This window comes from Stenella coeruleoalba (genome assembly GCF_951394435.1).
Source record: "Stenella coeruleoalba genome assembly, chromosome: 5".
Lineage (NCBI taxonomy): Eukaryota > Metazoa > Chordata > Mammalia > Artiodactyla > Delphinidae > Stenella > Stenella coeruleoalba.
Genome location: NC_137150.1, coordinates 40,658,821 through 40,947,178, shown reverse-complemented (window position 1 = coordinate 40,947,178; position 288,358 = coordinate 40,658,821). Strand labels below are relative to the sequence as shown.

Genomic DNA, 288,358 nt, shown 5'->3' with positions numbered 1-288,358 from the left:
CCTCACCAGAGGTCCCTATCCTTAGGAGCTTTCCGAAAGTCATCATATTAACATAAACTCAGAGGTGGTTGAAAGGATACCTGTTTCATTCTGGAGCTATTTCAGAAGCTGAGAAGGAAAGGTATCCCTATAACCCTTATTGCTTAGGAAACTACAAAGGTTTTAGGAATTATGTGCCAAAACTGTGGAGGAAGACCAAATATATATTTTTTAAATCACAATATCATTGTGGTCTGGCAGAGATTTTTGTTAAAAACCAGCGAGGTGGGAATTCCCTGGTAATCCAGTGGTTAGGACTCTGTGCTTTGACTGCTGAGGGCCTGGGTTCAATCCGAGGCCAAAAAAAAAAAAAAAAAAAAAAACCAGGGAGGCAAAATGGTTTTTTTGTCTGTTCAGGCTGCTATAACAAAATGTCATAGACTGGGTAGCTTACTTATAAACAACAGAAATTTATTTCTCACAGTTCTGGAAGCTGGGAAGTCCAAGATCAAGGTGATGGCCAATTCAATGTCTAGTGAGAAGCTGCTTCCTCATAGACCATAGTCTTCTCACTGTAATCTCATTTGGCGGAAGGGATGAGAGAGCTCCCTGGGGCCTCTTTTATAGGGGAACTTAATCCCATTCATCATGACCTAATCACCCCCAAAGGCCCCACGTCCAAACACTATCACATTGGGGATGAGGTTTCAACATATGAATTTTGCGGGGGCACAAACATTCAGTCCATAACAATGGCTAACTATAAATAGTGGGGGTTTGCAGCTGGTCAGGCCTGGAGTCAAACTGGGGCTCCAGTACTTGTTAGTTGTATAGGATCTTGAGCGAGTTGCTTAGCCTTTCTGAACCTCAGATTCCTCACACAGAAAATAGAAACAATAATATCTACCTTGAGAGGTTACTATGAACTCTGAAGTCTATGTACCTAGATGGTAATCAGGAGTGCTGACTCTGGTGTCAGACCCAGTTCAAATGCCAGCTCTTCTATTGACTGTGTGATCTTGGGAAAATTACTAAACCTCTCTGTGTTTCAGATTTCTCATCTGTAAAGTGAGTAATAATATACTTTCTTCATAGGGTTGTTGTGAGGATTCAATGAGTCAATATTATCAATGGCTTAGAAGACTGCCTGTCCCATAATTGCTCAATAATTATGTTTATAATAATAGAAATACAAATAACAACACTGATAATAATAAAATACATCACATAGAATACCTAGACCTAGAATATGGTAGATATTAAATATTTGGTAGCAATTATTATTACTATTATTAAAAATTTTTTGGCTTCACTGCATGGCTTATGGAATCTTAGTTCCCCAACCTGGACCCTTGGCAGTGAAAGCGCCAAGTCCTAAACACTGGACCACCAGGGAATTCCCAGTAGCAATTATTATTGTTATCATTATAAAATTCTCAACAAGCATAGGGTTATAAGAGGCTCCAGTATATAGGCACCCCCTGATACTTTCATATAGTCTTTACATTCTAATGACTCCCGTCCCCTATGAATAAGCTCTATGGATTATATCAACATCAATTTTCTAGTTTTGATAGTGTACTATAGTTACTCAAGATGCTACCATGGGAGGAGATGGAGCTGAGTAAAGGATATATAGAACCTCCCTGTACATTTTTTATTTTTTTGGAAATGCCTGTGAATCTGTAATTATTAAAAAATAAAAAGTAAAGAAGAAAAAAAAAAAAAGATAGGGGTAGGGAGCTTGCCTGAAGTGAGATCTACTGGGGCAACAGGTTGGGCCCATTTCCTTATTTCTCAGCCCCTAGAATCCTAACATTCCTCTTTACCAGTTTGGGCTACTGGAAGCCATGGGAGCCTGACTAGTGAGAGCTAGCCCAGGTTCCCATAACATTAGGTAAGATATGAATTTGCAGAATCTCTGCTACATGGAATTTTACACGTAAGGAACACTGTACTTTGTCACTTCCTCACCTAACACAGTTCCTGGTGCATGGTGGCAAAGACAAGAAAAGTGCTCCTCCCACCCAAAGTTGTAACTCCAAATACAGCATTTTCCTCATAGAACTATTGCCACATATTGTCACTAGGTTCTATGACATTCATATAAGTACTTTATAGATTAAATAAGCCCTTGTGGGTTAACTTGAACACCTACTCACTAGTCATGACCATGCTTTTATGCACACATTTCAAAGAACTAATCTTCAAGCAAACTTTTGAAATACCACCCATTTGTAAGTCACTATACTTACAAACTGGTGCTATTAATACAAAATTTTTAAATTGAAGAGGGATAGTGACTCTTCTCAATTCACTGATTTCAAGTTTCCAAATGGTGTTCTGCTTAGCACTGTCTCAAAGTTCCCACTCCCCGCACCCACCAAGTTCTAAACTTGTTAGACCAAGGAAAGTTTTTGTGTTCGTTTGTTTTGTTTTAAGGAATACTTACTAACATCTAGATCTGGGGAACTCTCTGTTTGAGAAACACTGCTCTAAGTCATATGATCAGTCTCCTTGGCTATTTGGTTTAAGTGGATCCTTCTGTGCTGTTTACTTTTTAAAAATTAAAATTGAAGAGTATACGTATCCTTTAATTTTTTCAATATTTAGGTCCAAATAAAAAGCAAGTGAAGGAGGCTTCCCTGGTGGCACAGTGGTTAAGAATTCATCTGCCAATGCAGGGGACACAGGTTTGTGCCCTGGTCCAGGAAGATCCCACATACCGTGGAGCAACTAAGCCTGTGCGCCACAACTACTGAGCCTGCGCTCTAGAGCCTGTGAGCCACAACTACTGAGACTGTGAGCCACAACTACTAAAGCCCACGTGCCACAACTACTGAGCCTGTGCTCTAGAGCCCGCGAGCCACAACTACTGAAGCCCATGCACCTAGAGCCCATGCTCCGTAACAAAGAGAGGCCACCGTAATGAGAAGCCCGCACACCGCAATGAAGGGTAGGCCCCGCTCGCCGCAACTAGAGAAAGCCCGCACACAGCAACAAAGACCCAACGCAGCCAAAAATAAATAAATAAATAAATTTTAAAAATTAAAAAAAAAGCAAGTGAAAAAAGTTTTAGAAAATCTATGGATGTTTGCCTGGTGGCAATACAAATAGATATTTACCAATAATCAATGATTTGTACACATGAATTATGAGTATTTCTCCAATTAATTAGTCAAAACTAAGCTTAAAAAAAAAACTAAGTTAAAAGAAAAACTGGTGGCTCATCTCTCTCAGTCAGATTATTATCAACAGCTATGCTTTTAATCTCTTACCATTCCAAGACTTGAGTCAAAATAAGAAGTAATTTTTTCCAGGCTCCCCAAAAGTCTGAAAAATCCTGGCAATAAAGAGGAATAAATAAAGTCCTCCACTACCTGATCAGTTCTGTTTTCCTAAGAAAATAAAAGCATATTAACAAAGGTCCAATGTTTTTTTCTCTCTAAAAACAAACACAAAAATCCACTCAACTATAAAAAATAGAAATTACACTTTAGTTAAGATTTAACAACACATAAAACTTCTTCTTGTTTCAGTAGATACTGCCTAGAGTTTTGCTCAAGAAATCACTCATAATTCCCCAAACAGTAACACAAACTGTAAGATCCATATTCTAGATTAAAGAGGGGTTCCACAATCTTCAAGTTAATGTATGTACCATGAGAATACTCCAAACTGCTTAAATGAAATAATGTTCAATTATAATTATTTTTGAAATTACATTTGATCAACTAAAACCCTGTATAAAGCTTCACAAATCCTCTCACAAGTCTCTGCTGCAGAAATAAATTTCTTTATTCAGAAAGTGACTCTAAGAGAATTTCATGACACATTGAAAGCTAGTATCTCCATAATATTTTAGACTTTTCTTATACCAAAATAATAACAAGTCAGGATATTATGTACCTGCTGTTGAATATCCTGTTTAAAATAGGTCTCATGTATAATTCTTACAGTGTTTGGTTATAAATATATTTCATAATACACACAAAAAATCGTTAAATAGTCTGTGTTGAAATGGTATTGATGGCTGCATTACTATTTCCTTAGTTCAGCAAATTAAATTTCTGACACCTCCTAACTAAGAACTACCATATCTTGCCAATTAGATTGCCGATCTGCATTTAGATCTATTACCAACTCCCCGGAAAAAAAAATGTACTCCTTTTATATAAATTGTGTATCTTCTATCTGGAAAGAACTGGAGCTACAGACACTAAACATGTAAAGTGAGTGGCAATGGGTAATGATAATTTCAAATGAAAAATTTAGGCCAGCAAACAGACTACCTGAGCATTATAATTAAGGACAATTGTTCGTTTTAGAAAAGTGTGTCACGACTCCTTCTAAACATGTGTGTGTGTGTGTGTGTGTGGGGTTGCCCTGAAGCCTATGTCTGATCTACCCCCTGAACTTTAACCCTGGAGTGAGCATGATACCAAATTAAGAATTATTAGAAGGAACCCAGTGTAGATTGGAAGCTGTACTAACTCAGTCAACATTTTTAATCAAGAAGTGTTAGCTTGTCTTTTAACTTATGAAACATACACTCACAGCAGCTTAGATTCAGGTCCTGCCTTTGATAAGTCACTGAGTGCACACTACCATGCCAAGTACTAGGTGTCGGGTATATATAGAAAAAAAAAACAAATATGGCCCTTGACTTCAGAGAGCTTATTGTGTAGAGAGGGAGAGAGACCTTAGACAGACACTAAACAAGTATTAAAAACCGAAATTACAAGTTGTGGTTATTTCCGGTTTGTATTGCATCTCTCTTAGTGGATAACTGTTATCACACCCTTCTTTTAGGAGTACGATATTCTAAACTGAATTTTCTTATCCTAAACTCACTTTGAAGACATCAGTGCTACAGTGTGCAATGTTACTTCTAATTGAAGTGAGATTCTTTGGGGAATAAAGATTTATAATGAACATCATTTTAAACTTAGAATCGGCACTGAATTTACATTCAAGTGAAAGTTCAGTGTGAATTATTTCCAGGTACAGCTTCTGTTTGCCTAGGCAGCTCAAAGCATACAAAGTATTGAGGACTTTAAAGGTATTATACTCATTTTAAACGTTTTATCTCTGCACGTTCTACCCCAAACAATATACCGGTAAGGAAGTGGGAGGGACCAGGTGTAAAAGTTCCCAAAGTAGTTTGAATAAGGGTCTCTTCCCCCTAACTCGCCAAATTTAAACACACCCAAAGCTTCTAAACACCCCGCTTTCCTTCCGACTCCAATTGCTCCTGCATATTTGAGGAGCTATTAGTTGGATTTAAATATATTTTTAAACCATTTCCTTCTCCCGCTTTCTAAAACGTTTTAGTACGTTCTTTGTAGCTTGTGTTATTTCTGCCTCTGGTAATAACATTTCTGGTAGAGATGTATATCTTCGGAACTCATTTCCTTTCTCAACAGAGTTACAATATTACATTTCCTATGCCAGGTGCCACGGTCCCCGCCTTCCATAAGTTAGTACTCTGTGGCCGAGGAGCTCCTTTAACTTTCTAAGACGAAATATCCAGGGGGTGGTATCGTCACAGGATCATCAGCGCTGCCCAAGTTCCCACCTGTTGCGAGACTTGGTTAGAGAGGATGAATCAGATTCGTCTAAAACGTCCTTTGCCTCTTCGACCCACTGTCCCTCCCGCTTTCCGCTGCGCCTCCCGAACGCACGTCACTCCTTCCAGTCCAAGCCCCGAAGCCGGGCCCCCAGAGAGCAGAGACCCCTGCCAGGGTAGGGAGCTCGGTTGAGAGGAGGGGGTTGTCCCGACCCGAGATGGAGCAGGGGCGCAGATCCCACTTCCTGTAAAGCCAGCGGAACTTGCAAAGAGTGCTCTGGAAGAGAAGGTTCACCGAAGAAGAAAAGAACGTACTTTAAGTGGGCTTCGACCCCGGACCCCAGACGTCTGGGGTGGGCCGCACATGAGCAAACCAACTCGTTCCCTGGCGTCTCCTTCCCCTTCCCCTTCCCGCCTCTAATTCTCTTTCGCTTCCTCTCCGTTGCTCCGGGGACACGTGGTCCCTCCCGGCTCTGCCCCCGCCGCGCCCCTCCCCTCCGGGGCCAGGCCCCGGCCCCTTCCTCCCAGCGTCGCCCGCTTTCTCTTTCCGTTCGCTCTTCCGCCCCCGCTCTCCATCGTTCTTTCTGATTGGTTGAACGCACCGGAGTCTGGTTGGCCAATCGGCGAGCTGGGCTGGCGGCGATGGGCGTGGCCGCGGCGCCGGGGCCCTCAGATCGAGGCTTCCTCCCCCTCGCAGCCGGCAGCACATTCCGCCGCCGTTGCCGCCGCCCGGCCCGGCAGTTGTCTTAGCGGGAGCTGCGGTCGCGCTGGGGTTAGGGCGGGGGGGGGGGAGGGAAACGGGCGGGGAGACGAGGAGAAGGCCGCGGCGGAGGCAGGTGAGAGGAGGAAGGAAGCGACGCCGCGGCGGGCACAGCAGCTCAGGCGGCGGCCCGGTTCCTGGGAGTGTCGGTGCGGCGTGGTGGTTGGGGCGGATCCCGCGGGGCCCGGGCGGGGGAAGGAGTCACCGGCCCGGCCATGGCGGACAACGAGAAACTGGACAACCAACGGCTCAAGAATTTCAAGAACAAAGGCCGCGACTTGGAGGTAAACTCGGGGGCGCCGGAGGGGTGGGGGCTGTGGGCCTCGGGTCGATCTACGCCGGGACTCGGAGTGTGGGGAGTAGGGGCGGGAGCCGCCGCCGGGCCGCGGGGGAATGGCGCTGGGGGCCGGCCCGTCCGTGACGCCTGTGCTAACGCGCCGGGAAGTTTGTGTCGGGCCTGGTCCGCCTCCGCCGGGGAGCGAGGTGCCGGGGTACCGTCGGCGCGGCCTAGGCCTGCCCCGAGGAGCCGGCCCGGCTCGGGTGCGAGGGGCTGGGCCGCGCGGCGGGGAGGCCGGGCGCGGCGAGTGCGGAGGAGGCGTGTGTGTGCCGCGCTGCCAGGGCCGGGCTGCGGCCCCCATCCCGGTAGCGGCGGAGATTCCGGCTCTCGTTCCCCCACCGACGTCGGGCGCCGCGGGCAGGAGGGCGGTGGGAGGTGGAGGGGGGGACTAGCGTGTGGCGACCGAGTGAGTCTCGGAACTTCCTCAGTGAGGCCCGAGTCGTCTCCACTTAAAGGCATTTTCTTTGGTCTTCCCGACTCCCGCTTTACCCCTGCCTCCCCCCAGTATTCCAAACTACAGGAGTCAACTTCTCCGTTGAAAAAAAACACCCCCGGCGTGAGAGGCCATCCTGGTGATGCTAACAGTGCCTTCCAGCGGCCTGTGTTTTACTATGAATATAGCTGATTCAAGATGTGGCTCACGGTGTGCCCTCTTCCAGGCAAAGGATACCCCTTATTTCAGCTTGTTCACAAATCTCTTTACCCCTTCCTGAGAGACCACCAGCTGCGCTCTTACATATAGAGTCCAAAGGGTTATACAAAGCTGTCATCCTCTAGTCTGCAGTATCCTTTCCCTCCACCTGCCGGTGGTGGTGGTAGCGGGGGATGGGGTGGGCCGTGGAGTGGCACCATCACGTTTTATTATTTGAAAAGGGTGAAAAGCAACCTTCATTATCTTAAGTAACAGCTGCCCCTGAGGTTCTTAGGCTACATAAGGTGTGTGGGTTAAGCACACACCCACATCACAGATTTTTAATAGAAGACTTCTTCCCTTCAGGTTTAGGCGTCTAGGTAAATAGGGGTTTTTGTTTGTTTCTGTTTTCCATTCTGCATCTGAATCAGGAGGTTAGCTTTTAAGAGAAAGTGGTCAAGTAGTATTTTTTATGTTGTTTCTTTGTACTTTTTTATACTGAGATCTTCAAGTTCCCATCATCTGTTTCTGAACTTTGAGCATTTGCTTGACTGAGATAGTAACTGTCTTTTGGACTTTCCACAAAGCCATTTACTTTCCAAGGCAGTTAGTGCTGTCTTAGTGGGTTTCCTAGTTTGAGGGACTATTTCCTAGTTGAAGTGAAATTTCAGCATCTTTATTGAGATAATTCATATGCTATAGAAATTGCCATTTAAATGTAGAACTTACGACTTTCATTAAGTTTACCTAGTTGTGTAATGATGTGATTAAACATTTTTTTGACCAGTATTAATATTGAAAATGAGGGAAAAAATCACAAATTACAAAAGCTAAAAACATAAATACCACAAAGTTACAAACATCCAGAGAAATAGCAGTTAAATGCTTGACAGTCCTTCTGATGCTTTTCCCCTCTACATTTCTGGCTGCGCTTTTTTTTTTTTTTTTTAACATCTTCGCTGAGATGTAATTCAGATACCATACAGTTCACCCATTTGAAGTGGCTTTTGGTGTTTTCACATAGTTGTGCAGCCATCAGCACAGTCAGTCTTAGGACATTTTCATCACCCCCAAAAGAAACCCAAACTCACTAGCAGTCACTTTTTGTCTTTTTAGATATGCCTATTCTGGATATTTCATATAAATGGAGTTATACAATATGTGATCTTTTGTGACTTGCTTCTTTTAGGTAGCATAATGTTTTCAAGGTTCATACACTCTGTAACTAGAATGTATTAGTGCTTCATTCGCTTTCATAGCTGAATATTCCAGTGTGTGGATATACTACATTTTGTTTATTCATTCATCATTTGATAGACTTTTGCATTGTTTCCACTTTTTAACTATTACGCATAATGCTGCTCTGAACATTCATCTACACATTTTTGTGTAGACCTGTGTTTTCATTTCTCTTTGCTTATACACCTAGGTGTGGAATTAGTGGGTCATATGGTAACTTTATTTATTTATTAAACATCTTTATTGGAGTATAATTGCTTTACAATGTTGTGTTAGTTTCTGCTGTATAACAAAGTGAATCGGCTATATGTATACATATATCCCCATATCCCCTCCCTCTTGCATCTCCCTCCCACCCTTCCTATCCCACCCCTCTAGGTCGTCACAAAACACACATGGTAACTTTATGTGGAGTTGCCAAACTATTTTCAGGTGATCCTTATTTTTTGAACTGATGTTTCCCCTTACTGTGTATCTCTTATTATTTTAGTCAGAATAAGATTGTGTTGACTCTATATTAGAACAATATTATGATATGTGACTTTTTAAAAAATAATTATAAATACACATTAGGTAAAATTTTTTTGAGAAGTTCATTGTGCCTTATGGGCATCCTTGTGACTTTGATAACCCTGTGTGTGCATTAGGAATATGAATATTTTCACATTTCCACATAAGGAAATGGAATATGACTTTAAGGGAAAGTCATACTCTCTCCTCACTTGTGATCTATTCTGTCACATATGCCTGCAATGAGATAGAAATATCTTTTATTATCCTTAGAGAACACTAGAAGGCCTATTTTGTGTCTCTATTCATACATATATGCCTGTGTCCCTCAAAATACTAATTATGCCCATTTCCTCCTCCCTCAAAATATGGTTTCTGTATTGTGCTACAACAAATTCTAAGAAAATATTGCTTTTTGGTTGATCTTACAGTGACATGTTTCATTGGAAGGTCTTTGAAAAGAAGTATGGACCAGTGCTGTCCAGTGAAATTTTATTTAATCCGGTATATCCAAAATACCATTTCAACATGTAATCAGTGTAAAAAAATTTAATGAGATGTTTCATGTTCTTCTTTTCATACTAGTCTTCAAAATCTGGTCTGTCTTTTACACTTACAGTGTATCTCAATTTGGGCTAGCTACATTTCAGGTTCTTAATAGCTGCATATGGCTAGTGGCTACCTTATTGGATAGCATGGATATAGAGGATAGCATGAGATAATTAGAACATTTCTTGGTTTGATCTAACATTGTTTGATTCCAAATTATGATGAGTACAGAGTCTTAAGAGTTTAGTTTAATCTAATCTCTTAACTGTGTGTGACTTTGGGAGAATCAGTTAGTCTTAGGGTTCTTTTATCTGTAAAACTAGAGGTCCTTGACATCTGCTTCATGAGTGTTGTGAAGATTAATAGGTTAATGTTAGGAAGATGCCTGGCAATTCTCTGAGCATTTATCACCTTCAGCTTTTCTTAGGGGGAGGAAGGAGATTTAATAGGATTCAGTGGAACTGATTCTCTAACTCCCTTATTTGCAGTTGGCTCTTTGTTTTTTCTCTTTGTGCATATATAAGTTATGTTGAACTTAAAATTAATGGGAACATTTTTAATGTAGAGAGATGTAATTGCTCATTGAAGGGCAGTTTGGTCACAGGGAATTAGTGACCCTTGTAAAGTCAGAATTTCTAAGTGTTGGAATTGAAACTGATACCATAGCCTTCAGTCTGATAGTTATTCCTGTGTTAACATTCTACCATTCTGGCTCCTCCAAAATATGGTCATGCTAACTTCTTGAAAGATAAAAGCATTAAAGAAGTTATATGTCAGTATCCATTTAAAATAACTTGTAGGAACTGTCAGATGACATTCAGGGTGTGGTTCCTTTTGTGCAGTGTGGTAGAGGATCATCATTATTAGTTTGAGATAGTAACCATAGCTGGGTATGCACAGTGCAACACAGGAAATGGTGACCAAATTTCAAATTAAAAAAATGTGTCAGAATAAAGCAAATTAATCTCATCTAGCTTATGTTTTAAAAGTAGAGGGGAAATTCTCTCATAGACTTAATAATAAGCCTGCATAATTTTTATAGAAGTTCTGAGGTTATCCAGGATTGAATAGAGCATAAGTTATGTTAGAAAAATAATTAGATCTTATAAAAACACTACTTTAAGAAAAATACTTACCCTAAAAAATAAAAGAATACTAAAATGCTACATAATTGGAAACTTGTCATTGTCCACAGAGCATCAAATATGAAGTCAGCTTGAACTTCAGGAAAAAATAGTTGCTTGGTTGGCAAGAGTTTAATAAATTGATCAGCTGTTTTATTGTTTAGAAATGGCCTTGGTGATTTGTTAAACTGTACAGGGTGAAAGACATTGTTAAGCTATTAAGTCTTGTTAACTTTTAGAGACTGACCTCTCTCATCACAAATCTTGGAACATATTTACTATACTTAAAATAACCACTGTCTAATTTTTCATATAATAGTCCAAGCATGTGACAATATGAAATATCTGATAGAAATATAGGTGGGAATTAAATAATTGTTTTTGTGCTTCCTTTCAGCTTTCCTAGTTTATGAGGCAACCCATTTCAGAATTGCTTCATTGATAATTTTCTTAGAGATATCAAGATGTCATTTTTCATAGAGACTAGTATGTCACATGTGCATGTAACAAGATTGGGAAGAGTTGTAGGAGTGATTTAGCTTTGAAAGAATGAAACAACTTTAGGAAAAATGTGTAGGTAATTTTTAAACATTGATCTCTTATATCTGATAGTGGTTGTGGGTCCTTAAGATATTTTTAAATGTTTGCTGGAGCATCATTCATCTACTTGAGGCCTATAATGGTGAAATGAGAGCTTGTCAAGTCTAACCTTGAACAATGATTGTGGTACTCACTGGTTTAGTTTTGGAACAGAGCGGAAGTCTGATTAAAGGGAACTAACTTCTTGAGCATCTACTGTATTTGCTTTTAATTGTATTCTCATTTCTCTCAGTCATGTAAGTAGGAAGTATTATTATGTAAAGAAAAAAATTCTAGAGTTAAGTGACATAATAGCATAACATTCAAGGGAATGGTCTTAACTCAGGAATGTCAAAGTGAAGTCAATACTATTTGTACTGTACTGTATTACCTCCCTTTAACTTCTCTCAGCCTTAATACAGATCTCAAAGTTGATTAAAAGGCTATATGTGAAAGCACCTAGCATAGTACATGGGGTATAATAGGCATTCAGTAAGTGTTGTTTCCTTTTTTTTTTTTTAAACCAGAGATCTTTTTGGAAATTGTGTTTTATTTGTGGACTTTAAACTAGAGAACACAATCTATTTACTTACTGTGCTTTCCATTTAGGTTTAATAAGACAGGGATGAGGGAGACTCCTTTCTTCCACAGATAAAATGAAAACAATCTTTATATTGGCACCTACTAAATAAGGATAATATATATGTGCTTGTTATGGTCTTAGTTCAGAAATTTTCAGAGCTTTGGGGCTCAAGACCCATTTATATGGTTAAAAATAAGGACCCTCAAAAAGCTTTATTTGGGGGACTTCCCTGGTGGCACAGTGGTTAAGAGTCCGCCTGCCAATGCAGGGGACACAGGTTCGAGCCCTGGTCCGGGAAGATCCCACATGCCACGGAGCAACAAAGCCCGTGCACCACAGCTACTGAGCCTGTGCTCTAGAGTCTGCGAGCCACAACTTCTGAGCCTGCGTGCCACAACTAATGAAGCCTGTGTGCCTAGAGCCCGTGCTCTGCAACAAGAGAAGCCACCGCAGTGAGAAGTCCATGCACCACAACAAAGGGTAGCCCCTGCTGGCTGCAACTAGAGAAAGCCCACGTGCAGCAACGAAGACGCAATGCAGCCAAAAGTAAATAAATGTATTTAAAAAAATTTTTTTTAAAAAGCTTTATTTGGGAGTTTCTATTAATATCAATTTTTACCATTTTAGAAACTAAAAGTAAGAATTTTAAAAAATATTAACTCAAAAATAACACTAATAAAGCTGTTTTTTAAAAAAATAAATTTATTTATTTATTTATTTTTGGCTGCTTTGGGTCTTTGTTGCTGTGCGCGCGTGGCGAGTAGGGGCTACTCTTTGTTGTGGTGTGCGGGCTTCTCATTGCAGTGGCTTCTCGTTGCGGAGCATGGGCTCTAGGCACACAAGCTTCAGTAGTTGTGGCACATGGGCTCAGTAGTTGTGGCTCGCGAGCTCTAGAGCGCAGACTCAGTAGTTGTGGTGCACGGGCTTAATTGTAGCATGGCATGTGGGATCTTCCCGAATCAGGGCTCGAACTCATGTCCCCTGCCTTGGCAGGTGATTCTTAACCACTGCGTTACCAGGGAGGTCCCAAAGCTGTTTCATATAAACATAAATTTCTAACCGAAGATAACTTATTTTTCAAAACCCAAAAAATTTGGTGAGAAGAGTGGCCATGTTTAACATTTTTTTGAGTCTCTTTAATGTTTGGCTCAAGTAAAGATAGCTGAATTCTCATATCTGTTTCTTTTTTTTTTCTTTTTTAGATTTATTTCATTTACTTATTTTTTGGCTGCGTTGGGTCTTCTGTTGCTGTGTACGAGATTTCTCTAGTTCCCGCGAGCGGGGGCTACTCTTCATTGTAGTGCGAGGGCTTCTCATTGCGGTGGCTTCTTCTGTTGCGGAGCACAGGCTCCAGGCACACAGGCTTCAGTAGTTGTGGCACACGGGCTTTGTTGCTACGCGGCATGTGGAATCTTCCCGGACCAGGGCTCGAACCTGTGTCCCCTGCATTGGCAGGCGGATTCTTAACCACTGTGCCACCAGGGAAGCCCCCTCATATCATATCTATTTCTGAATTCAATCTTTTGGTATGTTCTTTGGTTGAAGTATATGAGGAACATCCAATTTCACACAGTAGGCAGTTGGAAAAGGGAGGAACGTTTAATAGCCTTTTCAGATAATTAAGGAAATTATTCTTTGATATACCATATCATACCATATATACCAAAACTCCAGAAATAACACTTTCTTGAAAGTTAGTTGCATTGTGGAATCTGAAGCCATATTAGTAAACTTTTCTTACTTTGTTACATTAAAATTCATTGGTCTGCCTTGCACTTGGACATGGCTGATTTTGTAACATCATGTATTGGTCATTTGGAAAATATTAGTTCACTGAGTTGTGTAGATCTTCCGAATGCTGACACATTTATTTTACAATGAAAATTCACAATTATTAGCATTGCCACGTAGCTCATCAGAAAAATCTTAAATATTGGTAATCTGTCAAGCTCACAGTGGTAGATACAAGTTTTCCAAAATTCTTATCTTCACTTGAAAGCTCAAATTTTGTCATTAGCAAGAAATACTTTAAGTTGTTTTCCTTGAAGCCATAAGTTCACTTTGCTCATTTTTGTGAAAACATCTGCCAGACACTTTCTGAATAGCCATAATTTGTCTCTCAGTTGTTCTTTCAAGTAAAAGTGATGTTCCATGAAAAAAGTGGCTAGTTCAATTAGCAACTTAAACAGTCCCACAAGTACTTTTTCCTGAAACAGTCATCCTGCTGCAGGAGGGGGTATGCTGTAGAAATGGTTTATGTGTAATCCCCATTTCATCACAAAATTTTAGAAAGAAAAGGCCTTTTTTTTTTTTTTTTTTTGTGGTACGCAGGCCTCTCACTGCTGTGGCCTCTCCCGTTGTGGAGCACAGGCTCTGGATGCGCAGGCTCAGCGGCCATGGCTCACGGGCCCAGCCGCTCCGCGGCACGTGGGATCTTCCCGGACCCGGGGCACGAACCCGTGTCCCCTGCATTAGCAGGTGGACTCTCAACCACTGCGCCACCAGGGAAGCCCAAAAGGCCGGTTTTTAATAAAAGTAATTTTTTTACTGTTTCATCAAGGACATTATTCTTTTTTTTTTAACATTTTTTTCTCTTTTTAAAAAAATTATTTTGTTTATTTTTGGCTGCGTTGGGTCTTTGTTGCTGTGCATGGGCTTTCTCTAGTTGCAGTGAGCGGCAGCTACTTTTCGTTGCGGTGCGCGGGATTCTCATTGCAGTGACTTCTCTTGTTGTGGAGCACGGGCTCTAGGTGCACAAGCATCAGTAGTTGTGGCACGCGGGCTCTAGAGCACAGGCTCAATAGTTGTGGCGCACGGGCTTAGTTGCTTTGCGGGATGTGAGATCTTCCCGGACCAGGGCTTGAACCCGTGTCCCCTGCATTGGCAGGAGGATTCTTAACCACTACACCACCAGGGAAGCCCCTCATCAAGAACATTCTTCAGTGAACAGTCTTTTTTTCTTTTTAACTGAAACACAATGACTATTATTACAGCTTGGTGACATTGCCTTAATTCATGGTAAAGCACCAGCGGCTTTACCCATTGCAGTGCAGTACAGTGCAAATGTTAACATAATAAAAAAAAAATTAGTAGTAGTAATTTAAGAAAATAGTTTTGACCTTGTGGACCCTCTGAAAAGGTCTCAGTGTCCCCACAGGGGCCCACTGACCACACTTTGAGAATCACTGTCTGTGTTATTATTGTTGCTTCTGTTATAGGTGATTGTCACTTTTAATTAATAAAAGACTCTTGAAGGGCTTTACAGTATCACAGTTAAATAACATGGACTATGGAGTCACACCTGGATTTGAACCCTAGTTCCTCTATTTAATAGTTATGGAAGTTAACTTAATCTCTTTAAACTACTTAAATGCTTAATAGTGCATGGCATATAGTGCAGGTAGAGTGAATGGTGGCTGTTTTTATTTCTACCAACTTGCTTCATCATACATTACATCCAAATAACCCCCTGTGTTCCCTGTCAGATTAACATTTTGTTTGCAGTTCCTTTTGTACCACTGTGCACCGTAATTCACATCACATCACATGAATTGGAGAAGGCTTCTTTTTCCCTTCATTAGCACTCAAGTGAAAGCCTACTTTCTCCTGCATGCTTAACCAAATTGTCACAAAATTACCAGTTTCTGACTTCATTTCTCTAATCCTGTGTTGTAAGTAGGTTAGTAAATACTTTATGAAGATTTTGTAACCGTTGTCCTGTAAGACTGTAAATTTAACCAGAAAATAGCTCTGATTCACATTATTTGGTACACGTAATGAAAAGTGGTTTAAGGCCATAGACATTTACTGGTACTACAAGATTAGCTTGATTATTTACAATGCTAAACTGTTTTCTGTTACTGTTTATTTACTGTTAGGACAAAATTTGATTAGCTATCACTTTTATCCTAAATTTAATTTACATTGAACTTAATGTAAATTACATTTTCAATAATGGTGTATTTTGGCAAACCTGAAATTTCTTTAAATTTGTATTAACAAAAGTCAGAATCCTAAGATAATGTGGTGTTTCATAATTTGGTGATAGACATATTTTTAATATTAGAAAGCAAATTATGTTCTGTCTCAGTTTCTAGTTCTTTAAATGAAAGCTTTAGTTGCCCAGTATCTACTCATAATACTTGTTTCAGTTTTTACAGCATGTATGGTTCCTTAAAGTAAGTGTTATGTGAATTTAGTTACAGTAGTTGTATCCTGAAGGCCCTACAGCTAGTCTCTACCTGGTTGTATTAAATGACCCTAACCTTTTTGCCACCCATCCTGCCTATTCCCCTGTTCCTCTTTAGCCACTTTCAGCTGTTGCAGGTCCAGAAAAGAAAAAAGCAAAATAAAGTCTTAAGATTTTTGAATAATTGTTACATTACTCTTGGTTCTTTAGTAATTATGAAACCCAATATTTTCTGTCTTTGTTTAGAATAGTGGCTTTAAATACCATAAACTTTTTCCATAATGTTGATATTAAAAGTTAGGTCTGATAGCTTTAGGCTGAAAGAGCTGATTTTTTAATATTATACAGTTTTGTTTTGGGGAACAGAAACCCAGCTAAAATTAGTTAAAGCAAAGTGGGGGAATCTGGCTCTCATAACCCAGTAAGTTCATAGCTAAGACATAGCTCACATTATAAGAGTTCTAATGAAAGTCTAGGGAGGACTCTGATTGATCAAGATTTGATTGCATACTTACGCCTGAATTAATCACTGTGGGCAGAGGACTGTGGTTCTGTGATTGGCCAGCACAAAGTCATGTGCCGTAGGCCAGCTGTGTGTGTGTGGGGGTTGCTTTTGTTGGGGGAGGGTGTTGGTACCTCCACTTAAAACACAGGTTTCTCAGAAGAATGAGGGGTCTGTCTGTTAGAGTAAGAAGAACGGAAGAAAAAACCTGTTGAAGACAAAATTATAAAGCACTACCATCCAATACAGATGTAGAATGGTTTCTTATTTTGCCTTTGACTATTATGTAGAGGTGTTCACAGGTATAGCTACAGAATTGAGTTCATTGTTGATCAACTGTTTTCTCAAACGTCTTGTATCAGAGTCTTCACACTTTTTTCTCTTAATGTCTTGAATAAGTTTTCCCAATTCCCTTTTGTTCTCCAGCTTTAAAATGGTATTGTCTTTAAATTATGACAAAGCTTATTTAGGACCAATAAACAAATAAAATGTATGATCCAACAGCATTAGTCATTAAGCTGAAAACCATAATGAGATACCACTTCACACCTACTAGCATAGCTGTAAGCAAAAAGATAGACAATAACAGGTGTTGATGAGGATGTGGAGAAAGTGGAACCCTCATATATGGCTGATGAGAATGTAAAATGGTGCAGCCACTTTGGAATGCAGTTTGGCAGTTCCTTAAAAAGTTAAAGGGTTAATATGTGACCCAGCAGTTCCACTCCTAGGTATAAAACCCAAAAGAATTGAAAACAAGTGTCTGCACAAAAACTTGTACATGAATGTTCATAGTAGCATTATCTAAAATAGGCAAAACATGGAAACAACCCAAATGTCCATCAACTGATGAATTGATAAACAAAACCTGGATATGCATACAGTGGAATATTATTCTACCATAAAAAGGAATGAAGTACTGCTACATGCTACTACATGGATGAACCTTGAAAAAATGCTAAGAAGCCAGTCACAAAAGTTCACATATTCTGTAATTACATTTATACGAAATGTCCAGGATAGGCAAATCCAAAGAGACAAAGTTGATTAGTGGTTGCCAAGGCCTTGGGACAAGGGGCACATGGGGACTGGCTGCTAATAGGTATAGGGCTTTTTGTGGTGAAGAATATGATCTGGAATTGGATGGTGGTGATTGATGTGCAACTTTGTGAATATACTAAAAATGACAGAATTTTACACTTTAAATGAGTGAATTGTATAGTATGTGAATTATATCTCACTAAAGTTGTAGCTTAATTAAGAGAAATAAGTAGGGCTTGTGGCAACTTTCTACTACCTAAGGGTCACAGGTGAACTCTTGGCAGCTCTTTTTCACTCACTTTTCATCTATCCTTCCCTGTATTGAATTCATTTGTTCAGCAAGTAATTACTCAGTTTCTGTGTCTGAGCTTCTGTTGTAAGCAGTGAGGCTAGAGCAGTGAATAACACAGGCTAAATTCCTATTCTCATCAGTTTTACATTCTAGAAGGTCAAGATTTCTCAGATCCCTGCTGTAAACTGACCCTGTGGTGATATTTAACCACTGTGAGCTAGTGTTGTAGTAGATCCCTTATCTTTCTTTCCTAAAGTCAAATTTATAATAAATAACATACCTTAAATTTGAAAGGAAAGGATATCCTAAATGTTTGGCATCCAATAACTCTTCCCTTAAGATTTGTGGAAAAGGTTGATTATTAGAATGAGAAGACCTAGGATTGCATCTCATGAGCTATATGCCATCAGGAAAGCTTTATAATAATTTTTTTAGCCTCAATTTCTGTAAAATTAAAATCCCACTTTAGTGGATACTTTCTTTGATTAAGCTTTTAAAAATGCAAGGAATAGGGACTTCCTTGGCTGTCCAGTGGTTAGGACTTGGTGCTTTCACTGCAGAGAGGCCTGGGTTCAGTCCCTGGTCGGGGAATTAAGATCCCACAAGCTGCGCTACGTGGCCAAAAAAAAAAGAGAGAGAGAATGCAAGGAACACCCTTATTCAGACTATATCAAATAAGGGTGGGGTGTTAGGAACATTAAGGAACCAGTTCTCACATTATCCCAGATATTTCAGGTAGGAGTATCTTGGTAGGAATTCATGGATCTTTGCTCTACTGCTCTGCCAGCCACTAATTCAGCTACTAAATTTTATTTTTCCTGGGTACTGACTCTCTTAGTCTTTATATAATTTTCGTGTTGAATTACTGAGAGAATCTGCTTATGCTGATAAGCTCTGCCCAAACTGAGGCAGATTGTTTTTACTGCTGGCCTGTTTGTGGATTGGCTTTTCCCCTTCACCTCCTCCACCAGTCAGCTGTGGTGTGGGGAAGGGGGGTGTCACATAAGTAACATCCTTTGCTGGCTTTGCAGCAACATCCCTGGAAAGAGAAGTTTCTCTATGATAAGGTTGTAAGTATGACGTTATTTAGTCAATGTCACTCCATTCTTACTTTTCTGTTTGCTTTGTACTCACTGTTCAAATCTGGGGCAAATCATTATTACCTCATCTCTACAGTGGTTGCCTTATTTCTGCTATTGCTCTGCTCTAATTCATAAAATAACCAGCGTGGTTCTTTTAAAAAATAAGTAAATCATATCAACGCTCCTCCTCTGCTTCAGTTGTATCCCACCACATTTAGCTTTCAAACTCCTTACTGAGACCTTTAAGGCCTTGCCAAATCTTGTCCCTGTCTCCTTCTCCTACCTCTCTCACTTATTATCTCCTTTATACTATGCTCTCACTCATCTTCTTTTAATTCCTCTAACTCTAACACATTAATAGCCCTCTCCAGGCCTTTCACACATGCTGCTCTGTCAGAATGCTCTTCCCACTCCCTTTTTCTTCATCCCCTTTCCTTCGCCTGCCTGGTTATTTCTCATCTTTTGAATCTTCAATATCATTTACTTAGAGGCCATCCCTGAAGAGGCTAGTTGAAAGTTAAATCCCCCTGTTGTTTTCCTTGAGAATACGTATCATAATTTGTTAGTGTATTTACTCAATGTTAAATTCTCCCATCAGACTATAAGCTCCCTGAGAGTATGAACCTTGTCTATTTTGTATACCACTCTATTCTTAACTCTTGTCACAGAGCCTGGCAGATAAGTGGCACTTAAATAAATACTTGTGGAAATCAAATGCAACTTTAAAAAAGAAAAAACAAAAAAAAGAGTCATGTACTCTGATTAGAATTAGTGACTAAATCAAATTTTTCAAATCAAGTTAATTTTTCTCTCTTTTTAAAAATATTTATTTATTTTGGCTGCACTGGATCTTCGTTGCGGCACGTGGGATCTACATTGCAGCATGTGGGCTTCTTAGTTGCGGCATGCCAGCTTCTTAGTTGTGGCATGCATGTAGAATCTAGTTCCTGGACCAGAGATCAAACCTGGCCCCCCTGTATTGGGAGCTCAGAGTCTTACCCACTGGACCACCAGGAAAGTCCCAAGTTAATTTTTTTCTCTTGAAATGGTAATGGCATGGTAATTGTAGAAATTTTTTAGAAAAATGGAAAAATAAAATAATCCTCCATAATCTTACTGCTGTTAATCTTTTGGAATGTTTCCTTTTTCTTGTGTACATTTTGAAATATATTTGGACTTAATTTGGGTTCTAATGAGAATAACTCATAGTAGAATATAGCAAAGTTTCTTAAGTTTGGCACTATTGACATCTTGGGCCAGATAATTCTTTGTTGTGGGAAACTTCCCTTTGTGTTGTAGGATGTTTAGTAGCATCCCTTGCCTCTGCCCATTTGATTCCAGTAGCATGTCTGTCCCCTTCCCCCCAAGTTGTAAAAACCAAAATTGTCTCCAGAAATTACCAAACGTCCCCTGAGTGGCAAAATCACCCTGGGTGAGAACCATTGGGACGCAGTCTTGTGGGATATAAAATTAACCAACACTAACAAGGAACAACCTGAAAAGGAAATTGAGAGGCATACCCATTTACAGTAACATCAAAAGGAATATAATACTTAGGAATAAAACTAACCAATGAGAAGAAAAACTTTTACACTGAAAACTGTAAAATGTTGCTGAAAGAAATTAAAGGGGACACAAATAAATGGAAAGACATACTGTGTTCATGGATAGAAAGACTTATTATTGTTAAATGTCTGTACTACCCAAAGTGATCTACAGATTTAATGCAAATCTACGGATTTATCAAAATCTCAGGGGTATTATTTGTAGAAATAGAAAAATCCATCTTAAAATTCATGTGGAATCTCAATGGGCCCCAAATAGTCAAAAGTAATCTTGAAAAAGAAGATAAAGTTGGAGGTCTCATACTTCCTGATTTTAAAACTTAGTACAAAGCTACAGTAATGAAAACTGTGATACTTGCATAAAGTCAGACATATAGACCAATGGAATAGAATGGGGAGCCCAGAAATAAACCCTAGCATGTATGGGCAAATTATTTTTGGTGAGAGTGCCAAGACCATTCAGTGGTAAAAGGACAGTCTTTTCAACAAATGGTGCTGGGAATATTTGATATCCACAAGCAAAAGAATGAAGTTGGACCCTAACCTAATACCATATACAAAAATTAACTCAAAATGTATCAAGAGCCTAAATATAAGACAAAACAATAAAACTCTTAAGAAGAAAACGTGGGACAAAGGCTTCATGACATGAAACTAGCAGTGATTTCTTGGATATGACACCAAAAGCATAGGTGACAAAAGAGAAAATAGGTAAATTGGACTACATCAAACGTTAAGATTTCTGTACATAAAAGGACCCAGTCAACATTGTGAAAAGGCAACTGGCGGAATGGGAGAAAATACTTGCACATCTAATATGTGGTTAACATCCAGAATATATAAAGAACTCCTACAACTCAATAACAAAAAAATAAACCTCTATTTTAAAATGGGCAAAGGATTTGAATAAACATATCTCCAAAGAAGTTATACAAGTGGCCAACAAGCATATGAAAAGGTGTTCAACATTACTAGTTATTGAGGAAATGGGCAGGTCAGAACCACAATGGGATACCACCTTACACCCATTAGAATGACTACTGAAAAAACAAAAACAAACAAAAAAAAAAAGACCCCAGAAAATAACAAGCGTTGATGAAGATGTGGAGAAATTGGTACCATGGTACACTGTTGGTGAGAATGCAAAATTGTTCAGCCACTATGGAAAATGGTATGGTGATTCCTCAAAAAATTAAAAATAGAATTACCATATGACCCAGCAACTCCACTCCTGGGTTCGGAATATACCCAAAAGAATTGAAAAGGACTTGAAAGAGGTATTTGTACCCTTAATAGTCATAGCAGCATTATCTGCAGTAGTCAAAAGGTGGAAGCAAGCCAAGTGTCCTTCAGTGGGTGAATGGACAAATAAAATGTGGTATATGCATGCAATGGAATATTCTGACTTAAGAAGAAAGGAAATTCTGGCACATTACAATGTGGGTGAAACTTGAAGCCATTATGCTAAGTCACAAAAAGCAAAAATTGTACAATTCCACCTATATTAGGTACCTAGAATAGCAAAATTCATAGAAACAGAAAGTAGCGTAATGGTTGCCCGGGGGGAAGGGGAAATAGGGAGTTGATGTTTAATAGGTTATAGGGTTTCAGTTTATTGAGATGAAAAGAGTTTTGGACATTGGGTGCACAAAAATGCAAATGTACTGAACTCTTCACTTAAGAATTATTACGATGGCAAATTTTACATTTTTTAATAAAAATTTTTTAGTTAGAAATGGTTATGATAGTATGTTTTATGTCGTGTATTTTACCACAGTTTAAAAAAAGAAAAGAAAAAACACTTGACAACCAATGTTAGTGAGGATGTGGAGCAAGGGGAAGTCTCATTCATTGCTGGTGGGAATACAAATTGGTACAGCCACGTTGAAAGGCAGTTTGGCAAGGTTTCTTACTCTTACCATACAATTCATTAACCACACTCTTTGGTTTTTATGCAAATGAAGGTAAGTAAACTATGATACATTGAGACAATGGAATATTATTCAGCACTAAGAAAAAATGTTCTATCAAACTATTAAAAGACATGGAAGAAGCTTAAATATATACTACTAAATGAAAGATGCCAATCTAAAAAGGCCACCTCCTGTATGATTCCAGCTATATGACATTCTGGAAAGGGCAAAAGTGTAGAGACAGTGAAAGATCAGTGGTTTCCAGAGACTGTAGGCAGAGTACAGAGGATTTTTAGGGCAGTGAAACTAATCTGTATGATACTATAATAATGGTAGATACATGTTATTTTACGTTTGTCAAAACCTGTAGGATGTACCCTAATGTAAACTATGGACTTTGGGTGATAATGATGTGTCATAGGTTTGTCATTTGTAACAAAGGTACCACACTAGTACAGAATGTTGATAGTGGAGGAGGGACGAGGAATACATGGGAACTCTGTACTTTCTGTTCAGTTTTTCTGTGGGCTTAAAACTGCTCTAAAGTTTACTTTTCAAAAAGGTGTGTATGGCATGATATTATTCATGTTAAATGTATTAAAACTATTATAGATGTGTTGATATACAGTCAAAACACTCATGAGAATTCAGAAAAATGGTTGCTTCTGGGAAGGCAAAAGGGGAAAGGGAGTGGAGAGGGTTGAGGTTGGAATGAGGTTTCAGCAGTATCTGTAATACTTAGAAATTCTTATTTCTTTAAAAAATAAAGCAAATGGGACAAAATAGTGATATTCATTGATACATGAGTATATTATGATTTTCTCTACTTTTTTGTATATTTGACATTTCAAAAAATAATTTCATACTTACAGAAGTGGTTAATTTGGGAATATATATGTTAAAATGTAGTCTACTTCATTGACTGCATTGATGGAGGGGGAACCATTATTTACACAAATTTAGTCTTGTCCTGAAATATACGACCTACTCAGAAATAAGACTGCTTGCAGAGTGGCTTAAGGGAACAGGGAAGGGCTAGAGAGTGGGGTTTGTTTTCATTTGGAGAAATCTGTGTTGTGTAGATAACAGAGCTCACCTTTGGTTCTGTAACTTATTCAGGTACAGTACTGTAGCAGAGTAAATAACATGTGGGTTAGAAGCTTTGAGTCTTGGGTAGTATTTTTCAGCTTATTAAGTGTCCAGGGATGGGAATAAACGGTAACAGAAACAGACCAGAATTCATAGTAGATTTGGGGTGGGGGAATTGTTTCTGTGATGATAAGCCATATTAAATTATAAAGTAAATGTACAGTAATCTGATGGTTCTCAGTCCTCATCTTATTTGACCTGTCAGTACCATTTGACATAGTTAATTATGTATTCTTCCTTGAAAAGTAATTTTTTTTCACTTGATTCCAGCTTTGCACAGATTCCTATTGTCTTCTGTCTCACTGACTGTTACTTCTTAGTTCTCTGCCCCTTAATATTTAAAGTGCCTGAAGTTATGCTCACTCTGCAGGTAATCTTATCAAATCATCTGGTTTTAAATGCGATTTATACACAGCCAGCTTTCTAAGTTGATATTTTTAGTCCTAACCTCTTCCTTGAAACCTAGGCTCAAACTGACGTCTTGACTCATTTTGATTCATTATAAGTATATTAAACTTAGCATGTTCAAAAGTCATATTACTCCCCAAACCTGCTCATCATTCAGTCTGCCCCATCTCAGTAAATGGTAGTTCCATCTTTCACTTAACTTGGACCAAAAACCTTCCATTCCTCATTGTTTCCTCTCTTTCACAGTCTTATCTAGCCCATTAATTAGCACATTTTGTAGATTCAATCTTCGGAATATATCAGTCTTCAGAATCTGCATCTCATTATGTCCCCTGCTATCACTCTGCTCCAAACTATTAGCTCTTATTTGGACTACTACAGTTACGTTGTATTCCCAACACAGCAGCTGGAATGATTCTGTTTTAAGTCAGAGTATGATGTCTCATTTGCTCAGAACCCATCAGTGGCTTTCTATTGCACTAAGAGTAAATGCCAAAATCTTTACAGTGGCCATCCATTTCCTTCTCCTCTGTTCATTGCATGTCAGCCACCTGGACTCTGCCTTTCCTCTTCTCTTATGTCTGGTCCTTTTTTACTTGCTAATTCCTCTGCCTTGAATACTTTCTGCTAAATTACCAGCATGGCTTGCTTACTCATCTTAAGGTCTTTACTTAAAAATATCCCTCTTCTTGGGACTTTCCTGGTGGTTCAGTGGTTAAGACTCCGTGCTCCCAATGCAGCGGCCCCAGATTCAATCCCTGGTCAGGGAACTAGATCCTGCACGCTGCAACTAAGACCTGGAGGAGCCAAATAAATAAATATTTTTTAAACATTTTTTTTAAAGTTAAAAAAAATCCACTTTCTTGGCTTTATATTTTTTCTAATATTTGTCACTATCTAACATATATTTTAGGTTTTTTTTTGTTTGTTTGTTTGTTTTTTTTTTTACAGTACGCGGGCCTCTGACTGTTGTGGCCTCTCCCGTTGAGGAGCGCAGGCTCCGGACGTGCAGGCTCAGCGGCCATGGCTCACGGGTCCAGCCGCTCTGCGGCATGTGGGATCCTCCCGGACCAGGGCACGAACCTGTGTCCCCTGCATTGGCAGGCGGACTCTCAACCACTGTGCCATCAGGGAAGTCCTATATTTTAGTTTTATTTATTGTCTTTCCCCACACTAGGTTCTGTGAAGTCAGAGATTTTTATCCTTTTGTTCCCTGCTGTGTCCTTAACACTGAGAACAGTTTATGGTATATAATGATCAGTAAACATTTGTTGGGTGAATTACTGGCTTTTTGTGTAGATGTACACATCTGTTTAGTATGTGAGCATAATTAGAGTTAATGCTTCTCAAATGGTGTTTTAGTAAAGCAATTCAGTGATTTACCTTTTAATGAAGTTTTTCTGTTGCCATTGTGAAAGTCTTTGAACAGAAGTTCACAAAGAAAAATAAATATTTTGAAAATACTGAGGAAAAAGAAGGAAAAGTGGCTTATTTGAAGAGATATGCAACAGAAGGAGACCTAGAATGAAAAGGTAGTATGGTCTAGTATAAAGAACATTGGTCTGGGGCCAGGATAATCTGAGCCTTGGACAAGTCACTATAAAATGAGATAGTTTAAATGATTTCTTTTTTTTCCAGTTTACAAAATCCTACAGTGATATTTGTGTAGATTTTTCTGTAACAAAACCATGAATTTGAATTGATTATATTCATAAAATGTACATACAAGGAAAATATTCCTTAATCTCCTGCTTTTCATGTTTTATTTTAATCTGATCTTGTTTTGTAAATGGAAAAAATAATTGGTTTTCTCATGTGAGAATGCACTAAATAAACAGAGATAGCAGATTTCTTTAGCAGTGTTGACTTGGGTTCTGTTGACTTCCTTAACTTGGTTGAATCTCATTTGGTTTCTTGTTCTTCGTAATTTTTCCCAATGTCTTTCCCGTATGTTTTCTTCAACTTGTTATTCAGTCAGTTCCTGAAATTGTGTTTCTTCTATGAAGTAGTCAAAACCTTTGAAGAGAAATGATCACTCTTGCCAGGATTTGATCAGTCTCATTCTAAAAGAGAAGGGAGTACCTTCCCTTTTGCTCATATAAAATTCAAACATGCATTGTTTGGTATAACAGGTGTCTCTATGTGTTGTCCTTAATCACTTTCTATGTGATTCTGAAAGTTCACCTTGGAGCATTTCCCATTTTGAGAGGGTTGGTTATATGTGTCTCACCAAACTATGGTCATTTCTTAACCTTTTTTCTTTCCCTACCAAACACCTCCTCCTTGCCAGCAGCACGCATGCACAGACACACATACACACAGAGTTCATTTGTTTGGTAATGATCTCTGTTACCAAATCTATTGAAAGCTCAATGATTTCCATGTGCTTTGCAGCATAATTTAAGGCCAGAAAAAACCCTGCAAAATGTGAAAACACAGAGCAGTTACGCCAGAGCCACACAATATCTTTTCATTGTTTACAATCTTGAGCTATGGCTTTCTCAGTATTCTTGGCATAGAAGTTATTGCCATGGGTAGTAACTTGTACTAATGGCAATTTTAAATATTTTTGTGACTTTGTTTTTTGAAGTTGATAACATTGATAAAATTTTTGAGACATAAAAGATGTTAGAATCCCTTCACTCTACAGATGAAGGAATTAATGCCCATAAACATGGTAACTTGACTAAGATTACAGTAATAAAAGGTAGAGCTGGGACTAGTAGCCATATACCAGTAGTTTAGCCATATGGTAGTACCCATCTTGGGGGGAGACATGTATGTATTCTGTATTTTCTCCTCTGTTATGTGTGTGTGTATATACACCTCTTGTACAATATAGGTGAATATAGAAAACTTAGGAAATTTAACTTTTTCCTTTTCTTCTTACCTTTGTTTTCTAACTTTTCCAAATATGTATAACTTTTGAATTTAATGTATTTCCTTATTGTTTGAATATTGATTAGATAGTGAAACTCTACTGTAATGCCATTCCTTAGAGTTAACAACTATTAACAGTTTCTAACATTTTTGTGATTTTTATCTTTTTTTTTTAATTTATTTTTTGGCTGCATTGGGTTTTTGTTGCTGTGTGTGGGCTTTCTCTAGTTGAAGTGAACAGGGACTACTCTTCATTGCAGTGTGCGGGCTTCTTATTGTGGTGGCTTCTCTTGTTGCGGAGCACGGGCCCTAGAGCACGTGGGCTTCAGTAGTCGTGGCTCATGGGCTCTAAAGTGCAGGGTCGGTAGTTGTGGCGCACGGGCTTAGTTGCTCCACGACATGTGGGATCTTCCCGGACCAGGGCTTGAACCTGTGTCCCCAGCATTGGCAGGCGGACTCTTAACCACTGTGCCACCAGGGAAGTCCCTTTGTGATTTTTAAAAAAGTACATTCATGTAATTTAATAATTTTAATAAGTTAAATTTCAATGCTTATAATTTACATGTGGATCATTTTAAAGTATGGTATCTGTAGATTCGAAGTATTTCTTAAAACTTGTCCAAAAGCTTGCCAAGGTTAAATCTGGCCTCCTACAGTGAATTTACTTTTTGTTTTTTGGTGGGTTTTTTTTGCGGTATGTGGGCCTCTCACTGTCGTGACCTCTCCCGTTGCGGGGCACAGGCTCCGGACACGCAGGCTCAGCGGCCATGGCTCACGGGCCTAGCCACTCCACGGCATGTGGGATCTTCCCGGAGCAGGGCATGAACCCGTGTCCCCTGCATCGACAGGTGGACTCTCAACCACTGTGCCACCAGGGAAGCCCGTGAATTTACTTTTAAACTTCTCTTATACTCAACCTCCATTCATCTTTTTACTTGTCAGAGATAAGAACTTGATTCTACTTATGAAGAGTTTTGTCTATCACTAGTAGTGCTAATTAGAACTTTTCTCTCCTACTGCTGCTATTAATAAATATTATTGCTGAGAAATAAATCCACAGTTTGAGCAAGCATATAACGTTAAGCATTTAACATTAAGCATTTTTTTTATTGTCATAAATGTGAAGTTGGAATTTACTTGCTAATCACCTGCAATTTAACAACATATATGCTATTTGGCAAAGGCATAAATAAGCACCATAATGACTGCTGCTGGAGAGATCAACAAGTGGAGATGAGAGGAGGGAGAAATAGGTAAAGAATGGGAAAACAGACTTCTATAGATATTTATTTTTAGCATTTGGTTTACCATATTTATTGGATTAAACAGCTGTTGTACTTATGTTTAGGATGCAATGGTTATATAGGTTGAAAACACTAGTAACTCACTTTTAATTCTCTTTTTGTATATGTTCTATCTTCTACCTGAAATGCCTGTCTCTAACTGAATTTCCATTCAGTCTTAAAGATTCAGCTTATATTTCATCAGCTTATATTTCATCTTTATTACATAGACTCTCTGCTGTTAAGATTAGTATGCACATTATAACACATTACATATATTTAAATGAATAAAGTCAAGTAACATATTTGGAATGGTGTTTGACACCCAGTGTTTGCTAAGTGTTAGGCCTTATTACTATTTTATTAAATTGTATTTTTTTGTCATAAGAGTACTACCTTCTTAAGGCCATGGATATGCTATTCTGGTCCATCCTTGTATTTCTTATGATTGGCAAGTAGGTGATTAATAAATATTTGAATACTTGAGTGTGTGCTTTTTAGCAGGCTGTAAGTAGTAATACAGTAGTAATCCACATTGAGGGGAGGATTTGTGTGTGTGTGTGTGTGTGTGTGTGTGTGTAACTTTTTAAAAACTGCTTTATTGGGATATAGTTTACTTTGCATAAAATTCACACATTTTAAGTATACAATTAAATGATTTTTAGCCAATTTTCAGAGTTGTGGTAATATTACTAAATACCAATTTTAAAATATAGCTCATCACTTCACAAAAGGCCTTATGCCTGATAAATTTTTTTATTCTTTTGCTTTTTTGTGCTATTACCCAAGTATCAGTATTCCTAAGGTAAAAATGACAGGCTGGATGAAATAAAATCAAAGTATTATATCCCTTACCTTTGAATGACTAACTTTAGAATTTTCTTTAAATGTTTTTCTCTAGTAAGACTTACTGAGTCCTTACTGATCTAAACCCTAACTTTTTACTCAAGAAAATTTAAACCATTCAGTTTCATACAGTATATTATTATATCATCATATCTTAAATTAATAGTTTCTAAAGTTTTAAAGAAAACAGTATATTATATGGATAAAAAGTGACTTAGAAATTAACTAGCCATAAGTTGGAAAGAAAGTACTCTACTTTTCACCCCATTGGAGCAGAGAAAGTAATCCCTAGAACCTAGCACAGTAATGGATACATAGTAATTATTTGTTAATTTTAAAAACTACATAACTATTAAATGGAAATGCCATTCTGTGTTCTGTAAGATTCACTTGTTTGAATTTTTTGACAATTTCTTGTTCCCTTTTGCCTGAGTTTAGAACTTTGAAGCTGTATCACAAGCAAAGAAATGTAAAAATTCTGGATGATCAGAGCAGCCTGAACTCTACTGTTTATTGGGGGTGGGGGGCTGGAGGCGGGCACCCTCTATAGCCTTTGTTTTTTAGATAGTCTTTGGCCTATAAATAAGCCTTTGGCTAGTTTGGCAGCCTTTTGGAATTCTGATTGACAGCTTACTGTATCAGTTAAGTCATGCGAATCCAGAACTATTATATTTGTATGTAGTATGTAAAAACCCAGCTCTTTAAGATAAGTTAAGATTTAGAAAAAGAAGCCTTGTGTATCCCTTTCATGAGACCTCAGAGAAATAAAAGTCCTTCTTGATTCGAGATGGGGTTGTGATTTGAAAATGTCTAAATATCTAATACCACTTTTAAGACACTTTGTTTTTTGCAATAAAAAACATGGGTAAATGCTGCCAGGTTGTTGTGTAGGATATCTTTCTATCTAACTATTTCATTCAATCTTCTCTTTACCTTGGAGGTAACAGCTTTCTCTCAAGAGAAGAAAACTCTTTCTTGCTCTATTGTAAAGAGGTTGTCAGTTCTTTTATTTTGCAAATGTTTCTGTGGAGAGTAATAGCCCAAAGCTTATGTCACAGCAACTACAGTGCTAAATTGTTTTGACAAATCCTTTATTAAGAGTTTCAAATTATCAGAAACTAATTTAATAAGCAAGATGTACAAAAATGGGGGAAAATGTGTGTAAATAAATATTTAGGTCAATGTATAGCAGTTGTTTAGGATTTATTAATAGTTTGCTTTATTAAGAAGTTAAAGCCCATTCATTGTACATTAATCCTACTTCTTTAGATGGGATTACAGACTAGACTAGAAATAATCTCTGTCCCTCAAAAGTCTACCTTTTTACTGAACAAATCTTTTAAGTAGTACATTTTGCAGATTTTATTTTCTGTGAGAAACAGGACATAGTTTTATGTTATTGTTTATTTGAGTTATTTATTGTTTTTGTATTGTGATACAGCGAAAGCGCATTGTCTTGATAATAGTACTTTTGCTTTGGAATGAACCATAGGCTCTAAAATTGGCTTGAACTCTATTTGATTTTAAGACTTGTGGGAGACAATATGGCATAGTGGTTAATTGGCTTTGTATGAGACTCTGAATTCTAATCCTGGCTGTCCCACTTCTAGCCATGTAGCCTTGGCCAAGTAGTTTAACTTCTCTAAACCTCAGTGTCCTCACTTGTAAAAGTAAAAATATTTCTTCTTACTTCTTAAAGGCTGTAATGATTAAACTATGGTGAATATTGAAACTCTTGTTGTAATACTTGTCTACTTATTTTTATTCATTTTGCAGCCTATCTTATTAGTATTTTTTAATTGTCTTGCTATTTTTATTTTATTTTAATATTTATTATTTATTTATTTAGGCTGCACCGGGTCTTAGTTGCAACATCAGCCTTCTTAGTTGCAGCATGCAGGCTTCTTAGTTGCAGAATGCATGCAGGATCTAGTTCCCTGACCAGGGATCGAACCCTGGCCCCCTGCATTGGGAGTTTGGAGTCCATTTTCTTAGCAGTTGCTGTATAGTGTATTAGAAGAGGCCTTGAAGAGAGAATTTCCAGTGCATTAGAGGAATAGCAAAGTTAGTGAGGATACAGCAGAATGAATTGAGAGAGTGATAGGAGCTGAGATCTTAGAGGTGGTAACCGGGGGTGTGGGCGGGGGTGAGGGGGTGAGGTAGGAAGACTTAAGCCATTATAATGACTGGGCATTTACTCCAGAGTGGAGAGCCAGTGGATGGTTTTGAAGAGGGGAGTAACATGACCTGATTGACTTTTTAGAAAGGAGTTCTAAAAAGGAGAAAGGAGTTCTTTGCAGAGTCCTTATTCCCATGGAGTCTATGGGTGGAATTCAGGAGGTCCTGGGAACTTAGAAAAAAATTAATTACATCTTTGTTTTCACTAACTTCTAACTGAAACAGTATTCCCTTCAGTTAATAATGTAGCCAATAAACCTCAGTAGTTATTAAAGTTACCTGTGATTTTTGTCACCACCAATAAAAATCAGATTATAGTTGCAAAATATGTTTCATCTAATATCCAGTGCAATGGGCTTTCTCTAGTTGCAGCGAGCGAGGGCTACTCTTCATTGTGGTGGCTTCTCTTGTTGCGGAGTACAGGCTCTAGGCTCACAGGGTTCAGTAGTTGTGGCACGTGGGCTCTAGAATGCAGGCATAGTAGTTGTGGCACACGGGCTTAGTTGTTCCACGGCATATGGGATCTTCCCAGACCAGGGCTCGAACCCGTGTCCACTGCATTGTCAGGCGGGTTCTTAACCACTGCACCACCAGGGAAGTCCTCTATGTTAGGTAACTTTAAAATGAGAAAAACACTTTAAAAAACAGAATGGTTACAGTATGTGGTAGAATAATTAATGTGCTTCTTAGGAAGAATGAAATAGATCTGCCTATACCACCATGGAAGATCTTTAAGATCTTTAATTAAATAAACAAAAATAAGGTGAAGATCAGAATAAATAGATAAGTGTGTCAAAATCATAGTAAATCTAACAATGTTTACCTTTAGAGAAAGAAACTATGAATGGGCAGGAAGGTTCTCTCCCCTTCCCCCATCCCCCCTTTTTTAAAGCAGTTGCATTTACTAACCTTATACATATATTAGTTTTTAAATAGGGAGTTCATATGGGGGGTGAGATTACCTTGTATATATATTACTTTTTAAATAGGAAGTTCATATAGGGGGTGAGATTATGGGTTCTTTTATTCTTTGTACCTTTGTGTTATAATTCTTATGTTACAGTTTAAAATTTTTATGATATATCCAATATTATAGCTCCATTAATAATTTCAGTGATGTTCAGTATTTGAGAATGTGAATATGAAATGAAGATAGGAAATCATCTATATAATATAACCTTTATTATGAGTAAAATATGACTATGTATATATATGAGTAGAAGAAAAGATAAGGGGATGTACATCAAAATGTTAATATCAGTTTTCTCTGGCTGATGGAATTTGAGGTGATTTTTTTAAAAATAATTTTCTTTAATTTCTTGTAGACTATGAGAAGACAACGAAATGAAGTTGTAGTTGAATTAAGGAAGGTGAGCCTGATTAATATTGGGTACTTTCAAGCATAATTCTAACAACCTTACAGCATATAGAGAAATTAGCAAATGTATATTAATCTCAGGTGCTTAATTGGCATTTCTTTTTCTTTTGAAAATGGAAAGATTGACTAAATTTGACAAGCTATTGAAGTTGACAAGATACAGTTTGTCCACTATCCAAATATAGAGATAAACACATTATCAAATGATTTTTTCTTATGTAATTTTAAATGATTTATATAAAATATATGTCATACTAAATAGTTCTGCTATTTACAGTAGTAATTACTCCATAAAAGGAACTTGGTACTTAAAAATTTCATCAACTTTTCAAGTATTAAAGTAGGTTAGTTGAGAATATATTTTTAAGTTTGTCACAAACATTTTTAGTGAAATTCAAGTGGCCCTTCAGTTTTGTAAGGTATTGTTGATTTTTGTCTGATTTTGAACTGCGCAACTTTTGCTTTGACTTTGTTTTTAGGTGATAAAGAGAAGCTCCCAGATGATGTATAAAATGGTTTAGTACTTTTAAATAAATATGTATGTTTGGTTCTGGCTTAAACTATACACTATCTTTTTAAATCAAATTATTTTGTTTTTTAGTTTATTTTTACATTGTTCACGGTTCATTAAAAATGTAATATTTGGGGTTTGGGGCTCAAATTAGTGTTGCTTAAGTGTTTAATTCACAATTTGGTTTAATTTTCTGCGTTTGCATTTTACTTTTAAAAGTCACTTCATGTTTTTTTGTAGGCACAGGACTGCCTAACCTTTGTATGAAAGTATTTAGCTTTTTAAAAATTAACTGAAGTTTTTTTTTTTTTTAAAGAATAAAAGAGATGAACATCTCTTAAAGAGAAGGAATGTACCACATGAAGATATCTGTGAAGACTCTGACATAGATGGTGATTATAGAGTGGTAAGTAATTGTTATTCTGGTAATTTAAAAATACCAGTGAAAAATTTTTACATAAATATAGAATTACAAGGTGATTTTTTAACTTAGTTTTCTCTAACTTTTTTCCCAGCAAAATACCTCTCTAGAAGCTATTGTTCAAGTAAGTTGAGTTCCCCCCCCTTTTCATTTGTATTTCTTGGACTTAACAACTAATTACTGTGTATCTGCATCAAAAATTGTTTTGTTTTTTATAGAATGCTTCAAGTGATAACCAAGGAATTCAGTTAAGTGCAGTTCAAGCTGCTAGGTAAGTTAAATTTTAAGGACATATTTTGTAACTTACACAGGAGTTCTCTTTTGGGTTTTCACTATATAGTAGTCCTGTTTCTTATATTAACTTTGATGACAATAAAGAACAGTCATAGACCAACTGAATTTATTTTCAAAATTATTCTCTGATTTAGAGTATTAAAATTAGCAGTTTTCTAAACTCACTAATACATTGAGGCGTTAGTGTGGCTAATAGGTACAAATGCCAGGGAAAAGTTGATTTGACAGGGTATTGCTATAGACTAATAGAAAAACATTATTTATAAAGCTTTTTATCTTTTACTGATTAATAGGTATTTAATTTTATTAAAATTCAGATTCATCAAATCCTACTCAGGTAGCTAATTCTTCTCACAGTCCTCATATTGATCAAACAATGAATTGAATTAAAGCTTACTGTAGCAGTGTACAGGGAAGTACACATTAAGATTTAGGGCTACAGAGACTCCCACTTCTCAGTCAATGTAAGAATATTTAGTTATTTTTGCACATTCTTATAAAACCTATGCACTCATATTTTAAGGGAAAACCAAAAACTTTTTACTGAGACATTTGTATTAATACATAGCTCGGGGAAGATATGGTTGTATCATAGTACAATATAGTGGTTTCTTTTTTTTTAAATTTTATTTATTTTTGGCTGCATTGGGTCTTTGTTGCTGCGTGCGGGCTTTCTCTAGTTGCGGTGAGCAGGGGCTACTCTTCATTGCAGTGCTAAGGCTTCTCATCACGGTGGCTTCTCTTGTTGCAGAGCACAGGCTCTAGGGCGCGTGGGCTTCAGTAGTTGTGGCACATGGGCTCAGTAGTTGTGGCTCGTGGGCTCTAGAGCACAGGCTCAGTAGTTGTGGCGCATGGGCTTAGTTGCTCCGCAGCATGTGAGATCTTCCTGGACCAGGGCTCGAACCCGTGCCTCCTGCATTGGCAGGCGGATTCTTAACCACTGCACCATCAGGGAAGCCCTTTGTTTTTTTATAAATAAAAGAATACCACCCTATGTTGTAATTGTAGGAAAGAGACACTTAAGCAAGAAATTGATTCTAGTTACAGAATTTTAAAGTGAAAAAAAAACTTCACAGTTTTATGTAATATCTTATCCAGTGCATGAGTCCCTTTTATGTTTATTAGACTTTCTTTCTTTTGCATATTCACTTTAAATGGCCTAGAACACATACGGAAATTATAGAATTAAATGTTGCCCACCACAGATAGAAGAACTTCTTAGAGAGAACTTTGCTATGTAGGAAGAAAATCACAGAAGTTTTCACATCTCAGAATGGCAAATTAATGTAATAGGAAGAATGATTAAGAAATTGGTACATTATGCTCACCATTGTCAGAGTTGATTATAGTATTGGAGCAGCTCTTCTCAACATGAGTTCTGTAAGATAATTAAAGCCCTAAGGCAGGGGATCTCAAAATATAGTGTGTGGATCCCTAGGAGAGCCTGGGATAACTTAAGGAGGTATTATTTTCACAATAATAATAAGACTTTATTTGCCTTTTTTGTTGTTGTTTTTACTGTGTTAACATTCACATGGATGTTGCAAAAGCAACTGTGGGTAAACTACTGGCACCTTAGCACAGAGCAAGACAGTGTCACCAAACTGATGATACATTGTAGATATTATATGCGCCATTTTACAAAGAAAGAGGGACATTTCTCTTTAAGAATGTCCTCAGTGAAGTAATAAAAAATAATTTCTTTTATTAAATTTGAAACCTTGATTAAGAAAGACTGGGTTGGGCTTCCCTGGTGGCGCAGTGGTTGAGAGTCCGCCTGCCGATGCAGGGGACACGAGTTCGTGCCCCGGTCCGGGAAGATCCCACATGCCGTGGAGCGGCTGGGCCCGTGAGCCATGGCCGCTGAGCCTGCGCATCCGGAGCCTGTGCTCTGCAACGGGAGAGGCCACAACAGTGAGAGGCCTGCGTACCGCAAAAAAAAAAAAAAGAAAAAGAAAGACTGGGTTTATTTCCTGTGTTGTGCAAAGAATCGTACCATTTATTACAGAAAATACTGTGAAGAAGCATGTGGAATAATTCTTGCTTTGTAAGAAGTTTAGAACCTAATCGGGAAGGCAAAACTATATTAAAAATAGTGATGCTCAACAGCGAATGTAGCCATATGCCGTGTATATATTCTCGGAATTCAGAGAGGGTATTTTGAAAACATTTAACTTGAAAAGGTAGAGTTTGAATAGGCAAAAAAGAGAGCATTCCAAGTGTGGGGAATAGGATTTGAAGGGCCTAGAAATTAGACTGAAATGGTCGGACAGACAACTGACCTGTTGTTGAATTACAGAGAATAAGATTAGTAGATAAATAAGATGGAGCTAGTTTGTGGAGTGTTATAAAAAACTCAGTCAAGGAGTTTACACTGATAGAGTAGTAAATTAGCAGCCATCACTTGGTTTATATAGGGGAATAATCTGATTAAAGTTGCTTAAACATTGTCTTCATATAGTAGTGCAGGGGATTCAATGGGTGAAGATTTGTGTTAGGCCACATTTAGGATTTGTCAGCTAAAATTGCAGTCTGCCATATGTGTAAATGGGCACTAGGTATTGTTTTACTCTCTAAGCTCCATGAGAGCAAGGATGTGTCTGTCTTATTCACCTTAGTATCTCCAATATCTCTCTGGATATTTTCCTATGTATTGCTGTGTTTATTTCATTTCCTTTAGTTGTTGAGATGAGAATGTTGTTGAGCTTTTATGACCTTTGATTTGGTATATAGAGTAGGATGAAGAACTGGACACTAGTATCAGCTATAAACTTGTACCAGCATCCTATCTGCTTTTGTCCTAACTTAAAAAAAAGTGGTTCATGTCTTACCATTTTTTCCTAATTATTACTAATCTCTGTAAATTTATAAATTAATTTATAATAGAGAAAAGGTTGCATTATGTAAATTTAAAAAGTAGCTTGCAGGGAGAGTATTTGTGCCAAATATTCAGTTTATTGTAATATATCAAATGTGAATTTGAATTTAATTATATGTCATTAAGTTCACAAGGGGTATGTTTATATCTCTTATAGGAAGCTTTTGTCCAGTGATCGAAATCCACCAATTGATGACTTAATAAAATCTGGAATATTGCCTATTTTAGTCCATTGTCTTGAAAGAGATGACAAGTAAGTACATTATTTTAAGAAATAATTTAGGATGTATCCTTTGCAGAAGATAAGATTTTCTCGTAGTTAGTTTGGTCTTTAAAGAAAAAAAAGGGGGCTATAAGGTGGAGTTGAGAAGCCAAAGTAAAAAACAGTGTAAGGAATGTTTACACCAAGAGAGGAAAGTAAAGACCAAACGGGAACTTGCGAATGATATATTTAACTTTTAAGCTTTGAAAATTGGCAAGAACTAGTTTAGCCAGATAGGTACTTGAGAAAACTATTCGGGTAATAATGTGCAGGTATCTTAATAAAGAGTTCTTACTAAAAATAAGGACACCTGAGGAGGTTGTATGCTTTTTATACTGAAGAGATATTTTAAATAGTCATTGGAAGTTTAAAAAAAAGTACTGGGTGCATAGATCTTTTGAATAAAAATATGTAATACTTTTGAAATGCTAGGGGGAGGAGTGGTTGGTGGATATTTGGGCCAATGTAGAAATTCCTGCTGTTTAAAATTATTTGTTTTTTGTAGTCCTTCTTTACAGTTTGAAGCTGCATGGGCTTTGACAAACATTGCGTCTGGAACCTCTGAACAAACTCAAGCAGTAGTTCAGTCCAGTAAGTTGGTTATTAAGAGACAAAATTGTGATTTTCAAAAAAAGTTAATTAAAAAACTCAATGCTTTTCCTAAAAGAATAGAGCTATTTATTTTATAAAGTAATTAAGTATTTTGAATTCAGTAACAAATAAGGTAGTTGAAATAGGCCAACTCAGGTATGTTACTTTGATCACCTTGTCCCATTGACTGACATTTTCTATTTCCAAAAATCCATTTGATTCTAAATCTGAAAACATTTTGTAATTATAGTAGTAGTTACATTATTGTGTTTATAGGACATTACAGAAATAAAGGTGTTTTTCCTGTTGGCATACTACCTGTTGGACACTGTTAATGAGATGTCCATTATACATTTTAAAGAAATCTTCTTTTATAAAGTGGTCCTACTTTAGAGAATGGCTTGAAAATTTTTTTTCATTGTTATTATAGGATTGGTTGTTTTTTATGTTCCAAGAAATGTAAGTGGGAAATAATTATTGAAAGTAATAACTTGAATTATTTTCATTAGTACTATTTGATTCTTCTACTAAACAAAGAAATTAATAATTTTAAAGAAGGTACTTTCAGAATCCCCTTCAAATATGTAAGCAGTATACTTGTCTAATAAGCCTGTTAAAATCTTAAGCACTGTCAAGATTTTGAAAGGGAACAAAAGTGTTATCCAGTGAGGATTTTATTATATAGACACTTGTATTATAATATTACATAGAAAAGATAATTTCCTTAAATTATAATAAAACTGATTAATTTTGGGTTCAGGTGATTTTGGGGTTTGGTTTTTTTGGTTTTGCTTTGTATAGTTGACTGTTTAGTTAATTTTATGATCTCAAGACAATGTCTTAATCCCTCTTCTTTTCTCTTTTGTGTTCCTTAAAGATTAGAAAGAGGCTTAGAATTTGTTTTAACACTGCTAGTCTGTCTTAATATACCAAAAGTAATGGATAAATGAATTACTTTTTACTATAAGTAAGCATGATTGATCTACATGTACTCAAATAGCATTTTTCAGAGCAATATCAGAGGGAAGAAAAGAAATAGAAGAATCATTTGTTCAGTGCAGTATTATTCTGTTAAACATCTCTTTGTTTTTCCTTGTGTTAAGCAACAGAATCATTTTCTGATTCAAAAGGTCTCACGTGGCACAGGAATCACTGGCCTGGCTAAAGACCCATATGATGTTATTTTAAATTTCTATATTCAAAAGTTATTTTAATAATTGGAGTTTTTTTCAAATTTGAAGCTAATGCTAATCTATAAGGAATTAATTTCTTAAAATTGGAATTAAATCCGGTTTTAACTGTGAATGAAATTTTATCAGCTTAATTTGACATTTGTTGTCTGTGTGTTAAAACTGTCACTTTGATGATGAATAGTCTGCTAGCTGGAAATTTTCCACTACCATTATTCTAATGAAAATCATTTAATGAAGATATATTTTGAATATATATATATATATATAATATATATATATATATTTTTTTTTTTTTGCTGTACCCGGGCCTCTCACTGCTGTGGCCTCTCCCGTTGCGGAGCACAGGCTCTGGACGCGCAGACTCAGCGGCCATGGCTCACGGGCCCAGCCGCTCCGCGGCATGTGGGATCTTCCCAGACCGGGGCACGAACCCGTGTCCCCTGTGTCGGCAGGCGGACTCTCAACCACTACGCCACCAGGGAAGCCCTTAAATATATTTTTGATAGGTTTCTTTCTTTTGGGATTTCCGCAAAGAAACAAGTTTGATTTTTGGTTTAGATTATAGTGTTTTCAACCTTTTTCCTTTCAATTTTATTGAAATATAATTGATATATAACAGTATCTTCAAATTTAAATGATAGCTTATGTTTTCCTCCTTCAGATGCTGTTCCACTTTTCCTGAGGCTTCTCCATTCACCCCATCAAAATGTCTGTGAGCAAGCAGTGTGGGCATTGGGAAATATCATAGGTTTGTCTAAAACTTGTAATACTAGTCCAACAATCATTGTTATCATGTACTGTGTAATAAAAATGACTACTAGTAGTTGAAAAGATAAAGCAATTTGCCTTTTTTAGTACTAGTTTTTATGAACTAGTTTACAGAAATTACAGCTGTTTAAAGTATAAACCCATAGTAAACAGAATGAACATTTTTGTTGCTTGTGATACCAGTATATCTCTTTGTATATAGTCAACTCTTAATTATTTGAATAATTATGAAATATGTATGTGATTTAGATATTTTCCTCTTTCTCCTTTATTATGTTCGTCCATTTTATTCCTCAGCTCTCTTACTATCCTAGGAAATAATAAGAAAAAAGGAGGAGGCAAAACATAAACCAAAATTTTTCTCTAATAGCAGTTCTGAGAAGAATCTAAATTGAAATTTTTTATATCTCTTGTGGATTTTAGTGCAATGAAGTATAGTAATGTTATCCACTGTCATCATGAGGTCATCATCATACATGTGGTATCTGTACCTTATAGGCAGTCTCATTAAATGTTGACCACCATGATTGCCATACCTTCAGGTTTTTTCTGATAAATAATTGTAGGAAGAATAATTAAAGACAATTCCAGTATTTCAAGAATTTGTTTTTTAACTACAACCTAACTTCACCCAAACTCAAAAATTCAAAAATCTGTCCTCCAGTGGAGAATGGAAAAAATCTGCAGTCTGAACTGTATTGTGTACCATGATGTTAAAAGTTATTTTTGCCACAGATTTTTTTATTTTTGCGTAGAAGTAATCAGTTTTGCTCTGATATACCTCCTCTTTATTACCCTTTTGGGGGCCAAGATGGAAGGTAAGGTATGGTTAGTACTCCACAATTGCGAGTTTTCAAATGGGAGAATTTCCCTATAAACTGTTCTTGGCATATGGTATATTACTGTTAGGAATGCTATCGTTTGTATATCCAGAGTCCCTCACTTTTATACCAAATTGTAGATTTAGAACTATTAGTACAACATCTTGATCTTTGGCTTTTAATTCCAGTGACATTTTAGAATTAATTAGAATACATGGTTGCAAAAAGAACAAGCATTTTATCTTCAGATACCACAGTGCAGGGCAAAGTGTTTTCACTTACGGAATGTAATACTTCAGTGTGGCTTTCATACTACAAATTATAGTGATACTCTAGATAGAGGAAATTAAATTTGGCACTTTTCTCTAGGGCAGTGATTCTCAAACTGTAGCCTGTTATCAAAATTATATTAAGGGCTTGTTAAAACAGAATCCTGGACCCACAGAGTTTCTGTTTCAACAGATTTGGGATAGGGCCCCAAAATCACTATGGGAACCACTGATCTAGGGGTATTGGTTCCCTCTCCCCTGCCTTTTTGAGACATAGTTTCTAAGTGTATAGAGTAATTTATAGTTAATACTCTCTATGCTTTGATATTAGATCATCAGTATAAATTCTACAAATATTTTCTCTGTAATGGTATTTCAATATATCTCTTTTTATAAAGTGAAAGTTTCTTAAACTTAGAGTACCATTGAGAGAGAAGAGAAAAAGCAAGAATTCTGTGTTCACAAAGTACTTTAAAGCCTTACTGAGGCTTTTAGATGGCATAAAAACATTTTAGATGGCATAAAAACATTTTAGGGTGAACAGCATATAAACCTGAATACATGAATAATGCGCAAAAAAATCTTAGTACCTTATCTTGCTTCTCTTGACTCAAAGAACTAGGTTATTATTGTCTAAAACTTTCACATAAAACAAAATAGTGTACTTGGTTCAAATACAGGAAGTAGCATATTGAACCCAGTGCTTTACGTTTTCTGAGTTGCTTATTGTATTGAATTAATAAATCCTTCTTCCTACAGGTGATGGGCCACAGTGTAGAGATTATGTCATAAGTCTTGGAGTTGTGAAACCTTTACTTTCCTTCATAAGTCCATCTATTCCTATAACATTCTTAAGAAATGTTACTTGGGTTATGGTCAACTTATGTCGCCACAAAGACCCACCACCCCCAATGGAAACCATTCAGGAGGTAACAAGTATTTTTGTTTTTGTTTTCCTTTAAAGTAAAGTAGATACCATTATGTGTATGTTTTTATCTGTGTATATTTTAAAATCTATATATTTCTCTCTTCAGATTCTTCCAGCTCTTTGTGTTTTAATTCATCACACAGACGTAAATGTGAGTAAATGCTTCCCGTCATATATTTTTATATGTATATATGGTTAGGGCTTATCCCTATGACACAGGGGAGAAAATGACATTATGTCAGTGCACTCTATCAAATTTTTTCATTTCAGAAGCTGCAATACATAGTTTGGTATTTTATATTTTCTCTGTGTTTACCCATATCACAGTATGTAATTTCAGTGAAGAAATCAAGCCTGTTATTTTGGTCTGGGCAGTAATGTATGTGCATATATTATATATTAGTGTTGTGAAAACTGGCATTGGAAGTTCTTAAAGTTGCCAGTTAGTAATCTCTCTCACTAAGATTTTATCTTTGATTGTTCATGAGCTTCTTATGAAAGCTCATTTTGACAGCTGGCCATTGAGAGAACACTTACACCTAGTGGTATTATTTTTCGAAAGGTAAAAAAGAGAAATATTTGTGCCTTTATGCATGGGTTTGTATTCATATACCATTCTTACACCAAACCATGAATATCAGTTGCTCTTTAATTTCATTTTTACTCTATTAATTCATTTATAATGACTTTGGTAATGGCTTCACTTGGTGTAGAGATAATTGAGTATACAAACAAAAAGGAAACAAATCAGTGCAGACTAGATTTTAAACATAATAAATATATCCTACTCATACTAACACAGAGAGCAAAGGAGAAAGCAACTCAGGAAGTATGAATGAGTGGGAAACTGCCATAACTGCTTATAAATTCAGTCTAGCCTTTATTGTGTTAGAAGAGCTAGGAATATAATGGGTAAAAGAAAATCACATGGATAAAACTCATAGTAACAATCAGAACCTTGTGTAGTTCTTTAAAAACACAGTTTGGTATGATCACTGTCTGACAAGCTGCTTCATTCCTTCACAGTTTCTAGGGTATTAATACCCTTTTGCCAGGATCTCTGTAAAGACATGGAGCAAATTAAAGTTAGAATTATACTACATCAAGCAGTGACATAATGTGCTTGATTTATTCATTAGATGAACATGATCTTTGTCCTAAAGATATTTTTTCTAGCTCCAGATAGTCTAGGGTGTTTAAAAAACAAACAAGCAAAAAAACCACACATGTAAACAAATTTTGGTTTTGGCTTATTATAGCCAAATTCTTTTTTTTTTTTTTTTTTTTGCGGTATGCGGGCCTCTCACTGTTTTGGCCTCTCCCATTGCGGAGCACAGGCTCTGGATGCGCAGGCTCAGCGGCCATGGCTCACAAATTCTTTGATTAAATTACAGTTTTTTGTATTTTACTTTTATTAAAAGATTTCCAAGAAAGATTAATCTCAAAGTTTACAACTCTTCTGGAAAACTAGACATCTTGGTTGACCTTATTCAGAGATGTATTGTGTTCTTTCCACTTGTTTACCCCAATCCATTTGAGATTGTAACTGTTTTTCTTGCTCTTGATATATCTTGAATTTCTCAAGCCAGTTTGCATTGTTCTTTTTTAGTAGCATTAGTAATATTGTTTACTAAACAATAATGTTTACTAAAAATGAAATCTTCTTAGGTTAACACTTAGGAGCAAGTTCTTAAATCAGGCCATCAAAGAAATAAAAAAAATAAAATAACGAAACTGCTTCCACAAACCATAAGTGAAACATTGAAATTACACTCTGGTTGTAATTAGTAAACTTATCATAGACTTTGCTGACATAAAAAGTGCATATGAGATCAGGTCTGATTTAAATTATGATTTTGATGTGAGCATACTAATGACATGTTTAGTATTGGGCCTTTTTAAAAAAGTATATCTGGATTTTACATACAGTCATGCACAAAGTAACTTGAAGTTTTTTTGCCTATGTCAGCAAATTTTGGCAAAAAAAAAGTTACTTTTGTAAGTTGAAATTTAGTTGTCTCACATATTTTGATACCACTTTATGTGTGTGAATTTTTCATTTGGTGTCTTCTTTTTACGTTAAAAATATCCATAGTGCTTTCTTGAATTTCTGAAAGGAAAAATGGCAAAGTGCTATTTTCTTCTAGGAGCTTCTTGGATGTTTTAAACATATCATTGATTTAGAATTTAAAGGTTTCAGACTTCTCTGGTTTGTCTTTTGACACAGAGTTCATATTCCAGAAAAGCTTTCGGAAGTAAAGTTTCAGGCACAATTATTTAATACTGTGTCTTTGTCAATAATTGTATTATTTAGCAGTTTAACAGTTGTTTGTCATTCTTCGTTTTGACCATAACTTCTAATTAGGACTTCACATACAAAGAAAGAAGAAACACAATGGCCTGTTGCACTTTGAAATATAATCATTATAAGTTAATTACAGAGGCTTTTTTTTTTTTTAAGTACTTTTGGCACCTGATGTAAATTATAGTTTTGTTTGTTTGGTTGGTTTTTTGGGGGTTTTTTGTTTGTTTTTTTTTTTGTTTTTTAAACTAGAACATGTTTTTTGATTATAGATCTCACAAGTTGACCTATGGTTGCTTTTAATGTCTTGATCTGCAGCTGTGGGAGATTCCTATTTGGGAAGTTGCCTCTGGTTTTATAAGGCAAAGCATACTGGTTGGAAAAGATGAAAGTACTATAATCCTAATACTGGAGTATTGGCTTTAGACCTAGCAACATGGTATTGGTGCGAGAACACCTTGAATATATTCATCCAGCCCAGATGCTTTGAACCACCTTGTATGTTGGATACATATACTCTTTCCAACTACATGCGTTTATCACAATGTCCTTGGACCTAGTATCCCTCAATCTGAGCATTCGGGAAAGAGAATGTCTTTTTCTCATATTTTATGTGCTATGTAGTGTGTTTGTATCTTTGTGAGTTAAGAGTGGATACCAATCTGTGAACAAGATCATAATTAACCTAAATATCCTAAATATGGCTAGAAGATAAGATGCACACACTTGATATAGACGTTCATAGATGATGATGCTTAATGTAATAGAGAAGATTGATTCCAGTGAATTTAGGTGAGAGAAACGGGAAGAAAGAAGATAGTAGAACAATCATAGGTTAGTCCATATGGTTAAGAATTTTTGAAATGAGAAAATATTCAAAGACTATTTGAATTCTTTTTATTCATTAGATATTGGTAGATACGGTCTGGGCCCTCTCTTACCTTACTGATGCTGGCAACGAACAGATACAGATGGTAATAGACTCTGGAATAGTCCCTCATTTGGTTCCTCTGCTCAGCCACCAGGAAGTTAAGGTTCAGGTGAGTTTTTTATTGATAAAAGCATGTCACTGTGTGCTTTAAGTGTGACATTTGAACATGGGTAATGTCAATAGTGTAAAGTATTTTTTTAGCCTAATAACAACATATCTGTGATGAAAAGAGTGAGTTATTATATCCCCATTTTAAAGATGGAGAAAATGAGATAGATTACTACAAGAACCTCCTCCTCCCCACCCCCCAAACCCCCCCAAAAAAGCCAAGTTGACTTCTTTGTAAATTACTGATTTCTAACGCAGACCAGGGCAGTTCATATAGCAACTTGGATAGCATCTGAAACAAGTACTGATTATTTTTCCTACTTTTCCTATTTTTCTTCTTCCACTCTCCTGCTCCTTCCCCCACCCCCCTCCCCCCAACAGCTGTCCTTTTTTATTCTCCTTCACTGCACCTGGCAAGTTTAGTTAATGCTTAGCTTCACTGGCACTGTGATAAAGGCTTTGTACTGAAATGTGCTGCTTAGGGGTTTCCTAAATTGTCTTCTCTCAGTTATTTAAAATTTTTTTCTTTAATTTTGTTTTGTTTTATTATTTTAAAATCCTTCCATGTAAATATTTATCCCAAAGAATCTGCATCTAGAAAGAGCCAAAAAAGAGAAGGTGAGAAGTTCACACAAATATTATAAGCAGTAGCTGTCAAACTACGGTGGTAAAGGGAGATGCAGCAAGCAGCAAGCTCTCCCTGTCCTTCTGAGGTAAATAGCATGCTTTAATCTTAGAATGACTAAGAGCCTATAAAGCACAATAATAGCATAAGGAAAACTGTTAACCTGATTCACTATTTCTCAACCATGGCTGGACAATAAAATCAGCAGTGGGAAGCCTAAAGAAAAAAATTAGTGTATTTCCCTTGCTCTACTCCTAGAAATACTGTTTCAGTAAATCTGGATATTTCCTAGAAACCTGGGCTTTAAAAAGCTCTTTAGGTTATATTCATTTACTGTCAAAATGGAGACTCACTGCTATAAAATTTAAAGCACTTTAAAGAAAAGAGGGAACACTTAGCTAAATTCAGAAGAATTGATTATAGAATAAGTTGTCATTTAGGGTTATTTGTGGTTTATTTTAAATATTCCTACTAGATTCTTATGAAGTTTGCATTTCTTAAGTGTGGTACTTATGTCTTGGTATAGGTTTTTGGTTTGCATTTTGTTTTTGTTTTTTTCAGAATGCATCTTCAGTTTTAATACTGGACTTTATTGAGAAAACAGGGCTTGGACTTTCACTTGAGCCAGCTCTCAAGGAAAGTTATGTTCTGTACTTTACCTGGTAACTAATAGAGATTTTTAAAAACTTTTTCAACTTTCATGCCATAATTTAGGAACATAGAAAGAATAATGTAATGAACTATGTAGATTTCCTCTATATCTCTACTTCCCCACCAAATTATTTTGATACATATTCCAGATATCTAATTTCACTCAGGTTGCATCTCTAAAAAGTAAGGCTATTTTTTTTAACATATCCACCATACCAATAATTAGAGCACTTTAGGAAACCGTAATGTTAAAATCCAATCAGTATCTGAATTTTACTTATTGCCTCATTTTTTTTTTCACAATTTGACCAAATCAGTATTCAAACAAGGTCAACACATTGCATGTGGTAGCTATGTCTTTATGTTTCTGTTACTCTACAACTTTCTTCTCCTTTTTTTCTTTCCCATGTTAAATTTACTTGTTAAAGAAGCTAGGCCACAACAAAACGTTTTTGAAAGAAGTTGAACAAGACCTAAATTAGTGGAAAGACATCCATGTTCGTGGATTGGAAGATTCAGTATTATTAGGATGGCAGTGCTTCCCAAATTTATCTACAGATTAAATGCAATTCCTGTTAAAATCCATATGGAAATGCAATGGACCCAGAAATAACCAAAACAATCTTGAAAAAGAACCAAGTCTGGGGACTTCTCACTTCAAAACTTGACTACAAAGCTAGAGAAAACAAAACTTTGTGATTCTAGCATAAGGATAGACATATTGATCAGTGAAATAGAATCAAGAGTCTAGAAATAAACTTACACATTTTTGATCAATTGATTTTCAACAAGGGTGCCAAGAAAATTCAGTGAGCAAAGAATAGTCTTTTCAGCAAATGGTGCTGAGGCTACTGGATATCCATATGTAAAAGAATGAAGTTGGAACCCTACTTCACACCATATTTTTAAAAAATTAACTCAAAATGAATCAAACAGCTTAATGTCACATTCAGAAGTATAAACCTCTTAGAAGAAAACACAGGCATAAATCTTCATAACCTCAGATTAGGCAGTAGTTTCTTAGATATGACACCACAAGCAACTAAGGAAAAAATAGATAAATTGGACTTCCAAAATTAAAAACTTCTAAGGAATCAAGAAAGTGAAAAGACAACCTACAGAATGGAAGAGAGTGTTTGCAAATCATATATATGAAAAGGTATTAGTGTCCAAAATACATAAAGAACTCTTAAAACTCAACAAAAAAAAATGACAACCCAATTTTAATATTTATTTATTTGGTTGTGCTGGGTCTTAGTTGCAGCAAGTGGGCTCCTTAGTTGTGGCATGTGGGCTCTTAGTTGCGGCTCGAGGGCTCCTTAGTTGTGGCATGCGTGTGGGGTCTAGTTCCTGACCAGGGATCAAACCCAGGCCCCCTGCATTGGGAGCGTGGAGTCTTAACCACTGCACCACCAGGGAGGTCCCAGCAACCTAATTTTAAATGGTTTAAAAATTTTAATGTTCTCCAAAGAAGGCATACAGATGGTCCATAAGCACATACGAAGATGTTCAACATCCTTAGTCATTAAGGCAAAGCAAATCAAAGCCACAGTGAAGTACCATTTTATACCCACCAGGATGGTATAATCAAAAAGACAGTAACAAGTGTTGGCAAGGATGTAGAGAAAGTATAATCCTCATACATTGCTGGTAGGAATGTAAAATGGTACGGCCTCTTTGGAATATAGTTTGACAGTACCTGGAAAAGTTAGACGTAGAGTTATTATATGACCCAGCAATTCCATTTCCAGGTATATACCCAAGGGAACTGAAAACATATTCCCACAAAAGCTTTTGTATTATCTTATTTTCTTTATGGCCATAATTACTATCTAAAATTATCCTTCATACTTTCTTGTTTATTGGCTGTTTCCTCTTACAATAATGGAAGCTCCATAGGAGATGGGTTTATGTCTGTCCTATTCACTCCTCTGTTCCTAAATCAGTGTCTGACACAACTTGCTCAAAAAGGATAGGTAGACATGAATGCATAAAGATATCTTTCATAACCTGGGGCTTCCCTGGTGGCGCAGTGGTTAAGAATCCGCCTGCCAATGCAGGGCACATGAGTTCGAGCCCTGGTGCGGGAAGATCCCACATGCCGCAGAGCAACTAAGCCCGTGCGCCACAACTGCTGAGCCTGCGCTCTAGAGCCCATGAGCCACAACTGCTGAGCCCACATGACACAACTACTGAAGCCCATGCACCTAGAGCCTGCCCTCCGGACAAGAGAAGCCACGGGAGTGAGAAGCCCACGCAGCAATGAAGAGTAGCCCCCGCTCCCTGCAACTAGAGAAAGCCCGCGCACAGCAGTGAAGACCCAATGCAGCCAAAAATAAATAAAACAAATTTATATAAAATATATATATATATCTTTCATAACCTGCCTAACATACCTTTGTGGTAATAAGTGATTCATATAGAACAACATCTCATTAAATCTTTTTATGTTTCAGACAGCAGCACTTCGAGCTGTGGGCAACATTGTTACTGGAACTGATGAGCAAACACAAGTAGTTTTGAACTGTGATGCTCTTTCACACTTCCCCGCACTTCTGACACATCCCAAAGAGAAAATTAATAAAGTAAGTATTTTTAAATACTATTTAATAATTAGCATATAAAGTAGCCATTTTCATTTGCAAAATTAAAGACTCAAGTGTCTTTAATACCGTTTATTAACATAAACTGTCATTTAGACATTAAGAGAAAGTATTTTACTCTTTATGACATGGATTGGTACATGATTTTCCATATATAAAACCGATTGTAAACAGTGCACATTTGGCTCTCTTGGAAATGATGAAATAGAGATAATTGGGTGTTGAATGTTGTATGATTGGAAGATTTTAATACGTAAGTTAAGTAATCTAAGTTTAGTATTTTTTAGCTATTTGATAGAGTGTGTGTGCATGTGTGTGTGCTTGTGGAGGCTATGAAAAGGGGGCACTGACTGGTGATGCTGACGTTGGAGTGCATCTGAGGCTGTTGTAGAAATACATGGGTTGTTGATTACAACATTGCCGATGATTATAACCCAAGAACAGCTCACCTAAGTAGCCTAGCACCCTAAAATCTCTAACAGGTTCATTAAACGTGATCCTGTGATCTGATCCAAAAGAGCCTACTGCACACTAGGAGTAAAACTTGTTTACTACTTTTTTAAAATAGAGAAAATGTTTCCCTTTAGTAAATTCATATGTTTAATAAGTTTATTAACTTTGGTAAATTATAGCAATATCCTACATAGGACATTAGGCAGATATTTTGTCTTATTTCATTCTGTGTTTTTAGTATGCATTTATTGTCTATGAAAAAAAAGACTTGTAATCAACTTGGTAGAAGTAGCACATTGTGGTGTAAAGGGTAGCATAAAAAGATCATTAAGGTAGACCAATAAAGCTGTCAAACATCTGGTTCCACTTTAACTCTTGAGAGAGATGGTGCAATGAATGACTATTACAAATAAGTATACTAAAACAATCCACTATTTCAGTTTTTGTGTCTCCATTATCATGAATAATTGAGAGATTTATCTACTTTGGCTACGACTCAATCAGAACAGAAGAGAGAATAAATAAAGCACGCTATGTGAGGAGGATGCTGAATCTCCTTTACAATTGTTTTAGGATTTGTATTTGTATTGCAGCTCATCAGTTCCTTAGTAGTTGTTCAGCCAAGCTTCTTTTGAGTCTTAGTGTTTGGGAACATTGCTTTCAAGAATTTTTTAGAAGGGTTAGTTCATTATAACTTAGACTAGGGTCATTAGCAATTTGTCCAAAGAAAAATATGGAAAGGGGATAGAGGAATTCATATTCCTAAATTTTTTATTATGGAACATACTCCATAAAATCATTTGGACGTTGTAGTGAATGTGCTTTTTCCTAGTTCAGCTGCAGATTTTATTTTTTAATGAGAAATATTGAAAGGATCTTGTTCTACAGGAAGCAGTGTGGTTCCTCTCTAACATCACCGCAGGAAATCAGCAGCAGGTTCAGGCAGTAATTGATGCCAATCTTGTACCAATGATAATACACCTTTTGGATAAGGTAAGAAAGTCATATTGTATGTTCTGTGTAAGAGGAAAAGAATTATATGAATATATATTTTTCTGTTTAATTACAACCTATACAATGGCATGAGTAGTACAGTAAAATAGTATTAATATTAAAACGTTCAAGCATTTTTTATATACAAGAGATAGTTCCTTTTAGAAACCCCTGGCCCTTTTTCTATATCATTCTTTTGTCAAAATTACCATTATCCTGAAGTTTATTAAAAATTCATATTACTACTACTGACTATAAATGCTTACATATTGTACCAAGCACTTTACATATATTACTTTATTTCTTTATTACTGTAACTGTGAGGTTAAGAATTATTCCCATTTGACAGATGAAGAAACTATGGTATAGACAAATAAATTGCCCAAGATCAAACAATGTGCTATTTAATCATACGCCATATCATTGCATGCTTACATTAATGTTTGGGAAAGAGACAGTTTAAAGTGTCCACTCACAGCATGAGGATTTTTTTCTCAACACTGATCTGTTAATTAAAGAGAGGATATCTCGATCTTCTTTTCTTCCATGTTTCCTACAAACTGGTAGTAGAGGCTAATTTCCTATAAACTGGTAGATCGGGTTCAATCATGCAGTAATGATTCACATGAGGAGAAACATTCTATCTGTTTGTCCTACATTTAGTGATATTTAGATTAAGTCAGCTCAGATGTTATCAGCCTGTTCCAGCCAATTATTATAAAGTTATTCATCATTCTTTCACATAATGGTTTTTCGGCAGTCATGATGATCATTACCTAGATCACTTATTATACTAGGAACTGCAAAATGATGACTTTGTAATTCTGCCATTCTTTATGTATTAGCCATGATTCTTCAATAAAGAAGAAAAAAGAGCTTTTCCCTATCAACTGTTGGTTTACTCTAAAACATATTTCATATAGGAAAGGCAAGACAAATGTTTGATCCCTGCTCATTATCACTGTTTTTAGAATGACATGGTTCCCTAATGACCTCAAAAGGAGACAAGTGTAAAGTTTTTAGTGTCATTAAGGAAATTATGGATTTACATATGTGTATATTTTTTATATAAGTTTTAGTCCTTTGTAGCTATTCTTTCTGACGTTCAGGTTGTCCCTGACCAATGGGAACCTCTTAAATTTGGTGCCTATGTCTTTTTTACATCACTGCAGTAGTTTTTGAGAGCTTCCTACCTTTTGGATGTGATATGATTCCCAGGCTTACCTTGTATATTTCCTGATCTACGCCTGGAATTAACTATTTTCCAGGGTGTCGTGGTTCCTTTTTGTAACAAATGGTATTTAAAGATCATAGTTCAGGTACTAAGGATAATCATTGCTATAAGGTTGTCGTGGTATGTAGGCTTGAATGAACAAAATAGGTGACCTTTTATTTTTAAGAAAGTGAAAAATATGCATATTGTAATTTTATGAACATGAGATTCATAAAAAACAAATCATGAATGAAAGGAAGCTATCAGATATTACTGGGTATTTAAGATAGCAGTGTTTTTATTTTTACTTCTTCGATTTTATATTTTTATCTCTTTTATGCTAGAAATCTTCCAAAAACATGAACATAATTATTTGAGTTATATATTGAGATATATAATATAAAATCTATCAAAATAACAAGACTACATTGACACTAACAACATGATTACTCCACTTTTGAGATTTCCTTGAGGACTTCTTTGTCTTTAGGATGTATTCCATCAATGGTGTACTTAAAAATAATGTCACTTGAAATAACTCCTGTTATGTGTGGTTAACATATACAGCTTGATATACAGTTAGGTTATTTCTGTTTGTTTTTTATTTGGGGGAATTACTTTAGGTTTTGTTTTTTATTTTGTTATTTTTGGCCACACTGTGTGGCTTGTGGGATCTTAGTTCGCCAACCAGGGATAGAACCTGGGCCCTCAGCAGTGAGAGCACGGAGTCCTAACCACTGGACCACCAGGGAATTCCCTTGTTTTTTATTTTGTTGTGGTTATATGAAGCATTTATAGTTTCCAAGTAAAAAATATGTACTTTGTTTTCAAGGTATGTACACAGAGGTCTAACTTCTGTTTCTGTCCATTCCTCCCTGTTCTTTCCCTTCCTTTACAGATGATCATTTTTATTAGTTTTTGGTTTATTCGTCTATTGTTTATACTTTAAATATAAGGAAATGCCTATGTAAAGTTTTTTTCCATGTTTTTTTTCAGGTTGTATTTAGGATTACTGGATCTACAAATAGACACATATGTAAATTTGCTATATAATGCCCATCCACCTCTAGAAAGATTGTCCCGTTTTACACTCCTGCCAGTCTCACCAACACATATTTGGGATTTCTCAATCTGATAAATAAGAGTAGATATCCCACTGCAGTTTTTCTTTTTTTGAAGTATAATTGATTTACAATGTTGTGTTAATCCACTTCAGTTTTAATTTTCATTCTTATTTACATATTCTTTTCTTAATACATCCTAAGCATTTTTCCAAGTTGCTAGTCATCTTAACATTAGTGGCTGGTTATTATTTTATTATTTAGATTTGCTATAATTAGTTATTCCTCTGTTGTTTAAGTTGCTTTTACTTTCTGACTCTTATGTGCTGCTAAGACATTATATGGAAAGATACATATTACTTTGTTTTGAATTATTTGCTTGGTAAATTCTGAAAGGTGAGATTACTAAATCATATATATGACTTTTTAAATGAATTTTAAATTTATTTTATCAATTTATATTTGAAAGACAATATATGAGGGTAATGGCTTTATGACAGTCTCATTAATGGTGGGTATTTTCATTTTTAAAACTTTATGTGTTTAAAAGGATACCTTACCCTGACATTTCTTTGATTAAAGTACAATTGTATATTTCCTTTTTTTTTTGACTGATTTTATTTTATCATTGACTTCATTTAATCTGATATTACTGAACAGCAATATCAAGTCAATTTGTTGCCGGTAAAGTTCACAAAAAGGAATCTCCATTTGTTTAGGGTAATTTGAGTTCAAAGCCTTATCTTTATTATATGTATATAGAAAGGCTAGAAGAAAACCTAGGGGAATAAGCAGTTGAAAAATCATTTCAGAAAACACCTTTTCCAGTTTACCCTATATTGCAATTTGTATTCTTTACTTTGCTTTTACAGGGAGATTTTGGCACTCAGAAAGAAGCTGCATGGGCCATAAGTAACTTAACAATTAGCGGAAGGAAAGATCAAGTAAGTTCAGCTCTTATTTATTTCTCAAAACTGATAAAATAACAGTACCAATAATTCTAAGATTTAGATTTTAGTAAATCATAATTTAAGATAATAGCAAGATAACAGGCATTCTGTGATACATAAAAGTGTCACCTTGACTTCCTTTAGTTATATTTCGTAGATGTGAAGTGTTTTCTTTCTTGGCCTACAAGAATTTTCTAATCCGTGGTAAGATGAAGCACTTACGGTCAGGGTTGTTTTTTTTGTTTTTTAACAGTGTTAAGAAAAAAACAAGACTTTTTAGGTTAATAGGGCAGAATGAAACTGCCTCACAGATTCTCCTTACAAATGAACAACAGCAAAAATTATCTGGCAGCAAATCAAACAAGGAACTAAACTCAGCCAAAAAGCTGGGACTAAGAACTAGGGTGAACAATGTGAGGTGCCTAGGGCATAAAATATAAAGAGGCACTTACTCTCACGGTTGTGCAGGTGACAAAGCTTAACATTATGCCAACTGGCGAAAGAAAATGAGTTTTAAAGGTCCCAGATATGGGGGACTTCCCTGGTGGTCCAGTGGTAAAGAATCCTCCTTACAATGTAGGGGACATGTGTTCGATGCACTACAGCTACACGATGTAGTTGCACTACAACTACTGAGCTCATGTACCTCAATTAGAGAGCCTGCTGCAAACTCTGAGCCCGCGCGCTCTGGAACGCGTGCGCCACAACTAGAGAAGAGAAAACCCACATACTGCAGCTAAGACCCGCGCAGCCAAAACTAAATTAAAAAAAAAAAAAAAAGTCCCAGATATGTTTCACAGACAAGTGAAAAAGGATGAATTTGGAGCTGATAATTGTCACAAATAAGGTATAGGCTGGTGGTGACCAGTGAATCCACTCAAATATGAATACAGAGTAGAATATAAATACAATACATGGAAATAACTAAATAGAAAAATGATAGAATAATATTTTGCAAATTTTATGGAACCAATAGAATAGCAGATTGAGAGGTGGCCAGGTATATATGAGTGCTAAATGTTATAGCAAAGAGAGGATGCTCTCAAATTGAACAATTATAGTTTTAAAAAAATAATCATCCAGCCTCTCAACTGATTTCATAATTTCTTAATGTTAGAAAGGATCTCTGAAGGAAGTACTCCTTATGGCAAAGAAATGTGTCATATGAACTTGAGTGATTCCTTCATTTTCACTTTAGTTTTTTTTCTAAGTTCATGTAAAATTAACATACTACATTAAAAAGAAAAGGTTAGATTAATGTAGTCTAACTTATCATGTGAGAGGTGAGGTCATATTTCCATATTCAAGATTTTAAAGTCAAAATTATTACAGTGAGGACTTCCCTGGTGGTGCTGTGGTTAAGAATCCGCCTGCCAATGCAGGGGACATGGATTCGAGCCCTGGTCCGGGAAGATCCCACATACCACGGAGCAGCTAAGCCCGTGCGCCACAACTACTGAGCCTGTGCTCTAGAGCCCATGAGCCACAACTACTGAGTCCGGGTGCTACAACTACTGAAGCCCACGTGCCTAGAGCCCATGCTCCACAACAAGAGAAGCCCACACACCGCAACTAGAGAAAGCCTGCATGCAGCAACGAAGACCCAACGCAGCTAGCTAGCTAGATAGATAGTAATGAAAATTAAAAAAAAAAAAATTATTCCAGTGAGATAATAGGGTGCACGCATGAAGTTCACTTAACACTTATCATATCATGGTATTTTCATTCTTCAGGTGGCCTACCTAATCCAACAAAATGTTATCCCACCTTTTTGCAATTTGCTGACTGTAAAAGATGCACAAGTTGTGCAAGTAGTACTCGATGGACTAAGTAATATATTAAAAATGGCTGAAGATGAGGCAGAAACCATAGCCAATCTTATAGAAGAATGTGGAGGTAAGTTTATTATAAGCTATTGATATTATTCCACATTTTAATGTTCTTTTTGTAACTACTTTTATTTTCTAACTAATACAGCACTTCTGTATTTTTCTGTCTTAGATAATCAAGTAATAGAATAAAGTAAATAGTGTATTGTATATGTACAGTGCTGCTCAGCTTCTTGCATATGCTTAGGTAACTGAATTGTTGCCATATATTGAACAGGCACTGTGCTAAGGTACTGGGAAGACGGTGGTAAACAAGACACAGTCCTTTCCCTCAAGGCATGTAGTCTAGTCGTGGAGATAAATATGAACTGATTTAATGTGCTAATTACCCTAATAGAAATGTACAACAAAAGGAAATACCCTAATCCATCCTGGAAGAAGCAGGAAGTGACACCTGAGCTGGATTTTGAGAGATGAATAAGGATTAATAAAGTAAAAAGGGATGAAAGGTGTTCCAGGCAGAAATAACACCATGAGCAAAGTCTGAGGTGAGAAATAGCATTCAGCAAATTATAAGTAGTTTAGTGTTGCTGAATCACAAAATATGAGGTAGAAACTGCCAAAAGACAAGGCTGCAGACTTAGCCATTGACCAGGCCCCTGCAGTCTTAGAAGCTTTGTAGCACAGCAGATACTTTAGGGCAGTAGTTCCCAAATCTGGCAGTGTACCAGAGCCACCAGGAAGATAAACAACATGTCTTAGCTTTCAACCCTTAGGATTAACATGTAGACAGAACATGGAAGTCTCAGATATGGCTGTGGAATAACATGTAAATGTTATCAACCTGAATAAGCATAAAAGTAAAGATCTTTCTGATGGAAGTTGAGAAGTAAATGAAAGGAGGGAGAGGTAACTAGGAGTAGGAGAACCAGTATCTTCAGCTTCCTTAGTAGAGTTCAGAGGCTTGAAAATTAATAAGAAGTAAGTATTTTTAAAGTTATTAAAGTGACAAATAGAACAGCAACAAAAAATGCATAACTATCAAGTTGGGAACAGGACATGGGGAAATACTGTTAGGGAAATAATTAGAAAGGGAGTACCAGAAAAATTAAAAGCAGGAATTGTTAAAAATTTTTCCTACTTGTATGTTTTTTTCTTTTACCATATAAACATTTTAATTATTAAAAATTTATTTTTATATATTAAAATAAAAATATAGATCTTGAGCATTGCCTACTTCACTGGAGGCGAGCCCTAGGAATATGTATCTTATAAACTTCCCAAAGGATTCTGCTGTAGGGTATGACAAGCCATTGGAAGATTTTACCTAGTGAATTGATGTATTTAAATGGAGCCATGGATATGAGGGGAATGGAACCATTTAGAGACAAGCAGGAAACCACCTAGGTGGTTTCTATGTATTGTGTTGAGGCCACAATAAATGAAGGCAGTGATAATAGAGAAAAGGGGGAGATGACAAGATTCAAGAAATGGATAGACTTTAAGGTTTTTGAGATTTGATTATAGAGTATTGAGGGTAAGGGGAATTTATTAGTCTGTCTCTCAGATTTCAAACTGTTGTTGATTATCACCAATAAGAATACAGTATAATAAACAGCGTAAATGAAGAATGGCAAAGAACAAATTGTGTTTTGGATAGTTTGAGTTTTAGATACCTGTTGAAATATCCTTGTGGAATTATCATACATGTTTAAGATTTTCAACATCTGAAGCTCAGGAAAGAAATGAAGCCATAGAGTTATAAGTCCTCAGCCTATATGTAGTAGTTAAACTTTTTCATGGAAGGGCCCCATAAAGAGAATGTGAAAAGTGAGAAACATGCCCATAACAACTTCCTCCACTTAAAGAATAGATAAAGGAAGAACACTCATGAAAGGGCAATTTCACTTTAATTCAGAGGCCTTAAAAGTAATTATTACTCCTGTAAAGCAAAACAATATCCAGTTTGCATATCAATAGGTTAAGTTAATATAGTCTGCCTATGATTTAATAAATTTATTAATATTTACAGGGAAAATTCCCTTTTCCCCTGAAATACTGTGGTTGATCTTGATCATTTTTCATTATACTTGAATAGCTGTCTTAACATTCATATTTATTAATCACGAGTACTTAAAAGTTCTTTTCCTAAATGCTCACTAGAAAAACTTGGCAGATGCTACAAAGTAGAAGGAATTTGCTTTTAACTTTTTTTTTCTTTGCATCTTTGGGGATGTGTGTGTGTGTGTGTGTGTGTGTGTGTTTGGCCATGCCACATGGCTTGTGGGATCTCAGTTCCCCGACCAGGGATTGAATCCGGGCCCACACAGCAGTGAAAGCCCAGAGTCCTAACCACCTGGCCACCAGGGATCTCCCAGCTTTTAACTTTTAACAAAGCAATTTTACATGTTATTACTCTTTATAAACACTGATGTGTATAGTTATTCTGCTGAGTAGATGTCCCATTGCTTATGTTTATATGTAATTAGATACTCAGATAATTTTTAAAAGATAAATATGCTATATTTTTGTGCATAAAACCTTTTTATTTATAAGATTCACCTTTAGAATAAATTCCTCAAAATTGGATTTTGTGTTCCCAAGATTATTGTAACTTTTTTTGTCACTGCTTTTTAAATATTACCATTATTTCACTTCATAAAATTTCTTACAGGACTGGAGAAAATTGAACAACTTCAAAATCATGAAAATGAAGACATCTACAAATTGGCCTATGAGATCATTGATCAGTTCTTCTCTTCAGATGATGTATTAATAATTTTATAATTTTCTTAGTTTTATGTATAAGCATAAGTCTGGATGAAATGTAAGCTAGGACATATATGTATGTATTCGGGGGGAATGGAATTGAAATAGATATATGACAGTAATGTTACTTATTTCAGAAGTACAAATATTTCAGTATTTTAAAGTCCTTCAAGGTATTAAAAAGTAGTACTAGCTGTAATGGCAAAAAAAAAAAAAAAAAGAATTTTTGACAGTGGATAAATCAGGCTTTATTTTCCCTTGATGTCTTTATAAACAAAACAGTGAAGCCTAGTATATCCTATAATAAATCCATTATGACAATAATTAATCTGTATTTGAATATATTGTCACTGTTATTTTTAGTTGGTCACCAAAAACTAATACAAAGATAAATAGATAAAATGAAAAAAATTATCAAGAAATATAATTATTTCTTATAATAATATATATATTACTATATAATGTAAGGTATAGTCCAGAAGAGTATCTTCAGATTGTCAGTATATGGTAATTGAAATTAAAGAATTATTTTTAGTATCACCTCTTTGGGAAAGTTAAATCTAAAATTAAAGCAGTTGTTTCTTAGAAAATTATAGTGATTATAGATAGAACCACCAGTGGATCTCTTGAATTATTTTCTCAACTCTTCAAAAAAAAAATGGAATGTTATTAAATATTTTGTTAAGCATGCATGATTTGAACATTAACTTGACAAGGACAATACTAAAGAAGAATTACAGATTATCAAGCTAAGTCCTATTTAAAATATAATAGTAGTTGAAAAGTATACTTTTTTAAAGGTAGTTTTTGTCACATGTCTTAAAGTTGGGTTTTTAGAAGTCCTAATTGATAATTAGGTATACATAAAGCCTTATGATTTCTGATACTTCAACGTGCAGGTCTTGTTTACTCTGTTGCATCATGAAAAGAATAATAAAGATGATGTGCCTATTTATAGGAACTACACTATAGGTGCATAATTTTGTGGAATTTCAACGTTTAGATATAAAGCATATAGAAAGAATATTATACATTTTTAGCAGAGCTATTATTTTACTACTTTAAGCTCAAAAGTCATTTGTCTCCAATTGCTATTAAAAGATAAACCAAAGAATACACTTACTCTCCAAAAGTGGTAGCATTACAGTGAGTATACTCTGAGATGTAGGACCATTTCTTTCATTCTTTCAGAAGATATACGTTTTGCATATTCTCTTAAGTTTCCTCTCTTTTTGGCATCTCTTAAGAAAAAGCCTTTATAAAGTGTTTCAGGTTTCTAAAGGGGTGGTAGGACAGTGTTGGCACCCATCATCTCCCATACTTTTTTTTTTTTTAATTTATTAATTTATTTATTTTTGGCTGTGTTGGGTCTTTGTTACGGTGTGGGGGCTTCTCATTGCGGTGGCTTCTCTTGTTGTGGAGCACGGGCTCTAGAGCGCAGGCTCAGTAGTTGTGGCGCATGGGCTTAGTTGCTCTGCGGCATGTGGGATCTTCCGGGACCAGGGCTCGAACCCGTGTCCCCTGCATTGGCAGGTGGATTCTTAGCCACTGCGTCACCAGGGAAGCCCTCCCATGCTTTTTAAATGGAAATAGTACTACAATGCTATTTTTTTTTAAACTAATTATCACCTTCTTTTTCCTTTTTTCCCTTAGATTGATGAAGATCCTAGTCTTGTTCCAGAGGCAATACAAGGTGGAACATTTGGTTTCAATTCATCTGCCAATGTACCAACAGAAGGGTTCCAGTTTTAGAAAGATGTTGTGGAAGTTAGGTACAATGCAGCACTGAGATATATATATATATACACATATATATAAAAAGGTTTGATCCATCAAGCTTGGCTCATGGGATCTGCTGCTGCATTAAATCGGGAAAGAAAATGTGAAGATTTCATTTGGAATCACGGAAAATGCCCAAATGAGGTCAAGATGGCGAGTGGGTGCGAGTGAGAATGAGTGGCAAAATGTAATGAAAACTTTACATGAATGCTTATTTAGGTTGTTCAGAGTAAAAGGGCTACAGGTCACAGATATTCAGTGCCTGAGGAGGAACATTGACATTATATCCGCTGAGGGGAAAGTGCAGTAATGTCATCTTCAAGCCTTATAAGCATAAAAGAGAATAGGATGCCCATATAAGTCAAAGGAAAATGAGCCCAGGCCTTGCTATGAAGCAGTGTGTGAATGGACAATGTTGAATGAATGTCTGGCTCAGTGATAGAGAGCCAGGTTCATCTTTGAAATCTAGGGCTCTTCATTCATGAAGCAGACTCCTAGTCCTGGAGTGACTGTGTACGAGAGTATGGTTGTGGTGCTGTATGTGAACGCATGCAAGCTTGATTTGCCTTCAGGGGGCTGATAACAAACCTAGTAAATCATCAAAGTGAGATCATAAGTGTTACTGTACACTGGACATGAAAACAAAGACCAGTTCAGCAGCAGACATTGGTGTACTCTGCAGCCTGTGTTTTCTATTTCCCTTCTTCCCTTTTCCCACCCCTCCTTTTTTTTCCCCCTCTTTTTTTTTTTGTGGGTTTTTTTTTTTTTTTTTAGTTTTTTTTTTTTGTTTTTTTTTTGTTTTTTTTTTGTGGGGTTTTTGTTTTGTTTTTAGTTTTTATTTACTTTACCTAGTATGGCTTTTTAGTTGCTTCTCAAGTCAGAAAACTTTCAGGAAGGTTTCCCTGTGCATTTGCACCAGATGAATGTTTGATGCTATGAAAAGCTTTCCATATCATCAAAACTAATTTGTGTAGATTTTTGCATGAAAAAAACCATAAATTTCCCTCAAAATAGACTGTGTTGCAGTACACAAGTTACCATAATAGTATAAAACAGTAAAATGTGCTTTAAAAAGCCATCCTTTTCATTTTCAGAGATAACATAAAGATCTTTGCATGAGGTAAATCTACAGCCTAGTTCATTTTTAGATTTTGTTGAGTCCTGTAAAGAAGAAGAAGAAAAAAGTTTCAGTTGTGGTAGAATACCGTGCTGTGTTTAAATGTTACTTGTTTTCAAACTTTGTTTTCTATGAAAATGATATGGAAACTTCTAAAATGGAATTTGGTGCATATGTACTGCTGAATAAAGACCGATGAAGAGGTTTGAGTAGATGTACAAATCAAGTAATGGTTTGAACACCTTTAATAATATGCCTAATCTGTTCAATTGTTTTAGAATCTTTTTATCTTAGATGTAGGCAGCCATGAACAATCTATTTTGAGCCACTTTAGGGAGAAAACTTTGTATTTTTAAAACTTGCATAAAAGTTATGCAAGTGGTTTTTATAAATTGGAATAATGCCTCAGTTTCGAGGTTATGCACACTAAATTAAATGTGACATAAATTAATTTGTACAAAAAGAACTCTTTATAAGGTGGCTCATTGTAGGAAATCCTGTGCCTTCCCCTTTGAGCACAAGTGTTGCATGAACAACAGTTTGCTATAAGAAACATACCAGATTAGCCACCATTAGCATCTATATCTACTTTGTGTTTAAAAATCAACTGGTAATTCTGAAACACTGTAGAATGGATAAAAATTATTTTGTGATCATAACTCTTTGTTGAACTAGAGTATTTTTGCAGCATTCCTTGTCATCAGAAACATGGTTAAAGTTTAAAACTAGAAGCAGCAGAAAACTAGCTTGTAAAATTTATCCAAGTAGAGTGCAGGCTAGGCTGTCTTGGGGAGATAAACATTAAAACTCAAAGCAATGTTTTACATGGGGCGTGTGTGTGTGCTGTGTGGATTTTTTCATATATTAGTGTAAAGTTAGAGTAACTCAGTGGCTTATGTTTGCTTGTCTTTCATAAGCTTTTGATACAGACCCAACATTACAGAAGAAATTTCTTAAGTTATTTAATTTCGGTATAGACGTATTAATATTCTAACTGACTGAATTTGTTCAGGTGACACCATCTTTGCTTCTACTTTCTCCCTGTCCAAACCAAGCTTTTGACCTTCCTTCACCCCTCCAGCAAAATGGACTGAGAGAGACAACTTGAGCTATATTTTAAGTATTTCTGTAACTACAACATATGGTTCCAAATAGATTGCATACAAAGCATGGTTTTTACAAATGGCTTAAGTTACCAGAAGGTGAACATAATAGTACTTTGCATAATTCATGTTTCTTAGTAAACAAAAACCTGGTTCAAAGTAAGCCAGTGAGGTTATAATAGGCCAAGTGATTTTATAGAATAATTTTCTTACAGATGCAGGACTCATGGCAGCTTGCTTATTCAAGGCCTGCAGGAGAATCTGATCTCAGAGAAGGCCCTAAGCTCTCTTTTAAAGGGCTCGCCTGATTAAATCAGGCCCACCCATTATAATCTCCCTTTTTTTTTTTGCGGTATGCGGACCTCTCACTGTTGTGGCCTCTCCCGTTGCGGAGCACAGGCTCCGGACGCGCAGGCTCAGCGGCCACTGCTCATGGGCCTGGCCGTTTCGCGGCATGTGGGATCTTCCTGGACCGGGGCACGAACCCGTGTCCCCTGCATTGGCAGGCGGACTCTCAACCACTGCGCCACCAGGGAAGCCCTGTAATCTCCCTTTTGATTGACCCAAAGCCAAACTGATTAGTACCTTAATTATACCTGCAACATCCCTTTCTCTTTGCCTTATACCATAGCCTAATCACAGAATGATATCCATCATATTCACATATCCTGCCAACACTTGAGTAAAGGGGATTATAAAGGGTATGTACACCAGGGAATCTTGAGAGCCATCTTAGAGTTCCTATACCACAAAGAAATACTAGTATTTAGAGCTGGAGCAGTTTAGAAGTGATCAGTAATATATTGCAAACTTATTTTTAGATGAAGTTTACCTGTGAGAATCTATTGAGAACTTTGCACCGGCTTCCTTCCAAAATGCATATACATACAGTTTTAGGGGTTCTGTGGGAGTCTGAATTTCAGAATATGAATGAACTGTCCCAGTCCCCCGCTTCAGATGATAGAGTTGTGAAGAAGTGACTTGATCAAGGCCAGACAGCTACTAAGGGCTAGAGAAGACCCAGATTGTACCTCCCATACCATTGGAAGCTATGCTTTCAATTACTGTTCTAAAACTGAGTTCATTTAAATTTGTGAGCCAATGCAAAAAAATGTTTATGCAGCTTTTCATATCTGTATTTTGAGGAATGGCTAACACTAATTCTTATAGAAGCTTGTGAGTTTTGAAATTACAGTTGACCCTTGAACAGTATGGACTTTGCAGGCCCACTTAAATGCCAGTTTTTTTTCACTAAATACTACAGGGTCAACTGTACTTTAAATCATCTTTAGATTACTTGTGATACCTAATACAGTGTAAATGCCATGTAAATAATTGTTAAGTACAATCTAAGTGCTGTGTAGCTAGTCCCTTGAACAAAGCTGGGGTTAGGGGTGCCGGCCCTCTGCACAGTCAAAAATCGAAAATCCTCATATCCGTGGTTCCACATCCAAGGATTCAACCAGCCACAGATCATGTAGTACTGTAGTGCATATTTAGTGAAAAAAGTCCATGTATAAGTGAACCCAAGCAGTTCAAACACATGTTGTTCAAGGGTCCACTGTATTTGATTTCTTTGAGTTTCCAAAAATTGATCTTTCATTATGGATATTAAGAAGGTGAACTACAAACAGGCCAATTTAGCTTGAATCAAAAAAAGTTACCAGTTAACTCCTGAGGTTTAATGGATTATTTACTTCCTAAACTTGACATTTTAAACATTTAAGGAGAAAATGGTTTTTCTTTTTAACAAACACATTAATGAAGTGTATACTCTTTAAAAATATAAGTAATGAAATTATGCACATATGCCTTTAAATAAAATCAAAGTGCACATTTGTAGTCTTATTGTAATGAGTTAATTCCTAAGTTAAAGGAAGACGGAAAAAACGAAGATTTGTAAAGCCTGTATTCCAGTGTGATCAGAAGCAACTGAACTGTAGTGTCACATTGCATATTAACTATCATGTCAATAATATACAGGAAGGTAGATTGAATGTTTTTTCTCAAGATACAACTAAGCAGTTCCATCAATTTTGAATATTCTAAATTCAGGCCCTTTAGGTGACAAATTTGGTTCAGGATGTCCATGCCAGGATGTACTGTTTATAAAATTGACTTGACAGCTGCTACTTGGTGTATAAGAGCAGCTGAGTGTGAAGGAAAGTAAATACCGCCCTGCACATTTCTGATTTACCTCTTGCCAGAGGCCTGCACTCCTGTCTTTTTTTATTTTTTAAAAAAAATTAATTAATTTATCTTTGGCTGCATTGGGTCTTCGTTGCTGGGCGCAGGCTTTCTCTAGTTGTGGCAAGCGGGGGATACTCTTAGTTGTGGTGCGTGGGCTTCTCGTGGTGGCTTCTCGTTGCAGAGCACGGGCTCTAGGCACGTGGGCTTCAGTAGTTGTGGCATGCGGGCTCAGTAGTGGCACGTGGGCTTCAGTAGTTGTGGCAAGCAGGCTCAGTAGTTGTGGCACGCGGGCTCAGTAGTTGGGGCTCATGGGCTCTAGAGCGCAGGCTCAGTAGTTGTGGCGCACGGGCTTAGTTGCTCTGCGGCATGTGGGATCTTCCCGGACCAGGGCTCGAATCCATGTCCCCTGCATTGGCAGGTGGATTCTTAACCACTGCGCCACCAGGGAAGTCCCTGCACTCCTCTCTTATCACTTACATTGTTGGCCCAATTTCTACCTTCTCTCCACAAGTTTTGCATCTTTGCAGCTCTAACTATGCTTACTCCAGGTTAACTTAGTTTTTCCAGACTGTCAGTTCTTCCAGTTTTATTCTTCGTGAAGAAAATTTTTTATAACCTTTTCATTTCTTTCTGTTATTCTTCAAGCATGAATCCTGCTTCCATATCATTCGTTCAGTGTCCCATCCTCTCTCGTCCTCTGGATTTTGAGCATTCTGAGCCACCTTTCCCCCATATTTTCTACATGGTTACCTTTTTACTGATTTTGTAATTGGATACTATAATGCTAATATCCAACACTTGGACTCAGCTTAGGAGGGTATTTCTCTTATCTTAAAAAAAACAAAAACAGGGAAACCGCTGGCGGTCCAGTGGTTAAGACTCCACGCTTCCACTGCAGGGCGCACAGGTTCCGTTCCCAGCCGGAGCACTAAGATCCCACATGCCACACAGCCAAAAGTCATTTTGGCTCATAGTTGTGGGGTTGGGAAGAAATCGACATACCCTTAGTCTCTCCTGCCTTACTGCCGTACTTCTTGTTTCTCAGGGGTTGTCCCCTCTGTTCAACTCATTAACGTAAAATTTATCTATTAATCTATTATGGGTATTTTCTATCTCCAACCATTTCCCTTTGTACTTGCCAGTGTGCTCCCTCCATAAACAAATTACATACTGCCTCAAATCTAGTAGCTCCCAGTGTGATCTACAAGATGCCCAGCGTATGTAACCATATAACTGATGCAGAGAAACTGGGTTTTATCTTTTTTTTTTCCCCCCTTTGAACCTGTTTAAGATGGTTATAGGAAAGCTGTTAAGGAGCTGTGAAGGTACCTAAATAGTAACTTTGTTCCAGTTTGAGTCAACTAGTGATGTACCGAAAAGTTTGTTTCCCTGTTTTCTCTATCCCCGGGTAACTCTTTTGCCGTTCTTCCCAGCTGCAGAGAGTAAAGAAAGCTAGAGGTAGCAGATAGGAAGTGTCTTGTTTGGATCCTGAATTCTCAACCACTTTACATACCTTGAACATTCCAGATATCTGTCTCCTTCAGGAAGCCAAATATATACAGTACCGTCTACTACCCTTGCCATCCCCATTAGCTCTCACTTTGCAGTGTGTGTTTTACACCGATGGTAATTTTTCAGTCTGTAGAGTCTGTTCAGTCACTGCTCTATCACATCTGCATTTTAGTCTTTCCACTAAATTGTAAGCTTCTTAAGGGCCAAAGTCAGCAAATAAACAAAGCTCTGTAAACCCCATGAAAGTGCCATGAGTTCTGTAGACGCTCAAAGGTTTGTGATTACAATACAACCTCTCACATGAACTGATAGTAGTGACTATTTCTAAAACTCTTCAATTTGGAATTTTTCAGTTTGCCTCATTGCATCTGAAGTTTAGAATGCTTTCTGTAGGAAGGCATTCATTGCCAGATGAATGCTCATTTCTTTATTTTCTTTTTTCACTTTTGATATTTACCCAATGTCAGATCTGGATATCTGACACTCACAGGATATTGCAATGCATCGTCATGTGTCTTTCAAATACCAGCCTTCCATAATATAAAGCAGGGGGTAACCTAATATATAATACTATTGATGCAATTAATTTTTGAAATGTGTGATTTATTGAAATATCTGTATCATAATAGTGTTTTTACAAAGAAAGTATCCAAACCATAAAGGTAACTGATTACTGTTTTAGTCTATAGTATGGAATTATTAGAATGCTTTTTGGTTATTGATGTTGCAGTGCTCTTTGATTAAAATAATTACATAAGCTTTCTTCTACCAGACTAGTAATTATACAAATTTTTAGGTGCTAGAAATAATTAGGAACAAGCCCAAGGAACTCCCTCAGTTTTATCTAGTCCTGATCTAAACAGTTCTGATAATCACCATGGTGTTTACTCATTTTTTCCTGTTCAGTGTTGCAGAGGCTTTAAGAGCAAATTCATACAGTGGCCCCTTTGATAGAGTTTCTGGCTTCATATCCTAGCTCTGCCACTTAACTCCTGTGGAACCTTGTAAAGTTACTTTAGCTGCTTCTGGTTCTTCATCTGAAAAATGGAAAATGTAGTAGTGCCTACCCAGTGGGTTATTTTGTGGTTTAAATGAGTTAATTCATGTAAAGCACTCAGAATAATCCTACGTAAATAATAAGCACAGCAGCTAGGAGAATTTCCCTTTAACTTTTGCTGGAAATAAAGGCAGAAGCCTTATTTTTACATTTAACAAATACCTGAGAACCCATGTTGGGCTAGGCATTAAGTCGGGAGTTAGAGTATGAAGCCAATTAAAATGTGTACTTGCTCTCAATTTAGTTTACTGAGGGAAAGACAGTCAAATGGATACATTAGAAGAAGTGAGTACAGTGACAGGTGTACGTGGTACCTTTGGTAAACCCCACTGTTTGGGGACTGCATCAGAGCATTTGAGGGAGCATACAAAAAATTTAGACTTACTATCTCTAAATTCATTATCTCCGACTTAAGACTTCATTTGGCTATTCAGACTTTAATTTTTTTTCAAATCCTAACCCTCTATTTCTCCCTCATTCTTAGTAGATTACCCTTCCTATTTTAGGGGCGGGGAGGTGGCAAAGAGAAACTATATGAGAGAAACTTCCTCAGCTCACTTCCAGCTTAGAGACTTATATTAGAGGAGATAGATAGCTTTCCTCATAACTAAGGCAGTCCCATTGTCTTCAGTCCTATCTCCTGCTACTTCTCAGGAATCTCACACTATGAATTATGACTTTTCTCTCCTTTGTATTCAACTGTTCCCCTTCAGTGTGATCCTTCCCATTAACATTTGAACATGCAACAAATACCTCCCAACATAAAAATGAAAGTGGAGCCCTCCCTCCCGGTCCAGCTCCATCCTCCCCTTACCACCACAGCCAAAGTTCTTTTAAGAAGTTTGCTTCTTCCAATTGCTCAAGCCTCATTCTGAACCCACTAGTCTTTCATTTGCCCTCATCACTCCATAAAGCCCTTGAAAAATCACCAGTGCCTATATGTCACTAGATTAAATGGGCAATTTTTTATCTTTATCTTGACTCAGAAAAACGAGACACTTGACCACTCCCGTCTAGATTTTCACAAATTCACATTATTTTTCCTCCTCTGACCATTGCTACCTCCTTCCCTCTCTCTCTCCCCTTCCCCACCAAACTCCTAGCCAGCATTTTATCTCCTTTCTAGCACATGCTTTTCCCTGTCATTAAATGTTTAAGGGGTTTAACTCTCAACCCAGGGTTCTCCTCTCACACCAAGCTTCCTTTAATCTATGCAAAGATAGAGTAATCACACTTCAAGGATCAGCTATGACATGCCACTGATTTCCAACTTAGTATCAGCTTTCTCTAAAATCTCCATACTGCTTCCTTGAAATTCCCACGTATATACCTGAAAGGCAACCACAACTCTAGCTTGTCCAAGCCTATGATCTTCCTCTCCTACCACCAAGCATGTCCTCTTGAATTGTTCCCTATCTCAGTGAGTATCAGCTCCTCTGAGTTCTACAAAATGGCTCTTGCATCCTTTCACTTATCCCCATTTCTACCTCCTTAGTCCAACCATCATCTCTTTTCTTGAACCATTGCAAAAGTCTATTAAAATGGTTTCCTTTGGCCACTGTGGCTCCCTTTCAATCTGATCTCTGCATTAAAGCCAAGAGTGATGTTTCTAAAATTCAAATCTGAGTGTGCCAGTGTTGTTACCTAGAACACTTCATATCTTCTCACTGCTCTTAGAATAAAAAGCAACATTCTTTTTTCTCATTGGAAATTTTATTTATTATTTTAAAAATTTATTTATTTCTGGCTGTGTTGGGTCTTTGTTGCTGCACGTGGGCTTTCTCTAGTTGCGGCAAGTGGGGGCTACCCTTCGTTGCAGTGCGCGGGTTTCTCATTGCGGTGGCTTCTCTTTGTGGAGCATGGGCTCTAGGTGTGTGGGCTTCAGTAGTTGTGGCACACGGGCTCAGTTGTTGTGGCACACGGGCTCAGTAGTTGTGGCACACGGCTTAGTTGCTCCACGGCATGTGGGATCTTCCCGGACCAGGGCTTGAACCCATGTACCCTGCATTGGCAGGTGGATTCTTAACCAATGTGCCACGCGGGAAGTCCCAGAAATTTTAATCATGTGCAAGAGTAGAGTAAAATAATAAACCCTCATGTACCCGTCACCCAGCTTCAACCATCATCAACACATAGTCAATCTTTTTTTTTTTTTCCTGCACCGCGCTGCTTGCAGGATCTTAGTTCAACCAGGGATCGAACCCGTGCCCCCTGCAATGGAAGTGTGGAGTCCTAACCACTGGACCGCCAGGGAAGTCCCGACACATGGTCAATCTTGTTTCATCTCTGGCCCACCAACTATTCCTATCTCCCTTGAATTATTTTGAAGCAAATCCTAGGCATTTCATTATGTATCTCTAAAAAATTAAGAACAACTTCTTAACATAACCACAGCAATATCACATCTTTAAAAAATTAACACTTCCTTCATAGTATCTAGTCCATGTTCAAATGTCCTTGACTTAGCCAAAATCATTAACATGGCCACAGCCTTTCATTTTCTGGCCCCTGCCTTTTTCTCTAGCCATTTTTTTCACGCACACCACTCTTCTCTGTGCTTTGACTCCACTGGCTTTTCAGATACTCCTCTCGTGAGGCCTTTGATTTTGTTTTCTCTGCTAGAATATCCCCTTCCCCCCTTTCCTTGTTCATCTCTTAGCTTAAGCATCACTTTCTAAGAGAAACTGGCACTTACTGCCCAACTTAAATTCCTTTATTAAAAGCTCTCATAGAACTCCATTCCTTTTGTTTAGCACACCTTGAAGTTCACAATTAAGATTCATACAATACTAGACTATAGCAGGAATCATGTAGCACATTGCCTAGAACATAGAGCTTGCTTGCTTTCTTCCTTCCTTCCTTCCTTCCTTTCTTTCTCTCTTTCTTTTTTCTTTTTCTCTTTCTTTTTCTTTTTCTTCCTTCCTTCCTTTCTTTTCTTTCTCTTTTCTTTTTCTTTCTCTTTCTCTTTCTCTCTCTCTTTCTCTTTCTCTTTCTCTTTCTCTCTCCCTCCCTCCCTCCCTCCCTCCCTTCCCTCCCTCTCTCTCTCTCTGTCTCTCTCTCTCTCTCTCTCTCTCTCACACACACACACACACACACACACACACGCATCTGGTCTTAGTTGTGGCGCCGGCTGTTTGTTGCAGCACTTGGGGTTCTCTGTAGTTGTGGTGCACGGGCCCTAGACTGCGCAGGCTCAGTGGTTGCAGCACGTGGGCTTAGTTGCCCCGCAGCATGTGGGATCTTAGTTTCCCGACCAGGGATTGAACCAACGTCCCCTGCATTGGAAGGCAGTCAGGGGAGGCTTCTTGGAGGACGTAGGGCCCTCCTGACTGACTCAAGAGTTAGCCAGATGAAGTGGGGGGCAAGGGCCTTCCCCAGTGAGCAATGTCAGGGATGGGGAAAACGGAATCATTTTTAGTCTAAAAGTTGACATCAGGGTTGGTGGGAAGGGACCAGAACAAGCAACACATAATATGCTTTATTTAGGAGAGACTTAGGGATTTTAAGTGGGAGAGTGTCATTGTCAAATTTGAACTTTTAAGTAAATCACTGTGTCAACTTTGTTGAACATGGATTTCAGGAAGATAAGAATAAAGGCAGGAAGACCAATTGGGAAGCTCTTAGAGCAATTGGGCATGAGAAAAGGAGGTACTGAACAGGGCAGTACACAGTAGAAATAGAGAAGAGGGAATGGCCTAAAAAATATTTAGAGGTATATCCGTTACCAGTTGTCTTTCAGCTCCAAGTCCACCCTTCTTTGCCCTACTTTATGACACTGCAGCTGGCTGGTGTAAATGTTTTTCCATTACCAGCTAGCACAATGTTTGGCTTTGTCATTAGAGAGCCCAGGAGTAACACCACAAGACCATTGTGGCAGGATGACACTTCTGGATGCAATTGTCCATTTTTATTATTCACCACTAGAGCCCAGAGACCCTAAGGGACCAGTTTGTGCTCTGCCTTCCGGCCATGCTCTCTCAGCATGGCAGCTGCCTCAGAGCAGCTGCAACAGGATACTTCCACAGCAGTGTATATATGTGTGTATCATACAGGAGATATGATGAAAATATATGTATAGTTGAAATTTTATCCAAAGAATAACTTTATAAGAAGTGTGCCAGATTAAGGTAAAGAAAACTTTAAATGCCACTGCAGGAAGTCGATGTAATCTCAAACTGTATAAAAGCTCACAACTCAATGATAACAAAATAACCCAGTTTAAAATGAGGGGACTTCCCTGATGGTGCAGTGGTTAAGAATCCGCCTACCAATGCAGGGGACATGGGTTCGAGCCCTGGTCCAGGAAGATCCCACATGCCGCGGAGCAACTAAGCCTGTGCGCCACAACTACTGAGCCTGTACTCTGGAGCCCGCGAGCCACAACTACTGAGCCCACGTGCCTAGAGCCCCTGCTCCACAATGTGAGGAGCCACCGCAATGAGACACCCGTGCACCGCAGCGAAGAGTAGTCCCCTCTCGCCACGACTACTGAAAGCCCGTGCACAGCAACGAAGACCCAACGCAGCCAAAAATAAATTAAAAAAAAAAAAGAGGAAAAATTTGCACAGACATTTCATGAAAAGTGATGTGTTTTTTTTAACATCTTTATTGGAGTATAATTGCTTTACAATGGTGTGTTAGTTTCTGCTTTATAACAAAGTGAATCAGCTATACATATATCCCCGTATCTACTCCCTATCCCACCCCTCTAGGTGGTCACAAAGCACCGAACTGATCTCCTTGTGCTGTGCAGCTGCTTCCCACTAGCCATCTATTTTACATTTGGTAGTGTATATATAAGTCCATGCCACTCTCTCACTTCATCCCAGCTTACCCTTCCCCCTCCCCGTGTCCTCAAGTCCGTTCTCTACGTCTGCATCTTTATTCCTGTCCTGCCCCTAGGTTCTTCAGAACCTTTTTTTTTTGTTTTTTTAGATTCCATATATATGTGTTAGCATACGGTATTTGTTTTTCTCTTTCTGACTTACTTCACTCTGTTTGACAGACTCTAGATCCATCCACCTCACTACAAATAACTCAATTTCGTTTCTTTTTATGGCTGAGTAATATTCCATTGTATATATGTGCCACAATCTTCTTTATCCATTCATCCGTCAATGGACACTTGGGTTGCTTCAGTGTCCTGGCTATTGTAAATAGAGCTTCAATGAACATTGCAGTACATGACTCTTTGAATTATGGTTTTCTTAGGGTATATGCCCAGTAGTGGGATTGCTGAATCGAATGGTAGTTCTATTTTTAGTTTTTTAAGGAACCTCCATACTGTTCTCCATAGTGGCTGTATCAATTTACATTCCCACCAACAGTGCAAGAAGGTTCCCTTTTCTCCACACCCTCTCCAGTATTTATTGTTTGTAGATTTTTTGATGATGGCCATTCTGACTGGTGTGAGGTGATACCTCATTGTAGTTTTGATTTGCATTTCTCTAATGATTAGTGATGTTGAGCATCCTTTCATGTGTTTGTTGGCAGTCTGTATATCTTCTTAGGAGAAATGTCTATTTAGGTCTTCTGCCCATTTTTGGATTGGGTTGTTTGTTTTTTTGTTATTGAGCTGCTTGTAAATTTTGGAGATTAAGCCTTTGTCAGTTGCTTCATTTGCAAATATTTTCTCCCATTCTGAGGGTTGTCTTTTCATCTTGTTTATGGTTTCCTTTGCTGTGCAAAAGCTTTTAAGTTTCATTACGTCCCATTTGTTTATTTTTGTTTTTATTTCCATTTCTCTAGGAGGTGGGTCAAAAAGGATCTTGCTGTGATGTGTATGTCATAGAGTGTTCTGCCTGTGTTTTCCTCTAAGAGTTTTATAGTGTCTAGACTTACATTTAGGTCTTTAATCCATTTTGAGTTTATTTTTGTGTATGGTGTTAGGGAGTGTTCTAATTTCACTCTTTTACATGTAGCTGTCCAGTTTTCCCAGCACCAACCACTTATTGAAGAGGCTGTCTTTTCTCCATCATATATTCTTTTTTTTTTTTTTTTTTTTTTTTGTGGTACGTGAGCCTCTCACCATTTTGGCCTCTCCCGCCACGGAGCACAGGCTCCGGACGCGCAGGCTCAGCGGCCATGGCTCACGGGCCCAGCTGCTCCGCGGCATGTGGAATCCTCCCGGACCGGGGCATGAACCCGCGTCCCCTGCATCGGCAGGCGGACTCTCAACCACTGCGCCACCAGGGAAGCCCCATCATATATTCTTGAAAAGTGATATGTGGATAGCAAACACATGAAAAGCTGGTCAACATCATTAATAATGAGAGAAATGTAAATAAAGACTGCAAGATACCACTACACTCATATTAGAATGGTTAAAATTTAAAAAACAAAACCAAGGCCAAAAAACTGACAACACCAAATGCTGACAAGGATGCAAAGCAACTGGCACTCTCCTACATTCCTGGTGAGAATGCAAAATGGCCTGGTCACTTCGGAAAACCGTTTGGAAGTTTCTTATAAAGTTAAACATACAATTTACCCTACAACCAGCAATCCCGCTTCTAGGTATTTACTAAAGTGAAATGAAAACTTCATTCACAGGAAAACCTGCATATGAATGTTTCTAGCTGCATTATTCATAATCACCCAGTACTGGAAACAACTCCCCAAATTCCTTCAACTGGTGAATGGATAAATGAGTACATCCATATAATGGATTATTAGTCATCAATATAAAGAAAGAAACTGTTACAACAACATGAATGAATTTCAAATGCACTATGCTAAGTGAAAGCCAGATTCAAAGGCTTATACTGTCTGATTCCAATTATATGACAATCTGGAACATGTTTTATAAGGATAAAACATTGGGTCAGTGGTTTCCCAGGACTAGGTGGGAGAGAAATTGACTATAAAGGGGCACAAGAGAAATTTTGAGAGTGATGGAAAAGTGCTATGTCTTGATTGTAATGGCAATTACACAACTGTATTCATTTGTCAAAATTCATAGAACTGTCCACTAAAAAGGGTGAAATTTACTCTCTATAAAATATACCTCAATTTAAAAAAAAATGCTACTGCTTGCTGAACACAAATGGAGATTTGAATTAAAAGTCATATAAATTTCTTATATAAGAATCATAAATATGTCACTTCCCTCCAAGTTGATCTTTTAAAAGAAAAAAATATGAAGAGAAATATGAAAATTCTGAAACGGAGTACTTAACTAGCTCTGCCAGATTGTAAAATATAAATTTTTAATTAAAACAGTATAGAACTGGCTTATTAATAATAATTTACTAGAGACAAATTTTCTGAAAATCCAGAAATAGACCTAAACACATTTGGAACATAGTGCTATATATTAAAAGCAGTATCTCGGGGCTTCCATGGTGGCACAGTGGCTAAGAATCCGCCTGCCAATGCAGGGGGCATGGGTTCAATCCCTGGTCCGAGAAGATCCTACGTGCCGCAGAGCAACTAAGCCCATGCACCACAACTACTGATTCTGCTCTCTAGAGCCCACGAGCCACAACTACTGAGTCCGTGTGCCACAACTACTGAAGCCTGCGTGCCTTAGGGCCTGCGCACTGCAACTACTGAGCCCACGTGCTGCAACTACTGAAGCACGCGTGCCTAGAGCCTGTGCTCCACAACAAGAGAAGCCACCACAAGGAGAAGCCTGTGCACCGCAACAAAGAGTAGCCCCCGCTCGCCACAACTAGAGAAAGCCCACGCGCAGCAATGAAGACCCAACGCAGCCAAAAAAATAAATGAATAAATAAAATACTTAAAAAAAAAGCAGTATCTCAAATAAATGGGGAAAAATGAATTATTCAATAAATAGTAATAGAAAACTGAGTAACCATCCAGAAAGAAAGTTGGCTTTGTATTTCACACTGCATACCAGGAAAAATCCAAATGAATAAAAGTAAAAACAACTCCCTATAGAAGTACTAGTGGAAAGCCATGGGAGGATTATTTTATAAATGTAAAGGGAGGATTTTTTCGAATGTAATATGAAAACTGAGAAGCACCATAAACAAGAAATGGATTAATTTACTTACATAAAAAATAAAAATCTCTGCAGGAAAATCTTCATAGGAAAGAAAACTTCAAAAGAAAAACAACTAAGAAAAATATTTCTAATCATCTTAGAGAAAGGACCAATTTTTCTAACATGAAAAGATCCTACAAATCAGTTTTTAAAGGTTCAATGGAAAATGGATAAAATACATAAAGTTTAAGAAAATATAAATGGCTCTGTTTTAACTTGAATTGTGTCCTCCTAAAATTCATATGGTGAAGTATAACACTTAGTACCTCAGGATGTGACCTTATTTAGAGATAGGGTCTATAAAGAGGTAATTAAGGGGACTTCCCTGGTGGTCCAGTGGTTGGGACTGCACTGCAGGGGGCACAGGTTCAATCCTTGGTGGAGGAACTAGGATCCTACATGCCTCGCAGCATGGCCAGAAAAAAAAAAAAGGTAATTAAGTTAAAATGAAGTCATTAGGGTGGGCCCTAATCCAATATGATTGGTGTCCTTATAAAAAGAGAAAATATGGACACAGGCATGTACACAGGGAGAACACCGTGTGAAAACTAAGACAGCGATATGCTTCTCCAAGCCAAGGAACGCCGAGGATTGCCAGCAACCCACCAGAAGATAGGGGAGGTGCCCGAAACAGATCCTTCCTCAGAGCCCTTAGAAGGGGCCAACCCTGCTGAAACATTGATCTCAGACTACTAGTTTCCAGAATAAGACAATACATTTCTGTTGTTTACATCACCAACTCTGTGGTCTTTTGTTACAGCAGCCCTAGCAAACTAATACAGGCTGGTAAACATATGAAAATTTATTCAGTCTCACCCATAATAAGTGAAATTAAAAGTAAAACTGCAAGAAACCATTTGTGGTCTAGGTTGTTAAAGATCAAAAGAGCCTGGATAGGGCTTCCCTGGTGGCGCAGTGGTTAAGAATCTGCCTGCCAATGCAGAGGACACGGGTTCGAGCCCTGGTCTGGGAAGATCCCACATGCCGCAGAGCAACTAAGCCCATGAGCCACAAATACTGATTCTGCTCTCTAGAGTCCGCGAGCCACAACTACTGAGCCCGCACGCCACAACTACTGAAGCCCATGCACCTAGAGCCCGTGCTCCGCAACAAGAGAAGCCACCGCAATGAGAAGCCCACGCACCACAGCAAAGAGTAGCCCCTGCTCGCCACAACTAGAGAAAGCCTGTGCACAGCAACAAAGACCCAACGCAGCCAAAAATAAGTAAATAAATTAAAAAAAAAAAAGTCTGGATAACACCTAATGCGTTGTCATTGGTGTTCAGAAAACAGTACACTCATGCCTTGCTGTTGGGAGGAGAAACTAGTACAAACTCAGTGGAGGGGAATATGACAAAAATCTCTCAAAATTATAAATACATGTACCCTTTCCAAATGTGAGAAATGCCATCATACGAATTTATTTATGGCAGCATCATGTGAAAAATCAAAAGATTAGAATTAACCGTCAATCAACATTCATATAATGGAATATTTTACACCTACTAATAAAATTAAGGAAGACTCTTTGTGTATTGATATAGAAAAGTCTCCAAAATATTGAAAGACTGAAAAAGCAAAATATATAACTGTGTATAGTATTCTTTGTGTGTGTATGTTTACATATAAATTTATTTGCTTGAATACGCTTAAAATATCTCTGGAAGAATAGGCACAAAAAAATTAACATTGGATTCTCTATGGAGAGGAACTGGGTTTCTGAAGGACACGGTTGGAGAGACACTTTTTAACACATGATGCTTTAAAAAATTTTTTTTGAATTTTGAACCATGTGTAAAATGTATAAATATATTTCTACGTAAATACAGTTTTACTTTTTTCTGCCACTAGATGGCAGTGTTAAAAAGGCTTTATGGAAGAGCACAGTATTTTGAAATTGGTCTCATGACAAACTTATTTGGCTTGTAATTTTCAAGGATCTAATCGAGGATTGAAAATGTATAAAATGTATTTTAAGGCAAGACAGCATATTTTGGGAGCCATGTAAATATTTTTTTCTTTAGTTCCCTAGTTTTTCATAGTCAATTTTGTTCTCTTTTTGCTTTAATCAAAGCACTATAGGCCCCTGGTACAACAAAACAAAGAGATAGTACAAAAGGGCTTTTAATGAAACATCACAGTCTTTCTCTCCATCCCATTTTCATTCCCCAGAGGCAGCTACCTTTTATTATAATTGGGGTTACACACAAAACTTTGAATAATATGCATATATCTCTAGTTTTTATTTTACCAACTTTAGATAGTATGTGCTCCCTATATATGAAAGACAGACTTAACTCACTCATATTACCTCCACTTCTATTCTTTTCTTACCAGTTTTTGATAAATTATTTTTGAATGCTTCTAGTGGTTACCTTTATACTTTAAATTGTTCATTTAAGCCTCCAGTTCTCATTCTGTCGGTTTTCAACATTACCTCTTAACCACCTGATATGTTAGGTAAGGGTGTTACCATCTCAACTCTTCTCTTCTCCTCTCTGCCCCTCCCGTCCACCTTCCAACTTTTGTTACCTTTACTTTTTATTTTTTTTAAAAAAAGCTTGATTGAGATATAATTTACAATCCATAAAGTTTACCCATTTAAAATGTACAATTCAATGGTTTTTTGTGTATTTACAGAGTTGTTCAACCATCACCATAATCTAACTTTAGAACATTTTCTTTACCCCCCGAAAACGAACCCCATTCCCATAAGCTGTCCCTCTCCAATTCTGCACAACCTTACACAACCACTAACCTGCTTTCTGTCTTCATAGATTTACCTATTCTGGACACTTCATGGAAGTGGAATCATACAATATGTGGTCTTTTGTGACTAGCTTCTTTCACTTTGCATAATGTTTTTGAGGTTCATCAGTGTTTTAGCATGTGTTTTATTCCTTTTTATTGCCGAATAATACCTCATTGTACGGATATACCACATTTTGTTTTTTCATCTTAGGTGACACACATTTTAGTCTTTTCTACTTTTTTTTTCTTGCTATTATGAATAATGTTACTATAAACAGATTTATTGTTCATTTTATTCTGTAACTGTATTCTATAATCATTTTGTCTGTCTTTAACCATATTTTATAATCGTCTTTTCTGTCTTGATTATGGTTTGATTCTAAAAGTTGAAAAATACCTAATTTGATTACCTTACTGTGTACATGTTGCTCACTACAAGAGCCAAATAGTGCACTGGGATTATATTTACTTCTCTGCAAAAGGGACATCATGGTCTCCTTTTTTCCCCTGTGGCATCTTTTCCAGAGCCTTCCACTTTCTGCCCCGATGTAAACTCATCGCAAGAGGTAATCTGGGGATTGATAATTCCTGGGTGGATCCCACGTCTTTCTCTTTTTTGTTGATTCCTTTTGTTTTAAGGACATTCATCCTCAGGTAACTTCCTCAGAAATAGTTCATGGAGGTAACTTTCTGACGTGTTTGTAACATCTGAAAATATCTTTATTTTACCTTCACATTAATTTGGCCAGGTATAAAATTCTTCATTCAAATCTAGAATTCTCAGAGCCTTGAAGAAATTACTTTATTGTCTTCTGGTACCTAATATCACTGATGATAATTCTTGTGACAATTGGGTTCTCATTCCCTTGTTGGTAGTCTGTTTATCCCCCTTCCCCCTCTGAATCTTTTTATGATCTCTTTATACTTGGTGTTCTGAAACTTCATGATGATGGTGTCTACCATGAATCTTGCTTCATTTATCACGTTAAGACTCATGTCTTTCTTCAGATCTTGGAAATGTTTTGTCCTTTTTTTAAAAAAATAATTTATTCTCCATTTTCTCACTTCCCTTCTTTTTGAGGACATAAATGTTGAATCTTAGATGCTACTTTTCATCCCTTTGTCTTTTTTTTTTTTTTTTTTTTTTTTGCTTAACATTCTGGGAGGTTTTTTGACTTTATCTACCAGTCTTTTAATTAATTTTCTTTTTTTACTTTGGCAATTTTTGTTTTTAACTTTCAGCGGCTTCATTTGTATTCCTGAATGTGCCTTCTTCTTTGCATTCTATTCTTGTTTTATGGATAACTGACTTCTTAAATCTCTCTAAGTATTAATTAGAAGGTTCTTTACCCCTCTATTCCCCAAATTATATTTGTTTTTTCTGTGATCAGGTGTTTTGCTTATCTGGACCCTTATCTTTCTTGCCACTGGTATTCATAAATGCAGTGATCCCAGGTTTTCTGTTCATCTTCAAAACTGAAGGATCAGGTTGATTGTTCTAGGTTGCTAGCTTGAGTCTTCTCTGGCATTGCACTGTAGGTCTTTTCCCCCAAGAGGCCTCTTCTTAAACTGACGAGGCTGAGAACTTTGCATGCTTTGGGTAGTTCATGTTGTCTGCAGACTGCTTTAAAGTGTGTGGACAGGATGCTGATCATCAGACTGAGAGCCTGAACATTTCAGATTATAGAAGAGGAAGCCTTAGTTCTTCCCAAGCAGATCAATTTCTTTGGGTAAGAGCCCACTTGTTTTTCTTTTCATTTTGTTGCACTCAAGATGTCAATGGTTTTACACATATATATGAGTAGGGAGGCATTTAAGGGACCAAATGTTAAGCTTCAGTGTATCCTTGTTTTCAGAGCCCCCTCATCTCTCCATCCACCAGCCCCCTCCTGGCCTAGAACCTCCCCAGCTTTCCACCCCTAAGAGTGGCTCTCATCTCCACTTCACTCTCTTCAGACTTGGACTATGGACTTCCTCCACTCTGATTAACCTGCTGCTGCTTCTCATCTTCCTGAAATCACTTGACACCTCTCTTCTGATGACTCACCCTTTCATTTATTCTCCTTACCTTTAAGGGTTTATTTCTTTTCACTCTTTCACATGGTCATTTTCATTTCAGCATTTCAACAGGTTCTCATACGGGAACACACATGTTCCATTACCATATTGAACTGGAATACTCTGGTGATGGTTCTTAGTTCGGCTTTTTTTCTCTTTTCCCCAGATCGTGTGTGTGTGTGTGTGTGTGTGTGTGTGTTTATAGCAGTAGTTTGCAACCCTAATACATGTCACCATATAAAATTTGGAAATATGGGAAAATGAGAAATGTCTATTGCTCACCCAAGAGAAATAATTACTGTTACCATTACAATGTATTTATTTTCAGTCTTTTCAATATGCATATGATGTATTTTTTTTATATGACGTATTTTTAAAAACAAACAATATTATACCAAGTAAAATTTTGTATCCTGCTCTATTCACTTATATCATGAACAATTTCTCAAGTCACAAAATCATCATCTCCGACATGATTTTTTAATGTCTACATAGTATTTCACAATAGGGATAGACCATCATTCCCTTACTAATTCTTCTTTTGTTGGCCATTTTGCTTGGTCCCAGGTTTTACTTTGTTTTTGAGTTCTTCCAGTTTCTCTCTCTTTTTTTTTTTGAATTTTATTTTATTTATTTTTTATACAGCAGGTTCTTATTAGTTATCCATTTTATACATATTAGTGTATACATGTCAATCCCAATATCCCAATTCATCCCATCACCATCACCACCCCCAGAATTCCCCCCTTGGTGTCCATACGTTTGTTCCCTACATCTGTGTCTCTATTTCTGCCCTGCAAACTGGTTCATCTGTACCATTTTCCTAGGTTCCACATACATGCATTAATATATGATGTTTGTTTTTCTCTTTCTGAGTTACTTCACTCTGTATGACAGTCTCTAGCTCCCTCCATATCTCTACAAATGACTCAATTTCATTCCTTTTTATGGGTGAGTAATATTCCATTATATATATGTACTACAACTTCTTTATCCATTCATCTATTGATGGGCATTTAGGTTCCTTCCATGTCCTGGCTATTGTAAATAGTGCTGTAATTAACATTGGGATGCATGTGTCTTTTTGAATTATGGTTTTCTCTGGGTATATGCCCAGTAGTGGGATTGCTGGGTCATATGATAATTCTATTTTTAGGGCAGCTCCATACTGTTCTCCATAGTGGCTGTATCAATTTACATTCCCATCAACAATGCAAGAGGGTTCCCTTTTCTCCACACCCTCTCCAGCATTTGTTGTTTGTAGATTTTCTGATGATGCCCATTCTAACTGGTGTGAGGTGATACCTCATTGTAGTTTTGATTTGCATTTCTCTAATAATTAGTGATGTTGCCCATCTGTATGTCTTCTTTGGAGAAATGTCTATTTAGTTCTTCTGCCCATTTTTGGATTGGGTGTTTGTGTTTTTAATATTGACCTTCATGAGCTGTTTATATATTTTGGAAATTAATCCTTTGTCCGTTGATTCATTTGCATGTATTTTATCCCATTCTGAGGGTTGTCTTTTCGTCTTGTTTATGGTTTCCTTTGCTGTGCAAAAGCTTTTAAGTTTCGTTAGGTCCCATTTGTTTATTTCTGTTTTTATTTCCATTACTCTAGGAGGTGGATCAAAAAAGATCTTGTGATTTGTGTCAAAGAGTGTTCTTCCTATGTTTTTCTCTAAGAGTTTTATAGTCTCTGGTCTTACATTTAGCTCTCTAATCCATTTTGAGTTTATTTTTGTATATGGTGTTAGGAAGTGTTCTAATTTCATTCTTTTACATGTAGCTGTCCAGTTTTCCCAGAACCACTTATTGAAGAGACTGTCTTTTCTCCATGGTATATCCTTGCCTCTTTTATCATAGATTAGTTGACCATAGGTGCATGGGTTTATCTCTGGGCTTTCTATCCTGTTCCATTGATCTATGTTTCTGTTTTTGTGCCAGTACCATATTCTCTTGATTACTGTAGCTTTGTAGTATAGTCTGAAGTCAGGGAGTCTGATTCCTCCAGCTCCATTTTTTTCCCTCAAGACTGCTTTGGCTATTCGGGGTCTTTGTGTCTCTATACAAATTTTAAGATTTTTTGTTCTAGTTCCATAAAAAATGCCATTGGTAATTTGATAGGGATTGCATTGAATCTGTAGATTGCTTTGGGTAGTATAGTCATTTTCACAATATTGATTCTTCCAGTCCAAGAACATGGTATATCTCTCCATCTGTTGGTATCATCTTTAATTTCTTTCAGCAGTGCCTTATAGTTTTGTGCATACAGGTCTTTAGTCTCCCTAGGTAGGTTTATTCCTAGGTATTTTCTTCTTTTTGTTGCAAAGGTAAACAGGAGTGTTTCCTTAATATCTCTTTCAGATTTTTCATCATTAGTGTATAGGAATGCAAGAGATTTCTGTGCATTAATTTTGTATCCTGCTACTTTACCAGATTCATTGATTAGCTCTAGGAGTTTTCTGGTGGCATCTTTAGGATTCTCTATGTATAGTATCATGTCATCTGCAAACAGTGACAGTTTTACTTCTTTTCCAGTTTGTATTCCTTTTATTTCTTTTTCTTCTCTGATTGCTGTGGCTAGGACTCCCAAAACTATCTTGAATAATAGTGGTGAGAGTGGACATCCTTGTCTTGTTCCTGCTCTTAGAAGAAATGCTTTCAGTTTTTCACCATTGAGAATGATGTTTGCTGTGGGTTTGTCATATATGGCCTTTATTATGTTGAGGTAGTTTCCCTCTATGCCCACTTTCTGGGGAGTTTTTATCATAACTTGGTGTTGAATTTTGTCAGAAGCTTTTCCTGCATCTATTGAGATGATCATATGGTTTTTCTTCTTAAATTTGTTAATATGGTGTATCACATTGATTGATTTGTGTATATTGAAGAATCCTTGCATCCCTGGGATAAATCCCACTTGATCATGGTGTATGATCCTTTTAATGTGTTGGTGGATTCTGTTTGCTAGTGTTTTGTTGAGGATTTTTGCATCTATATTCATCAGTAATATTGGTCTGTAATTTTCTTTTTTTTGTAATATCTTTGTCTGGTTTGGGTATAAGGGTGATGGTGGCCTCATAGAATGAGTTTGGGAGTGTTCCTTCCTCTGCAATCTTTTGGAAGAGTTTGAGAAGGATGGATGTTAGCTCTTCTCTAACTGTTTGATAGAATTCACCTGTGAAGCCATCTGGTCCTGGACTTTGGTTTGTTGGAAGATTTTTAATCACAGTTTCAATTTCATTACTTGTGATTAGTGTGTTCATATTTTCTATTTCTTCCTGGTTCAGTCTTGGAAGTTGTACCTTTCCAAGAATTTGTCCTTTTCTTCCAGGTTGTCCATTTTATTGGCATAGAGTTGCTTGTAATAATCTCTCATGATCCTTTGTATTTTTGTGGTGTCTCTTGTAACTTCTCCTTTTTCATTTCTAATTTTATTGATTTGAGTCCTCTCCCTCTTTTTCTTCATGAGTCTGGCTAATGGTTTATCAATTTTGTTTATCTTCTCAAAGAAACAGCTTTTAGTTTTATTGATCTTTGCTATTGTTTTCTTTGTTTCTATTTCACTTATTTCTGCTCTGATCTTTATGATTTCTTTCCTTCTACTAACTTTGGGTTTTGTTTGTTCTTCTTTCTCTAGTTCCTTTAGGTGAAAGGTTAGGTTGTTTATTTGAGATGTTTGTTGTTTCTTGAGGTAGGCTTGTATTGCTATAAACTTCCCTCTTAGAATTGCTTTCGCTGCATCCCATAGGTTTTGGATTGCTGTGTTTTCATTGTCATCTGTCTGTAGGTATTTTTTGTTTTCCTCTTTGATTTCTTCAGGGATCTCTTGGTTATTTAGTAATGTATTCTTTAGACTCCATGTGTTAGTGTTTTTCACGTTTTTTTCCCTGTAATTAATTTCTAATCTCATAACGTTGTAGTCAGAAAAGATGCTTGATATGATTTCAATTTTCTTAAATTTTGTGAGGCTTGATTTGTGACCCAAGATGTGATCTGTCCTGGAGAATGTTCTGTGTACACTTGAGAAGAAAGTGTAATCTGCTGTTTTGGGATGGAATATCCTATACATATCAATTAAATCTATCTGGTCTATTGTGTCATTTAAAGCTTGTGTTTCCTTATTAACTTTCTGTTTGGATGATCTGTGCATTGGTGTAAGGGAGTTGTTAAAGTCCCCCACTATTATTGTGTTACTGTCAATTTCCTCTTTTAGAGCTGTTAGCAGTCGCCTTATGTATTGAGGTGCTCCTATTTTGGGTGCATATATATTTATAATTGTTATATCTTCTTCTTGGATTGATCCCTTGTTCATTATGTAGTGTCCTTCCTTGTCTCTTGCAACATTCTTTATTTTAAAGTCTATTTTATCTGATATGAGTATTGCTACTTCAGCTTTCTTTTGATTTCCATTTGCATGGTATATCTTTTTCCATCCCCTCACATTCAGTCTGTATGTGTCCCTAGGTCTGAATTGTGTCTCTTGTAGACAGCATATATATGGGTCTTGTTTTTGTATCCATTCAGCAAGCCTGTGTCTTTTGGTTGGAGCATTTATCCATTCACATTTAAGGTAATTATCGATATGTATGTTCCTATTACGATTTTCTTAATCGTTTTGGGTTTGTTTTTGTAGGTCCTTTTCTTCTCTTGTGTTTCCCACTTAGAGACATTCCTTTAGCATTTGTTGTAGAGCTGGTTTGGTGGTGCTGAATTCTCTTAGCTTTTGCTTGTCTGTAAAGCTTCCGATTTCTCCATCAAATCTGAATGAGATCCTTGCTGGGTAGAGTAATCTTTGTTGTAGGTTCTTCTCTTTCATCACTTTAAATATGTCACGCCACTCCCTTCTGGCTTGTAGAGTTTCTGCTGAGAAATCAGCTGTTAACCTTATGGGAGTTCCCTTGTATGTTATTTGTCGTTTTTCCCTTGCTGCTTTCAATAATTTTTCTTTGTCTTTAATTTTTGCCAATTTGATTACTATGTGTCTCGGTGTGTTTCTCCTTGGGTTTATCCTGTATGGGACTCTCTGCACTTGCTGGACTTGGGTGGCTATTTCCTTTTCCATGTTAGGGAAGTTTTCGACTCTAATCTCTTCAAATATTTTCTCTGGTCCTTTCTCTCTTCTCCTTCTGGGACCCCTATAATGCGAATGTTGTTGCGTTTAATGTTGTCCCAGGGGTCTCTTAGGCTGTCTTCATTTCTTTTCATTCTTTTTTCTTTATTCTGTTCTGCAGCAGTGAATTCCACCATTCTGTCTTCCAGGTCACTTATCCATTCTTCTGCCTCAGTTATTCTGCTATTGATCCCTTCTAGTGTAGTTTTCATTTCAGTTATTGTATTGTTCATCTCTGTTTGTTTGTTCTTTAATTCTTCTAGTTCTTTGTGAAACATTTCTTGCAACTTCTCAGTCTTCACCTCCATTCTTTTTCCGAGGTCCTGGATCATCTTCACTGTCTTTATTCTGAATTCTTTTTCTGGAAGGTTGCCTCTCTCCACTTCATTTAGTTGTTTTTCTGGGGTTTTATCTTGTTCCTTCATGTGGTACATAGCCCTCTGCCTTTTCATCTTATCTATCTTTCTGAGAATGTGGTTTTTTTTTCCCACAGTCTGCAGGATTGTAGTTCTTCTTGCTTCTGCTGTCTGCCCTCTGGTGGATGAGGCTATCTAAGAGGCTTATACAAGTTTCCTGATGGGAGGGACTAGTAGTGGGTAGAGCTGGCTGTTGCTCTGGTGGGCAGAGCTCAGTAAAACTTTAATCCACTTGTCTGCTGATGGGTGGGGCTGGGTTCCCTTCCTTTTGGCTATTTGGCCTGAGGTGACCCAACACTGGAACCTACCTGGTCTCTTTGATGGGGCTAATGGCAGACTCTGGGAGGGCTCACACCAAGGAGTACCTCCCAGAACTTCTGCTGCCAGTGTCCTTGTCCCTGTGGTGAGCCACAGCCATCCCCTGCCTCTGCTGGAGACCCTCCAACACTAGCAGGTAGGTCTGGTTCAGTCTCCTACGGGGTCACTGCTCCTTCCCCTGGGTCCCAATGTGCACACTACTTTGTGTGTACCCTCCAAGAGTGTAGTCTCTGTTTCTCCCAGTCCTGTCGAAGTCCTGCAATCAAATCCTCCTAGCCTTCAAAGTCTGATTCTCTAGGAATTCCTCCTCCCATTGCCAGATCCTCAGGTTGAGAAGCCTGACGTGGGGCTCAGAACCTTCACTCTAGTGGGTGGACTTCTGTGGTGTAAGTGTTCTCCAGTTTGTGAGTCACCCACCCAGCAGTTATGGGATTTAATTTTATTGTGATTGCGCCCCTCCTACCAACTCATTGTGGCTTCTCTTTTGTCTTTGGATGTGGGGTATCTTTTTGGGTGAGTTCCAGTGTCTTCCTGTCAATGATTGTTCAGCAGTTAGTTGTGATTCTGGTTGGTCCCAGTTTTTTTGTTTGTTTGTTTCTTAATTTGTTGTCATAGAACATATCTATCACCTCTGGCCTTTCTTCTGTGCTTTTATACTAGTCTTTTTTTTTTTTTTTTTTTTTTTTGGCCGCACCATGTGGCATGCAGGCTATTAGTTTTGTGACCAGGGATCCAACCCGTGCCCCCTGCAGTGGAAGTGCAGAGTCTTAACCACTAGACTGCCAGGGAAGTCTCTATACTAGTCGTAATGGCGGTTCAGAACTGTACTCTGTTTGTTTTACGCAATAAGGAATTTATTGAAAGGAGAGCAGATAGCCCACAAAATTACTACAAATCACCTGGAACTTATGTTTTATTAATGTGTATATGCACAAGTTCAGGTAAGGGCTTCTCTTTTCTTAGTCAGGGAGAAGAACTCATCTCCTGTTGCCTTCCTGCACGCTCTGAGAAGTCCACTTTACCCGCTGCGTGGAGCTCACTGCACAGCATTTCTCCTAGATGTTCCCTTTTCATTCCACTCCCCTCCTTCTTCCCCTTCCCTATCCTTTCTGGTCAGACGTGCCCCTGATATTTGTCAGGCCTGGGGCAAAAGTACAAATTTGAATCAATATTATTATATCTAAATATGTAAATGTTACAAATTAACCTAAAATTAAAAAAAAAAAAGTTGTGTTCTATCTTCCTCCTTCACCTTCATAGTAACCTGGAAGGCTGAGTTCTAATTTAGAATTCGTGTTCCGTGCCAGGATGTGATGATACAGGAAAAGCCAGCCGCTGGTCCTCAGCCTCAGGCCCTTGGTCCACGCTGCTTCTTTTCCACCTTCTACTCAATCCTTCACCTGTCTGTGGCTGCCAGGAGACGAGACCCTGGAAAGGGGCTCAGTGTTTGGCCAGAATCCTGGGGTCCCAGTACACAGAGCATGGCCCAGAAGAGGGGGGATGCAATTCCCTACACTCCTCACTCTTGTCGGGAAGTGTGACCAAAGAAGGAGTGGAGGGGGTCCTTCCACATTGGGTCCAGGGTGGAGCTATTTGGCCCACCTCAGACTATAATTCTTCCTGAAGCCTCCTTTGTCTCTTAGAGTTCACAGTGACCTCACCTTTGCCTTTCATGCTCCCAGAGCAGTCACCATTGATATCACTCATTTGAGCATTTAATCAGTATTCACTGTGTTGGCACTTAGCTATTTCCTTACAGTGTAGGTTTCCTGGCTCCCCAACTAAGAAAACCTGGGTTCATATCTTACAAGTGTCAAATATTTCAGTCATCACAACTGATGCTTTATAAATACTTGATAAATCAAATGGCCAAAAACAAAAACCCACCGTAGACTAAACCAATGTTAATAACTTTGTTCTCAACTTAATGTCTTATTTGATATTTCAAATGTGACCATTTATGTTTTTGCCATAATTGCAGGATTACATCTTTTGATTGTGGGAAACACACATACACATAAACACACACACCCTGGAAAAGCATCTTTTAATAGGTGGAAACTAGCATTGTGATAAAACTTTTTATATATCTAAAGTATGGGTCCAAAATGTAACTATGACATGGAAAAATTTTAAGTAAGCCAATACACTAGAATTACTGCCTTCAGTATAGGACATGCTGAGTAAAGAGTTTCAACATAGCATAAAATAATCAGTTAATCAGGCCACAAATATTTCCTAAACATCTTCCATTTACTAAATACTGTACAAAGTTCTAGGTCCTAGGAGTATTCGGTAGTAAATAAAATAAGACAAAGTCCCTTATCTCATGGCGCTTATATTCAAACATTATAGCAGAAGACTGTTTTATATATATATATAAAATTTATAAATGGTGTAATGATAAATGTATCAGATATATTTATTATTAGGGACTGCAGTTGCGACTCTAAACCCGAATCCAGGCCAATAAGTGTGCAGGGGTCTGAGAAAGAACTTGACAGGATCAGTGTGGAGTCATTGCTTACACAGTAGCTACATCCTTCCTGCTGTTCTGAATTTGCTATAAACACCAAGAGGATAACAGGAAGAGTGGCACCACCTCAGGACGACCTGCTCACCTCTCTTCATGTTCCATCTTCTTTCCTTAGGACTGTAGTTCCAATTTTACCAATGACTATTTAGATTACACAATTAAAATCTGTGTTGTCTTGGGTTTGATTTTGAAAAGCCTAATTAAGGCTCCTTAACGTTCCTCCCTTGCAATTTGCCTAAAAGCTTTTTAGGGACCACTGAGAACAAAGTTAGTTTCCTGGCTGCTCTGAATGGTCTTTATTATTCCTGCTCTTCCCTAAATCTTTCAAGTGGAAACAGAAAGGAAATAGGAAGGAGGAGGAGGAAGGACACACAACTTTGCTCAGGCTCTTGGAAAGCACCACCTCCCAGGCTGCCCCACGCCAGCAAGGGAACTTCTGTATCAGAGAAGTGATGCAATATGGTTACCTCAAGTTTTGCTGCCTGAGGCACCGACAGCTCCCATGGGGTGCAGATCCTGAATTGGTAGCGGAATGTCTACCCTGAGGCCCAGTGAGGCAACCCACCCAGAGGCTGGGGTAGAGAACAGGCAGAGAGACTGCAGAGAGGATATGGCAGAGACTCGGGGGTCTGCAGGCAGCAGGAGTTGGGGAAAGCCAGGCAGCCAGGGGAGCCCCATTGGGAGCACTGCCCGCTGGAAAGAGCCCAGTCACCACTCACACCAGCCTCAGACTTGAGTCACGAATTCCAGAAGCACAGAGAGGCTGAGTGGACAATGGATTTTGCACAGCTTCCAGGTACAAAACCAAAAACTGAACATGGCTCCAAGGACCTTGCCTTACCCCAACAAGTTGCACAAAATCACAGAGGAACAACTGTCTCCCCATCATCCAGACGCACCTTAAGGAGAGGAGGAGCCTCAAGAGACTGAGTATTACCTAAAGAAACTTTTTAAAGTACAAGATTGAAATAAGCTTTAAATTGGCATTTCTTTCTTTCTTTCTTTTTTTTTTTTTTTTTTGCGGTACGTGGGCCTCTCACTGTTGTGGCCTCTCCCGTTGCGGAGCACAGGCTCCGGATGCGCAGACTCAGCGGCCATGGCTCACGGGCCCAGCCGCTCCGCGGCATGTGGGATCTTCCCAGACCGGGGCACGAACCCGTATCCCCTGCATCGGCAGGCGGACTCTCAACCACTGCGCCACCAGGGAAGCCTGATCATATGGTTTTTATCCTTCAGTTTGTTAATATGGTGTATCCCATTAATTGATTTGCGTATATTGAAGAATCTTTGCATTACTGGGGTAAACCCCACTTGATCATGGTGTATGATCCTTTTAATGTGCTGTTGGATTCTGTTTGCTAGTATTCTGTTGAGGATTTTTGTTCTATGTTCATCAGTGATATTGGCCTGTAGTTTCCTTTCTTTGTGACATCTTTGTCTGGTTTTGGTATCCGGGTGATGGTGCCCTTGTAGAATGAGTTTGGGAGTGTTCCTCCCTCTGCTATATTTTGGAAGAGTTTGAGAAGGATAGGTGTTAGCTCTTCTCTAAATGTTTGATAGAATTTGCCTGTGAAGCCATCTGGTCCTGGAAAGCTATGGCTTTTGAGCATAGCATGACTACCAAGAATGACCATAGTTAATCCTCTCACAAAATCCTTCTTAGCAAGCTCTGTTTCCTTTATGTCTCAAATATTACCACTAAAGTTATCTTCTGTATTTTCCATTTTTATTTCCCTTTTTAATCTCTTTCTCCTTCTTTTGGACGGCATGGGCCTTAAGGTTTTTAGGAAATTGAGCAGGGGAGAATAATTGGGCTTAAAAATCCTTCTGCATGTAGAATTACTGAACAATAGAATATTCCTAGTTAGTTCAACTTTTTTTTTTAGTAACTTAAAACAACACACATTTATTATCTCACAGTTTCTGTGATTCAGTCTCACCCTGGTTTAGCTGGGTTCTCTGCTTCACGATCTCGCCAGACTACAACCAAGGTGTTAGTTAGGCTGTATTTTCATCTTGAAGTTTGACTGTGGAAGGGTCCACTTTGAGGCTCACTCAGGTGGTTGTTCCTTGAAGCTGTAGGCCCTTAGCTCCTACAGGCTACCTGCAGATCCTTGCCATGTGGGTCCCTTCACAGGCAGTTCATAGCATGGGTGTTTGCTTCTTTAAAGTCAGCAGGGGAGTGAGGGCAAGACAGCCAGCAAGATGGAATCTTATAAGCATAACATAATCATGGGAGTGACATTCATCACCTTTACCATAATCTATTGGTTTGAAGCAAGTCACAGGTCCTATCCACACTCAGGGGAGGGGATCATATAAGAGGGTGAACACCAGAAGGTGGGGATCATAGGGTCACTAGATATTCAACTTTTAAACTTGTTCTCACAAATGATTTCCTTCCTCCCTTATGGATTCCTCAAGAATCAGTTTTTAAATTGTGAATTAAGAATAATGGTTTGCCTTAAACCTTTTGTGAAATGAGATGGGATGTCCACACAGCTAAAAAGAACCAAAATAATTTGCTCTTCGTGTATTGAGGCAGCTGAGACTATTCATTCAAGGGGATGTATACTTCGAGCTACTTCTCAGTCACCTTCATGCTTTTTACTGCTGGCTTCCCTTTATCACAGGCACAGTTCAGAAGTACTATGGCTATAAAAGCAAACAAATTTCTGTATAATGAGCATCAGGTAGTTATCAAACCCCTGGCCTCTTAGTACCAAGATTTCGTTTATGCAGAATTAAATCCACAGCTATTAATATTTAGTATACTAAATATTTAGCTATACTAAAATTAAAATCCATTTGTAAACATTTATCTAGTTCACAGCTCCTTCAATACCGGCAAATAGTGTATAGACAGGAGTGATAGAATTATTCATTAGATTTTTTTCCTGCACATAAAACTACATACAGTGACTCCCTAATAACCTTGGATTTGCTTTCATGAGGAATCTAATCACTGCTTTTCTACTTGTGTGTGAAGGAAAAGGAAGAAAACATTACCTGTTAAGTAAGCCAACGTGCTGCCATTAAATAACTAGAGTGATGACTAGCATGATTGTTTAGTTTTTCTAAATGTTATTCTTATAATTATAATTCTTATAATTCTCACCTGGAATGGTGAGAGAGAACTGTGAATTGAGAGTCATTTAAGGTAGATGGATCTGTCTACTCCTTCCACTGTGTATTTGTCTTAAAAGATTAGGTTTTAATATAAATGATGAATGATAGTTTATGAGACGCTAAACAACTTTTAATATTTGCCTTTGAAATAAAGTTAATTTAGAACAAAATTTCATTTAAAATAAAGATGGTTCCATTAAAAAAATCCTTCTATTCATTGGAAGATAACCTAATTTAAATAGCTCTAGGGTGCAAAAAAGCTTCCCAGGTGTATTCTGAGGCTATGTAGATTAAAAGAAGCACAAAGAGTGTCTGAGATCTGTGTATATAAATAGAGGTTACCTGTCTCTCTCTAGGTAGAGTCAAAATATGGTGGTAGAGATATTCCTCTAGCCTGAGTCAGAAAGTTCCTTTCCATAAAAGTAAGACTTCTGTTGCACCCTAAAGGAGAAGAAGGATGGATTATGCCAAAAATAAACGAAGGGGGGCTATTCATAGATAAAGAACATTCTGGGCAATGCGTGGAACTAGAGAAGAGATTCTATATGAAGGTTAATCACACTGGAGATCAGAATGGTTAACTGGACCGCATATGCAGTGATGACCAAGGGACACAAACCTGAGGTATAAAAGACTTTTGTATGAAAGCAGATGGCCACACACTGTCTCACGGAAGAGGTGGCTACCCAGCCTGCCCCCTCCACACACCCCCGCCCCCCTGCCACCACCAAGGCCCTTACTCTGGAAAGTAATCAAGCTGTTGTGTGCTCTGTGACCTACCCTGAGAATTGCTCTCACTCTTCCCTTGTTTCCTTTCTTTTCCTCAAATTCCATAGCAGGGTGCTTCCCTGGTGGCGCAGTGGTTGAGAGTCTGCCTGCCAATGCAGGGGACACGGGTTCATGCCCCGGTCTGGGAAGATCCCACATGCCGCGGAGCGGCTGGGCCCGTGAGCCATGGCCGCTGAGCCTGCGCGTCCGGAGCCTGTGCTCCGCAATGGGAGAGACCACAGCAGTGAGAGGCCCGCGTTCTGCAAAAAAAAAAAAAAAAAAAAAAAATGGGCAGAGGATCTGAATAAACATTTTTTCCTAAGAAGGCATACAGATGACCAACAGGCACATGAAAGATGTTCAACATCACTAATCCTCAGGGAAATGCAAATCCAGACAGCAATGAGATACCACCCCACACTGTCACTATGGCTATTATCAAAAAGGCAACAAATAACAAGTATTGGCAAGGATGTGGAGAAGAGGGAATACTTGTGCACTGTTGGTGGGAATGTAGATTGGTGCAGCCTCTATGGAAAACAGTATGGAGAATCCTCCAAAAATTCAAAATAGAACTACCATATGATCCAGCAATTCCACTCCTGGGTACTATCAGTAGAAAATGAAAACACTAATTTGAAAAGATATATGCGCCCCAATATTCATTGCAGCTTTACTTACAATAGCCAAGACACAGAAGCAACCTAAGTGCCCATCAATAGGTGAATGGATAGAGAAGATGTGGCACATATATACATTGGAATATTAGCCATAAAAAGAATGAAACCTTGGCATCTGCAACAACATGGATGGACCTAGAGGATATTATGCTGAGTGAAATAAGTCAGAGAAAGACAAATGCTGTATGGTTTCACTTACATGTGGAATCTAAAAAACAAAACAAATGAACACATATAACAAAATAGAAACAGAGAACAAACTGGTAGATGCCAGAGGGGAGAGGAAAGAAATAAGTGAGAGAGATTTAACAGTTACAAACTTCCAGTTGCAAAATAAATGAATCACAGGTATGAAATGTAAAGTGTGGGGAATATAGTCAGTAACTATGTAATATTTTTTTAAAAATGAAGTGAAAAATATTTTGCTGAGAAAATATTTTGAAAGTTATAATAACGTTTGAGAAAATTCGAAATATTCTAGAATATTACAATGTGAACTAGGAACTGTTTCAGTAGGTAATTTTTTTCCCGTGGTAACTATCTTGTCAATTGCAAATGATTCTTCATAATCTAGGATCACTAGACTTATAAAAATAACACTGTCAATCATTTCTGACTGAGCAGAATATTCTTCAGCTGAATAATTTTATTTTTTAAAATTTAAAAAGTTTTATTTATTTATTGGCTGCGTTGGGTCTTCATTGCTGCATGCGGGCTTTCTCTAATTGCGGCGAGCGGGGGCTACTCTTCATTGCGGTGCGCAGGCTTCTCATTGAGGTGGCTTCTCTTGCTGCGGAGCAGGGGCTCTAGGCACGTGGGCTCAGTAGTTGTGGCACACAGGCTCAGTAGTTGTGGCGCATGGGCTTAGTTGCTCCGCGGCATGTGGGATCTTCCCGGACCAGGGCTCGAACCCGTGACCCCTACATTGGCAGGCAGATTCTTAACCACTGCACCACCTGGGAAGTCCCTGAATAATTTTAAATAATAGAAAGCTTCCCAGCTTTATGAAACATGGATCCTTGTCTTATTGGAAATGTCATCAAATAAATTAGTGTTGGTAACAGGTCACTAACCTGGCACTACCTACTTCTGTCAATCCTGAGTAAACTTTGTGAACAAGAGTTCAGAAGTTGTGAGTGAATTTGAAGCTTATAACTCCCTAATAACTGCTAGGAACCAGAAGCATTGAACTTTAGTCAAGCAAAGTCTCACCACACATGTGAATTTCATGGTTTTGACAGCTACATAATTTTTGCCTAAAAGTTTATCTTTATAAATGCACACAGCATGTTATCTTTATAAATGCACCACTCATTTTGGTTGCTATAAAATGGGTGTGGAATGAAAAACATAATGTCTCTTCAGTGGATGCCAGAATTGCTAGTAGAGAAAGAACGTTTTATTCGTTTTAGGAAAAATAAGTTGACCCTGTGAGTAGGGAAGTCAGAAGCTTATTAATAAGAAATGGCTAACCTGCTCTACATGGGAACGTGAATAGACTGTATTGCTGCTGGGAGAGGGCAATCAGAAGACAGGGTCCGTGAAATGAGGGAGGCAATGGTGAACAGTGGCCGTCTGCTTAAGCTGTCACAAGCTGGGACCCATCTCTGCCAACACTGTCCCACATAACAAACATCTTTTTGTTTAAGAGTAATAGATCTCCAATTGTTCATGACAGGCAGTGGAGATTGGGACTTTTGTTTTCGACGCAATATAATTGGTAATTTGAATAAGAACATATCAGCTCCAGAGCAACTTTAATTCTGTTCTTCAATGGTTCCTTTAAAATGTACTCCATGGGGCAAGTTCTTCCCCTGATCCTGCATGAATATGCCAGGAGGCTTGACTTTTCTAGTCACTGCTGGGCAACACAACAAAGCCCTGAGGCTCCTTCAAATTGCAAAATATAGTCTCATTTCAGAAATTAGTCCCACTGTCTAAGCTTCTGACTTCACTTGAAACTGCAGCTACTCCCTCACTCTCAGCCAGGGAGGTAAGGCCAGCTACAGAAACGTTGCCAACTCCTGGGGAAGGTACAAGGTTGGCTCATTTCTGAATTACTTCCTCCCTGCCCCCCCATCCCAACTACTTCAGTCTCTCCTGTCTCTAGTCCCTCCTGCCCTGGGGCAGAAGGTGGAGAAGAAAGTTCTCACTTGACTGATGCTCTGGGAGCCTGGATGGCATTCCCTGGGCCTGGGTGATGTTCAAAGCTGATTCTCTTCTCCTGAGGCTCTTTGTGCCCTTTGGGGTTCTTTCACAGGTTCTCTGGCGTCTATCCTTGGGGACGTCTCACCTGAGTTTGCTTGGGCTGGTGGATATGCTCCCCTCAGCTCCTTGTTCACTCTTTCTGCAGCCTGTAGGAGGACCTGGAACACTTTCAGGGTTTCTCCACTGAAGCTTGCTTTCCCCTCTAGTTGGTTCATTTGGGCAGGGCCTTAGGGAAACCGACGCTGCTCATGTGATCCTTGGAGAGCACTCATGCTTCCCCAGCGCCCACCAGCTTGGGGGAGGCAGGCCAGTCCCCATGCAGCAGCAATTCTCCTTCATTCAGGGTGTCACCTCTTAGACTTCCCACGTGTTTAGTAGATGCCAGTGCACTCAATCCCTTCAACACAGGGTAGACATAGCCGAGCCCTTCTCTCCAGGCTTGAGGTGAGGGGCAGATGCTCAGGGAGGGAGGTGGGACTGATAGTGCCCTCCACAAGCCTTTCCAGAGGGAGTCCTCCTCACAGACCCTCTCCACAACCCTGCACACCTTCCCTGAAGGTGAGAGGGAGGTAAAGACTCCGAGCCCCCGTATTCCATAACTTCCCCAGAGTGGTCTGCCTCACGGTTCACTTCAGTGTCTGATATCTTGTATCTTGAAGCTGCAACTGAAATGTCTAATACAAAAGCTATCTGAGGAAAAGTAATTTATTTGGCCTAGAGAGGAGGAAATCGGTCCAGTTCTAAGATTTAGACATAATACCGTACATATAGCAGTTGGCCACAAATAGATATAATTACGTAGCTTTCATAGCTATGTGAAGCTTAGTCTAGTTGTGAAAAAAAAAAAAAAAGTTTTTCCTGGCCCTGAGATCTGAGAGAAATTTGTCACAGAGACATACGGATAATTATTATTATCATGATTCTTTGACAGATGAAAAACACTATTAACCACACAATGACATATATTAGTCATTCTCTGGTCATGTGAAGTGGCCTTTGGGTAGGGCATCAGGGAGTTTAAGCGGGGCCTTGAATCTGTGATGCACTTGCTGTGTTACCTTGAGCGAGAGGCACCTCTCCTTTGGGTGCCTCTGCGTTCACCCTGCTGAAAATGAGGAGGTGATCTCTGGGATTCACTGTCTATCTAGTTTTCTGTGAGTCTGTGAAGCCCTGAACACTGTATAAGTGACAACTACAACCCTCGGAGGTCTCATTAGGAACGTACAGCGGGTTAAATGGTGGTTCCCCCCAAAGGTATGTCCACATCTTAGCCCCCAGAACCTGTGAACGTGACCTTATTAGCAAAGGGTCTTTGCAGATGTAGTTAAGAATCTTGGAGGAAAAAAAAAGATCTTGAAATGAGATAATTCTGGACTACCCCGGTTGACACTAAGTCCAATGACAAGTGTCCTTATATGACACAGAAAAGGAGAAGGCCACGTGAAGCAGAGGATGGGACTGGAGTTATGCAGCTAGAGCTGATCTGGAAGATCAGGCAAGGAAGTTCTGGAGCCAGAGCTGAAAGAGATGAGGACAGATTTTTATCTGGGGCCTTCAGAGGGGGTGTAACTGCTAACAACTTGACTTTAGACTTTGGTCTCCAAAACTGCAAGAGAATAAATTTCTGGTTTCAATTCACCAAATTTGTGTTGATTTCTTACAGCAACCCTAAGAAAGCAATACAGAAGGTGTGGAAGAAAATGAAAGCATACAGCCTGGCATGAAGAGCACCTGCTTTGGGATTAGAGAACCGCGCTGCCTAGCCCTGAGGGAGCTATTTCAACTTGCTGGCATTTAATTCCCTCCTCTGTAAAATTAGGATAAAAATAGACACTGTTTTTTTATACTTCATTTAAAAGTTTAAAAAATAGTAACATTTATAGAATGGTTGTGAGGATTGAGATAATGAATTACTTAGTACAGTGCCTGGTTCATAGTAAATGATTAATAAAGGTTAGCCATTGTAATTAAGGTTATTGCATATGTGAGATGACAATCTCTTCCTCTTTCGAATGCTGTCTCTAAAACTTGCTTGGTGTTTACTCATATATTGCTAGAAAAATCTCAAAAATGAGACAGGCTACGAGAAAAATCACACCATATGCTTCTGTCTCCAAATCTGCCTAAATGTTAAAAAAAAAGGGGTGAATTCTGGTTATTATGAATGTTAGGAGCATCCTCAAAAAGGAAAGAAAAGGCACTATATATTATCATCCACATAAACTATTTCAGGGCCTTATTGCACACGTGTATTCAGCATTTGCCCCCTGAATATACAGGATGACATGTACATTGTCATGTGCCAAGTAAGAGGGACTTGGTAACTAGAAAGACCCTAATCTTTCTCCTTTAAAAGAGTATGGGACAGTGTCTCAGCAGAGGATTTAAACAACACAGGTGTTTTATTCCCCTGGCTCCAAAACTTAAAAGTTGAATGTTTCTTTCTTTCTTTTTTTTATTGAAGCGTAGTTGATTGACAATGCTGTGCCCATCTCTGCTGTACAGCAAAGTGACTCAGTTATACACATATAGACATTCTTTTTTAGTATTCGTTTCTATTGTGGTTTATCCCAGGATATTGAATGTAGTCCCCTGTGCTATTCATTAGGACCTTGTTGTTTATCCATTCTAAATGCAATAGTTTGTATCTGCTAATCCCAAACTCCCAGTCCATCCCTCTCCCTCTCCCCTCCCCCTTGGCAACTACAAATCTGTTCTCTGTGTCTATGAGTCTGTTTCTGTTTTGTAGATAGGTTCATTTGTGCCATATTTTAGATTCCACATATAGGTGATATCGTATGGTATTTGTCTTTCTCTTTCTGACTTACTTCACTTAGTATGATAATCTTTAGTTGCATCCATGTTGCTGAAAATGGCATTATTTCATTCTTTTTATGGCTGAGTAGTGTTCCATTGTATATATGTACCACATCTTCTTTATCCATTCATCTGTCAATGGACATTTATTTCCACGTTTTGGCTATTGTAAATAGTGCTGCTATGAACATAGGGGTGCATGTATCTTTTTGAATTATAGTTTTGTCCAGGTATATTCCCAGGAGTGGGATTGCTGGGTCATATGGTAATTCTATTTTTAGTTTTCTGAGGAACCTCCATACTGTTCTCCATAGTGGCTGTACCAACTTACATTCCCACCAACAGTGTAGGAGGGTTCCCTTTTCTCCACACCCTCTCCAGCATTTATTGTTTTTTTAATTAATTATTTATTAATTTTGGCTGCGTTGGGTCTTCATTGTTGTGCGTGGGCTTTCTCTAGTTGCAGTGAGCAGGGGCCACTCATCGTTGCGGTGCGCAGGCTTCTCATTGTGGTGACCTCCCCTGTTGGGAAGCATGGGCTCTAGGGTGCGCGGGCTTCAGTAGTTGTGGCTCGCGGGCTCTAGAGAGCAGGCTCAGTAGTTGTGGCGCACGGGCTTAGTTGCTCTGCGGCATGTGGCATCTTCCCGGACCAGGGCTCGAACCTGTGTCCCCTGCATTGGCAGGCTGATTCCCAACCACTGCACCACCAGAGAAGTCCCAGCATTTATTGTTTGTAGACTTTTTAATGATTGGCATTCTGACCGGGATGAGGTGATACCTCATTGTAGTTTTGATTTGCATTTCTCTAATAATTAGCGATGTTGAGCATCTTTTCATGTGCCTACTGGCCATCTGTATGTCTTCTTTGAAGAAATGTCTATTAAGGTCTTCTGCCCATTTTTCAGTTGGGTGTTTTTTGTTGTTGTTGAGTTGTATGAGCTGTTTGTATATTTTAGATATTAAGCCCTTGTCAGTTGCATCATTTGCAAATATTCTTTTCCATTCCGTAGGTTGTCTTTTCGTTTTGTTTTCCTTTGCTGTGCAAAATCTTGTAAGTTTGATTAGGTTCCATTTGCCTATTTTTGTTTCTATTTCTATTGCCTTGGGAGACTGACCTAAGAAAACATTGGTACGATTTATGTCACAGAATGTTTTGCCTATGCTCTCTTCTAGGAGTTTTATGATATCATGTCTCATGTTTAAGTCTTTAAGCCATTTTGAGTTTATTTTTGTGCATGGCGTGAGGGTGTGTTCTAACTGAACGAATGTTTCTTGATTTTTCAACTGTGATGCCAACCAGGCTTGGGAATATATTAGCCACTCTCAGACTTGTCTTTCTTGCTGCAAATCCAACCATTCTAAATAGAGGAGATAGAGACCATAACCTGAAAATGTGGTGTAGTACAGATATGACCAATGAGGATCTAATTTTGAGGTGGGCAGACACTCTGATTTGTATCTACTATAGAAACCTCTCTATGGACCTCAAAACAGGTGAAGGTCACCTATGTGCAGCTCCAGCTACCAGGTCACCAGTCACAGCAGTCTGGGGAATTCCACACTTCAGATCTAGACTCCTTGTCCCAGTTTGCTGTACAATCACTCTAGACTACAGTTTATCTGATATTATCATTTAAAAGTACTATATCTGAGTGTTAGCTCACTTAGAAAAGCAACTTGAGTACAGGACCTATGTTTTTGTATCTTTCATGTCGTGCATTTATTAGGCAAAAACCAAATATTGGTTTGATGAAATAGATTAGAGAATTAAATGACTGTATCAAAATTAAAATTCTGTGAATGACATATAAGAAAAAATTCTTGAAATTCAAAATGTTTGGATAATTAAAATAAATGTGATGATGGCATAAGTTACACAGAATGTTCTAGAAAATTGAATATTAAGTGCCTAAATTAAGAGATCTCCAAATTTATTTAAGGTTAAAGCCACCCATAAAACTGAACATTTAAAAAAACTTGTGGCATATGATCCAACAAATTCCACTTCTGGTATTTATTTGAAGGAAACAAAAAAACTACCTTGAAAAGGTATCTGCACCCCCTTGTTCATTGCAGGATTATTTACAATAGCCAAGACATGAAAGGAACCTAAGAGTTGATTGATGGATAAATGGATAAAGAAGTCGTGATATATATAAAAAGAAGGAAATCTTGCCATTTGTGATGACATGGATGGACCTTAACAGCATTACGCTAAGTGACAGAGAAAGACAAATACTGAAAGATCTGTTATATGTGGAATCTACCCCCCTGCCAAAAAAAACGCACAAAACTCATTGATACAGAGAACAGATTGGTGGTTGCCAGAGGCAATGGCGTGGGGAGTGGTTGAAATGGGTGAAGGTTTCAAAAGGTACAAACTTCCAGTTATAAAATAAGCAAGTCACTGGGGCTGTAATGTACATCATGATGACTATAGTTAATGATTCTGTATTATATATTTGAAAGTTGTTAAAAGAGTAGATCTTAAAAGTTCTAAACACAAGAAAAAAATTGTAACTGTGGCGATGGATGTTAACTAGACTTATTGTGGTGATCATTTTGCAATATATACAAATATCAAATCATTTTGTTGTACACCTGAAACAAATATGTTATGTGTCAATTACATCTTAATAAAAAAAACAGTTAGTGGCTCCCCACTCAAAAAAAAGTTAGCAGCGGACTTCCCTGGTGGCGCAGTGGTTAAGAATCCACCTGCCAATGCAGGGGACATTGGTCCAGGAAGATCCCACATGCCGCGGAGCAACTAAGCACCACAACTACTGAGCCTGCTCTCTAGAGCCTGTGAGCCACAACTACCGAGCCCATGTCTGCAACTACTGAAGCCCGCAACTACTGAAGCCCGCATGCCTAGAGCCCGTGCTCTGCAACGAGAGAAGCCACCACAACGAGAAGCCCGCGCACCACAATCAAGAGTAGCCCCCGCTCACCACAACTAGAGAAAGCCCATGCGCAGAAACGAAGACTCAACGCAGCCAAAAAAAAGCAGCATTTGAAATAAAATGATTCTTAATGATAGACAATAAGTGAAAGGGAAACTAGTTAGGAGGTAAACTACTGTTGAACAGAAGACATCCTTTTAGTTTTCCAAGCTGCATTCAGAGATACAGCTGAAAAGGACTGTGTGAAAATAAATTCTATGTAATATATTCTAATGTTTAAAACTGTGTAGTTTATATAATTTTAGGTACTAATATCAAACTTGGGCTCAAACTCAGGTTATTTAAGGCAATGCCAACATGGTCAGTAGGCTTTTCTCTTCTGAAGATGAGGTTTTTCTAGATTGCGTCTAAGATCTCTTCCAATTCCAAATCCCTGAGTCTGTGAACTCCACTGCATCATGCTGAGTGCTTTTCTTTCCGGATAAAATGGCCTTCTCAGAACTGTTAGGTAAATCCTCCTAGCTCATTGTCCCTGACTCACTGCCACTGTAATCATGGCACCAGTTGTGGCTGTGCTTTCTTTGAAGTCCTAGAGATGAACCATGGGTGCCTTATAATTTGGAAAATCGCATGTTCTCTTTACTATAATTCTGTGAGGCCAATGTGATGGGAGACAACAGAGAGGTATTTAAACTCAGTAGCTATTAAAACCCCAAATCAGAAAGTGTTTTAGCTTGCCTACGGGGCACCTCTCTGTGACTGAGGCCTCCTGTTTTGGCTCTGGAGACAGAAGTAGAGAGTCTGACCTAAGCACCAAAGTTTGTCATAAAATTCATGTTTTATTGCCTCCTCTTCGTATGACCTGTTAATAACCACAAAAAATTTCTCATCTTTTATCCTTTTCCTGCATTCCAGCAAAAGGAGATTGGTGCAAGTATGCAGGCAGAGACCCAGAACAGCTGAGCTTTCTCCCTCCTCACTTTTTTTTTTTGGGTGGCTGAGCACCTTAGCACCTCAGAGTTTCAAGCTTATGGATTTTAAGCATGTACTTGTACATCTGAGTGTTACTCTTGTCTAGTCTTTCCAGGCCAACATTATCTTCTGGAGAGTGCATGAATCACAGTCCACGAACCCACGTATGCCAAGAGTTGACTGTTGTTGCTGAGGCCGCCGTTGTTTTTGTAGGCTTCTGTAGCTCTCTGCCACTTCCTGGTCATGATGGGTTATAGAAATCTTTGGTAGAGTTGGGAATCCATGGGCCTCTAAGCCAGTCTTCCTGTAGGAACAGATGTAGCCCTTCCTTTTAGGTGTCATAGCTTCCCTCCACTAGGTCCGATTAATCTCTATTCGGGGGCTTCTCTCTTTTTACTTCTCCCAAACATTCAGCCTCTTCCCTTCAATGTTATTTATCTCAATGGATTGAGGAGATTGAGGCTTTTTGGAAAACAAATGCCAGTGAAGTCTAGTGAAAGGTACTTCTGCTTTCTTGCTACATACATAACTCTTTAGGTAAGGAAGTGCAGGGGGAAACACAGGTGGGAAAAATTATAGCTCAAGGCATTATTCAGCAATATTAATGCATTCTAGAGGCAATTACACTTAAATTTAAAAAAATATTAAGACTTTATCTTATTTTTAGAGAAATTTTACGTTCACAGCAAAATTGAGGGGAAGGTACAGAGATTTCCCATATATTTCCTGCCCTACTCCCCATGCATAGTCTCCCACATTATCAACATCCTCCACTAGAGTGATACCTTTGTTACAAGTGATGCATCTACATGGACACATCATAATCATTCAAAGTCCATTGTTAACATCTGCCTTATACTTTTTTTAAGAAAGAATATTTTTACAGAAGTATACTGCATTTATTGCTATGGAAAGAGTCACAACATATTGTTTTGACAGCAAGTTAAAAAACTGTTTATCAGGATGACTACAATGTTTAAATAGAAAACCTATGTGCATAATAAAATCTAAACGGATATATGCCACCTTGTTAACAGCGGATATCTTGGATATCACTGGAATCCACACATCATAAGCAAACTCTTCAGCAGCTGAATTGGTGAAGACATCTGAGATGGACTCAGGACTCATTGATATTACTTTTATTCTGTTTAATATTTTTCTGTAATTTACTGTATAAGAAACTAAGACCTGAAAGTACCGGCAATGCACAGTATACAGAGGCTCATAGCTTTATTTAGCACAGCTGTAAATGACCTCTAACTCCATTTTAGAGAGGGAAGCTGTGATGAAAGTGTCTTGCCATACAGCTGGATAAAGTCTCTGAAGAAAAAGAAACTGCGAAGGGACTACTGAACTGTCTGCTTTCTAATTCTAAGGCTTAAGAAGGTGAAATAGGGACTTGGAGGAAAAATTGAACTGGAAGTCAGGACTTCTTTGCAACAGTCATTGCCAGGCAATAATTTCATAACGTGGAAAGAGGGGGCAGAGGTGGGAGGAAGAATAGGGAGAGACAGAGGGAGATAGTCCTAAATGAGTCCTAAGGTCCCAGTAGCCCGCAGAGATAGGTCTCCTTAAGTACAAGAGAATTCTCAATAATCAGAAGCCCTCTCCTCCTATGCTGAACCAATTACTCTGCTGGGTTTATGTCTCCAGATACCGTAAACAAAAGGAAACCCGAGCTTAGGGGAGGACGGCGCTTGCCCACTGGGGTGCGTTTGCGCTCAGGAAGCCTCAGGGAACCTATTAAGTCACAATGCAAGACGCTGCGCTTTAAAGTCTAGAATCAGGACGTGCCGGCTTGGCTCAAGGTTAAAAAAAAAAGAGCCCTACGAATCCTTTTTGTAAATATCGTCTGCCTCCGCCAGGCCCCGCCTTTCCCGGGACGCCATCCCGCGGCCCCAAGAGGGACTCCAGGCCAGGGTCACGGCTGCAAGAAGCACCCCCGCACACTGAAGCGTCCCCTGCGGCGCGCCTCTGGAGCTCCGGAGCGGCAGCCCACGCCTAGTGCGCAGGCACAGAAAACTCGCCGCGGGCCTCGTGCCAAGTCCTAGAGATCACGCCCCCGCCTCGGCCCCGGGGGTCGGCGGTTTACTTTCGAACAGCGGCCCCGCGCTCTTCCTATTGGCTGATGCTACGCAGTTGAAGGTTGCCAGGAGACTGCGCCTGCGTCTTGAGGCTCTCAAGCCCCGCCTCATCTGGGAACCTGAAGGCCCTCAGGGCAGAGGAGGGAGGGCGGGAATTTGAGTAGATCTCTGCGTCAGCCCGCAGGCTGTGGAGCTCTGTTTCTGCTGGTGGAGTTGCCTGGTTTTCCCTTCCCCACGGTGAGTTTATAAGGAGCTTCTCTTCGGTCCGACAAGGCGGCTCTTGGTCCCTCTTCTTTCCCTGTAGCGCAGGCTGGTGTACTGCATGTGTTTGGGGCTTGGTGAGGGAGAGGGCTAGCTTGGGCCCCGCGTCTTGGGTCCCTCTTGTTCCAGGTGGAGAGTTTGGGGGACCTCGTTTTCCTCCCGCCAATAAGGAAGTGCATTTCCGTGAGGGAGAAGGCCCTCTGTGGTGGGGAGGCGGAGAGAAGCTGGACTCCGCCGAGCTGGGCGGCCTCGCGGCGGCTCGGAAAGGAGGGCGCCGAGGCGCGTTGGGAGAGAGGCCCGGGAGGATTTGTCACAAACCTTCGGGAAGGGGAAGGGCAAAGGCACTGCTGTTTCGAGCCCCTTCTCTGGGAGGCGTTCTCATTGGACTTAACCGCGTAGGTGTAGTTATGCCCATTTTACAGATGTGAAACGTCAGTTCTGAGGGGCACTAGGTAAAACTGACCCAGGGTCTGTCAGCATTTAAATGGCAGAATTGAGAGATGAACAGACGTATTAATGGGTATAACCTAAATCAAGATTTATAATTTTAAGCTGGCAAAATATTTCACTCTCATGGGTGCTACTTGTCTTCCAGTTAACTTTCAGCAGTCTAAAATGACGGTGAATGTTTGCTCCGTCATCACGATTGTTGACTAATATTTTCAAGAGCTCATAAGATACTTGACGCTATAAAAAGAGGTCCTTTGTGGCAATTTATTTGGTCACAGACTTGGGCTTTTCAAGGTACAGGTGATACCTATCCTGCTGCACCACAGCTGTTGATATTTGTCGCTACTTTTAAAAAAACACAGTGACGCTTAGGGAAGGTAAACGTCAAAGACAGTGAAATTACCACGATATCATTCCCTATGATATCATACTTAACATACGTTTTGAGAATATAAGTCTAGAACATTAAGATAAAATTATTTTTATTTTAGAATAAAAATAAAAGAATCTGAAAAAGTTGAAGATATATATTCAGTCTGCAAACCAGAAGGTCAACGAAGTGGTAAGTTCTGGGAGATTAAGTAAATACCAAAGAAATTTTCAGTAAATTTTTACTGAGCGTGTGATTTAAAATGTAAGGGGAAAGTTTTAAATCTTTTGAAAAAAGGTGTGTATGTTGGTGGTGTATAAAATTCAAACCATATAGAAGGATCATAAAGTGAAAAGTAAACAACTCCCTTATCTGACCTATATCTTAAAGTTAGTCACTGTTAACTCTTGTTTACTCTTCTAGAAATCTTACAAGGATGTGTGTATCTTAATACAGACACACACATTTAACACATACAGATCTGCAAGTTGAATTTATTAAGTTATCTGGATACCTTTTTACCATATATTTTCATATTGGTCTGCATTCCATTTTAATGACCAAGTAGCTATCCTTTAAGGTACCATAGTTTATTCTGGCAAGACGAAATTTTAGTTTTGGGTGATATTAGTTTTTTTTTTCTTTTTAATTTATTTATTTATTTTTGGCTGCACTGGGTCTTCATTGCTACGTGCGGGCCTTTCTCTAGTTGCGTCGAGCGGGGGCTACTCTTCGTTGCAGTGTGGGCTTCTCACTGCGGTGGCTCCTCTGGTTGCTGAGCACGGGCTCTAGATGGGTGGGCTTCAGTAGTTATGCCATGCAGGCTCAGTAGTTGTGGCTCGCAGGCTCTAGAGCACAGGCTCAGTAGTTGTGGCTCACGGGCTTAGTTGCTCCACGGCATGTGGAATCTTCCTGGACCAGGGCTCGAACCCGTGTCCCCTGCATTGGCAGGCGGATTCTCAACCTCTGTGCCACCAGGGAAGTCCAGTGATGTTAGTTTTAACATTTCTTTTCAGCAAACATATTGCTGAATTTTTCCCACCAAATATATATGTATTTTTCACTTTTAAAAATATTTTAAAAAAGCAAAGAAAATCTTAACTGCTCGTATCAGTTCCTGGTTAAATTGCATTAATAGTTTCTTTTTTAGTTTGGGGAAACAGGTTGATGTCAAAATGCAGGAAAACAGTGCAAATGGGCAGAGTTAAAATCAGATCTGACCATAGGATTTTGTTTTGAAAGAGTTAGGTGATCCTTCATTATTTTTGTACATTTATATGTACAAAAGTATTTTAAAAATCTTGCCCCATATTTATAGATGGCACAAATGTAGTATTTCTAAAGTAAGTCTTGAATTGCATAAAATGTGCTTTTTATTAGGTAGGGCCACAAAGATGTGAGACCCAGCCTGGGAAGTGGCACCTCTTGAATTTTCCCAGACTTATAGCTGACTCACTCTAAGTCCTAGAGCAAGTCATCTAACTATAATGTGGCAAATTTCTCTTCAGAAGGTGTAAAATGTAATGAATGTTTTATAACCATTCATGTGTAGAGATGAAAGGCAATAATGCATTAGGGAATTAAAACTTAAAGAATAGTTTACACAGGAGAATGGGTAATGATATTTTTGGTATTGCCCAGTTCTCCATCATCTGCTGTCAGTGCTGACCATCCATAATATGCTGGTTAGACATTATGGAGTCTCCATAGGAAATCGGCCCTCTGGAGAAAGACTGCATAGAAAGTTTAGAAATTCAGTAATGTGTTTATTTTTGACACTTAAGCACAAGACATTTGTGAAATAATTTATACGTAGATGATTTAGCTTCAGGTTTATTTCCGAAAAGATTTCTTTTTTACGTTCATATTTCTTGGTGACTTTTTTTTTTTTTTTTTTTCCGGTATGTGGGCCTCTCACTGTTGTGGCCTCTCCCGTTGCGGAGCACAGGCTCTGGACGCGCAGGCTCAGCGGCCACGGCTCACGGGCCCAGCTGCTCCGCAGCACGTGGGATCTTCCCGGACCAGGGCACAAACCCGTGTCCCCTGCATTGGCAGGCGGACTCGCAACCACTGCGCCACCAGGGAAGCCCTCTTGGTGACTTTTAAAAGGGAAGCAGAACATCTTGAACTAAGTTATCAATTTGTACTTGGGCTTTTAGTACCCACCGGAGGAAAATAACATTTTACATGGGTTATTTTAATTTTTTTTGTTTTTTAAAATTATATATTAATATAAATCAATTCTAAAATTAATTTGACGGGAAAGGCTGGTTAATAGGCAAGACACTTAAACATTTTAAAGTTTTTTTATTGTTTTGAAACATACATAAAATTTACCATTTCAACCTTTTTTTTTTTTTTTTTGCGGTACGCGGGCCTCTCACCGTTGCGGCCTCTCCCGTTGCGGAGCACAGGCCCCGGACGTGCAGGCCCAGTGGCCACGGCCCAAGAGCCCAGCCGCTCCGCGGTATGCGGGACCCTCCCGGACCAGGGCACGAACCCGCGTCCCCTGCATCGGCAGGCGAACTCCCAACCACTGCGCCACCATGGAAGCCCCATTTTAACCGTTTTTAAGTGTGTAGTCAGTGGCATTAAGTACATCCCACATTGTTGTGCAACCATCACCATCTATCTTCCGAACTTTTTCACGTTTCAAAAGTGAAACTGTGCACTCATTAAATAACAACTCTCCAAAGTCTCCTGTAGCCCCTGGCTTGTTTATTTAAAAAGCCAGCTCTTGGGTGTATCAACTCTAACAATTTTCTATATTTTAATTCATGGTTTTCATCATGCATTAGAATTTTCTTCTGCTTTTCCTAGGTTCATTTTCTTTTCTCTTTTTTTTTTAGATAAATCCTTTTTATACTACTTCTGTTTGTTAATGAAAGTATATGGCTTCAGCTCTGCCATGTAGAACTTTTTTTTAACCCTGTAGATTTTGCTAAAGAGTATTTTTATTATTTCATATGGATAAATTACATCTTGGCTGGTTATAGAATTCTTAGGTCATATCCTTTTCCTTCCAGATCCTTGTGGATATTGATTGCTACATGTCTTTTAGCATTCCTAGTTGCTCTGGAGATGTTCTGGTTATCTACTGCTGTGTAACAAACGTCTGATGGTTTGGATGGCTGCATGTCCAAGATGGCTTTTTCACTCACATGTCTGGCACCTCATTGCTTCTCCTTTTGGCCTCTCTCATCAGCAGAGTAGCCTAGACTTTTCACATAGCGAAGAGGCAGCAATCTGCTAGGCTAGCTAAGGGCTATACCCAGAACTGTCATAGTGTCACTTGTATCAGATTGTTCAGAGCAGTCACATGTCCTGTCCAGATCTTTTTTTTTTTTTAACTATTTATTTATTTATTTGGCTGCATGGGGTCTTAGTTGCGGCACGCGGGATCTTCGTCGCGGCATGCGGGCTTCTCTCTAGTTGTGGTGCAGGCTCCACAGCACATGGGCTTACTTGCCCCACAGCATGTGGGATCTTAGTTCCCTGACCAGGGATCAAATCCACTTCCTGTGCATTGGAAGGCAGATTCTTAACCACTGGACCACCAGGGAAGCCCCAAGCCCAGATCTTTTTGAGGGGAGAATAGATTTCATCTCTTGATAGGAGAATACCAGCAAAGTCACATCACAGAACAACATGTGGGAGTTAATTGTTGTGGCCATCTTTGGAAATTACAGTCTCCCAGAGAATTCTGACACTATTATGTATTGTTTTCCTTTTTGGGGTATCTTACTTTTCTTCCTGGATGCATGTGGGATTGTCTTTATTTCTTTATTTAAAATTTTAATATTTTAAATTGTATGTTAATAGTTGAAAGTAAAACAGAACTTAGGCTTATAATGAAAAACAGCAGCCTCCTGCCCTCACTCTCCCCACTCTTGATTCCTGCTTTCCAGAAGCAGTCACTTCATTTCTTTTAAATATTTCTTTTGGTATTGCTTCTTTATTCATAAATAATTTGCTTTTAATGTGATTTCTTGATTTTTCACTTTTAGGCATGTATTGACTTCTTATAAGAGAAGATTAAGATAAAACAAAGTTCTTAAACTTTGTTTCCTTCCCTTATTCCCTCCTCCCAACATAATTTTGTCAGTTTCTTAGTTTGGGCTGTTGTAACAAAAATACCATAGACTAGGTGGCTTAAACAACAGTCATTTATGTTTTTGCAGTTTTGGAGGCTGGGAAGTCCAGGATCAGGATGCTGGCAAAGTTGGGTTCTGGAGAAAGCTCTCTTCCTGCTTTGCAGGTGGCCATTTTCCTGCTGTGTCTTCACATGGCCAAGAGCAGAGAAAGAGAGGCAGCAAGCCCTGTATCTCTTCTTCCTATAAGGGCCTAATCTCATTCATGAGGGCTCTACTCGGATGACCTAATTACCTCCCAAAGGCTCTACCTCATTAATACCATCACATTAAGGGTTACGATTTCAACTTACGAGTTTGGGGAGACACATTGAATCCTTAACAGTCATGCTTTTTGGTAAAATCAATATTTAATATTTAAAATATTATAACAAATAGGACAATTGAGCTATATAATGTGTTGTAGTATTTCCTCTTTTCATGATTCCATCACTTTTCCCTAAATTTAGTTTTCTCATTACCTCTCAATATGTTCAGACACGTGAAATGTTGTCAGTTCCATTTATTTACTTAAAAGCATTCCTTCTGGATTTGTCTTCTTCCTCCAGACTACTATTTCTCTAGACTTGCTGCACAGTTATCCAGGACTTCATTTCATAGTTATCCTGGTGAGAATTATTGTTTTTCTTTTCTTCCTGCAGCAGCTTCTTTAGAAAGGGTGGGTGATGGGTGGTTCAGTTTTGAGACCTCTTGTGTTAAACTATCTTTAGACTATCTACAAAATTTATTTACTTTGTCTGAGTATAGAATTTTAGGTTGGAAGCCATGTTTTCCCGAGAATATTGAAGAATCGCTTCATTGTCTTCTAGTTTCCAGTGTTGTTACATACACACAGCATAGCTAAATCCAAGATGTTCATACCAGAAAATATTCATAGGAAAATTTTTTTGCTCCTTTATTCCCCCTCAGGAGTCTAGGCTGGTTATGGAAAATTTCTGATGCATAAAATTTCATACTAGTTTCTGTAAAAACTAGCCCCTAAGCATGATAGCCACCTTTATCTTCTGTTTCTCAGGCAGCAACCAGAGTTAGAAAGTTCCTGGCCTTACGTAGTTATTTTCAACCAGGCTTACTTCTGTTAGCCAGTTCTGACTTACAAATTTGTTGCCTAAAATCAGTTTTTCAAAAATCAGCTAGAAGAGGGTAGTCTTAGATTTGATTTCTGTATCTTCAAGTTATCTACACGTTTCTGATTAAATTTTGTTAAAAATTTTATGTGCTATGGAAGTAACTTTTGAGACCAGGATATTTGCTTCCACTTTATGTAAATTTAAGAGATGATATTTTCTTTACAATATTGTTATTGAATATCTTCATTCTAAAGAAAGTTGAGCTTTTGGGTCCTTAAATGAGTTCCCAGGGAAAATGATTTCTAACTTTTTGACAAATATAGGACTTCGGAGGGAAAGGTTGGGTTCTGTTTTAGGGTTGATTTTTGGTACTTACATTAAATAACTCTAATATTAAATCTAAATTGAATATATGTCCAATGCTCACATTTTATTCCTTTGCAAAGTGCTATTCTGTTTATTCCTTCATTATGAATTCTGACATCACTGAAATAAACTGAGAAACGTTTTTCTTGGGTGGTTTTTCTATTTCAGAGCTCTCTGTAGGTAAAGGGTAGTCATAAAGGCTTCCCAACATGTAGGCACTTAAATTTATCTGCAGTGAATGTCATCTTCTGTTGTCCAGTTATTTTTGTTTCCTGGAATGCCTCACAGTTCAGGCTTATTAGTCTCTCACATCTTGGCTCATTACGGTTCTTAATATTGTCAGTCTGAATGGAGTATTTTCTATTTTCTGATGGACTCTTGATAAAAGCTTTTCCTAAGCAGAGATTTTGCTATTTAAAGAAAAAAAAACCCCCCAAAACTAAGGTCTGGCATTTTATTAACATTGGTCTCTTAAGGGGCAGTGTTTATTCAACCAACATTGAGTGAATGCCTACTGTGTGTCAACTTCTGTGCTTAGATACAATTCCTGCCCTTATTGCAGGCTTATATTCTAATGTATTGAAAAATGTTACAAAATTATTTATTTTTTTGACTGCGCTACGCAGCTTGTGGGATATTAGTTCCCTGACCAGGCATCGAACCCAGGCCCCGGTAGTGAAAGTGCTGAGTCCTAACCACTGGACCTGCAGGAATTCCAACAAAATTCTTTTAAATAAACTCCATCTAAGTGCTCGCTATAAAGTAGAAGTGCAGTGTTCAGTGAGATTAGGGGACCTAATCTGGGGGAGGAGGTGGGACTCAGTTTGAGACTTGAAGAATGAATGAGTTGGGTTTTGCAATTGGTGAAGATGAGGTGCATAAGAGCTGTAAAAAAAAGTCTGAAGAGGTTTTTGTTTCTTAAAAGTACAATTAGTTATTTGTAGATACTTCTAACAGTTTTTATAGAGGAGGATTTGGTAAGCTTTAGATTTTGCATGAATGGCACGTGGAAGGCTTGTTGGAAATATCGGTAATAGCTTGCCGAGACGTCAAGTTACTTGTGTCAGAGAGGGTCTCTGAACTGTTGCTGGATTTCTTTCATGAAGGAAAGATGACTAATGATGTTCTTTACCACTAATGCTCTAGTGGTCCGTAATTCATAACTACCACAATCAACACTTCATCTTTCAAACTTTTTTATCGCAAGGACTAATTCAGAAATATTACTCCCTTCCAAATCTTAAAATTAATATTACTTGATACTGTTACACTGTGCTGATTCAGGGCTTTAAGCATACACGCTAATATTCCAAAATTCAAGAAGCTTGAAATTTATAGAACAGTTAGAAATTTAATAACTTACTTTAGAAACTATGGTTGAGCCAACTGAGAGTGTGAATTGAAGAATGTAATTTTGTTAAGAATTAACTTTTTATTTCATAGAAATATTTAGTCTTACCTATTCATGATTTGTGTATAGTTTTGATTTTAGCATCTTAGAATGTAAAAAGTTGCACAGACTAGTTATAATCATTAAATAGACTTCAACAGAACACCCCAAAGTAAATAAGCTCTTAAAGGTGATCAATTATTCAGTGTTAGGAATTGCATTATATAGAAAGCTAATTTTAAAAATCTTACTCTTTTAAATGACAAGTACAGTATATTAACAATTTGGAGGTTAACACCTAAAACTTTACATAATATGTGCATGTGTCTTTGTTATATGTAGAATTAAAATACTTTTTTCTCTTGACAGGAAATGCACAATTTTGAGGATGAGTTAACATGTCCTATTTGTTACAGTATTTTTGAAGATCCTCGTGTACTACCATGCTCTCATACATTTTGTAGAAATTGCTTGGAAAATGTTCTACAGGCATCTGGTAACTTTTATATATGGAGACCTTTACGCATTCCACTCAAGTGCCCTAACTGCAGAAGTATTATTGAAATTGCTCCAACTGGTATTGAGTCTTTACCTGTTAATTTTGCGTTAAGGGCTATTATTGAAAAGTACCAGCAAGAAGACCATCCAGATATTGTCACCTGCCCTGAACATTACAGGCAGCCGTTAAATGTTTACTGTCTCCTGGATAAAAAATTAGTTTGTGGTCATTGCCTTACCATAGGTCAACATCATGGTCATCCTATAGATGACCTTCAAAGTGCCTATATGAAAGAAAAGGACACGCCTGAAAAACTGCTTGAACAGTTAACTGACACACACTGGGCAGATCTTACCCGTCTTATTGAAAAGCTGGAAGAACAAAAATCTCTTTCAGAGAAAATGGTCCAAGGTGATAAGGAAGTTGTTCTCCAGTATTTTAAGGAGCTTAGTGATACATTAGAACAAAAAAAAAAATTTTTCCTAACTGCTCTTTGTGACGTTGGCAATCTGATTAATCTAGAATATACTCCACAAATTGAAAGAATGAAAGAAATAAGAGAGCAGCAGCGTGAATTAGTGACACTGACAACATCTTTACAAGAAGAGCCTCCACTTAAATTTCTTGAAAAAGTTGATGATGTCCGCCAACGTGTGCAGGTCTTGAAACAAAGACCACTCCCTGAGGTCCAGCCTGTTGAAATTTATCCTCGAGTAAGCCAAGTACTGAAAGAAGAATGGAGCAGAACAGAAATTGGACAGATTAAGAAACTTCTCATTCCTGAAATGAAAATTTCTTCAAAAAGGATGCCATGTTCCTGGCCTGATAAGGAGGAAAAAGAAGTTGAATTTTTAAAGATTCTATACATTGTTATAGTTACACTAATTTCAGTGATGCTGACGCTGATCCTCTTTTTTAACCAACACATAATGACCTTTTTAAATGAAATCACCTCAATATGTTTTTCTGAAGCCTCTCTCTCTGTTTACCAAAGTTTATATAAGAATGTGCATGATTTAAAGAATATACTGTGTCACACTTTATATTTACTGAAGGAATTCATGTGGAAAATAATTTGAAAATTCAAATCTGAATTGTTTAAGTAGGCTTATTCTGTACAGCAGAGACTAATTAATGACCATTGCTAAATGGAGCAATAGGGGTAGCATGGATAAATAAAATAGCAAGCTAAGGTTTATTAGAGTTGCAACAAATATAATCCCTTTCATGCTTCTGTTGAAGAGAAAATGTGTCATCAAAAGTTAGAAATGAGACAATGTCTCTCGTTTTCTGAAAACCAGAACAAAATCTAGTAATTACTTGATTTTGAGTATTATCCCATTTCTATTGGTTTGAGAGGTTGACTTAATATCACTGTGATATTTAAATATTCTTGTACCAATATTATCTTTTAGCATTATATACTGCAGTGGTTGGCTCTGCAGTTCTTTGTGTATACGTAGCTTTTAATTAAAAGATGGCAAAATCCCGAAAGGTAAAAGCTTGACACTTTTGAATGGACAAATGATGGTGAGAAGAGGTTTTAAATTCAAGTAGCAAAGTCTCATAGTGAGAGTGGATTGCTTACATTGAAGATGTGTTTGATCAAATGTACGTGATCCACACACAGTGTGTTTTAGGTAGATTTAAGAGCTCTAAAATGTTTATATCAGCATTCACTCCTAATAAAACTATTGCTTTGGGAACGCTGAAGTGCCACTGGGGACCAAACAGTAACATTCCCTAGTACTTATTATTCTATGGTTTGTGTAAATTTATTTTAGGATTGTATTTAATTTTGTGTAGTCTTAGTCATGTCAGTCAAATCAGTTCTTGGCTAAAAACTCTAAAACATGTTACTAGAATGGAATATTATTGATATATCCCACCCTCATCATATTTGAATGGCATCATGTTAACTGTTAGTTCTAAAATTTTCTGTTGAACTTTCTCTTATGCTGATGCCAAAGTACCAATAATTTGATCGTATTTTCTTGAATTGTGTTATAAAGGGAGCCTACTTAGTCATTAAGTCAAATCCCTTTGATTTAGTTTCCATTTTATTAACAGGGGCTGAACCGTGGTGCTTGTGGTAGGGCTCTTAGCCCTTTTGTCCTTGTAACCCTAAGTACAAGCTCACTCACTTTCCAGAAATTCCAAATTGGCTCTTGGATCACATATTTAGGAGCCTTACTTAGTTCACACATTTTCCAGGTCAGATTAGGTCCTATAGCTGTGACTGTACTCAGGGCACTAGTTCTAAAATACTCCTTAGTGTCTTATCTACTGAGAACAAGTCTGAACACTAAGACGGCTGGCTGTATTGTCAATTTATGATCAGAATCAGAATATCAGAATCAGAATAGCACGACTAACTGTTGTGTGGGCAAAGAACATCTGGAGGTGGAGGAGGTATATATTCAGCTTACCAACTAACTTTAGACTGAAGTTGCATCGACTTGATTAAAGTAATAGGTACAACACAAAAATGCCACATACTTTTTGGAATACGTATAAATATTAGCACTGAAATGTTAGGTATTATGTGTCAAAATTGTAATCTCGTATTTCTCGTGTGTATTAATCCTCACTTTTGTAGATTAGGAAACAGACACAAAAGTAAATTGCCCAAGGCCATGTATCTAGTATATGAGACTCCATGTATTTTCAGAGTTCATCTGTCGTGCTACCTTTTTAAAGGATTTAAGCCAAGATTTTTTAATCTATGTCTATGAATCACAGCTAAAAACTGAAGCATTTTAAGTTTGACCTTAATATTTTTTGTAACTTGCCAGTTTTTAGTAGAACTTTACTGTTGGATAAATTTTATGTAGTGTGCATGAATATAGTCAAATATACAAATAACTGAGTCTTATACATGCTCTTCTTTTTGTATTTTTATCAGGAGGATGAGACTGTAAAATTTAAAGTATGTAATCCTGAAATATTTCTAAGTTTATGTATAACAAAAGTATATATTTATTTTAATAAACTCATTTTGATATAAGCATTGAGTGGCTTAATAGGGCAGTCAAACTCGGGAGTGGTTGCTTGGGGATTTTCATATGGACTTACGGGCACTATCTATCTACTTTAACTCTTTAAAAGTTAGTTAGTACTGGGCGCTTCCCTTGGTGGTGCAGTGGTTAAGAATCCGCCTGCCAACGCAGGGGACACAGGTTCGAGCCCTGGTCTGGGAAGATCCCACATGCCGTGGAGCAACTAAGCCCGTGCGCCACAACTACTGAGCCTGCGCTCTAGATACAGTGTGCCACAATTACTGCCCACGTGCCTAGAGCCCGTACTCCACAACAAGTCACCGCAATGAGAAGCCTGCGCACCACAACAGAGTAGCCCCTGCTCTCAGCAACTAGAGAAAACCCACGTGCAGCAGTGAAGACTCAATGCAGCACCAAATTAAATAAATGGATAAAATAAAATAAAAAGTACTAAGCTTTACTCCACTGGTTATTAAAATATAATATAAAAATATTAAATTCCATTCACCTGTTCTCACCAATGAAAAAGCCCTTGATTATGTTGATACTTTTTTCTAGTTACTCTTCCCTTGTATAATCTTGATTTAAAACAAATGACCATACTTGAGTTATAGATCTTGCTTTATTTAACTCCATGCTAATGTATTTACACTTTTAACGGTTATATTATGATACAGACTGTCTTTGTTGGGTTTTAGTACCTAAACAATACTGCATTGAACAACATGGTAATTTTTAATTTTAATTCCTCAGGATCAATATTCTAGAAACTGAATAGCTAGGGCAGACTTTTGATTCAATACCAAAATTTCTTTTGAAAACCAAGTGGTTGCTGGCTTCCAGTAGCATTATAATATTCTTGGGTCAATACAGTGTAACACAACAACAAAAAACCCTTGACAACTTGATGGGCAAACAGCACTCCATCTTAATTGCCATTTATACTAAGGAAATTAGTCTTTATACACTTTATTCTTTTCCTGAAGTGGGTATTTTTCCTTTTCAACTAATGAGATAGCCAAGTTATTTCAGACATATTTGCTGACCCTTTTTGCAAGTGTTTTAAACAGTCAAGCATATCAAGTTTTAGAAAAGAACACATTATTTAAATTCTCATCCTTATAATTCAGAATGACGGTTAAAAAAAAATGTTCCTAGGATTTGGGTAATAGTGACTATCTAAATTACTAAGTGAAATACCTTAAAAATTTTACTATAGTAGCAGTTGATAGGCTTCTCCAGCGTAGGTCAAAGGTCCATGAGAGTATGCTGTGTCTTGGTAACATGATCTAGTTTAGAACTGTACTGTTCACTTTTAACTCTGCAGGTAGCAGTTTGGGGCTAAGGGTAAGTCACCTGACCCCCCCACCCCCCGCCCCAGGCATCTTATTTTCTCCATAGTCTGCTGCTTATAAAGTTGTCAGTTTCTTACAATCTCCTAGAAGCAGGTATAGAGAATATTTTATCACACTTATAACATGTCTCTTAAGTAACAGCATAAAATAGAAACTAGTTATATGATCCAGTTTAAGAATATGTATTTTATATAATTTATAACCCTTTACAAACAGAAAGTCAGTAAATACAGTACGCTGAATCTGCGGTGATTCAATCTGAGAAATCTTCAGTATAAACAAGTTTAGCAAAGTCCTTTAGATGCAATTTCTTTTGGGTTTACTGCAACACTTTTTGTTATATTGTATGTCTTGTAAATTCCAATAAGTCTATCTGAAATCTCAAACATATTATTTCGAAGAGAAATTATTATGAACTGGGCATTTTTTGTTTGTTCCTAAAGAGAAAGAAAGAATAAATTAGAAAAATTATACATATATTATAAATATATAAATCATATAATAAACATCTAAGCTTTACTTCCCTGAAATATTTCTTGACAGTAAATTCAACATGACATAATTAATTAACATGAAGAATGACAACATGGATTAATTCATGAAACAGTATTTGGGTTTGAGAAGAATTCGGGTATTTGGAAGGACGGTTGCCTAGAATTCTTCTAGTAGAAAAAAGATATAGAAAAAAAATTTCTAGCTGTGTTTCTGCTACTAATTTACATTATCCATTTATATTTCACTTTTCCAAAATGGAACTATTTGGCTGAAATAAAGGATGTGGCCTCCTTTAATACCATGGGATGTGGGATTAGAGAACAGGGAAAAAAGCTCAAAAGAAGTAAGTCAAAGAATTTCATCTGTAATGTTTAGGGAACCCATAAAATTTTCAGAATGAAAAGCTCTAAGTGATTACTTACATATATATAAAATGCAACAATGGAAACATTTTTGAAATCAAGGGCTGCATCAATCTCATCCATGAAGTACAGGGGAGTGGGTTTGTAGTGGTGAAGAGCAAATACTAAAGCCAATGAACTAAGTGTTTTCTCTCCTCCTGAAAGGTTGAAGATCTTCTTCCAACTTTTCTTAGGTGGTCGGACACTGAAATAATTAAGAAAATCTCGTCAGTCAAATTACTTGTAAAGCTAAATTAAGACTTCGTGATTTGTTTCCCATAACTGGCTTCTACCACCTTCCTTGGGAATCTCTAATTTCCTTTTCACGAATATAAACTTCTGAGGGGTTCTTTTATAAACATGTTATTGGAGGATGAACACACAGGAACACCTGACAAAAATTTAAGATTTAAACAGCAAGCTAACAAGTAATTCTTGGTATTTTCCCTCTGTTTCCAATGCACTTTTTGCTTTCCAATTTTAAAATACATATGTTAGATTGAAATGCCTCGAAAATTAGACAAATATTCTGTAAAATCAAGTATTTACTGTTTGCCTAGAATTTATGCTGTAAACTAATATCTAGGCAAACTAGTATTTATGAAATAAAACAAGTTGTACATCTAGCCTTCACATCCCACCCCTAAAAAAAATACTGAGTTTGGAGAATATGTAGAGATGTAACAGAAGAATCCGAAACTCAGTATACAGCATAATTACAAACCTGAACATGATTCCTTCAGAGAAAGGATCCAAGCTGTCTACAAGCTCCAGCTCAGCATCACCTCCCAAAGTAAGCATTTGGTAATTTTCCTTTAATTTATTTGTTATTATATAAAAACCTGCCATGAATTCATTAAGCCTTTGTTTCCGAAGATCTTCATATGCCTGTCTAAAATTATCTCTTTCATAAGTAATTTTGTCCAATTCTGCTACCCGCTGTAAATATAATTCTTCCTATGAAAAGAATGAGAAAAACATCAATTCAGTTATACATTTGAGATGAGAAATAACACTGCTAATTATATAAAATAAAGGCCACAATTTAGGCTAAGGTGTAGAGACTTCCTGACTATTACACAGTTTATTTGTACCTTCTTTTTATACTCTGCAATGGCACCAAGGTTTGGTTTCATTTCATGACACTGGGCTTCCAAGAGTGCAATTTGATTTGTTATGGAATCTGGGTTCTTGATTGCTTCAAGATCTTCTGGGCTTAGAAGTGGAATCTCTTCAACAGGATTATCTTCTATGGGATGCAATGATATTTTTGAAATCTAAAAGTTTAAGTTAGATCAGTGTTAGAAAAGGCATAGTATTATAATTCATTGTTAAACCTCACAAATTAATATGACAAACTGCCTATCAAAACAACATATACTAAGGAGTAATTTGTGTATCAACTATGTTTCAAAGGACTTCAAGAAAAATAGTTGTAGTGTTCCAGGTGTTCATGTAGCCATTTGTTAAATCTCCGTTATCAGCCCTGGGCTGAAAATGTTGACTAATTCTGACCATTATGCATATTTTTCTGTATATAATAACTCCTATATACTGTTCACTTTGCCCCTATAAACCTGAGAAGTGATTATACACCATGAAATTAAGAATCACAACATACCTCAAAAACACAAAAACAAACCCTAACCTTTTTTCATAAAGGATATCTTAAAGTTACATTTAACTATCCATAACAATTCTCACCTCTTTTTGCCAGTATTTTATTTTAGAATTATGTTCACCAATATGACCATCTACTTGTTCAAGTTTCAACTTAATACTAAGTGCATCTTTTTGAAGAGCATGTTCATTTTCCTGAATTACTTTTAGTTCTTTAAGTAGGTTACGATGTTCTTTCTGCATCTCTGGTAAGGACTCCTAAAAACCAAGAAGAAATGCTACAGATATGATCTTCTCAAACAGAACAGGGATTTTCACATTACAAAGATGAAGAAGCAAGCAATCTCTCCCCACACCCCTTCCACTTTAAATGAAAATGTTTTTATTTACAGAAAAGTTCCAATACAGTACTCATTTTTACTGTACAGATGAAAGTTAATATAAGTTTAACTTATTGAGTGCTTACTAGGCAAAGTATTGACATCTATAAATCTTAATTGCTTGAAATACCATCCTCTCCCCTCTCCATGTCTTACCTCTGCAGCATTTGCATTCTTTACGACCTCTGCTGCTTTGTCTTCAAGACTTTTTAGCTCCGCTGTTAAGTCATCTACTTCTTTCTCAGTATCTTTTATTTCTTTCTCTGTGCGAAAGACAGAGTCTTGTGCTTTTTTAAGATTTCTAAACAAGCAAAATCATATATTAAAAATGTGGTAATGTGTGATTTGTTATTCTACTTCTGAAAACCTACCAAAGAACTTTTCATGACATCAATGTAACATTTTTTTCATCATATTTTAAAATTTATGATTTACTAAAATCCTTGAATTGGTTTTTTATGTTTATATATACACTTGTGGGATATTGTATATTTTATTAAACTCTCAGTATAAATTAATAAAACTTCCTTATATAAGCTTTTAGACTTAGACTATGAAGCAAAGTTGTCCACTGGATTATTATTATATTCTTGTCATTTTCTTGTCAGATTGGAGATTCTTAAATCTTTACACCCATGAAGCTATACCATCAAGTAAATAAATACGCCCTGGTTCAAGTCAGGGCAAACAAGTGTTTTTGGCAGGGTGGAGCGGGGAGGAAACTGGACACATGAACACAGACACACACACACACACAGACACACACACACACACACACACACACACACACACAGACACACACACATACAGACACACACACACACACACACACACACCTTTTTCCCTTAATGAAGTTACTTCTATTTTGACTGATAATTGTGTTTAGGCAAAACATATGGCTTATTATTAGCACCTTATCTTTGAACAAAAGACACTGTAATAGTGGAATAACCAGATAATCAAATGTGACTCATGTTATAATTTTAAGACAAAAGAAACAGCTGTTTACATTTCAACATTTTTATACATATTTAGCTTTAATTATTTTAGAAATACTCTAATACTCTGAAAATTAATTTAAAAACAAGATCTGTTATGAACGTATTAAAAACTTTTTGGGACAATGGAATCTAGTTAATTAAATTAATCAGGTTAATTAAAAATTTAAGTTATTAAAACAATTTTGCTAAGAAATCTCAACCTTCTTACTCTCCTAAAACCTAGATCTATTTCAATGAATCACCCTCTACTCCCTTTAAGCCAGAGAAATGAAACTCTGACTTCTGTGTCCTCACAAACTTGGGAATTATATAACCACATTTTGCCAAAGCACACCCGTTTATGTTTTTAAAAACTAGTCATATGATGTTTATTATAGGTGCCCACCAAAACTCCTATTAGGTAACAACATGTCAGAAGGGCTTAATAAGTAACAGTAACAGAAACATTTAATGGACATTAAGTTTAAAAAGGGGATGTAGGGAAGAGGAAGACAGGGTAGTATGCATACTCTACCTGTCAGCAGTCTTGATTGCTACTTGGGCTTTAGTAATAGCAGAAGCACATTCATCTAACTGTTTGTTTATTTTATCAAGTTTGTCTTGTTGGGCCTTGAGTTTATGGTTATTAATTTCTACGATAATATTGTGTAACCTTTTAACCTCAGCTTCCACTTTACCAGCTCTCTCAGCCACATTGTTATACTCTGGGAAAAAAAAAAAAGTGAAATTAATTTGTGTTTCTATGCTAATGAGCGTCACTTGTTAGATGTAAATCTCTTCAGTCAATATGACTTAACCTGATGCATGCCCAAGAAATTTTAGACATTTAAGGAAAAGTACATCAAAAAAAACCAAACAAACCCCAAAACACAAAACCAGAATGCCCAAGTCAAAACAAATGGTGTTATATAACAACACATGGTTAAATTCTCTGGCTCAGCTGTGAACATAACCCACTTATCTCTTACTGGCTTCATGCCCTGAAGCTCTTTTCAAAAGTTTTTAGGGTACTTTCTTGACTATTGGTCTCATAATGATTTTTACCCTTAGATAGACTATGTGCCTGACTACTGCCCGGGGTGAAGAAAATTGTGGTTGTTTTATTCAATCAAAAAAAGTTCACACAATTTGGATAGAAAAACTGGTAAGTTGAGCATGTTTCTGCTGGCAGTCATGGAAAAGTCTGAATTTTCTTGGTGGTGTTGGAGGCTCTGGTGTCCTGTCAAAAGCTTTGTGAATACTGACAGGCACTGGCATTAACTTTGACAGTGTAGATTATAGTAGGTACAATGTGCTTCTGTTGTTGGCAGTTGTAGTGTCATCTTCCCAATTTGGTATTTATTTATTTATTTGGCTGTGCCAGGTTTTTAGTTACGGTATGCGAACTCTTAGTTGCGGCATGTGAGATCTAGTTCCCTGACCAGGGATCGAACCCAGGCCCCCTGCACTGGGGGCGTGGAGTCTTAGCCGCTGGACCACCAGGGAAGTCCCTCATCTTCCCCATTTGAGAGATGACTTTCCAGTTGTAGAAGAGGCAGTATAGTTCCTTTCATGGTTCTACAGAGTAGCTCTGGAAATTATTCTTCATGTTCAACCTAGAATTTCTTAAGCCATCACAGTGATTCTGTAAACAATCTTTGTTAAACACACACACACCCCCACACCCCAAATCATATCTGTACTAACCAGAGTGGATTCTGTTCTCCATATTTGAATCCTAATCACTATACAATATAGGAAGGATGAAAGGTGGCAAAAAGGTAAGGAGTTCAAGCTTTCAATATCTATGTCTAGAAAAGCAAGCAGAAACAGAGCCAACTTATGGAAAGAGACTCCCATAAAGCTCCTATGGGAGGAGTGTATCAATACATTTAGCATAGGGGAAAGGAGGTAGGATGTGCTAAGAGGAAAAGATTAGATAAAGACTTAACTGTTGTTCCTCTAGATTGTCTCTTCTCTCCTGTTAGGTAGATTGGAATTTCAATATTCTCCAAATCTCACAACTTAGTATTCATCTTTTTGTCCTACATTATCAGAGAATTCTTTAGTCTGATCTTTCAAACTCATCTAGTGAGTTTAACTCCAACCTCTATTCTTTATATTTCTGAGATCACCACTTGGCTTTTTTAAAAAAACAAAGCAAAACAAAACCCTGCCCTTTTTTGTCTTCTGAATCCCCCTCTCCCCCTAAGGATACTAAAATAATGTATTTATTGAAGGAATTCTTTTGCTCAAAGTGGCGATGTTCTCTGTAGTTTAAGTTCCATTAGGTTGTCTGTATGCTTCGCTCCCTTGTGGGGTAGAGTACCAGCTGCTGTGGGGTCTGGCATCATGACTTATACTGGGGGATGGGCCAGGTATGCAACTGGGAAGGGTTCCACCCTTCAGAACATCTTCTTCCTTATTTTTAAGTATCTAACATGCATTAAAAATTCTTTTCCCTATCTATAGTAGCATGTCTATTAGAAGTAGGAGGGGAAAACTAACATCAGATAGTCTATAATTTTGAAGTCACTATTTTATACCACCTTGCTCCCCTTACTCTATTCTCTACACAACAGCCAGAGATTTTAAAAATATAAATTAATGTAAAATAAAATATATAATCTTAAAGATACGCTTGCAGAAATGGGCTTCCATATTAGATATTAACAGAGTCTACTAATAATAGCCAGTGTTTCCATGAGAGTAAATATATATGGGGCTCCTAATGAAGTCAAGGATTCCCTTTCAAACAAGAATACAGATTCCTGTAGTCTGTGAAAGTGCTGCTATAAATGACAAAGATACACATGTTTTAATTGACCATTAGGTTCCATCAAAGCAAACACAACAAATATTGTAGGTATTCTGGGGAAGGAGGGGTAGGGTGAAGTCCCTGTGTCTCCAAGGACAAAATATATACCCAAAATAAATGCAAGGAAAAAAGAGTCCTGACAGATTATATCACTTCCCTGTATATGACTTTCCAATGGCTTTTAATTTCACATGGAGGCAGGGCTTATAAGGCTCTACATTATCTGGATTCTTCCATCGTTTAACTCTAGCCACTCTGGCTTCCTGGTGTTCCTAGAAACTTCTGGCATAGTCCTTCCTGCCCCAGGGCCTCTACTTACTCCTCTACATTCTTCCTGAAATGTTCTTCTCCTAAATATCCACATGTCCACTCATACTTCCACTGGGTCTCTGCTCAAGTATCTCTGGCAGTGGCCTGTATAACCACTGTGTCTATCTGAATCCCCATCCCATCCTGTTTTCCTGGTTTTACTTTTATCACCTAGCACCACCTGATACAGTATGCAATGTATTTATTATCTTCCCCATCTTTTAAGTGTGAGTTCCTTGAAAAGAGGGACTTTATTTTGTTCACTGCTTGATCAACAGCACCTAAAACAAAGCTTGGCCAGTAGCAGATGCTATCTGAGTGAATGCCTCAATATTAAAAACGTAGATAAATACGACCACAAAAATAAAAAAATTAATACAGCTATATATTAATATTCAATATGCCCAGTGGACATCTGTCTGCTTACAATCTTTTTACCTCTTTTTCTTTGGGAAGAAAACTCGACCTCATTTTTTGAACATTTGGATAATTGCTCCAATTCCAGTCCATCTAGTTCTTTCAGATAAACAATCAGTATTTGCCTTCCTTTGCTCATGAACCAGACTGTAACAAGGGTCTTTCTTGAGGACATGATGAAGGCTCACTGTGTTTGTTGGTGTCCCTAAGATACTGTGTTAACTCACCATTACCTCCTCGTGCAATAAGATGCACATCTACCTATGTTTAATTGAAGCCAACATGGAAATAGAAGCAGGGCTGCTCAAGTGCATGATCAGAGGATTTTAATGTCAAAGTCAATTCTGACTATGAGCCTATGATCTAATTCCCTTTCTTGCTGAAAGCTTTTGGAAGAACACTTATATGTTTATATACAAGAAGAAAAAGTTCTGGAAGGAAAAATGTGTTTTCTCTAAGCTCTCAAACAAATAAAATAACTACTATCTTGAAGGGTCCTTAGGAAGACTGGGCCAAAGTATACAAAATATAAAATTAAAAGCATGGGTATCAGAATCAGACTGACTTGTTCCTGAATTCCTATACCACCACCATATGCTATGCGACCTTGGGCAAATTGTATAAACCATTCTGTGCCTCAGTTTTCTTATCTGTCAAATGAAGTACTTAATAGTACTTTATAACCTTCTGAGAAATAAAAACAAAAACCATTAAAACAGAGTGGTCACTTGTCTATAATATATGAAATCTACTTTTTATTCTACAAACTGCTATCTTAAACATTCTAAATATTACAAACCTGTTTTTGACCACACAGGGGGAAAAAAGTGTATATCCTTAAACATACCTGTCTTGAAAGCAGTAACATTTTCTTCTAGCAATTTCTGCTTTTTTTGGTCAGGGGCTGTAGTACGTACATTAGCTTCAAGTTCCTTAACTTGGACATTCAAATATTCTTCTTGCTCTGATAAACGCTACAGAAATGTTTTAACATTCAAAACTGTTAGTATTTTAAACTTACTAACAATAGCATTTGCTTTAAACACTCTAAAAAAAAAGGTACTTAAAATCTTTAAGAGAAAGACAAAAATAAGAAAGGGCAGAAAACACGAACAATTAATATAAAAATCGAAAATGGCCAACAAAACGCATGAAATGTATACACTCATTAGGAAGATAAGTTAAAATGCTATTTTTTAGTATTTATATCAGATTAGCAAACTTACAACAAACTGAAGAGTACCTAGTGTTCAAAGACTTGGAAAAATTATTTGCATATGCTACTATTAGTAAATGAATTAGAACCGTCTTTTTGAGAACAATTTGGCATTATGCAACAAACGCTTAAAACACTGTACAGGGCCTCCCTGGTGGCACAGTGGTTGAGAGTCTGCCTGCCGATGCAGGGGACACGGGGTCGTGCCCCGGTCCAGGAAGATCCCACATGCCGCAAAGCAGCGGGGCCCGTGAGCCATGGCCGCTGAGCCTGCGCGTCCGGAGCCCGTGTTCCGCAACGGGAGAGGCCACAGCAGTGAGAGGCCCGCGTACCGCAAACCCCCCCCCCCCCAAAAAACCCAAAAATAACACTGTACACATACTGGGTAATAATTATAGTTTTAGAACTCTAACCTAAGGAAATAATTGGATGAGTGTATTAAGGTCTGCATAAGAAGGATATTTAAAACACAGCAGTATACATAGTCAACACAGAAAAATATTTATCAAATCGTGATACGAACAAAATATGCCAATACAATTGCACACAAAGTAAATGTACATTTGGCTTGGAAAGAAAATCGTAATTAATAAGTGAAGAAAAGTTAATAAGACTCATTAAAAATTCATATGCAAATTTAATATGTATATCAATATCTACCATATACATAAACACATACATGCAAACTAGACACACTAAAAGTTGAAAGACATACATAAAAATTTAAGGTGATAATCTTTTGAGTATTTCCTAAAAACTGTTTTCTGATTTTGTTTTTTAAAAGAGACTGGGCATGTATTGCTTTTTCATAATTAAGAAAACATTTCACTTTGAGAAGAGAATGAAATAAAGGGTCACATAGTTGCTAAGGGAAGACACATTTCTATGGAGTACAAATGGAAACCAGAAATAGCTGTGGCTGGAGCAAACACTGTGACAGGGCGTTTATCCATTAGTACTCGGAGAAACAAAATCAACAGATGCGCCTTACACCTAGAGACTCAGCCTCCTCCTCCCCCCTTATCTTTTAAAATTATAAGCAAACAGCAAAATGCTTCTGCCAAATTGCTGTTGAATTCCAATAGTTTCAGCTAATATTGATTAAAAAAGTACCTGGATGCTTGCAGTAAACTTTTCTAGTGTGTTCCTCATTTCTCGTTCACTATGCCTTAACTTAACTACTGCTTCTTCCAGTTGTACTTTCTGTTCCTGAATTTGCACTGCTTTTTGAGAGTCTCTCTGCAACTGTGATTCCATTTTATTTACCTACAAAGAAGAATACCAGTGAAATAAGTTTATTCCAAGAGTCATTTCAGATTAACAGCAATTTATGAATGAAGAAAACCCAAACTTCTGATCTTAAAGACTAGAAACAAAGCAAACAACCCAGGTCCAATTCCAAAACCTAAAGCTTAGGAGATGGTCAACTAATTTCCGCATCATAGAATCAGATGAAAAGACCATTTTAAGTGTTGTATAGTCAACTACTATTACAATGAAGGTATACTACACAAATATTTAAGTGGAAAAATACAAACTATTTCAAAATATGAAAAAAAATCAAGCCACAACTCTTCAGAAAAAGTTAGGTATCCAGGACATCTAAGTACATATTTTTAAGGAAGAAAAAAGTATAGTGTTCCGAGGGTGATAATGGAACAGAGCAGTATTTCCTGAGCATTTTGACATTCCTCTTATATTTCTGGACATATAAAATTTGGAAACATGTATCAGAAGTCTTTGCTATATTTACAACTTAAAGAATTATGTCAAAATAGAAAAGATAATTATACATCAGTAACTATGTGAAGAAACAAATTAAATGTCAAACAGTAAGTAAATGGTTAAATTATGATATGATCCAAATGTCATAACAGAGAAAGATATATATGCCGAGCATATATTTTTAAATTAACATACTTTTAAAACTTTAACAAGTTTCATATAAAATCCCACAGCTTATATACTAGTCATTTAGAGAAAATTCAATCTGTTAATTGAAAATTTGACTACAGTACATTTAAAATAGCAGAATTTTACAGTATGTTACTTATCAGTAAAGCTGCTTTAACAAAAATGTCTTGACCGTAATTTTGTACATGCTGACCTCTTCTTCTGGGATTTCAACAACAACTGATGAACCCATCCTTCCTTTCATTACTTTGCTTCCACCACCAGTCATTGTACCTGGAGAACAGAGGAGAGAAGTCAGACTTAGATGTCTCCCCCAACAAGATTAAATAAACTCAATGGCAGGGAAAAAAAACATTACCTGACTGTTCTATGATTTGCCCCTGTAATGTTACCACTCTCCATCTTCTATCTTTCTGATATGCTACTCTTGTGGCTTGATCTAAGTTGTCAGCTACTAAGGTATCCCGTAAGGCAAAGTAAAAAGCTTGGCGAATTTCCTCATCTTTTACTTTTACTAAATCAAATAATCGAGGAGTATTTTCAGGAGTTTGAATTTTGGTCATTTTCTTTGCCCACACTGCCATCTAAACATAAAAAAGAAAAATAATATATATATAAAGATCATTTCTGTTAGATATAATTTATAGAAGTAATACACATGTATTAAACATAAGGACATGTATACAAAGTTCTGAGTATCTACATAATTGAGTATTACTTTACTGTTTTTTTGCCGTACGCTGGCCTCTCACTGTTGTGGCCTCTCCCTTTGCGGAGCACAGGCTCCGGACGCGCAGGCTCAGCGGCGCTGGGCACGAACCCGTGTCCCCTGCATCGGCAGGCGGACTCTCAACCACTGCGCCACCAGGGAAGCCCTACTTTACTGTTATTTTAAAAAAGAAGTTATTGTAAAACTATCTCTATTCACAGATGACATGATCTTATACGTATTAAAATCCCGAGGAATTCATACATTAAAAAACTATTAGAAATAACATAAATTCAGCAAAGTTGCAGAATACAAAATCAATATGCAGAAATTAATTGTATTTCTATACACTAGCAATGAATAATCTGAAAATGAGATTAAGAAAATTCCATTTACAATATACTAAAAACAAAACAAAAACCCCAGGACACTCTTGATATTAAAGAACAAAATGAAAGGACTCCTGATTTTAAAGCTTACTACAAAGCTATAGTAATCAAGACAGTGTGGTATCAGTGTAAGGACAGACACAGATAAATGAAAAGTCCAGAAGAGTCCAGAAATAAACCCTTACATTTATGATCGGTTGATTTTTGATAAGGGTGCCAAGAAAATGCAACAGGGAAAGAATACAAATGGTGCTGGAACAACCTGATATCCAAAAGAGTAGAGTTGGACCCCTACTTTACACTGTATTACAAAATTAACTTAATATGGATTAAAAAACTAAATTTAGAACCTAAAGCTGTAAAACTCTTAGAAAACAGAGGTAAATCACCCTGCCATTGGATTACACAGTAGTTTCTTAGATATGACACCCAAAATACAAGGAACTAAAAATAAACTGGACTTCTATCTAAATTTTTTCCTTCAGAGGACACCATCAAGAATGTGAAAAGAGAGCCCACAGAATGGGAGAAAACATTTGCAAATTACATACCTGACAAGAGACTTGTATCCAGCATATATAAAGAATTCTTACAACTCAACAGTAAGACAAACCAATTAACAAATGGGCAAAGAATGTGAACAGATTTTTCTCCAAAGATAAACAAATGGCCAATAAATAAGCACATGAAAAGATGTCGTACAAAAACCTGTGTACAGGAATGTTCATGGCAGCATTAACCATAATACCCAAAACATGGAAACAACCCAAATGTCCATCAATTGATGAATAAACAAACTGTGCTACATCATATAATGGAATACCATTCGGCAGTAAAAAGGAATGAAGTGCTGATACACATGTATTAGCCCCACCCCCTGCAAAGAGAAGAGAGGGAACTTATTTATTTATTTTTTGCCACACCATGCGGCGTGCAGGATCTTAGTTCCCTGACCAGGGACTGAACACGCACCCCACAGTGGAAGTGTGGAGTCTTAACCACTGGACCGCCAGGGAAGTCTCAACATGGATGACCTTTGAAAAGTAAGTTAAAGAAGCCATACACAAAAGGCTACATATTATATGATTTCATTTATACAAAATGTCCATAATATGTAAATCTAGAGACAAAAAGTAGATTAAAGGTTGCAGGGGGATGGAGGGGTGGGCGAATAGGGGTAGTGACTCCTAATGTGTATGGGGTTCCTCTTTTGGGGTGATGAAAATATTGTGGAATTAGACAGTGGTCATGATTGAACAATCCAGACCATGTGAATGTACTAAAACCTGCTGAACTACATATTTTAAAATAATGAATTTTATGGTTGTGAATTGTATCTCAGTAAGTGTTTCTTTTTCTTTTTCTTTTTTTTAAAGTAGTTATTGACGATGGAAGTTAGAAATGCAAACTACCAATCATTGTAACATTGGAATGTATATTCCTTTAGGGGAGGCAGTAGAGGATTTTTTTTCACAACCATGTAACCCCAGAGCCTAATATAATCCTCAAAACCTATCAGGTGTTCACTTAAATAACTATGAAAAAAAAGCTAGGATTCAAAATCAAAAAACACTTGGCACTTAAAAACTAAATTACAGGTAGATTATGAATACCCACCTTATCCAAACCTATAAAGGTTGCAACTCCAATATTTTGTCTTTTAAGGAAGTTTACACATTCTTGGGCCGTATCGATAGAATCAACAACAATGTAGTCTAATGCATGACAACAGGATGAAATAGCAATATCATATTTTTCATCAATTGCTCCTAAGTCCCCCTAATAATTGAGAAGAGGGGGGAAAAATCAATGCACAATCAGCAAGGAATTAGGCACAGGATCATTTTATTAGTAATTCATATAGATTTTTCAAGTTGTGTTTAACTGAACTATACCTACGTATGGTTTTAAACAGTACAAAAAGGGTACACAGTGAAAAATTTAAGTGTTCCTCACATTCAACCTTTCTCTTCTGCAAAGGCAATCACTACTAGAATTTTTAATCTACCTTAAAAAAAAAACTTATGGATATACAGAGTTTGAATTTTTAATGAGCACAAAATGAGAGAACTGTTTTCACTGCATGTAAATAAAAATGTATAGTGTGAAAATTTGAAACCTAAAAGTATTATAAGCAAAATAACTTATAGAATAATAAAACTCTGAATTATTGAAAGCCATTTAAGATTATGTAAATCTGCTTCTCAGTCTATTAATACATAAGCTATCCCCATTTCCTTCCAGCCACCTTCTAGCTGGCCACAGCTCCCTTCCTTCTTCAGGCTCAACTCAGGCTTCAGGTACCCACTATCCCTAGCCTTGGGTTTTGACATCATCCCTTGTTGATTTTCCTAAACTCTAGCCACAACCTTTAGTATAATGGTATAAAACCCAGAATATAATTTATCAAGTTCTTATTTTTTTTAAAAAAGAAAAAAGGAGTTTGTTAAGTTTATCACTAGAGTTGGATCCCTTTCTTAAAATGACTATAATTATACAAAATTAAAAAAAAAACCCAAAACTATCTGTAACATGAACAAATACATACCACAAAGAATTTTATCATGCCTGAGTGTAAGAGCAAAATGTTTAAAAATGAAAGTCCTTTAAAAGAAACAAAAGTAAATGTTATTTTATGTACAGAGACAATATACAGTTCTTTAAGTCAAGGTAAGAAAATTATAACATCTGAGAAAAATGTATAGTCATTTACAAATAAATTTACTTTACCAATCTTCCATATATTCCTGGAATTCTGCCAGATTTTTTTTCTTGAATTATTGCATCAAGGACTTTCCCCCTACTTCGATTCATTGCTAAGGAACTCTTCGCTTCTTCAACTTTTTGGAAAAGATCACGAACCAAACTTTTGAAATTTATTTCTTCTTGTGTAAGTTTTTGAAGTTGTTTTTCTTTCTAAAGGTGAAAATAAAGAAAATGAATCCCAGAAGGTTACACCCTATCACAGTATAGAATTAGTTGTAATACCTAAAAAAAGAAGGAAAGGCCAATAATCAACACTTGAACCAGGACTAAGCTGTCACATTGCAACTGTTGGTTTGATTTTGAAAAATATGGATGGGTTTTCTGTTTTAAAGGGGGCAGAAATTATCTGGGTCAATAATAAGGAATATAAACACAATATAGACCTAGGAGCAGTGCACTGACTGCTAGAGCTAGAGGAGTTAGGGTTGTGGAAATCCCAGTTTGGCACCACACAGTTAGGCATAAATGTGTCCTAATTCTTATATTCTTACACTAATCAAAAACAGACCTCAATACAGGACTCTAGTTATGGGTGACCGGGCAGGGCTATGATTACACTGTGCCTTGCTTTTTAAATAAAAGGAGATTTATTATATAGTATTATATAGCATATATTATTATATCTAATTAAATAAAGGAAAACAAAGAACAAAAAAAGCATAGCTCTGAAATGAAGGAGAGCATGAGTGAACACTACTATTGCTAAACAAAAACGTCAGGCTGCCAAGAAGAGGAACCACACACATGCACACAAAAAGCCTAATTCTCAGTTTCTCAATCTCCAAGTTAGTGCAGCCATTTTTCTGACATTCTCCTTCACTTCCTGGCTTTAAATTATTACCTCTATTACCAGTCATACTGGTTTAAAGTATTGATAAAAGCTCAAGTTGCAGATTTAATTTATCCAAAAATAAACTGAATCATAAGGAAGATAGAAGTAGTCACTGAATATAACTTAAGTTTACATTTAAATTCTATACGGCCATTAAGTTCTCTGATGACCAAGCGGCGTGCATTTACTAAAATGAAAAAGACTTCATTTTCAGTGTAATTTCTCTCCAAGCAGCATTTTCTATTGCCATCTTGCCTAATGATGCTTTTGAGATTAAAGTTATGAAATTCCTTAGATGTCTAATTCACTCAAGGATAGCAGAGGACGTGGATGAGCTAATAAGCCAGATGTCTTGATTAGTTTAACAACTTGCAGTCCCAACAAAGAAAACTACATTCATAAATTCAAAAACAGAAAAAAATACACTAAGATAGTTGACTTGCATATTTGTTCACACACACACTTACACTTGTGATTTTCCTTTACCATTGCCGAAGTTGTCTACACTTAGATTTAGGGAAACAAAAAACTTTCTTCTGTTTAAATTTTTATAATGGGAAATAATGGTGGCGGCAGTGATATTATTTGCTGTTTGACACTTGAAGGGAGAATGCAGCTTCTTGATAGTCTCGATTCGTATCAGATAGAATACTGAAATATTAACCCCATTCTTTTCGGAAAGATTACACTAAACAATAACAACAAAAATATCTATGTACCAGTCACTTAAGATGTTGAGATCAGGACTTCCCTGGTGGCACAGTGGTTAAGAATCCGCCTGCTAATGCAGGGGACACGGGTTCGAGCCCTGGTCAGGGAAGATCCCACATGCCACGGAGCAACTAAGCCTGTGCACCACAACTACTGAAGCCCACACGCCTAGAGTCCGTGCTCCGCAACAAGAGAAGCCACCGCAATGAGAAGCCCGCGCACCGCAACGTAGAGGAGCCCCACTCGCAGCAACTAGAGAAGGCCTGTGCGCAGCAACGAAGACTCAGCGCAGCCAAAAAAAAAAAAGATGTTGAGATTTAAAAAAATATATGTAAATATAAAAATAAATAAAACTAGGGTTCATAAACAATGTTCAGATGAAATACAGAAAAAGATTTACCTCCTTTAGTTCATGTTCAATTTGAGGGAGTTTTGCCTGTGTATCTCCAATTGCAGCTTTCCTTTCTTTGAGAGTCTCAGAAGCTGCCATTAGAGCTTCATTGGCCTTACTTAATTGAGACACTGCGGTATTATGACGACTGAGATAGATATCAAGTTCTGATTGGGCTACATCCATCTTTGAACGTGCTTCATTTACTGATTTGCTGAAATCCATAAGTTCTTTCTCTCGACTCTGTTAAAATATGATAGACCCCATTAAATCCGAAATATATGTGTTTTCAAACCTAAACTGAAATGGAAACCATTCATTTTGAATTTAACTTAATAGATTCTACAAGCACAATATACAGAAATAAATCTCACAAGTGGAATGGACTAACAGTTTTTGCCTAGTTGTGAATGTTCATGGTATACAGTCTTTTCCCAACTGATTTCACAAGAGCTTAACAAGGTAGATACCATACGAATATCTAATATCTCAATTTAGAGATTAAAATGACAAAGAAGGAGTGGTTGAAAGAGAACAAAAATGTGGATCTGAAATCTAGATTCCATGGTCTTTCCACATTACCTTACCTAAAATGGTAAGGTGTAAGGACTACTCAGCAGAAAGTTTCCTCAAGTATATTTATGTTGGAAATCTTTTTAAGTTTTAGAGGTAAGGTGAGGTAATCCCCAACACAAGTCATAATTTGATGAGTGAGTAGAAATTTTGGACTACTGTAGTTGACTGTGTAGAAAGGACCTACTTATTAGAATAATGGAATAAGAAAAGCCCTTACAAAAGCCTAACCCTTTTATTTCACATACAAAGCATTGGCCCAGTAATATAGTATGATATTAGAACATGCCCATATTTCAAAACAGAATCAATTTAGTCCGTAAAGAAACTCCAAAACACTTCATGGAGGTATAATTAACAAAGGTCTTATGTAACTGACTTAAGTAACGTTAAGTCAATTCAACTCAATTACTGTCATCTATTAAATATCTATTTAACATGCTCAGTGTTGTCTAAAAGGCTGTGGTGAATATAAACAAAGATAGCTAAACTCTGTGCTTATACTCTTGCTGGGGAGACAAGACATATCAATGAGACAATCTCACACTCTTGCTTTAGGGAAGTGCTAACATAAGGTAGTAGCTAATATTTATTAATTCCTTACTTTCTAGGCACTTTATGTAAGTAAACACACGTTTTATTTTCACAAAGATTCACAAGATGGGTAATATTTTCTTCCGCATTTTGAGGAAGATAACTTGGAGACATAACCTGAGTTCAGAGATAATAAGGGATTGACCTAGGATTTGAGCCAAGAACTGACACATGAGCCATGGTTAAAACTATTACAGAAGAGCTACAGAAGCAAAGAAAGGAGATGTCATCTACGGTTAGTGTGGTCCCAAGCATTTATAGGTAGTAACCAATAAATTACCAAGAAAATAATTTAAGAGAAGATGAAAAAGAAAATTTGATGATGAAGTCAATGTGTAACGAAGAACTGCACATAAAACGAAGTATTTGATGAGTATTTTCTTCTACCACTGTAAGTTCTCGTTAACTTTTTTTTTAAAACGAGAACGCAAACAACAAAAAAGGGAAAGAGTCTAGGCTAACCATCTTTAGGAATGGTAGATATTAAAAGTCCAAACTTTTTCTTCTAACAGTTCATTTTTTAATATTACTATAAAAACAATCTTCAAGATTAACAAAAAAAAAGCCACCAAAATATATGCCAACTGATAAAGAAATCTTACTTCTTTTTCTTTCTGAAGCCCTTGTGTTTCCTGTTTAAGGCTATCCATAACTTCCTTTAATTTTTTTTCTTCTTTTTCTTTTTCTTTCTCAAGGGCATTATTTCTAGTTGTTGTCTCAGTTATGATATTCTCACTCTTGGCAGGTATACTTTTAAATTCTTCAACCTAAGATTATAAAACAAATTAAAGTTACTAGAAGCATGTACCTTTAGGCTATCCAACACCATCAATATTTGGCTTATTTAAAAGCATTTCTCAGGATCTTCTAGATCTTTGCGGTTTTCACTGTAATTAAGTTTAAAGCAGCTAGTTTTAGCAAATACTTCCTTAATCATCTGCTGCAATTTCTATGTTCTCTCAGTCTAATGGTAAAACTAATTCTACGAATTCCTGATTCCTTATGGAGAACAATTCTTCCTCGCTGAGCAGATCTTCCTTCTGCTCCAACTTTAGGCTGTAATTATCCTTCTTCACCTATGAATATGGTCTGAGTACACGGAATTCCCTGAAGTACCCTTCAAAGTACATTACAACTTACCACAAATTACCCATACACCCCTAGTTTCCCTCAAATCTTAAGACCTTTCCTAACTTTACCCTTCCAGAGTCACCACATAGGACTAATATTTTATTCCATTAATACCTTCCAGTAGTTATCACTTTTCCACAGTTGATTCCTAAAGGCTAATTATCTCTACTACAGTTACATTTGGCTTAATCTGCCCAATTCAGGGGTTTCTATCAAATCCATGCTATTTTGTTTATTCTGATTATCTATTACCAGAGAAATTAAACATTTCCCAAAATGGTGTCCCTCAAACACTGATTCACATAGATGTGTTACTGTACTGAGCATAAAGCATTTTGTGAACAAATGCATTCAGAAAATGCTTACAAGTTGAAGCAGAGCCTGTCTTATAATTACCATGTAATTATATGGTACAAAACTTTTTTTTTTAAATAAATTTATTTTATTTTTGGCTGCGTTGGGTCTTCGTTGCTGCACGTGGGCTTTCTCTAGTTGTGGCGATCAGGGGGCTACTCGTCGTTGTGGTGCGCAGGCTTCTCATTGCAGTGGCTTCTCTTGTTGCAGAGCACGGGCTCTAGGCACGTGGGCTCAGTAGTTGTGGCTCACGGGCTCTAGAGCACAGGCTCAGTAGCTGTGGCACACGGGCTTAGTTATTCCACGGCATGTGGGATCTTCCCGGACCAGGGCTCGAACCCGTGTCCCCTGCACTGGCAGGCGGATTCTCAACCACTGCGCCACCAGGGAAGCCCGGTACAAAACTTTTTTGAGGGGAGAGGCTTTATGTGTCTCATCTATTAATATCTGATTAAACTATGAATATAGTTTGAAACACCCCAAATTAATTGATTTATTAGTCTGGCTCCTAGCAAGTTAGGCATTCTGGTCTAAACCTCATCTTTCTTTTTTTGAAACCTCAGTCTAGCTAATCAACCACTTGCTGTAAATTATGAACTTCCCCTTCCCTCCCTTTTAAGGGAAAACTGCTGATACTCTTAACTTGATTTCTGCAGACAAAGGTACTATTTTTAAAAATCTATGATATGTAGCCAAAAACATCTCTTTAAATCATACACTCTAGGAAGAAGAAAATTATTGTCACCAAAATAGAATTGCTGATTTGGTAAATATTTTGCCAACAATGTATATCAGAAACATAAGCTCTAAAACTCAAAGTCAATGGATACAGGATTTCCCTTTGGGGAAAAATCAGGTTGAGATAAATCCTGAAACACTTAACATTCAGAATCCCAACTCATTCTCTTAGGTAGTATGGGCCAAGAACATTCATGAAAAATAATAAAAACTACATGTGATATTCAAACCTGAAATTTTAAGAATTTCTCCCCTATAACTTACCTTTTCTTTATCTTTTTGAAGTTGTTTTTCCAGTTTTCTGGCTTTACTTGTAGCATGCTTTAATTTTTCCCTAACTTGAACATCTTCTAAATCTAGTTTTGTAAATTTTTCTTTGTTCTCCTCAATAAATTTTGTAATTTTGTTCAGCTTCCTAGCAAAGTAAGAAAATTCAGTCACTATTTTGGATATTCTGATATTTTAAAGCCACCTTATATACCTTGCCTGGTTATAAATGTATCCAAGTTCTTATAAGGTAGGATCCTGTTTCAAGCTGACCCTCCCCTCCACCCATATTTGAAGGAGCTGTTAAAATGTGTGACTATAGGAGTTATTTTGTCCTTCTAAGCTGGATTGGAAATAATCACTATGATGTCTAGGTATAGAAAAATTTGACCATAAAAAATAAGCAAAACTCATTTTAAAGAATAAAAAAGAAAACTGCATAGGTAAGGGATATTGGTGTCATTGAAGACTGATATGAGAAAGGTAATGAGAAAACTTTAAGACAACTAACCTGTCAGGTTAAATGCTTGTTTGCTACGATGTTTTGTGTTATTATGTTCTGCCACTAGGGGGTACAGCCTGCATTATTTTAAGACCAGTGTTGGGCAGTCAAATCTGTGATAATCATCATCAACTAGATGTAAGTCAATTAAGTTTTTTGTTTGCAAAAGGAGACCATTTTATATGCTGGCAAATGTATTACACGCATGTGCTGGCAGTAAGTTTATATACAGACACACACACATACATGCAATAAAATGTAACTATATAATCTAAATACTTTTAGTACTTTCCAAAAGATTATTACTTCTCTATATCTTTTACATCTTTATTCTTAGCTTTCATTTCGTTTGACAGTATATTGCTCTTCTCATTAATTTCTTTGGTATCTTCATGAATTTTTTCCTTTTGAGTCTCCATTTCAGCAATTCGTTTCTGCAGATCATAACTAGAGAGAGGAAAAAAAAGATATCAGAGATCCTAAAATACCATTTCTAAAATTCTCTATTTTAGTAAAATCAGCTGTTTCTAAAGTATTCTTAACCACAGTCAACTAATAATTACCTAGGATTACTGACAGGGAAGGGGGAACCAACCTAGGGTCAAGGCTAGAATTAGGAATAAAAATAGGCTCCACATAAACAAAATTAGATCTGCTATTATATGAATTCAAAAGAATGTATATGTAAAACTATTAAGCATAGTAATACTTGTGAACCCACCTCCCAACTTAAAGCAGGATACTTAAAAGTCAACTTCGATACTATGGTAAACAACCCTAATTTAATGAATTCATCACATAAAGCAACTTTTAGAATTTTTTTAACTTCAGTCTTCACATTTCTCTAACATGGGAAAAGAGAAGGGCTTAGACTTACTGCCAGAAACTAATACAAAAATTGATAAATTAAGGTACTTACATGTAATATTGACAAACATGATTCTTTTTTCTAAATATTTCATTTTCCAAGGTAAGAAATTCAATGGCTATGTTTTTCTCTCCTTCTAAGGCGTCCTTTTCCTTTTCCACCATCTTAACTCTGTTTAACTACAAAAGTTAAAAGTGTAGAGATTGTTCATATGAAGTGTATTTGAGCAATCTGAATTTAAAATATGCCAACATTAGATAAAAAAACATATAAACTACATTAATATAACAATGTTCCTCTGAAATGCCAATAAGAAAAATATAAAATTCAACCTAAAACACTAAACTCTGCCTGAATAATTATGACTATAACTTGAATATCTAGCTCAGTAAAATTAGTTAATACAGAAAACATTCTGGTTTACAATACAACTAAAGTCTACAGAAGATTCACCTTCTCTCCTCTGTGTTCATTTAATATTTCAAATCTCCGACACAAGACTTTAATAGGTTCATTTAGCCGTCCACAACCAATTATATCTTCTAAATATTCAAGCATACCCTCATCATGTTCAGTCTGGCCTTTTGGTTTCATCATAGCAATTTGTTCAACTTCACCCTTTAAAAAAAGTTAATATTTCACACTCATTGCATATGTTTAGCAACATCAACCTTAAGTGAGAACTAGAAACAATGAACAAATCCAACAGTAATGAACAACTAAATGATTTAAATCAGTGTTTAAAGACATTTAATAGAAGTAAAAATGTTCTCTCCACTGATACTCTTAAGGGTTTTAAGCAAAATTCAGCAAAGTATTCATACAATCTACAATTAAATCACTGTGGCAACATTTTCAACTACTAACAGAATTATAGCTCCTATTCTAAAACAAAGAATTTTCAAAAAGATCCTTCACGGTTAAACTGTAGGAATCCTGTCCCAAGATGGTTAGTATCATTAAGGTTTCTCTATAAACCTGGTGTTATGAGTTCCTCAGCAAGCGCTGGGCTTCGTAAGAATGTCTCAGACTTAATGCTGTAACTTTCTAAAAACAAGACCATTAAATGAAAAAGGAAATATTACTATTTCTCATGGTAATAATATTAATAGAAGAAATCCAACTGACTGGAAACTAAAGATCCTGGTACATACAACACTGGAAAACTTTTGCTTGCAATCGTTATTACAACAACTTTTGAACTATAATTAAAATTTTAGATTAACATTATATATTTGTATTTACGCAGTTTAATTACAAAGAGAAAAGAAGAAAAAAATTCACAATCAGTAACTTTCAAGGCTGATTGCCAGGCAGCCATTTAGTTTGATGGGGAAGAAAATTTTGTCTGAACAATGCTCAGGCAAACTGCTGCTACTTTACTTCACACCAGTAGCCTGCTTGTACTCTATATTATTGCAACAGAAGAAAAGGGACAAATAGAAAAAAAAAATACCCCTTTATTTCTGCAAGATAGCAAAGACTGAAAAAAATCTTTTTAAATTATATATTAAAAAAGCATATAGTCTTTCTCAATTTAAATATCTACAATATGTATTTGTGAATGAACCTTAAAAATCTGGGGTAAAACTTGCTAATGACAAAGCATCATATTTACCAAAATCCTCAACATAATTATACAAGGTAAAAAAATTTAAAGATAAAAGAAAAGATAAAAGAGCTTATTTTAAAATCTACTCATTAGGGACTTCCCTGGCGGTCCAGTGGTTAGGGTTCCACACTTCAACTGCAGGGGGCATGGGTTCGATCCCTGGTCGGGGAACTAAGATTCCGTGTAAAAAAAAAATCTACTCATTAAAGGGCCTAATTTTAAACATTTTTTACAGATGATCACTTTTCTGTACTTTGACAACAGGACATGATTATAAAATACAAACTGAAATGCTATCCTAAGAGCCTGTAATTTTTTAGATTTCTCTGCAACCGTGGGTATGTATGAATTAGTTTTAACTAAATATTAGCGTTTAAAATATGTAGCTATTTATATAAAATGTTTTATTCTGCTTTCAATTATCAGTTTTTTCCAAATATTTTCATAACAATTTTAAGTTTCAGACAGGATTTAAGCCTGGCAGAGTGTCCAAAGCTTTAGATTACAACAGGGACTCCAGCCACTGAGGAAGCCAAGAGACTTATTCAGTTGTTATCTAGACAGGGTTTATCAACAGCAACATTACTGACATTTTGGGCTGAATACTCTTTGTTGTGGGGAGCTAGGCTGGGTATCACAGCATGTTTAATAACATCTGGGACCTCTACCCACTAGATATCAGCAGCATCAGGCTTCCCCCAGCTGTAACAGCCCAAACTATCTCCAGACAATGCTAAATGTACTGGGGGGTGAGGATGCAAAACTACCCCCAGCTGAGAATCACTGATCTGGAGGTAGTCAGTTTAACTTTTTTGTATTAGTGTTTAACAATCCAAATATCTGACACCTGATAGTCTAACATTCTACCGAATTCAATTTGAATATCTGAACACTTATTTTAAGAAAAATGGAAAACCAAGCCAAGAGAACTTAACATGTCCGCGTCAAATCACTATAAGGTATTATTTAAGTATACACTTTTCAGATAACCAGAAGTTATGATTTGGTGTAAGAATGATAAAAATATTCCTAAAGGCATCACACTTTTCCTGGCCAAATTACTTATTGAAGAGATGGATTACCACCATTAGGAGACTGCCTAGCTTTGAATAAAGCATAGTGGTTGCTTGTTTTTGGTTACTTGTTCCTCCCTTTCCAATTAAAATGAAGGATATACAGCTCTGATTTCTTTTCATTCTAACAAGGTTGCCCAGCAGAAAAAAACATTTTCAAGTGAAAGACAAGGACATTTATGAATCAACATAGTTGCACCTCAAGTCCCATATAACATTCAGTTTTATTATATGGTATTCATTAAAAACAAAAAACAAACGAAAAAACCGGTTATTATCAGATTAGCACTATTGAATCAACAGGTTATTAGAACATTTGGCCTTCTACCTGTCATGTGACAATTAGGACTGTTGTGGTATTTCAATGACAACCTGGGACCTTTTTGTGGTTCTGTTCCTTGATGTCCTCTGCCTTACTACCTGCTACTATTTGTTTTCTTCGTTCTTTTTCCATTTTGTGTCATTTCATGTATAATCTGTGGGTAGACAGTCTGCTTAGAGGACCACTCATATTTCAGAAAATGTACCTTTTCCATGTGAAATTATAGAATATGGTTTTAGGGAAATACCTTCAACACATTTCAGAAATAATTTTAAAGCATCACCCTGAATTTAAAGTCACCTTACCACTCAAAGCTCCAAATCACAAGTAGTGGTAGCATGATGAGACCAAAAAAAAAAAGTTTCAAGTTGCTATATGCTACCATCTGAAGCTGGCAAAGTTTTGTAGGCCCCCCCACGGTTATTTCTATTTTCTATAGCTTAAGTATACTAAACAAGGTTTTAAACCATTTTTTTCACTGTTGTTTACTAGTAACTTCCTATGTTTTAATTTATATTCACACTATATCAGAGATACTAGGCAACTGTGGAAATACCATCTGTGGTTTTGTTTTTTTTAAAAAATAAATTTATTTATTTTTGGCTGCATTGGGTCTTCATTGCTGTGTGCTGGCTTCTACTCTTTGTTGCAGTGCACAGGTTTCTCATTGTGGTGGCTTCTCTTCTTGTGGAGCATGGGCTCTAGGCGCGCAGGCTTCAGTAGTTGTGGCACGTAGGCTAGGTGGTTGTGGCTCGCGGGCTCTAGAGTGCAGGCTCAGTAGTTGTGGCACACGGGCCTAGTTGCTCTGTGTCATGTGGGATCTTCCCGGACCAGGGCTCGAACCCATGTCCCCTGCATTGGCAGGTGGATTCTTAACCACTGCACCACCAGGGAAGCCCCATCTGTGGTTTTTTAAAGTAACATAAAAATAGCAAACGTATTTCAAGAGGATATTTATAACATCCAAGGCCTAATCCATACCGTATTGAAGTGGATGGCAAACCAGGGTATTGTGATTCATTTATAGCATTCCTCAATAATCTAATTTACAAGAATATAGCTTAAAAATCTAAGAGGGCTTCCCTGGTGGCGCAGTGGTTGACGTCCGCCTGTCGATGCAGGGGACACGGGTTCGTGCCCCGGTCCAGGAAGATCCCATATGCTGCGGAGCGGCTGGGCCCGTGAGCCATGGCTGCTGAGCCTGCGCGTCTGGAGCCTGTGCTCCGCAACGGGAGAGGCCACAACAGTGAGAGGCCTGAGTACTGCAAAAAAAATAAAAATAAAAAAAATAATAAAAAATCTAAGAGGAATGAATAGGTACGATGCTTTCTTATCTTTATTAAAACAGAATCCAAATTTTAGCAAGCAAGAACCACAGGAAACTGTAGTATATAGCTATAACAAAGCTTTTTTCCTAATAAGACCTGAAGGTTTAAGGTAAATATGGGTGTTTGCATCAAAACTAAATGGCCCAGATTTACTAGGCTTTGAAATTTTATTTTGCCTTGGCAATATTTTTATTTTCTCCATTTTCCACTGTAATGTAAGTTATTGTTCTTTCTCTTATTCTGATAAATTTTATTCTAATTGCTCTTTGTGAACTAACAGAGGGCAAGAAACCAAATGACTGAGGTTAGTATCTGTCTAAATTAAGTGCATAAACAGAAAGGACAATGCTTTAGGAGGTAAACTGCTGGCTATCTATTTTGGATGCTTAGGGGTAGTTTCCTATTTTCTTTCATACAGTTGAGGCGGTTGAACAAGACACTTTTGGATAACTAAAGTACTATTGATAAAGCTAAAATTCTTTTGATATAGCACAGACTTATTTCTACAGGCTAAAAGACCAGAATCCAAATAAGTTTATATGTCATGCCAGGCTTAGAAGTATACTGAAAAGAAAAAGGGAGAGATGACTAGGTAACAACTCAGATCTCAGTTAATCCAATCTCCAAATTACTAAACAATAAGAAAAAAATTTTGGTTGTTTTAAATTTTTGTTTAGATTTTATAATATGAAGACAAAAAGCATATGAAGTTGAAAATTGTGACAAAACTAGCTACCCATGAAATGCTACACAGAGCTAAAAAAACCCTACTTGTTTACACTTATAGTTACAACAATGGGACAACAGCTCCCAAACAAGGTATATATAAACAGGGAAATGTACAAACATAAAAAGCACAACGGCCAATTATAATCTAACACTTTTGGAAGGCATGTGTATTAAGTGCCTCTAAGGACAAGAAACGGAATTCTACCATTTTTGTATCATTTATAGCATCTCAGCATAGTGACTCACTAGGAATTCATTCAAATAGTCAACGATGAAATTTTAAATGACTTCAAATACTAGAATTGCCTACTTGAAGACCCTACTATACCATTATAAATACTTAAAAAAAAAAAAGTTTACCCTTATGGACTTCTAAACTTTAGTGCTTTTTAGTCTTAAAAATAAGTTTTCACTTGAGCTGGATTTATATTTCTTAGGTTGTTAATCACTACCACTGGCCAAACAGCCTATACATTTTATTCAAAGTAATCACTTATGTCTTAGATGATGATATTCTGATGTCTCCAAGTTCCCAGCCTCCCAAACCACAGCTAGTTTTTAAGATGTTATTTAGTGGGAGATAAGGTAATGAAAACTGCATTCTTACTTACCTTCAAATGCTTTAAATCTCTAGTGCAGGAGTCTAAGATTTTGATAAGGAACTAAATAAAAATCCATAGAAACCACTGCCACTTTCCCTCAAACTTTTAAATAGGGCATCATTAGTTCTATCTAGTCCAATCCCTGTTTCTTCTTCCTAACAGGTGAGTTTCTAAGGCTCTTATCTGTAAATTTAATCAAACGGAATTCAATTTGTTAACGTGGAAAGTTCATCTCAGTATTAAAAATGATTTAAACAACATAACTATTATGATGACATAAAAAGGTTGAGATTATTATGAGGACAAATGGCTTAAGCATCCTGGGCATTTAAGAAGCACATATTTAATATAAAGTTTACAATTTAAAAACTACTCTTATTTACATCTTTGGGAAGTTACTTTATTTAGCTCCCTTTATTAACTGAATTATGTATACAGAGGCAATATCAAGGGGAAAAAAATCACCCTTTCAAGGGTTAAAACGCAGCCTATTTTGATGAGTCTATGCACAGGTGTAAAACTTTGATTATCCCTGCGTGACAGTAAATAAACAGCAAATAAGATAAACACAATGATAGGTTCCTGCAAAATGGTATCACTATCAAATTTAGTATTCTAAAGGGGCATCTTTAATCCATAATTAACAAAATCAAATCCCAGAATACAAAAAGTCCATAAAAGTTAAATCTGATTAAAACACACACACACACAGCTTTAATCCCACATTTATGTAAATTCAAATCTTATTTAGAAATATATCTGCTGATGATTTCCCAACATCCATTTTAAAATAAGTTTGGGTTATAGAAGTATTACAAATGAACTGAAAATATTAATATAAGTCATCCCAGAATATTTCTTTACCTTCTACATACACTATGTACGTCTAAAAGTAACATTTTTTTAAAAAAAGCAGTTGAAGAATATAGACTAAAATGGAAACAGAGGCTAACACTATAAGTTTCTTACTGGGAACACTCAGTCATACTAATCAAACTTTTAGTATCAAACCAAAATTCCCAAGTTAGTTTAAAATCAGTAGTACAGGACACTAAAGAATATTAGCAGCTATTTCTATATCACAATATAGTTTTCCTCTTATTATTATGCTCTTGGTGATTGTAGGCAGGACAAAGGAAAAGAAGATAGCCTCAAATCAAAAGGGAATTTTAATATGTCTGACAAAGCCATGTTTTACACTAAGAACTTTTTTGAAAGGTAAGACATAGAGAAGATAAGGAATTTTTCTTACCAAACAACACTGGTAGAAAATATCTTTACTCAGATAAAGAATACAGGGTTTCTAATAAAAATCAGCTTAACACCAGGTACTTAATTTTATACCCCTTTAAAAAGACTTTAAAAGTTGTGATACTTAAGAATGAAATATCAGTTACTTTCTGATCTTCCAGTAGAAGTGGTTCAAGTAGGCCATTTGAAACAAAACAAAGAGCTTGAATAAGCTTTTAATTGACCATTCTAAGCATCAAAAAAAAAAAAAAAAAAGTTAAATCAGTTAGGTGCCCAGGTAAATTTGTGAAACACCAAGTATATAGAGTTTTTTCTTTCGAGTATATAATATTAGTAGAGATGACAAAGAACAAAAGTAAAGGAAAAGAACTATTAAAAGATAACAAATCTCATTTAAAATGTTATTTTAAAAAGAAATACAAACAGAAATGATAAATAGTTGCTATGTCCCTGTCACGCTAAAGCAGCACAATAATATTGGTGTTTAATATTTATTTTACTACGCCAATATTTACGTGCTGCTAGAGCGGAACAAGTATGTCAGTCCATCCAAACATAAAATGAGCATATGATGATGAAATTACAGTTCTGAATGAATTTCCTTAAATTTCTAGAGCAGCAAATAATGATTCGCATCTTGACTGTAGTATGTAAACCATGATGTGCTGCTACAGTACTTTAAGGCCTCAAAAATACAGGATTCATCCAATAGGGAAAAATTCCTTACACTTTATTTTTAAAAAAAGGGGGGGGGGAAGAACGAGAGAACCTCTAATATCTTTAATAAATTTACCTGTAAGATTAAAAATCTATTATGGTCCAAGTCAATTCCATGGCTTCGAAGAAGATTTCCAACATCCTTAAATGTTTTCTTCTTCCCACTTATGTGATAAACAGAAGTATTATCTCTGTAGGCCGTTCTGGATACATAAAAGTTACTGTTAGGAACTACTTCATAATCATCCCCTTCCTGTTTTGAGGAAAAACAAAACCAGAAAACAATTGTTGGTATTAAGTCAGAGGTTTGCTCCAAATTTCACTCACTTCATACTGAAACCAATTCTATGGCTTAAGAACTTCAATTGAATATGCACATAAACTGACAATAGTTCTTAGAATTAATCTTAGCTAAGATTAGAAATAATTTTTCAAGTTCTTTGATTCCTTCCTCGTAGATCACAAAAACCAAAAAGTCAATGCAACCAAACAAACAAAAAAGAAAACACCCCACCTTCAAGCCTAAAATCATATTCGACTGAGAAAAGAATTGATGAAGGGGCACAAGAAACCCACTGTATCCAAAACAAACTCACCCAAATTATTAAACCATGTTGACAGATTACTAGTCCATTAAAAAAAAGCTGCAAGAGATGATTTGAGGAAAATGGAAGGAAGGTATAGTAGTTGGATGATACAGCTTAGTTTTTTTCCTTTTTTGGGTGAAGAATGTCATTAATTGAAGGTAAAAAAAATTGCAAAGAATTGACAACTACATTCCCCTATTTTTTTAATCAAATTTAAAAAATGAAGTGCAAATCTGGTTTAACATTAAAACTTGCTTTCCTTTAAAATCTATGTCATTTTGAAATCATGGTTTTTAAAATTTACACAAATCAAGTGTAATTAATAAGCGATGGAATCAAATCTGATTTACTGGCAATCTACTTTGCAACCGAAACTGTACAATAGAAAAGCACTAAGAAACAAAATTAAAATATATACCACCATGTAGATTTAAAGCTGTTTATATTAAAATTAAAAACAAAACAAAACCAAAACAAGACCTAGAGGCCAAATCACAACCTCATTTCATTATGTAATTAGTTTTCTACTGGTGATGTTGGGCGTCATTTTTAGGTTCCAGTCAGTCATTTTTGAACCACGTATTTCAAAAGTTAATTATTAAATAGAAGAGAAAAAAACCCCCAATACCAACAGAGCCAAGTGAATAATCTAAATAGGCATTTTACCTATAATTGTCTCCTCTTCTAGAAAACAAACATGTTACCTTACCCTTTCCTGTTTTAAAAGGGTAGTTTACTTCAAACTGAAGCAAAGCTCTTTCGTACCACCTATACAGATGACTACTAGTAACATTAAATTTAATGCGAAATGAAATATGGGAGATGGTAAACTTAGTCAAACTGTTTAACATTTTCAAGTTTAGGTAACTTATCTGAAAGCAATAAAAACATAACTTTAAAAATGAATCCAAAATTTACAGTAAAAGAATGCTTATTTGGTACTCGGGGTACTAAAACTGCTCAATGTTTTACACCAAAAAGGTAAGCATTATTATTAGCTACTTATAATTCACTTTTCCCTGGCTAAAAATTTTAATATTCTAAGTTTAACAGCCACTACCACCAATCCTCAAAAAGAAAATATAGTCATGGAGGTAATGAAATAAATATTGGTTCTGCTTTAACCATATACTAATTTTTACGAGCCAATTTAAGCCAAAAATAATAAAATGTGCAACGTGTTGAAATCCTTTGTGCTCCTTACTTGAAGTTGCAAATAATTAAACAAAGTCCCTTACCTTATCAATTATCTTTTGAAAATGAACTTCTACAGTACAACTCTGAATATCCTTGTGTTCATCAGAATTGTGTATTAGAACTGAGAGTTTTTTAGATCTTATTTTTTGTGCTCGATAGCCAAACACAAAAAGCATAGAATCAATAACATTGGATTTGCCACTGCCATTTGGCCCAATAATACAGGAAAAGCGCTGCATAAAAACAGGAAAAAAAAAAAGTTAAAGATAGCTGTTTTCATATATCATGTCTCTTATATCACAAGCTTCAACACTTTAAATAACACCATATTCTAATTTTAACTCAGACTTTTTACAAAATTCATTCTTAGAGTTAAAGAGAAAATACTCCTTTCAAACAGAAAACCCACCAATTCTATTCAGTGTGGAAAACTTTATAAAGAGAGGTACCAAAAGATAACCAAACAAAAGCTAATTTCAGTTGTTAAAAGCATAGGAAACATACCGTATTTTTAATCAATCAGCATAAATAAAATAACTACAAAATTGAAACACTTTATAATAAAGACGCATTACAACAGTTATTTTAAAAAGGTCAAATACCTTATGGAAAGGTCCCAGAATTTTTTCCCCAGCATAGGACTTGAAGTTCTGGTTTACAATATGAGTTATCATAAGACGAGGAGCTCCAGCTTCATTGGTCATTGCTGGAGGTGGGGGAGGAGGGATGCTATTCAAAATCTCTTCTAAACTTCTATTATCTATTTCCTCACTTGGAGTCTCTAAGTCAGTCAAAGGAAAGGGAAAACAAGGGGAAAAAAGCCTGCATTAGTGCAATTAGTTCGGAGGACTACTGCCTGCTCATCTCTGGAGAGATGTTATTTATGAAACCTAGGAATCTGTATTTTCACTCAAATATAGTATTATCCTAAACTCACAGGGGATGAGAATCTTTTGGTTTGGTTTTATCAAAAAAGAAATTCTTGAAAGAAATGCGACCAGTCACAAAATCCTATAGAAATATACCTTTTAGGAGCCGAAACACTACATCGTCATGCAAATCTGGGAAATCCACAACCACTTGATTCCCTGCTCCCTGTCTAAACAGGTGGTTAAATCCTAAGGCTCTAGATCCAACTCTCTCCGTATCTGTGAGCACCTGGAACCTTAACTTTGGACACTCGCGAGCTCTAGAGACACTGTCACAGGGGTTTCATGTCATTCAGTTCCTGGACTCACAAAAGCTACGGTAGTTTCGAGTAAATTATCATCTTCTCTTAGCAATTTAAGACCACGAAGGTGAAGTTACAGGGTCAAGAAACTTTTCATCATTATTATTAGTCAGGCTGACTCTGTCTGAAAAACAGTCCACTAGCTCCTGGCTGACCGTGTCGATTTCCGTGGAAATAGACGACAATGAACAGAAATTCAGAATTGAAGCTATTTACTCGCCCCCATCCCCTCCGGCACCGTTACACCGATTGCACATTGTCTAATCTGTGAAAATCGCCAAATCGCTTTCTTGAGCGGCTCTACCTGACCTTCAGATGTCAACCCCGCAGACCCTCTTGTCCGCGCCCAAGAACACCAGCCAGTCCTGGGTTGGGCGCGGATGCACCCGGGTCTCCCCCGCGCTTGCCCGCGACGTCGCGAAGGGCCACTCACCTGCGGTGGCAGGCGCGAGGCTCCCCGCGCGGCCGGGAGGCGGCTCGGGCTCCGCGTCGCTGCTGGCGCCGTCCGGGGACTGCGGCGGCCCTTCCTCTCTGCGCCGGGCGGTGGAGGGCTGGGTGCCTTTACGGGGCATGGTCGCTGGGGCCGAGGGAGAGCCGGGAGCAAGTCGGGCCGCGGGCCAGTGCCGGTACGTTCCCCCCCCCACTCCCGGTGAGACGGGCTCAGCTCCCCACCCTGTCCCACTCGGGGAAAACTCCGTCCACCCGTTTTCCAGAGCCCCGTCGTCAAACCCCGCTAACGCCAGCGGGTCCTCGAGAAAGAACGCACAAAAAACTCAAGTGCCAAGAAGGCGGGATTCGTTTTCTTAAGTCCTAAGCAAGTGGGAAAACCTAGACGTGCTTGGGGATCAAGCAAGAACAGAGCAACTGCTTAGGTTCTTTTTACTTTTTAATGCACCCCCGCCGTCCGCCCACAGTATAAGTGTGAAAGACTATTCTAACGTAATTTCTAAACGAAGCAATTCCCATACGCTAGCATTTGCGGACATTCCCACGCTCTCTGGGCTAGGGATGCAAGCGCACAGATTCTAAGAGACAAGAGTTCGTTTGAAGGGCTATCTATCACCTCTTCCCAGAGCAGCGAAGAACCAACTGGCGGCGAGCCGCCCACTTTCCTCTCCCCGCCATTTAGCCCTCGGCGCAGCGGACGGCCCGGGGTCTTTGAGGTCTGCTCTCTACAGTCCGGCCGGGTCCGACCACTCGCGATTTTCAAATCGGAAGCCGGCAGCGCCGGCTCCGGTTCAATAGCCTTGAGGTGGCAGGGGTCTGTCCCTCCGGGGTCCGCGGCAGAATCCCGTTGGACAATAAACTACGAAAGGTCACCAGTTAAGGGCTCAGACCCGGTGGTTAGTCCCTTGCGGGAAGTGAGACGGGCAGGGGGCCACGCTAGAGTCCGACCAAGACCGAGATTTCTGAGAAGAGGTCCGCGAGGCTGAAAGGCTCCCCCCAACCACCCCCCCCCGGGCCCCCAGTCTCCTGAGCAACGCTTATGTAGCTCAGAGAAGTGGCGCCCGGGAGAAGCGCGCGGGAGCCTCGACTGCCGGGGAGCGGCCGAGGGGGGAGGGGTGACAGCGAGAGAAATCTCCCGGCGGCAGCCTCAGCCTAGACTTCGGCTGCTCCAACTCAAGGCCTCTACTTTCCAGGAGCCCGCGGACGGGACAGGAAGTAAGAGTGTGACAACCTGATCAGGAAAAGAAGTATTTTACCTGCCGGATAGTCCACTCAAACCAAGGTTGGAAACGGTTGCATACCCCCCCTCTCCTACCGGTGTTTCGGCTGCGGGTCCTTCACTCGAAAATGGCGCCTAAAATACAAACTCGAACGGAAATTCGTTACAAATGCGCGCAATGCTTTCTGGGAACCACTAATTTGAAAAAAATGCGGCGATTATCGCCGCCATCTTCTGGTGGCTTACGCGCATGCGCGAACTGCTGGCGGGACCCAGGCGGCAGGGGACGTTTTCTATTAAGTGAATAAGAAAAGCGAAACAATGTTTTCCGTGGGCCTACGGCAATAGCACTCTTATAAAAAATATTTTTTAAAAAACCTTGAGAATTTTGAAAAAGATAAAAAAAATAGAGTGGGGCTCCGCCCACAGCTAAAGGCAAAGCTCCGTCGTCCAATGACGCCCCTTAAGGAGAGGGCGAGCTCGCTGAGGGGCGGGGTCTAGGGCCTGCTCGGGTGACGCCCGGCAGGGAAGTATCGCGGGAAGATGGAGTGAGCTTAGCTCTTAGGAGTCGCTATGGTGACAGAGAGGCCCGAGGCTTCTTGGTAACTGGTCCCACTTCTGTGAGTACGATCGCCACCGCTCTCCTGCCACTTAAGGTAAATCTCTTTACTTCTAGGCGAGGGGTGAGGAAAGGGTTTGGAAGTTGTAGCCATTACTGGATCCACCTTCCCTGCTATGAGGGTGTGTGCGGAGTGGAGCATCAGTTATTTTCCGTCTCCCTGGGCGCGGTGCGGCTCTGGACGTAGCTTTTGGGATGCAAAGGAGGAAGCCCTGAGTTTGGAGGGAGTAGAGGGGTAACAAGGAGAAGAGAAAACCTGGATTGGTGAATGATCGTGTAGTGAAAAGCAAAATAATGATTTCGAATTATTGGTGTTAGGTCATTAATGTCACTCGTGAAAGGGGATTTCGCGTTTTTAAAATCATTTGTCTGAAAGACTCTGTAATGGAAGAAACGATTTGCTGGTGTCTGGGTATGAGAAAATTATTGATCAGCAAATATTTCTTAAGTAGCTTTTGTATACATTGCACTGTCAGGCATAATCAGGATTATTAAGCAAGTATACCTGTTCCCAGAGAATCTAGTTTTGCTAGTAGGTTTTTAGTTTTGCTAGTAGGTTTTTAGCCAGGAGTTTGTGGATCTGGTGGTAGGTGATTGGAATTCAGAGGAGTTCATACCACCTCTTCTCCACTTCCCCCTCCCCGCCCCCCGCCCCCGAAATCGTATACAAAATTCTGGGTGCTTGTGAATTTTTCTGGGGAGTTAGTGTTCCCAGAACTTTGATCAGATTCTCAAACGTGATCCTAATCCCTCACAATGTTAACCATTAATTGATTTGACTATGTCCAACAAGCATTTATTCAGCGACTCTTAAGTACTTGACATTGAGAACTGGGAGCCTTTTTTATTCCCCCTTTTAACTTTTGTAGACTTAGGACTTGGCATACTCAAGCCCCAGTATATCTGCTTTATGAATGAATTTACATTGTCATTCTAAGTAAGTAAGTATGACTCTTGCCCTGAGGAGCATATTCAGGTTCAGTGTTTCTCAAGAGGAGGTGTGGAGGACACTCCCCTCAAGTGTAAGAATTTGGTGAGGTTGGGAGACTGGTGTGATTTGAATAAACATTGACTTGATATTGTAATATACCTTTATATTTGAGGTAATATAAGTTGAAAAAAATTATTGTTTTCATAAGACAAACTACAGACAATAAAGCTTAGTGAAAAAAAAATTTGGCTGGTAGGTGTACAAGAAAATGTAGCAATCAGTTCTCTTTGAAAACATCTGGAATCTTTTGGAATTTTGCAGTCTGTAAAACACTATTACAACTGAGTTGGAGAGATATTAACCATGAAAAAAGCAAAGACTAGACCAAATTGAGTTATGTATATGGGAGACAGCATGATGTAGTAGAAAGATGTAACAGATAACAAGAGTCCCAAATCTCATCATTTTTTTAGCTACATGCTTAGACAGTTTACTCAATTTATCAATCTCTGAGATTTTTTATTATAAAACCGGCATATAATACCTACCTCATAGGATTGTTTATGATTGTCTAGCACACACACTATATGCATTTGGTACTGCTGTTTTTATGACATTGACCATATTAGGGTATGTGCTAAGGATGAATAATGGGATGTCAAGTTAGAAGATTAGTTTATGAAGGGTTTTGAAAGCCAGGTCAAGGATGTTTTCAAAATATTAGAAAAATTTTGAGCTAAGGAATGACTTGGTAAAAAAAAAAAATTAACAGTAGTTATGTGGGATGTGTAAAAAGGGAAAGAGACTGAGATCAGGCATGGCTTAGTTGGATTATTACTGTCCAGTCCTCCATGTAGGAGGTGCCTACGCAGTAGAAAGGTAAAAATCTGGACACATTTTGGGGGAAAATCTATAGCTTTTGTAGGTTTTAATGGTTAAGAGTCTGAACCCTTAAAGTTAGTCGGATTCTGTTTTTTATGAATCCCTGGATTAGTGATGAGGCGATAAGAAAGATAAGTCACAAATAAATCCTAGTTTTACTGCCTTTGATGGTTGCTTTAAATAATGATTGGTCTTAGTGACTGATAAGAAATGTAATTTCAGTAAATCAATAAAGTGACCAATAGCTTTAGATTTAGTTGAACCTAACCATGCTCCACTCAGAATAAATATTTTTTAAGCAGACTTAAACCAGGTTGTATAACATAGGAAAGAAATTCATAACAAACAGCTACAGTGGAGACAAATCTAGAGTGAAAGTAGGGCACTCAGAAAAAGTGAAGAAGTGATTTGAGAAGAGATTAGGATCACAAGAAATAAAGACTTGATTGATCCCTGCCAGTACTTTGGATAAAAAGAAGCTGGTCCAATTGGGATGGACTAGGTTACAATGATCTTGGAAAGTATAACCAAGTCTCATCTTTCTGGTCCAAAATCATCTACTAACAACCATTATCTATAATTTCAGGCAGTCTGAGAAGAGAACACTTACTTTTTATATTTCAAAAAGTTGTACCCCACAGGAAGAAATAAGAATAAGTTCAAGGGGAAAAATTGGAATAGAATTAAAATTAACATTTGCAATTCTTTAAGTGCATAGTTAGATTTTGTCATCATTATAATAATATGTGTTTTGTCTACCTTCTAATGTGGTTACAGCATTTCTTATGTGGTTACAGCATTTCATAAAGTCTGAAATTAGATTTGTGGGTAAATGTTTAAAATATTAACAAAGTTTGTAATTAATTGTGAATATTTGGATTAATTAGACATTAAATAATAGATCAAAATGAATAAACATGAATTTATGTAAGTAATGTATAAATACTTAGAGAATATTGTTCAAGATGAATAAATTGGATATAGACACAGGAGAGATAGTAATGAATATTCCTCTTGATAATATAAGCCCCCTAGAACACCAGTCTTGTTGAAACTCTCACCCATCTTAACATAGAAAAAAATGGGAAGTGAGGAAATGGAGCAGTTTTGGGGGATAGACTGTTTTGAAAAATGAGTATGTTTTTATTCATATAGGTTGAGATTAGGAAAGGTATATACAGTGGGCATTAGAGGTGGAGAATATAGTTCAGAAGGGAAAATAGGGTGAGATATAGTTACAAGAATAGTTGGGACACTAAAAATAGATTAGATTTTTAAGGTTGTGAGTAGAGAGAGGATAGCACTAGAGAATGTACATTCTTAGAATATAGGAAGAAGAAATAATTATAGTAATGTCTCAGAGAGGACTTTGTAGATTACAAGTGACAGAAAATCCAATCCAAATTGTCTTGAGAAAAAAAAATTAACTTCCATAACCAAAAAGTTAGGTGAGTATAACTGGATTCAGTGTTCAAACAAAGACACTAGGATTGTGCTTCTTTCTTTGTTCTGCTTTGCATTTCCTTGTCTTGGCATTATTCTCAGGCTTCACGTAGTGGTCTCTGACACCTCCAGGCTCTCCCCTTGCCCTGGTAAGGTGTTACAGTAACTCTAGCCTCAAATTTCCTAAACTTAAAGACCTGGGGGTTAAGAAGTGTCTTTCTTCCCCATCTTTTAGTTAAATAAAAGTTTCTATTGGAGATCTCTAATTGACTTAAGCCTAGGTCTCATGCTAGCTCCATTGAAGCCATATGGCTAAGAGTGAGGAAGTGGTGCTCCAAGAAGAAATTCTTTGTAGCTAGGAAAAGAGTGAATATATGCAGGGTGACAAAAACACCAATTTTCACTATAAATAGCTAACAATTATTAAGTTCTTACTATGTTTCAGGCACTCTACTGGACATTTGTAAGATGCCTTTTTTTTTTTTTATCCTCATGTCTACTTTATCTCATTTAATCATCATAACTAACCTGTGAGGTAGGCATTATTAACCCCATTTTGTATACAGAAGAAAACAAAGTGCAGTATTTGGAAGATCTCTAGCTGAGAGTTTCAGTAAGAAGTGGGTCAAATGCAGTAGAAACTGCAAAGAGAATGAGAATGGTGATCTTACGAAAAATAACATTTATTAGGGTTTTTTTAAATGCAGAAATGCATAAAGAAGAAAGCAAAATTGGACCATAATCCTATCATTCAGATAATTCTATATTAAAAATATAAATGTATAGATAAAATATTATGAACATGATAAAAACATCAAACAGTATAAAAACATATAAAATGAAAATTAAAAGAGTGCCTTCTCACCCCAGTGTCCCTAACCTCATGAAGGTCTCCGTTAAGTGTCTTGCATATCTTCCGAGAAGAATGTTTTAGTATCCAATAACTTGAATATATATTCCTCCCTTTTTTTTAACACAAAAGGGATTGAGTTATATAATACTGCTGTATACTTTGTTTTTGTCATTTAACATATTATAGACATCTTTCTGTATCAATACATATAGATTCATCTCATTTTTTAAATAGTTGTACAGCACTCTAGTTTATCGGTTGAGTGTAATTTTTTTCTATGCTAGTTGATGAATTAAAAGGATGAATTAAAGACGACTACTTATTTTTAAATTTGTGAATAACATGGTTTATTGGCTAGAATTTATTAGGCCGTCCTGCAAAAGGATATAACCAATGTGAATAATATTAAAGTATGGTTGGCAAGAGCTAGCTCTAATTTAGCTAAAATTGCAAGGAAATGTAAATACCACTGCATATATCAATACATACACTTCAGATACCTACAGGAAGTGGAGTGGCATGGAGGTTGGAGGTCTTTAGTAAGTGAACTATACTGCCATTCGTAAGCCTGTTCCATTGCTTGTTAGGTGTTTGAATAACCTGTCCCTGGAAATGGTGAACCTGCTGCTGCCTTCCCTGCCGTATAAGAGATCTCAGCTCTAGTCTTCAAGTGGTTTTATGATGGGACCAATCTGAATAAAAGATCTGCTTCTCTCTCCCTCCTCTCTTTACTGGAAAAGAGGCATAGGAGTCTAATCAGAGCTATCAATTTGGAAAATTGTTGATAAAAATTGTACTTCTAAAAATAGGGCCTTGGGTAGTCATCAGCAAACCATTAATTTCAACTGTTAATATCAACACCCAAGGATTAGACAATATGCAAATGACCCAAACAGAACTTGGTATAAATGCACTTGTGATCTAGCTCTTGGATTTCTTATCTCTCCTTCACATTCTTGTTTACTTCGTAGGCTTTCTGCTACCTCTTATCTATAGGTACATTCTTGTTGACAAGTCATACCTTCCCTCTTTCCTGCCTAAAATTTTTCTCATTTTGTTAGTGCTTTTATGTTTTAGTTTTCTTAAATATAATTCATTTCTTTTTTCTTTTTTTGTAAACCATCTTAACCACTTTTAAGTGTACAGTTCGGTGGCATTAAGTACATTCATATTGTTGTGCTACTGTCACCTCCATCCATCTGCAGAACTCTTTTCATCTTGCAGAACTGAATCTCTGTACCCATTAGATAGAAACTCCCTGTTCCTCCTTCCGTCCAGGCAACCACCATTCTACTTTTTGTGTCTATGAATTTGACTACTTTATGTACTTCATATAAGGGAAATTATATAGTATCTGCCCTTTTGTGATTGACTTCTTTCATTTAGCATAATGTTAAGTCTAATCCTTAACATTAATTCTTAATTCTATTTTCTTGGTTCTAATTCTGTTCCATGTTGTAAATACTTATATCTGGAACATGCGTGTGTAATCTATGATGAATATTTAAATTTCTAGTTTTTGATAGTACTGTATAGAGTTCTGTAATAAATAGGCTTGTATAGTTTGTATATGTATCTTGGTGTACATTTATATGTATATGACAAATTCCTATGACTAGGAATTCCTCCCAGGGTAGATTCCTTATATATACTTCTTTTGAATCAATAGCTTCTAACTCAAAATATGACAGATGTGTCAGATTGGCAAAGCCTAGGTAATTTGCCTATGTCCTAGCTGTAAGGAGGGCTAGAGAGGAAATAATTTGTTTTTTATTTATAAGGTAGGAAATTCCCCAAAGGTAGAAAATGTAGTCAAAAGTGTTGGTGGGGGGCAGAACAAAAGAATCAATGACCGTTAGCACCAGTTTTCCTGCTCTTCAATAATGTATGTGACTAACTCTTTCTCTGTATGCCAGGGCTGGGTTCTGGCTGGGTTTTTGCATTTGGCCACTTTGACAACAGAAAAATGGTATCTAGTTGTTTTCATTTTCATTTCTTTAATTAAAATTGAGGCTGTGACTTATTTCATGTTTTTGATTGCCTGCTGACCATCTGTATTTATGTTTCTGTGAACTGTCAATTTATATGTGTTTACAAAAAGAAGTACCCCATTATCAGTGTCCTTGATCAAATGACTTCATAGGGGACCATGCTGTCTTAGTTATCTTCTGTTTCTATAGTACTACCAATCAATCCCTGTCCACTGGTTCCTTCTCCTTTGCCCCCAAACATACTTCTTACATAGTATGTAAGAAGAAAAACACAGAGCCTAGTGTGCCTGGAGCAGTTTGAGTGAAAAGAGAGAGGAAACAGGAGATGAGGTCAGAGAAATGATGTTGTCTGTTAGGGCTCTCCAGAGAAAGAAGAGTTAATGTTGAAGTCATTAGTCTTAGGGCTGGAAACTCGGGCAAAATTTCTGTGTTGTAGTCTGGCAGCAGAATTCCTTCTTCTTGGGGAAATCTTGGTTTTTGCTCTTAAGGCCTTCAACTGATTGGATGAGGCCCACCCAAATTATGCAGGGTGATGTGCTTTACTTACTTCAACTGATTGTCAGTTTTAATCACCTCTAAAAAATAGTTTTTTTTTGTTTTTCTTTTTCTTTTTTGCGGTACACAGGCCTCTCACTGTTGTGGCCTCTCCTGTTGCGGAGCACAGGCTCCCGACGCGCAGGCTCAGCGGCCATGGCTCACGGGCCCAGCCACTCCGCGGCATGTGGGAATCTTCCCAGACTGGGGCATGAACCCGTGTCCCCTGCATCAGCAGGCGGACTCTCAACCACTGCGCCACCAGGGAAACCCTAAAAAATAGTTTTGTAGTAATGTTTAGTCTTGTGTTTGCCCAAATAACGGCACCATCTTGCAGCCAAGCTGACACATAAGATTAACCATCACGATACGAGTCCAGATCAATAAAGGCTTTGAACACCATTGTAAGACCTTTGTTTCAGGGGCTTCCCTGGTGGTGCAGTGGTTAAGAATCCGCCTGCCAATGCAGGGGACATGGGTTCGAGCCCTGGTCTGGGAAGATCCCACATGCCATGGAGCAACTAAGCCCATGCGCCACAACTACTGAGCCTGCACTCTAGAGTCTGCTAGCCACAACAACTGAGCCTGTGTGCCACAACTACTGAAGCCTGCGTGCCTAGAGCCCGTGCTCTGCAACAAGAGAAGCCACTGCAATGAGAAGCCTGGAAACTGCAGTGAAGAGTATCCCCTGCTCGCTGCAATTAGAGAAAACCTGTGCGCAGCAACGAAGACCCAATGCAGCCAAAACAAAACAAAACAAAAAAACACCTTTGTTTTAACTCTGAGTGAGACAGGAAGCCATTGGAGAGTTTTGAGTGGAGAAGCACCATGACCTATTTTAAAATTCACTTTGGCTGCTATGGTGAGCATAGATTGTGAGGGGTTAGGAGGTCAACTAGGAGGATATTATAGTTCAGGTTAACAGGTGATGGCACCTTGGACTGGAGCCATAGTAGTGGGGGTCATGAAAGTCAGGTATTTTGAAGCTAGATCATACAGGTTTTGGTTTTTACAAATTGGATTTGGAATGTGAGAGAAGAGTCAGTGATTATTCCAAGGTTTTTGGCCTGTGCAACTGGAAGGATGGAATTGCCATTTACCGAGATGGGTAAGGCTGTGGGAGGAGCAAAGTTGGAGGAAAGATCAGGGGTTTGATTTGGATCTTAAGTTTTTAGGTGTCACACATTCAAATAAAGTTGTCAAATAATCAGTTAGCTAAAAAGTCTGGGATTCAGTGCAGAGGTCTGAACTGGAGATATGAAATTGGGAGTTGTCACTAGGTAGTCAATAAATTTAATCTTATATTAAGCCATGAAACTGGGTGAGATCACCATGGCAGTGAGTATAGATACAGCAGAGGTACAAGGATGAGTGCACAGTTTAAGGTTAGGGAAATTAGGAGAAAAGGTTGGGGATATTTATTCCCTCTATAACTCTGCAATTCCTTTCCCTCCCTAAACTGCCTATTAAAGTAAATCCTAACAACCTTATTAGCAGGATTGAAAAGGAATTCCCACAGAGTTACATGTGGTCCTAGCAAGACTGCCCTTTCCTGTCTTATAAAACTCTTCATCAACACTACAAACCACCTAAGAGAACAGTTCAGGAAGAAGCCTACAATTTAAATTGATTATACACCTTCCTTTATTCGACGATTGGGACTATTCCATCATACCTTACAACCCTGTTTCCCTCCGTCTCTACATTCAAGGCTCTTAATTCCCTGCATTAGTTCATTATTAGATTTAGCTGTTGATGACAGTAACTTAAACATGATAAAACTTTATTTTCTATCACTTAAAAGGCTAAATAGGACTGATAGGACTCTCTACAAGGTCAAGAATCTTGGTTCCTTCTATCTTGTTGCTGCTATATATATGGTCTTGATGGCATGGCAGGGAGAGGGTTACTCTTAAATTCCAAGTTTTTATTTGCCAATAATGCTGATTTATATAACTTTTATAAGAGGTAGTAGTGTGGATTTTATAAGAGGTAACTCATTTACTTTTCATATTACTACTGTGGGTAACCAATACTGTTGGGTAGAGTTATCTACCCCCCTCAAGATATAAGTTCCAGATTGGGCCACGAGGTTGATGGTGTTGTAATATCCCCATTGGGTTTAAGAATTGTTAATGTCCTATGTGGCTACACCCAGTTTCAAGGGCAGTTGAGAAATGTAATCTTTATTCTGGATGGCCAGGTATGCAGCAAAAATTCAGATTCTTCTACCACAGAAGTAGGGATGAATGAAAGAGAACAGCTGGCTGTTTTTACCATCTCCCACCATCTGTCCCAAACTCTTAGCTCTTCACCATTTAAATCCTACTACTCTACCTTTTGGAACTCACAGTATGTCATTGGCCAAATCTGTGTTCTCAACCTTTACTCTAAAACTTCATAGTTTTCCCCTTTAACTTCACAGTCTAACTTAAATCTGGTTGTTTCCTAAGGAAACTGCTTTCCTCTTGGCTGTTTCAAATGGAGGTTGTTTTGCCTTCCAGACTCCCATGTGTCAGAGGGCCTTGTTTCTCATTAGTGTTTCTGCACAACTGACTGTCTTCCCCTTTCCTCTCTACAATCCCTTAGTCCCTTTGAGATAAGTCTTGTGAGATCAAACCGTTATCTACTCTGCCTTTTTGTAGTCATCTACAGATCTCTTCTTTTTTCCTCATTCAATGAATAGTATTTTAGCACCTGGGTAACTGTGTCTATCTCCACCACTATTCTTGTCATTATTCTCAGTGATTTAACATCCTGAAATCAATTCTTCCATCCCCTGGCCTCTCAGTTACCTTGACCTTGGCCAACCACTTTGACAGGCTTAACCTACTTCATCCTTACCAATATCTATACTCTCCCCCAAAATCTGTTTTAAGCATCTCATTGTATATCTCCACTTGTCTTTCTCTAGTTTAATTCCTCTAGAAGCTTAATGCTGACAATTCTTCAGGCTTCAGTAGGACTTCTAGGCCATTGAAGCTACTACCTTTTCAAGTTCTGCTGGGTAGTCTCATCCCATGGCTTTGAACATGATCTTTGTGCTGATAACCCTCAAACTGACATCTCAATGATATCACCAGCTCTGACCTCTTGCTTGACTCCAGACTCGTATATCCAATTTCTCCTTGAATTCTTCATTCGGATATCTAATAGGCACCTTAAACTTAGCATACCCAAAACAGAGTTTTTATATCATCCCTTTCAACCTGTTCCTCCCTTAGTTTTCTTCATTTCAGTAAATGGCAACTCTTTTGTACCTGTTGAAACTTGAGTCATTTTTGACTCCTCTTTCTCTCAAACTGAATTCATCAACAAATCCTGTGGAATCTTCTTTCAAAATATATTCAGAATATGACTACTTCATATTATTTGCACCACTACTGCCTTCCTCATGAATCCACTTTCATTTCTCTTCTGGATCATTGAAATCGTAACTGGCCTCCCTGCTTCCAGTGTTGCTCATGTTTGCTTTTTTTTGGTCATACCATCCATAGTGTCATCCATAGTGACACTTTAAAAAATATAAGTCAGATATTATCACTCTACTGGCTTCTCTGTTCATTTAGAAGAAAAAAAATGAAGCTTTTATTGTGGTTTTCCCACCTCTATGTGATCTGTGTCCCTCCCTCCTCTTCCCCAATTTCCTGCCATCCCCTTCACTCACTCTGTATTGGCCATACTGGCCTTCGTGATCTGACTTAGCATTAATGATTTAAAAGCATAACTAGCTACTGTATTTAGAAGAGTTTGAAGGGTAAATGTAGGAACAGGAAGATCAGTTCTGGACCTACTGAAATAATTGAGGATGATGGTGGCTTTAGACTTATGATGGCAGTACTGAGAAGTGGCCAGATTTGGAGTATATTTTGGTAGTTTGGTGATCGGATTTCCTGGGCATATTTTTTCCTCTTAAGCGCCATGAATGTTAACCCACGCTGGACCAAAGACAGCTTATAAATGATTTTTAGTAGCAAAGGCATAGTTGCTCCTGTCTTCTGCCTATATAAAGTTGCAAAATAGATTTTTCAATGCTCTAGAAATTTTCTTTTATTCCCCCTCCCACCCCACCTACCACTGACTAGTCAGATCCTTGGTGACCAAGGCTTTTGGGCAGATAAAAACACCTCAGTGCATCCCCAGGCAGCTCTGCACTTCCCTGAATTGGCTGTGCTCTAATACTACTTCTCCTTTATTCCTCTATTCAGTCTCACATCAGAATGCCCATATCCTTCATGCAGATGATCTCAGCTAAATAGGATGTATGGGGAAGAGCTTTCTGAGCAAAAGAGAATCTTCCCAATGTTCGGATGCCAGCCTCCTCTTTCTCTGATTCCTTGGCACCACGTTTCTGTATAGTTGCAGATTACTTTCTCATGAAAAACATACTGCATTTACTACTTATATGGGATAATGATTTCTTTTGGTGAGGAATGATTCCTAATTATTATGGATTTCAGCACTTTGAGGTATTTTGATATAGGCTACATCATGCCTTTAAAGTTTCTGAATGTAGTTGTATATTCAGACTATATATATATTTTTTTTCTTGTCTATTATGTTGTTTCTTATTTCCAGAATCAACAAGTTATCTGCCTTTATTCTTTTAAAATCCTTATAAGCTGGGTAAATTTGAATTATTGTGAAAAAGCAGCATGTATTTACATTTTTCCCCCCTCTAATTGAAGGAGGTCTGATAGAAAGAAGGAAGTAGTTTTGAGAAAGGTGCTAAAACTCCTAAGGACGAAAAGTGAACCTTAGAAGTGTGCCTAGGAGAAATTGTTTTCTTGCTCTGGACGCTATACACAGATTCATACTTTTAAAGTTGAACATAAATCGTGTTAAATGAACTGGAGGAGAGAGGTTTCTGACCTTAGCTGCATATTGACTGGATAGAAAACTTCAGATTTTTTTCTGTGGTCTTAACAATTTTCTCCCCATTCTCACAAATTTATGAGTACAATAAGTGAAAAAGGTGCTTTGAGATAAAGCTGTATTTAGCACCTTGCCAATCTAAAAGTCTTCTGGATTTGAGAGAATGAGAAATTATCTAAGGTAGGCCCACTGAATTCTTATCTATAATTCACACCTTCTTTGATGTAGTTAGCAGTAATTTTCTACTTGGTGAAGAGCATTTTTTCCCTTTAATTACACTTTCATTTATTTTTTTCTCTAGGCTAGTGATATTACTCAGAAAGAATCCCACAACTATAAATTGGATTCAGACAATTTAGCATTTTCTTGATTTGTATCTTTTGATAGCATGATTATTTGAGAGTGTGTTACTCTTGTTTTTCTAAATTTTTGTTTGCTATTTACATTGTGATTTTTATATAGCTTTTATAATAGATTTATTACCTCTCTTTTAAATAACTCGCTTATTTTTCACTTTGCCACCATGGCAACCATAACTGTTGGGCAGTGTATCTACATCCAACAGAATGTAAATCTCAGATTGGATCACTAGGTTGATGATGTCATAGTATTCCCATGTGGGTTCTATAACTAAAGCTCAAAATATGTATCTTAGCCCTCGATCAGACCTTTGGAATTTATTTTATTGTGTATCCATTCAACAGGACCAACATTGATCTGCCATTGAACAGTTCCCAGTTTAAAAAATCTTTTGATTAGGTCTCAGGACAGCCCTTGGAAATTATTTACCTGGCCAGATTTAGTGGCATTCTGTACATGTAGGACTGTTTTAGGCAGCTTGTAGAGGACTTCCGGCATCCAACCCAAGGCCTCCATCACTCACTTGCCAGAATTAGCACACTGACTAGTTTTCTTCCTCTTTCCATGTATTTGTTGCCAGCAGGATTGAAAGTGTTTTGGTGTCCTTGGGGTGCTAAGATGTTTTGTTTACTTTTAATTTTTTGTGTATATATGTTTGTTTTTAATGCAAATTCTATATTTTCCCCCTTTTATTTTTACAGTGAGTACAATCAAGTGGCATTTTAAAATTTTGCTGGAAGGTGGAGACATGAGACTGAAGATATCTCTTTTAAAAGAACCAAAGCATATCCTTTTAATACTTATAAACCTTATTGTGATCACCTTACTATAGTATTATTAAAAGTTTTCTTCTATTTTTGTAGTCTAGTTGGATAATGGATTTTTTTCATTCCTTTATTGGTAGTTTCGCTAAATTGTTCCTGAAATATTTGAGGTCTTGTGTTGCAGGTAATTCTCCAATGCAAACTATTTGCTCTAAATCTTACTTTCAAATTTTTATTGACATTTTTTCTTACTCTACTTAAGTACTACTATACTTAAGTACATAAAAAACAGTTTTTGTTTAGTCTAATGAAATCTTAAAGAGAAGTTTTTTAAAAATCAAATAATTTATCTGTTGGTATGATCTAGTATGTTTTCATTGAGTTCTGCTCTATTTCTTCTTACTCACGATAAAGTGGAGGGTAAGCTGGGGAAATCTGAGCAGTTAGACCTTTATTATTTCACGTGGGAAGGGGGCAATTATAAATATTTCTCAAACGCATGACCCTATATTTTGTCAGCAAGAACTCCCAGTTATGTGTCAGGAATATATGATAGGCCCCTTTACCTTCATTCTTAGTTATTTAGACCAGTGCTTCTAAAAGTATCATCTGTGGACTTTATTGCAGGTCTGTGAAGGGATAAGTAAAGAAATTGAAGGTAAGAAGGAAGAAATTTTTGTAGCAGTTTGATAGTCACAACATCCAAATATAAGATCATTTTTCTAGTAATTCATTTTTATTTTATCTTAGAAAATGTTGATCTGTAACAGATTTGAAATAAAGAAAAATAGGATCCTTCAGAGACAGAGAAGCACTGTTTTAGACATTTGATCAAACGCTTTGAATTAATATTGTCTTGTCTGCTTCTTTTACCGTTTGAGTGAAGATATAATTCCTTTTATTTCTCCTTAAATCATTTTTATTCTCTTTTAAAAGTGTGCCCCCAGGAGTTCATGCTGCTTACAATCTTTTAGATTTTGACTATGTCTATTGTCTGCTTTTACCTTTTCAAGCTGAAGAATAAGTCTTTTTAGACTTTCTTATTCTGGCAGTCCTCTCATTTCTCCTGTAATTTTAGTTAACTTATTAGTTTGAAGACATGTCACGTATGTCTGATGTGTACTTACATCAGTTTTTATGAGGATAAGCTTAGTATTTTTTGTTTTGGGGCGTGTGTGTATGTGTATTTTCTTTCTTTCTAGATTATGCCTGACACTCTCCCTTTTTAAAGGTTTTACCTAACATTGTTTAAGCTATAGCAGTTATACTTGAAGAATTTTTTCAGTAATGGTCTAATGGGACATCCAGATCCTTTTGTTTAGATTCTACTTTGAATTCTGAGTATTCCAATGCCACTTTATTACCTATTTGTGCAGTCTCTTAAGAACTCTCCATAATTTCTTTTTTACCTTTTTGGTTATTTTGCTTAATCTATCATATTTTGAAGTATTAAAAAAAAATCTTAGACCATCCCAGAATTAACTTGGCACATAGTGTCTTTCTTTTTCCTTAGAGTTTACTGATTGCTTGGATGAGCCAGTAGAAAGCATTGGTGAGAAGAGAAGGCAGTAAAATGATTATACAATAACAACAAAAGAGCAAACAACCCAACCAGGATAATGTGGTAATATACAAATCCACATATAAGCAGGAGAAAGCATCTCAAAAATGACAAACTGAAGTGCCTTCTCTAGATACACAGCTCTGCCAGGGTAAGCAGCCTGTTCTGATGGTGGAAGTGAGGGCTACTTGGACACCTCAGTTTATAGAAATCCACTTGATAAATCAGAGACTGAAAAAATAGGTTAAAGTAAGAATTTTAGGGTTCATATTTTATCCATATTACCTTGTAGGTACAGTAAATTGTAATTGAATTACTTCCTGAATTTAATGTCAGGAAATTTGGTAGGATTTTAGTTTCAGCTGTTAAGCTGTAGGTTTTTTCCTAGGTGAATTATTATAATGTGTCACTTAAGCAGGTATTTTACTGTTAGATTTCAGTCTTTTTTTCTTTCTTTTTTTTTTTTTTATAAATTTACTTATTTATTTATTTTTGGCTGTATTGGGTCTTCATTGCTGCTCACAGGCTTTCTCTAGTTGTGGCGAGCGGGGGCTACTCTTCATTGCAGTGTGCGGGCTTCTCATTGTGGTGGCTTCTCCCGTTGAGGAGCACAGGCTCTAGGCGTGCAGGCTTCAGTAGTGGCTTGCGGGCTCTAGAGCGCAGGCTCAGCAGTTGTGGCGCACGGGCTTAGTTGCTCCGCGGCATGTGGGATCTTCCCGGACCAGGGCTCGAACCCGTGTCCCCTGCACTGGGAGGCAGATTCTCAACCACTGCGCCACTAGGGAAGTCCCGTCAGTCTTATTTTAACACTTGATTTTTGAAAACTTTTATCAAAATAATACATGCTTATTCTAATAACTTAAATGAAACGGATATATGTAAATAAAAAAAGCATAGTTCCCTTTTCTCTCCACTTACTCCCCAATGGGTTAGAGTCGATCCTTTCATTCCTTTTGTTCTGTTAGATGTCTTTGTATCTTTTGCCTCGTTTATGGAATACTTTGTAACACAATTTAAAAATTTTCATATAGTCAAATCTTTCTTTTTTTCTCTTTTGGCACCTGGGTTTCTTATCTTGCTTTCCATTCTTCTTACAACTGTTTTGATAGATGCTTATTTTCTTTTCCTTATATGGAAAAAATATGAAAGTCATAAAATGAAAAATAGGCTTAGAAGCTTGAAACATTTGGTCCTATTTTATACTCTTCTTATAATCTGCATCTGCAAAATATTGTATTTATTAAGACTGAAGACTTTTGTGTGTGTTTTATATCTCCTTAACATGGTGACACATCAAGAATTAGTAAGCTGTGTGGGCTGGAATACTGCTGAAGAACTGTATTCATGTAGTGATGATCACCAGATAGTGAAGTGGAACTTGTTAACTAGTGAAACAAGTCAAATAGTAAAGCTGCCTGATGATATTTACCCAATAGATCTTCACTGGTTTCCGAAAAGTTTAGGTATAAAGAAACAAACTCAAGCAGAAAGCTTTGTTCTCACAAGTTCTGATGGTAAGTTTTAAATAAATGTTATATGCTAATCTTTATACTTAAAAGACATAACATTTTAGTATGACATGTTTTGAGTTGTTTATCCATTTCCTATGTAGTCAGTTCGTCTGTGTATAGGCTATAAAACTATTGTCATAGAAGAAGGTGAATTAAACTGGCATATACTGGGATTGAATCTGAACCTCTGGCTTTACTTTTTCTGTGCTCGCAGGTATTGTTAGGCTTTTTTCAGTTTTGGTTTCTAATTTTGTCAAATTTAACTGTATAACATAACCACACTAAAAATAGATGGTACAAGACACACTCATTTAGTAAGCTATCAAATATAGTCTTTATTTTCTAGTACATGTTAATTCCTACTTACAGAGCTGGAGATTAATTTGACCATAGTTTTATTACTGGTGAGTAAAAAGCATGATTATTCTATTTTTTAAGGAAATGTTTTAATTTTCCTAGAAATAACTTGAACTGTTTTTCACCTGTATTACACTTTACCTACTATATCAGTTAAGAGTACATTCATCAAAAGTAACAGAAACTTACTCGGCTAACTTATTCACAGATGGAGTTTTCTGGTTTACCTAGCTCCAGAGGTAGATCTTTAAGCACAACTGCATGAGACCCCTATTCTTTTTTTTTTTTAAATAACACATACACAACCCCTTGAGATTTTACTTATTTATTTATTTATTATTTATTTTGCTGTGTTAGGTCTTAGTTGTGGCATGTGGGATCATTGTTGCGGCACGCGGGATCTTGCGGCATGCGGGATCTTTCATTGCGGTGTGTGGGCTTCTCTCTAGTTGTGGTGTGCAGGCTCTTTAGTGGTGGCGCGCAGGCTCCAGAGCGCGCAGGCTCAGTAGTTGCAGCACGTGGGCTCTCTAGTTGTGGTGCACAGGCTCTACCGCGCGCGGGCTTAGTTGCCCCACAGCATGTGGGAACTTTGTTCCCTGACCAGGGATCAAACCCGCATCCCCTGCATTGGAAGGTGGATTCTTAACCACTGGACAACCAGGGAAGTCCCCAGGCCCCTATTCTTGCCATCTCTTGGATAGACTCGCCCCAAAAGGTGAGCATGATGGCAGCCAGCAGCCCAAGGCTTACCCTACAGGAAAAGAAAAGTCAGCAGAGAGAGTGCTTCTTCCTCAATATCACTTGCAGTCAACATGCAGAGAAGTCCTGGACAAGCTTGGGTCACATGCCCATCACTGAGTGAATCATTTTAGTCAAGGGACTGGGACACTGATTGACAGAGCATGGCAGGCCTTAGGCCACCGTGGAAAGGGAAAGAGAAGAGGGCTTTTGTAGCCAGAATAGGAAAGGGATGTTATGGCAAACAATCACATCAGATTCTAATTCTTTTACATGTAATTTTTAAACTTAGTTTTCTGAATATTGATTAAATGAGATATTGTGTGAAAGTATTTGGTACAGTGCCTAGCGCTTACAAGATTGACTCTGAGCACAGCTAGAATTTAGTTTACCTCTTATGATAAAATGAAGGGTTGACTTTAAAAAAAGCTTTTAATTTTGTTATAATTTCACATTTATAGAAAGGTTGCAAGAATTGTACAAATAACTGCTGCATATCCTTTATCCAAATTCACTAGTTGTTAACATTTTGTCCCATATATTTTATCATTGCTGGTCTTTTCTCTCTCTTTCTCTCTTTCTCTCTCTCTCCCCCCTGCCTCCCCCCAACCCACATATACTTTTTTCTGAAACATTTGAGAGTAATTTATAGATATGCCACTTTAACCATAAATACTTCAATGCATTTCCTAAGAATAAGGATTTTCTGTTACTTAACCACAATACATTGATAAAAATCAGGAAATTTAACATTGATGTAATACTGTTATCTAATCTACAGTTTATATTCAAATTTTAACAATTGTCCTAATGATATCTTTTATAGAAATTTGTTTTTTTCTGGTACAGAATAACACATTGTTTTGTCATATCTCTCGAGCCTCCTTTAATCTGGAGCAACCCCTCAGTTTTTCTTTTATGATCTCCACTGTTTTGAAGAATACAGGCCTGTTATTTTTACAGAATGTCCTTCAATTCATGTTTGTCTGATGTTTCTTCATGATTAAATCCAGTTATACATTTTAGCAGCAGTACTCAGGGCATCATATTGGAAGATTCATGATGCTGATTTGACCCATTATTGGTGACTTTAACTTTGATTATTTTGAAAGGTTGTGTTCACTAAATTAATCTAGTGTAAAGTTAATGTTTTTCCCTTTTAATAAATAATTTCTGAAAGGATACTTTCAGACTATATAAAAATATTCTCTTCCTCCTCAGATTTCCTCCCACTGTCTTGGCATCTATTGATGTCTCTTGGCTGAATCATTTATTACTAAGATTGTTGCCAAATGGTGATTTTTTTTAACTCCATAATTTCTTTTATATTGATTTGTTGGTATTTTACTGCAAGGAAGAGCCTTCTGTCTCCTGCCCATTTATTTATTTGTTTACTTAGATTAGACTCATAGATTCTTATTTTATTTCTTGAGCATCCTATTACTACCATTTAAAATTTTTGATGTTACAATTGTCCCAGGTTTGGCCAGTGGGAGCTCCGTGAAGCCAGCTCAAATGAATTTTCTTTTTACCCTGGGGGGTATGTTTCCCCATCATCTTTTGAGCACTTCTTTGCTGGCACAAGATGTTCCAGGTTCATTTTGTGCTTTCCCAGTCCCAGCTTCCAAATAAGCTGTTTCTCCAAGGAGACTTGTTCTTTTCTGGGTGCTTAATGGTATTTAAAAGCCAAGATGAGTGTGCCAGGTATGCTCATTTCAATGGGATGTGTTTACTTCAAGGTCCTTTCACAGGACAGAGCTAAGAAATACGAATAGAAATGTGTATTAAAATATACAAATCTACAGCAATTTCTTCCTCCCTCCCTCCCTCTCTTCCTTTGCTTCCTTCCCCTTTCTCCCTTCCTTCCTTTCCATGATAGAAATCATGAGTTCATTCTGATTCCGCCAATTCTAATTCAGCACCACAGGGTTAATTCTAGTCTTTTTTCCCCATACTTGGAAACAGTGAGGAAGCTTGGCTCCCATTACTCTCAATATATTTACTTACTTGTTTAATTCTACAATACACAGCAGGTTGTTTCAGAATTGCTAATCCATACTATTGCAAAAAAAAAATAGAGTTTAATATTTTACTGTTGTTTTTATCTTTACACTGAGGATATAGAGTCAAGGATATAGAGTCAAAGTCTTGTGTTCAAAGTTACTTGGCATTTCCCCCCTACTAGTGTTGTTGCTATTCATTTAAAATGTAGTTAAGTATATTTATTTCTGTTTGTTTTCCATTTAAGGTCTCATCTCCCCATCCTTGTTGATTTGATTATTTTTTAAATATGTAAAATATTACATGGATGGTTCCACAAAGTCAAAACTATATAAAAAAATATACTCAGCAATGTCACTACTCCTACCCACCCAATCCCATACACCCTATTTTTATTTATTCCCTGTATGTAACCAATCCCTTTGGTTCTGGTTTATCCTTTCTTATTTCTTTTAGCAAAAAGAAACAAAAACATGTATATTTTCTCATTTCACCTTTTTTTTATTACATAGAAGGTGGCATACCACATATTTTCTTTTTTTTTTAACTTTTTATTTATTTTTGGCTCCGTTGGGTCTTTGTTGCTGCACGCGGGCTTTCTCTAGTTGCAGCGAGCGGGGACTATTCTTCATTGTGGTCCACGGGCTTCTCATGGTGGCTTCTCTTGTTGCAGAGCACGGGCTCTAGGCCCGCAGGCTTCAGTAGTTGCAGCATGTGGGCTCAGCAGTTGTGGCACGCAGGCCCTAGAGGACGCGGGCTTCAGTAGTTGCAGGGCATGGGCTCAGTAGTTGTGGCGCTTGCTCTCTACGGCACGCAGGCTTCAGTAGCTGTGGCGCTCAGTAGTTGTGGTGCACGGGCTTAGTTGCTCTCTGGCATGTGGGATCTTCCCGGACCAGGGATTGAACCCGTGTCCCCTGCACTGGCAGGTGGATTCTTAACCACTGAGCCACTAGGGAAGTCTACCATATATTTTCTTTTCATTTTCCTTTTTAAAGTCAATAGTGTATGAAGATTGACCTGTATCTGATGAATATGGACAGTAAATATAGTTAGTCTTGATAATTTCTGTTATCTGAGTGTTTCCCTGATTTATTAAGACTACTTAGGTACACTTAACTAAAGAATAGCTGTTTGGGTCTCTATTTCACATTGGCTTTAGGTAAAATACTTTCTGATAGGGAAAAAAGTCTAAAGTAAGACAAATATCATTTAAAGATAAATTTGCAAGATTAAAAGTGGAAAAATATATTATGACTCTTGAGAAACTATAGTGTTTACTTTTTTTAGGTTTACTACAAAAACAAACAAACTAACAAACAAACAAATAAGGTAACATAACATGCTACAACTAGATGTAGGAAGAAGAGAGAACCAAAGCAGGGTAGCTGAGTATTTTCTCTTAGGCTGGGATGAGGAATATCTGGGATCTTGTGAAAGTGAAGGCAAAGGATGATAGTTCAAAGAAAAGAAGTAGAAGAGTAAGACAAGAAACAGAATCCAGAAATGTTCAAAAAAACAGAAAAAGAGGGCTTCCCTGTTGGCGCAGTGGTTGAGAGTCCGCCTGCCGATGCAGGGGACGCGGGTTCGTGCCCCGGTCTGGGAAGATCCCACATGCAGCGGAGCGGCTGGGCCCGTGAGCCATGGCCACTGAGCCTGCACGTCTGGAGCCTGTGCTCCGCAACAGGAGAGGCCACAGCAGTGAGAGGCCCGCGTACGGGAAAAACAAACAAACAAACAAACAGAAAAAGAAATGTTCAAAAAAAAAAGAAAGTGGATGCTATTGAAAGGTGGTCGGTCAAGGTGTTTCTTGCCAGATAAACATCTGAGATCATTTTATGTATCAATGCTGTATTCTCTGTTAATCAAATACTATAAAAAAGTATTATTCTGGTTTAAAAAATATATAATATGAGATCCACCCTCTTAATAAACTTTTAAGTGTACAGTGCAATATTTAATAATATAATTTTTGTGTAAGCACAATATTGTATAGCAGATCACTAGGACTTTTTCATTTTGTATGATGTTAACCCAGTACTTAAAAAATTCTTTTTCAAAATTTAGTTCTTTGTCTACGAGGTTCCCTCTTCTAGTTGGCACCAACTCTCTTCTCTTGATTTTTCTCCCCCAAGGCTGGCAAAAATGGTTACGGCTTTTGAGTTTGTTCATCACTCCTCCAGTGTTCCCTTTGTCATACCCACTCCATCTTCTGTGTTAGTGGTAACATTCAAAAAAGATCCATGGGATTTGGGCACAGGTCCTGAAATACATAAAGCAGACTTTTGCCAAGTATTTTGTCTCACCAATAATTCTCTCTTCAACATTATTACTTCTTTTTGAATATTTCATGCAGCTGTATCCTACTTTTTAGAGGAGATATTTCTTTCTTTGACAATGTATTGCAAGATTTACATTTAAAAAAGAATGATTTAAAATGCATTAGGGGAGCTGCTATGTAAAGGAATTCTGGTATAAAATCTTTTGTAAAGCCAGTAAATACTCCTTAAGTTATATTTAGTGAAAGTTGAATATTTTTATACATTGTATTAGGTATCTTAAAGTAATCCTCATATTCTCTTATTAGTTAATATGTACACTTAAAATCCCACTTTAAAAAGCATTTATGTGTTCATTTCTTTCTGTCAGAAGTTAGTGGTTACTGATCTCTGGCTTTTTGCAACCATCTGCCAAAACTTTTCTGCTATTAAGCAGTCTGCAAAAGTGCTCGTGTGACCTTTTTCCTAGCACCCTATTTCAAGCCTTCTCATGTTTCCATAGACATTTCTTAAGGCATTTCTAACTTTAAGAAATGTGTTTCGTGTAATTTTAATCTACTTACTCTGTTCTTTTTCCCTTTTATAACTTTGCGGTACGCGGGCCTCTCACTGTTGGGGCCTCTCCCGTTGCGGAGCACAGGCTCCGGACGCGCAGGCTCAGCGGCCATGGCTCACGGGCCCAGCCGCTCCGCGGCATGTGGGATCTTCCCGGACCAGGGCACGAACCCGCGTCTCCTGCATCGGCAGGTGGACTCTCAACCACTGCGCCACCAGGGAAGCCCTGGTCTAGCATTTTTAAAAGGTTATGGAAAAGCTGGAGAGAAGAACCAAAATAGTTAAAAGGATAACTGTGTTTTTAAAAATTTTTGATATATTTAGTTTTATATTTATGCTTTACTCTGGGGGTGCTAGTCAAGCAATTTGTAACAACCAAACTACAAAGACCAAAGATTTATTGAGTGTCAAATCTATGCAAAGAGTTGGCCTTAGTTGTTCCAGTATGTGTCTTCTGTGAGGTCATGGGAAGCAAGAATAATTTCAGCACTTGTCAGAAATTCAGTATTCGATGTTTTAGGATAAGAAATATCGGTGATCAAAAATACATAAAATTTCTAAAATACAAAGAAAAGAAAAATTTTCGGACCCTTCATTTCAGGTTCAGGAGCTATTTGGTTAATCTCTTTGGTGATAGATTCATTCGTTACATGCAACAATTTAGTATGTGGATATTTTGTGCTGGGCGATATGCTAACATTTAGTGAAACAGATTTGGATAAAGTAAATAATGGCCACTCACTATATGTCATCTTTATAGTTTCCTCTTGAGACTTTTTTCCCCTTGTATTTTCTTTCTAAAGCAATGCATTAAAAAAAGTATATCCAAATTAATTTTAAGTTAGTATCATAAAGAGTGTAATAGCCCAGTTGAATTCAAAGTAATCTTGTTAGGGCTTCCCTGGTGGTGCAGTGGTTGAGAGTCCGCCTGCCGATGCAGGGGACACGGGTTCGTGCCCCGGTCTGGGAAGATCCCACATGCCGCGGAGCGGCTGGGCCCATGAGCCATGGCCGCTGGACCTGCGCGTCCGGAGGCTGTGCTCCGCAACAGGAGAGGCCACAACAGTGAGAGGCCCGCGTACCGCAAAAAAAAAAAAAAAAAAAAAGTAATCTTGTTACATTGAAAAATAACCCAGAGGTAAATATAAAACTAAAAGGAAGATATGAGGAAAAGTAGATGGCGCTAGTGGGTGGTTAGATGAAGGAAAGGGGTAGTTTATTGATGAGGGCCTAGAAAATGAATGATGGGAAAAGACAGCTCTCAGATTGAATGAGAAAGAAAAGAATGTCAAAGTAGTCCTTTTTTTTTTTAAGTTGCTGAGTATGGTTACTGAGTTGGTAAATTTAACAAATGCTGCTTACGTAAAGCACTATTGCAAATAAAAATATGACTAAGACATGGCCTTCTGAAAAGAATCACAGTCCAATAAAAAAATGCTGCAACAGAGCTACAAATATTGTGCAATGTGTGTAAAAAGGGAGAATGACTTTATTGATGGGAATAGGTTGGTGGTCAGTGAAATAACCACAGGGTGCTAAGTGTAAAATATTTTAAAGCCATCTGTATTAGAGCTCTCCAGAGAAATGTTTTAAAGCCATCTAAAGCACCTGACTTATTAAATATGTATTTTTAATGGATTGTTAATATTCGTCCAGAATCTTGAAAAGCCTTAAGTTAAAAATGAATTCAAACAAAATAAATCCTCTGAGGCAAAATTTGATTAAGCAAGCCACATTATTCTTTTGCTACAAAAAATATATACCTTTTTTTTGATCTGGGGAAAAGTTTCTAATTTTACTGTACAGTTGTCCCTCTGTATCCAAGGGGGTTTGGTTCCAGGACCCCTGTAGATACTAAAATCCACAGATGCTCAAGTCCTTTATATAAAATGGCATAGTATTTGCACATAACCTACACACATCCTCCCACATATTTTAAATCATCTCTAGACTACTTATAATACCTAATACAGTATAAATGTTGTGTAAATAGTTGTAAATATAATGTAAATGCTATGTAAATAGTTGCTGGTACAGGGTAAATTCAAGTTCTGCTTTTGGAGCTTTCTGGGTTTTTGTTTTTATTTATTTATGTATTTTTTAAATCAATTAGTTGAGTCCAAGAATGCAGAACCCTTGGAGGTGGAGGACCAACTGTACTTAATTATTTTATTACAAACTATATATTATTAGACTTCATGATCATTCAAAACCACACTGATTATTTTTTTGGCTTCCTGTAGCACTTATTCTTTGTACAGTTGATTTGTTCCCTTGACATCTCTTATATAGTTTGCTTAGGTCCTTTGAAGTTGTAAGCCTTTTGCTGTTTGCCTATATATGTGTGAACTTTGTGAGAACAGCAACTAAGTAACTTGCTTCTTTTTGTCTACCTGGTGCCTGGTACAGTGTAAAATCAAATAAGGCAAGAATTTGAAAATTTGGGATTATCAGTTATTCAATTAGTTAAACAAGGAGGCCTTTAGACTTGAGGTGACTCTAATGCTGTATACCTCTGCAAACCAAAATCTAAGCCTGTAAATGAATGCTTCAAGATTATGAAATTGAAACCTAAGGACAACCAATCACAAACAGCCAACCAGGCTTTAAGTTGTAGTCAATCAATAGTATCCTTACTTTACTTCTGCCTTTTCTCTATAGAAGTTTCTCCCTGAGCTCCTGTCAGTGGAACGTTCCTAACCACTTAAAGTTTGGCACTGCTGGATTGGAATTGATTTCTGCACAAAGTCCAGTTTTTGTTTTTGTTTTGTTTTTTTGCCAGCGTGGCTTTTGGGATCTTAGTTCCCCTACCAGGGATCGAACCTGGGCCCCCTGCAGTGGAAGAGAGGAGCCCTAACCAGTGGACCACCAGGGAATTCCCCAAAACTCAATATTTTTTAATATGCCTCAGTTTATCTTTTAACACCATTTAACTATCTTGGTTCCTCTCCTCTACACCTTTCCTAACTTTTCTATAGCCTATTTTTAAGAAAAAAAAAGCAAGACTGCAAAGTTCTGCTTAAATAGAAGGCTTTCTTGACATTCCTCTTGGCCCTCTTTGACCATATCCCAGCAGAATTTTATTGTCCCTCTGAACTATCATAATATCATGTATATATTTCTGTCACACCACTTGTTTCAAGGTTGTATAATTTTGTTTTTGTGCCTGTTTCCCAATGGATTTGAGTGTCCCTTGAGAGTAAGAATAATTATATTATTTGCCCTGGTATCTCCCATGCCTAGCACTATGCTAACTAGTCTACTAGTAGATACTCAACAGATGTTTGTTGATTGGATAAATTAATTTAATAAAATAGATTTCTCAAGTTTAATTTCTTTTAGGCAAATTTCATCTGATTTCTAAGTTAGGAAGAGTGGAAAAAAGTGTGGAAGCTCACTGTGGAGCAGTACTTGCTGGACGATGGAATTATGAAGGAACAGCATTAGTTACAGGTAGGTTATCTGCAAAAATAACATTTAAAATGAAATTTTTAAAGAAAAATTTCCAAAGGAACAGAATATTTTCATTTAGCAATAGTGTCTTTCATTGTCTAATAGCAAATAATTGGCACAGTATTGATCTAGACTGCTATATAATGTTATCATTCACAGTGTCATATTAGTTTTCCTATATGGCTTATGAAGAATGTTCTGTCAAGAAGGTTTTGGAATGGTCAAGTGTGGGGTAAATAAAACTTTTAATTCTTTAAAATTCTAAAATTCAAAATATTCTCATTTAACTTTACCCCCCTTCCATCTCTTTTCCATCTCCTGCCCTACTGCAGGGATTCTCATCTTCACCTATCATATTAGTTATCTATTATTGCATAACAAGTTATCCCAAAAGTTAGTGACTTAAAATAGTAAACATGTATTATCTCACAGTTTCTGTGAGACAGGGAACAGTTTAGTTGGGTGGTTCTGTCTCAGAATCAAGAAGTTGGATGGGGCTGGAGGATCTGCTTCCAAGATGGCTCACTCACATGGCTGTTGGCAAGAGGTCTTACTTCCTCTATGACTGTTGCAGGAAGCCTTACTCAGCTCCTTACAACATGGGCCTCTCCATAGGGCTGCTTGAGTGTTCTAACAACATGACAGCTGGAGCTTCTCCCTGAGTGAGTGATCCAAGAGAGAGCAAGATGGAAGACACAATATATTTTATGACCCACCATGGGAAGTCATACTCCATCATTTCCACCATATTCTATTAGAAGCAAGTCACTAAGTATAGACCAAACTGAAGGAGAAAGGAGAGAGAAGTTAAGCTTCACTTCTTAAAAGAAGGAATAACAAAGAATTTGTGGATATATTTTAAAACCACCACACCTATCCCCTGGGCCTTCTGTAGGACTTTTATCAGTGAGTTTCTCTTCTCTTGCCTGTTTTTTCGACTTCTCCTTTTCCAGTGTTTTTTTTCTTTTCCTTTTTTTTTTTCAGCATATAAATTTGTTCAGATGTCATTCATCTTGAAAATTGAGAAAAAAGAAATAAAAATCCCTCCTTTAACAAATAACTCTAGCTACAACTTCCTCTTTCTTTCTTTCCCATCAGGCAAACTGTCCAAAAGAGTAGTTTATTACTTCACTCCATTCAGTCCCCAACTCACTGGAATTTGGCTGTAACTCTTCTAATTACACTGAAAACACTTTTCTTAGAATTCTAGGATGGAGACGTCAGTGAAAATGAAAGCATTATTTGAATAATATACTCATAAGTCTTCTAAGATTAAAGGAAAAAAATAATTTTGTCATTGAAGTCAGGCTACTTTGATAAAATTGTTTCAAAGTAATTTCAGTTAAATTTTATATTTAGGAAGCAGTGATATCTAAGTAGAGTAACTCGTGTCTGAATTTTAAATGTGCATTAGTGTAGATACTGCTGATTTTTATATGTAAATTTAATGTTTGCATTTATTTCCTATAGATAAAAAATCAATTCTTTTCTCTTTATAGTTGGAGAAGATGGACAAATAAAAATCTGGTCAAAGACTGGAATGCTAAGATCAACTTTAGCTCAGCAAGGTATGTATTATAATCAATTAAATGTCTTTGCATTTTCCTGTAAAAATAGTCTAATATAGTTAGTCTAATATAGTTCCTCAGGCTGATTTTGGTCAGGTTCAAAACCTGAAATCTCTTATTTCTATTTACACTTTTTCCTCTTACTTTCATGTTGCCTGATGGGCCATGGTAACTGTATTGTTTGAGCCAAAAAATATAAGACCCACTCAAACGCTTTTTCTTTGTTAGTGAATCTATATAAATGGAGTTATAGGCTAATGATTCTTTTTAAAATAATTCTGAAGCATCATGAGCATATCCTATCTAGAACAGGATTGGGTGTCTAGTTAAGTAAATAATAATAATAGAAAACACTGAGTATCTCCTTACTTAAAAAGTTCTAATTATATCATAATAATAGCACCCTTTCTAAATTATGTTGTACATCTATACTAATGGAGGGGAACAGATACTCTTATGATTCAAAACTTGGTAAACTACAACTACTTAGAGCAGCAGCTTGGTTTTCCATGTTCATTGGGAAGAAGTGCCCATAAAGTCAATCCAGTGGTCATACCTGTTGGGATTTAGATTACATATGATTTTTTTCCATGTAGCAGATTTATTTTCCAAATTTGGTTTACTTAGGAACAATAAAGCAGTTTTAATGTTGTCCTGAGCCCATATCAGCTGATCTTCAGAGACAGGCTGCCAAAAAGTTTGCAGATTATTCTTCAGAAGTATATGATAAAGTCATTTTGTGAAGCATCTCTAACAACTGACTTCCAAAAATTTCCAGATTTCATTTTTTAACTCACGTTTACTCTTAGGATATGTTAAAATAGTTACATTTCTTTAGCTACACATCAACCAAATGTTAGCAAAGGTAACCATAAGTAATAGGTAGTGGTTATCTCCTGAGGTTAAATCTTTGGTACAGATGGTCTCCAAATAGAATATTTATCCGTGAGTGGAAAATTTAGAGTTCATAGAAACATTCATCAGTAAATTTGTTAGGGAAAGGTGTCAATTTATTGTTGCTTTAGTAATAAAGTATACCTTTAGAAAATAAATTTTATTTTAATCTTCTAGTAGGCATGGACATTTACTTTTGGCTTTATAATTTTTGTTAGAGCTAATTATTTGGCATTCTTACCTTATGATGTCTGACTTATGAGCAGCTACACAATTTGTTTAGAGATCATCACCACCCCCTTGGAGATGGGGCTGCAGTTCTTTTCAGCTGTTGCTGCTACTGAGACATATCCTTTTTTCCTTTCTTTTCTCTTTTGCTAAATATGTTGTCTATAGAAGACACAGATCTTCAGAGAAATTTTGAAAGCTTATCTCATTACCCATTATAATAATCTGAATTCTTGCCTAAGATCCTTCACCACTGTCCCCGTACAGCTCCTTCTCTTTCTTTAAATTCTTCCCAATCATCTCCTTCCCTTTTATTACCCCTTGGATCTACCATTTTGGACTTTACAAAGTCTAAAGTTGAAACTTAGAATAAGTTGTTTAACATAAACATTGTTAATCATAGAGGGTAGATGACATAGTGCTGTTGGTTCAGTACTATAGTTTACCTGTATAATAGGTCTGGAAACCAGATTGCTACTTATTTTACTCTTATAGAGAAAATGCATTTAGAATTCCCAAACGTGAAGAGGCAGTTTGGAAGCCCAATATATTCATAAATTAAGGACTTTTTATACATCAGAAATCACCAGATGGCCCGTGGGCTGAATCTGCCCCACTAGCATGGTGCAGGCCCAACATTAAAAATTAGGATATTTTACATACATATTTGGATTTCTGGTGTCTGGAAAAATTGGAAGAACTGGCAACATTAAGTCTGCTTTCCAGAACAAATACAGTCAGCTGGAGTTCAATAGTGGCTGCTCCATTTTTAGTTGGATTTTAAGCTTCTCTTATTTTTCTTGCACTCTACATACTTCACTCATTTATATTACATGGTAGAACACAACATAAATCTCTGAAGGGATTTGAGTTTGCAACTCATATTTTCAATAATAGTGATCATAAAATTTTGATTGTTAGTATGTGCCTTGCAGGGAGCACTTACATCTTTTTAAGTATTAATTTTTAATAGATACTACATTCACATGGTTCAGAATTTAAAGCATAAAGAAGGATATAAAGTTATCTATTAAATACTACGCATGTCTCTCGTATTACCCCTGTCTTCCAGCCACCCAGCAAACATTCCCAGAGGCAACTGCTGTTACCATTTTCTTGTGTAGGAAATTTGGTTTTATATGTTCTTTTTTTTCCCTTTTATAAACAAGTGGTTGCATATTGTATCTAGTATAATATGCTCCTTGCTTTTTTTCACTTGAATTGTGAACTGTCTTGGAGGTGGTTTCATATCAGTGAATTAAAATCTTCTTCAAGTTGTTTTCCAAAGTGAATATACCATTTTACATTCCCAGTAGAAATATATGAAGGTTCCAATTTCTTCAAATCTTCAACACTTGTTACTGTCTTTTTATTACAATTATCCTAGTGACTGTAAAGTGGTATCTCACTGTAGTTTTGATTTGCATTTCCCTGATGACTAATAATATTGAGCCTCTTTTCATGTGCTTTTTGACCATTTGTAGGTCTTCTTTGGAGAAATATCTGTTAAAATCCTTTGCATATTTTTTAATTGGGTTGTCTTTTTATTGTTGAGTTGTAAGAGCTCTTTATATATATTCTGGTCAATAGACTCTTATTGGATATATGATTTGCAACTTGGATATGCAACTTCCCAATTCTGTGGGTTTCCTTTTCATTTTCTTGATGATAGCTTTTGAAGCACAAAAGTTTTGATGAAATTCAGTTTATCTATTTTTTTCTTTGATTGTTTCTACTTTTGGTGTTATATCTAAGAAACTATTGCCTAATCCAAAGTCATGGAGACTTACATCTATATTTTCTTCTAAGAGTTTTATAGTTTTAGTGCTTATGCTAAATGTATGATCTTTTTTTGGTCTATGATCGATTTTGAGTTAGTTTTTGTTTATAGTATTTATTTTGGAGAGGGATAGGTGGTGCTCTTTTTAATTTTTTCTTCCTCTCAAATAGATGGATAAATAGGATTTTCTTAAAAGCTAAAGTACATATTATGTCTTATAAGATAGGTAATTTTATTATGTATTCATTGGATCATGTAATGGTATTTTACATCAACATTCCAAATAGCTGTAATTTCCTTAACATCAAATGGCTGTGAAACTGCTGATCATTTTTATCCTATTTGAATCTTATTCTTCTCACTCAAGGTTTATGTTAATTATGAGATTAATGAACAAAACTAAATTGGGTAGATTTTATTTTAGTTAACTTACTGGTATTTCAACTGAATAATCTGATATCTTTTTCTAGATTAAGAATTATAAATTCACTATAGAACTATGCTTTTAATTTTTGAATTTTTTAAAATTAATTAATTTTTGGTTGTGTTGGGTCTTTGTTGCTACACACGGGCTTTCTCTAGTTGCAGGGTGTGGAGGCTACTCTTTGTTGTGGTGTGCAGGCTTCTCATTGTGGTGGCTTCTCTTGTTGTGGATCACGGGCTCTAGGCGCGCGGGCTTCAATAGTTGTGGCACATGGACCCAGTAGTTGTGGCCCGCGGGCTCTAGAGCGCAGGCTCAATAGTTGTGGTGCATGACCTTTGTTGCTCCACAGCATGTGGGATCTTCCTGGACCAGGGCTCGAACCCGTGTCCCCGGCATTGGCAGGCGGATTCTTAACCACTGTGCCACTAGCGAAGTCCCTAATTTTTGAATTTTTGATCATTGCTGCCACCCACACTTTCCTAATAAGGCATAGATAGACTTCGCCTGTTTTATCTCTGGGAAAAATCATTAGAGAAGTTAAGTTATAATCACATTAACCCTGAAGGAAAAATCCCTAGTTATTTATAAGGTTTGATATATTATAGGCTACAAGTTTCAAGGGTGATTATAAATCTGACCTACTGAGAGCTAAATGCTAAAGGTTCAAGTAAAAAGACCAAGGGAGGTAGAGGTCGGGGACTCCTGGCTTCTTTGAGGAGAAAAACTGTAAATTTTGGCACAAAAATGAAATAACGTAAGCCTGAATTACTGTAAGACTCAGAATTATGTAAACAATGTTGAAAGCATCCTGTGATTTTTACTACATGTTTATGTTAATTGTACTTTTTCCTTGATGAGTAGAAAAATTCCCAAATTCATTTCTTGATGATTGGAGGCAGATATAAAGATAGAAAAGTCATGGTCATCACCTTCTCTTCCAATACAGAAAAAGCATTAATCTTGCTTTTTTTGGGGGGTGGGGGTGGGGCAGGGGGTGGAATTTGACTTTGTTTAAAAACTATTCTTACTGGTGCCTATCAGGAATTATTTTTGCTTATTAGAGAAAAATAATGTGTAAGCCGAGGATAATTATAATGAAGCCCTATCTTGTGTTACATTGTATATTTTAATTATAGGTTAAAATTGAAGAGAGTAATACTGCAAACCTTTAAGGACATTTCCCTTATACTATATTCAAATAGAAGAAGGAGATGACAAAACATGGAACCTGTTTATAATGAATTTGGTAAAGGAAATATAAATAACTGTAACACAAGGCAGAATGTACTCATTTCTTTAAGGCATTGTGGGAGGACAGGAAAGCAGAAATGAATGCTTTGTGGGGAGAGAAAGTATCAGAAAGGCTTCCTGGCAAATACTGCAGCATCTTTTAATTAGGCTTCGAAGGATAAAGAAATTAGGTAGGATAAATAAATGAGCTTGTTGGCAATGAAGTGGAGCTATGGAAGAAATTAGATGATCAGAGGCACAGAGGCAGAATGGCGTGAGGCGTGGAAGTCAGGTGAGAAACCCCCTTGGGCCAGGGGTAGGCTCTGGCCTACCAGAGTGTAGGCTCTTGAGGGATGGTACTGCCAGAGGAACCAAGACACTGATATTCGCAGATGCTAAATGAAGGGGGTTGGAGTTTATTCTATAAGCATATAAAATCTTTTAAAAAAATGAGCAGGAGAGAAGAGATAAAGTCTGCCTTTTTAGGAAGATTACCTTAGCAGTAATATGTAGGATAAATTAGAAGAGATAGAGGTTAAATTGGGGTCGCTGGTATGGAGGTTACTGAAATGTTTTATGCTATTGTGCAGTAAGGCTTGAACAGAGTCAGTGATGAGGGTAGTTGAAAAAAGTGAATAGTTCTCAGTGGCCAAGAGGAATGGATAATCCTGTAAGAGGTGAAGAATTCAGAGGAAGAAGTGAGGGGATATGTGTGGAGGGATGATATATGAATATGTAGAGTTTGAAGTTCTGGCATGTCTTTGGGGCAAGTGGAAATGTGTTAGAGCTCAGAGGTAAAGGCTGAAATATTATTGTGTGTCAGTTACAGAAAGGTGAAAGGTGAAGCTATGGAGGAAGTTGAGATCCCCAAGGGAGAGGTGACTGAGGCTAGAAACTAAAGAAACAAATGCCTTCATTTCAGCTTTTTTCTCTGTATTGACCCAGTGACATACACAACCAAAAAGTTGTTTTTTTGAGGAATAAATCCCACTCGATATTACTTATTTGTTAATACATGTCCCTACAAATAGAATGAAAGGGAAATAATTCTTTGTTTTTGAATTCTTAATGATTTGACAACCAAAATACTTGAGTGTTTACTCCCATGCACAACACAATAACAAATGGTTGCTTATTGCATTAAAGTAGTAGTGGTAGTAGCTAACAGGTCGTGCTTATAGAGTGCCAAACTCTGCTCTAAGTTCTTTACTTATACTCACAAGATGTAGACCTATACTGCACTCAAGGCAAAGGTAGCTAATGCTTCATTGTAATAGTGAGAGTTTGTTTCAAAATCATTCTTAAAAGCATGCAAAAACAACATTTTTTAGGGGATACCTTTTAGTATGAATGTGAAAAACATGGTATATTTGACCATGTACTTCCTTAAAACAATTGAAATACATTTTTGTCTCCTTTTCTGTGGTTTAAAATGCCTTCAACAAGTTGAAAGAATTTAGATAATTTGTTTTACAGAGAGATAAGGGTCTGACATTTAACACAACCCCAGGTGCATGTGGTTTCTTAAAAAATGTCAAAAAGGTCACATGATCTTAGTGTACAAAGTCAGAAAAACAAGATCTTTTTGAGTGTCTTAACTGAAATGGAGCATAAATAAAAATTCCCAATATAAAAAACAAATTAATTATTATAAAACTACTTTTGTTTTTTGTCCATTTTTGTTAATAAAGAAATTAATAACATCTTATCATATAATTTGCTAAAGTTTTTGTTGTAAAGGCTATATTATTATTTCCATACTGACTTTGCAAAGTGAAGTGTAGCATTGGGAGTAATTCAGTGCTTTAATAAATACGTTTTTTAAAAACATTTTAAATATTAAAGATTTGTTTCAAATGCTAGTGAGATGGATTTTTTATAATAGAAATCATTTTCTCTGTGAAGCTAATTCATCCACTTTCAATATGGCCTTCTCCAGAACCACCCAAATCAGAAGTTGTATAGCGATAAAAACATATATACAGGAGTTTCACACTTAACATTTTATTATAAATATAAAGAATGAATATAAGGAAGCGTTTTCTTAGTTCTTGATGTTATATTCATTTATTCATTCATTCATTCATTTATTGATTGATTGATTATTTTTGGCCGCATTGGGTCTTCATTGCTGCGCAGGCTTTCTCTAGTTGTGGTGAGTGGGGGCTATTCTTCGTTGTGGTGCATGGGCTTCTCATTGCGGTGGCTTCTCTTGTTGTGGAGCATGGGCTCTAGGTGTGCGGGCCTCAGTAGTTGTGGCGTGCGGGCTCAGTAGTTATGACTCACGGGCTCTAGAGCGCAGGCTCAGTAGTTGTGACCTATGGGCTTATTTGCTCCGCGGCATGTGGGATCTTCCCGGACCAGGGTTCGAACCTGTGTCCCCTGCACTGGCAGGCGGATTCTTAACCACTGCGCCACCAGGGAAGTCCGTTATATTCATTTTGAATATTGGTGGTTAGGAAGCTGGAACTTCTTTAGCTATTGATCTTATTTAGGATTGCTTATTTATCATAAGTAACTCTATATTTGTTGTTTGATTGAAGGAATGTGGTTAAAAACCACATGCTGTAACAAAAGAATTACTTAAATTTTCCTCTATAAGCCTATTTCGTTTTATTCTGTAAATTACTATACCTGTTTCTTTAACAGCATTATTATTTAAAAAATTGTTTTATAAGCAGGAAATGAATAATCTCCATGTCCTAACAGGAGAGATAAGTATTCTGAAGATTTATAAGGTTTATAAACAAGGAAATGGTGACACAGTTGACTTAATGGGGCCACAAATTCAATGTGAAAGAGGACATAAGAGTCCCTAACTCCTCATCCTATACCCCAAACCATGCCTTTTACCACAACTAAAAGACTAGAGTCACATCCTGTATAACTCAATGGGAGCTGTGTTTACTGAATTATTTCCTTGGGGGTAGATGTTTGTCATAGTTTTGTATACACTCAGGAAAGTGTTATTTTACTGAGTGTATTCCTGAAGATGTGATAGTCTATAATTAAAATACATAAATTTACGTTTTTTGCACAATACTTACAACTATAATAATGGAAATAAAGAAGGCACCTATAATTCTACCACTGTATCAAATAAGCTTTCCTCTATTATTCCCTTACTGTCCTCACCAAGAATCATGTTTGGAATATCTGAAATTTTGATTTACATTTTCTGGGGAGTTTATTAGACTTGAACTCTGTTCATTTGGAGATTTACTTTGAAGCCCAGGTCAGCTCCTGGCTACTCCCACAGAATGTTTCAAGAGAATATACTTACTAAGTTTAGAAGAAGTACCCTCTGAGGTCAGCCATCTCATTGCTCATCTGTAGGTTCCTTTGATACAGGACAATCCTAGATGTCACTGACTGAACAGGATGTTTAGACCCAATATAATATCTAACCTACACCATGAAAGGAATGCTTCAGGAGTTTTTTGGACTAGGTCTAAATCAGACTTTCTAAGTCCTGTAAACCATTAAGACTTGCTCACAGTTGAATTACGTTCTGGTTGGGAAAAAAATGGCACTAAAGGAGTAGGGTGCCACTTAAACACAGCATTTATCTTTCTGAAATTTACTCCCTGTTGATTACTGATTACTCCCTGTTGATTAGCATCAGTTGGGTTTTCCATTTAAATAAACATCTTACTGATTGCTTGTAAATCCTCAGATTCAGATTTCATTTTACTGAGAATGTAAATTACTGAAAGATTTATTCAATCATTCACATAAAGTCAACTGCTACAATAGTCTGACTTAGGAATCCTAGACAATTTTTAAAAGCTTTGTTTTATAAATATAAATAGGTTAATATTTCATAGATTAATTATATAAACTTGATTCACTTCCCTAATGAACAGGTTCTAATGAATAGGTAACTGGACCAGACAGTGGAGCACAGATAATTTAATGCTCTCAATTGATATGATATTCATTATTTATTTAAAAAATAATTTGTTTTTAATTTTCCCCATTTTTATTGAAGTATAATTCATGTACAGTGAAATGACAGCTCTTTTTTTAAAAATAAATTTACTTATTTTATTTTTGGCTGCATTGGATCTTAGTTGCAGCATGCAGGATCTTTTTTTATTTGCGGCATGCAGACTTCTTAGTTGCGGCATGAATACGGGATCTAGTTACCCAACCAGGGATCAAACTCGGGCCCCTTGCATTGGGAGCACGGAGTCTTACCCACTGGACCACCAGGGAAGTCCCCAGAATAATGTCTCTTAAGAAGCCAACAAAGAAATATTCTCCAAACCAATGATAATAAAGAAGTCCAAATTTAGTTGAGGTGTACCTTTTTACCAGTTGGTTCTCAGGAGAGTTGGCTTAGTCAACCACAAGCTGAAGGCACAAAAGCAAAAGTCGAATGTTGCCGCTGGAGCACACTGCTAGGGAACGAAGACTCAAGTGTTGACCGGGTGAATGATCTTGGTGGGGCCGGTGCAGTGTTTTCACCATTGCTGTCGCCATAGTTGCTTATTCATTTGTTCTTATTGATCAGCCGCCAGTGGTGCCCCTCAGCAGCTGAGCTACAGGGTGCTTCATCAGCAGCCTCAGATGTCCATGATGATCTCCTGACACAACACCTTCACTCTTATAGCAAAACAGCTTTCCTTATAAAAACAACTTCATTCTTAGATCAAAACAACTTCATTTTTTCGTGAATGAGTGGATTTGAAATCATATCAAACCACTACACAAGAGTTGTTGATGATGGGAAATGATAAATCATGACTTTTCTGATACCTTTTTGTATCTTAACATAATGAAGTATATTTATTTTACGTTTTTCCATAGCACACTCTCAAAGTCCTAAAATCTCCGTATTTTCTCAGCAAGGTCAAAATTAGTAAAAAATATAGTTTATCAGTTGCTCACAGTAGATTTTCAACAGTCAATCTTAACCTGGTCTATGTTTCAGTATCAGGCTTATACTGCAGTTTGGATGGGCCATTGAATGAGGAAATGAAATGACACCCCAAATTGCTTTTTTGATTTTCCTAACAATCTCCCTTTTATAAAGCATAAGAATTTAAGTTTATCAGGTTTTTTTTCTTTTCCTTTTTACAGGAACACCAGTGTATTCAGTAGCATGGGGCCCTGATTCGGAAAAGGTTCTTTACACAGCAGGCAAACAGCTGATCATTAAACCTCTTCAACCAAATGCTAAAGTTTTACAGGTACTTCTCAGGCATTTGTAAATTGTTATTGGGGTCTGCCAGACTGCTAAGTGAGAGGTCACTTTCTTAGGAGTCCCTTTTTTCTGGGTGGTCTTGTTATAGTTGAAGCTCTTAAGTGTGTGGTTTTATTGGCCTTTGTTACAGAACAGGGGATATCTGGTTATGTTTCCAACGAGGTTCACTTCCCCCTTTTTCCAACTCACATTATACCAGTAAGTCATAAATGTGTTCTGAGTTACTAAATTATCACATGATTTGGCATAATAGCCATCTTTAAATTTAACAGAGTCAACCTAACATGTATAGATTTGAGACAAAACAGGACTAAATCATAAAACTTCTAAGAGGTTGTTTAGACTGTATTTTTTATCATCACCTCTAGCGTCTTCCTCCTCATTGTTTGTTCGGTACCCTTGAGCTTTCTCTAAGACCCTAGAATTCTTTTAGTATTTTTAGAGTGGAGGGGGCGTCAATGTAATGTTTAGAACAATCGGATATATATAATTTTACCAATTATAGGGAAGCAAAACAATAGTGGCAGTTAAGACAGGTCAGGGGAGGACAAATAAATGAAAAACCTTTAAGCCTATATCCAGGATTTTGATGTTTGATTTCAGTGCAAAGAGGCAGAATCATTTTCTTCATATTTTGATAATGACACAGTGTAGTGTGGGTAATAAGATTACAGGCTTTGGAGTTAGTCACCTGGGTTCAAATGTTCACTTACTTATATGTGACTTTAGGCAAGTTATAAAATGTCTTAGCGCCTCAGCGTTCTCATCTCTTAGATGTGATGCTAATACCTACTTGATAGGAATGTTGTGAGGATTAAATAAGTTAAATTGCAAAGTGCATGGGACAGTGCATATAATCAAAATATTGAGTGCACACAATGAAGAGTAGTTGTTGTTGATATTGCGGTGTTGTTCTATCATCTCTACCTTTTAGTCAGCCCTTAATAAATTAGAGCCATGGAGGCCAGTTAAAAGGTATAGAATGACCACGTCCTGGGTAAGGGATTTGGTGCTGGGGATTGACTGGCTACAGCAGGTATAAAAAGTGTTTTAAGAAGAAACATGAGGTTTAACAGTGAGTAGATGTAGAATTTGGAGAGTAAGGATATAGAAATGGCTTTGAGATTCCATATTAATCACTTCTATGTAGAGTATGCTATACATATTCCACACAGTCATCATGCATTTACATTTTTCTACATGCAGAACACTCTGCTAAGAACTGTGGAACAACAGAAAGAGAAGAATTTGGGGAAAAGGAATAAGCTAGGAAAGAGGACTGGCTCTGACTGCCTTTAGTCAAAGTCCTTCTAATACCGCTTATATTCTGAAAATGTGCTTTGAAATCATACAGCAAAAGCAGGCCAGATGAATCTTTTAGTTTATAGTTATGTGATTTGTTAAGATACCTGTAATTAGGCATATGTAAGTGAAACTCAGGAAGATGCTTAAATCACCATTGATAAATTATCGTTTTGTGGCTCGGTAAAACCTTTGGCCCAGGAGGTGGTGAAGGGAAAGAAAAGTATCCATTGCCAAAATTCAGCTAGAGTGGAGAGGGGTTAAAGTATAATTAGTAACTTCGTGCAAATCTTCTATTCCTTTTGGAAAACTAAAGCTGCAGCAATTCTCCTTGGGCATAAACACATACTCACATTTGGATTAGTCACAAAAAAGAATGCTTATTTAATTCTTGCTTGTAGAATACAGTTCAAAAGTATATATTTCATTTCCCTTAAGAGCTTTAGGGACTCTTCTAGAGACCCAGAACTTGGTTTCAGAGTGAGGAGACTTCTGTTTATTTAGTCATTCAGTGGGAATGTAGTGCATACTTACTATATCCTAGGCGCTATGCTGGGGTGTAAGGTATTAAAAGTGAAACAGAACATAGTTCCTGCCTTCTGTGAGGAGCTCACGATTCAAAGGAATTTTACAAAATGCCTAATACATTAAGAAATAATTGAAAAATGTCTATGCATTGTATGTAATATGTGAATATATGTAATATATAATTGATATTCTAAATTATAGTATAAGGAAAATTTAAACCATATTTTGTTCCTAAATCCTTTTGAATATGGAAAATTTTATTTTTGTAGTTTTAAAATGAAACTCTTGAGAATCTCTGCACGTGTATATCTCTATATATCTATATTTTGTTATTTTTGTCTTTGCAGTTTATTTTAGGACATTGGATTAATTTAGCAGTAAATTGTGAAAATTATTGCTTTATCAAAACATTTGTTTTTTTTTTTGTTTGGTTTTTTTTTTTGCGGTACGCGGGCCTCTCACTGTTGTGGCCTCTCCCGTTGCGGAGCACAGGCTCCGGACGCGCAGGCTTAGTGGCCATGGCTCACAGGCCCAGCCGCTCCGCGGCATGTGGGATCTTTCTGGACTGGGGCACGAACCCGTGTCCCCTGCATCGGCAGGTGGACTCTCAACCACTGCGCCACCAGGGAAGTCCAAAACATTTGTTTTTGACAGAGTGTATTTTTATGTATCTTGAATAAAACAAGCTATGAATTATTGCTTATTCCTAGGGCTTATTTGACCCTAATTTGATGTTTTTTCCTGTATACATTAAGAATAATAGATTTTCCCGGGAAGGCTCTGTAGAGAGAAAACCCTTAAAATCAGTCACTCTTTGAAACAAAGTTAGTTGGTTCAGACATTAAAATGTACCTTATAGTCTTCAAGAAAAATTGATCTTTTTCAGTTATATTATTCTGCTTAAACCTAGTGACAGATTAATGGCTTTTAATTATGTGCGTGGTTAATAGCTAAATGAGCACATAAATTATATTTAAGATCAAGAAGACATCCACGCTTAATTTCTAGATCGCCAATTTTTTGGTGACTTAGATATATACACAAATATGTATGCATTCTATATATGTGTAGAGTATATATCTGTGGGAAACCTTTTGTTATATGGTAAATGCAGCAGAATTTTCTCAGAGTAGTTAGTGACTACTCCAGGGACATGAAGGTAAAGAGAATGAAGCTTAGGGGAATGTACAGAAGAGAATGAAGAGAGTACTAAAGAGGATGTGCATGTAGTAGAAGTTTTTTTAAAAAATAAAAGAATTAGTAAATAAGAATGAAGGCAGTATCAGTAATGGGATCAACTGTGCAAAGGGAGCAAAATTTGGATTCAAGTAAGTTTTGGAGTACATAACATATTCATTCCATTATTATCACACAGATGTCAAGCTTGGAATAGTTCAATAGCAAGTGATTTTCCATCTGGAGTCCAGGCAATTGAGGAAATTAATAAGGATGTGAGTTATATAGTGGATGTCATAGTGCAAGGTGCTTTTCATTAGTTTAAATTGGAAATGAAACCAGCATAATGGTTATGAAAGGAAGATAGGAGTCTTCTCCAAGAAGAGGACAAAAGAATCATTAGAAAGAGGCAAAATGCCTTTTCTTATTTAAAAAACTTTTCAGTGCTCTTGAAGTTATAATAAATATCTTATTTTTTTCTCATAGTGGAAAGCTCATGATGGCATTATTTTAAAAGTAGACTGGAACTCAGTCAATGATTTAATTTTATCTGCTGGCGAAGACTGTAAATATAAGGTATGTAATGTTTGAATAATGTTTGAATTTATCACCTGGTTGAAAGAATCGAATTTTGGTGAAAAGTATTTAGCATGTAAGAGTATTCTTTTAGTCCTTCTCTTTAGCCATATCTTTTAACTCTAATAATTTAGCAAATTGTTATTTTATAATTTTCAGTGGCATTTTGAAGTGTTGCCTTTCTAATTTGGCCTATTTCATTGACCTATAGAATTTTTTTTTAACTTACCATTTTAACCATTAAAAAAAATATATTTATTTGGTCACGTGGGGTCTTAGTTGTGGCAGGCAGACTCCTTAGTTGCGGCACGCATGTGGGATCTAGTTCCCTGACCAGGGATCAAACCCAGGCCCCTTGCATTGAGTGCGTGCAGTCTTATCCACTGTACCACTAGGGAAGTCCCTGACCTATAGAATTTGATTTAATGAGTAGCAACATGAAAACAACTCCTAGTTTTAGCGACTCTTTAAATCAATTTAAGTTTTTTTTTTTTTTTTTTGCAGTACGCGGGCCTCTCACTGTTGTGGCCTCTCCCGTTGCGGAGCACAGCTCCGGACCCGGAGGCTCAGCGGCAATGGCTCACAGGCCCAGCTGCTCCGTGGCATGTGGGATCCTCCCGGACCGGGGCACGACCCCGTGTCCCCTGCATCGGCAGGCGGACTCTCAACCACTGCGCCACCAGGGAAGCCCTAAAATGGGTAGTTTTTATGATTAATTAAAGAGTTAGTAAAATCTGAAATTATCATGATGATACCATAACATTTTTGGGGGAGATATTTAGGTTTCCAGGAATACAGCTTCCCTACCCCCACCTTGCCTTGTTGGATAGTAAAGACATGTAATTGCTAATATTATAAAGTGATGACTTCTAAATCTTTACCTGATACTTTACTAGAAGCTACAAACTTGTTTGTAATAACGTGGTGACTTATAAAAGAATTTTTAAAATTTGCTTTTTGTAGGTATGGGATAGCTACGGCCGCCCTCTGTACAGTTCACAACCTCATGAGCATCCTATTACCTCAGTTGCCTGGGCTCCAGATGGAGAATTATTTGCTGTTGGATCATTTCATACTTTACGCTTGTGTGATAAAACTGGGGTAAGTTATAGTGGTAAGCAATCACAGATGTGCTGTCATAATGCACAACACACCTGGTTCTCAATCTTTAAAAAACATTTTCAGTGATGCATTTGACTGCATCTTTCTGGTTTGTCTTCTTAATATACTGGTTCAATCAATTCCAGATTTATGGGACCATACAAGCTCTTTAAGTTCATTCTGAAGATTGGGTATGTTCTCTACTATCTTTCTGGAAATACTTATTTTAAGCATGGTTGTGAAAGATGGTAAAGTGTTAAAATTTATGCTCAATCAATATAGAGGGTTCAGTTTTTTTTTTTTTTTTTTTTGTGAGGGTTCAGTTTTGAACCTTTTTTTTTTTTTTTTGCGGTACGCGGGCCTCTCACCATTGTGGCCTCTCCCACTGCAGAGCAGGGGTTCCTGACGCACAGGCTCAGCGGCCATGGCTCACGGGCCTAGCCGCTCTGTGGCATGTGGAATCCTCCTGGACCGGGGCATGAACCCGTGTCCCCTGCATCGGCAGGCGGACTCTCAACCACTGCACCACCAGGGAAGCCCCCCTTTTTTTTTTTTAACTGTCAATATGTTTCATACAAAAGTTTTGGTTGCATATTTTTGGTAAGGAATTGATACTAAATTTTTTGAATGGTCATTTTAAAACCAAAGAATTCATATTTGAATGTGTGTGAGATTTTTCTCTCACAAGAGAATATGCCCTCTATACAAATTCTGTTTAGAACTTAGGCAAACAGCCAAGCTCAGCAGTATTTACCCACTGTACTTGAAGAATGAATTGTTTCATCAGAGTGCTCCAGAGGTGGCAGCATTATATGAGTGGGGCTATTCCATACTGTTCCTAACTATGAGGAAATCACATAAGTTTTCTGTGGCTTATTTTCCTTAAATGCAAAACAGGACAGTTAATTTAGAATTCTTAGAGCTTTTTAAATGACCTATTAAGTTTTCTGGTTGCTTGTTTTTTATCATATGAAATATAAAGTCCTCTGCCTGACTTTGAAGCTGTCTGAAACCTGGTGCCATAAAACCTCTTGTCTTTTCCCCCCATTACTCTCTAATTTGTATGTGTTCAAATCAGACTCATGAATCTTCTCTGCCCCTCACTAACGTCCTCATCTTCTCTTTTCATGGAATGCTCTCATCTCTTACACTTAATGAGTTCTTCCTATTTTTTAAGGCTCACTTCATATTTGACTTCTTTTCATGATACCTTCCATAGATAAAGTTTATTTATCTATTTTTCTAACTTCCTCTCACCTAGATCTCTTTTCTTAGTTTTAACATAAGGATGTTAAGTTAGACCATCTCATTTTCATCTGATTTTCTATCAATGACTCTCAGCCTATAGAATATATATTCTCATTTTCACAGTGTATTATGTACTCTTATATCATCCATTTTAGTTTTATGTATATTGTTTTTGACTCCGTAGATAGTTTATAAGGTCCTATAGCTTAATGATTCTCTATTATCTGTACAATGCAGTAGATACTCAGTAATTCACTAATAAGTCCATTTAAGCATAATAATTTAAGTTTGCCATTTTGATGAAAATATTTAAAGATTTAAAAATCTTGGGGCATTGAATTGATCGAATAACTGAATTAAAGATTTACTTAATTAAACACCAAACCTATTTTTAGAATGTTAACTATTCAGGAAAAGTAAATTTTCTAAAAGAATTTTGTTCCTACCTTGTTCAACTGAATAGACTGAATATATTGTAATAATTTTTTAAGACTTGAGATTGACATTTTAAATATATTTTCTTTTATTCAATAGATATCATATATATACTAGTCATCAGAGAGTATTTTGGAAACTGGGGATGGGAAGATGTAAAGATTTTCACTCAAGTTGTTGACAGTCTAGTGGAGAATCAGACTATAAGACTGTGTAAATGCTATACATGAGGTTGCTGTGTGCAAGCACAATCGAGGAGTGGCAGAGCCTAACTCTGCCTGTGGGACACTGACTGAGAGCTGAGGCTTGAAGAATTAGTAGTTCTTCAAGGAGACATGGTGGGAGAAGAAAGTTGTAGGCAGAAGGAACCTCTTGTGCATCAAAGTATGGTGCTTTTTGTGCAATGTCAATAAGATTTTGCATGGGATGGTACCAGGAGATAATACAGAAAAGGTTCTCAGACCAGATCTGTGTTTGCCATCTAAAAGAGTCTAGATTTTACTATTTTAAAGTGTAGTTATTTTATGTGGAGCCCCCTTAGGGGTTACTGTGGGGTAGAAAAGAGGTGAGGAGGTTGAGCCCCTGGTACTCCTCCACCCAGAAAAGCTCTACATGAATCAGCTTTGATATATATATATATATATATATATTTTTTTTTTTTTTTTGCGGTACGTGGGCCTCTCACTGTTGTGGCCTCTCCCGTTGCGGAGCACAGGCTCCAGACGTGCAGGCTCAGCGGCCATGGCTCACAGGCCCAGCCGCTCCGTGGCATGTGGGATCTTCCCGGACCGGGGCACGAACCCGTGCCCCCCTTCATCGGCAGGCGGACTCTCAACCACTGCGCCACCAGGGAAGCCCTGTTATATAGTTATTAAAAGTGATAATCTGCTTTCATAATGCCATGAAAAGATTTTTAAGATACATTGTCAGAAAAAAGTTACAAATTTTATCTATAGGATGGTCCTATTTGTGTAAAGATACGTGTCTATATATGAATAGAAAAACAGTCTGACAATATAACACATTTTAACAATGGTTATTCCTGGAGTTTGAAGTGATAGGTGATTTTTTTTCATAACTGCGTTTTCTAAAGTTTTCAAATAAAAAACATGCTTTGTATAATTTTTGAAGAGGAAAAAACTAGATTTATCCTTTAATTTTATTTTGCTTGCAAAATTCATTGGATTCTCTAATCATGTAATTCAGTTTTCTTTCCTTTTTAAACAAATGTTGAGTTTTGAAGCTATTTAATTTATATGTATATATAATTAAAACATGGAAAATTGTTTTTAAGGTGATATAGAATATATACATCTTTATTGGGAAGTAATTCTGTTCACTAAGATATAAATGCTATAAGCATTTTGAGTCAAAACCAAATTACCTACTGCATAATTACTTCCTGCACATCTTTTTAAAAAATGCCAAGCAGACATTCCCCTTGTGGAGTTTACTTTCTTGTTGCTAAGACAGGTATTAAATAATTAATTACCCACTCAGTTATTTAATTACAGTTGTAATAAATTTTACAAGGAGGTACAGGCTGTTCCTCGTAATGAGAACTAATCTATTTGGAGGGTCAAGGCAAGTTCGTATGGTGAAAGGTAAGAAGGGCAATGCTTATTGAGATTCTTCACCTTTTCTACTTACTGAGTAAGTGGTGTCAAGTTAGAGCCAAAAATTTAAGTCAGCTGGTGCTGCATAGTTTTCTCACACAGTTGTTTATCTGTTGAAAAAAACTTATTAAGGCTTCTTTTGAGAAGTAAGTACATGTTTTCTTCAACCTAGAAATGTCACACTTAAATGTAGCTCCTTGCTTCTTTTTTTTTCCTCAAAATCTGCAACTTAAAGTTGTATAATTAATAGTAGTAATCATTTATCCAGGGCCAGATTCTGTGGAATAATTTCAATATTAGATATTATAAAAATCTGGTCCTGAGGAAGGATTTGCTACAAATTTATCAGATTTCTATCTTGAGAGCTCTGTTTTGAGAGCTCTTCACAGATTTTTAGTTGAGTGCAGTGTTCTTAATCAACATTTAAAAAATTCTTATCTAGGCTTCCTTGACAGAAATTGGACAGTAATTTTTTAATATAAGGCTTAAAGAATGATGTTGGTGTAAACTTTCAGGTTATCTGTGAAATAATAAGCCTAGAAAAATGTGGTTTTTGTAAATATTTTCTTTTAATGTTTTTCAAGAAATATTTCTAGTGGGAGAAAAAACCTCAAATGCTTGGAGGCTGTAACTAAGAGGTTTTGGTTTGAATATATTCCTTACTGTGCATGTATGTAAATGGACTGATGAGAAGAATATTTGAAAAAGCAGAAATTTTTATATTTTTGTATAGGTACATTACTCCAACTCAGTTGTTATATAGTAAATCTAATATTCCCATTAACTTTCATCATAAAATTGGAATTTTCTAAAAAGACCCTCACTAGGCTGATACGAAACTCCTGTTCCCATTTACATCTTCTATTTAAGTAGGCAAGTTACCTGTATTGGTTCAGAACTCACATCCTGGCTCACTTTTGTGGATTGTTGTTCAAATATCAATTTCATTTTCAAAGCCATTTTAGGTGGTATTCCATAGTCCAGTTAGTTGTCATGGTTTTACTGTGTTGATTCAAGTCAGCTGCATGAATAGGCTGCTTGATGGTGTTCCAAGGGCTTTATACATAGACTTAAAGAATACCGTTCTCCAGTTCCCTCCTCTCCATAATCCTACCCCAACTCTTGTAGCGAGGGGGTTGGGTGCTGCCTCTTTGCTGTCATTAGTGCAAATCAGGCATGGTAGATGGGGGCCCCACTGGGCAGCCTTCACAGTGCTCACTGGAGAGGGCCACTGCTTTGGCATTGCAGGGCTGGAATGGCCTGAGGGGCTCTGTCTCTACAGCACCACGTGGGGAGGCGGAAAGGTGCTACCTCTGCTCACTTGAGTGCAGAGCGGGAATGTTCCCCAGGGCTCCATCCCACTGTTTCCACAGGACACAGTGCCTGGTTGGGAGAGTGCCATGGTTTCTTTCATGGTGTGTGTTCGGAGAAGGGTAGTTATGTCCAAAGGGTTCCGTCCTGCATTGCAACCCCTCTACCTGGCCCCTTGACCAGAGAATGAGCATTACTTGGAGCTTGTTTTGTCTCACATACTACTTAGAGTTAATATAATACCATTTCATGTAAAATATATGAACCTTGCATCCATGGTATTCCATTTACCCACCTTTCCTTTATGCTATAATTATATTACATCTATCACAATATGATACAGTTTTTGCTGTTAAAAGTCATATTCACTTTAAAGAAATTAAGGAAGAAAGAAATGTTTAGCATTTCTAGTGCTCTCATTTCTTCCTAAAGATACTAATTTCCATCTGATACAATTTTCCTTCAACCTATAAATCTTCTTTTAGGCATATCTCATAGTGTATAACTGCTGGTGATGAATTTTCTTTCTTTTTGTATATTTGAAAATGTTTTTTATTTTCCTCTTTGCTGGATTTACAATTCTGGGTTGACAGAGTTGTTTTTCCTTTCTTTCAGCACTTTAAAGATATTGCTGTACTCTCTTTTGGTCTTTATTGTTTTTGATGAGAAATAAGTGACTGTTGGTATCATTGCTCTCCTGAGTGTAAAGTGGGCTTTACCTCTGGCTGCTTTGAAGATTTTCTCTTTGTCTTTGGTTTTCAGTAGTTTGATAGTGTTATGACTTTCTTTGTATTTGTCTTGTTTGGGATTCTTTATACTTCTTGAATATGTAAAGTTATGATTTCACCAAACTGGGGGAAATTTTGGCCATTATTTTTTCAAAGTTTTTCTGCCCCATTCCCTTCCCTGCTGGAAGTCCAATTACAAATTTTTTAGACCTTTGATGTTGTCCCACAGGTCAACAAGGCTCTATTCTTATTTCTTCAACCTTTTTTTCCCCTCATTTCTAGGAATTTACTCTAAAGATCATTGGACAAGTACACAAAGATGTATGCATAACAATTTCATTGCAGTATTATAATGGTAAAAATCAGAAATAAAGTGTCCACAAGTGGGAGGCTGATTAGGTTAATATTCTATATGCCTAAAATGGAATACCCTCAAGTCATTAGAAGTGGGGAAGAGGGATGATGTTTAATAACCTGGAAAGCTATCTATGGTAAGTTATTTAGTAAAAAGACCAGGTTTTATTCTGTGATCTCACTTGTATAAAATTGTATACCCATAACTCTAACTACCTCTAACTACTAACTATTGTGGCTAAAGGTACACCCAATACTATATTTGGGTGATCTTTTGCTTCTTTATATGATTTTGTGTAGTGTGAACCTTTTTAAATGACTGTGTATCAATGGTACAGATGCAGTAAAGGTCTTTAAAAAATTCTTCAATAAAAATAAAAAGAAATGATGTTGCAGAAAATGGTAGAGTAGGGAGCTCCAAGAATTGGTCCCTCCACTCAAGCAACCATTAACTGGCCCAAAAAAAAAAATATCAGAATCAACTTTTTCAGAGCTCTGGAATCTAATTCAAAACTTTGTAGCAGGGCTTCCCTGGTGACGCAGTGGTTGAGAGTCCGCCTGCCGATGCAGGGGACACGGGAAGATCCCACATGCTGCGGAGCGGCTGGGCCCGTGAGCCATGGCCGCTGAGCCTGCATGTCCGGAGCCTGTGCTCCGCAACGGGAGAGGCCACAACAGTGAGAGGCCCGCGTACCGCAAAAAAAAAAACACTTTGTAGCAACCAGGGAAATGCTTAATGAAGAAAGAAAGAGGGTGCTAAATTTTGGTAAGAAAGCATTGTGGCGTTTTTTGCTTACCTGCCTACCATCCCTCATTCCCAGCTTAGCAGTGGCCATGGGAATGGCAGCCTGAGTTCTGGTGTAGCTTGTTGGTGCCAGGGGAACAATATGGACCATGTTCTCAGAAAACTGTAGTTATGCTTTTTGGTTCTCCTGAGACACCTGCACAGAGGCTTGTCTTTGTTTTGCCTTCCTTGGAAATCTCTCAGAGCTGGAGTAGCTTCCCAGGTGGCATCTGTTGAAAGCATGTAAAGGCATACTACCCACAACCACTTGGGGCAAGGGATGGTGAATGGGGCAAGCTGCAGGTAGACCAAAAAAGCCTGGAAAGGAAGAGGCTGAGGAGGAAGATGTATGGAAAAATAACGGCTTTGGAGAGCTGTCACATATACTGAGGAATTCAGTGTGCAACACACATGCTCAGGGCCATACACACAGTAAAGACTTTAGAGGAGTATTACTGGCAGGTCTTTGGGCTCTGCACAGGCAGGAGGTGAAGGCTAAGGCCGAATTATAGGTGGCCTGGCAAAGTGTTGAAGGAGTGTCCCAGCTCAGAGCCCATTGGCAGAGTGGAGGAGTATTTTTTTCTTTGTTTTTGGCTCTGTCAGGTTGCTAGCTGACCACTGAGATAACAGAATGAAGACTTCAGTGACCATCCATGAAAGGAATACAGTCTTTGCAAAAATAATTTGGAAAAGTCACTAAATAAACAGATGACTGTATCCCTCAAAAAGCAACAACATCAAGCCCTGGTGAGGGGGCAATAATTTGATTTCCAGAGTTTACCACATAATAATATTCAAAACGTCCACGTTTTAACAAAAAATTACAAGTATACAAAGTATGGTCCATTCATAGGAAAAAAAGAAATAGAAACTCCCTCCAGAGCCCATCATTGGACTTACTATACAAAGACTTTAAATTAGTGGTCTTATAGAAATTATAAAAAAGAACCACATAGAAAATCTTTAACTGAAAAAAAAATGAACAAAGGATAAAAGAGGTGTATTGTAAATGCCTCCAGAACCCCCAAGTATATTCAGTTTCTTCAGTAATGGGTTCATTTTTTCTAACGCCATTTCCCACTCATCAGAAAATGGGAAAATGGGCCTCTTCATAAAGTGTTGAAGTACAGCTTTTCTCAAGCATAATTTGGCAAGGTCTATCAAGATCCTTGAAGTCTTTGACACAGCTATTATACTTTCAAGGAAGGTTAAAAACGCACTGCATATTCATTTGTTCATTTATTTTCATATTAATTTCTTTGCAAATGTTTATTGAGAGTCTGTTATGTGCCAGGCACTTGCCCTAGGTGTTAAAGAAGCAGCAGTAAGTGGGACTTCCCTGGTAGTTCCATTTGGGTCCAGTGGTAAAGAATCCGCGTTCCAATGCAGGGGACGCGTGTTCGATCTCTGGTCAGGGAACTAAGATCCCACATGCCATGGGGCAACTAAACCCACGTGCCACAACTACTGAGCTTGGGTGCCTCAGTGAGAGAGCCCGAGTGCAGAGTGCCACAAACTACAGAACCGATGTGCCCTAGAGCCTGCGTACCACAACTAGAGAGAGAAAACCCACACACCACAACTAGAGAGAAGCCCGTGCGCCTCAGTGAAGGATCCCACGTGCCGCAACTAAGGCCCGATGCAGCCAAAAAAAAAATAATAATGATAATAAAAAGAGGACTTCCCTGGTGGCTCAGTGGTTAAGAATCCACCTGCCAATGCAGGGGACACGGGTTCGAGCTCTGGTCCAGGAAGATCCTACATGCCTTGGAGCAACTAAGCCCATGCGTCACAACTACTGAGCCTGTGCTCTAGAGCCTGAGAGCCACAACTACTGAAGCCCACATGCCACAACTACTGAAGCCCATGCGCCTAGAGGCCGTGCTCTGTAACAAGAGAAGCCACCTCAATGAGAAGCCTGCGCACTGCAACAAAGAGTAGCTCCCGCTCACTGCAACTAGAGAAAGCCCGTGCACAGCAACGAAGACCCAACGCAGCCAAAAATAAATAATAAAAAGAAAAATAATAATGAAAAGAAAAAAAAAAGAAACAGCAGTAAACAAAAATAAATTCCCTGCTCTTGAGCGTTTTTATTCCAGCAGACAAAAGACTATAAACAGACAGAATGAATACATGATATGTTAAGTGGTAATAAATGCTATAAAAAAATAAAGGTAGGTATGGGAGATGGCATTATTCTAGGAGAAGTGGTCAGGGAATATCAGACAAAAACTAAAATTTTCCCCTGGATTCCATAATACATTTTATTTTTACCTTTGATTTTTTTAAATGCATGATTCAAATATGTAAGGTAAAAACTTTAAAATTAACATAGTTATTATAAATAAATACACAGAATATATTAATGAATTGCATTATATTACGTTAAGTGGAACAGAATTCAAGGGAAAAGATCTGAATATATAAAGTACCTTTGGCCAGATTTTAAATTAACTGACGTCTTTGCTTTTATTTATCAGCAGGTGGTGCTATTGCTTATGTAAGAGAGAACTTTTTTCATTTTCTCTGTTCTTGAATATCACTTAGTCATTATAATAAAAAGTCTTCCCTCCATTCATTCTCCCATTCAGTTAAAATAATTACAATGATTCATCATCTGCAGTAACTGGTCATACTGCTATATGTCACTTTTCATTGTCAATTATGTATGTCAACACGTAATTTAAGACAGCCTGCAATTTGCTAATTCTTGGTATATTAGAGAGAATATTGATCTTAAAAATCGTTAGTGTACCTTAAAGAAAAATAAGAAACTTTGCGTCTATTTTCTTTTCCTCCTAAACTTAATTTGTGAATGCACAATTTTATGAATTGAATTAATCCAACTTGGCTAAAGATATGCTTTTGAGGATCCTTTTACTCTAGTGTATTTATATAGAAGTAGTAAAGAGAAGAGTGAAGTTGACATTTAGGAGGTAGTTTTAAAAGTTGTTATAATCAAGTTATGTTTTTAGTTTAAATAGCTCTCATTTCCCTGCTGGGAATTTGACAGAATACAGAGAAAAAAAATGGTATCCTAAGAAATTTGACAGAATACAGAGGAAAAAAATGGTATCCTCCTTCAAAGAGATGTAATATCCTTTAATACGTCAACAATTTGAAGATGAATTCTCAATTGTTCTCTGCATTGTGCTGTCCAGTATGATTGCTTATTTTATTTTATTTTATTTTAACGTAGGAATAGTATTGATATGTTTGTAGAGCCCTGGAGTCAAGGCTCCAGTGGTGAATTTACAAAGTTAAAGGCTTCTTCTGGAGCTTCAGCTTCTTCATCTATAAAATAGATAATCTGGGCTAAGTGACCGCCTCTCTCCTTTCAACTCCACAGTTCTGTGACGCCTTTTCCATGGGCACTGGACATATTGCTTGCTTCCTTTCCTGAGTAGTATTAGTGTGGTGCTTCTTTGTTTTTTAATATGAGGTTTGTAGAGGAGGAAGTAGTACTCTACATGATGTGCCAGAAGTGGGAAAAACTGAGGTAGTGCTAGAGAAGTGTGGCTGATCCTAGAACTTCAGACTTATCCTACATTTTATTATAGTTGGGTGCAAGTAACAGAAACCATTAAGCAAAAAAGAGCAATTTGCTCTAAAATTACAGGGTTATCTTCTAGAAGCCAGAGCAAGGATGTAGCTAGGCCTCAGGAATCAGAAACTGGAATGCTAAGAAAACACACAAAGTGGTTCCTTTGTGCCTTTTGCCTCTGCTTTTCTCTCTGCATATCCCTCCTCTTTTTCCTTTCCCAGCAAACTGACCCCTCCCCAACCCTCCCCAGTTTACCTGCTGGAAAGTGACAAATGTCAACAGTTCTCAAGTATACATCTCTACTCAGGAGAGTAGCCAGACTGAGATAAGAATCTTAGTCCTAGTTTTAAATACCCTCAGGGAAGGGGTCACTGGCCCAACCTTGGTTAAGAACTGATGCCTGGTCAGTCAGGTTGGGGTATGTTGTATAAACATGGCCATCAGGACTCTAATGCAGTAACCACAGGGATTGCTGGGGAGGGCCAGGTCCTAGAAAATGGAGGAGGTTGCCATTTGTGTTTCAAAGCCTCCTTAGCCATATTTGCCAAAAATTTTCAGTTTAATTCTCTGAGAGTTTTTCTTTCTACATGAATACATTTCTGTCTTTATAATGAAAATTAGAATTGTATTTTCAGATTTGCTATAAAACCAACTTTGCTAGAAACCATAAAGCCATAAAATGTAAACATAAAGTGAGGGAACTGGGCTGGCTTTACAGTAATAAGACCCTGTTGTCCAGAATTGAGAAACTTAGCAAGCAGTACAACATCAGAGTTCTATTACAGAATTTACTTTTAATCTTTTTTAAATCAACACTTAAGGGCTTCCTTGGTGGTGCAGTGGTTAAGAATCGCGTGACAATGCAGGGGACACGGGTTCTAGCCCTGGTCCGGGAAGATCCCACATGCCGCAGAGCAACTAAGCAACTAAGCCCGTGTGCCACAACTACTGAGCCTGTGCTCTAGAGCCTGCGAGCCACAACTACAGAGCCCTCATGCCACAACTACTGAAGCCCATGCGCCTAGAGCCTGTGCGCCGCGACAAGAGAAGCCACCGCAATGAGAAGCCCGCGCACCACAACGAAGAGTAGCCCCCGCTCGCCGCAACTAGAGAAAGCCCGTGCACAGCAACGAAGACCCACTGCAGCCCAAAATAAAATAAATAAATTTATTTTTAAAAAAACACTTAACATATAGATGTTCCATAAATGTTGCATTTTTAAAAAATTTATTTATTTATTTATTTTGGCTGTGTTGGGTCTTTGTTGCTGCACGCGGGCTTTCTCTAGTTGCGGTGCGCAGGCTTCTCATTGTGGTGGCTTCTCTTGTTTCAGAGCACAGGCTCTAGGCGCACAGGCTTCAGTAGTTGTGGCTCATGGGCTCAGTAGTTGTGGCACACGGGCTTAGTTGTTCCACGGCATGTGGGATCTTCCCAGACCAGGGCTCGAACCTGTGTCCTCTGCATTGACAGGTGGATTCTTAACCACTGTGCTACCAGGGAAGTCCAAATGTTGCGTTTTAATGCATCATTGTACAGACAAAATATATTGTTTTGGTTTTTAATGACTTACTTTAACTCAACTGATGTAACTTAATTAATGACTTCCATTGGAGCATTTTGACTAGTTTTACTAGAATTGATCCATTTAGTCAGTTTCGTTGATGTTTTTGAGATGGCTAGTTTAAAATTTGTAAATCTTTGGCTTTTAATTTGCTCCTTGGATTTGTTGAAATTTTAAAAGTCGTGTTTGGTTGAAGTCATGGTTAAGCTCTGGGAAGGAAGGCTTGCTTAAAGACACAGGCACATTCATTCATCCATTCAACAAATATTTGTGTGTGTTAAGTTCTGTGTGATACCCTGACTATTCAAGGAATAACATCCATACCTGTACTCGAGGAGTAGCTCACCTCTTTTGAGAGTACTGATATGTAAACAGATAATGTAATATCATACTTATTTAATGGCAAAGGTTATAATTGTGGAAGAATGAATAAAGAATAGAATAATGGTAAATTTTCAGATATGTCTGTACTTATTTCGGATGAGGCTAAACTGGTTAAAGTAAACTTCCTCTCTGGTGGAGTAACTTAAAAACATTAAAAAACCTTTTTTTAAATGAACAACAAAACATGTGTTGTTGTTTTTTTTCACCAAGAAGCACAAATATGAATTTGCTTTTTTCTGATTTTGGTACATATTGTTATTTTTTTATACATTATTTTCACTTATCCAAGTCAAAAGTAATTTATGTATACTTTTTCATATTCTGTATTCTATGAAAACTGTGTTAGCTACAATTTATTGCTTGGAATTATGAAAAAAAATAGAAAACCTTACCAGTATTGTGAAAGCACAAATAGTAATTAGTATTAAATAGTTTAATTAAATACACAAGACAGCTTATATATTGAAGAAATTTATGGCAAAAAACTATAACAAAAATAATGATAATAAAAAATAGAAAAAATAATACCCATAACCATAACATACAAAAAAATCAAATATTTTCATTTTCTGTGTGCCTTACAAGTCATTGAGCAGACATCTTTACATGATTATGATTACTATAAATATATATATTTTTTATATATCCTTTTATTTTTTAGTATTGACATTTACTTATTTTAGATCAATATTATATCTCAAAATATGAAAACAAAGTATAATTTCAGGGGCTTCCCTGGTGGCGCAATGGTTGAGAGTCCGCCTGCCGATGCAGGGGACACGGGTTCGTGCCCCGGTCCAGGAAGATCCCACATGCCGCAGAGCGGCTGGGCCCGTGAGCCATGGCCACTGAGCCTGCGCTCCAGAACGGGAGAGGCCGCAACAGTGAGAGGCCCGCGTACCGCAAAAAAAAACAAAAACAAAAACAAAACAAAACAAAACAAAGAAAGGATAATTTCAATAAAATAGGTTGGGGGAATGATAATGGCAGAGGCAGCATTTTTTTTTAATTGAGATAAAACATATACAGTGTCTTATGTGTACAGCTCAGTATTATTTATATATACAAGTACTGAAGAAACCATTGCCCATATTGATGTAGAACATTATCAACAACCCAGAAATTTCCTTTGTGCCTTCCCCCATCAGTTACCCCTCCACAGTAATTACTATTCTGACTTCTGTCATCACAGATCAGTTTTGATTGTTTTAACCTTTATATAAATGAAATCATATGGTATTTACACTTTTGTCTGACTTTTTCCATTCAACCATGTATCTGTGAGATTTATCCATGTTGTTGGGTATAGTGGCATAGTTTCTCAATCCTCTCAAATCTCCTCAGAAAGCAGAGAAAGGAAAAGACTATAACCAAAACCTACAGATAGCAAGCAACTACAGCAAAAGTGGGTGGTACTCTATCCCTACAAAACCCTAAATACAAGCGATTTTCCCAGAAGTACCATTGACAGGTATACATGGTAACAGCATCTGTGTATGAGGAAGCAGAGCAAAGGTAGCCAGGTTTCTAAGACCACAAGAAAAGAAGAACTCCCAAATCACCAACAAATACCTGAAAGTGAGACAGACCAATCTGAGAACAGCAGCTGAAACTGGAAAGAAATTTCTGTAGAATCCAATTCGGAGTAAGTGCAAGGGGATCATGACAGGATCTGACAGTGCTGGAGATGTCTGGGTCGAATGTACTCTTCAAACTAACAAATCAAGCTTCCTTTTGGGACAAAGCCCTGTACTGCAGAAATTGCTGAGATTAAAATCCAGTTTGATTAGAACAGATACAATTGAGCAAAGATGAGAATAGATCCAAATAAAATTGGAGAAGCAGAGAATGCTAGTCTCAAAAAATGGAGGCTTTTTTTTTTTTTTTTTAATCACTGTGAGAAAACAACAGAAGAGAGAGCTCTAGAGCTATCCTTCTGGAACATCCCTTCCTCCCCAAAGTACAGCAAAACCCATTTCACTTAAAAATGAGCAGAAGATCAGGATCACAGTCAAATCACATAATGTTGCCAAAGACAACAAAACCATGCCATAAACAGACAAGCACTGCAACCAGTTAATTCAAAAGAAGTTGAAGGATGTTTTAAAACCATGACAAAAGCTATTAAATAACCATATAAATCAGAATTAGAAAAACTAGGAAATGAGGTGACGGGAGAATGGGAGACTTTTAAGGAGAGGTGACAGAACTCAGGAGGGAATTATTTAAAAAAGGAAAAATTATTACAGAAATGAAGACCAAACTAGAAGGAGTATAAGAGCCAATGAACACAGTGGATGATGCCTTAAAATAAATAGAATGTAAAATGGAAGCAAGGAAATGGCAAAAGACATATAAAGTTTGATAGAAAGTGATAGATACAGAAGATTGGCAGAGAAAATCTGAAGTACATATAATAGGGATCTTTAAAGGAGAAGTCCAAGGCAATGAACAGAAAAATACTAAAAGCCACTATTCAAGAAAGATTTTCTCAGACCTAAGGGATCTGAAATTGATATTGAAAAGGCATACCAGATACCTAGGAAAATTGACCCAGATGGCCAACACCCAGATATACACTAATAAAACTGTAGGAGTTTAAAGAAGAAGAAATAAGTCCTGTGGGCATCCAAGGAAAAGAACAAGTCACTCATAAAGGGAGGAAAATCAGAATGCCGTCAGATTTTAATAGCGTCACCGTACAATGCTTAACATAGGATACTACAGCTATTCTGGCTTTTAAATATAAAGGTCATAAGCATACTGGTATAAACATGCAAGAACTCAAGGAATGTTATTCCCATGAGTCTTTCAAGGAGTCTACTGGAGAATTTTAGCTTCAGCTATAGCAATCTGGAAGTCACACGTATGGATATACAGAGTACGTAAAAACATATTGATCATACTATCAATAGCTATAAAAGGATATGTATATCCATATACTACAATAGATAATGTCTTCATATTGGACCTATTTGTATCACTACTCCTACCCCTGTCTTAGATAAATGCTGGTGCATGCACACACACACAGAGACACACACACAGCTGTGCACATACACACTTAGAATGAAGGAAGATATAAGGATAAAACATATAATTAAAAAATAATTATCAATATTGAGAAGGAGAGAATAGGAGAGAGAAAAGGGATAGAGGTTGGACTTCTTTGATTATACTTTGTTTTATATACTTTTTGGGTAAATTTAATTTTGATACCCTGTAAATATTTTACATAATTATAAAACAAAATTAAATTTTTAGAAAGCAATTCCTAAAACCAAAGTAAATGAAAAAAATGAGCCTAATTGTGTATTCAGTCATTTGTATACCTACCCGGAGAGGAGCTAATCCAAATGACTTTAAATGATTTGATTGTTCCTTGTGCTTACAGTAGAGACTCAACAGAAAATTGTCCTAAGACTTTGGAAAACATTTTGGCAGTTCCTCAAAATGTTAAACCACAAATCTGCCGTCAGATTTTAATAGCGTCACCGTACAATGCTTAACATAGGATACTATGTTACCACATAGTTACCACAGACACAGCAATTCCACTCCTAGGTATGTATACAAGAGAATTGAAAACATGTCTACACAGTAACCTATACACAGATGTTCATAGCAGCATTATTCATAATAGTAAAAAAAAGTTGAAAAACTCAAATGCCCATCAAATGATGAATGGAGAAACAAAATATGGTATATCCATACAATACTATATTGCTTGACTATAAAAAAGAATGACATACTGATGCATGCTACAACATGGATGAACCTTGAAAGCATTATGCTAAGTGAAAGAAGCCAGTCACAAAAGGCCACATAGTGTATTATTTCATTTACATGAAATGGCCAGAATAGAAAATGAAAGTAGATTAGTGGTTACCAGGAGCTTGGGGGTGAGGGTGGGGGGAATGGGAGTGTCTGCTAATGGGCATGTGTTTCTTTTTGTGGTGATAAACATGTTCTGAAAATAGTAGTGGTGATGGTTGCACAACTCTGACTACACTGAAAAAACTACTGAATTCTGTACTTTAAAAGGGCGAACTTTATAACGTGAAATATATCTCAATAAAGTTGTCATTTTTAAAAAAAGGGAAATAAGCGTAAGGGCAAAAGAATGAAAAAAATTTTTTAACTCTTTTGTAACTATTTGCTTGTGGTGTTGATGTTGTTATTCTGAGTATTTATATTGATGCTCTTAACAGCTGGGATTTTTGGCTAAGTGAAAGCAGATACTGAGGTAAGATTGGAGAGGGTAAATAAAAATCCTACAGTTCCTGGATTTGAAATGGAAGTATCAGTTTGAGTTATTGAAAAAATTTCCTAGTTCTGTCTATTAAAAAGGCCTAGAAAAGGCTTTAATGATCAGCTCAGTAACAGCGAGCACCCTTAGCACTTGTGGGGTTTTTTTCAGTACCATTTTCCGTATTTCCATAAAGTTCACCATGACTCACTGAAGAAAAGACTGATGCCAGGTGTGGGTCAGGAAATATAAAAATGGGACTGGAACATTTTGTCATTCATTGTACAAAGCCCGGGAAGTGATCAAAAACTACAGGGTTCTGTCAAAAAGATTAAAGAACCAACTGAAAGGGGATTCCACTGGCTAAAATTGGGCTAATTGGAGCACTGTATTTATAAAAACACATCAAATATGTTAAAATTAATGAGTTCTTGATACTAAACAGTAACATTTCTTGGTTACATTTGGAAGTTACAAGGGAACCAACTGAATGAATGAATGAATGAATCTTTATTTACCCATTATCCAATAATTATTAACTAATGGCTAATTCGTATCTCATCTATACCACCACCTACTTCTCCATGGCTCAGATCATTTAGAGCAAATCCCTGACATTACATCTTTTCATCACTAAATATTTCAGTATATATCACTGACACAAAGACTTCTTTTTTAACCTAACCTCAATACCATTATTAAACCTAAAAACAGTTAACAGTTAACAATTATCTACTGATAATATTGTCACTATTCAAATTTATATTTTTGAAAACTAATAATTAAGGGGAAATAATCAATTTATTCTGCCTTTGATATATGAACTGTATCCCAGGGTAACCAAATAGTTGAGGAGATGTTTCTTTTTGTAGCACTATTACAGCTAGTAAATGAAGAAAGAAGGATTGGAATATTACCATTTTGCAACTGTAAGTGAATTAGTCCTCCTAGGCAATGATTATCATCTGCTAACAGCATAAGAAGACATTCGGACATTAAATGCTTCCTGCTGGAAGTACACAACATCACTTATGAAGTTTTCTTGCCAAAAAAATCAAACCTGAATCTGATCAAGACTCTAGATCTAACTATCAATTAACAGGAAATAAAGGGGACAGACTAACATGTTAACACCATGAGAATACAGATGGTAAAATCCAGACTATGGGAAACAACAGGACATGATCCAGTTTCCTCAACCACAGAAAATTTCAAGGGAAAAGAACATGTGTAAGGGGAACTTATAGATCAAAAGAAATCTAAGAGACTTCGCAACCAATCAGAATGATTGTACCTTATTTGTATCTTAATTCCAACAAACTGAAGACAAAAAAGGACGATTTGAAAAAATTTGAACAGTGACTAGATACTATGATAATATTAAGGAGTTACTGTTAATTGTTTTTAGGTTTAATAATAGTATTGAGGTTGGGTTAAAAAATCTTTGTGTTTTTAGTGATATATGCCGACGTATTTTGTGATGAAATGATATGATGTGAGGGACTGCTCAAAATGATCTGGGCCGTGGTGGTAGTACACATGAGATAAGAATTACCTATTAGTTGATAATTGTTGGAAACTGGGTAATGGGGCTTCATTATACCAGCCATTCTCAAAGTGTGGTTGCTGGACCAGAAGCTTGAGCACCACCTGGGAACTTGTTAGAATGCAAACACTTTGGCCCCCACCCTAGATCTACTAAATCAGAGAAACTGGAGCCCAGCCATTTATTTTAACAATCCCTCTAGGTAATTCTAATACACATTAAAGTTTGAGAACCACTGCTTTATGTTATTCTTCCTATTACACTTTATGTTTGAAATTCTAATAAAAAGTTTCAAAGAAAAAAATTTGCTTGATGAATGTAAGAAAAATTTATACATAACAAAGAGAAGCTGGATTAGTGGATAAAACAAGGGTCATGTAATCTCAAGTGTTAGCAAATTCATTGGCTTGGTATTAACAGTGAGTCAGCAGCTAATGATAGTCTTAAAGAGAATCACAGATTTTGCTTTTCTCTTAGAACAGTGGTTCTACATTAAAATCACCTAGAGAACTTTTTTTTAAAATTAATTAATTTATTTATTTTTGGCTGCGTTGGGTCTTCGTTGCTGCACACGGGCTTTCTCTAGTTGCAGTAAGCGGAGCTACTCTTCTTTGCCGTGCGTGGGCTTCTCATTGAGGTGGCTTTTCTTGTTGCAGAGCATGGACTCTAGGCACGTGGGCTCAGTAGTTGTGGCTAACGGGCTCTAGAGCGCAGGCTCAGTAGTTGTGGCGTGCGGGCTTAGTTGCTCCATGGTACGTGGGATCTTCCCGGACCAGGGCTCGAACCCATGTCCCCTGCATTGGCAGCTGGATTCTTAACCACTGCGCCACCAGGGAAGCCCCCAGAGAACTTTTAAGAACATATCCAGACCCCACCCCAAGAAATTCTGGATTTATTTGGTTGTATTCCTGGTTTTCGGTAATTTTTTTGAAAAAGCTTCCCAGATGATTCTAATGTACAGAGTTGAGGACGAGTATCCTAACTTTATGATGCTTAAGAATCTCCTGAAGAGCTCATTAAAAGTTTCCTGAACAACCTAAATGTCCATTGATAGATGAATGGATAAAGAAGATGTGGTGTATATATATGCAATGGAATACTACTCAGCCATAAAAAAGAACTAAATAATGCCATTTGCAGCAACATGGATGCAACTAGAGATTATTATACTAATTGAAGTATGTCAGAAAGAGAAAGACAAATACCATATGAAATCACTTGTATGTGGAACCTAAAATACTGTATGATACAAATGAACCTATCTACAAAACAGAAATAGACTCACGGACATAGAGAACAGACTCGTGGTTGCCAAGGTGGTGGTGGCGGGGGGTTGGGGGAGGGATGGAGTGAGAGTTTGGGGTTAGCAGATGTAAGCTATTATATACAGGGTGGATAAACAGCAAGGTCCTACTGTATAGCACAGAGAACTATATTCAATATCCTATGATAAACAATAATGGAAAAGAATATTTAAAAAAGAATATTTATATGTATAACTGAATCACTTTCCTGTACAGCAGAAATTAACACAAGATTGTAAATCAACTATACTTCAATAAAAAAAATTTAAAAAGAAAAACAGACTAACAACAACAAAAAGTTTCCTGGTGCTCATCCACTAGAGGGTCAGATTCAATAGCATGGTGCGGGGCCTATTAATTTGCATTTCTAACAAGATCACAAGTGATGTAGATGGTGCTGGCCTGAGCACATTTTGAGTAACACTACCTTAAACAAAGGGATAGTTTGGTCAAAGAGATTAGCATAAATGAGAGGGATAGGTAAAAATTCATCTTCAGAGTTCTTGCTGCTAGCACCACTAAATTACATCCAGGGAGGCTGCTTCATTTCTTTCTAGTGGTTGGAAATGCAAATGTAAATCCAGTGTTCCATGGCTTATTTGGAGAAGAAAAGAGACTTGGAGCATTGAAAGTCTCTTTAAAAGCACAAATGATAAGCACAGGGAATGTAGCCAGTATTTTATAATAACTTTAAATGGAATATCATCTAAAAAAGTTTTGAATCTCTATATTGTACACCTGCAACTAATTTAATGTCGTAAATCAACTATACCTCAATTTTTCAAAAAAGGACAAATGATAAATCTGTCTGATTTGCCAATAAAAATTATTAACTTTACTGATTGGACAAAATATAACCCTGTCCCCTCAAATTTAGTAACTATTCAAGACTCCTTCTCTGATGATTTGCTTGTGCTTGTATTTTTTTTTTTATTACTAGAGTAATTGCAAAGAGGAAGAAATTTAATTTTTTAGAAGGTAAGAATTTAATATAACTTGGGTATCATGGTTCATGTGGACTCTGAAAGAAGTCAGAGGAATATAGGGTGATGATAATATCTAAAATTTCTTTTCATTTTCTCTTCTTAGTATCAGGCATGAGTTCTTAGATAAATATTTGTATGTTTAATTTGAGTAAGATTTTTCTGGGTGATTCAGTTCTTTGGGTATTTTTAAATCATGCTTTAAAGTAAATAGTTTAAAAATATGAATTTTATGTATATATGTTTATGCTGCTGATGAAGCAAAGCTTACAGTTTGTTCATTACCTTCTTCATAGTAACGTTATCATAGAGCCTTTTACTTAAGCAATAGTTAGAGATTTGAAGGGGGATGGGAAGGAGTTGAAAAAAAGTGTCAGTGGGTAGTAAGAGTCATACAGCCTTTTTATTGGATATGTGAACTTTTATTGGGAATTTAAAGTCTTGTTTTATAGTAGTGTGGATTAGTGAATTTTTCTATATTTTTTCTATTTTCTCCAAATTTTATGTCAGTGAGCCCATAGCTGATAATGAATATTAAAACAAACAAACAAAAAACCAATGTAGAACAAAAATAAATGCCCACCCAAGGGCAACAACAACAAAAAATCAAGACTTAATTTGACTGTAGTCTGTAAGGTTAAAAGAATGGAAAGAGACTATAAATAAATTTAGTCAAATAAATAAATCATCCTCCTAGTAAATATGTATGTTTCATCTGAAAGAATGAAAGAAAATGCATATAATACCATCTTTGAAAAAGTTTTTTTTTCTTACTGTCTTATTTGCACACACACATAAGAATCTCCTTTTTCCAGGTGATGCTTATTGATATTGCTAGATTGCTTTCTCAGATAGATTCTAGAAGAGGTTATACTTAACTGCACTGTGAGAAAAAGAAAAATATCTATTTACTTGTACTTTCATGGTTTAAGATATGTGTTTTAGAGGTGTTTTAGTTACATTGTGTGTTTAGTTTCAATTTCTAGTGACACTATAGAAATATTGTAACAGATTTTTAGATGTGTGGACTATAGAGATCCTTATGAATTAATAGTAAGATGTCTGTTTTTTTCCTACATAATCTTTGTATTTACCTGTTTAGTATTAACTGCTTAAAATTAAATGAAAATCAAAATGGTGTGGGTGTTTTGCAGTTCTTGAGTGATTTCATACTCTTTTATCATATTATGTATTCTACTGTATACTTTAAAAATCACATCTATATCTTCCATTTCAGTATGCTATCATTTTATTAAGAAAATATTTCTAAATAATTCTAGAATAAAGACACATTCTTTAAAAAAAGTCATCCTAGTATGTTAACATATGCTCAATTTGAAACTTCTCTAAAATGTTTTTGAAATAAATTAATTCTATTCTTGTTCTTTCTTCCCCAGTGGTCATATGCTTTAGAAAAGCCCAACACTGGCAGCATATTTAATATCACATGGTCAATTGATGGCACCCAGATCGCTGGAGCCTGTGGAAATGGACATGTTGTTTTTGCACATGTGGTGGAGCAACGTTGGGAGTGGAAAGATTTTCAAGTAACATTAACTAAAAGAAGGACCATGCAGGTATAATTATGTTTCAGGTTGATTAAATCTTCTTCTTTTCACATTAGTTTACAATACAGAAAATGGAATTATCTTCATTAATTATATTTAAATCAGGTTTATAAAGATTCAGTCATACTAGAAATATTTTAACTATACCATTAGTGACTTTTTCATGACATAAAATAAGAACCTTTCACTGACGTAGAATATGAGTGCCCACAGGTACTGAAATTATGGTGTTGAGGCAGGAATGAAATTGAGGCCCCCTAAACCCGAGTTTCTCTGCCAAGTTTATGGTTAACCTCTCTATCCAAAACATTATTCCCTTTCTTGTCCCTCACCTGTTCCCCTCAAGGTTCAGGAGTATCAAAGAAAAGAGGGGATTAAAACTGAGCAGGACCCAATGGGGCCCTCCCTGGTACAAAAGCCCATATCTTTGAGTTGTTCTACAGAAACTAAGACCCCAACCCAGCTGGAGGATGGTGACTGCATGCTTGACCACAAGCATGTAGACCCCAGACTGGTTGGAATAAGAAGGTTGAGATTCCAGAAACATCACCCTGTTACCTCACCACCAACCAATCAGAAGAAAATCACATACCCTGCAGCCCTCACCCCAAATCTTACCTTTTAAAGCTCTTCCCAAAACTGTCGGGGAGTTTGGGCCTTTTGAGCATGAGCTGCCCTTTCTCCTTGCTTAGACCTTGCAATAAACTTTTCTGTGCTCCAGACTTCAATGTCTTGGTTTGTTTGGCCTCACTGTGCCTCCGGCACATGAACTTGGGTTTGACAACAGGGATAGTGAAACTTGAAGCATTGAGGGAATATGTGGATTCAGTTGAGGAAGAAGGAAGGAAGCTGTAACAAGTTAGATTTAACTGCTGGAGCTGACCTCAAGGCAGCCGTAATAACCTGCTGATCACTGTCAGGGTTACATTATTTTATTTATTTATAATTGTATGAGTTTATTTAACCTGATTAAAAAATATTTTTTCCCCTTTTAAGAATTACCTAAGACAAGCTAAAATGGGAAAAAGTTAGTTGATGAAAGTTAGGAGGAGTGGCCAAAGACAATGTGTTGATGGCAAACTCTCTCCCAAAGGAAAGGGAACTCTATCTTCTTCCTTTCTTTCTCCTGTCCATAGCAGTTGCCTCTATCTTCAGTATTCCGAATTCAGATGATTATAATTACTATAAAAATTTGAGGGACTTTCCTGGCAGTCCAGTGGCTAAGATTTCGCCTTCCATTGTGGGGGGGTGAGGGTTCCATCCCTGGTTGGGCGCAGGGAGCTAAGATCCCACATGCCTTGCGGCCAAAAAACCAAAACATAAAACAGAAGCAGTATTGTAACAAATTCAATAAAGATGCTAAAAATGATCCACATCAAAAAAAAAAAATCTTTGAAAAAAAATTTGGAAGCATGTATCTTGTGATTTCTTGGATGTGTCTGTTCAGGTATTCTTTAGACTAAGTTCCAGATTTTCACAGACAATCTGGATAATGGTCACCAGATTGATAATAATTAGGTACCTTATACATTTTCTTTGTTCTACTTTTTTTTTTTTTAAATTTTGGCGGCACCTTGTAGCATGCAGGATCTTATTTCCCCGACCAGGGATTGAACCTGGGCCCCCTGCAGTGTGCGGAGTCTTAACCACTGGCCAGCCAGGGAAGTCCCTCTACTTTCTTATTTAAAAAATTTTAAACTTATTATGGATAATTTAAGCCACACAAAAATAGAAAGAATAGTATAATGAATCTCTATGTACTCATCTCCCAGCCCTAACAGCCATCAACCCATGATCAAACCTGCCCCATCCATGTCCATATCTACTTTCCCCCTCCCCCAGTTATTTTGAAGCAAATTCAGGTATCATTTCAGCTGTGAAGTTTTCAATATATACAGCTAAAAGAGAAGGACTCTTTTTAACATACCCACAATACCATTATCATACATTAAAAATGATAATAATTCCTTAATGTTATCAAATATCCAAGAAGTGTTCAAATTTTCGATTGTTTCCACCATGTCACATTTTTAAAAGTTTGTTTGTTTGAATCAGAATCCAGAATGGTTTACATGTTGCTATTGGTTGATATATCTTTTAAGTCTCTTTTAGTCTGTGGATTCCCCTTCCATCTCTATTTTACCCCCTGTGGTTTATTTGTTGAAACCAAATTGTTTGTCTAGCCCCACAGCGTGGACATTGCTAATTGTATCCCCATGGTGTGGTTTGACATACTTCTCTGTCTTTTGTATTTCTTGTAAATGAGTGTTTGGATCTAGGTGATGGTGTAAGTATATATTTTTGTTAGTCAACTTGGGAACCAAAACATTATTTATAGTATTGTGTCTATGACAAAGAATGCATTGTGAGTTCTAATCAGCTGATTTGGGGACACACTTTTACTCATGTAGTGCTTGGTGGCTAGCTAATATAGTATTGTCTTAATTTCAGAAATGCCCCAAGATGAGAATATATTTAAAAAGAGAAGTTTTTCTTTCATAATAAAAAGGAATCATCCTAGAATTAGAGGATTTTTACGTAAGATAAGATGAACAGTGGAGGTTCTTAAATAGCTTATCTAATCCAAATTGTCTTTATACTTAAAGTAATGTTTGCAAATAATCTTTCAAAATTTTAGGACTAGAATAGTATTTTTATTTTTGTAAAGGAGTCTTACTCTCTCAGTGATTATAAGACATTTGTATTGCATTTTTGCTAAGCTGGGTCTATTCATAGTTTTTTCTTAGAACAATTTCATTTATTCAATGCCCTACTTGCCAGGCATTGAGCTAGGCAATGGGAAGTACAGCTGTGAATAAGACAGGTTTGGTTCCTGTTCTCATGGGACCTCCTAGATTAATATGTTGAAAATCTTTTGTTTTTTCATAAATTCATCTCAAATTAATTGAATGAAGGTAAAGAATAAAGAAACAAAAGAAATTTATTGGTCCATGTGAAGTCAAGAGGTGGGACTGATGAGGCTGTACTGGATCCAGAGGCTTAAATAAGATCAACAGGAGTTCCATCATATCTCTTCCTCAACGGTCCTTTTTTCTGTATTGGCTTCATTTTCACAAATGCTGTCTCTCTTTTGAGGCCTTGGTAGCTCCAGGCTTCCATTCTACCAACTTCAAGTCCGACAGAAAGAGTGCTTTCCCCTCCAGCCCCTTAGTAATTACAGCAGAGGTCTCAGCATTGGATCTCATGTGCCAAGTCTGGGTCAAGTATGTTTCGTTGGGAGGTGGAGGGAATGATGAGTCAACCCCATGTAAACCACTTAGTCACTTAGAATAATAGGCGGAATGGTTTCCCAAAGGAAAACCAAAGCATATTTACCAGAAAAGATAGCATTTGATTCTGGGCAGACAGAAACCAACAGATATCCACTATAGTCTATCTTTTTTGGCTGTTTAGCAACCATAACTGTATTAGTTACCGATGGCTACATAATAAATCACCTGAAAACTTAGTGACTTAAAACAGCAACACTTATTATCTCTCAGTTTCTGTGGGTCAAGAATCCAGGCATGGCTTAGCTGGGGTTTCTGGCTCATAGTTTCTCACAAGGCTGCAGTCAAGGTGTTGGCCAGGGCTTAGTGGCACCTGAAGGCTCAGCTGGGGAGGATTGGCTTCCAAGCTCACTGATAAGGTTGTTGGCAAGATTCCATTTATCAACGTCTGTTGAATTGAGGGCAGTTGACTGGAGGCCACCCTCAGTTCCTTGCATGTAGCCTCTTCACAGGGCAGCTCACAACTTGGCAGCTTTGTCAGAGCAGTTACGAAGGGCACAGAGAGTGTGAGCAAGACGTAAGTCACAGTCTTTTATAACCTGAACTCAGAAGTGTCATCTCATCACTTTAGCCTATTTCTGTTCACTGGAAGCAAGCTACAAGGTCCAGTCTACACACAGTGGAGAGACTTACATAAGGATGTGAATATGAGGATATAGAAATCACTAATCCCCTTACAATCTACTCACCACGCATACTTTCCCTTATTCACATGTATGTATAATTCAGAAATGCACTACTTAACTTTGCAGCTATTCTATATGCAACTGAAAACAAACCCATCCCCTCTCTAAAAGTCGATAACCTAGACTAATCCAGTCATTCCAGCTCCAACTCTCTGGTCTGGAAAACTATAAATAAACTCAAATTTTAATATTCTTCTCTCCCCCATATTCCCAGTTGATAATGACGAAGGGAAAACAGGGCGGCTGCAATGAAAACAATTTGGAAAATGGGAGAAGGGAAAACAACGCACTGTGATTACCAGGTTCCTAGCAAAAACCCAGCTGGCCAGGAATATCTTGAGAACTCTTTTTCTTAGCAATAAAGTTAGTTGCTTGGTTAATTTGGCAACTCTAGATTGCCTTCCTGGGAAGTTTCCCACTTGGGAGGATTCCCTTACTGGGGTCCGTACATTTTAGCAGCCCACTTAGCGTTGTTGTGAGGTGCAGCCACAGATTGCTATAGGGACAACAATCACAACTTTTTGTTTGCCTGGTTTAGAGTTTTACAGTTTTCTCAGAAGCTTGGTAGACTTGGTTGACTTGTGTTTTGTTAACTCAGAAACCAGAGATCATGTTGAGTCCTAATTATTAAATCCAGACCTTGACCTGGCAGTTGCTACCTGGCAATAGGCTTCATTGCCCTACCTGTCTCTCTGGACCTCAGCTTTTATATGATACAGTAACCTAGAGTGAGACGGTTTCTTAAGTTGTCCCTTGTCTCCAGGCTGAATCCCAGTGGATGATTCTTTCCAAAAGGGATAGTTGATCTCTTTGCTGGGAGGAAGTGCCTAGGAGGGAGAGGGTACAGGTGGAGGAGATGAGGCATTCCTCAGGTCTCAAGTTTACCGTTTTCTCTTTCCTGCCTCTCTCACTTTAGCATGGGGCACAGCTTTGGCTTTTAATTGTTGCCATAATTCAAGATTATTTGATTCTTAGTCACTCTATCTCCTGTAAAGATAAGAGTTAAAGAAAGAGTGATTTTGATGATTAAATGAGATAATGTATGTAAAGCAAAGATAAATGGTAGCCATTGCTATGGCTATATCTATGTTTAGGATTAAATGAGTATTTGGAAGTGTAGAAACAGAATTTTTGGACTTATGTCAGTCTGAGAAGTCTAAATATTGTGGTCAGATAGAAGTATTAGGTGATACAAGTATGAACAGGTTAGTCCTGAAGCTGCCCTGAATTGAACAGAGTAAATGGGTGCATTTTAAAATTCAGCACAGGACATTTCTGATGTTGGATTTACCATAGCTTTGAAATTATAACAGCAATTATCAGTGTGTCTTTTGTTTATTATCATGGCCAGGATGTTTTATTCCTGTTCTAGTGTTCCAGATTCACAAAAAATAGAATTGCCCCATGTGAAGCTTTAGGCCAATATGAATTTTAAGAAGTCTGCCTATAATTTGAGTAATGACAGAGGATTATACATCGGATTTTATAAATATTGAATTTTCCTAAACCTGTGTTAACAGCCAGTTTATTTCACTGGGTATCATGTTGCTATAAAGAAATGACCATATAACTTCCTTTAGAAAATTCTGTTTCATTCCATTAGCTTTAAAATGCTTCTGGGAGAGGATGGCATTTTGGACCTCTTAAAAAGTCTCTGGGAGCTCAGGCTTCTGGTGAAAATGGTATCATAAGTTCATACTTGGAAGGATGAGACATACATTTGGCTCTAAAGAGATCAATAATTTATGAAATGCATTTTTAAAAGAGACTTATCTGGATTCAAAAATAGGATAAACATCTCTGTGGACCAGAAGTGGAACAAAAATGCAGAGTGTGGAGGGAAGCCTCCAACCTGCTTGACTCCTGGTCCAGAAGCAGGGAGGCAAAGGCAACGCAGAGAGGGGCTCCTATAGGCTGATGGACCTGAAAGGACTCAAAGTGAGACAAGTGGCCTGATCCAGTCTCTGTCTGAAATCAGAGCATGGGGTCTGTGGTGTAGCTCTCTTCTCCCCTCCCTGAAAGACAAACCTAGAACAGCCTGGGATTTAAAGAGAGACTCACAGGTTCACCACCTACAGTCATGGTTTGCTCAATTCTAGGGGGCCCATCACTTAGACCTAGAGTTGTGCCGTGCACAACCTGCAGCATGTACCTGTGGCCTTGCAGACAGAGCTCAGCCTTATCACTGAAAGTACACTTCACATTTTTATGAAAAAAAAGTAAAAAACCTGCTGACTCCTGAGACCAGTGTTTCTCCTACAGCCTTCTTAAGTAGAGGTGTTTTTCTTCTTTATGTCAAGTATTACTGGGTCTGGGGGTCGGGTAGTTGTCTCCTTACCCCTCATTGCTGATTCCAGACCACAATAACTTCTTCTTCCCTAAAGAACTCCAGCTCCTTTGAAGCACCTGCCATCGGACTACTCCCCTTCTGCAGTCATTTCCCCCACTCTTGGAAGAATGAAGCAAACCTATCAGTGTTTTTTTCTTTACCACTAGTCCTGGCAACACTCTTTTTGATTAAGACTTTAAAAAAAAGTCTAAAAGGTAGGAACTAGGGCTTCCCTGGTGGCGCAGTGGTTGAGAGTCCGCCTGCCGATGCAGGAGACACGGGTTCGTGCCCCAGTCCGGGAAGATCCCACATGCCGCGGAGCGGCTGGGCCCGTGAGCCATGGCTGCTGAGCCTGCGCGTCCGGAGCCTGTGCTCTGCAACAGGAGAGGCCACAACAGTGAGAGACCCGCGTACCGAAAAAAAAAACAAAAACGTAGGAACTATTTTTATTTTAACATAATCATAGTGATATCTCACATTTCTCCAGTTGTCTCCTAAGTCTGTCTACAGTAACAGGTCCCATTTCTCCCATTATTTTTCCTCTCTCTCTCTCTCTCTCTCTCCCTATATATATATATATTTTTAAACATTTTTATTGGAGTATAATTGCTTTACAATGGTGTGTTAGTTTCTGCTGTATAACAAAGTGAAGCAGCTGTACATATACATATATCCCCATATCTCCTCCCTCTTGCGTCTCCCTCCCACACTCCCTATCCCACCCCTCTAGGTGGTCACAAAGCACCGAGCTGATCTCCCTGCGCTATGCGGCTGCTTCCCACTAGCCATCCATTTTACATTTCGTAGTGTGTATATGTCAATGCTACTTTCTCACTTCGTCCCAGCTTACCCTTTCCCCCTCCCCGTGTCCTCAAGTCCATTCTCTACATCTGTGTCTTTATTCCTGTCCGGCCCCTAGGTTCTTCAGAACCTTTTTTTTTTTTAGATTCCATATATATGTGTTAGCATACGGTATTTGTTTTTCTCTTTCTGACTTACTTCACTCTGTATGACAGACTCTAGGTCCATCCACCTCACTACAAATAACTCAATTTCGTTTCTTTTTACGGCTGAGTAATATTCCATTGTATATATGTGCCACATCTTCTTTATCCATTCATCTGTCGATGGACTCTTAGGTTGCTTCCATGTCCTGGAGATTGTAAATAGAGCTGCAGTGAACATTGTGGTACATGTCAATATATATTTTTATAGTTAGTCGGTTTGTACCAGGAACAAAGTCCCATATTGCATTTAATTTGTCTCTTCAATCTTTTAAAATCTGGAACAATTCCTCCTCCTTATTTATTTATTTGTTTGTTTACAAAACCAGGTCATTTGTTCTGTTGAATTTCCTACATTTTCCTGTTTGCATCCCTGTGGTATGATTACATTTAACATGTACATCTAGCCCCTGGATTTCCTGTAGACTGCTTATTAGATATAGAGCCTTGATAAATATAAAGAATACTTTGTGGGCGATGCTGTACACTTCCTGTTGTGAGACACATGTCTGCTTATCTCTCTTTTAATGATGAGATTTATCAGTGTGTTCACGTGTTATAAGTCTGATTCATATGTCAGATAGTTTCCCATTAGGCTTTTACTTTAATATTTTTAGCAGCCATGGATGGTACTTGTTTAGAACCATGTTTCATCAGGAGTTGCATCTTGTAATTCTATCATTCCTTCTGCATTTATTAGCTAGAATTCTTCTGTAAAAGACTTTGCCTAATCAACTATTTGTTACTCTGAAGTGAGACAAATTCTGAATTATTTTCCTTTATTTACCAGTTTTCAAATGGCGAATTGGTTTCCTGGTATGCCCAATGAGTTTCTTTGTTGTTGTTATCATTATAAACTTGCAGATTTTAACATTTTTGATATGTTTCAATCCATTGCAGTCTTTATTCTTTCTAATGCTCCAATGGTTCCATCTTTGGCCATTTGACTCCTGTGTTCTTTTGAGATGATTTCAATAGCTTGCTTGCATTTCTGACAAGATGTTCCAGGTGTCTTATATTGATACATTTCCTGTCCCAGACTTGAAATCCACCATTTTTCCAAGAAGGCCTTGTTGCTTTTGGAGGGGAATGTTATTTAAAGACCATGATCCAGGTTCTAGGTGTGCTCATTGCTCCTGGTTTGATCATTACTTCTAGATAAAATGTATTTATTTTTTAAATAAAAAATAAAATGTATTTTATTAAGATAAAATGTATTTGTTTTTGACAGATAAAAATATATCATGAGTGTATACTGAGGTTTCAAGTTCAGAATTCAAGATTATGGAATTTTACTCTTGATTGTTTTATTTGCAGTTCTTTTCTTTTACAAGAAAATTTTTGTTCTTAAAGACATTAATATATCCTAGAATATATCCTAAAATATAGTTAAAAATAACAATCTCAATATTATTCTAATAATATATTATTGAATACTATTTTACATTTTTTGTTTTTTTAATATAAACAAATCCATATATCTTCATTTCCTTCCCTTTATAAGATAAAAGGTATAATACTATGCACACTGTTTTGCATCTTGCCTTTTTTTGTTTTACAATATATCGTGGAGGTTGCTCCATAGATCTTACTCAGTCCTTTTTATAGCTGTATATTATTCTATTTTGTGAATGTAGTTTATTCAACCTATCCCTTGTTGATAGATATTTGGGCTGTTTCCAGTCTTTTGCTGTTACCAATAGTGCTGTATGTAGTAATAGCCTGTGTATATGTTATTTCATAGTTTTGCTTGTTTATTTTGGTATAGAATTCTAGAAGTAAGATTGCTGGGTCAAGGATTAGATGTGTATATAATTCTGCTATCTCTTGTCATGGCAATAATAGTTTGGTGGGGATAGGAGTTGGGGAACAGGTAATAAAAATATAATATGCCTTGTAGGTATATTTGAAGAAGTACTTAGAAGAAGTTTGACTTTATCTTCCTCTTTTTCCTTCCATACCCTTTTATTCTTCATTAATACTATAATTGTCATGTTAATTTAGAAAGATGATAACATTTTGAGGGGAATTTAAAGAAACGCTAACTTCTAAGTAAAATTAGTCTCTTTTTCTCTAATTTTCACCTCTTACTATAATGTATTACCCATCTGGTAATACATAAAAACTTCAAAAAACTTTAAAAAATAAAAACTTTATCAGTTAACAAACTTTTATAATAATTTTGACTATCATAGGCAAGTCGCCATTTGTTAGTTGGTGCTTAGGTTTTTTATATATTATCCCTGTGTTTTTATGCATGGAAATACTTTCCACCCCTCTGCACACCTTGGCTTCTTCACTATGTAGTTGGTTTCTTTACTGACACCTCCTACTCCACTTTTGATTTTTAAAGTTATTATATCTCTTTCCTTAGAACTTAAATTTTAAAGTAAAATCTAACCCTAAAAACCCTAAAATTTAAAAAATATATTTCATAAATTATTGATCTCTTACTGTTTTGGGCAGAAATCATACAGTCTCTTTCCAGCTCCTATGTGCCATACTCCTTTGACTATATATCTCACTGTTACAGCAGTTTTCACCTTGTTGCTCCACTGCCACATCATACAGATTGGCTTTCATGTTAGAAATCTCTATACATAGATCCTTTTCTACTTATTTCTAAGTTTTCTGTGTCTGTAGTTTTGTTGGATGATTTTATACCCAAATCTTATGCCTGGTTCCTATTGAATTCTTCTTCTTTTTATGATTAGATAATCAAGAATGCATAGAAATTTTTGTGTTTGCTAACCTATCTAATTAAAATTTGATGTATTTTAATGTTGTTTGTTGGTATTTCATTTTCCCTTGTTTAGGTTCGTAACGTTCTTAATGATGCAGTGGATTTACTGGAATTCCGTGATAGAGTCATTAAAGCCTCTTTGAACTATGCACACTTAGTTGTTTCAACGTCTCTTCAGTGTTATGTGTTCTCGTAAGCATCTTGCGTTTCTTTAAAATCCAGAGTTTTGTCTGTGAGGAGGAATTTATTTTCAAGCTTTCATATCAACATGGTTTGGTTTAAACTTAACTTTCTCAAAACCTTGCCTATCTTGAACTTACTACCAACCAAGAAGTGATAAAAAGTAAGCTATGAGTAAGGAAAGTAGATCTAATAAAGTTTGTGCATCAACGGTTAATAATCACTTTTATAATACAGAATACCTTCTCTGAGATAATGTTTACTCTTACTTTACTCATAGCTCTAAGGACTTCAGTGTAATTTGATTTCAAAGCCCAGAGAAGATTAGGAGCATCTGATAAATGATGGGAAAAGGAACCACCTAACCACTGGCAGCGGGGACAGCTAGCAGCCTGACAGCAGGCTGAAAGATGTTCAGTAAGGACACAAGGAGGTGTTCAGGCTTAATATCATGGTCCAGGGTAATCATAAATGTTCCTATTGATAATCCAGAGTTGTCCAGAAATGATGAAAGAAAATATGTTCAGTATACTTTGTATTAAAAAGCAGGAAATGACTCAATACCTCCAAGAAACCTGCACCTAAAACTTTAAAAACTTACTTGGTATTTTTATGTAACTCAGTGTGTGCTGACAAATATTGAACTGGCTTTCTGGAAACAAACCAACCAACCAAACAACCTGATTTGCAGTGTTAGCTCATTTCTCTTATATAAATACTTCTACCATGGCCAATTTCAAGCTACCAATATGATGTCACAGAATTAAGAAGAGATGCACAGTGGCAAACCATTATATAGAATTGCCACCATATAGATAACAATAGGTGTAAATAATCTCAAGTGCATAGATAATAGTAAAATGTAATAAAATAAACTGGAAGTGATCAGTTTGAGTATTATCTTTGTTTTGAATATAATTTGCTTAATTATGTTTATATATTTTAATTTTAAATAATGGCTTTATCTAACAGTTGGCTTGCAAAATTCCTGAAAATATAACAATCGGTACAAACTAGCTCTAGTTTGCCACCAGTTGACTTCTCAACTATCCAGAAAACTCAAGGAACCACTATGACACTTTCAAGAGTTGTGAATAAAGATTTTTTTTTTACATTTTGTGCTTTTATTTATAACATTATGTGGTTATAGTTTAATCATTGAATAGAAAATTGAGGGTAGAGTATGTATGTGTCTTATTCACCACTGTATACCCAGTACATGTAGTAAGTACTTAAATAAATAAATATTTTGGGATGAATAAATGAATTGAAAAACATAAAGTATACTGTTGTCTTGGTAAGCTAAAGCTCAGTAATACACAACACAAAGGTATCCTAAAATTTAATTAACAGTATCAGTTGCTACAAGTATATATTACAAATTGTCACTCACTTATGTGGAAATCTGCTACTAATCAGAATCTGCAACTTAGAATAACAGCCAAGCCTGGAGTAATGAAATGGGAGAAGCAAAGGAGAAAGGGGATAAAGAAATAAGCAGCTCAATTTTACATGAAATTTTTTTTCTTACGTGAAAGAGAAGGGACGCTTTGGGTAAAGTCAAGAAAGCTACCAAGTTAAACCACTGAGGTATAGGAAAGGGACTATAGAATATGAGGAATCTCACAATCACTTAGTGCACATGGGTTTTGAATAATTTTCATGGGGTTGAGGAAAACAGAGAAGATTTCCTCAGTTTAGGGTTTGGTTGAAGAAAGGTAGGGCTCTTAACTTAACTGCCCTAAACGAGGGATTTATTCTACTAATTTTAATGGCAAGGACATAATGTTTGAATCTGTAGGATTGGTATCATTATGTGTTACTTGTATTAGGTTGCTTTTTAAAATATTTACCAAAAGTTTAGAAGCTGTTATTTAATTTTTTTGTCACTGTACCTTTCTCATACCAGGTAGTATGTGTCAAAATATTAAATTGCTTTTTTTCTTTTCTGATTTAACGTTACCTCCCTTCTCTTGTTGTCAAGACATTTATGAAGGTACAAAATATTTATTAAGGTGAAATACCAGGGAGCAGTAGTGGGAATGAAGTAATGCTGAGACCCATCATACTGAAATATAGTTCATTAAATTAAAAATACCTAGTATTTTAGATAATAACAACTATTATTTACTGAACTCTATTATACTATCTTTTATGTTCATGATCTAATTTACTCTGTGTGTTGGATATTATTATTATTATTCCCATTTTACAAAATGAAGAAACTAAAGGACGCAGAGGTAATTAAGTAACTTACCCTAGGTGAAATTACTTAACTTCTTTACTAAAGGAAGAGCTGGGATTTGAATTCAAGTTCCTAATAACTGTTGCCCCTTTTTTAGTAATAAAAATATAATTTTAAAAACAAACATGCAAGCCATATACTAGTTTATATGAAAAGAAGTTCCAGACAAAGAAAATCATATATGAGCATTCTATGTTAAATTTTCATTTGATTTTCAAATAGTTGTATAGAAAATTCTCTTGTTCTGATTTAGGGAGTTTATATTTCCATGTCATATATATATATGTATATATATCAGTTGTCATAAATCTCAGATATTTTGTAAGGGGACATTAAAAAAACCTCATACTCACTATTTGTATCAGCTCTCTTGACAAAGAATGAATGTTAATTCTGATGACTGCATAAATGAGCATGCTGTGATATTTTTTCTAAAGTACAAAAGTGCATAGCTTTATCGTACCTGTGAACCTGAGACTTACTAATTATTAGTAGTGATTTACTCACTGTTTGGCTTTATGCATGCATTTACTTATTGAAATGGGTATCAGGCTCTGCATTAGCCAAGATTAATTTCCCCCAATTTACTGCAACCTTCCCCTTCCCCCCATCTCGTGGATCAATATGAGATTTAATCTGATTTAAAGAATTGGTTCTAAGAAAGTAATTGAGAGAAATTCAGAATATATAGGAGTAATAAAACATTTTAAACTATGAAACACCTTTGATTATTTGGGGATGGGTTTTTCAGTTTGTGAATGTTCTCTCCACCCATCCTTATCTTTGAATCGTATTACATCATAAAAATCATAGGAGTTATTTTTTCATTCATTCATCTGTTTATTCAATAGGCATAGTCATAGTTTACATTAATACAGTATTTTACAGTTTACAGAATGTTTCACAGAAATCTTCATTCAGCTCAACATTTACATTGGGAGACCTGTAGGAAAAATTGTTCATCATGTTATTGTTAGTATAGTGTTTGTTTGTTCAGTATCTGCTATGCAGTAGGCAGTTAGCTAGATGCTTTAGGTAAGTCATCATTATCTCCATTTTAAAAATAAGAAAACTGTTCTTTAGGTCAAGCTTATTAAGATCATATGGCCGACAGGTGGTGAAACCAGATTTCTAATCCTGATTTGTCTAGCCAAAACCCCATCCTCTTTTCACTATACTATGCTGCTACTATTTTTCAAAAGAGAAACATTAGATGACATGCCCAATCACAGAGCTAATAAATGACAGAACTTGAACTTATGATTCCTCAATTTGCATATTGTGGCTCCTAGAATAAACATTTATTGAGTACTTACTATGTGCCAGGTGCTAGGGACACAGAGTCAGCTTTCTAGTCAGGGATACAGACATGTTAAGTGAGTAATTTCAGAACAATGCACCAAGTGCTGTAATAGAAATGTATACAGAGTTACTGTGAAACTAAAGATACTTCATTTAAAATGAGTACCCATCTACTTATTAAAAAGTATTTGGTATTTCAAGTGTTAATAAATATCCATTTTATTTGTCTTTCAGTACGAAGAACTGGAATACACCACTTATATTTGATCTCAAAGAAGGAACTGTTAGTTTAATTTTGCAAGCAGAAAGGTAATTTGTTTATCATGTTTCACTATTTAATTTGGGGTTAAAATATTTTAAACTGCAGTAGAGCACTCTTTAAAGCATGCCATTTACAGAATGGTACATTTGTCACTTGGAATCAATCTGTTTCTTTATTTTAAAAGAAAAAAAAAGTAAGAGAATAAGCTCTTAGATCAGTGGTTCTGAAACTTTTTGGTCTCAGAATTTCTTTACATTCTTTTTTTTTTGCGGTACGCGGTCCTCTAACTGTTGTGGCCTCTCCCGTTGCGGAGTACAGGCTCTGGACGTGCAGGCTCAGCGGCCATGCCTCACAGGCCTAGCCGCTCCGCGGCATGTGGGATCCTCCCGGACCGGGGCACGAACCCGTGTCCCCTGCATCGGCAGGCGGACTCTCAACCACTGCGCCACCAGCGAAGCCCTGTTTTTGTTTTTAAATACTGGTTGAAACTCATTAATTTTATGAGCTACTACTAGGCTGTGATCTGAAGTTTGAAAAATAATATTCTCGACCAAGACTTTGTGTATACAGGACTAAAACTCTGGGTCAATTAACTGGAGTAAAGTAGGAGTAGCTATTACTCAGGAACCCACACTTTTCCATGAAAGTTATCAGTTTGTCAAGTACAGTGATACCCTACTGAATCAGAGATCAGAGTTAGATAACTACAACTCAATAAAACCAGGAATAAAGTATGAAAATATAATCAGCAATTACCTAAGATAGCTACCCATGAAATCTTTTCACTAAAACAACTTACTTTATTCCTCATCCCTTTACTCACCACCTAGGCAGCTCTTAATAGTGTTATTATCAGGTTTTCTAGCCCATAGTCTTTTTTTAAAAAATAAATAAATTTATTTATTTATTTATGGCTGTGTTGGGTCTTCGTTGCTGCACGTGGGCTTTCTCTAGTTGCGGCGAGCAGGGGCTACTGTTCGTTGTGGTTCGCAGGCTTCTCATTGTGGTGGCTTCTCTTGTTGTGGAGCACAGGCTCTAGGTGCACAGGCTTCAGTAGTTGTGGCTCGCGGGCTTAGTTGTTCCGCGGCATGTGGGATCTTTGTGGACCAGGGCTCGAACCCGGGTCCCATGCATAGGCAGGCGATTCTTAACCACTGAGCCACCAGGGAAGCCCCCCAGAGTCTTTTATAAATAGCAAACCAGGAGAGGAATACTGGTGAGTTGTTAGAGGCTGGCACAGCGACGGGAAGAAAAGTGACCGCCTGGCAAGGGAGCATGAGAAAACTAAAAGCGGAGAACTGCGTAGCTGAATAGCATAATTATTCTGATGCACCATCAGATTCTCGTGAGTATCAAAGCTATCAGTTACATAGTTACTGAAGAGTATGATCATCATATTGATGACCTTGAGTGATCAAAAAAATAATTGTGTCAAATTTTCTATTAGCTGTTTAATGAAGTTGAACCAGTGATTTATTTATTTATTTCTGAAATTCTTTTTACTTGAAACAGTTCCAAACCAATTTATTTCTTTATATATTATATATAAATGTATGTTGAATATGCTCTTACTTAGTAAAGGCATATGTTAATGGCATAACTGATTAAGTAATTAAAGAATATTTTACTTACTGCCCATTGCTGGTCTTATTTGTACATTTAGAAATGTTTGCCCCTTGAAACAGTGTTTACTCACAAGGAAGTTAAAGCTTTAGTATCTTGTTTAGAAGAGAAAATGCTTTTAGTACTGAGACAAAGAAAGAATATATACTAATATGATGTATCACTTGTCAACATTAGCAAATACTGTTTTCATACACTAATGTGTAAGGGCCAAACCCTTCAATTAAATAAGCTACACACCAATACTCAAGTATTAATTTAATTCAAGTGTACATATTTGGTATTCATTATATATTAACTTTGTTTGTTTTGATGTTTATTTTCTATTTGTTTCTATAGCAAAAAAGAACAATTAGCAATTCTTGAATCAAGAAATAGTTCTGGGGAATCCCCTGGAGGTCCAGTGGTTAGGACTCTGTGCTTTCACCACCGAGGGCCCTGTTCAATCCCTGGTTGGGGAACTAAGATCCCACAAGCCACCTGGCGTGGCCAAAAAAAAAAGTTCCGAATCAAGGATATTAAAGTCTTGAACATAAGATTTTAAAAAGTAATAATGTGGGGGCTTCCCTGGTGGCGCAGTGGTTGAGGGTTCGCCTGCCAATGCAGGGGACACGGGTTCGTGCCCTGGTCCAGGAGGATCCCATATGCCGCAGAGCGGCTGGGCCCGCGAGCCATGGCCGCTGAGCCTGCGCGTCCGGAGCCTGTGCTCCGTAGCGGGAGAGGCCACAACAGTGAGAGGCCCTCATACCATGAAAAAAAATAAATAAATAAAAATAAAGTGGAAACTTTCTTTAAAAAAAAAGTAATAATGTGTTCAGCATTGAGGAAACAGGCTCTCCAATATAGCAGTAGTATGAGTGTAAATCAGTACAACCTTTCAAGGGGCAGTTTAACAATATATGTTAAATTTTTAAAAGTATATGCCCTTTGATCGAATTATTGCATTTTTAGAAGTTATATTGTACTAAGGAAGTAAGTAATGTAAACATACAGAGATGTGTATATACTTTAGACATTCTTTAAAGCAATGAATAATTTGAAATAAAATAAGTGTCCATCAGGAATGAGTTAAGTAAAGTTAAGATGTGTCCATACTTTGCCATAAGTTATCTCTATGGAAGTAGGAAGATTGCAGGAGATCTTTTGCTTTCTCTGTATTGTTTGAATTATTTTTTGCAATGTTCATAAATTTTGAAAGAAAAAAAATAGCAGCCATAAAATATTTACATTTTGACTTAATAAAAAATAAACTATACAGGACCCTATGCCTTGAATAGAGCGGTCAACACAGCAAATGAACCAAAGTCCCTGATACAAAAAATGTGTTTTTAGATATGAACACATTTACTGATGGTTACCATATCGTTTTAAAGTCAAAACATCTTATTTTAATAAATGCTGGCTCTGATGTTAATTTTTGAGTAATTTTCACTGTTTAGGACTTTAACAAGTATTTAATCTAATTTAGTACTGTAATTTAATTTTAATGATCCTTACCATAATCTTTTTTTTTTTTTTTTTTTTGGTGGTACGCGGGCCTCTTACTGTTGTGGCCTCTCCCGTTGCGGAGCACAGGCTCCGGACACGCAGGCTTAGCGGCCATGGCTCACGGGCCTAGCCGCTCCGCGGCATGAGGGATCCTCCCGGACCGGGGCACAAACCCGTGTCCCCTGCATCGGCAGGCGGACTCTCAACCACTGCACCACCAGGGAACCCCTTTACCATAATCTTTAACTGTGAAATATGTACTAATACTGTTTCATGAAACAAATAGCATCTGACATTAAAAAAATCACTGAATTGTGAATTACACGATTTTTTTATTGCCATTGTATAGAGATGCTTCTTTAGGGAAGGAAATGAATTACAATTATAATATTAATGGGTCTTTTCATTTTTCCTTCTCCTACCTGCATGAAAAAACAGAAACCTAGAAAACAAACCAAACAACCAATGTTGACTTTTCAGGTTGTTTTATATTTCATTCTTTATATATTTATGTTTTACTATTGTTTTAATTGTAAGATTTAGATTTTTCCAAAGCATAAACTATTTTCTAATATAAAAATGAAATTATAGTAAACTCCTATTTGAAAATATATTTTTATTCTTTATTTTTTAGACATTTTCTTCTTGTAGATGGTGGTGGTATCTATTTATATTCTTATGACGGGCGCTTCCTTTCCTCTCCAAAATTTCCTGGAATGAGAACAGATATTCTAAATGCACAGACGGTCTCTCTGAGTAATGATACCATAGCAATAAAAGACAAAGCTGATGAAAAAAGTAAGTGCATTTTTATAATTTGCCATGAAATTTGTTAACACTGTAAAATTTTCATCAATTAACTTTCATTTTCTCATCTATTATTATGTTAACTTTATATGAAAGAATTATGAGCTTCCTAATTTTTCCTAAGTATGAATCAATTAAAGAACTAAAGTTGTCATATTATTCCCAACTGATGGAACAAATAGATACTGTCACAGCATCAAAGCTTAGTTGTAAGGAATAAATCTTATATATTCAGTAGCTGTTGGTATAGAGTTTGAATTCAAGACTGTGTGTCCTAAAAATGTATGTTAATTTTTAAGTTTATTGACCTTTTAAATTTTTTTCTTTATTTAGTAACATAGTAAATATTGTGCTTCATTGTACTATTTATTTTGCTTATATATTCATATTTTTATGTTTACATATTTTTAAACTAATGAAGTAGAAGAAAGTTATGAATAATTTTAAATTTTCATATAAAAATCTAGGCCACATTAGTGTTTATAAATAAATATGAATGTGTCAGGTGTTTTGGAATTCCATAGGAGAGCGAAACCATTTTTTTAAGGCAATGCTGTATCAGAACATGTATCCAACAAATAGTATTGAGTGCTAACTGTATGCCAAGTACTTTTCTAGAAGTTGAGGATACAATAGTGCATAAGATCACAAATCAAACAAATATAGTCAGCCACTGATACATGCTGTGAAGAAAATTAATGCAGGGTGAGGGAATGGAGAATTCTAGAGGTGGGGGAGGGGAATGACCATAGGACAAGCAGGTGCAAATGGGAATTGTTGGCACATAAAAGGAACTGCCAGGGGCTTCCCTGGTGGTGCAGTGGTTAAGAATCCGCCTGCCAATGCAGGGGACACAGTTTCGAGCCCTGGTCCGGGAAGATCCCACATGCCGTGGAGCAACTAAGCCCATGCGCCACAAATACTGAGCCTGCATGCCACAACTACTGAAGCCTACGTGCCTAGAGCCTGTGCTCCACAACAAGAAAAGCCACTGCAATGAGAAGCCTGCACACCGCAGTGAAGAGTAGCCCCCACTCGCTGCAACTAGAGAAAGGCCTGCATGCTGCCACGAAGACCCAATGCAGCCAAAAATAAATAAATAAATAAAATAAATTAAAAAAAAAAAAAAAAGGAACTGCTGGAGGGCCATGGGACTTAGGTCAACACGAGCAAAGCAGAGAGTGGTAGGAGAAGACAGAGAGATAGATAAGTAGGAACCAGATCATGTAAAGACTTGGCCATGGTAAAAATGTTGGCATGAGAGAGTGGAGGCAAGCATATTACCCTAGGGTTTTTCCTGGATGAACGAGATGAAAGATGGGGAACGAGGAAGTTTAGAGGAGGTCCACAAACCCAGAGAGTTCTGTTTTGGTCATGGTAAGTTTAAATGCTTCTTAGACATCCAAGCAGGGTTGGAGAGGAAACAACAGGATAAAGTCCAGGGCTCAGGAGAGAGTTGGGGACGAGATATAAATGTGGGAGTCATTGGTGTGTAGATGGTGCCATGATACTACATGAAATTACCTAGGAAGTGAGTATAGACAGAGAATAGGACCAGTGACTGAGCACATCAATATTTAGAGATGGGTAAAAGGAGGAGGAGCCAATGAGGTAAGAGTGAGAGTGAGATATCCCTAAAGCCTAGTGGAAAGATAGTAAATAATTGTTATTCTCTGTTAATAAATATTGCTGAACAAACATTGTTCATTACTGTGACATGTTACAAAAAAAAAGTCTGACCTGATTATTAATTTTGTGAGGTCATGCCATGGAAGACCTAATTCAGGAGCTAGAAAACTGTCCCACTTTTTAATTTTCAGTACTTTCAGATAGCATCACCTCTCATACTGGTAGGAAATATAATTCTCCTAAGTAGAGCTATTCTGTCTCTTTATGCCTTAGGCTTTCTCTGAGAGAGGACATTTGGTAATTGTTTTGTTTTTAAATGACTTCCTTTCTGGCTAAATGAGAGGAAAGAGAACGAAATGAAATACAGTAGTATCTAGATAGTGGACAGATTCAAGATGGCTGTGTAATCGTTAATAATAATAATTTGGAAGTCAGATTTTTGTCTTCAGTAAACTTAAATTTGAAAATCCCAGTGATCACTATGAACTTTCTATACTTTTCTTATTCAACACCACATATTTTATTTTTATTTACTTATTTATTTAAAAAAATATTTATTTATCTATTTATTTATTTATTTGGGTTGCACCAGGTCTTAGCTGTGACAGGCGGGCTCCTTAGTTGCAGCTCCAGGGCTCCTTAGTTGTGGGTCGCCGGCTCCTTAGTTGCGGCATGTGAACTCTTAGTTGTGGCATGTATGTGGGATCTAGTTTCCTGACCAGGGATCAAACCCGGGCCCCCTGCATTGGGAGCTTGGAGTCTTATCCACTGTGCCAGCAGGGAAGTCCCAACACCACATATTTTAGATAGAAACTATAATAAAGTATGTATGTTTCCAACTGAATATACCTTATTCTGAATTTTTCTACAGTTAATTCACATCTGAAACATATTTCATTATTATTTAATTGTTATTTAATCCTTTCATAATTCATAGAATTTTAGAACCAGAAAGAATTATGAACGCCTTTGGTGAAACAGAGAAAGGGACAGAGACAGTTTTTGTTCCTGGCTTCTTCAATACAATATCTACTGTAATTTTTACAACTTGGCCTACTCAGAACATCTAACATGGGGTTGGAAACAGAGAACTTTGAATTATCATTTTTTAGATAATGATTGATGTCATGAAAATAATCCAGGAAAGTATATAGCATGAAAATGTGACCTAAAACAAAACCTAGGAAAAAGGATCACCAAATGAGGAGGAACTAGCAAAAGAGAATTAGGGATGGTCCAAAATAGGAGAGAATCAAGAGAAAACAGTGTTTTTTGTAGCCCACATAAGAGTTTCAAGAAAGAGGATGATCAGGAGTATCCAGTGCTGCTGGGAGGTCAAGACTAGAAGTGGATTCTTGAAGACTGAAAATAGACTCTTTGATTCGGCAACATAGGGGTCATTGGTGATCCATGCAAGAGCCTTTGCATCGTGTAGTGAGGCTGAACATCAAGTTGTAATAGGCTACATGATTGAACTCAATTTCCAGCTCCCCTCCCATTTCAGGGCACTGAAAGTCCAAACTCTATAATCACGTGCTTGGTCTTTCAGGTGACCAGCCCCTATCCTGAAGCTATCTAGGGAATCACCAAGAGTCTCTCGGTTAGCATAACAAAGACACTCCTATCACTCAGAAAATTCCAAGGGTTGACGAAGACCTGTGTCAGGAACCCAAGACAAAGACCACACAAATCAGTTATTACACGTTAGTGTACCGACCACAGGGAATTGAAGAGTACATAACACGTTGCATGGTTGTATAGTATGCACTCAACATGTTCTTCCTTTGTAAAATGATTGTCTGGGTTGTTATGTTGGTCTAAATCAGAGTTATGAAAATTACAAACTACATCCAGATTTGGACTTGCCACTGTTGATCCTGTGGTGTGGTGATGCCATACCATTAATAACAATTCTAATTAGGGAATGTATGTTTTAGGAAGACGTATTCAGCTCCACTAAGACATATGACCTCATTACTAAGTAGGAATTTGAGGCTGCTGCTCTTCTGTGCTGATAGGTATGCTGTGGTCCGAAGAGCTAAATAATTTCTCACTAGGATTATGATAACTCCATAGAAATTTACTAATAAAAATTCTAATGTAATACATCAACTAATACTTTACTTTTTTTCAAGTAATCTTCCTCTTTGAGGCATCAACTGGAAAACCACTGGGAGATGGGAAGCTTCTTTCTCATAAGGTAATGGATATTAGCTATTTTTAATGTAAATAGCCATTTTTTTTTAAATTAATGTTTTCATTTTAAGGAGGAAAACATGGAAATTAGTTTTATATTTAAAACCAGTGTGTGTTCTCTATAGAGTATTTTGCCTAAAATATCATAAAGACTAAACACGCGTAAATTCTGTAATAGAAAGCTATATTTGCAAATTAACTGAATAAAAGAATCTGACTTATATGTTTTTTGTTCAGGCTCTTAACTGCTTTTCAATAAAATGTTCTATCTTGATTAAACTTTTAGCACCTATAGAATCAGTAAATAAAAATGTGTTTATACTTCAAAACAGCTTGTAGTTTTCCCATTAACCTGTTCTTTTTTTAAAAAAATAAATCTATTTATTTATGTATTTTTATTTGTGGCTGCATTGGATCTTCCTTGCTGAGCATGGGCTGTCTCTAGTTGCAGTGAGCGGGGGCTATTCTTCATTTTGGTGCATGGGCTTCTCATTGCGGTGGCTTCTCTTGTTGTGGAACACGGGCTCTAGGCACGTGGGCTTCAGTAGTTGTGGCTCGTGGGCTCTAGAGCGCAGGCTCAGTAGTTGTGGCACATGGGTTTGGTTGCTCTGCGGCATGTGGGATCTTTCTGGACCAGGGCTCGAACCTGTGTCCCCTGCATTGGCAGGCGGATTCTTAACCACTGCGCCACCACCAAGGAAGTCCCCATTGACCTGTTCTTAGCCAACATTTTCTTTAGATTTTAAGACTGTAGTTAAACTCGAAAAAAAAATCTATAGAAATACAAAAAGACCCTGAATTGTGAACTGTTTATTGGTTTCTGATTTTTAGCCTTAAAATAAACAAATGAGCACATTTTATTGAGTTATCCTTCTAATAAATGATGTATTAGGGTTTAAAGATGCTTTTAACTTTATTGTTCAGTGCTACCAGTGAAGTGTTACCCTATCTTTTATTTTCTTCTTTTTGTAATTATTAGTTTTAAAGTTAAATAACAAATATATTCAATGGTTCAGAAACAGAAAAGCATAAACAAGCATAAAGTGAAAAAGTATGCCTGCTATACCTGTCAATACAGTTCCTTTCCACCAAAATAAGTAACTATCACTATTAATCTCCTTATATCCTTCCAGAAATTTTTAATGCATACACAGACAAAACTGATATATGTTCTTTTCTCCTTCTTTTACAAAAATATAACATATATATCTGCACTTTGCTTTTCTCACACAACACTGTTTCTGGAGATATTTTCATATCAATACATAAAGTGCTTTCCCAGTCCTTTTTCTTCCCACCATATAGTATAACATTTTATGGATGTATCAGAATTTGTTTAACTTGTGCCCAAGTGATGGACGCAAATGGAAATGTGCTTACAGAATTTCAAAATATACATTATTTTATAGTGCTTTAACAGGCATCTTTCCCTTGTAAATTAAAAAAAAAGTAACTATACTTTAGCTTTTGAATTATTAGTATATTAGCAGTTAAATTATTTAACAGGGACATTTTATCATTATGAGTAGGTAAGTGATATTTAATTGATCTTTAAATAAACAAATGTTCTTATAATTAAACAATTAAAACAATCTAATGTCAAGCACTAAAACTAACCCAGAATTTTCTTTTTTTTTTTTTAATTTTAGAATGAAATTTTGGAAATTGCTCTAGATCAAAAGGGACTTACCAATGATAGAAAAATTGCTTTCATTGATAAAAATAGAGATCTCTGTATCACTTCAGTGAAACGATTTGGGAAGGAAGAACAAATTATCAAACTTGGTAAAATAATTGTAATACATTTAAATTTTTGATGACTTTCAGTTGTCTTAGATCTACTCTGTCGTATATTATACTAAATAGCTTACTTGCTTGAATGAATCTATGAATAATGCTTTGGTCTCATAACATTTCTTACGAAATGTTACTTCATAAGTATGTTCTTATGAAATGCTACTTAATTCCATTTTAACAGCAAGTCTTTAGCTGCTACAGCTAACTTGGCATTGAAAGAAAGACATGCAGATTAAAAATACAATGGTTCTGGGTAAAATATTCAAATTTATTTCCATAAATTTTTGTGTGAATTTTTGTACGTTTTCACCATTATATGATCAGAAAATAGTCATACCTACAAGCAGTTAGTTAGGGTCTTGTACATCTGCTGATTTTAAAGGCGTATTTTTAATACTTACGGAATGGAACTAATAGTACATTAACATTCTTTTTAAAATAAGGAACAATGGTGCATACTCTGGCGTGGAGTGATACATGCAACATCCTCTGTGGCCTTCAAGATACTCGATTTACAGTGTGGTATTACCCCAATACGGTTTATGTGGACAGAGACATTTTGCCTAAAACATTATATGAAAGGGATGCAAGGTAACATTTTACTGCATAGGATTGTTTATTGTTGTAAATAAAACTAACAGAGTGTTGTGTTTCTGCCTCTAATTTAAGTCCTGCAAGATGTTTTTCACTTTACTTAGTCAACCAAATAAAACTGTTCAGCTAGGGCTTCCCTGGTGGCGCAGTGGTTGAGAGTCCGACTGCCGATGCAGGGGACACGGGTTCGTGCCCCGGTGCGGGAAGATCTCACATGCCACGGAGTGGCTGGGCCCGTGAACTATGGCCGCTGATCCTGTGCGTCCGGAGCCTGTGCTCCGCAATGAGAGAGGCCACAACAGTGAGAGGCCCGCGTAAGGCAAAAAAAAAAAAAGAAACAAAACAAACAAACAAAAAAACTGTTCAGCTAAAACTAGTTTAATGAGATTTAAGTGATGGAATCAAGTTGAGAGGGTCAGATAATACTATTTTATTTATTTATTCCTTAAATGAATATAATTTTTCCTTATATGGATATAATTTTCAGGTTTACTGTTGTTTAATGGTAACTCAGGTCGTTTTTTCAGTGTGGTTTAGTTACTTTAATATAGGCACTCTTAAGATTTTTCTGTGATATATAACTTTGTGACAACCTTTACTCTTTCCCAGATTATCATTGACCTTGAGACTTTCAGGAATGTATGTCTTTCTAGAATTGAATTCTTAAATTAATATTAAATATAGAAAAATGTATACTGAAAAGCTTTTAAAATTTTTTATATTCTTCAGAAAATCAAATGCATTTATATTCCTAAATTCTCTAAGAAATAGCAAGGAGGTCTGTCACTCTTGACAAACTAGGTATACAAAGGCTTCTCAACTCCAAATCTTAGCTTAATTTTCAAATCTATTTTGAGTTCATTTTTAATATTCAAGCTCACAACATTAGCAAAACCAGAGAGGTATTCTATAAAAAATTTTTTAACTAATGAAGAGAAGTTAGTCTCTTTAAAGTTCACCTCTTGTTATTATGAGAAAATAATCCTGGAATCAGCTTAATTTTTAATGTTTATACTTTTAAAAGCTGAAGCTAAGTGCTTTAATCATTTGTGTGATTTACCTTAAGACTTAGAAAAAATCACTTCAAATGCTTTTAGGCATAGTTCTCAAAAATGTAATAATTTTTTGCCATGTTAAAATGTTTGTATATTTTGCTAGTTAGATTCAAATATTTGTTTAATATACATACATTCTCCCTGGAGTTTACTTTTTTGGGAGTGCATTTTGGAGGTTGGAGATTTCATATGTATGTCAGGGGTCAACTCCCCAAATTTAATATATATGAAAAATTTTGCTTAGAATATAAATTGCACTTTTCCTTTTTTCAACAGTGAATTTAGTAAAAATCCCCATATCGTGAGTTTTGTTGGAAATCAGGTAACTATAAGAAGAGCTGATGGCTCACTGATTCACATCAGCATATCACCATATCCTGCTATTCTCCACGAATACGTAAGCAGTTCAAAATGGGAAGATGCTGTAAGACTTTGTCGTTTTGTTAAGGTACTGTACATTTCAGATCCATAGTTGTGTATATATTGTATATTAGTTTATATAATATCTTTGTGCAAAATGAGAAATAGTAAGAGCTAAGGGTGGGAAAAATTGCAAATGGGATCACATCTTTTTTTTAATAAGTGAAGACATGGGTGATACAGAGAGAGAGGTGTTGTGTGATTTATTCTCTGAAGAAGCTATACTTTAAGTGAGTAGTTTCTTCTTACTGGTACATATAAAAACCTCTTATGGAACTTTTTTTAAAAGTCAGATTCCCAAGTTCTACCCCCCACAGAGATTCTAATTTATTAGATCCAGTGAGCCTGGGCATATTTTTAAGTTCCTCAGATTATTTGTACAGCTAAGGTTAAGAACCACTCATTACTTTAGATCAACATTTCCCAACCTGGTTGAATCAAGTATTTTCCAAGCATATTTGACCGCAGAACTGTTTTGTTTTACATTGGTTAATTCCCTTAGACTACACTTTTTATGAAGACTTTTAGATGCTTTTCCTTACAATGGGTTGTTGGTGGCAATCTGCTATAATAGCGTTGTCTGAGAAACTCACTGTTTCTCTGGTTCCCTGTAGTTGCATTCTTTGACATCTCATCAAAAAGACTGGAGGGCTTATAACCTTGAATTATGGTAAAAGTATATTGTAAGTTCAAAATAAACCTTTGATAATTAGAAATGAACATTTTCAAAAAACTTTATTCAAAACTTTCTCTATGTGTTATTAAAATATTTTAACAAAGTAGCCACAATGAAATTTCCACATCATTAACCTATTAAATTATTGGTTTTTCAGTGCCATGCTCAGTGATTTTTTTATTTTTCATTAAAATATAACTTTATTCTATTTTAATTCACTGTTTATTTTAAGGCAGTTCAGCCCTGTAGTTGAAATAATTGTTCTCATTTTTCACTTTAGGAGCAAACCATGTGGGCTTGCCTAGCTGCTATGGCAGTCGCTAATCGAGATATGACTACTGCAGAAATAGCCTACGCAGCAATTGGTGAAGTAAATAATGTTTACTTACGTGTATGTGTTTGTGTGTTTTTCTGACCGTAATTTGTTACTATTCACTTCAAATATTTTCCTTTTTTTTAGATTGATAAGGTTCAATACATCAATTCTATAAAAAATCTTCCATCTAAAGAATCAAAAATGGCCCACATATTAATGTTTAGTGGGAACATACAGGAAGCTGAAATGGTACTTCTTCAGGCTGGCCTTGTTTATCAAGCAATTCAGATCAATATTAATCTCTACAACTGGGAAAGGTAATAAAAATGTTTTTCATCAATTCCAAAACCTGATTGATCTTAGTGTATTCTTCTACCGACCACTTAGTAAATTACATCTTCCACTGTACTTGTTTCCTAGTAGCATATAAGAATTTATTCACATTTATATTTGTGAGTAGTTTGCCATTAAAGATTTTTGCCTTCTCTGAATCATGATTGATTAGAAATTGTCTGTGAAGAAGAAAAGAGAGTCTAGGATGTCTCCAGAATTTCTGATTTCAGTAACTGGATAGATGGTGGTAAGAATATTAGCAGATTTGGAAGAGATGTTAGATTTGAAATATTTGTGAAGAGATAAGTGATAATAGTTGATTATTGGACCTGGAGCTCAAGAAAGATTTGAACTAGAGATGTCAATTTAGGAGTCATCAGCAAATGAATGGAAGCTAGAAGAATGGATGCAGTTGCCTGGGGAATGTGAGGAGTGAGAAGACATAAACTATTTTTATGGGATGGGTGAAAAAAAAGAGAAATCCGCGGAAAGATTGGGGTAAAGCAGTCAGACAGGCAGAGAGAGGAGCCAAGGAAGATTTGTGAAGCTAAGGAAGAGATACCAAAGCATTTGTAACGAGGAGTGGTCAGTAACCTTCCCCGCTGCCTTAGGCTTTGGGACAGGTTGCTTTCTGAGGCTGAGTGGCAGGCTGCTCTTCTCTATGACATATTAGGTTTCTCTACTCATTCTCTCAGGTATGTCTCTCTCAGTGAACAAGGTTGTAGTGCTTATATGCACCTGAAGTTACTGTGTTACAAAGCTGGCATGTTGACTTTTCCAGGTTTGAAATGTCTTTCATCATCTTCGTCTCTCTCTGTGCTCAAAAATAACCCATAAATCTTTCAATTACTGGCCCCTTACTTATAATCCCCTCAGATTAGAATTTTTATAGTCCTATCTCTATCTTCCCCTTGAATAGAAGTAACAAAATGGCTAAAAAAGTAACAAAAGGTAGTTAATTTTGTTATGGACATACTATAGTCTCTTTATTTAATTTATACATTAATTATCTACACTCTTCATACAATTCAGCCACCCTGTTTCTATCCTTTATTTTCACAAATTTGTTGTCATTGTTTGGCTATACAAAGGATCATGAAAGATGTTTTAGGTTCTACAAATATGAATAGACCATTGTTCTTATCCTCAATTTATTCATAATTCACAAATATTAAAGTAAACTATTTTGGAAAGAGACAGTATGAATAATTTTTTAAAAGCCTGTATTAAAGAACTAACAGAAAATTGTATATACCATTACTAAGCCATGAGTTCCATGAGAAATAGGGAAGAATGGTGTTCACAGCATATTTTCAACTGATACTTTTGAGAAAATGTTTATGTTGATAATGTTAGGCATTACTATTTATATAGCACTCTGAACACCATATAGTATAACAGATATTTTAAAAGTCATCCTTATATTAAAAAGCTTGCAACCTACTTAGGAATTCCATTTTATTGTCATTAATAATAGTGAGGCTTCTATTTATTGAGTGCTTATCATGTGCCAAGAATTGTGTTAAACACTTTCCTTATATCATCTTATTTGGTCATCACAACATTATACAAATGAGGAAGTTGAGGGTTACTCATAAGCAGCTGGCTGATCTAGGATTTGAACCTAAGTCTTCCAGTATCAAAGAGGACCTGAATTTTCTGCTATTACCGCAATAAAATATATACTGCTGATACTACTACTTACATTGTTTTATAGGATTGATGTTTACCTCTTTTGTTATTTATCTGTGTAAATTTTATGTCACCTTTCACCTTTCAGATTATACACTTCTAGAAGGACAGAAACATTTTATCATTTTATATTATCTACATACATAGTAGGTACTTAATATTCATGCTCTTAATCTTTATGCAGTACTCTTAATCATTTTGCCTTGCACTTCCTCTACAAACATTGGGTGTAGATATATACAGTATATAAATATCAGAGCAGGTCTGTGAAGCATTTGCCTCTGATGGCTTCTATTGATGGCCTATAATACAGCCCTTTGAACATTTCTCATACCTCCTTGACCTAAGTGAAAATTACCTCTTTCCAGAGGACACTCCTTCCCTACCAGTCCTCTCAGATGGAGTCAGTTTATTCTCTCTGACTCCACATTCCTTAGGTCTGGGTGTGAGTGCAGTTGGTGTCCTTTTTGCCTCCCCCATCTTTACTTCTCTTGTAAAATCTCTGATCCTTTGAGACTTAGGTCATGTGACTATACTTATTCTCTGCTGCTAACTTCACATCTTCCCTACTATCCCTACATCCTGCTATCTGTGCCGCCTCTTCCTCTCCTCCAGTTTTCAGCAAATGACTCTGCCTTAAGATATTAGATCTCAGGGAGAGGGAAAACAAGAGGGACAAAGAGATATAATGGGGAGAGAGAACAAATGCTGGGTGCTCCTCCGTTCCTCCTATCTACCTGGCATCTCCTTATCTTATGCTTTGTGTTTTTCATCTAAACTATAAACCAATGGGTTGGTCAAATGCTGGTAGACCTTTATGCCTGCCTGGTAAGTCAATAAACGTCAAGGAGCGTTGTTCAAGGCTCCTGATTACTATTTACACACTTAAGACTCCCAAATATGCATCTCTCTTCTAGCCCTCTGTCCTGCCCATGTTTGCTTCCAGAACCCAGTTATCCACCTGCCGATTCAGCATTTCCATTGGCTGTCTCATATGTTTGAGTTCAAATTTATATTTATTCCCTCATAAACCTGTTTCTCTTCCAGAGTAATCTATCTTATCTTTTCAGTCTACCCAAAGCTGGAAATTTAGGAGTTACTTTTGACATTTTCCTTACCCTCTTTCCCCCATACTCCAATTACCAACCATTTTCCCTCTCAAATACCTCTGGCACTCATCCACTTTACTACCAGCACCCTTATCTAAGCTGATCCAAGTTTTTCTTTTTTCTTTTCTTTTTTCTTTTTTTGGCCACACCGTGCGAGCTTCTTAGTTCCCCGACCAGGGCTTGAATCCACACCCCATGCAGTGAAAGTGTGGAGTTTTAACCACTGGACCGCCAGGGAATTCCCTGATCCAAGTTTTTCTTAATAAAACATCATCATTGGTCTCTCTGCACCTACCTTGTCCTTTTCCTATCCATTCTTCATAGTGATCTTTTCACAGTGGAAATCATCATGTCACTCGTGACCCCTGACTCACTTAAATGAAACCCATAGTTTCCCATCACTTTTAGCATAAATATCAAAGACTGGATAAGAATGACTTCAGATAATCAGCAGAAGTAATTATAACTGCTAAGAAACTCTTAAAAATCTTATGTATTGTCTTCATTTCCAAATTCTGCAGATATTTCTGAAACCAGTTGGAATATTTCTTCCTAATGCATATTCATTCATTCAGCAGATATTTATTGAATGTCTGCCATACCAGACATATTTAGATATAACATGGAGATCTGCTTAAAACAACAACAGCAGTCTTTTGGTGAAATGTCTGGTCATTTTTTTTTAAAAGTATTTATTTATGTTTTAATTTGTTTGTTTGCTCCGGCTCCTTAGTTGCAGTACGTGGGCTCCTTAGTTGCAGCATGCTAACTCTTAGTTTTGTGACATGCATGTGGGATCTAGTTCCCAGACCAGGGATCGAACCTGGACCCCGTGCATTGGGAGCGCAGAGTCTTAACCACCGAGCCACCAGGGAAGTCCCACGTCTGGTCATTTTTAATGACTTGTTCAAAAGGGCTGCTGAATGGTACAAAGACAAATGTAGTGGTTAAGAATGGGGGCTTTGAAATAAGACCTGGGTTTGATTTCTGGTTCTGCACTTACTAGTCCTGTGATCTTGGACAGATTAGTGAGGCTCTGTAAGCCTCTGTTTCCTTGTGTTTAAAATGGTGATAATAATAAACACTACATGTTTGTTGTCAGGATTAAGTAAAATAGCATGTGAAAATCTCTTAGCATACTGCCTGATACATAGTAAGCCTTCAATAAATGGTAGCTACTATTCATTCTTTAATTATTTATTGAACGTCTCTAGTGTGCCAGGTTTTAGGCATGGGGGGATAGAGCAATGAACAAAACTGACAAAGTTCTGTGATGACAATTTTGATTCTAAATGATATAGCTAACATAAAAAAATAGAAGTAAGAGGGATAAATACTTGGATCCAATATAGGACTCAGCTTATACCAACATAATCCAAAGAATGGCTTGCTTAGAGAGTAGAATAATCCCCATCTGCGAAGATATTCAAACATAGGACGATGATAAAATTATGTGACTGATTAATTAATAATAGACTTCTTGCATGCCTATCTATGTAGATGGTGTTCTTTTAAAAATGATCTTATTTTTTCTCCACATGTATTACCCTCTTCTGGGAGTGAGTAAATAATTGTTCTCATAAACTAAGACTTCCAGAACTGGTTTATGTTATCGAATAGTGTTTCGAGTTTTTAAAAAATTTTTTTGAGTGTTGTGTATATTCCAGGAAAGTCTGGCAGGCCTTTAATTTGTCTGTGTCTTTCATCAGGAGGGTAAGCCCACATTTGGTATCTGTGTAGAACCGAAGCTGTACTGGATGGTAAATTTTTGTGTTGGGGTGAGTGGGGAGGGCGGGGTGGTGACTAAGCTGTCTAACAATTTGGATTTGTTGAGTTTTAGTTACCTTTGTGTATCCAGTTCATGAGGTCCAGCAGGAGTGGGATATACAGGTGTGAAGTTGAGGGGAGGTCCTAGACATTGGGGGAAAGACACTGAGGGAATTATCAGCCTTTGGAGTAGCTGCGGCCATGAGTGTGGCTCAAGAACTTAAAGAAGGAAAAAGAAAAGAGGGCAGGGCTTCCCTGGTGGCGCAGTGGTTGAGAGTCCGCCTGCCGATGCAGGGGACACGGGTTCGTGCCCCAGTTCGGGAAGATCCCACATGCCGCGGAGCGGCTGGGCCTGTGAGCCGTGGCCGCTGAGCCTGCGCGTCCGGAGCCTGTGCTCCGCAACGGGAGAGGCCACAACAGTGAGAGGCCCGCGTACCGCAAAAAAAAAAAAAAAAAAAGAAAGAAAAAATAAAAAAAAGAAATGAGGGCAGCAGGCAGATTTCCCCTGAAATTCAACACTTAATGATCTGGTTGAAGAGGAGGATTCAGCGAAAGAGATCAGGAGGGACCAAAAAAGATGGAATTTAAAAACTATTTATTATGGAAAATTTCAAATGTATACAAAAGTAAAGAGAATAGTATAATAAATCTCCATGTACCCATCACTCAGCTTCAACAGTTGTTTGTGAATAATCTCTACTCCTCCTCTATCCCTCCCCACAATTATTAAAAGCAAATCCCAGTCATATCATTTTATCTATGAATATCTCAGTATGTATCTTAAAGATTTTTTTAATCCAGCCACAGTATCATGATCACACTTTTAAAGTTAACAATACTTCTATTCAGTGTGCTTATTTCTCTGATTATCTCATAAATGTTTTGTTTTATGGTTTGTTTGATTCAGGATTCATAAAATATTCATACATTTTGATTGGTTGATACATTCTTAGGTTTCTTTTCATCTATAGGTTCTCCTATTTCTTTTTTGTGTTTTCTTGCTATTTTCCCAACTTGGCCTGTAGAATTCTGGAAGGATAGAATTTAAGTATTGGATGATAAATATATTAGATTGCTTTTAGGATCCCTGAATTTCTATATTTGTTTAAATTCTTTAGAAGGGAACAGATTTTACTTTGTTAATATGGGTTATTCTATTTGAGAAGCATAGTCTTGCTGCTTTGTGCTTCCGTCATTTATATTTGAACTTGAAAATTGCCTGCAACCTAATAAGATGCAGCCCTTGAGGAGTAGTAGATATGCAAGTTATCTCTTTGACATTCACTTTGGACATTTGGTGGTAGTCTGTTTTCAAACACTGAAGTTAAGAGAGGTAGAAACTAGAAGCTCCAGGTATGCATATTGATCCTTTATGTAAGTATTAATAAAAATAGTTTTTCTACTTATACCAGTTATATAAAGTGATTCTGCTTCATTCAAGTTATGCAAAAAAATTATATTTTGAAGTTATAACATCTTTTAATGTAACTTCCTTCTGTTCAAAATCAGAGAGGATACATGGAGTTTTTCCAGCCCCATAATCTAATGTTACATTTGTTTGGTTGCTGAATAACCATTTTAAAGCTAGAGACATACTGTTCCCATAACTCTTAGATAATTTGGAGTAAATTCCCTCCTAAATGTGGTAGAGAAACATTTTTTACCCAGTGTGTGCTTTTAGAGAACATTTAAAATAGCACATATCATTTGAATGTTTAACTTTAGCTATTGCTTTTCAATCAGATAATTAATATGTATTTTATAATAATAATAATGACTGTAATAGCAGATGAGTCTTAGCATCTAAATGCAGGATTAGGAACTTCCATGATGGTCCAGTGGTTAAGACTTTGCCTTCCAATGCAGGGGGTGTGGGTTCTATCCCTGTTCGGGGAGCTAAGATCCCACATGCCTCGCAGCCAAAAAACCCAAAACATAAAACAGAAGCGATATTGTAACAAATTCAATAAAGACTTTAAAAATGGTCCACATGAAAAAATCTTTAAAAAAAAATAAATGCAGGATTAGACATCATAGTCTATCCTTTCTACATAATTAAACGTGTTGATGTTCCATAACAAAGTCTCTCTTTGGAATTTTTGAAAAGCCCCAACCCAGAATAGATGCTTATGTATTCCCCACTTAGAACACCTCCAGTTTTGCACAGTCGAGAACTCCTTTCCCCATCATGTACAATCATAAAGAAAGAATGGGAACTGGAACTTCTGAGGTGCCGGCGAGGTTGTTCACCAGAGTCTCCACTCACGCATACAACACGGGAATCAGAGCCTTAGGGATGAAGAGGGGGCTGATGTGAGAGAGGGCTAGAAGAATTAAGGCATCTTTACTTCTGTTTCTCATCTTTTGAGCCTCTATAGATCGTTTCTTGCCTTCTCTTGTTTTCTACTTTTGTTCCTCTGTATCCTAATACCTCTGCATTTTTTCCGTGTGTCTTTTTCTCTGAAAGACATAAAGTCACAGAGGAATGAGGGAACTTTGTGAGGAGTTTGTGATGGGTAGCAAATATCCTTGGATTTAGCAATATTGTTTATGCCAATATATTTTTGTAAGAAATCATTGTACTGAACTTTGACATTATCATTTGTATTATACATGACTTACATTCATAATTTATCATGTTGTCTTTAATATCTCAATTGTCTATCATTTGTCAATTAATACATACATAATATCTAAAATACTTTTTAAAGTGACAATTTAGTTTACATCAAACCAAAGCATGCTAAGAATCAAACAAATTTTCCTACTAAACAGTCACACATTGCAAAAATTCTAGTCAGTAGCCAGTTTTGTCTAAAACAACAAGTTTGTAATAGTTGGCTCTGATAAACCATCACTGGCCTATTCAGAAATCATGTGTTATATTAGAAAGCAAGAGAACTTGAGAAATATTGTACTTTGACTATTATGATGACTGTTTCCCATACCTTAAAACAGGATAACAATGAACAGTGTAGGAGAGCTATATTCTACTAGACTGTTCCTGGCTCAGCTAATATGAGTTATGCATAGGATCACGGGCTGAGTTGCTGTCCAAAACCTACATGCAAAAATAGGCCTGGAACTGAAGAAGAATCTTTTCATCTCCCTCCAAATTATCAATATATAGATTTTATGCCTTTGGTGTTATAACAGTGAGTTTAGCAATTCATTTAGTTCTTGTCTGCTATTTAAATAAAATATTACCTTAAAATAACTTGGTTACATGGATAGATATTAATTAACTTATAAAATTTAAATGGCTATTAACTTTTTCTAAGAATCAAATGGCAAAAGGCATTTTGTCAGACTTTTATTATCCTCAAATTTTATTTTCATAATATTTTTAATTTACTGTACTAATAATAAGGATAAGTAAGGGTATCAGTATTTAGTTGAATATTGAACAGAATAAATTCATTACTGACTTAAAAAATGGTCAAGATAGTCGAACCACTTACATTAGGGAGTTCATTCACTTGAATTTTATTATGATTTCAATGAATTTTTCAATGAACATTTATGATACATACACTCTGTAGTACTCACCAAAGAGAGATGAAACCCAGATCTCCCTTCAATAAATGTACAGGTTAGTGGAAGGAACAGATTCATAATAGTTACAATACACTGTAAGCAGAGCTGAAATAATAGTATGTATAAAATGTTCTGTAGCACAGATAAGATATAATGGTCATTTATTTCTACAAGGAGAGCTGGTCAGGGAGAAGAGATCATGTTTGGTCTGGACCCTGAAGTATAAATAGGAATTTGCAAGATGGATAAGGTAGGGAATGACGTACCTTTCGTATTGAGGGAGGAGTGGAGGGATCAACATAGACTCTCCCACCCTTTCACCCCGAAACTCCACTGCCCGTAGAGGCTAACACAGCAGTGCGGATAATCTGTTTTCTTTCTCATCGTAGGGCACTTGAATTAGCTGTTAAATACAAAACACATGTTGATACAGTGCTGGCCTACCGACAAAAGTTTTTGGAGACATTTGGTAAACAGGAAACTAATAAACGATACCTGCAGTATGCAGAAGGTGTAAGTATTATGCAGTATTTGATAATAATGTATATGCTTTATAAGTATGTATTATTCATCCTAATGCGACAAAATTTGAATAATTCTTACCATAATCTCTAAAACAAACTACTTTTTGCCTTTCAATGTTAGTCTTATTTTGACTATGTAATTATATTACTGAATATTTTTCTGGACTCTTATAGCCATGTTTTGATTAACTCAAGTCTGGTTTTATAATATTCGATTTGTGTTAAGGTTGTGTGCTAACTGATATTTTTAGATAAAAAGTATAAATGGCAAGGATGAAGGCTTCTAGCTCCTGAATTTTGTCTTCTACCAGCTGCCCTTTCTGCTCCAGGGGAAATGCATAAGCACAGAGGGCACTGGCCAGAAAGTGGATACTTTGCCACTGTGCAGATTCTATCTAGGGAGCTCAGTTGCACTTCAAAAGGTGCCTGGCCTGGGTAGAGTTCACCGCCTAGAACAAAAGAATGCTAACCCTTTGCCTCTCAAGTTCCTACCAGAATATAAGGTTTTCTAAACCCAATTAGAAAAAAGCCATTCCAGTACATATCAGCACACAGGAGAGCCAGAACAAGGGCGTTTGTCCCAGCGCCTAGAGCAGAAAAGATTGTGGCCACCTGCCCAGATCCTTCTATACTCAAATGGCAGAAATAGAGCTCACCTGTAGCCATGCAGATTCAAGAGACTTGTAATCCCCAAACAGGGCCAACCTTGCTCCCAGCTCTGTGAACTAGTTGGTTCCTTTAGCCTTTTAGTCATTCATTTATTCAAAAAACGTTTATGAGTACTAACTCCAGGCCAGGCACTATGCTATGTGTTGAAACAGATATGGCTTCTGTCTTCATGGAGCTTATAGACTGTGGGAGTGCTCCTCCTTGGGGATAGAATAAAATGGAATGTTCTGATTTATCGTAGGGGGCAGAATATATAAGAGGAAGCTTGGGAAGAGGAAAGAAGATGTAGAGAGAAGGCAGCTACTAAAGGCAACATTATCCATTTGCCGTATTTAGAATATTGAGTGTCATGAATCACATTTTTGGACTTCAGACCAGTTTTCAGGGTAATGAAGCCTTTGGGGCCATTCTTAGTTCCGCAGTGCAACTTTATCATCTGGATCCAGGATAGACACAAGTTGTGGGTTTCTTGGTGGAAAGGGATGTATTTTGTAGAAGCTCCACAAAATGTTTTTTGTTTGATTCAGAACTGTTTACTGCTGAAATGAATCCTTCGGGAGTTTGGGCTATGAGGGCTTCCCTGGGAGCTCTGAGGGCTATACTCTCAATTCACAGAATATGACAGCAGCCACCAGCACTGAGTGCTAAGCAGCCCAGAGATTCAGTAGTCACCTCAACTTTTTTGTCTCAGTTTTGAAAATATGACAGTATGTTAAAAATGAGCACCCACCTTAAATTTACTTTATTGTATAATTTTTAAGCAGATTAATACTACTCTGCTTCCTCTTCATCATCATTACTAACAATATTATTTTCACTGTGTTCACATTAGGTGCTTTTGAGGACATAAAAAATATAGTTTTTACCCTCAAGGAAATTATATTTCAGATATTAAAAACTTAACATTCATATCTTCTTTTTCATTATATACGTATTCACCTATAACTAACATATGATACTTCAGTCACAAGAGTAGTAGAAATGTTCAAAGTGGGAAAATCAGAACAACACGGCTTTTTTTGGTATTTTGGTTTCTTTTCATCCTGAAACTATATAGGTTACTTTGAGTCTCTATGGCACTATGTTCTAGTTTCCCACTTTTCTTCTTCACAGATGTAATTTGGAAGTTAACTAGAAATCATAAAGCAGTATTTTAAGATGAAAATTATCTTTGACTTAAAAATTATCTTAGCCAAAATTGTGATTATATAAACTCTTTATTTCAGAACTAAGAATTGAATAGAAAAAGATCATTCTTGAAAAGAAGTTTATTCTCCCTATCTGGTGAACTCAAATGGGCTCACAACGCATAGCGTAAAAATTTATAAGAAGTGAAGTTTGACATACATTCATATTTATGAGCCCTGAAATGTTACTTGGGCCTTTCTAGTTTAAAATATGGAAATCTGAGATCCATACACGGTGTACTATCTTCTGAGAACCCCATTAGAGTCATTATACTTGCTCTACAAGGGTGTTCAGTAAGTATTTGTAAAATAATTTATGAGTCTGGCAAATAAAGTCCACTTGAGGAATACGTTCAATCTACTGAATACATACTCTGTGCAGGAAGAGAAGTAGAAGAGACAGGAAATGTTTAAAGCATTATGCTAGGAGAAAGAAAAAAAGAGGGAAAATCAGGAGAGAAAATAACAAGAGATTGTTAAGTGATAGCTCATTTGCTGGATAATTAGTTACCTTTTATTCATTCAGTATTTACTGAGCACTTCCTGCAGACAATGTACTCTCCTTGGTGGTTGGGATATAGTAGTAAACCTGGCAAACACTGACCCTCGTGAAACTTATATTCAAATGGAGGTGATAGTTAATTATACAGTTAATTGTTCATTTCAGTTGTGATAATTGCCTCAAAGGTAGTGTACATAGTGCTGTAAGACTTTATGAATGACAGGCCTGACCTGGAGTGGGGGGGGATCAGCAGATTTTTCTAAGCAAAGCAATTGCTATTTGAGCTGAGCTATAAAGAATGGATAGTAGAAGCTGACTGAGGTGTGGGGGGAGGGTGTAGCGATGGCCGTGTTCTAGGCAGAGGGAAGGCTCTGAAGTGGGAAAGAGTGACGAGCAAAAGGGAGATTGACCTGAGGGTTTCATAGGGCAAATTCGGTATATTGGATTTACCCAAAGATTAATGTAAAGATACTGAATGGAAGTGACATGATCACTTTTCCCTTTTACAATCCCAGTTCCTAAGTGGAAATGGAAACTTGGAATTTTCCACCAAAGTATCCTTTTTTTCCCCTTTGGAAATTGTATACTTTGTATTTGTTAGTTTTCATTTTTAAAATTTATTTATTTATTCCATGGAATTATCTGGAGTAGGATTTTGTCAGTCCATTAAAGGATATGATAATAAGAGCAAATGCATGGGATCTTGAAAGAATGGTGAAGGAGTACAGAGCGACTGCCCTGGGTCCTGTGTGCTGGGTACTGGGTGGCTGGAATATTGATGGGACCAGACATTAAAGAGTCTTAACACTGTGATAATAGACCTTGTAATGGAGGCAGTGCAAAGACTTGGAGGTTTGTATCAAGGAAATGACCTGAAAGATAACTTCTGATGTGGAAGATGGATTAGAGGTAAGGGTGGTGACTAGGAGACCAGTTAGGAGGTTACTGTAATAATCTCGGCAGGAGATGGAGACTGTAGGATTAATGTAAGAAAAAGTAGCAGTAAAATTAATAGAACATTGTGGTTGGGGGTGGTAGGAGAGGTGGTGAGGTAAGGCAAGACATTTGAGAACAACTTCAACATTCCTAGTGTTGGTGACTGGTAGAGGAACATGAGCATATATGAGTTTTGGACCTTTTGAGTTTGAATACATGAAAATAGGCCATTGTTTTGAGTTTGAAATCCCTGTGGGGTGGCCCCTATCTAGGCAGAGATGTCTAGTGGGCAGTTGGAAATACCAATGTGAACATCAAAGGGTGTTGATAAAGGAAGAATCAGGGCTAGAAAAATAAATTTATGGTCATGACCATTTAGGAATAGTTGAAGCTATGAGAGTTGAGGAGATCTCCTAGGGAAAGTATGAAAAAGCTGTGGTTGGAACCCCAGTGAATACTAACAGTGAAGAGGTTACTGAGGGGAAGGATATAGGAGAAAAAGAAAAAGAAAAACAAAAGACTGAGGACATTTAGAAAAGAGAGCAGAAACCAGAAGAGAACAATATTGTACTGAGAGAGATATTTCAAAGAGCAGTGGTCAGCCAGGTCCAGGGAATGCTCCTACATCAGGACCTTTTTCTTCCCTCTGTCTGCTAGTATGCTGTTCCCCAGATACACCCAGAGAGTCACTCACTCATCATCAGGTCTTCACGTCAGCTTCTCAGGGAGGCCTTCTCTGATCACTCTGTTTGAAATACAACACCCATCCCCCCCAACTCCACCCCGGCGCTGTCTCCCTCCCCTGTTTCCAAAACTTTTACCACTATTACTTGTCTTTGTTCATCTTTCTATGAAGACAGTGATTTTTATCTTTTTGTTCACTGCTAAATCCTTGCTCCTAGAGCAATCCTGGGCATAGAGTGAGCATTAAATATTCGTTGAATGAGCAATTGAGTCGTATAGAGAAGGTGTATAGGATGAGGGATTAAAACACTTAATGGTGGCGTTAGTGAAAAGCTTCTGAGGTGTAGTGGGAACACAGTCATACTACAGTGGTCTGGGGAGAGGATGAGAGTCAGGAATGAAAAGAAGAATGAAAGTGGTAGCTTGTAGGGAGACAGAATACAGAGGGAAGGATGATGAGGGGCAGCCAGTGAAGAGAAGGAAATTGAAATATGTAGGTAATAATTGAAGGCCGATGTCCTAGAGGAGTCAAAGAAGACGAGATCAGGGACTTATGTGAAGAGGTTGCCCTGAGACAGGAGGGAACGAGATAAGGATGGATACCCTACTTTTATGAAAGGAAGGAAATTAAGTGAATTCATGCCTGATGGCCACTATATTCTCTGTAAAGTAGGAAGCTGATTTTCGGCTGAGAGTAAGAGAGCTGGGGTAGAGGATGGAGAGCCATTTGCTATGATTTTAAAATTATTATTATGTGAATAAGAAGAATTGACCAACTCGGGACTAGAATAAGAAGCGCCAACTAGTATTAACACTCCCTAGACTAGAAAAGGATGTGTTTTAGTGTAGAAGTCACTTGACAGCTGTCATGAGTACATCCTTATCTAAAACTCACTATTAAAAATACTCTATTCCAGAGACTAAATTATCAGGAGAACACTGTTCTAAAACTGGACAAATGCCAGAGTGAAAGGGAAACATTTATTTTCAGTAGGATAGCTGTCAACTGACACCCTCATTTGTACTATAACAAGTAACTAATATAGATGTCATCAATCTGCTTGATGCACTTCTGGTGCAGCTGAGCAACAGTTGTTTAGTGTATCATCAATATATGGTTTTATTGTGATTGATTTGAAGAACATATGTAAGTCAATTTAAGCCTGGAAGAAGGCCAAGGCATTCATCAAGTTTTGTCTTTCTCTTTGCAAATGTTTTCTTAGACGAGTTGTTTTGCCATTTAAAAACATCAGGCTCTGACCTGATTGAAAAATGAGTCTTTCAAATAACCTAACATTTGCTCTGCCTTTTGATAAGCTGTCACTTGCATCTGAGCACAGACTTTCATCTTTTATGAGTAAAGGGATTCTTTTAATTCATCAATTTTATGTATTATAGACAAGTATATGGAATGATTATCTAAAATATATCCATAAATTACTTCACAGGAATTTAGAGAAAGGATATTGGAATCAAAAAGAACCAAATACTTAATTCTACCTACTTCCAACACAAAATAAAAGAGGCGTGAAGTCCTGTTAAGGTTAAATTAGTCTCAGTTACTTAAGGTAAATCTGTTCAGGCAGCAAGTAGTAACGCAGTCTGCTTTAATACTGCTTATTCCACTCAGCTCCCCTACATGGAGGTGAAAACCTATTCACTATGGGCTCAGTCTCAGGAGTTTGGGTTTATTTCAAAGTAAATCAGAGTTAGTTTTAGGTAGGACCCAGTTTTCCCCATGTCTTGCCTGAGAGGACACACATTCCTTAATTAGTGATATCCAAACTTTTAAAAATAGTAGAAGGCTTTTTCCTAAAGAAATTGTTTATTGAATTCAGAGCAGAGTCCATTCCTAACACTATGTCTGTTGATTTAGTGGAGGGGCAGGGCTGGATTTTGGCGGGGTCTGGTGGCTGGCTGAAAACAGATAAAAATATTATCACTTTTCAGTTATTCTTTTTATGTGTCTTTCAGCCTTGCTTTCCCACTACTTCCTCTAATATCTTTTCATCATTTTCTTCATAAATTTATTTATTTTATTTATTTATTTTTGGCTACGTTGGGTCTTCATTGCTGTGCGCGGGCTTTCTCTAGTTGCAGCGAGCGGGAGCTACTCTTTGTTGCAGTGTGCGGGCTTCTCACTGCGGTGGCTTCTCTTGCTGCAGAGCACGGGCTCTAGACGCAGGGGCTTCAGTAGTTGTGGCATGCAAACTCAGTAGTTGTGGCTCGCAGGCTCTAGAGCACAGGCTTGGTAGTTGTGGCACACGGGCTTAGTTGCTCCGCGGTATGTGGGATCTTCCTGGACCAGGGTTTGAACCCGTGTCCCCTGTATTGGCAGGCGGATTCTTAACCACTGCGCCACCAGGGAAGCCCTCGTCATTTTCTTACCACCAAGTCTTCATATTATTTTAAGAGTTGTGAAGGAGCCCCTTTTGCAGAGTATGCTCTGGGAAAGCAGATGCTCCCCTATCTTTCTCCATAGGTAGGCTCCTAATGGAAACGTCAGTATAAAAGCAGTGAAGAGTTGACCCATTTGAAACATGGCCTACTGTTTCAAAAATGGAGCCCAGTTCATTCTCCCCCTTGCTTGGAGGAGAGCAATCCATCTTCACTCCCTCCTACCTCCTCGAAGCTGAGGCACCGGAGCAGAATCCCAAGGCTCCATGGGACAGTTTAGATGTGCCTTTTATAAATAGCTACAACCAGATTTTGGTCTTTGCTATCACAGTGAGAGTCTTTGCTTTTTATTGTGATAATTGTTCTATTAGGTCTTATTCTTAACGCTATTTCATTTTGGGGGGAGCATTATCTCTTCTTAACTTTTCTTTCCTGCCCTCTTTTTTCTCAAATGTTTTGGAAGTCATGCGTTCTGTTTTTGTTTACTCTTAGTTACTTTGCATTAAACAAAAATGTCTTATACTATATATGCATGTTTCTTCTTTTCTTCTACTGCAGCTTGAAATAGATTGGGAAAAAATCAAAGCCAAAATTGAGATGGAAATTACTAAAGAACGAGAGCGATCCTCAAGCAGCCAGCCCAGCAAGAATATTGGTCTTATGCACTAAATGCCATGCTTACCTTTAAGAAGTTTTACCTTTTGAAACTGATTCTGATTAACCAAGGATAAGCTTGTTCTCCTTGCTTAAAAAAAGGCAGAATCTCTAAGTATAAGCACTCGCTGTGTATTTAATACCAAAAGAATATTCAGAAAGACTAAGCACAAAATAATTGATGTAATTTCATCTTTTATATTTTTAGTCCAATAATTAGCAAAACATCCTATATATTTATGATACATCTATGTAGTATTGCTTACATTCCAGTTTTCTGTCCATTATTTTATCCCTGAATCTTCAGTATGAACAATATTAATGCTGATAATAAAACATTGGACTCTTTCAAATGTATGTCATCATTAATTTCTATTTGATCTCAATTGTAAAGTGCTCCAAAAGTTTATTTATACAACAACAAAAAATGAAGCTTGACTTATGAAAGTATAAAATAATACATATACTTGTATACCAATGTTCATAGCAGCAGTACTCACAATAGCAAAATGGTGGGCAAAAAAGGACGGCCATCAACAGATGAATGGATAAACAATATGTGGTATTTACACACAGTGGAATATTATCCAGCCTTTAAAAAGAATGAAATTCTGATACGTGCTACAACATGGATGAACCTTGAAAATACTATGCTAAGTGAAATAAGCCAGACACAAAAGGTCACACATTGTATGATCCCACTGACATGAGATACCAAAAATAGGCGAGTTCACTGAGTCAGAAAGGTGAATGAATAGTAGTTGCCAGGGACTGTGGGGGGAAAATTGGAGAGCTATTGTTTAATAAGTTCAGGATTCCTGTCTGGCATGAATGAGTTGTGGAAATGGATAGTGGTGATGGTTGCCCAACATTGGAAATGTACTTAATGCCACTGAATTGTACACTTGAAAATGGTTAAAATGGTAAATTTTGTTATATATGTTTACCATAATTTTAGAAATATATCTAGAATGGGCAAGAAATATTTTCCTCATTCCTTTTCTGACTCGAGAATGTTTAGGCACTAGGCCCTAGAGTCTGAATTTGTGAAAATCTCCTTAAATTATCAATCTGTTTGACTAGCCTTAATTCAGTATGTCCCCAAACTATTATTACCACAAAGCTTTTTAACATTGACACAAATAATCCTTAGAAATTCTTCCATGAAGCCATTTTTGGAAATGGTGTATTATAGAGTGGGCATAGGCATATGCATGGGAAAGTGATTACCTCTCTCACCCCCATTTTAATTAATATATCTAGTTTTTTTTTAATGAAAATGTTCCTATCTTTTCAACATATTCCTTTTTCTTTCTGGAATGTTGGAATGTTCTGTTCTTCATCCAGATGCCGGGTACAAAGGTGTGTCAGTTTGTGAAATATGATTGAGGGGTTTACTTATAAGTTGTACTTATACATTTATGTATGTTTTCTATATGATGTTATATGACAATAGAAAGTTTAAAAAAAGATGGTCAAAAGAGTAAACTTTATATTATGTTTATTTTACTACAATTTAAAAAGAAAAAATATAATGAAATGTGTCTGCATTCTACCAATTCTCTGATAACCAGCTAGGTGCCCTACCATTCAATTCAATTCTGACACTACCCAGAGTTAGTGTAGGTCGCACAAGTTAAAGGGAAAAATCCTCAGCTAGACTGCCCTTATTTCAGTTGCCAGTCGCTAGTGGGGACCCCAGGATACCCACATGTCTCCGACTTGGCTCCAAATTTGTGGGTTCTTACCACCTCCCTTTAGGTTTGATAATTCACTAGAATGATTCACCAAGCTCACTGAAACATTTTCTATTGCAATTTTATTGTAAAAGATACAACTTAGGAACAGCCAAATGGAAGAGATGCATAGAGCAGGGTCTAGGAGGAAGGAGAGATCTGGGGGGAAGTGGGAGACAGAGCTTCCATGCCGTCTCCTCCTCGTGGAACCCCGGCACGTCATCCTCCCAGCACATCAATATGTTCACCAACTAGGAGGCTCCCCCAGGACTTGGCTGTCCTGAATTTTGTATCAAGACTTTTATTATGTAGGCATAGTTGATTAAATCACTGGCTATGAGATTGAACTGAATGGCCAGCTCCCTTCCTCTCCCTGGAGGTCAGGTGGCTGAAAGTTTTAGCCCTCTAATCATGTGGTGACCAGCCCTCATCCTGAAGTTCTCTAGCCACCCCCACTCATTAGCATAACAAAGATACTCCTCTCACTCTGGAAATTCCAAGGGTTTAGGAAGCTCTTTACCAGCCCCCCTCCCCAAGACCAGATACATCCTTTATATATCATAGGCTACTCCCTGGTCTTTGATCATGGGATCTTTTATAGCAAAAGGAACATACCTGACTGAGCATAACAGATACAGCAACACTTGGAGGAGTCGATGTGGAGTAAGGATAGGAAGCTATTAAACTCAATTTCCCAATACATTTTTTTTTTTTTTTTTTTTTTTTTTTTTTGCGGTACGCGGGCCTCTCGCTGCTGTGGCCTCTCCCGTTGCGGAGCACAGGCTCCGGACGCGGACGCGCAGGCTCAGCGGCCACGGCTCACAGGCCCAGCCGCTCCACAGCATGTGGGATCCTCCTGGACCAGGGCACGAACCCGTGTCCCCTGCATCGGCAGGCGGACTCTCAACCACTGCGCCACCAGGGAAGCCCCCCTAATACATTTGATGATCAATATTGGCATTATCTTTTCAATAATGCCAGTGTTATAACACATCACATTATGGTAGATGTAACCTGAAAAATAAGAATCGAAGATACTGACACATTTACTGGAGTCTCATCCGGTCTCAGATAATCAGCCCAATCCATCGTCATGTCATATGATGGGATATCTCAGGGTTTCCACTCCGTCTTGTCAGATTCAAAAGCAGGAGTGGTCTCAGCAATATATGACTTCACACTATCAGGCATTTGGTATAATTAGACTTGAGACAATATCATTTCTTGCTCTGAGCTTCCTTCCAAGCATTACCATTGGAATTCTCTCATTGTATAACTCAGTCATTATTCATTTACCCTTGGCTACTTACTGTTTCTTCTGTTTGTACCCAAACCTTTTCACCTTGGAAGGAACATTAAGTTCAGCCACTGTGCTGGTCTAGATCACAGGCAGCAGTAAGGGTCTAGCCAAGTGCCTCCCGCTCTGTCCACTCCCATCCACGTAAGATAGGGTTACATAGGTACAGGGTTAGTGGGCTGTTTCTTCCAATAGGCACTTGGATACCTGTATTCATGTTAGCCCCAGTATTGCCCGATGGAACGAAAGTGCAACCCATACCGTCAGGCCCTTAGGAAAAAAAGGATCTCGTTGCTCAGGAATCATCCCTGCTTCCAGCAACATAGTTGCATCCTTGGTCCAGGGACCACTGCCTCAAGTAGGCAGAAGAAAGGTAAGGTGATACGGGAAAGAGAGAAAACAGTAGAGTTGTCACACCAGCACCTTCACCCACCCCCTCATCCCCACATTCAGAAAAGCAGAGGAATTTGCCCAGTGAGGACAGTCCCTCAGCCCCGCTCACGTTGACTGTGAGCACAGATTCGTGAGGACACATAAACCAGCCTTTCATGCCTCTCTCTCCTCCCATTTTTTTTTTTATAAATGTCTGGGTTTTTTTTGCTGTTTCTTTGGGTTTTTTTCTTTATTGGCTGCACTGCTCATCTTGTGGGATCTTAGTTCCCCGACTAGGGATCGAACCCAGGCCCCTGGCAGTGAAAGCGCCAAGTCTCAACCACTGGACCGCCAGGGAATTCCCTATCTCCCGCCTTTTAGACAATCAATGTTTTGATTGCTCATTCTAATTCTTTACCAAACTGTTACTCCGAGGAAGATATCTCTCTGCCTGTTGTTGGACACAATGGTCTGTAAATAGCGTTCCTTGGTCTGAAGAAATGTGACGCAGTGGTCCAAATCAGTGCAATATCTTCTGTTCCAGTTCTTTTGCATCTACCCCTGGGTAAGCAAAGCCCAGTCCAGAGTCAGAGTTATTCTTGTCAGGATCCACTTGCCGTCCCCCAGGGCTACCGGCATCAGCCTGACTTGCCAGCTCTGGGCAAGGACTCCCCCTCGGGAATCTGCCCCAGAGCCAGCTGTAGTCTCTGTATCTCTTGTTGGCAGACAGGACAGTTCTTGTTGGCATTTTGTGACTCGGAGGATACCAGAGGAATACGTCTAGATTGAGCCCATCTCTGCATTGCTGCAGCCCACCCCCCACCCCCAGTGTCCACCCGTTTCACAGACCCAGGTGGCTACATCAAGTGAGCACACTAGGGTATCTGCTTGTCGATTCTAATCGCCTTCTGATGGCGTTGACGTGGCCTACGTTAATGCACCCCTCAGATTCCTATAATGATTTCCATAGAGCCATGCCCTGTTTCCATTGGCCTCCCAATAGGCCAATCTTCCATTGTCCTTCTGCCTGACCACATGGCCAGGTCATTGGCCACTGCCCATGAGTTGGTGAAGACCCAAACATAAGGGTAAACAGCATGCAGTGCAGTTCACCAAGCTGATTTGTTTTTATCTTTTTCCATCAGAGTGATGGCCTTCCAAACAGAATGTTGTCTGTTCATGTTGAAACTGCCATCCATAAACCAAGCAGCTGTTTGTTGGTCAGTTGAGAGCTGTTTATAGGGCGCTGTCCAAGTGACCATAGAATCTGGCAGCTCCTCACATGGTTCCAAAGTCAGTCCTGGGGAAGAGAGTCTACCCACTTGTGGAGACACTTCATTCCCCCGTAGCATGTTCCTGTACAAACCATGTCTATTTTATTATAGAACTCTTCTGAGCACTGCCTTCTTCATTAGAGCATTTCCCTGACATCACCAGACATCATGGGTGTTTCAGGTTGCAAGATTATTTTATGCCTTTCAGTCACATGGGCATTTCCGGTTAATGTCTGGTGGCAAGCTACTAATTGCCCCTCAGATGGAAATTTTCTAGTCCACAATTCCAGTAGTCATTGCTGGGAGGTGCTTACAGGCTTTTGCCATAAACCACAGTTACACTCCACACACAGCTATTGTACAGAGGATTTGTCCAGACAAGCAATCCGGCTTCTATGAAGTGTGGGCTCGGGCAATCTTATTCATTCCCATTTAGCACGTGACTTGAAGGAAGGGTTTACATGCCTTCTGTTTTACAATACTACGTAGGGGAAATATTCCCCAGTCAGATGCAATATCCATCCCCATAATACATTCAGGTAAAAAAGTCATAACCACTTCATCTAAACTCGTCCACCTGATGGGATTAAGGTACTGCATTTCAGTATCCTCTCAATATACTTTGCCTCCCATTAGAACTTTACCAACAGATTTTGGTACTATAGTGCACAGGGCTCCCAGGTCAAGTGTCCCCGAAACCTCCCCACCTTCTAACCATTTTACTCACGTGCATAAGGCTTTTGGTCCCCAGTGAAGGGTTGAGCCAAGGGACTGAGGCCCTTTTATCAATCTTTATCTGGATTAATCTCCCTATTACTTCAGGTATTTTCAGGATGAGTTTCTCATTGTAATCTTTGCCTTGCAGTTTTAAAAATTCCTCCAAATTGCGAAAAATAAAGCAGGCTTTGGGAGGACCTTTAATGTTGAAGGTCTAGCAGGAGGTCCTCCCAAATTTCAGTAGTGCTGTATTAAGACTTTTGTTTCGATTCCATCTATGTCCATTTTATTCTTTCCATTTCTTAATAACCATGAAAAGATTTCCACCCCAATGGAGTATTTCCACGCCACTGGAGTGAGTCCCTCGATTCTCCCATCTGTCTTTCCCACTTTCTTTTTTTTTTTTTTTTTTTGCAGTACGCGGGCCTCTCACTGTTGTGGCCTCTCCCGTTGCGGAGCACAGGCTCCGGACGCGCAGGCTCAGCGGCCATGGCTCACGGGCCCAGCCGCTCCGCGGCATGTGGGATCTTCCCAGACCGGGGCACGAAGCCGTGTCCCCTGCATCGGCAGGCGGAGTCTCAACCACTGCGCCACCAGGGAAGCCCGATTTCCCACTTTCTTTAATGTTTTTGGTATGTGTAAGACGCACGTGAGCAAGCTGAGGAAGCAAACCTGATAAGGCTTCTCAGACTGTTGTTCAGTTTTGCAGCAGTAAGATGACATGCAGTGCCCATGGAAAAGGGGCCCCCTTAATCACAGCATTTACCATGATGTGGGCGGATGAATAGTCCCATCATCACAAAGCCAGTTCCACACAGTTTGTATGTAAAGCATTTCAGCTGCTTTACCTGGGGTATTCTACTTGGCATTGATTTGGGAAGCTGGAAAGTCCTCCTTTTCGGGGTAAACACACTTGACAGCAGTTTTATTTAGTCCACTAGGCTGGCTGTTCCCTTGGGAATAACCTGCTGTGGGTCTGCATCATGTATAGCCATCTATGACTGTCCCATACTGAGCTGTGGGTCCTGTATCCACCCAAATGTGCTTGTTCACTCTGCAGTATTCAAAACCAAAGATACTGCCCCTCAATTTGTCACTCTCACAATCCGTTTTAGCAAAGCTTCTGTGGGGAGCCGATGATAACTAACCACAAAATGAGAAAACTCCTTCACACCGTACCTTCAAATTTCAATAGTTTCTTGGTTTTGCCCTCCCGCTACATGGGCTACTTTCTTGGTGACCAGAGGTCTTGGAGGTACTTTCCATTGTCCCACCATAATTTTTCCTTTGGGGTCAGGTTTGAGGCTAGTGACCATAGTCCTGAGCTTGGTTCTCAATCAAGATTCACCCCAGCATTCTCTTTTATTCTCATTTTAGCAGTTACAGATAACAATACCCAAGAGATTGTATGTTTAGTATATATATATTTTTTTGCGGTGCGCGGGCCTCTCACTGTTGTGGCCTCTCCCATTGCAGAGCACAAGCTCCGGACGCGCAGGCTCAGCGGCCGTGGCTCACGCGCCCAGCCGCTCCGTGGCATGTGGGATCTTCCCGGACCGGGGCACGAACCCGTGTCCCCTGCATCGGCAGGCAGACTCTCAATCACTGCGCCACCAGGGAAGCCCCTAGTATATTTCTTATTTTGCCTTTCCTTAAGTATCCACATGTCTAGCGTTAAATGCTAGAATGTAATCAAATAGAGATTAAGTAATATTTATAATGTGCTAGAGAATTAAATTAGAATTTTTATATACCCATAATAGTAGAATCTACTACCAATTTTCCTGTGTTTTCTCCCCTGCCTTTCAATATCTGCCATTAACATAATATTAATTTCTCTTCTTTTTCTGTGTTTTTAATGTAGATGAAAATATGCACAATGAAATGCACAAAATGTAATTTTTTTCTGTACCTGCTACCGGTTCTGATTAGCTATCTGTGTCACAAAATGTAATCCTAAAAAGGATTATATGAATGGATTCAGGTCTATAATGAATTTGTCTTTGACTTAAAAGAAAATACTAGATAGTATTTGCAATGAAACTAAAGTTTTTATCTTTTAAGTCCAGTGACATTATTCAGTCAAAACTGTTAGAAAAATAGTTATAATTTAAAAATTGTAATTAAGTCAACAAAATTCCTTTTTGTGGCACTTGTCTTCCCAGAATAAAAATATTTTTTCCCCATTCTTGATGACTACCTTCATTTTAAATGGCAAAATTCATTTATTAAACAAATCACTCTTGAGCACCTACTGTGGCCTGGGTACTGTTCTAGGTGACAGAGGCCTTGTAATGAGCAAAACAGAGAAATATTCCTGCCCTCTGGTGAAGCTGACATTTTGATGGGAAGGAGACAGACCGTAAGCAAATAAGCAAAAAACATACAGTATTTTAGATATAAATGAGTAGAGACAAAGCACAAAGGAGATAAAAATGATGGAGAGGTGGGGATGTGATTTTCAATAGAGTGTATGAGAGGGTGTCACTGAGAAGGTGCCATTTGTGCAAACACTACAAGGAAAGTGATGCTCAATTTCGATTTCTGCTAAATAACATACAGGAAAATCACCAAATAAAATTCCTGTTAAATGAGCTTATGTCATCCCTCTTTAACCCAATTTAAAATGTGCTCATCGACAAAAGTAGTTCCACATGTTCTGACATTAATAGTTATCATCGCTCAGAATATGGCTTACTTGTGAATAGAATTTATTTACGTAGTCATAAAAATGTAAACACTGAATATGTATCTAACCAAATTATAATTATTCAGGTCCACAACCCCATATCTGAAACCCTTGGACCAAATGTTTCAGAATTCAAATTTGTTTACAAAATATAGTGGATATTAAAGTTTTTTTTTTTTTGGTAATACAGCTCATAGATCATTTATTACAGAACAACCCCAGAAGGGTCTCAGCTAACACTTCCTAATCAAACATATTCCTGCAGTGCAGCATAGGGACATTTACATTCAACAATATGAATAAAGATTAGAAGTAGTTTCTCAACAGGTTTTGCTGCCAAATGAGTTCAGTTTGGGTCAATTATGAAACATTTTTTGGATTTAGAATTGTGGAATGAGATCGTAGATTTGTTTTGGAGGGATTGGGGTGCATATGTTGGATGGGGATAGACGAAAGTTTGAAAAAAGAACTAAATCTTCATTTTTCATAGTGGAAAGGCAATAGATAATGCTTAAAAAAACCCAAATCAGCAAATAATAAACAGTTTATTTAGTGAGATGGCAGTAAAAATTAAAAGAGCCAGCTAAAAGGGCTGAAAGTGGTTGCTTTTGGGGAGAGGGAAATTGAGAAGGAGTCCATTCCCACTGTTTTTCACAACAAGCCTCAGAGAGCTATTTGCTTACTTAAATATGTGCACGTATCACTTTGGTAAAAACAAAAATTGACTCTTAAAAAGTGACTGAGTGGAAAAAAATACGCAAACCACATATCTGACAAAGGACTTGCACTAGAATATGTAAAGAATTGTCAAATCCGAACAGTAAAAAACAATCCAATTAGAAAATGGGCGAGAGACACGAACAGACATTTTACCAAAGAGGATATGCAGATGGAAAATTATGCACGTGAAAAGACGTTCAAAATCTTAGCCAATAGGGAATTGCAAATTAAAACTACAACAATCAGAATAGCTAAAATAGAAATTGGTGATAACACCAAATGCTGGCAAGGATGCAGACACACTGGATCACTCATATATTGCCCATGGGAATATAAAAATGGTGTAGCCACTAATGAAAGGAGTATGGCAGTTTCTTGCAAAACTAATCATGCACGAACCATACGACTCTAGTTGCGGCGAGCGGGGGCTACTCTTGCTCATTGCAGTGGCTTCTCTTGTTGCGGAGAACGGGCTCTAGAGCACAGGCTCAGTAGTTGTGGCGCACGGGCTTAGCTGCTCTGAGGCATGTGGTATCTTCCCGGACCAGGGCTCGAACCCGTGTCCCCTGCATTGGCAGGCGGATTCTTAACCACTGTGCCACCAGGGAAGTCCCTGTGGTACATTTATATCATGGAAAGCTATTCAGTTGTTAAAAGAAAACTAATGCTACACAAAACTTGAGTAGATCTCTAGAGAATTATGCTAGGTGAAAAAAAAAAAACAATCTCAAAAGGTTATATACTGTATGCTTCCATTTATATAACATTCTTTTTTTTTTTTTTTTTTTTTTGCGGTACGCGGGCCTCTCACTGTTGAGACCTCTCCCGTTGCGGAGCACAAGCTCCGGACGCGCAGGCTCAGCGGCCGTGGCTCACGCGCCCAGCCGCTCCGTGGCATGTGGGATCTTCCCGGACCGGGGCACGAACCTGTGTCCCCTGCATCGGCAGGCAGACTCTCAACCACTGTGCCACCAGGGAAGCCCCATATAACATTCTTGAAATAACAAAATACAGATATGCAGAACAGATTAAGGGGTTAAGGATTAGTGAGAGGGAGGGTGTGTGTGGCTATAGGGCTATAAAGGGTGGCACCAGAAAGCTCTGAGGTGATGGCACAGTTCTGTATCTTGATTGTAGTGGTGGTTACACGAAGCCACACATGTGATAAAATTGCATAGAAACAAAAACAGTAAGCGCAAAATAGTACTATATATATATTTACTATGAATACATCTATGTGTAGTAAAAATACACAGAGAATATTCTGAAAAGATATTGGAGGAGTGAGCTGGGAATTGAGAGAGCAGGGGTGTTAGAGGGGACTTTGCCATAACGTTTTCTTTTCTTTTTTAAAAAAGAACATGTATTTGTTATTACTGGAGTAACTGAAAATTTAAGCAAAAAATGCTGGAAGTTTCTATACATTTGTTGGCATATCTCAGTGTAATGGCATAAAAGATGGATTTAAAAACTGAATTTCCGGGAATTCCCTGGTGGTCCAGTGGTTAGGACTTGGCGCTTTCACAGCCGGAGCCCGGGTTAGATCCCTGGTCGAGGGAGTATGATTCCACAAGCCACGTGGCGAGGCCAAAAAATAAAATATTAAAAAAAAAAACACCTGAATTTTCTCCAGTGTGTGTGTGTTTATATTATTTTATTGCTAGTTCTTTTCACTTAATGACATATATCATAAACATATGCCCATACTAATACATGTCTTATCACATCATTTTAAAGGTTGAAGAATATCTCTTTGTATGAATGGAGCATAGTTTATTTAATCAGTGTCCTACTATTGGATAATTAGGTAATTTTCAATACTTCACCATTAGACCAGTGCTTTGACGGATATCTCTGTAATCCTATTTTGCACAGGGCCTTGATTGTTTCCATGGGATAGATTCCCAGTGGGGCAACTGCCGAATCAAAGCTATGTACATTTTAGGGCTTTTGACACATTCTGGAATTCAGAGGCTCCTGAATTCTGCTAAAGGTCTGCTTCTGACACATTCTGGAATTCAGAGGCTCCTCAAAGCTCAGTGAAGAAAACTTTTTTCTTTTTTCTTTTTTTTTTTTTTTTAAACATCTTTATTGGAGCATAATTGCTTTACAATGGTATGTTAGTTTCAGCTTCACAACAAAATGAATCAGTTATATATATACATATGTTCCCATATCTCTTCCCGCTTGCGTGACCCTCCCTCCCACCCTCCCTATCCCACCCCTCCAGGCGGTCACACAGCACCGAGCTGATCTCCCTGTGCTATGCGGCTGCTTCGCACTAGCTATCTACCTTACGTTTGGTAGTGTATACATGTCCATGCCTCTTTATTGCTTTGTCACCGTTTACCCTTCCCCCTCCCCATAGCCTCAAGTCCATTCTCTAGTAAGTCTGTGTCTTTATTCCTGTTTCACCCCTAGGTTTTTCATGACATTTTTTTTTCTTAAATTCCATATATATGTGTTAGCATACGGTATTTGTCTCTCTCTTTCTGACTTACTTCACTCTAAGAAAACTTTTTTCATGGCTGCCAAGTCAACCTTGACCTTTCCTCTCTCTCAAATCCATTCACAGTGGTAACACCAACCACCTCATATGTAGTCTTCACTGGGTGCCAGATTCTAAGAGCTTTACCCTCTGATGTATTACTTTTAGCTTCCTTTTCAGAAGTAGAATTCGGGGGACAGAGAGGTTAAGCAATTCAGTTGGAAACACAGCCCTAATAAACTTTGGATCTGGGGTCAGAAGCCTCGAGAACCTGGTCCTAGAATCTATGCCACCCACTGCTTCTTGGGAAATGCATTTTTTTCCCAATTGAAATATATTGACATATAACGTTGTATTAGGTTTAGGTGTACAGCATAATGCTTTGATATCTGTATATATTGTGAAAAAATCACCACAATAAGTCTAGGTCACAGCCATCACCACACATAGCAACTTTAAATTATAAAGCACGGTATTGCTAACTATAGTCACCATGCTGTACATTAGATCCCCAGGGCTTATTTAAGTTATAAATGGAAGTTTGTATCTTTAACCACCTTCACCCACTCTACCACCCCACCCTGGCCTCTCTCTGGCAATCACCAATCTGTTCTCTGTATTGATGAGTTTGACCTTTTTAGATTCCACATATGAGTGAGAACATACAGTATCTTTCTCTGTCATACAGTGTCTGTATTTCATTTAGCATAATGCCTTCAAGATCCATCCGTATTATCACAAATAGGAAGATTTCCTTCTTTTTTATGGTTGAATAATATTCCATTATATATATATATACATATATATATATATAATGGAATATATATAAATATATATCACAATTGTTTTATCCATTCATCTGTTTTTTGTTTTTCGGTACGCGGGCCTCTTACTGTTGTGGCCTCTCCCGTTGCGGAGCACAGGCCCCGGACGCGCAGGCTCAGTGGCCATGGCTCACAGGCCCAGCCGCTCCGTGGCATGTGGGATCTTCCCGGACCGGGGCACGAACCCGTGTCCCCTGCATCAGCAGGCGGACTCTCAACCACTGCGCCACCAGGGAAGCCCCTCTCCGTCCTCTCTTACTGCTCCCACCCAGGCTTTCACCCACAGTGTATCATCTCAACCAAAACCAGTCATTAAGACCGGCAGTTTTGTTTTTCTTTTTAAAGGTAATTTCTGTTTTTCTTTAAAATGTTTCTATATTTTTTTCTTTTTTTTTACTGAGGACTAGTTGATTTACAATGTTTCAGATATACAGCAAAGTGATATATATGTATGTATATATTCTTTTTCAGATTCTTTTCCATTATAGGGTATTACAAGATATTGAATATAGTTCCTTGTGCTATACAGTAGAACTTGTTTATTTACTTTATATATAGTAGTTTGTATCTGCTCATCCCGGACTCCTAATTTATCCCACATCCCCCTTCCCCTTTGGTAACCATAAGTTTGTTTTCTATGCCTGTGAGTCTGTTTCTGTTTTGTAAATAAGTTCATTTGGATCATTTTTTAGATTCCACATATAAGTGATATCATATGATATTTGTCTTTCTCTGTCTGACTTACTCCACTTAGTATGATCATCTCTAGCTCCATCCTAAAGGTTTCTATTCTCAATTCAAATCATTAATGTCCATGATTAACTAGAAAAGTTTTTGAATTTCCACAAGTTTATCAACAACCCAGTGTCAACCAATATGTGTGCACTCGCACCTGCATACATTTTTATGGCCCAGGCACAGTGTTAAGTACTTTCTATACATTACCTTAATATTCATTACAACCATCTCTCCCCACTTTACAGATGAGAAAATAGGCTTAGAGAAGGTAAGCAGCTTGCTCACAGTCACATAACTAGTAAATCTAGAGTCCAGCGAGTCACCCAGGCAGTCACACTCTAAACCACTGTTATTCTTCATGAAGTCTTAACAATCATACTCTACCACAAGAACACAAACAAAATCTTCATTTAGGAAGCTGTTTTTGTCCCTGTTTTGATATTAGCTGGCACTGGGTACTTAGTTGTAGTGTTAGCCTCTATGGTTCTCATTTTATGCTGAGCATACAAAAATCTGTTTCTTTTTCTAAATATTGGAAACAATTTACCAGCTGTTTTAAAGAAGTGTTTTTGAATTTTTAAAGTTAGTGAAGCCAGACCAGAAAGGAGGCACACTTGCCACTGAAGGAACTGGCTGAATGAAATGGAAAAAACTGGTATCTGAGTTGCTTTTGTTGACCGTTTTCAGGTTTTATCCATGAAACATTTCTGCATGCCCACAAATAATTGTTGAGTCATTAAAGATTCCCGGCCCAGATTCTACTGTACTTTTAATAATAATTCCTTTTTTTTCTTTTGCGGTACGCGGGCCTCTCACTGTTGTGGCTTCTCCCGTTGCGGAGCACAGGCTCTGGACGCGCAGGCTCAGTGGCCATGGCTCACGGCCCCAGCCGCTCCGCGGCATGTGGGATCTTCCTGGACCGGGGCACGAACCCGTGTCCCCTGCATCGTCAGGTGGACTCTCAACCACTGCGCCACCTGGGAAGCCCCAATAATAATTCCTTTAAACAGCAAATAACAGTAGCTACTTATTCACTTGTGAAAAAAAGAAAGTGATGCCATATGATGCTATGCAGCTAAGGCATAGCTCTAATGATAAGATATTCCACAGGGTCAAGAGCATGCTGAGAAGTTTAATGGGTGGAAGTCCCAGCTCTGGAGTCAGACAAGGTGGATCTGCCCCCTGGATCTTCCACATATCAGCCATGTGACTTTGGACACACCACTCAGCCTCTCTGGGCTGCACCTTCCTCATCTGTGAAACGGAACTAATAATCCTTAGTTACTCCTTTTATGAATTTCAAATGAGATAATACACATAAAATGCCTAGCACAGTGCTTGGCATATGGAAGCATTCAATGAATTACAGTTATTACTGTGATAATCATTATGATAGCAAATGAAAACTGTCACCCCCAAAGCAACTGCCAAGCTTATATCTAAAGCTGTGTACATGCTTACATTTTATTCTTTGGAAGAAAGACTACAATGTGAATTGCTACCAAATTTTAAAACAGAGCTTGCTAGAAATAATGATATGTAACTTAACAAGATGAATTGCCAGAACTCAAACATAGCACTATAAATTTCAGGAATTAACTTATGAAATGATTAATTATAGACCGATGACAGATGTGTGTCCACAAAAAGCTTAGGTGCACTGCGGAGCAGGATCGGGAACCTCTGGAAACGCCAGCAGTCCTCAGGATACTGCTGAAAGTGCGTGAAGAAAAGGTAGAACCTGCGGAAGACTCGGCAGGTGTCCGAGAGCTCCCGCGCACACCAAAAGAAACAGGGACAAATAAATAGAGGTAATGTCCACAGAAGGCTTAGGAGCATGCCAAAGCATACATTAGACCCAGCAAACACCCTCAGCATCCTCACGGGAGTGCTGAGGACATCTAAAATACAACAAGAATTAATGAAAGACCCGGCAGCTCTCATAGAGCACCTGTAAACACCAGAAGAACCAGAGGAATAAATAAATGGTGGTGATGTTCACAAAATGCTTAGGAACACTCCAAAGCACAAACCAGAACCAGTAGAACATCTAAGAATATTCAGGAGACCACTGGGAACAACTGAGGGAAAATGCAGATTCCGTGGAAGAAGATCTATCTGATAGGCATCAAGAGTTTACACAAACACCAGAGGCGCAATACAACCAGAGAGTGAAAGCAACAGGAACTCCCTATCCCCCCAGTGGAAATGTAGAAAAGGTGAAAACGTCACAGGTTTAAAAAAAAAAAAAAAAAAAGATTGTTTAGGATGCTTAAAGATAAAGGGCAGAACCAGTGGAAGACCCAACAGGAACCTACGGCCCTATGAAAACTTCACAGCAAATTGTGGACCCAGAAGATAAGACAATAAGAAATTCGGGACAGTTCCCAGGGAGAAAGGTGAATCAGCTGAACTCCTGACAACAATCAAGAAACTTCTGAGAACTTCTGTGGAAAAGACTGAACCCATGGAAAACCCAACAGGCACCAACAGACAAAACTCCTAAAGAAAAGGGAAACCAAGTAGAAGACTTGACAGGTCTTCTACAATTTGCAAAACTGTAATACAGTGCGACTCTTCTCACTAACCTCAGGACAACTCCAAAGCAGATATGTGAATGGACAGGTTCCATTCACATTCTACAGGCATGTTCCATTCTACAGGCATGAAGAAACCTAAGAAAACTCCTAAGGCACATGCAGTAGAAAATCTGGCAGACATTACAATACTTAGGGAAACTCCAAATTTTAAAATCTTGTTCACAGGAAACCCTTAGGAAGGAGTCAGATATATCAGGGGAATTACAAGGAAAACCAAAACATCTGTAGGTTTTTAGATGTGAAAAATACTACTCAAGAAAACCGAGTAATAGAAAAAATATTAGAACATACAGAGTGTACATGTTTTTCAAACAAAAGAAAATGTAGAAGGCCATACAAAACTTTTTCTTAAAACACCAAAAGAGGGACTTCCCTGGTGGTCCAGTGGGTAAGACTCTGCGCTCCCAATACAGGGGGCGCGGGTTCGATCCCTGGTCAGGGAACTAGATCTCTCATGCATGCCACAACTAAGAGTCTGCATGCCACAACTAAGACCCGGTGCAGCCAAAATAAATAGGTAGATAATATATTATTAAAAAAATAATAAAACATCAAAAGAAAACCTGGAGACAATAGTTATCAGTACTTGATTGAAAACATCAAGAAAAAAGAAAAATGCAGTTGAAGACTTCTTGGAACGCAAACACTTATGGCAGAATTGAAGCAGAAGACATGCTGTTTGGAAGTGGACTATAGTGGATTTGAGGAAATGTTTGATTCAGTGAACAAAAATAAGGCTGGACCAGGAGATCTCAGTCAAGAAAACTCCTCTTGTAAGCCTTGTGAATATGAAGCTAAAACTAATGCCTCTGAAACTGAAGACATGTGGCCAAAGAACATTCAAGATAGTTAGTCAAAGAACAAGATCTATCCTAAGAAACGAAAAAGATTAAAGAAAACTAAACATTTGCCTAGTCAAAAGAGAATGTGCAAAGAGAGATAAATGTAAAGAAATGAGCTTAATTTTCAAGAAAAGCTGAGTCAGGGAATGTCCCTATATCCCAGACACAGATATAGAACTGATACAGAACTCAAGTCTCAGTTGCTTATATTAACAGAAAAGATTCAGATAGGGCTTCCCTGGTGGCACAGTGGTTGAGAACCTGCATGCTAATGCAGGGGACACGGGCTCGAGCCCTGGTCTGGGAGGATCCCACATGCCTTGGAGCAACTAGGCCCGTGAGCCACAACTACTGAGCTTGCGCGTCTGGAGCCCGTGCTCCGTAACAAGAGAGGCCGCGATAGTGAGAGACCCGCGCACCGCGATGAAGAGTGGCCCCTGCTTGCCACAGCTAGAGAAAGCCCTTGCACAGAAACGAAGACGCAACACAGCAAAAATAAATAAATTAATTAATAAACTCCTACCCCCAACATCTTCTTAAAAAAAAAAAAAAGATAAAGACAGATGAAAAGAATACTGTGAAGTTTCCAAGAGAAAAACTCTGAAGATGGAGCTACGAAACAAAAGACAGAGACTGTAACATCAGAGGAAGAAGTAAAACTGGTGTAAATTTACAGGAATCTGATAGCTTGGCCATTTCAACAAGGGTTATGCACGTGGTGACAAACCAGTGAAGAGTTTGCAAGAGAAAAGTGAAATCTAGAATGAAGAGAAGATACTTTTAATACCCAGGAAAATAATCAAAAATTAATTTTGATGTGGTAAAATCTTTGGTCAATACAGAAGAGAAAATTCACACAAACCAAAATAAAACAGGAGCAAATCTGCAAGATACTAATCCTTTGTCTGATGAAACAAATGTAGCCAACAAAGAGGCAGCAATAAGACAAAGAGGTAAATAAAGATTTATTGTGTTGGAAATCTGGAAAAAATAAGTCTTTGCTAAAAAGATGCAAAGATTTGATCTCTGCCCCAGTGTGACAGAGAAAATTCTGTAGATAAGAACAAACAGATATGTTTACAGTCATTTAGTGGATAAAAAGGAAAAATTACTTCATTCAAAACTGGAAAACTACAGAAGTCACATGCGAATAGAACACAAAATAAACACTTTGGAAAATACTGTTTTACCAAAAGAAGAAACTTTGTGCAAAAAGCCAAGGCATAACCAGAGTGATATTAAATTCCAGCAAAGATTAACCTGGAGTTCTAAACGATGAGTTTGGGAGAAAATATCTACTGAAAATCTAAAGCAGGATAAGAACAACACACAAAGAAAGAAAATAAGAACTATAAGATATCAAGACAATGCAGGTGCTTAGCTAGGAGGGATAAAAAGTAATAATCTTTAGTTTAAAGGCAAGCCTAAATATCCTCCATAGAATAATTTTTGCCATAAAATTAAAAGTGAATTCTGTAGGTAAAAGAGAATAAATAAATAAAATTAGGTTCTATATGTATTTAAGTATAATCAAAGTATTGGTTTTATTTGACATTTAATTATTTTATAGGCAAAATTTTAAAAACATAATGAAGACATCCTTTCTACCCCTATGGAAGAAAAGATGTCTTAATTTCTTGCAATTAGCTGGTTACTTGATTTAATCTTTGGTTGACAAAATACTTTCCCTTAGCCTACCACTTATTAGCCTTTTCACCAATGGATGAAAGGAAAATGAATGAAAAAATAAATTGTAAACCAGTGAGGTCAGACATAAACTTGTCAAATATTCTATTATTGATTGGTTGTCTGTAACTTACACTTTTGGAGAGATGGTTAATGCTGGGTTGTTCAAAATAAAACAACTCATTGTTTCTCTTAGTGTGGAAATCCAAATTAATTATGATTCACAAAATTTCTACAAGTCAATACAGAATATAGTATATACTATAATAGTATAGTATATAAAAATATAGTATAAATCTCAACACCACCTCATGTGTATAACATATCAGTTTCAGCTCTGGATTGTCTCCTTTATTAATTCCACTTGAGAGAAACTATATACAAAAAGTACAACATTAAGATACTTACCATATTGCCTTTTAAACTGTTGAGGCCATTTCCTTAATGTTCCCTTTGGCCTTCACAATTGAATCTTGTTTTCCTTATATAGTACACCTCATGCCCTTTGGCATAATTGCCAATGCCATTTTCCATGGCTGAAGCACACCCACATTTGCAGAATGTGGCAATTAATGGCCTCTTAAAACTATCATTATATCTCAAGAAGACATTTTCCTCTTGGTTATGATACTGAACAACACCATTACAAATGGCTTTTAAGCAACTGGTGATTTTATATATATATACACACACGATTTAGAAAATCACTCATGTTTTCTCTCATTCCAGATGGACAGGGCCATTACTTCCCTACTCATGAGAAGTCAATGAAAATAAAAATGTTTGAAATGTTTTAGTACGTGAATTAGTTTGATAACTGAAAACCAGGAGCAAAAGTTCGTTAGTACTGGAGAACCTGGCATTTCCAGGTGGCTTTGTTTAAGATATGGTATGTAGCAGCCCTGCAAAAGATATCAGTCACAGACTATATATCTATATAGATATGTCTGTATCCATATAGCTACATCTGCATTCTATACTATATATAGAATATTAAAAATAAGTAAAATAAAAAAAAAATAAGTAAAATCAGCATCTCATCATGATTTATTTTCAGGTAAAAGAATAAAACTATTATCTACCTTTCTATTTTCTACTAGTTCTATGTAATAAATAACTTCCAGGTGAAATCTATAAAACTGACCACCAAGATATTGCCGTTAGTGCTTTAAAAATGTTTCTATACAGGTATTCTACTGTTGTGAACACATGGGTTCTGTGTGTATTAATATGGTATGTTACATATGTGTGTGTATTGCCCTGAGATATGTTAATTTATCACTAATAAAAATAGCTTTTCAGGATTCCGCCCCCCCGACAAAATTATGCCTGAACAGAATCATGCTTGGTAAATCAATGAATTACAAGGAAAAAACCAAAGTAAACTCATTTTTTATTGAACTGGGGGATGTGAATAAAAGCTTGTGTGATGTGTAGGAAAAAAACAAGTGTAAAACTTGTTGTAACTTTAAAATTTAGTAGAATTTCATTGCATGATTGGTGTCACATTATAGACATTCTGAATTTTAGGGAGAGAAGTGTTCCATTGCTGGTACAAGGAAAACATCTTGGTTCATATTTTAAGTGTATTTTCACAAGATTTTGTTGTACACTTCTAGATGTTGGTAGTAACAACATAGAGGATATACTTTATATACTGGTACTTGGATATTCAGTTAGATGTTTCAGATATGGGTGAGTTTTTAAAAGTGTCTAAAACAGTGTACCCTCAAAGAATAAATCATTTAAAGGAATAAGGCAACTTTCCGGTTTGTCTGAACAGTGGGTGGTACTGACAGCCACATGCAATTAAAATGTAGTGTTTGAGTAACATTAACATTTGTGATTATTCAATATAATGTGATTTCATTAAATCCTGTACCATTCTCAAAAAAGTTGATATAGTCTCAACTGCTGATGCTTTCGCCAATTCACAGCTTAAAATTGCTTTTAAATGATAAAGACACACATTTCATATTTTAATACATTACCATATAGTCACACATCTAATACAATTTGCACAGAGAAAGATTTTAATGTTTTCTGTTTTAATACACTTCAAATGATTCTCTTTAATGACAGGGTCATTAGCTTTTAGAAGTTTAGAGTAAACCATTCTCTTCTCTTACAATTCAGACATCTTAAGATTTCTTAGAACTGTCAGACTTTTTCAATCAGCTTTAAAAAGTTTAAAGTAATCAAATCATTTTCTTCTAATACAATTCAGATATTTTAAGATTTCTCAGGATTGTCAGAACTTTTCAATCATAAGAACAACTTGTCTAGATACACGTGTGAGGTCCACTGTGTAATTTTTCTCAGTGTAATACTCATCCTTCCCCAAGAGAAACCTTTTGTATTTGTTTTCCTTCTTTTTCTTTCTTGATAATCACAAACTGGAATAATTATATGATATACAATGTGTTTACTGTACACAGACGATATGCATATGTACATTATACATAATGCATTTTAATATATTACTTTATATTACCATTTGCTTAAAGGACATTTCACAGAATGGTAGAACTGATACAACGACACGTTTTTTTCTTTAGATAGGTTGAATCCTTCTGTAGTACCTTACTGCACAATTATGGCTTTAAACAAAAGTCACAAGTCACAACAAATTATTCTTTGTATAATGTTGTGAAGTGTATTCCAAATGGAAAATGGAGGGAAAAGTGCGTGACATGATGCTTCGTGGTATGGCATACATGTATCAATGCTTTTTACATATAACTATGACCTTGACTACATACATAATGTATGGTTATTATAAAAAGTTATATATTATGCCACAGTACTAAAAATAAAATATATTCTTCTTAAATAGTGAAAATAAGGTATCCTTCATGTTTTTAATCACATGTTTTCTCGTTTGACCATGCCTCTTCTTTTTCCCATTGTAAATGAAATAATGTCCAACATTTTATTAAACAGTAATGATAGAGTGTAGACAATTTCTGGGCCATTAAGGCCTAAAAAAGGTGCTAAGATGATTATCTTGTCATTAACTGTGGAGATACCCTCCGAATGCGTTTATTTAATACATGGTAAAAATATAAAAATAAAGGACAAATAAATATAAATATCTTCTCAGTTATTGAAAAATCAAAAGTTCAACTGTACCTTATTACGAGTATGGTCCTGGATACGCGTAATTGCTGCATAAGTACGGCAACTAACCGGATATCACGGCTCTCCCCCCACCAATCTGTGAACTGTGACTATGCTTGGCCAGGAAGACACGGAAGGGTTTTCTTGGGTTCTCCGCAAGGGAGGGATTCGACCATACCTAGGTGCTGCTCTCCCAGACCCGCGCGCATCAGTCTCCAGTCATGGCTCACCTCCTCGCCCTCCGCCCATCCTGGGAGACCTTGACCTGTCCAGGCGAGAGGGAAAGGAGTGGAACTGCGTCCCTCTCGCTTCATCCCTAAAGGTTACTGCCCTTCCCCCGAAGCTCATATGTTCTCTGATTCGGGAAGCAGGCACTTACAAGTGAACTCAAGCCGAGGTGAGGCTTAGGGCGGGGACGTTCTCCAAAGTCGCGCTCTGGCCTCGTCTGCTGCTGTCGCCCCCGCCGCGCTTGCCTAACGTTTCCTTGAACCGAATGAAACGTAGGGAAACTTAACATCCCGGGGGAGGCGGGGGTGGGGATGGCCCCAACCCAGTCTCCGGGCGACAGGCGGGGTCTGAGGCAACTGGCGGCGGCGGCCGCGGCCACCCCGGCCTTGCGTCCCACCCGTAGCCCCCGGCCTGGTTCTGTCCGCGTGGTCCTCGCAAGGCCCCGGGCGCTCAGATGAGCGGGAAGCGGCGCTCGCCGCCGCCGTCGGACTCCCCGGCGCCTCCACCTCGCGGGCGGCCGAGCACCGACACGGGCAACACGACCTCCCCGGGACTGAACTGCTGCAGCCGCATGGACTCCTCGTAGGTTGGCAGGTACTTGACCTCCTCGTAGCTGGGCAGCTGCAGGAAGACCGGCGAGACTACGCGCAGCTCGTGCTCCGAGGCGCAGGAAGGGGCCGAGCGCCCGCCGCCTGCCCGGCCCCGGCCACCGCCTCCACTGTCCAGCAGCGAGTCTTGAGAGCCGGCGGCCGCCTCGTCCCGCAGCAGCGCGGGCGAGTCGTCGTCGTCGTCGTCGGGCGGCCCCGCGGCCCCCGGCTGCCCGGCGCCCCCCGGTGGCCCCGGCCGCGCCTGCCCGCGCGGGTACCTGCGTGGGCTGGGGCAGATGATGCGCTGCAAGAAGTAGCCGATGGCGAAGAGCACCAGCAGGATGAGCAGCCCGGAGAGCTTGCGGACGAACCAGCCCACGTTGTCGAGGAAAGCGTGCAGCGGCAGCTTGCAGCAGCGCACCGCGGTGGCGTTGGCCGCGTCGCAGCAGCGCTCCCGCTCGCCGCACGCCAGCTCCGCGCAGCCCCCGCCGCCCCGCGAGGGCGCCACCAGAGCCAGCGCCAGCAGTAGCAGCAGCGGCAGCAGCGGTGGCGGCGCCGGCGCCACCGACAGGCCCTCGGCCGTGACCCCGGGTCCCCACATGGCCCGCGCGTACCGTTACTAAGGTCCGGGGGCGCGGGGGTATCCGTCTGTCCGCGTGTCCGTCAGTCCCTCCCCGGGCGCTCCGCTCGGGTCCCGCGCGCCGCCTCCCTTGCCTCTGCTACCTGCGGCCGGAGCAGTCCTCACTTGGCCACGCTTGGGCGGAAGGAGGAGCCCGAGGCGCGCCGAGGCTGCGGGAGGCGGCCGCTTCCCGCGCCTGAACAGCCTCCTGAGCTTCTGACCTTAACCCCGCGCGCCCAGCCGCCCAGGCCGGGCGCAGGGCGTCCGGAACCACCCAAGATGGCAGGGGCAGGCTGCGTGGGGCTGCCGTGGGCATCTTGGCCCCGGCCGGCCGCGCTCTTCCAAGCCCCCCTTGGCACCCTCCGGGGCTGGAAGGGTTAACGCTCTGCGCTAAGCCTGGGAGCCCCCTGATCTTGATTAAGTCGGCCGTCTCGCTCTTCCCCGCCACTCGGGCGGGGGCTCTTGCTCGCGTAGGTGTTTCAGTTTTAAGTGATTGGATTTCCCCAGGAATGTTATTTAAATTGACTTGCGACTGGGATTCGCTTACCATCCTTCTTGTGATCTTTCTGATTAAAAATGGATGATGGCCATTAATGGCTAGCGCAGCCCCGCAGCAGTCCCAGAGCTTGGGGGGGTTGGAGACCGCCGGGTGGTTCTGCTTTCAGGCAGATCCAGGGGCTGAAATCCGGTACCCACAGGAGACCTCCAGAACAGATAGAGAATTCTCCGGAGAGGCTAAGGTCAAAACACCACGGAAGTAATTCCCAGAGGGGCAGGGAGGACTCCGCCAAAGTGACCCGAGTTGACGAAGGAGAGAAGGTGTGCATATTTCCCCAGGGGCTCATCCGACAAGCCCCCACTGAGCTCAAGGGACAGCAGGGATTTGGGTTTGGGGTAGAAGGAGGCCTCTTCTCCAGCGTAAGTAACACATCTGTGAAGTGTCAAAGGGGAGTGTAAGTGGTTGGCAACGTTCCTGAGCATTGATCTGCATCTAAAGGGTCTTTTTCAAGGTTACTCTTATTTGCAAAGTTTGCCTTAAAGGGAATCTGTGCTCCCATTTAGCACATGGAGGCAAGTAGTCACCGCTCTGTGGTTAAGCTCCTTGGCACACATGGGAGGGATGGCAGTTACGCGGTCCCTGACACAGGCGCATCTGCTGGGTGGTGGCCTTAGAGCACCAGGAAACTTTGCTTTTATTAAGGCAGACTGAAACAGTCATCTTTGTAGGATTAGGATTTATTAATTCCCTCACCCCTTAAACACTTGACCAAATGGGAAATTCCATAGTCACAGAGAGAAAAAAGTAAAAGCAAAGGAAAGATATAGAGACACACAAGGCTCAACGGTAGGTCAGGTTAAAGGCAAAGATTTCTCTCAGAGGAAGTCACACTGTATTTCCCTAATAGCCTTATGGAACAAGGTTAGGGGTGCTGGTTTGATTTAGACAGGTCATTGCCCCGCCTGAATGAAAACATTTGAAATATTTCTGCTGCTGGGAGTTTCTGACTTTGCCTCACACTCCAAAATAATCCTTCCTCCTCCTGGAGAATCTCCAAAGTGTCACTCCGACAAAACTACTTCACATGAAGCTTAGTTGAGCACAGGTCCTTCTTTCTAAGCTCTCCTAAAGCCACAATATTTCTCTGTGCCATCATCTGTTTCTCTGCAGGGAGGCCTAAAAGCTATTTTGTAAAGACTGACTGACAAGGGGTTTCAAACTGTAGTAAGATAACAGGGTGGAAATGATGCATTTTAAAACAATGAAAATTGTATTATTCTTTCATTCACCCATTCTTTTGCCAAATTTGCATTGAACGTTTTCTATATTCAAGGAACTCTGCTAGGTGCTCAGCATTATGGAGAAATAAATGATTCCTCCCGAGCATGGAATAAACCCAGGTCTGCAGTCCTAGCCACTGCTAAATGGAGTACAGTAAAGGAGAGATTCCACAGAGGGAAAGAAATGGCAGTTTCCTCTGTGATCATGGCTTGTTCTTACTTTCCCAAAGGAGGAATAAAATTAATGGGTTTCAAACAGTCTCAAAGATGAAAGCAGTTCACAGATTGAGATGGACTTTGAGTATGAAATTGAAAAAAATGTGAAGACCTCTTTGGGTTTTTATTGTCTGATCTTTTAGGATTTCTGCTAGTCATAGTAGGAGCAATGGCGAAAGTAAGGGGGAAGTTGTACAGTTGATGATGCATAAGTGAAAGTGTCCTGCTTATTGTTATTTTGAAGTTACTTAACAAACAGCATTTAATTTGTATAATTTCTAAACAGAAATTTGAAGAGAGTTAGAATTTGTTTGCAGACCATTAGGACACAGTAGAAAAACAGTATAGATCTTATATAAAATAAAACATTGGCAGAGTTATTTATATGAAAACAAAGAAAAGGATGAGGTCTGCAAAATGAGTATGGAATGGATTTTTATTTGATTTTTTTTCTTTCCAAATTGGTCGTCCCAAAGCATCATCCATTAAAGACCCTCTACAGAAACTGGCGCCTCTTTATTTCTTCTCTGATCTCTCAGTCTCACTTAATTCATTTTTATTTGCAATGTAATTTATTGTGTACAACCTTTTGAAGGAAAGAAGAGAAACTCTATAGCCTTAAAAGCCCCAGAAAAGACATGATATTCACTACTCAGCGTCCTTATTGTTTATATTTGTTTAACACAAAAATAAATGTGTTAGCTCTCAGGAAGTCATAAATTCAAGCCACTTAGTGAGGAAGATGGTATTTAATTCTATGTTCCATAGAATAATTGAAAGATATAGGAAGATCACAATGTAAAAATTAAAAAGAAACCTTATTTTGTTGAAAATTGGCACTAAATTGTGTGTAAATAAGTGTGTGCAAGAGTAAAAAAAAACAGATGGAAGGGGGATGGGGACTGACTTTTATCCAAAAAGAATGGTCGCTTGGAGTACAGCTTGATAAAAATTAAGAACAATTAATTGCTTTATCTTGCTGTGGTGCTTGAGGAATGTTTTTTTGTGTGTGTGTGTGGTACGCGGGCCTCTCACTGTTGTGGCCTCTCCCGTTGCGGAGCACAGGCTCCGGACGCGCAGGCTCAGCGGCCATGGCTCATGGGCCCAGCCGCTCCGCGGCATGCGGGATCTTCCCGGACTGGGGCACGAACCTGTGTCACTCTGCATCAGCAGGCGGACGCTCAACCACTGCGCCACCAGGGAAGCCCTGAAGAATATTTTTTGAAAAATGTATCTTCCTTGTTATTTACATTCCTGTGAATGAATGCCTAATGAGCTATACTTTTCAACATTTTAGAACAGAAGAAAGTAAACAGAACACAACCAAACTGGCTGCTGTTTCACCTGTGCATCTGGAAGCTGTCCTGATAGCTTGAGAAAGAGTGGGTGGCCCCATCATGCAACTTTCTGTTCTGTCACATGGTGCCTGGTGCAGAAGGGAGTTTCTCTCTGATGTCTGCTGACTGGGAGTTCGTGCCTTTAAACCTGGGAAGCAATAGCTCTGCCCTGTTCTCGTCCCTCCTTAAGGTCTAAACGTGAGCAGTTAGGACCTTGTAAACCATCCAGTCTCTAATAACCCCCTTTTCGGGTGTGCAGCGTTTTTCCTTCCTACTAACTTGCCTGCTCATTTTACGGTCTCCCTCAACTTGCAGTATGGTCTCCCTGTGCAACAGTAAATTGAGGGTTTTATGATAAATAGTGTATATTTGCATAAATGGGCCTACCTAGAAATGATCTGTGATCTGAAATATTCTGCTTTGAAGTTCTCTTCAAATCGTATTTCTTTCATCACTCATTTAATAAATATTTATTGAGGGCCCACTCTGAACTGGGCATTCTGCTCTGTTCTAGTGACACTATGAAATCAAAGGGTTCCCTGTTTTCAGGGAGCTTGCTGGGGGGAGGGGAGAGAGAAAAACAGACTGCTAATCAGTCAGATTAATGAATCACTAATTCCAGGCGAAGATCAATGATTATAAAGGAGAAATGCAGGGGCTCTGAGTTTTTACGCTGGATGGGGTCCGGACTGGGGTGGGGGTGTCAGCCGGAAAGGTCCCCCTAAGAAAGAGCTCCTTAGGAAAGGACAAGGCTAAGAGAAACGATGTGCTCCAGGCAGAGGAAACTTCATGGGGACCAGTTCCCCAGCTGGGAGGACGCTTCACACGTCATCTCTTATGCTTGGGACAAAGCCTGTGTAATTTCTACCTCCACAATTGAGACCCTCTCATAGGTTGGCTTTAAGAAGAGTCAAGCCATGCCTCACTGTTGTTCAGTTGTAAGCCAAATCCGGTTCCCTGCAGGGTCTGTAGCCGGTTGTGTGAATACAGTTACCTCTGCAGTCCTGCTCAGTCTTTTGCTGGAGACCAGGAAAGTTCCAGCACTCTTCTCTGTTTTCTCCACCTCTACTCGCCAGACTTGGAGTGCAGTCTGGCTTTCCTTTCAACTCTATGGGTTGGCAGCTTGCTGACAAAAGGCTTTCTTCAAGCCAAATGCTTGAAGTAGGAGAAAAGTCAAAGTGAGGTGGTTTGTACCTTTTGTTCAATTTAGGCACAAAAGAAAACAGAAATCTTTCTCCCATGCTTGAAGTTAGAAACAAAAGATTGAGTACATTCAGGCTTTTAGGAAATAATAACATCTATGTTTGTATTTGGCCTTTCAGCTTTCAGAGTACTTGCCCATGCATTGTTTTGTTTTCGCCTTCCTACATTCCTGTGAAATGGGTTGAAGTTATTCTTATCCCTTTTTCCAGGTGAAGAGAGGTTAAAAACATCCCAATCACAGAGTAAGTTGGTGGCTGCGCTAAAGGTGGGATCCAAGGCTTGTGAATCCAAGTCTGGTTAAAAAGGGTGGGAAAGGCTTCCCTGGTGGCCCAGTGGTTGAGAGTCTGCCTGCCGACGTAGGGGACACGGGTTCGTGCCCCGGTCCGGGAAGATCCCACATGCCGCGGAGCAGCTAGGCCCGTGAGCCATGGCCGCTGAGCCTGCGCGTCTGGAGCCTGTGCTCCACAACGGGAGAGGCCACAACAGGGAGAGGCCCGCGTACCGCAAAAAAAAAAAAAGAGTGGGAAGACTCTCACTTCCTCACTGACTTGGGCCGGGCCAAAAGGACCCCTGAGGTGAGGCACTTGTGTTCCCTCTGACAACTTCGGGTGCATTAAGAGGCCATTTACATGGAAAATAGAGCTAGACTCTATTCCAGACCATGAATACGAGATTCTTCTGAGGACGGAAAGCTTTTATTTCTGTCACTTTTGTGGCCACTTTCTGTAACCCGTTAGTAACGGTTTAGGTAATAATGTGATAGGTCAGCTATTTTTGTAAGCATTTCTGAAAACAAAAAAATAAATTCCCTTCATTATTTTACATTCCTTGCACATGAACTAAGCCATCTAATGCGCATCAATATGCTAATGGTACATGCTGGAGAAAATAAGGATATACTGGGTTCTAAAACGCAAAATGAATATATGACATTATTTATCAATGACCTAACTTCCTCTATTTAATTTTGCTTTATTACAATTTATCAGTTAATTTCTCATGGCAAACGTTCCTTTTTATTGCTGGAAATATAAAAATCAGACCATAAATGTTGTGAGAGATATTTAATGAGGCCAAGAAGATCTGAAATTAGAATTGCAGTTATATCAGCTGAATGAATTTCTTTCTCACTCATACTTTTTAAAATGGTCACATTGTTAAAGTTAGAATATATCTGTCAGTAGACTGAGGTACCAGCCAAATGCTCGCACTGGCAGACAAATCACATGGCATGAAATTATTTCATAATGAAATAATTTCATCAGGATGAAGTAATTTCATAAGGTGAAACATTTTTATGCTCCATTATTTTAACTCGAAACTAGTAATATACTCTGCCTCCCTTTCATTACAAAGAAAAATTGGTTGTTAATACCTCCTTCTGAATATTCTCTGTAGAACTGGATGGAACATGAGATGCCTGTTGTTGCTCAGGATCCTGCCCAGGACCACACAGTTACAGGGCAACAGGACCAGGCGCACTGACTCTGTGCTGCCCGTTAGTCCCCGGGCAGGGCTGTGGTCCGTCTACCCACTGCCCTGCTTCGAATGTTAAATGGCATGGAATAACTGTCTTCCAAGACACTTGCCTTAAAAGATTGTGAATATAGCCCAATATCCAAAATTTCCCTTAACAATTTTCATTTATGCAGATCTACATTTATGTAGATTTATGCAATGATGAATTTTTAAACAGCCTTTTGGGTATAATCTTAAATGTCCTTTTCATTTTGATTTTCTACTTCCTTCCTTCCTACACCCTTTACTTCAATAAATGACTACCTGAGACAGCGGCCAAGCCCCCTGCTTTAGAGATGTTATCTTTTTTTTTTTTTGGATGCCAATAAAACTTTATTTGTAAAAACAGGCACCGGTCCTAATTTGGCCCAAGGGTCATATTTTGCAGACCTCCATCCTAAAGCATATGTAAAAAATCTCTATATTTACTCTCCTCCAAAATCATAGAGCAGCCTTAGAAAGCTTTAAACCTGATCACCCCTCTTGACTTCCCATGCTACTGTTGTCTGGTATCTTTTCCCTTTGGCTGTGCCCTCCACCAGGAATTCTCTTTTCCCACCGCTGTAGGTCAAAACCATGTAAGAAACAGCTCCAGTGTCACTTCCTCTCCAAAATGTATACTACTCATCCCCAAATCCACTGTCCCCAGCTAGAAGTTATCTCTTTCTTCTCAGAATCCCTAACATCATCTCTCATTTGTGGAAATTCTCATTTTCGACCTCATATTTCAGGTGGTTTTGTATATATCTTAATCCTGGGGTTTCTAGAAATCCATTCACGGCAGTAGGCTTTGTGTCTGGGCCCCTGTAGAATAGTGGTTTCCATCTCTCTGTGGACTGGCACCATTTTGACTAGTACTTTGGGAAGCTCACCTGGAGGGTTCCCCGGCTCACACACTACCTTCCCCCCATTGCTATGTTGTCTGAATGTTAACTCCTGCCTGCTTTCCTGTACACTATTAGAAATTCATGAAGCGATGTTCTCAAATGTTCCTGTCAGCACACCATCTTCCTATAGTCCCGATTTGCTGTTAGGTCACTCTTCTTACTTCCTGCAGCAAGGTTTATCCTGCTGACCACAAGTCACAGCACCCTCTCTGTTCATCATTCCCTGGGACAGGCATCACCATGCACGCGTGGTGCTCAGCTGGGACAAAATGGATCAATCAGAGCTGGGAGCATTATCTATGAAGAGCTTACAGCGCTCCATGGCCACACCATTTAGGAATCTCTGCCTTGGCAACTTGAACATCATAGGTGCTAAATGCATTTTTATGGAATTAATTTTTTTTTTTTTTTTTTTTTGCGGTACACTGGCCTCTCACTGCTGTGGCCTCTCCCGTTGCGGAGCACAGGCTCCGGACGCGCAGGCTCAGCGGCCATGGCTCACGGGCCCAGCCGCTCCACGGCATGTGGGATCCTCCCGGACCGGGGCACGAACCCGCGTCCCCTGCATCAGCAGGCGGACTCTCAACCACTGCGCCACCAGGCAAGCCTTATGGAATTAATTTACCTAAGTGTATGACTTCATATTTTCAACATGTAGCCCTCTCTTGAGTAACAATACCATGGTTTTGCTACCTACAGAATGAAGTATTTTACTTATGTATTCTTTCAAGCAGAAAGAGGATTTTCCCCTTGTTAGAGTGACCGGAGATTTAGAGAACAAGCTTTTATTTACCCAGTGATTTGCCTCTTGAAGCCCATTAGCTCCAGCTACTGGAAGACACAATTTTCACATTTTAACTGTTAATACCTGGGCCAGTCTTGGGCATTTTAACTTTTAGATCCATTCTTCAGCAGTTACAGCTCTGCCCTGTATCATAGGAGGGCTGATCCCTAGAGGGTACCTTTCCCTGTTATTGGGATTCTGGCAGGGTTCAGCCAGTGGGAGGTTGGAGTGGGGATAAAGGGAGAAGCTAGTGGGGGGGGCTCTGGCAGCTCTTTCAAGGCTCCCATAGGTCTGTGGAGGGCAACCCCAGTCCCCAGGGTGCCGTAGGAACACTTCCCGTTTCCCACTGTTGCTCATGCCCGGGCTGCGCTACCATCTCCTGGGGGTTTCTTAGCTCTTCCTGTGTAACCGGTCACTTGTATTTAATTCCTTCTGTTTTAAGTGCTCAGAATGGTTTGTTTTTCTGGTTGGACCTTGACTGTTACAGTGCCCCTGAACCACCTTCTCCAGTTCTAGGGACGCAAAGATGACAAATTACATGATTCCTCTGATTGTATAGATTGAAGGGAGTAGTGTTTGCCACTCTGTTGCCTAAGACTGGCACCCATCCATGTGGAAAAGTTGGCCTCAATTGCAAGTGACAGTAGACAGTGTTAGTACTGCTCTGTGACCTTGGGCACCTAATCTCTGGGTCTGCATTTCCTCATCTGCAAAATAAAGGGTATAATAATACCTACCCCATAGAGTTGTTGTGAGGATTAAATGAACGAACACATATAGAGTGCTTAGAACACTGCTTGGCACATAGAAAGCTCTATATAAGTGTTAACTATTATTATTTACTAAAAAGAGCTCATTATCTTTTCTTGCCTGTTAGTTTAATTCTGAAAATGGTGAAGTACAAAGCTAATTTGTTTTAGGGTTATCATGAGTTTATTAGATTTGTAACTTGTCTTCCTGAATCAGCCAAAGACAAATGGAACCCATTAACTTTGCAGAATTCAATATTTGGCCTGAGCCTTATCATTGGCAACGCTGTAAGAATTAGCCGCATAAATTTGTTACTGCATTTGAAAATGGTTGGAAGCATCGTGTCGCCTATGAAAGTCTCCCTTTTGAATGATTTCATTTAGAATTCAGTCCAAAAAAGCCTTGTTTCCTTATGAACTTGTCAAAGCTTTCTCCTTTTTCATCATGGTTATTATGCAAATGGCCATGAATCGCTTTTGGTTTTGGTTGCTGGGGAGTTCAGAACTAAATTTAAAGTTTAGTTATAACATTTGTGCTGGTTCCCGCCCCCTCATATTTATGTTTCTACTTTAATATGGCCTCGGTTTTCTAATTCAACTTACTTTTTGTTTGAGTCCATTCATATTTTGCCGTTTGTATAAGCGTTATGAGTTATAGCAAATTCTTTGTGGAATAAGAAGTGACATAAATAAATAACACTAAATTTAAGTTAACACAACATTGTAAGTCAACTATACTTCAATAAAATAAATTTTAAAAAAAGAAATTAATCTTAAGGTAAAAAATGATATTTGTAGGTAGCTGGACTTCTCAGCACGGCCCATCTTGGGAAGTTGAAGTGGTTTGGTCACATGCCTCAGTCATTTTTATTTCAGAATCAATTATAATAGACTGCCAAAGTCTTACAGAGCATGAATTCTGTGGAATGTTATTGTCATTTGGAAAAAGGATTTTGTGGTCAAGTAAGTTTGAGAAATGCCCAGTCACAGAAAATCATGTGAGTTTCACTGCTTACAGGATTTTTCAGAGCCTTTAATTTGTTAAGGTACGTTGTGATTCTCTAAGAGGAAGCAATAAAAAGTAGCATTTTCCCAACTTGCATGATCAAGAAACTCTCTCCACACTCCTAAGCTGCCATTTTTTTTTTTCTTTAGTTGAAACTCCAGTTAATATTTTGAGGAGTTAGGGTTCTCTTATATAGACTAATTTCCCGTAGACTGGGTTTTCCCTGCATAATTTAGGCAAGTACCACTTTTTAAATAAGTC

The 288,358-nt window shown here is 37.7% G+C and overlaps 5 protein-coding genes across 10 annotated transcripts; 3 read left to right on the top strand and 2 right to left on the bottom strand.

Moving 5' to 3' along the window:
- Positions 1–6,368: 6,368 nt before the first annotated feature.
- On the top strand, positions 6,369–64,631 carry KPNA4 (karyopherin subunit alpha 4). The gene is made up of 17 exons (XM_079922951.1): positions 6,369–6,592; positions 32,514–32,558; positions 33,394–33,483; positions 33,593–33,622; positions 33,717–33,769; positions 36,828–36,923; positions 37,438–37,523; positions 39,378–39,464; positions 41,334–41,503; positions 41,609–41,653; positions 44,713–44,844; positions 48,576–48,704; positions 50,064–50,168; positions 53,315–53,386; positions 55,126–55,288; positions 57,896–57,990; positions 59,644–64,631. Exons 1-17 carry the CDS (start codon positions 6,524–6,526, stop codon positions 59,740–59,742), a joined length of 1,566 nt encoding a protein of 521 aa, XP_079779077.1. The 5' UTR covers positions 6,369–6,523; the 3' UTR covers positions 59,743–64,631.
- A 39,002-nt stretch (positions 64,632–103,633) lies between these two features.
- TRIM59 (tripartite motif containing 59) lies at positions 103,634–115,231 on the top strand. Its single transcript, XM_079922423.1, has 3 exons — positions 103,634–103,749; positions 104,715–104,785; positions 111,940–115,231. The coding sequence occupies exon 3, from the start codon at positions 111,943–111,945 to the stop codon at positions 113,146–113,148; it is 1,206 nt and encodes a 401-aa protein (XP_079778549.1). The 5' UTR covers positions 103,634–103,749; positions 104,715–104,785; positions 111,940–111,942; the 3' UTR covers positions 113,149–115,231.
- Positions 115,232–115,645: 414 nt separating this feature from the next.
- SMC4 (structural maintenance of chromosomes 4) lies at positions 115,646–150,242 on the bottom strand. Of its 3 annotated transcripts, none has more exons than XM_079921676.1 (24): positions 150,210–150,242; positions 148,881–149,024; positions 147,819–147,997; positions 147,258–147,449; positions 145,509–145,685; positions 138,252–138,416; positions 137,850–137,977; positions 137,237–137,377; positions 136,426–136,576; positions 134,541–134,705; positions 132,781–133,014; positions 130,802–130,987; positions 129,689–129,850; positions 127,332–127,557; positions 127,167–127,246; positions 126,173–126,325; positions 124,691–124,817; positions 120,835–121,024; positions 119,476–119,620; positions 119,024–119,197; positions 118,414–118,596; positions 118,044–118,276; positions 117,341–117,524; positions 115,646–116,860 (listed from the first exon to the last, which is right to left on the bottom strand). In XM_079921676.1, the coding sequence occupies exons 2-24, from the start codon at positions 149,017–149,019 to the stop codon at positions 116,708–116,710; spliced, it is 3,867 nt and encodes a 1,288-aa protein (XP_079777802.1). In that variant the 5' UTR covers positions 149,020–149,024; positions 150,210–150,242; the 3' UTR covers positions 115,646–116,707. The 3 variants fall into 3 exon arrangements, with proteins under 3 accessions (XP_079777802.1, XP_079777801.1, XP_079777803.1); XM_079921675.1 differs by having other exon boundaries at positions 150,151–150,237; XM_079921677.1 differs by lacking the exons at positions 127,167–127,246; positions 127,332–127,557 and having other exon boundaries at positions 150,151–150,238.
- A 139-nt stretch (positions 150,243–150,381) lies between these two features.
- On the top strand, positions 150,382–256,448 carry IFT80 (intraflagellar transport 80). Of its 4 annotated transcripts, none has more exons than XM_079921679.1 (20): positions 150,382–150,769; positions 163,303–163,388; positions 166,221–166,440; positions 175,707–175,817; positions 177,317–177,385; positions 187,027–187,136; positions 190,643–190,732; positions 191,696–191,833; positions 213,278–213,457; positions 223,574–223,692; positions 227,462–227,536; positions 231,235–231,398; positions 235,172–235,236; positions 236,882–237,017; positions 237,473–237,620; positions 238,955–239,126; positions 240,055–240,144; positions 240,235–240,407; positions 248,918–249,041; positions 249,963–250,123. In XM_079921679.1, the coding sequence occupies exons 2-20, from the start codon at positions 163,350–163,352 to the stop codon at positions 250,008–250,010; spliced, it is 2,271 nt and encodes a 756-aa protein (XP_079777805.1). In that variant the 5' UTR covers positions 150,382–150,769; positions 163,303–163,349; the 3' UTR covers positions 250,011–250,123. The 4 variants fall into 4 exon arrangements, with proteins under 4 accessions (XP_079777805.1, XP_079777806.1, XP_079777804.1 ...); XM_079921678.1 differs by lacking the exon at positions 249,963–250,123 and adding an exon at positions 255,986–256,448 and having other exon boundaries at positions 150,385–150,769; XM_079921680.1 differs by lacking the exons at positions 248,918–249,041; positions 249,963–250,123 and having other exon boundaries at positions 150,384–150,769; positions 240,055–240,139; positions 240,235–240,344.
- Positions 256,449–277,381: 20,933 nt separating this feature from the next.
- Positions 277,382–278,600, bottom strand: LOC307187208 (putative membrane protein C3orf80; the record flags this gene model as incomplete). Its single annotated transcript, XM_079923014.1, has 2 exons — positions 277,382–277,449; positions 277,564–278,600. One exon carries the CDS (start codon positions 278,598–278,600, stop codon positions 277,863–277,865), a length of 738 nt encoding a protein of 245 aa, XP_079779140.1. The 3' UTR covers positions 277,382–277,449; positions 277,564–277,862.
- Positions 278,601–288,358: the final 9,758 nt, after the last annotated feature.

What these genes read in the sequence shown, in the direction of transcription:
- IFT80 (XM_079921678.1), top strand. Translation starts at nt 163,350, where the DNA reads ATGAGACTGAAGATATCTCTTTTAAAAGAACCAAAGCAT. An exon ending in GACTTTGTCGTTTTGTTAAG is followed by an intron (nt 239,127 to 240,054) that starts GTACTGTACATT and finishes TTTTCACTTTAG; the next exon opens with GAGCAAACCATGTGGGCTTG. An exon ending in CCTACGCAGCAATTGGTGAA is followed by an intron (nt 240,145 to 240,234) that starts GTAAATAATGTT and finishes CCTTTTTTTTAG; the next exon opens with ATTGATAAGGTTCAATACAT.
- TRIM59 (XM_079922423.1), top strand. Translation starts at nt 111,943, where the DNA reads ATGCACAATTTTGAGGATGAGTTAACATGTCCTATTTGTTACAGTATT.
- KPNA4 (XM_079922951.1), top strand. Translation starts at nt 6,524, where the DNA reads ATGGCGGACAACGAGAAACTGGACAACCAACGGCTCAAGAATTTCAAG. An exon ending in TTCATCACACAGACGTAAAT is followed by an intron (nt 41,654 to 44,712) that starts GTGAGTAAATGC and finishes TTTATTCATTAG; the next exon opens with ATATTGGTAGATACGGTCTG. An exon ending in AGTTCTTCTCTTCAGATGAT is followed by an intron (nt 57,991 to 59,643) that starts GTATTAATAATT and finishes TTTTTCCCTTAG; the next exon opens with ATTGATGAAGATCCTAGTCT.
- SMC4 (XM_079921676.1), bottom strand. Translation starts at nt 149,019, where the DNA reads ATGCCCCGTAAAGGCACCCAGCCCTCCACCGCCCGGCGCAGAGAGGAA. An exon ending in ATAGATTTTTAATCTTACAG is followed by an intron (nt 138,417 to 145,508) that starts GTAAATTTATTA and finishes CTTTTTTTAAAG; the next exon opens with GGTGAAGTTGAACAAATTGC. An exon ending in TTCAAAAAGATAAAGAAAAG is followed by an intron (nt 134,706 to 136,425) that starts GTAAGTTATAGG and finishes TTATAATCTTAG; the next exon opens with GTTGAAGAATTTAAAAGTAT.